Source organism: Semicossyphus pulcher, unplaced genomic scaffold, assembly GCF_022749685.1.
Source record: "Semicossyphus pulcher isolate SPU_LCO1_2020_fin unplaced genomic scaffold, fSemPul1.0.p SCAF_15, whole genome shotgun sequence".
Lineage (NCBI taxonomy): Eukaryota > Metazoa > Chordata > Actinopteri > Labriformes > Labridae > Semicossyphus > Semicossyphus pulcher.
The window spans coordinates 29232501-29470000 of record NW_027211659.1 but is presented as its reverse complement, the minus strand read 5'-3'; the positions used below and the strand labels follow the sequence as shown (position 1 = coordinate 29470000).

Here is a 237500-nt window from a genome sequence, read left to right as displayed (position 1 = left end):
ACATTTGAAATGGAAGCAGCTCATCGAGCGTTACGTTATGAAATGGTGGAGAGATGAAGTCATTTCCTTCTTTTCAGTTTCAAACGATGATGAAACAATAATTTGTGAACTCATGATTCCTTCATTAGGCAGCGAGAGTGTCCCTCACTCTGTCACCTAAACTACTGGGAGACTCGCAGGAGGTGTAGAGACGTGAATGATCATATTTACATCTAAAGCCCTGATGTGTGATTAAGTGAACCTCACACGTTTTTATTTGAATTACTCAATGATTCAAATGTGTTATGATGATTTACAGGTTTGGACTGTTTTGTTGTGAAGGCGTCACTTTGGGTCTTTGTGACGAAACACTATTTTCACTGTTTTTACAAACAATCGATAGTTTGAAATAATCAGCAGATTCATCAGGAATAAAATGATCATTCGTTTTTAAATCATTTTAAATGAAGCTCCAGCAGCAAACTGTGCGGTGAACGAATGTGTGAATGTGACTTCTACAGTGTGGTGCGAACACTGCTGCAGTAAAGGATGGATCAGATGTGTGTGTCTGCTGTTCCCTGAATGTCTCGTCTAATGTTGTAATGCAGAGTTTGATATGTTGCCTCCTTCAGTCTTTAACCTGCTGTTCATACATGTTGTTTGACACTGTAAACATCAACAGGACAACAATCAGACGTTTCATAGATCTGAACGTGTCAGAGGAGGATGGAGGACAGGCCTGCAGTCAGTGTGTGGTTATAATCCACAGTGCTGCTCCGCCCCCTGCTGGACAAACAGTTCCACTGCACCTGAACTCCAATTACTTCAATCAAAACATTTATTCTGATCAGAGATGTAAACATGTTACACTGCTGCTCTCATGACCTGTTACATGTTTACTTCATCATCAATAAACAACAAACAAACAGACAAGTACAACCGTGTGAGATTCTTTAGCCAAGGGGCTCCATTTAAAAAGGGGTACGTATTAAATATAAAAAAATATATACATCTAAGTCAAAATAATATATACACCTGAGGCAATAAATATATACACCTAAGGCGCACACACATACATACATTCAAGAGTCAATATCAGGATTTGTACATTCAGGTGAAAGAAAGACAAATGGTGAACCACTGAGGCAGGTAAAACCGTCCCGTCACCTGACCAAAAACAGTCCTTAAGAATCGTCAGTGACATGTTTCATATATCTCCTGGCAGGCTCCACACACTCGGTGTTTACAGTCCTGTAATGTTCTCCATAGAGTTCAGAGGTGACAAGGTCAGCAGGTGACCTCCAGGTGAGGACAACAGTTCATTTCAGACCTGGGGAGGATGTATAACTAAGATTAAAATAGTAAGAGTGTGTCGATTAATAAGAGTGACAGTCAGCATTCTGAGAAACTTCAGCTGAAATGTTCAGAAAGCATCAGAGTTACTAAAACACAGTTTAACTGGTGATGACATGAACATCCTGATGCCTCTGTATGAGCTGCAGACAGGCCATCAGAAGAAGACGGATCGATTCTATATATTTATGTGTTCAACACTCAATATATCATTGTTATTATTCTATAATGTTTTTCTTCTCGTTTCCTCTCTCCTCCTTTTCCTCTCCAACAGTTCACTTTGTTCTCTCGTTATTTCATTTATAAAAGCAGCTGACCCACCTTCAGCTGTGATGTCATCATCCTGTCCTCTAATGAGGCTCTGCAACAATAGCAGCAGCCGACCTTGTGTTGTTGTCCTGTAACAAAGTGCATAAACAGCAGCTGAAGATCTGATGCAACGTAACATCAACGTTACATCAACGTAACATCAACGTAACATCAACGTTACATCATCCTGCTGTTAATGAGCTGTGGACGATGTCCCTGTGCAGCCGCTGGTCCAAACGTCATTACTGAGAACATTCATTAACAAACAGGAAACACTTTGGCTGCAGGCGGGAAACTAAGACGACTTCTGAAATCACTTCTCATTCTCACTGTCTGCAACGATAGGTAGGTAGGTAGGTAGGTAGGTAGGTAGGTGGATAGGTAGGTGTGTGGGTAGGTAGGTAGATAGGTATGCAGGTAGGTAGGTAGGTAGGTAGGTGTGTGGGTAGGTAGGTAGGTGGATAGGTAGGTAGGTAGGTAGGTAGGTAGGTGGGTAGGTGGCTGGGCGGGGTATGTAAGTAGGTAGATGGATACGTGGGTGGGTGGGTGGGTTGGTAGGTAGGTCGGTAGATGGGTAGGTAGGTAAGTGGGTGGGTGGGTAGGTAGGTAGGTGGATACGTAGGTAGGTAGGTAGGTAGGTAGGTGGATAGGTAGGTAGGTAGGTAGGTAGGTAGGTAGATGGGTGGGTGGTTGGTTAGGTAGGTAGGTGTGTAGGTGTGTAGGTAGGTAGGTAGGTAGGTAGGTAGGTAGGTAGGTAGGTGGATACGTAGGTAGGTAGGTGGGTGGGTGGGTATATACCCTCAACTCACATATATCTAAATATAAACATATCTGAAAAGTGAACCAACTCAAGTAAATCTAAATATTAAACTAACATATAACTTAAATATAAAGACACATTTCAGGGAGGTGGAGGTGTTAATGTACCATACAGTCTTCAAAGTTGTAAATGTGCAATTACAGTGTGCAGAGATGCTAATGTGCAACGACACAGCACTTGTGATCTCCCACAGAGACAAGACAGCCTACACAGAGGAGGTGACCATACTGGAAGTGGTGCCAGGACACCTCTCCCTGAACGTCTCCAAGACCAAGGAGGTCATTGTGGACTACAGGAGGAGGGGAGACACTCACCCCCCAGTCACCATCAATGGCACAGCAGTGGAGATAGTGGACAGTTTCAAATACCTGTGGGTGAACATCCACAAAGACCTAACATGGGCTAACCACACGACTGTGGTTGTCAGGAAAGCCCAACAAAGACTGTAGAAGACTGCCTCAGGAAGTCCCTGAGGATCATCAAGGACACAACTCACCCTCACAACAGCCTGTTCTCCCTGCTGCCCTCAGGTGGGAGGTACAGGTCCCTGAAGGCACCACACCAGCAGACTGAGGGACAGCTTCTTCCATCAGGCCATCAGACTTTTAAATAAATGAAACAATACAAGTGAAATTAACCCCCTGTGCAATACCCTCACGAGAATGTGCTTCTCTGTTGAATGTATATAGTCCTCTGCCTTACATGTACATCATTTTTCATTATAGTGTATATACTAGAAAAATTTTATATATAATAATAATATTTCTCAAATATCTTTATTAATATTATTATTACTTTTATTTAATGTAACTGTTTCGTTACTGCTTCCTTATTTTATTATTATTATTCTTTTACTCTATTTTGTCTCTATATTTAATATTTACCCTTTCTAATCAGAGCGTCCCAGCATAAGTATTTCACATGACTGTACTTGCACAACCGGAGTGACATCTTGAATCTTGGTCACAGGTAGAACATAGGAGGAGCACCCACAAAATCTGGACCAGGTGTTGAAGAGGATGGCAGAAGCTGGGCTACGTCTCAAACGCACACGACCTGGGTCACAAGATCTCAGCGCAGGGAGTTTCTCCAGTGGAGGAAAAGGTCAGGGCAATAGAGGAGGCTCGAGGTTCAAAGAACGTGGCCGAGCTCAGGTCATTCTCATGCTTTGTGAACTACTATGGGAAGTTCTCTCCACGATTCTGTCCTCACTGCATCAGCTCCTGCACAAACACAGCAAGTGGCACTGGCAGCAAGCTGAGGAGAAAGCATTAAAGCAGGTACAAGGGCTGCTACAGTCAGCACCACTGCTGGTACATTTTGATCCAGACAAGGACGTCATTCTTTCCTGTGATGCATAGCCCTGTGGTGTTGGGGCGGTACTTTCTCATCGCATGGAGGATGGAGCTGAGAAGCCTGTCGGGTACTCTGTAGCGAGGAAAGAGGTGGACCTCACTAGTGTGGCAATACTGATAGCCATTTATCGGTGAGTGTTAACTCTAAATGCATTCCTTTCCAACTAATGGACCTTTGGATTAACACCGGGGAAGATGTTTACCAGACATCCTGGAACCTTCTCAGTGGTTTTACACTCAAAGTCATAAAGGTGACAAAAGGAACATTTCCCAGTGGACTATCAAGTCCTCGGACACTTCAAGAAACCTCCCTTTAGTAGATAAAGGGGTGAATCAACAACGACCCTCAGACCTCTTTGGTCGAGCCTGGGTAGAATTGTCTTTGTTCACAATCAAATGGATTAACACATAAACATTCTAATGAGAAGACTGTACCCTCTGACACGACCAAAAGGCGAACCAACAAGAATTGGTTGATAAGGACACTGAATAACAACGGTTGCCTTTCCTATGTTTTATCTGTCTCTCCTCTCTCTCTCATCTCAACATAAACACACCCAACACCTCCTCCTCTCTCCTCCTCTCACTGTGAAAACAGACGCCAGTCATAAATTTAAGAGCATTCTTGTGTGTGTTCTGAAGTACTTTTTGATCCGTTCTGAATTCAGGTAAACTTGTGGTCCAATCATTCAGGAAACAAGTTCATGTTACTCAATTTGTGTTTCCCTGCAAAATGGTTCAATTCCCGCTTCTGTACGTTATATTTTTACTGAGATATGAAATTACAATTATACGGTAACTTCTACCGTGTGGTCACACTGCCATCCAGTGGACATGTTGAAATACGTCTGTGAATTATTAATAATCCGGCGATCTTTATTAAAACGAGTCATTTAACCCTTATTTCTTTTAGTGTAGTAACGCTAAAGTTAGATCTGCCAACCAATTGATTAGGAATTGCATGCACCGTTTAATAATCTATAATGCTTATAAAGTATGTTTGCCGTAGTTATCTTGTGTTCATGATTATGTTCCTATTTTCATGTAATGTGTGTTTTAGAAACAACTGCTTAACATCTATTGACAAGTGATAAAGAATATGTTACTTTGTGCGAAAATTAAGTAAACGAGTAACTACGAGATTATATAGGAAATTTCCTTTATTTTAAACGAAGAAAGTTTGCGGCGGTAAGATGAGAGCCCGAGACCGCCCACAAAGTGACGAGTCACAACATTGATAAAACCACAAACTTTCTTTTGTCCGCGCTTCTTTTTCTTTTTCCCTTTGGGATTCACGGTCCACCAAAGAGCCATATATACTCCTCTTAACCTTAATTATTTTCTCCGGACTTTCTTTTGTTTCATACTTTCCTTAACTTCTCGACCGTCAAAGTAACGCGTAATTGTATCAAGCTCAGCAAGCTTGATTTTCTTTCTTTTTCTACATCAGTAAAGCCCGCTTTTATAGTTTGAAGGTATTCTCGTCCGGCCGGCGAGATTACTTTGAAGTTATTTAAACGAGTTAATTAAGAAGTTTTGTCCGCCTTCGGCTTCTGACTACCAGCACTGAACGCGGGACCAGTGTGTTTTGCCCAGGCAGTTAACCAGAGACTTCTACCGATCCACCGTGGTGGATGCTCGGGCCAGCTAAAGTAACATCGATCCTTGCATTCGTCGACCAGCAGTGACGGCCTTTCACCGGGTGGAGACCCGTTGCGAAGCCCTTGACGCCGCCAACTGGAGCGAACTACAGCTGGACCCCACCGGAGAAGCCCTCTGACAGCGCTGCAACAAGTAGGCATAAAACACCCGACACTGCTGTGATCAAAAGTTGATGTAGCGTATAATATTTTGAAATTTCACCATTCCAAATTTAGAGATCCGACCCGTCCGTTTATCCGCCATAAACTAAATCAAATCATATTCTTTATCACTATCGCCAAGTTAGTACTTTAGTTCATAACCAGGTAACTTAACCAGGTAATTTTCTTTAAGTGTTTATATTCATTGTATGCTCACTTATTCACTTATTAATCATCATTTTATTATAAATAAAAGGTCTTCATTTACTGATCAAAGTCGTCTGTCTATATTTGTCATTACAGAACTATGGTCAATGTGTTCAGAGCTTACTAAAAAGATAACGAGACTGATAAATTGTCCTATAATCCTATCTGTTTAATTTCCTCCTAATCGGAGGTGGTGCCCCTTTCAATGAGAGTAAATTTCTTATCCAAAAAGGCAGTTACCGCTACAACTCTCACAAGGAAGAGTGAAAGAGAAAGGGGAACTCGCAGCTAGAGAAGGAGGGCCTAGCTGTAGTTTTTGCTGTAAAGCGTTTCCTCCAGTACCTGTATGGTCGCCCTTTTACTTTTTTCACAGACCATAAACCCCTGATGGGCTCAAAAGGCATTCCACCCATGGCTTCAGCTAGAGTGCAGCGCTGGGCGCTAACTTTGTCAGCAGGCAGGGAAAATGCAAATGCGGATGCTTTCAGCCGTCTTCCCCTCCCTGAGACACCAACAGGCTGCCTGACTCTCCCATAACTGCAAAACAAATAAAAGACCCAGTCTTATCACAGGTGAAGGGATGGCTGATGCAGCAGCGGTTAAACAGGAGGAGCTTCAGCCCTATGCAAAGCGTATGCTGCATGCTATGGGGGTCCAGGGTGGTCGTTCCGCCTCAAGGGCGAGCACAGATCATGGAGGATCTAAGGACCTTTTTTACTGGCACGTGCTTTTGATTTATTCATTATCCACATTTATAATTATTCAACTGATAATCTGATTACGAGATCAATGTTTAGTAAATACATTTATGGAGTCATACAAACTATGGAAGTTATTAATTAGTCTAAAAGTTTCAGGACAAACAGAAGTCATGTTACGCTGATCAAAGCCGACGTTCATCATCAGCCTCACATGTGACTGAAAGGAGGAGCTTCAGGAAGCGTTACCTGCTGACAGGAAGCGTTACCTGCTGACAGGAAGCGTTACCTGCTGACAGAGACTCTCCTGCTCTCTCACTTTCATCCATTCATCACTGGAGACCTTCTTTAAATTACATTGTATAGAAATGAATTTGTTTTTGATGCTCAGTTAACTTATTTTCAGTTAGATGGTGACTCTGAACACATCAGTCAGCAGTGATTCTCTGCTGTGTGCTGTTGGTCATCATGAGTTCATACACACAGACGTCAGAGGAAGCAGCACTCACAGCTCATGGCGCAGCTTGAAACACCAACCTCTGGGTTAACAGCCGAGCACACGACAACCAAAGAACCTGCAGATATGAGATCAAATCAGATCACACCTGTCAGAATCACAATCAGTTCTATGTGGAAACATACTTCCTCCATTCCTCCCCATGTACAGACAAACTGAAAAAAGCTACTATATACAGGACTATGGATACTATATATATATATAATATACATTATTAAAAAAACACAATAACACTCAGGCAGGAGACACTAGACAATAGTGCCATGAACAGTGCAAAGGTGCTGAGATACATATTGTTACATGGTAGCTATATGTGCACAGGTGGTCGATGGCTGTAGTGCTTACACAGAGCATGGATTGGCCTTGGACGCAATGATGACATGTAGATGAAAATGTTTTAACAATAACAATAAATCATAAATAACATAAATAACAGTGGATTTTTTGTCCTTTATGTACAGCTGATTTGGTTATTGTACATGAACTGTTCCTGACACTGAGTGAAGAGTTCATCAGAGTGACAGCCTGGGAAAGAGACTGTTCCTGTGTCTGGATGTTTTGGCGTACAGAGCTCTGTATCGCCTGCCAGAGGGGAGGAGTCTGAACAGTTTGTGTCCGGGGTGTGAGGGGTCTGCAGCGTAGACTGTAAAAACGACGGCCGACATGACAGCTCCCTAAAAGTGAAGCCAAACCCTCTCTGTCGCCCCCTGCTGACTGGCTGCAGTATAGCTCATAAAGCCCGCCTCCTCCATGTTAACAGATGGGACATGAGTCAAACTATAAAATCAAAATACACGTCAAATACATTTTTCTCAAACGTGGTTTCTGTCATTATAGTTAGTTCTTATCATGCTGATTTACGTCCAAGTCTTCATTTATCTGACAAGTTTACTTTTAATTAGTTATTTCATGTTGTCAAAAGGGGGTGTGGCCTCATGATTGACAGCTCTGTGGACAAATGGGGCTCCTGCAGCGTTCTGTTCCCGAGTAGCAGAGTAGAGGAGGAACGGCGAGAGGAGACGTAACTAACACTAACACTACAGTCACTGAACTTTCTGCTTCAGACCGACACAAGAAGCTGTTCTGCTGTTAATCACAGCGTGATAGTGGATTAATATGATCTCGTCTTCAGGTGCAGTAACAAGAACTTAACCAATACGTCTTTGAATACAAACTATAATTCTTCATGGACACATACGAAATGCATAAACTACATTTTTTACAATGTGTCATGTATTAGTTTAAATGCATGTAACGGAGATTTGTGTCAGCCCTGCAAATGTAAATATAGCAGCCTTTTGTAATTAGAACATTAAGGCTGTGCCGACAGAGCGCACCACAGGATGGCCAAACAGCTGAGAACTGGGCTGTACTGTTGACACAAGGGGGGCTGAGAGAGCTCTCAGTGGACACACCCTTAGTGGGTCACCCACCAAGAACTCTCATTGGGCCCCCAAAAGTACCAAAGTGGGCTTACCACCAGGGGGCTCTTGTCTCCTCTCTCTGAATCTGTATACATTCATGTTATCATACATTCATGTTATCATACCTTCATGTTATCATACCTTCATGTTATCATACCTTCATGCATCATACATTCATGTCATCATACCTTCATGTTATCATACCTTCATGTTATCATACCTTCATGCATCATACATTCATGTCATCATACCTTCATGTTATCATACCTTCATGTTATCATACCTTCATGCATCATACATTCATGTCATCATACCTTCATGTTATCATACCTTCATGTTATCATAAATTCATGTTATCATACCTTCATGTTATCATACCTTCATGTTATCATACCTTCATGCATCATACATTCATGTCATCATACCTTCATGTTATCATACCTTCATGTTATCATAAATTCATGTTATCATACCTTCATGTTATCATACATTCATGTTATCATACCTTCATGTTATCATACATTCATGCATCATACATTCATGTCATCATACCTTCATGTTATCATACCTTCATGTTATCATACCTTCATGTTATCATACATTCATGTCATCATAAATTCATGTTATCATACCTTCATGTTATCATACCTTCATGCATCATACATTCATGTCATCATACCTTCATGTTATCATACCTTCATGTTATCATAAATTCATGTTATCATACCTTCATGCATCATACATTCATGTCATCATACCTTCATGTTATCATATCTTCATGTTATCATAAATTCATGTTATCATACCTTCATGTTATCATACATTCATGTTATCATACCTTCATGTTATCATACATTCATGCATCATACCTTCATGTTATCATACCTTCATGTTATCATACCTTCATGCATCATACATTCATGTCATCATACCTTCATGTCATCATACCTTCATGTTACCATAGCTTAATGTTATCATACCTTCATGTTATCATACATTCATGTTATCATAAATTCATGTTATCATACCTTCATGCATCATACATTCATGTCATCATACCTTCATGTTATCATACCTTCATGTTATCATACATTCATGTCATCATACCTTCATGTTATCATACCTTCATGTTATCATACCTTCATGTCATCATACCTTCATGTCATCATACCTTCATGTTATCATAAATTCATGTTATCATACCTTCATGCATCATACATTCATGTCATCATACCTTCATGTTATCATACCTTCATGTTATCATAAATTCATGTTATCATACCTTCATGTTATCATACATTCATGTTATCATACATTCATGCATCATACCTTCATGTTATCATACATTCATGCATCATACCTTCATGTTATCATACCTTCATGTTATCATACCTTCATGCATCATACATTCATGTCATCATACCTTCATGTCATCATACCTTCATGTTATCATACCTTCATGTTACCATAGCTTAATGTTATCATACCTTCATGTTATCATACATTCATGTTATCATAAATTCATGTTATCATACCTTCATGTTATCATACCTTCATGTTATCATACATTCATGCATCATACCTTCATGTTATCATACCTTCATGCATCATACATTCATGTCATCATACCTTCATGTCATCATACCTTCATGTTATCATACCTTCATGTTACCATAGCTTAATGTTATCATACATTCATGTCATCATAGCTTCATGTCATCATACATTCATGTTATCATAACCTCATGTTATCATACCCTCATGTTATCATACATTCATGTCATCATACATTCATGTCATCATACCTTCATGTCATCATACCTTCATGTTATCATACCTTCATGTTACCATAGCTTAATGTTATCATACATTCATGTCATCATAGCTTCATGTCATCATACCTTCATGTTATCATAACCTCATGTTATCATACCCTCATGTTATCATACATTCATGTCATCATACATTCATGTCATCATAGCTTCATGTCATCATAACCTAATTTTATGATACCTTCATGTTATCATACCTTCATATTATCATACATTCATGTTATCATACCTTCATGTTATCATACATTCATGTTATCATACATTCATGTCATCATACATTCATGTCATCATACATTCATGTCATCATAGCTTCATGTCATCATAACCTAATTTTATGATACCTTCATGCATCATACCTTCATGTTATCATAAACTCATGTTATCATACCTTCATGTTATCATACATTCATGTTACTGACTTTATATCTTCCTGGGAGGTTTTCAGCTCTCTTGTCTCGTCGTCTCAGTGGATTGTTTCTGCAGACCGCCTGCTGCTTGTAGTACCAGTAACCGGTGGTAGAGGGCGCTGATGGTGTGATCTCCCAGTTTAAAGGCCCGTGTGTCTCTGGTTTCTGTGAGCCTCTGTGGACTCTCAGCAGGATTTAGTGTCCTGCAGCTGTCCTCTCTGTTGACACCTGAGCCGACCAGCTGAGATGGTTGCAAAACCCCCGAAACACAGAGACAGAAATGGATCAGCAGAGAAAACCGAGCAGCCCCCGCTCACACTGCTCTTCACACAGGCCCCCCTCTGCATCTTTCTGTTGTATTAGTTCATTTACAGGCCGAGGTGCACATGAATCAACACTGATATGTTACTACATCAGTGTTAGTGTGTCGGCACTTTGTCCCAACAATCAGACAAATACAAAACACTGTAAACAAGTTCATCAATCAGTCCTCTGTTGGTTCATGAGAACACTTTCCGGTTCATACTCAAACTCATGTCCTGTGTGATCACACTGAAAACAGCTGAAGCACTCATTGGCTATGATTTCTTAACTCTCAGGCTCCGTCCAACAATTCTCAATCAAAGTGAAAAGGAAATACAGCAAGTAATAAATTCTGTCTATAATCACTATAATATTGCTAATTACTTTGCATATTGACCTAAAGATTTGCAACAGCGTTGGTGGAATAGGAAATTAAAGAGAAAACAGAGTGTGTTCCAGAAAACACAGAGCTGAAACAGAAGGACGGATCATTTCATGAACTCCACACAGACTGATCAAAGATCTACAGCAGCTCCACTCAGATTACCACTTCAACATTTATGTTTTGATCATTTTATTAAACTGGTGGATCAAAGTCTATGTAATCAGGCCCCCCTTCGTGACCTTTGGAGCATCAAACAGGAATGGGAATGTGTTCTTCCTGTCCAAGGGATCAACGTGTATTTGTACCTGCAGAACCTTAAACTGGAATCATTTTAAACTCAATCTTAAACTCGTGCTTCTTGTTTGATGGTGTTTAATTTTGTTACAGTTTAAGCCTTGTATTGTTCTGTATGTTTCTTGTTGAGTGTGTTTTGCTCTGCCCCTTGTGGCATCGGGCTGGCATTGCACATTAGCTTTGGCTGTAAACAGTGTGGTGTGTGGCATCACTTTACATGCGACATACGTGTCCCAGTGCAAATACACATGAAGTCACTAAACTCACCCACTCTCTCCTCTTTATTCTTTTATGTGTCAGTTTTCATAACCTTTCACTGCAACTGTAGCAAATAATTCACTCTCATTATCCTCACTGAAAATTTATGACATAAATTAATGAAACAAAAATTTGCTACAAAATAACATGTGAACCTTCAGCAGTTAGAGCAGAAGCCTGTGGCCACCACACACTGTCCGTCCAGGTGCATTACGATCACATTTCCTCTTTCAAATTGTTATTCTGTACCAGTCGGAAAGTAGTAGCCTGATGACATCACTGTGACATCATTGGGGCTGAGGAGGACCAATGGGAGCGTACACTGAACTACAGAGTGTTTAAAGATAAGATAAGATAAGCTTTCCTGATCTAACTGAGGGGAAATTAGCTCGTTACAGCAGCTCACAACACAGGCAAATTAAATAAAGCACTCAAGTAAAAAAAAGAAACACAAAGTAGGTGGCAATAAAAAGATAAAAAGTAAAAAAATATCACAATATAAATGGTAACAGTAACAAAGTAATTAACAAACTATTCACACTATGTTCACATTTTTCCTTGTCGAAAGAAGCAGGGGTTATTTTTCCGCACATTTCCAGAATCAAAACACACGTGGAGTGTAGCATCATTAAAGACCAGAATGAAATAGAAAAATATTGCTGTAATATTGCACAGTGTAGCAGAAATGATTGCACTGAATTATTGCACAGCCTGATGAACTATGTATGTATGTATAATTGTAGTATGCATGTTGATGATAGTTGCAGCACAGTTATTACATAATGAGGTGTTACAGAGTCTGACTGCAGATGGGAGGAAGGACCTGTGGTAGCGCTCCGTGCAGGGTGGGCGTCTCAGTCTGCTGCTGAAGGAGCTGCTTAAGGTCCCCACAGTCTCATGCAGGGGGTGAGAGGGAGTGTCCATGATCGATGTCAGCTTGGCTAACATCCTCCTCTCACCCACCTCCTCTATGGGCCCTCCTGACCGGTCTGTCCAGTCTCTTCCTGTCCCTCTCTGTGCTCCCTCCTCCCCAGCAGACCGCTGCATAGAAGACTGCAGACGCCACCACAGTGTCGTCAAGTGTCCGTAACAGAGTCCTGCACACTCCAGAGGACCTCAGTCTCCTCAGCAGGTGCAGACGACTTTGGCCCTTCTTGTACAGGACGTCTGTGTGTGATCAGTCCAGTTTGTTATTGAGGTGAACACCCAGGTATTTGTAGGTCTCCACCCTCTCGATGTCCAATCCCTGGATGCTCACCGGTGCAGTCTGGGGTGTCGATCACCATCTCCTTCGTCTTGCTTGCGTTGAGCTGAAGATGGTTAATCTCGCACCAGTCAACAAAGTCGGTGATGACCTCCCCGTACTCCTGTTTGTTCCCTTCAGATACACACCCAACGATGGCTGTATCATCGGAGAACTTCTGGAGGTGACAGCTCCCAGAATTTTAACTGTAATCCGATGTGTACAGGGTGAAGAGAAAGGGGAAAGTACTGTCTCCTGTGGGACCCCTGTGCTGCAGACCACCATGTCAGACACACAGTCCTGAAGCCTCACATACTGTGGTCTGTTGGTGAGGCAGCCAGGTGACAGTCTCCTCCCACTCCTTCTAGCTTCCCCCTGAGCAGTGACGGCTGGATCGTGTTGAAGGCACTGGAGAAGTCAAAGAACAGCGATCTATGAAGCAGGTAGATGACTGCATCATCCACTCCAATGACGGCCTGATAAGCGAACTGCAGGGGGTCCAGATTTGAGCTCACCAGGGAGTGGATGTTGTTGAGAATGATCCTCTCCATGGTCTTCATCAGGTGAGAAGTGAGGGCCACAGGTCTGAAGTGGTTGGGCTCCCTGGGATGTGTAGTCTTCGGGACTGGAACCACACAGGAGTCTTCCACAGAGCTGGGACCCTCTCCAGACTCAGGCTCAGGTTGAAGATGTGCAGGAGCACCTGACAGAGCTGGTCTGCACAGTCCTTTAAGAGTCTGGAGCTGATGCCATCAGACCTTTCTCGCCTTGATCTTCCTCAGCTCACTTCTCACCTGGTCAGCTGTTATGGAGAGACCGGGGGTGGAGGAGGAGGAGGAGGAGGAGGAGAAGAGGGGGGTTAAGGGGGGTGGCAGTGGGCAGAGATGGAGTGACTGGGAGTCTGGCTGGTCTGTGCTCTGATGGGTGGGGGGAGGAGTGGGAGCAGAGTCAAATCTGTTGAAAAACAGATTGAGCTGGTTTGCACACTCCTGGTCTCCTGCTTCAGGACCCCACTCATGGCCTCTGCTGTGACCTGAGATGTTTTTTAGTCCTCTCCAGATCCCCCTTGCATTGATCTACTGGAGCTGCTCCTCCATCTTAGCCTTGTAGCTAGCCTTGCCTTCCCTGATTTTCCATTTTACCTCCTTCTGCACCGTCCTCAGCTCCTCTCTGTCCCCAGATCTAAAAACCCTTTCTTCTCAATCAGCAGGGCCTTTAGTTCAGGGGTCACCCAGGGTTTGTTATTGGAGAAACACAGTACTTTCCTGGTGGGCACAATGTTCTCTACACAGAAGTTAATATAGACCGTAATGCAGTGGGTCAAAGTGTCCATATCCTCTCCATGTGGGCTGCACAGCACCTCCCAGTCAGTGGTGTCGAAGCAGTCCTGCAGCGCCTCACTGGCCTCCTCAGGCCTCTTCTTCACAAACCCTTTGGTGGGGGGTTGTTTCTTCACCATAGATATGTAAAGGAGCTGCAGTCTCACCAGGTTGTGATCTGAGCGGCCCAGTGGGGGCGGGGTGAAGAGCTCTATGCATCATTGGTGTTTGCATTCAGTAAGTCCAAAGTTTTATTATCTCTAGTGTGATAGTCAACATACTGGGTGAATGTGGGGAGAGTGGCAGACAGCCAGGCATGATTAAAGTCCCCTGATATGAGGACGAGGGCCTCAGGGTGCGATGTTTGTAGCTGGGACACTACACCATGGATGAGCTCACAGGTAGCTATAGTAGTAATGATAGTTCAATGGTTGTTATAGTAGTTACAGTGGTTATGGTAGTTATAGTAGTTATGGTAGTTACGGTAGTAATGGTTGTTATCATAGTAATGATAGTTATGGTAGTTATAGTAGTAATGATTGTTCAATGGTAGCTATAGTAGTTACAGTGGTTATGGTAGTTATAGTAGTTATGGTAGTTACGGTAGTAATGGTTGTTATCATAGTAATGATAGTTATGGTAGTTATAGTAGTAATGGTAGTTACATTAGTTATGGTAGTTAAAGTAGTAATGATTGTTCAATGGTAGCTATAGTAGTTACAGTGGTTATGGTAGTTAATGTACTAATGGTTGTTATCATAGTAATGGTAGTTACAGTAGTTATGGTAGTTATATTAGTTATGGTAGTTATAGTAATAATGGTAGTTACAGTAGTAATGGTAGTTATAATAGTAATGGTAGTTATGGTAGTTACAGTAGTTATGGTTATAGTAGTAATGATAGTTCAATAGTAGTTATAGTACTTACAGTGGTTATGGTAGTTACGTAGTAATGGTAGTTATAGTTGTTATAATAGTAATGGTTGTTATCATAGTTATGGTAGTTATAGTAGTTATGGTAGTTACAGTAGTAATGGTAGTTTTAGTAGTTACTGTAGTTATGGTAGTTATAGTAGTTATAATAGTAGTGGTTGTTATCATAGTTATGGTAGTTATAGCAGTTATGGTAGTTATAGTAGTTACAGTAGTAATGGTAGTCATAGTAGTTATAATAGAAATTGTAGTTATAGTAGTTACAGTAGTTATGGTAGCTATAGTAGTTATAATAGAAATGGTAGTTATAGTACTTACAGCAGTAATGGTAGTTATAGTAGTTATGGTAGTTAAAGTAGTAATGATAGTTCAATGGTAGTTATAGTAGTTACAGGGGTTATGGTAGTTATAGTAGTAATGGTAGTTAAAGTAGTTACAGTAGTAATGGTAGTTATAGTAGTTATAATAGAAATGGTAGTTATAGTAGTTACAGTAGTTATGGTAGCTATAGTAGTTATAATAGAAATGGTAGTTATAGTACTTACAGCAGTAATGGTAGTTATAGTAGTTATGGTAGTTAAAGTAGTAATGATAGTTCAATGGTAGTTATAGTAGTTACAGGGGTTATGGTAGTTATAGTAGTAATGGTAGTTAAAGTAGTTACAGTAGTAATGGTAGTTATAGTAGTTATAATAGAAATGGTAGTTATAGTAGTTACAGTAGTTATGGTAGCTATAGTAGTTATAATAGAAATGGTAGTTATAGTAGTTACAGCAGTAATGGTAGCTATAGTAGTTATAATAGAAATGGTAGTTATAGTAGTTACAGCAGTAATGGTAGTTATAGTAGTTATAATAGAAATGGTAGTTATAGTAGTTACAGCAGTAATGGTAGTTATTATAGTTATGGTAGTTATAGTAGTAATGATAGTTCAATGGTAGTTATAGTACTTACAGTGGTTATGGTAATTACGTAGTGATGGTAGTTATAGTAGTTATAATAGTAATGGTTGTTATCATAGTTATGGTAGTTGCATTATAATGTCTTTTTAATGTGCTTTTATTATTACACTGTAGACTTTGGAGTCATAGAAAGTGTTTTACATTCTTTATAGTTACATATTCTTTTAAATGACCATTTTATTATCTATGTTTTTATTCCTTGTTACACAAAAGTGCTTTGCACACTTTGCACACACATCAGGAGAGCAGAACATTTACTCCTGATATGGTCTCATGAAACGGCTCCATAGCGCCCCCTAGAATTTTTAAAGATACAACCTCTGCAACAGGTTTCAGCTAAAAACATCAATACACATATGTATCATGTCAACACATACCAACAGTCTGTTATTGTCATGACGTTAACCCAACAGGAAGTCTGCAATCTTTAATCATTACCATTACTGCAGCTCCATGTGGGGACAGCAGAGACAGGCCTGTGTGGGGGATGAGGCAGCAAATGGTCCATTATCTAACCTCAGATGTGATTACAGGTTGTTGGTTTTTAATCCTGCAGTTTGTTTACATTTAAATGATCTGTGATTCGTGAATTTATGAGTTTAATTAGACTTCAACTTTCCTGTTTCTGAGTCCCTGCAGATCACTGGATGATGGATGATTGACAGCTGAGTGGTGGTTACCAAACGATGTTACCAAAGCATGACAGAGCTGCAGACAGTTCTCACTCTCTCTATCTCACACACACACACACACACACACACACACACACACGCACTCTCTCTTTCTCTATCTCTCAGGCTGCATGGTTCATTCTAAAAGAGCGCATCAATAAATGAAGTAGAAGAAGAAGAGTGTAAACAGTTTGGTCCTGTGTTGTAACAGCAGGCTGCTGAGGTGTGAGGGGGTGGGGGTGAGTGGGTTGGATGGGGGGGTTGAGTGACAGGGACAGCCTCTGCCTCCTTTTGGTCAGCGGTTTTTAATGACTCACTGACTGTTTGTCTTAAACTCCCAATCTTCTTTCTTTTCCTCGTTTTTCTCGTCTGTCTCTCTCTCAGAGATCTGAACGCTCGGCCGCCACTCGATCACATCGATCTAATCAAAGCTGGATCCACTCTGACGGGGGCTCACAGGGTGGAGGTGGCATACATGGCTGCCATGTCCCATCATGCCCCCCTGAGTGTCCCAGCAGCCAATGGGGCGGGTCTGTGGGGTGATGATGCAGGTTGTCCCCCCTGGTATAAAGACCTACAGCACCGTGTGGGCCCTCCTGAGCAGTTGGAGCATTCCCAGCCTCGCCTCGGGTGGAGGGATTGCGAGGAGGAAAAGCAAAACTACACGGAATCTCACTGTGTAGTTTTGTTTTCAAGGGGGGGATATTTCGAGGCTCGACCGTTCTCATCTTGGATTTTTCTGGAAACATCTTTCTGGATAAGGAGACTAGTTTGAGTCACTTGGGCTCCGTCCCATCAGTCCGAGGCACTCTTGTGGAAACAAGTGAGTAACTGAGTAACTGTGACTTGTGTGTGTGCTGACTGCTAACCTGAGCGGCGTGTGGGGTCAGACCCAGGGGATTCTGGTGTGTTTAAGCGTATCTGTGTGAGTTTGACATGTTTCTGGCTGAAGCGGCCGCGTGCAGCAGACTGAGCAGGGATCTGCCGAGGCCAAGAATAGCTGCTGAGAGCATGCAGGAGGCCTGTCAGCTGGGCGGCTGATGGCTTTTTAAGGGAATCAGCAGCAGGGCTATCACTTCACCTCCAGCTATGTGCCACATGCTGCCTGTCAATCAAACGGCCGGGGCAGGGTGGGGGCTGGGGTATTTTTGGCCACTGCCATATCTGTCGCTCAGATTCTGATCTGTAAATATCAGCTGGGTTTGATCCAGTGTGAGGAGTTTTGCTGTAAAGGTGTGTATTGATTGTGTATGATTGTTGATTAGTGGACCAGCGTTCCATCAGGCGTCGTCTGCAGAGAGAACTTGAGAAACTCGACACCTCGAATCAGCTGACAGTGCTGAAAAAAAAACAGCTGCCCTGACGAGGCGTTCAAGGACCACAGGCAGTGAAAGAAAATCTCTTATCTATCCAGTATGAAGTTTTAAAATGTTGTTGTTTTTTAAAATGTCTGGAAGTCGCTCAGATTCATCGTGAAGGTGTTTGTGGAGCTCCTGGCCATAAGGCGTCACATGACTCTGTCACAGTAAATATCACTGCAGCTCTGCTCCCTGCTGGTCGCTGCTTTCATCTGTTCTTTTAGTTATTTTATCATCTGTTCTTTTAGTTATTTTATCATCTTTTCTTTTAGTAGTTTAATCACATGATCTCTTAGTTGTTTTGTAAGATGTTTTAGTCGTTTGGTGGAAATCCAAACTTTTCGTTTCTGTCCTCACATTTCCTTCGTCTCCTTGAACGTATGTTTGTGACAATATTTTGGGGTTTAAAGTTTTGTATGAAGCTCTGATTCTCTAAAGCAGCGGTCTGAAGACGGAGACTGTCAGAGATGTATTTAACAGCAATGCTGCTGTTTCTTTAATGATTTATTTTATGTACAATTACTTTGGACGTTGAAACATTGTGAATCATTGAAGACAGACGGATGTGCGGTTTAATCACAGACGAATAATGAAAGAACATGAAGCTGAGCGTTCACTGGGTTCTTTCATACTTTGATTTAACATCTACAGGCTCAGTTTAATGAAGCAATGCAGCATAATGTGACAGAACAGCTTATCACAGCCTCACAGCTGTTCGTCCAATCACAGGTCAGCCACGCTGATGACATCACCAGTGAAGTCACTTTATTTATAGAGTACTAAAAGTAAAAACAGAGAGATTTAAACTCTTCATATTAAACTAAGCGAACACACGGTATAGTTTCATACTTTATAAACGTTTGATCTGTAGGTCTTTGTCACATGGAAACCTTGTGCCTTCTTCATTATCCTGCTGAAACTGAAACCTTCTATCTCCAGCTCCAAAAGACGAGAGGACTGAACTGAGATTCTTTGTAAAACCATCTTTAACATGAAACATGAATGTTGTTTAAATTCACTGCTTCATCGAGAGGAAACAAGGCGTTTTTTCACAATAAAAGCCTTTTGATGTGATGGCAGACATGTTTGACTTCCTGTTGAACGGAAGACGTGAATCAGTGAGCTGACTCTGATGAACACAGACAGGTACTGCAGCACACAGACAGGTACACAGACAGGTACACAGACAGGTTGTACACAAACAGGTAGTACACAGACAGGTACACAGAAAGATAGTACACAGACAAGTACAAAGACAGGTAGTACACAGACAGGTACTGCAGTACACAGACAGGTTCACAGACAGGTGGTACACAGACAGGTACTGCAGTACACAGACAGGTGGTACACAGACAGGTACTGCAGTACACAGACAGATGGTACACAGACAGGTACTGTAGTACACAGACAGGTGGTACACAGACAGGTACTGCAGTACACAGAGAGGGACTGCAATACAGGACAGGTTCACAGATAGGTGGTACACAGACAGGTACACAGACATGTACTGCAGTACACAGACAGGTCTTGCAGTACACAGACAGGTACACAGACAGGTACTGCAGTACACAGACAAGTACTGCAGTACACAGACAGGTACTGCAGTACACAGACAGGTTCACAGAAAGGTACACAGACAGGTACTGCAGTACACAGACAGGTTCACAGACAGGTTCACAGACAGGTGGTACACAGACAGGTTCACAGACAGGTGGTTCAAAGACAGGTGGTACACAGACAGGTGGTTCACAGACAGGTTCACAGACAGGTGGTACACAGCTGTTAAAAGTTTAAATATATAAAGTCAAAGTTTAAATATATAAAGTCCATGTTTAAATATATAAAGTCAAAGTTCAAACATATAAAGTTAAAGTTTAAATATATAAAGTCAATGTTTAAACATATAAAGTTAAAGTTTAAATATATAAAGTCAAAGTTTAAATATATAAAGTCAAAGTTTAAATATATAAAGTCAATGTTTAAACATATAAAGTTAAAGTTTAAATATATAAAGTCCATGTTTAAATATACAAAGTCAAAGTTTAAACATATAAAGTTAAAGTTTAAATATATAAAGTCAAAGTTTAAACATATAAAGTCAATGTTTAAACATATAAAGTTAAAGTTTAAATATATAAAGTCCATGTTTAAATATATAAAGTCAAAGTTTAAACATATAAAGTCAAAGTTTAAATATATAAAGTCAATGTTTAAACATATAAAGTTAAAGTTTAAATATATAAAGTCCATGTTTAAACATATAAAGTCAATGTTTAAACATATAAAGTTAAAGTTTAAATATATAAAGTCAATGTTTAAACATATAAAGTTAAAGTTTAAATATATAAAGTCAAAGTTTAAATATATAAAGTCAATGTTTAAACATATAAAGTTAAAGTTTAAATATATAAAGTCCATGTTTAAATATATAAAGTCAAAGTTCAAACATATAAAGTTAAAGTTTAAATATATAAAGTCAAAGTTTAAATATATAAAGTCAATGTTTAAACATATAAAGTTAAAGTTTAAATATATAAAGTCCATGTTTAAATATATAAAGTCAAAGTTTAAACATATAAAGTCAAAGTTTAAATATATAAAGTCAATGTTTAAACATATAAAGTTAAAGTTTAAATATATAAAGTCCATGTTTAAACATATAAAGTCAATGTTTAAACATATAAAGTTAAAGTTTAAATATATAAAGTCAATGTTTAAACATATAAAGTTAAAGTTTAAATATATAAAGTCCATGTTTAAATATATAAAGTCAAAGTTTAAACATATAAAGTCCATGTTTAAACATATAAAGTCAATGTTTAAACATATAAAGTTAAAGTTTAAATATATAAAGTCCATGTTTAAAAATATAAAGTCAAAGTTTAAATATATAAAGTCAAAGTTTAAACATATAAAGTCCATGTTTAAACATATAAAGTCAATGTTTAAACATATAAAGTCAAAGTTTAAACATATAAAGTCCATGTTTAAACATATAAAGTCAATGTTTAAACATATAAAGTCAAAGTTTAAATATATAAAGTCCATGTTTAAATATATAAAGTTAAAGTTTAAATATATAAAGTCCATGTTTAAATATATAAAGTCAAAGTTTAAACATATAAAGTCCATGTTTAAACATATAAAGTCAATGTTTAAACATATAAAGTCAAAGTTTAAATATATAAAGTCCATGTTTAAATATATAAAGTTAAAGTTTAAATATATAAAGTCCATGTTTAAATATATATAGTCAATGTTTAAGTATATAAGGTCAATGCTTATAAATGTTTAAATATATAAAGTCAATTTTTAAATATATGGAGTCAAAGTTTAAATATATAATGTCAAAGTTTAAATATATAACGTCCATGTTAAAATATATAAAGTCAAAGTTTAAATATATAACGTCCATGTTTAAATATATAAAGTCAAAGTTTAAATATATAAAGTCCATGTTTAATGTTATTATTATAAATGTATTTTATTTAAAAGGGACCATGTACAGTATAAAACATAAATGTCACCATTTGATGTATGGTACCAGATTACAGCTTTCAGCTAATTTGCGTCTGTAGTCCCTTGGCAGGTCAACACAAAACCAAAAAACAGGACAACAACAAACAGTACAGAGTAAAACATACAACAAAGTTACACAAAAAAGAACACACCAAAAATACAAAGCTACACACAGAGTAGCACTTCATAAATGTATGCTAAGATAAGATATACAGTCAGAGTTTAAACATATAAAGTCCATGTTTAAATATATAAAGTCAAAGTTTAAATATATAAAGTCAATGTTTAAACATAAAGATAAAGTTTAAATATATAAAGTCCATGTTTAAATATATAAAGTCCATGTTTAAACATATAAAGTTAAAGTTTAAATATATAAAGTTAAAGTTTAAATATACAAAGTCCATGTTTAAATATATAAAGTTAAAGTTTAAATATATAAAGTCCATGTTTAAATATATAAAGTCCATGTTTAAACATATAAAGTTAAAGTTTAAATATATAAATTCAAAGTTTAAACATATAAAGTCAATGTTTAAATATATAAAGTTAAAGTTTAAATGTATAAATTCAAAGTTTAAACATATAAAATCAATGTTTAAATATATAAAGTCAAAGTTTAAACATATAAAGTCCATGTTTAAATATATAAAGTCAAAGCTTAAACATATAAAGTCCATGTTTAAATATATAAAGTCAAAGTTTAAACATATAAAGTCCATGTTTAAATATATAAAGTCAAAGCTTAAACATATAAAGTCCATGTTTAAATATATAAAGTCAAAGTTTAAACATATAAAGTCTATGTTTAAATATATAAAGTTAAAGTTTAAATATATAAAGTTAAAGCTTAAATATATAAAGTCAAAGTTTAAATATATAAAGTTAAAGTTTAAATATATAAAGTCCATGTTTAAATATATAAAGTCAAAGTTTAAATATATAAAGTCCATGTTTAAATATATAAAGTTCAAGTTTAAATATATAAAGTCCATGTTTAAATATATAAAGTCAATGTTTAAGTATATAAAGTCAAAGTTTAAATATATAAAGTCCATGTTTAAATATATAAAGTTAAAGTTTAAATATATAAAGTCAATGTTTAAATATATAAAGTCAATGTTTAAGTATATAAGGTCAATGCTTATAAATGTTTAAATATATATAGTAAATGTTTAAATATATCAGGTCAATGTTCAAATATATAAAGTCAAAGTTTAAATATATAACGTCCATGTTTAAATACATGAAGTATATGTTTAAATATAAAGTCCATTTTTAAATAAATGGAGTCAAAGTTTAAATATATAAAGTCAAAGTTTAAATATATAACGTCCATGTTTAAATATATAAAGTCAAAGTTTAAATATATAAAGTCCATGTTTAATGTTATTATTATAAATGTATTTTATTTAAAAGGGACCATGTACAGTATAAAACATAAATGTCACCATTTGATGTATGGTACCAGATTACAGCTTTCAGCTAATTTGCGTCTGTAGTCCCTTGGCAGGTCAACACAAAACCAAAAAACAGGACAACAACAAACAGTACAGAGTAAAACATACAACAAAGTTACACAAAAAAGAACACACCAAAAATACAAAGCTACACACAGAGTAGCACTTCATAAATGTATGCTAAGATAAGATATACAGTCAGAGTTTAAATATATGAAGTCCATGTTTAAATATATAAAGTCAAAGTTTAAATATATAAAGTCAATGTTTAAACATAAAGTTAAAGTTTAAATATATAAAGTCCATGTTTAAATATACAAAGTCCATGTTTAAATATATAAAGTTAAAGTTTAAATATATAAAGTTAAAGTTTAAACATATAAAGTCAAAGTTTAAATATATAAAGTCAATGTTTAAACATAAAGTTAAAGTTTAAATATATAAAGTCCATGTTTAAATATACAAAGTCCATGTTTAAATATATAAAGTTAAAGTTTAAATATATAAAGTTAAAGTTTAAATATATAAAGTCCATGTTTAAACATATAAAGTCAAAGTTTAAACATATGAAGTCCATGTTTAAATATATAAAGTCAAAGTTTAAACATATAAAGTCAAAGTTTAAACATATAAAGTCAATGTTTAAACATATGAAGTCCATGTTTAAATATATAAAGTCAAAGTTTAAATATATAAAGTCAATGTTTAAACATATAAAGTCAAAGTTTAAACATATAAAGTCAATGTTTAAACATATGAAGTCCATGTTTAAATATATAAAGTCAAAGTTTAAATATATAAAGTCAATGTTTAAACATATAAAGTTAAAGTTTAAATAAAGTCCATGTTTAAATATATAAAGTTAAAGTTTAAATATATAAAGTCAATGTTTAAACATATAAAGTTAAAGTTTAAACATATAAAGTCAATGTTTAAACATATGAAGTCCATGTTTAAACACACACACAAACGCACACACACACACACACCTTAATCTGAAAGATGTCTTTTATAGTTTAGATTGAATTTGTGAGAATGATGCAAATATTTTATATAAAAAATAAAAGAAATAGAGAAAATTTCCTTTGCAGACTTTCAATAATTTTTCCTCATGAGGCTGAAAACAACATTTGTTCACTCGCTGTAAACAGCTGTTAGAGCTGCTGTCTGAGCTGCTGTCAGAGCTGACACCTCGTTAGGTTGTAAATAGTCTGTGAACTGATCCTGAACAGTTTATTCAGCTTTCACCTCAAATTAAAATGTCACTGAAAAGATAAATAAAACATGTGATTCGAACAGTGAGAATAAAGATGATTTTTTATGGAACTTGTTAAACAAAGACACAAAAAAACAGCAGAAAAGATTTTCATATAAAATGATGAATGTACAAAAAAATGACTATAAACACAAAATATATCAAAAATGTTTCAGATCAAAAGAAGGAAGAACAGAAGCTCCTGTAACATGTGACGTGTGGAAAACAGATCATCTTTATTTCACATGAATAATAATGAAACAAAGAGTTTGCGTTCGACGTGAAGGAGCTCGTCTTCACGCTCACGTTACTCTTTATCACTTGAAAATATTGAGCTCAGCTGTGACGGACACACTGCAGACTCCTTCACATTCAGACGGCTTTATCCATGAGGAAAATAAAAACAGGTCATGTTTACGTCAAACAGAAGAATAACTTTCATCGTAAATCACAACACATAGCCGTTTCCATGGAAACAAACAAAGATAAAAAGGTTTATTATCCGACACTCAGAGCAGCTGTGAGCTGTAAAACTGAGCCAGGCTAAACTTAGATCCTGATCCGACACTTAAAACCCGGCGGGGGGTCACGCGGGGGGGGGGTCACAATTATACTGAGGTCACAGCAAGGTCACAGCCATCAGTTATTAGTTAATGAGTTACTTCAGAAATCCGCTGATAAGAGGTTTCCTTCTTCACTGCTGCAGGTTTCATCTGATCTCATCTTCAGTTTGTTTGTCGTGACGGCCTCAGCTGTTTGCACACGTTTAACCCGTCACTTCTTCTTCTTCTCTGTTCTGATGATGACTCGAACACGCGGCTGACCTCCAGCTGCTGCTGTCCGTCAGCATCCTCTGCCCTCCAACAGGCCTCGCCCCCTGACATTTATAGTTCTGTTCTGGTTTGTGAAACTCAAACCTGCTGACAGAAGCTGCAGGAGACACTTCATCCAGCTGACTTTATATTTGAACACCAATAAAAGCTGAATGTTAGCGATTAGCCTCTTAGCTGAGCTGCTACAGGAAGTTCAAACAGCTGCTGCTTCTTCTTCTTCAGTTCTGAAATGTTCTTAGAAACACTGACAGGAAGTGTCCTCTGTGGCATGCACTGGAGCTGGTGTCTCACCTCTCTCACACAGACAGGTTGTGTTTAATTGACCTCTTGGATGCTGTGAATGTGAACTTTATCTACATGTGAACCTGAAGGCAGCATGGGAGCAGAAGTGATGCCTCAAATCTTTCAGAGACTCTGAGCTCAGATCAGCTGCTGGAACAAACTGTGATTATCTGGAGCACACCTCGTCATTCAACCTGCCGTGTTTCAGTTACAGAGCGAGTGTGGTCACTGTGATGTCGGGTGATCTCCCGTTTCACTCATACAGACTGTAAACAGGAAGTGGATGAAGCCACAGTGACGTCGCTCGTTGGTTTGTGCTTTTCTGTTGCCAATTTGGCCGCTGCCTTCTTGTGTTTTTGGTGCAGGAAGTGACCATATCTGGAGGAAAGGGTGGAGCTGGAGAAGAGAGGGGGTTAGCAATAATAACATTATTAATTAATGCTAGCAATTATCTGTGATATTAATCTGGATGCTAATGATGTACTCACTAAAAAATTAACAGCTGAGTCCTCCAAGTGTCTTTAAGTACAAACACATTCTGGACATGACTCTTTCATGTAGCAGTAGAAGTGACCTGTCAGTCACAGGTAGCCCCGCCCTAACCCCTCCCCTCTTCCTGGTCTGTGTGACTCTCAATGGGAGCATCAGTGACTAAATGAACATCATGCTGTGTTGAAGAAGACTTGAAACTAGAGACTGAGACCATAAACTCTTTAGGAACATGTTTACTGAGGGAATACATCAGGAGAGGAGGAGGAGCATTTTCTCATAGACTTCTATAGGATAACTAACTAACAAAAAGCAGCAGTTTGAATCCCGTCAGAGACGTCGGCTGATTGTCAATAATCCCAGCTGTGTGCGGCTGAGCTCTGCCGAGTGTCACTGTGACGGACGGAGACATTTGGTCGTCTATTTCAGGAGAGACGAGTTATTTCTCTCCTCTCCCACAGCAGCTCCTGTGTCTCCTCCTGCTCCCTCTCATGTCAGAGTGTTTGAGCTGCTCACTGATGTTTCAGAGGACGATGGACTAACAGCTCAACTCTGTCTTTCTGTATGTCTGCAGGGTGCCGCCATCATGACGACACAAGCACCGACGTTCACACAGCCGCTGCAGAGCGTCGTGGCACTTGAGGGTAGTGCCGCGACGTTTGAGGCTCAAGTTAGTGGTAAGTTCTGTGTTCACTTACTTTGAATGTTTACTGAGATATAAAACAGGTTCAGCAGCCTGTCTTCACCCGTGATCAGGGTTGGAGGCAGAGTTACTCCGGTACTGAACCCAAGTAGACCTTCACTGCTCTGCTTCGTTCTGCTCCACCACATGTGTGTGTGTGTTTACTGTGCTCCATGTATGCGACGGCTTCAGCTGACGTCCTGCTTCAGATCAAAATAAGATCCACTGATAGACGCTGACGTGTCCTGACACTCAGTGCTTACGGTCACCAGGGATCTCCTCCTGTACCAGCTCAAACATCAGAGGTCGTTCAATAATACTGTGTAGTATAATAAGTATAATGATAAGTGACACTTTGGTACTTTATCTTCATGCTGGTACTTTTATTGTCAGAGAGGTGCACACTGTGCTGACCCTCACAGAGTTCAGTCAATGTATTCTGAGCCCGAGTCCACATTGTGACTGTAAACAGGTGACGACCATTCAGCCAATGAGATTCATCCACTGGCCTTTGAAGATGAGAACAAAGGGAATCAAACATCAACAAAAGTTCACTCAGTTTAGAAAAGAAACTCTGACGTTAAAGTCACGAAACATTCAACTTTGATGTGAGTCGTGTGAAAGTCTGAGAGCTGAGCACAAAGGAGGTTCAGTGCTCGTTCTCTGACAGCGGGCCGCTCCGGTTCTCCTCTCCTCCGCAGGTTCTCCAGTTCCTGAGGTGAGCTGGTTTCGTGATGGCCAGGTTCTTTCCGCCGCCGCTCTGCCCGGCGTTCAGATCTCGTTCAGCGACGGCCGCGCTGTTCTGAGGATCCCCGCTGTGACCGCCGCACACAGCGGAAGATTTTCTGTCAGAGCAACCAACGGAGCTGGACAAGCCACGAGCACCGCTGAACTCCTGGTTACAGGTGAGAGCAAGGGGGGCTTTAATCCAACACTTACAGGTGAGAGCAGGACAGGACCGGGTCAGCATCACTTTGGTAAATTAGTAAACACCTGGTTAATGAAGTTTGGTTTTAGTCATTGAAACTATTTGGCTGTTTGTTCATGGTTTTGGTTGAAATAAGAATGTTTTGACCTTATTTAACTAAAGTTAGCTGCAGTCCTACCAAACCTGACGAAACCAACGTGCTTTACTTAAAGTTCAAAGAAGACAGTGCTGAATGTTGGTGAAACCCACTTCTGTCCACATGGTGTGTTTGATCCTCCAACCAGCCCTCACTCCGCCTGTTGTATGGCACCTGATTTTACAGGCACATCAGAATGTCAGGTAGTCCGGAGGAGACAGTCCGGATACGACACCTGACAGCAGGGTCATAGTTTGAAGCGTACGGGAGACAGCAGCATGTCATCAGCATAAATGAGGAGGGTTGTTTCAAACACAGAGCCCAGTACAAGCGTATGTAATATGAGGACAGAGAACAGTAAGATGGAACCAGTGGGTGTACCATGGCAGCAAAAAGGGCCATCATAAAAGATGGAAAGCAGAACCGCGTTACTTCAGAACTGACGCCTCATCTGAGGCCTGAAGGGAAGTGCTGCTTTTAATTTAAATGTGTCCATACCCCCTCTGCAGCGGAGACGGCGCCCCCCAGCTTCCTCCAGAGACTGCAGAGCTCCACAGTGAGACAGGGCAGCCAGGTGAGGCTGGACGTCCGTGTGACAGGAATCCCAACACCTGTGGTGAAGTTCTTCAGAGAGGGAGCCGAAATCCAGAGCTCAGCCGACTTCAGGATCCTTCAGGAAGGAGACCTGTACAGTCTGCTGATCGCTGAGGCCTTCCCAGAGGATTCTGGGACATATTCTGTGACCGCCACCAACAGCAGCGGACGGGCCACCTCCACCGCTGAGCTGCAGGTTCAGGGTGAGGACTTCAAACCTTTGACCGTTTTGAACCGTGTCCTAAGAAGCAAATACACTTCATGACTGAGAAGTATCCTAGCTTAGCACAAAGACTGCAAGCAGGGGGAACTGTTAGCCTAGCTTCATCAAAGCCCAAAATATACTGTGTGTTTTCATTAAACCTGCTGGTGTCGGACATCACTCATGAAACATCTCAGCTTAAAGAGAAACAGGAGACACTTTAAATGTACTGTTCAGACTAGCATAGCATGCAGGAGTGGGTGGAAAGTGTTAGCCTAGCTTAGTTGTATTGGTCTGATAAAGGATTCATGATACACGAGGAACATGAGTTTGCACCGTGTTCTTTGGAGACGTCAGTGACTGTAAGGACACGTGACATTGAGCTGCCACTAAAGACGCGTCTGTGTGTTCAGGTGAAGAAGCCGTTCCAGCTAAGAAAACAAAGACAGTGATTTCAACCGCTCAGATTTCACAGACCCGTCAGACCAGAGTGGAAAAGGTGAGAATGAATTGAGTCTTTTTCAGTTATTTTCTCATTAATTGTCCCTCAGTCTCCGCTCATCCTCTCCTCTCTCCCTGTGCTCCGTCCTCAGAGGATGGAGGCCAGTTTCCAGGCCACCAGCATGATGGAGATGCAGGTGGAGGGCGCCGAGCTCACTCAGCAGCTGGCTCACAAGACTCCACCCAGAGTTCCCCCCAAACCCACATCCAAGTCCCCGCCTCAGGCCTTACTGGTCGCCAAGGTGACCGGAGCACGACAACAGTCGCCATCACCTGTCCGACACGTGAAGGCACCAACACCCACACCTGTCAGGTAAGTAGGATGATATGCTTTAATGTGAGAGTTTACTGAAGGTGTTTTAGTGGAACTCCTGCTGAAGGCTGCAGAGAGCAGCCGGACAGCGTGACTTTAGATCAGTGAGCGGGGTGACGCTGTTACCGGAGGTTGGCCCTCAACAGGCCTGTAATGTGACCTCCCTCCCCCGTCTCCAGGCCTGCCTCTCCCACTTCAAGACTCTCAGTCTCCCCCATCAGGCCAGTCAAGTCCCCGATCACCACACGCAAGCAGGTGGCTGTCGGCGCCGACGTCCTGCCGCCCTGGAAGCAGGGAGACTACATGGCAGAGGCCAGCTACACCAGCATGACCAGCATGACCAGCATGACCAGTATCACCCAGATGGGCCAGGAGCAGCGCTGGGAGCAACAGGTCACCGGGGTCAAAGAGGTGAGACGGGGCCCGCTTGGGGTGGGGGGTTCACGTCGCCATCTGGTGGTCGACTTGTTCAGGAAGCACTTTGGGAAACATGGAGGATGGAGGGTGATGGATCTGATTTAGAGACACAGATTATCCCAGTGTTGTTATTTTACATTGTTTAGACTCAGTCAGCACGGTCCTGATACCTCTGCATCATCACCTGTGGACCTCTGTACAAACACCTACAGGTCAAAGGCTTAAACTGCAGTTCCTCTGATCACCACTAGAGGCTGAATCCTGTGAAGGTGCTTTATAGATCATCAGTGGTTCATTTGTTCTGTCCCACTGAGTTCATGACGATGATGCAGAGATCCTTCAGGTCCGCCTCCGCTCACCTCGAGCTTCATGAAGCACACCTGAACTTTTATTCTGTTTGTGACTGAGACAACAAAACGGCACCTGTAGAAGGGGTTTATTCTCATCACCTCTCTGAGGGGCCTGTCTCTCTGTCTGCCTGCCTGTCTGCCTGTCTCTCTGTCTGCCTGCCTGTCTGCCTGTCTCTCTGTCAGCCTGCCTGTCTGTCTGTCTCTCTGTCTGCCTGCCTGTCTGTCTGTCTCTCTGTCTGTCTGCCTGCCTGTCTGTCTGTCTGCCTGTCTCTCTCTCTGTCTGCCTGTCTGCCTGTCTGCATGTCTATCTGTCTGTCTGCCTGTCTCTCTGTCTGTCTGCCTGTCTGCATGTCTATCTGTCTGTCTGCCTGTCTCTCTGTCTGTCTGCCTGTCTGCCTGCCTGTCTGTCTGTCTGTCTCTCTGTCTGCCTGTCTGCATGTCTGTCTGTCTGTCTGCCTGTCTCTCTGCCTGTCTGTCTGTCTGTCTCCCCTCGAGGTACTGTCTCACTGACTAACATTCTGATGCAGACGATGCAGGTGATCGAGCTCCGTCAGCTTCACCTGCAGGTCGTCTGGATTCACTCCTGGAGGCCGCTGAGCGTCTTCAGATCTCGTCCTCGTCGTTTACTTGCAGCTCTTCTGGATATTTATGTGTTTAATCTTCAGATTCATGTAAAAATCTGGATTATTTTCTTTAATCAAACGTTGAAACTGGGAACGATCCCAACTTCAAGTCACCTAGAAAAAACGACTTGCTACAGTCCACAGGCGTCTCCTCCTCGTGTGTCCACCTCTGGGACCGTCTCGGTTCGTGCCACAGTTTTACTTCACACACGTTTGATAAAGACTCACAGTAAACCTTTTATTTGGTTACGAGCCTAAAACTTTCTTCCAGTACACCAGATGAGATTTACCCAGAAGGCCGAGGGCTGGGACGAAGCTATAACAGGAGGAGATGACCTGTGACCATCAGGAGTCTGTGGGGTTTGTATCTGTGAGGCGTGACGGAGACGTTCATTCAGACACACTGACGAGATGAGTCCGTAAAGATCTCTGCTCGGTCTTTAACCACAAACATTTATCACCTGTTCAAACCAAGAGCATGCAGCTGTTGAGAACGAAGACTGGTGTTACCATGATCTTAACCAAGATGGCCGCCCGGCCTTTGAGCAGCCAGAGGAGCAGGTAGCTCTTCATCTGTCACCAGTCGACACATCACAACTTCTTTTTTCCACCTGCTCTTTTTTCAGCTGATGCTGCGTAGCTGTGGTTACTTTCACTCTCACCTCTTTGCTCTGAGTCTACCTGACTAACAGACGAGTGTCGTCCTCATCACATAAACCTTAATGTCGATGTGAGTACATGTACATGCACACCAGTATCTGTTCGTGAGGACTACACACCTGAAGTCGTCTTTGATCTTAACGCAGCTCAGAGTTCACGTCCTGTAAAACAGTGATCCTGGTGTGCGTGTCCTCATGAAGTGATCTGGTGTGTCTACAGAGGCAGGTCGGTGTGGACGGGTCAAATCTGTGTACAACGTTTCACCAAATGAGTGATTCACGCTGTCATGTTTAAATCACAGCGCTGTGGGTTCAGTTATGTCAGCACACGTATGTATGTATGTATGTGGGAGAACCGAAGTTAAGAAAAAGACGAGGAGGAAAAAGCGGGTTGGGCTCCGTCCTGAGCAGCAGGAGAGGAGGAGGGTAAACTAACCGAGCCGGGTGTAATTACAGGTGATGTACGGATGAATATTCACAGGTTGACAATACAGTCATATGATCCTGAGTGAGAAACCAGGGTGAAAATGTGCTTCACTTTTGGCCTTAGTGCATTAAACTGAACCAGCTAAGACCCGCTGCTGAAACGAGTCAAAGACGCAGATCTGTCCCTGTACACCTGCCTGTTTCTGTACACCTGTCCTGCCATGGATGTCCTGAGATCTATGTGCTGCTGGTTGTGTCTCCAGGCTGAGGGAGGGAAAAGAGCCGGGGCGGTGGCCAAAGTGGTGGCCGCCGTTGACCTCGCTCGAGTGCGTAAGCCTGTGCATGTGGAGGGCGGTCGAGCTGAAGAGGAGGCTGGGGCTGTAGAGGCTGAGTTACGGCAGCAGGCCGCTGCTGCCGCCGTGGCTGCTGGTCAACAATATGAAGCCGGCTGGACAACATCGAGAGTGCAGGCTGGCCAAATGCTTACAACTGCTCAAGAGTTTACACCTGAACCTACCCGGCCTCCGCCTCAGGTTAGCTGGGCCTCAGGAGCAGGGAACACCACATTCATATTTTGTTCTGCACTGGCAAACAATTTTTCAGGTATCTATAAAATTTCAAGATAAAAAATGTGTCTGTCCCAAAAGCCCCTCAGTTATCATCATCGATAATCCCTGTCAGTCCAGGTCTGTGTTGGTGCTCGGACTGCGCCCGCCGATTATTCGGTGGGAAACGTTTTAAGTTGGAATAAACTGAAAAATACTTTGTTATATTCACATACACGATGACGGACCGTAACGACGCTAACACACGGTCAGAAAATTTAGCAAAATTATTTGCCAGTGTTTATTTTAGACCTAATCTCTTGACAACAATAAAATCTGCTGAATAACAACATAATGATTTTGTTGAGCTTTTAAAATCTTTCCGAGGTTGTAACGCTCTTGTGAACTCTGTTGGTTACTTCAGATTCAGAGAGCGACAGAAGTGGACTCTGGTCCTGCCCCGTCTCCAGTTCCACAGTTCACAGTCTCTAAAGTTTCTGTCCCAAAACTCGAGTCTAGCTCCGAGGTAAGAGCGGCAACGACAGGGAAGCAGTCCAAAATAACCTGCTTGGAAAGAATGGAACTTAACAACTCAACATGTGGACTGAGAAATAAACACATTAACATTAAATGTTGGAGTAATAGAAACAATATCGGAGTCAAAAATCGACTCTATTATTGACCTTTACTAAGCCCTGCATCGCTTAGTCACTGCTGCTAACTGTAGCATCTGTAACAGGCAGATTTCATCACCTGTAGCTGGATGGCCAGTTAGCTGATGCTAACTCCTGAGTTGGTTAAAAGCTCCATCTGAGCTGTTTATCAAGAAACCTGTAAAAAGGGTCTTAATTACACTTAATGGCTAATGCTAATGGGTCCCAGATATAAAGCTAGCCTCCTCACCAGTTAATGAACCACCTAGATAGCAGCACTGCTCTTGTACTGCAGGATAAAGTACTTTGGCCGAGCATTAAAGTGGCTGCAGTGGAAACGTACGTACGGCTAACATTAGGTAAAGTCTGTCTGCATCAAGGAGCTTCCACACAGATACCACAGACATAAATGTAGCTAGCTAAAAGGGAAGCTAAGTCTGGACCTCAGAGGTTACTACTGCAGGCAGCGAGCTCGCTAGAGGGACAAACTAATGTTAGCATCTTATGTTTGATCAGAGTAGCTCTTACTTGAGCTCCATGTCAACTTAAAAAGATGCAAACACTGACACACCTGCTGTGACTGTTGCTACGCTACAATTGGACAGATGCTATTTGATGAAGGTGTTAAAGTGACACAATTAAGTCCATAAAAGAACTAAACAAATCCACCTTTAACCCTGTTCTTCTTCACTCTCTTAATAAAGACTCTGCAGAGCCCGCTTTAACACAGCTTCATCTTAAGTTCCCTTTAATCCTTTTGTAGGTGTAATCTAACTAACGTTCCATAGATCCCTCAGTTTGCTGTGCTGTATTCTTTAAAACAAATCCAACATTTTGTGTTGATGATGGTGTGGCTGTTCCTCCTCTTTGGGTTGGTCAGGTATCCATCGCCGGCTCGGCTATCGCCACTCTGCAGAAAGAGTTATCCTCATCCTCTGCCTCTGCTAGAAAGATCATCAAGCCTGTCAAGTCTCCCAGTCCATCTCGTAGAGTGGGGGAGGCCAGAGAGACCCCGGAGCCCATCCCTCCACCATTTAAAGACCTGACTGAGAAATATCAGAGTCACTTTGGTGCTGAGTTACAGACAGGGGTGGTGTACTCTGGGGGTATGGAGAGAATATATGAGGACTGGGGAGCCCAGGTTTGTAATCGAGCTTAGTGGACTGGATCGAAACAGGACAAGAAAACCTGATGAGTTAACGAAGGTCAAACCAGTTCTATAGTCTATGTGTGTTCGGCTGTCAAGGACGTTGGGTCAGTGCAAGAAAGCCAAGGTTCTACCTGCCACAGTGTCTCGACTAAAACGCCGGTGTTCATTTTCTGAGTTAATTCATGGAACATGTTTCCAATCATTCCCTCGGCTTGGACCAGTTTGATTTTGTTGAACCTTTGGTTCATAGCAAGACCCAACATTTAAAATGTTACCCCACAGCTCATTAGGCTAAAGGACTGCTAAATATAGACTCATATATTGTGTTGGTACGCTGAAGGATGTGATGAACACTGTAACCTTTAGCGGCCTCTCCTTCCATGAGGTCTAGTTTTATGTCCGGTTTTCTTCATTTCTGTTACAATCCAGAGTTCATCATCCTCTAATAAGAGTTTAACATGCTTGTCGGTGCTATTGACAACCTCATTCTCATCTCTTCAGCCCATCCAGCCTCTCCTCCATCTTTCCGTGTCGTTTTCATCTTTCCTGTATATGTTGAATTGGAACAGCATGCCATCCTATGTTCTGTGTGTTACATCGTTGTGTCCATGCCATTGATTTTAGAAATAGGAGCACGTTCTGTTAAAGCGCAGCGTGCTAACAAATGTGACTTTATAACAGGTGGTGGAGGCAGCAGCTGTACCTTCTGCAGGTGGGGGCGTGGTCCCACCCACACTGATGTCTGTAAGTAACTTCCTCAAAAGCACAAAATATAATTATGTTCCTTTTGGAAAGTGAAGTTCTCTACAAGTGTTGTGATTTCTCTCAGGGCTTGAAGAACACAAATGTGACGGAGGGCGAGTCGGTGACCCTGGAGTGTCAGATCAGCGGTCACCCAGCTCCCGTCATCATGTGGTTCAGAGAGGACTACAAGATCGAGAGCTCCATCGACTTCCAGATTACTTATGAGAAAGGATTCGCCCAGTTGGTGATCCGTGAGGCGTTTGCTGAAGACAGTGGACGCTTCACCTGCACAGCCACAAACGAGGCTGGAACTGTCAGCACTTCCTGCTACCTGCTCGTCCAGGGTCAGTACAGTCACAGGATGTTTTTATCCTGTTAACAGAATAAATAAAAGTTTATTGTACCTTATTGTATTGTATCGTAACCATATCGTTGTCCTTCAGTGTCTGAGGACATTGAGAGCAGAGAGGAGGTTGCTGTCGTCACTGAACATGTTGGAATTGCAGAGAGACTGTGAGTTGATCAACTTTCTAAAAGTGTACAGAATAAACTGATAGGGCAGGTTGATGAACACTGTTTAACTGGTCTGAAATGATCAAAGTGTAACTCAGCAAATGATTCCTCAGGACCTCTAAGGGAAGAGCTGTAGTGATAGCTTGGCTGGTTATTCTAAAAAGGCAAATATGTTTTCAGAGTAACTGAAGAATCCAGAGAGGAGACCATGTCTCAGGTGAGCGTGGCTGAGTCAGACACTGCTGCTGCTGCTCCCTTCTTCATCAAGAAACCAACCATCCAAAAGCTGGTGGAAGGAGGAAGTGTCATGTTTGACTGCCAGGTTGGAGGAAGCCCCAAACCACACATCATCTGGAAGAAGAGCGGTGTACCCCTCACTACTGGATACAGGTATGAGAGCTATAAAAACCTCTGGTCAGGTTTTCATGGTCAAATACTGCAGCCTTTATGGGGCACTGGTCATCATTGAATCAACTCCTCCCCAAACTGTCTATCAGATACAAAGTCGCCTACAAGAAGGACACAGGTGAATGCAGGTTGGAGATCTCCATGACCTTTGCTGATGATGCCGGAGAATACTCTGTTTTTGCCAAGAACCAGCTGGGAGAGGTCTCAGCCTCTGTCAGTCTGCTGGACGAAGGTACGTAATCATCAGCATCAATGAAAGTACAAACAGGAAGAGAGTTAGAAGAGGAGTTACAGCCAAAAGACTGTGGGACACACATTTCTAAGGGCTTGCTTTTGTCTGATGTCAGGTGTGTTCCCTCAAAGGAACAGGTTTGCTGATGTTCAATCGTTTGTTTTAACAGAGGAATATGAAGCCTATATGAAGAAACAGGAAGCTACCTTTAAGACTGAAGTAACAGCAGTGGTGCAGGAGCCCAAAGTGGGAGATGTTCCCCCAGTTGTTGTTACAACAATGGAGCAGATGACCACCACCATTATCTCTGGACAGGTAGGAGCATCATTAACCATTGTTGGAGGTTGTTAAGGGTGATGTAAGTATATCAGGGGTACCTACAACTTTACACATCTAGATAGGTCAGGTTGACCCACTAGGGGGATTTCACTGCCCCTACCATCGCCTCAAACAAACATATTTACCTGATTTCTACTAGAGTGGGCACAAAAATGAGAATATCATAGATTTAAAAAAAACTAAAGGTATTTAATTTCCTCCTGGCCCAGATGGGGACATGGCAAAGACAGAGCAGTTCTGGGGACACTGAGAGCATGTGATGTGACCACAGTAAAGATGTTGAAATATCAATGATTGTATCCATTATTTGCAATGCTTCTTTCATTTCTTCTCCTAAAATTGTTTTGGCTTGCCTGGCACATTAGGCTTTACCAATATTTTCATTACCAGCCAACAGTGATTGGATGGATGGACAGATTGACAGTGCTTGAGCACTCACTATGTGCAATGTCTCATCTTGGTTGCAGGAATTCCATCTCTCTGCCATTGAGCAGAGAATCATCCAGGAGATCGAACTCCGCATTATGCAGATTACCTACACTGACATAGTGGCAGAGGACGGAGAGATGGTACTGACCGCTTCCACTACCGAGGCCGTGCAGCCTTCCTTCAACACTCCCGTCAAAAACTACAGGATCATGGAAGGAATGGGCGTCACTTTTCACTGCAAGATGGCTGGAGTGCCACTGCCCAAGGTTCAAAACTTTTAGGAAATAGGTTTCACTAATTGTGGTTTCTTTTGTTCTATTGAATTAAAGTGAAAAGGCCACATGAAAACTGAATACATTTGCCTCCAAGTCATCCTACAGTGACATTTTGTCTTCTTCTAGATTGCTTGGTTCAAAGACGGCCAGCGTATCAGGCCCGGCGACCGTTACCAGATGGAAGCTCTTCAGGATGGACGAGCCAGCCTGCGTTTACCAGTGGTTCTGCCGGAGGATGAGGGCGTGTACACTGCCTTTGCCACCAACATGACAGGAAATACTGTCAGCTCTGGGAAGCTCTACATTGAGCCATCTGGAGCTGGAGCACCTCCGAGATACACACCACAGCCAGCGATGCAGAGGATTAGGTAATGTTTCCCTTACAGAACTAAGAAGTCACGCTAAGATGTAGAACTGTGGTCACCTCAGTAATGACCGCTCCTTCATTCTCAGGTCCACCTCTCCTCGCTCTCTGAGCCGCTCTCCTGGACGTTCTTCCAGCCGTTCACCTGGACGTTCTCCTGCCCGAAGGCTTGACGAGACAGACGAGGCTCAGCTGGAAAGACTCTACAAGCCTGTGTTTGTCCTGAAGCCTTCCTCATGTAAATGCTCTGAGGGGCAAACTGCCAGGTTCGACCTGAAGGTCGTTGGCAGGCCCATGCCAGAAACGTACTGGTTCCACAACGGTGAGCAAAAACAGATAAATCTCATTAAAGTGTAAATAAGCTTTGTAGGCCCCACAATAATCCAATCTTAATGTTGACTTCTCAGGACAACAAGTTGTTAGCGACTACACCCACAAGATAGTGGTTAAAGAGGACGGTACCCAGTCCCTGATCATCGTCCCAGCAATGCCTCACGACTCTGGAGAGTGGACCGTCGTCGCTCAGAACAGAGCTGGACGGTCATCCATCTCTGTCACTCTCACTGTTGATGGTAGGACTGAAGCTCACCTCAGACACTGAACTAACTGTTTCAGCCTTTTGAAGATGATTCCCATGAACATTTGATGAATTTAAGGTTTCTTGATGATTTATCTTATTCCTTTTTCAGCTAAAGAAACTTTGGTACGTCCCCAGTTCACTGAGAAGCTGAGGAACATCAGTGTGAAGCAGGGCACTCTGGTTGAACTGGCTGTCAAAGCCATTGGAAACCCCCTGCCTGACATCGTGTGGCTGAAAAACAGTGACATTATCACACCACACAAGCACCCAAACATCAGGTATGATTTAAGTCTATTTTCAGTATTTACAAATAGCTCTGTTGATTTTTGTATTCATATTTAGGCACAATAAAATACTCAGATCTTTATAACAATGGCCAAATCAGTGAACAAGCCGCCACTACAGAATCACACAAACATGCTGTTGGGAGTGGCATCAGTGTATAAAGAGATGATCCAGACCTCTGTCAAGGCTCAATTATCACTTCTAACTGAATATTGATAATTCCTCAGATACTGAACTCGGTAAAGTACCTAAAAACAAATTCAAACAGATAACGTGTTATTAGTTTGTTATTATTATTAGTTTTCTATATTTGTGTATGTTAGATGATGTTAGTTGATAGAAAAAAGAAATTACAAGAACAGCAGGACAAACCTCTGTATGGCCCACCAACCTAAGAATTCAAGTCTCTGCCATTGCTTTATCTCGTGAACATTTGTGCAGGTAGAATCCAGTCAGCTTGTGTAACCTTGTAAGCTGGAATGCAGATGACAAAGTTTTCAAATGAAATGTCATTGTTTGAATTTATCAGGCCGGTTCAAAGCATCTGTTCAAGGCAACATTTATTTTTCATTGTAATAAAAACCAGTGTGTTAAAGATTTTCTGATATCACAAATTCACGTTACAGGGTTGAAGGAACAAGAGGAGAGGCCAAATTCCAGATTCCCTCAGCAGCTGGCTCAGACAGTGCCTGGTACACTGCTACAGCCATCAACAAGGCTGGCAGAGACACCACTCGCTGCAGAGTCAATGTTGAGGTGGACTATGTTGAACCTGAACCAGAGCGGAAGCTCATTATTCCCAAAGGAACCTACAAAGCCAAGGAAATTGCACCTCCAGAGCTGGAGCCCCTCCATATGCGCTATGGTCAAGAGCAGTGGGAGGAGGGCGACCTGTATGACAAAGAGAAGCAGCAGAAACCAATGTTCAAGAAGAAGCTGACCTCTGTCCGCATGAAGCGCTTTGGTCCAGCTCACTTTGAGTGCAGACTGACTCCTATTGGTGACCCCACCATGGTGGTGGAATGGCTGCATGATGGCAAACCCCTGGCAGCCGCGAACAGACTGCGCATGGTCAATGAATTTGGTTACTGCAGTCTTGACTATGAAGTTGCTTATGCTAGAGACAGCGGTGTCATCACCTGCAGAGCCTCAAACAAGTTTGGAGCAGACCAGACCTCTGCCACCCTTGTAGTCAAGGATGAGAAGGGCCTTGTAGAGGAGTCCCAGCTTCCTGAAGGCAGGAGGGGGGCTCACCGGATTGATGAGATGGAACGCCTAGCTCACGAGGGTGGACCCTATGGAGTCACTGCTGAAGAAGAAACTGAGAAAATGAAACCTGACATTGTCCTTCTTCCTGAGCCAGTCAGTGTTATGGAGGGTGACACAGCTCGTTTCCGCTGCAGAGTGACAGGTTATCCATCACCCAAGGTTAACTGGTACCTTAACGGACAACTTATTCGCAAAAGCAAGAGATATAGACTTCGTTATGATGGTATTTATTATCTGGAGATCACTGAAATCAAATCCTATGATTCAGGAGAGGTGAAAGTAGTGGCCGACAACAACGTAGGCTCAGCAGAGCACACTGTGAAGCTTGAGATCGGGCAGAAGGAGGACTTCAGAACTCATCTGCGCCGTGCACCGGACGGTAAGGTAGCTGAAGCCACGCCTGAACCTGGAAAAACGTCATTTGAGGTGGTGAAGGCTGAGATACCCACAGAGGATTCTCAGTTGAAAGAAGTGGTCAAGCTGAAGAAAGCCCAGAGAATCATCCACGAGAAAGCCACAGAGGAGTCTGAGGAGCTGAGGAGCAAGTTCAAGCGCAGGACAGAAGAAGGCTATTATGAGTCCATCACCGCTGTGGAGCTCAAGGCACGTAAAAGGGATGAGTCCTACGAGGATCTTCTGAAGAAAACAAAGGAGGAGCTGCTTCACCGTGCCAAGGAGAAGGAGGAGGCTGAAAAGAAAAAGAAAGAGGAGGATCGCAAGGTTACAGCTAAACCTCTTAAACCAGAGAGGGTCAAGCTTTCAGCCAGCATGGAAGCTCCAAAAATCCTGGAGCGTATTACCAGCCAGACTGTAGCTCAGGGTGATGAAGTCAAGTTCAGAGTCAGGGTCATTGGGAGACCAGAACCTGAGTGCCAGTGGTTCAAGAACGGTGTTCAGCTGGAGAAGTCTGACCGTGTTAACTGGTACTGGCCTGAGGATCATGTGTGTGAACTGATGATCAGAAATGTGAGAGCTGAGGATTCTGCTAGTGTCATGGTTAAAGCTACGAGCACTGCAGGAGAGACTTCAAGCCATGCTTTCTTGCTGGTGCAAGGTAACACACTGGACTTTTTACGTGCATTTTACGTGTAATTCTGCGTTTGAAAAGTTTGAGTAGCTAACAAAGGTTTTGTTGTAATTTTTACAGGAAAGCAAGTCATCACCTTCACACAGAAGCTGGAGGACATCAATGCAAAAGAGAAGGACACCATGGCTACCTTTGAGTGTGAAACTAATGAGCCTTTTGTCAAGGTTAAATGGCTGAAGAACGACGTGGAAATCTTCTCTGGGGACAAATACAGGATGCACTCTGACAGAAAGGTTCACTTCCTGTCTGTGCTGGTGATTGACATGAGAGATGATGCAGAATTCACCTGCATGGTTATTGACGATGACGTCAGGACAACTGCCAAGCTCAATGTTGAAGGTGGGTTAACCAAACTAATCAAACTGACTAGGGCATTACTTACTTCATTAAGTAACTAAAACTGTTTGCACTGACGTACCATCTGCATTATGTCATAACCAGGAGCCCCACTGGAGGTCGTGAAGCAGTTGGAGAGCACAGAAGTGCCTGAGACATACTCTGGAGAGTTTGAATGTGTTGTGTCTCGTGAGGATGCTGAAGGCAGCTGGTACTTCGGGGAGAAGCTGCTCTCTTCTAGCAGTAAATATGTCATGTCCTCCCGCCGTGGAAGACACACCTTGTCTGTCAAAGATGTCAAGAAGGAGGACCAGGGAAAATATACATTCAAAGTTGGCGAGTTCAAGACAAGTGCCTCACTGAAGATGAAATGTGAGTTAAGGAAGTAACTGCAGTGGAAGTAACGGAGGCCAAAACGGATACTTAATGAGAACATTTGCCACATTTTGTCTGTTTCATATATTGAGGTGTAAAGAATACTGCAACCTCTAGGGAGCCCTAGTTATTCTATTTGTATCCAGTGCCTCACATGTCTTTATATTTCAGTGCGCCCGGTTACCCTGACGCAGCCTCTGGCTGACCTGACAGTCTGCGAGGGTGACATCGCTCAGCTGGAGGTCAAGTTCTCCCAGGAGAACGTTGAAGGAACTTGGATGAAGAGCGGGCAGCCAGTGTCTGCTTCGAACCGTGTGCACCTTGTCATTGACCGACAGGTCCACAAACTTCTGATTGAGGACACCAACAAGGATGACTATGGAATGTATTCCTTTGTGGTTCCCGATCAAGCGATCTCAACCACTGCAAAGCTTATCGTTCAGAGTAAGACAGCATGCACATCTTGTTTCTTCTAAGGAGTTATTACGTCAAAACAGAAAGTTACCAACAAAAGATTTTGTCTTGTGTTTTAGCAATTGGCATCTTGATCCCGCTGAAGGACACGAGTGCTGTTGAGGGCACCAAAGCTGTCCTGGAGACCAAGATTTCTGCTCAGGATGTCAGCTCAGTTAAATGGTACCACAACGACAAACTGCTGACGCCCAGCGAACGAGTCCAGATGGTGGCAAAGGGCGCCAAGCAGCGTCTCGTCTTTAACAGGACCTACGCCTCCGATGAAGGACAATACAAACTGGTGGTTGGTCGTGCTGATACCAGCTGCAGATTTTCTGTTCAGAGTAAGTTGTATGAGGATTAAATGTACTTACTACTTACACAGTAATTATACTTATGTTTTGACTAAGATGAGTAATTAAAAGTATCATGTTTCAGTTAAGTTTAATGACAATGTAATCTGTAATTGTAAAGGGAAATTATACCACTACAATACAAAGCAAAGGCACAAGAACTCATCCTTGTCCGTACTTAAAGTTTCAAGAAAGATTTCAAAACACCTCAAAGCAAAATATATCCTAACACCTTTTGAACTCAACAGCTGTCCAGATTGTCAAACCGATGAAGGACAAGGAGTGCGCTGAGTCTGAGAATGTAACCTTTGAAGTCGAAGTCTCTCACCCGGGCATCGATGCTTTCTGGACCTTCAAGAGGCAGCCACTCAAAGCCAGCGCCAAGTACAAGATGGAGTCCAAGAACAAGCGCCATACACTGACTGTCATGAACGCCATGAAGGATGAGGAGGGCGAGTACATGTTTGCTGCTGGTGAGAAGATGAGCAGCGCTACACTCACTGTATCAGGTAAGATGGGCTTTTAAAAATGTAATTTAAACAAGAGCTTTGAGCAAGCTCTTCCATCATAAGTAAAAACATTGCAGTATTGACCAGGTTAGATATTAACTGACTGTCTCCTGTCACCAGGTGGCGCTATCAAAAAGCCCCTGCGTGATTTGGTGGTGGCCGACTCCCAGACTTCAGTGCTGGAGTGTGAGGTTGCCAACCCTTCTGCTGAGGGCAAGTGGTTGAAAGACGGAAAACCTGTCGACTTCAATGAGAACACGATAAGCGAGGTGGATGGTGCTATTAGACGCCTCGTCATCGTCATAACCAAAGCCACTGACATCGGAGAGTACACCTATCAGGTTGCCACCTCCAAGACCTCAGCCACCCTGAAAGTGGAGGGTAGGTCCAGGTTAAAGTAGGAAACACAAACATAACATAGCATGTTCGCATTCTCTCTACAGGAGCCATTGAGGATTAATTTGAGGTATTGGATTCATGTTTCATGAGGACTAGTTGTTTCTTCCATTTGGTTCTTCTCTTTACAAGCTACAGAAACTAAACACATTAGCTGTGACGAGATGGTAGAGTGGTTAACCATGCTATTTACCAAAACAATTAGTAAATCAGAAATTGAGATTGACCTGATTTAAATTTGGTTTCCTTGCAAGTATCTGTCAGTAGCAATGGCCTCTTGAACTCCCAGGTTGAGAGCAAAGTCTGAATTAAAGACAATATTTTTTCCCGACAGCTGTGAAGATCAAGAAGACTCTAAAAAACCTGAACGTGGTTCAGACTCAGGAAGCAGTGTTCAGCCTGGAGCTGACCCATGAGGATGTGAGGGGGGCACAATGGATCAAGAATGGTGTAGAGATCCAGCCCAGCAATAAATATGATATCACTATTGAAGGCACAGTCCACACCCTGAAGATCAAGAACTGCACCACACAGGATGAGTCCGTCTACTCTTTCAAACTGGGAAAATTGTCTGCAAACGCCAGGCTGAACGTTGAAAGTAAGCAACCACTGACTGTTCAGAAAAGTAGCAACATAAGATGTCAGCTCTTTCAAATCCTAAAAATAAGAACCCCAACGTGGAGAAATACTCATGCAAAACATTTTCCCCACAGCCATCAAGATCCTGAAGAAGCCAAAGGATGTGACTTCTCTGCTGGGTGCAACTGCCGTGTTTGAGGTGGGCCTCTCTGAGGACGACATCCCTGTGAAGTGGATGTTTAACAACATGGAGTTGAAGCCCAATGAGCATTACAGGATGCTCTCTGAGAAGAAGACCCACAAACTGATCGTCCAGGATGTGGACAACAGCAAAGAGGGGGAGTACACTGCTGTGGTGGGCCACCTTCAGTGCAGCGCTCGCCTCACCGTTGAGTGTAAGTTTCTTTAAATGGAAAGTGTGTGAAAATGATGAACAAGGATTAGATGAAACTATAGGAAGGTTTTTATTGTTGAGCTGAGATTTTACAAGTATCACCTGTTAAACTTTACATGTAGTGTTCAGATACGGGCGATACTTACAATAGTCCTGTGTTACTATGTACTACATGTGACGTGCACCGTTTCCTTCATTTACATTGCTTTCCTCAGCAAACTGGTTAGATAATATTTTAGGGTATTATCTGTAAAACAAACACTTTCCCAATAACTGCACCTGAGCTTACCATGACTGTTAGCTCAGGGGGAGTAGGCGTGAGCCAGCATATTAATGCTAGTCAATGACTAGAAACTGTAATCAAGTCATTTACAGTATCAACTGTTTTCAAGTTGAGCCGACTGTTTGTTCTCATACGCCCCTACTCTTGATGCTAACACAGGTTACAGTCGTCTCTATGAAGGACGCTTCCCTTTACAGGATATCTTTCTTTAATTGACGTTATAGTACTGCACGTATCCTTCTCATGTGGAAGAGGCCATCCTAAAAGAGCCTAATTCATTTTCTGCTGACGTTCTCTCCTCAGCCCTGCGCGTCACAAAGCCCCTGAAGAGCGTGGAGGTCCCAGAGACTCAGGTGGCCACGTTCGAGTGTGAAGTTTCCCACTTCAACGTCCCGTCCACCTGGCTGAAAGACGGCGTGGAGATCGAGATGAGCGAGAAGTTCAGGATCGTGGTTCAGGGCAAACTGCACCAGCTGAAGATCATGAACACCAGCAGGAACGACTCTGCAGAGTACACCTTCGTCTGCGGGAACGACAGAGTCTCTGCCACGCTAACCGTTAGCCGTAAGTTCTCCCCGTTAGCTAGCTTCACTATGTCTGATTTAAATGCTAATTTTAAAGCTGCAGACAAGGAGAAGCTGTGAAAATCCTAAAAATCATTTTACCCTGAACCCTGACCCTAACCCGTTGTTAAACATTTAAATCTAAGATTATTTATAATTTGCATTTTAATGGTTTGTTTGCAAGATATTTATTTCTTTACATTTATGAGCAAATTAAAGGATCTCTGACAAACGATTTGGATTAAAGTGTTTCATGTGTTTTCAGGGGTCATTTAGGGCTTAATTTGGGTATTTCATTCTTCAGTGTGTTGGTCCCATTCCCACACTTTTCTTGTGAACTAACCATCAGATTTTTGTTTCTTCAGCCATCCTCATCACAACGATGCTGGAGAACCTGAACGCTCAGGAGAAAGACACGGTCACGTTTGAGGTTAATGTCAACTACGAGGGCATCACATACAAATGGTTAAAGAACGGCGCTGAGATCCGGTCCACGGACAGATGTCAGGCCCGCTGCCGACAGCTCACTCACACTCTGAGCATCAGGAACGTTCACTTTGGAGACAGTGCAGAGTACACCTTCATGGCCGGCTCTGCAGTCACTACAGCTAAACTCTACGTTGAAGGTAAGATTTGTTTTCCTTTTTGCTCTTGTCCCAATAAATATCTGCCTCTTTAGCAGCTGGATGTCCCTCTTTCCTCCCTGCTGTTGTTTGCTGTTTGGTGATAGGCATGTAGTATACAGTGGCTTTATCAGGGCAAATATAAAAGACTAAAACAAAAAACCCCTAATGATCACTAATATCTCCTCTGAAAGACTAAAACCTCCCCTCAGTGACCAGTAGGACCACATTAAGGACCTCTAGAAACTCCTGATGACCATTGCACCCTCTTTAAGGATCACTACGATCATATTTAGGATCACTAGAACCTCCCCAGTGACCACAACACCCACATAAAAGAGCTGTTACTTCCTTGGTCACCTCCGGAGCCACATTCACAACCCAAGAACTAAAATGACCCTTAGATGTCCCTGAGTGTAGCCACTAGAAGACCACTAGAACCTCCCAGATTGCATCTAAAACCTCCACAATGATGCCTAAAACCTCCTCCTTGACCATTAGAACCTCCTCAAGGTTTACTAGAACCTCATCAGAGAACAGCAGAACCACCCAAGACACCACCTGAACATTCCCATTGACCACGACAACCTTCTCAAGGACTGCTAGAATCTACCCAATGACCATTGGAACTTCTTCAATGCCCATTGGAACTTCTTCAATGCCCATTAGAACCTAATCACAGACCACTAGAACCTCCCAAATGACCAAAAGTACCTCATAAAGAACCACGACAATCAAAGGTAAGACAAAGCCGAAACACGTTTAACTTTATTCCCTTTGTTTTTTAGCTCGTGTGGTCGAGTTCACCAAACAGCTGAAGGACCTAAAGGTCACAGAGAAGAAGAGAGCAACTTTTGAATGTGAAGTTTCTGAACCCAACATCCAGGTCATGTGGATGAAGGACGGCCAGGAGCTGGAGATGTCAGACAGGTACAGTAGCTCACAGATCAAACATCATAAAAACTAAGAAAATCTCTGGATCGACGTTCCATTTCCCCGTCTCGTTTCCTGCAGATATAAAATGACCTCAGATAAATTTATACACCGCCTCATTCTGCCGTCTGTCCGCCTGTCTGATGTCGGAGAATACACCGCCGTGGCCGGGTCAAGCATGTCCATGGGCCGCCTGGGAGTCGAGGGACGAGACGTCAAAATCTCAGAGCCCGCCAGCAGGGACATCACTGTGAGTTATATCAACATGCATACACAACTTCTGTGAGAGGGCTAATGATTTTCACAGAAAGACACTGCCGATTGTTGGTCCTTCTGAGAATGTCTGACAGCTTCCTGAGCCCGGACACGCTTCAGTCTAATGTCCACTTATTCAATCCAAATCGTGTGTTTGTAGGTTGTTGAGAAACAAAGAGCAACCTTCGAGTTCGAGGTCAACGAGGACGAAGTGGAGGGTCGCTGGATGAGGAACGGGGTGGAGATCCAGTTCTCGATGGAGGAGAGGTTTAACTACGCCATCATCAGGAAGCTGCACCGTCTCACCATCTCCGAGACCTACAGGAGCGACGCCGGGGAGTACACCTTCATCGCCGGCAAGAACAGGAGCACCATGAACCTCCACGTCAGATGTAAGAGACCTGAAATCAACAGATCGCTTTTGTCCAACATGAACAGTGCTGTTTCTTGTCTTTTCAACCTTCTATTCATAAATATTACTGCAGTCAAAAACAGATCGATATGCAAAGACTGCGTGATATACTAATCATTCCTGAACATTTACTGTCTACATTACTTTGACCCTACTCTGAATAACTCTGATGCTCATAAAAATAAAGCAGCAGAGTTCAAGTTACTGACAGGACATACAAAATCAGCTGATGATGGAATCACAGAGACATGTACAGAGGGCAGGTAAACCAGGACGGCTACACGTCAGCAAACCGGCTGAAGCTAACGACTGCTCCTCTTCATATGTTCTGAGATCTGGAAAAACAAAGTTCTCTTCTGTTTTCAGTGCCGGAGCCTCCTCAGATCGTCCGCCACATGCAGCCCCAGACAGCCACTTCAGGTAGATCGGTGCGCTTCTCGGTGCAGGTGAGCGGCATCCCGCAGCCTCAGGTGTCCTGGTACAAGGACTCCCAGGCTCTGTCCACCAGCTACAAGTGCAAGTTCCTGCACGATGGAGACGAGCACACACTGATGCTGCTCGAAGTCTTCCCCGAGGATGCTGCCGTCTACAGCTGCGAAGCCAAGAATGACTTCGGAGAGGCGACAAGCTCCGCCCCTCTCACTGTGGAAGGTACATGTAGAAATGTGTTACAGCAAGGTCATGACACAGTGCAAGCCATTTTATTAAGAGTGCTACGCTCTCATTTCATGTGATGCGGTGCAAACTCATGCTTTTGTAATTCTTGTCCGTCAGTTCCTGAGGTGGTCGAAACCGTGGCTCGGGTCTCTGCTCCGGTCCTTTTGGCTCCCATTCGGGACATCCTGGTTGCAGAGGGACGCCCTGCTCAGTTCCAGTGCACCGTGTCTGGAGAAGGTAACGACCACTGCTCATCTTTTCCTACAACAGAATTAATCCTGTCACAACTGAACTGTAAGCTGTGAGACGAGAACACGTGATCCAGGTGACTGTAACTGAGCTCTGTGTCTCCAGACCTGCAGGTGTCTTGGTTCTGTAATGACAGAGAGATCAGGCAGTCAGACGTCTTTAGGATGTCTCATTATGGTGACACCTGCCAGCTGGACATTTCCAGAGTTCTGCCCAGCCACGAAGCAGAGTACTCATGTGTGGCAACAAATGCAGCAGGAATGGCCACATGTGCTGCCACTCTGAATATCGATGGTGAGTATGTCGGGTCGTCAGAATGTGAGGAGGCTCACACGCACTGCATGTGCTTCAATAACCAAACTCTGGTCCTCTCATCGAGCATGTTTGTAATCGAGGAGGATTTTTTTACAATCTGAATCGAACATGTTGGTTTCCACGGTGACATGGTTACACCTGAAAACAAGTCTTAAAGTCGATTTTCATTGAGAAATAAAATCTTCTCCTTTAACTGCATGAGTGGAGGCTCCAGTTATCGAGCAGGTATCCAGGTGTAGTACCCACGCACACGTTATCATTTGCACATACAGGATCCAGATTTTGTAATGAGGCAAGTTAAGCTAACATAAGCTAGCAAGCTAAGAGTTCCAGAGGACTGTCAGGGCTTTAGTGTCAGATGAACACGGAGAATACCTCCTGCCTGCCAGCTCGGCCTTCAGAAAATGTTCATACGTTCATTTTGATGTTGTGAACAGTTAAAGTGTGCTTCCTGTTTCTGTGATCCTGCAAAACAAATATTTCATAAATTGAGCCCGCCCTGCGTTGTTGCAGTCTTCTGACATCCTTACTGTCAGCACAGGTGATGCATGTCTGTCTTCTCTTCTCGCTCTCAGCTGTAGGGACGTCTTTATTCTGAGACATGAGTCTTTATTTCAGAGGAATGCAGCATGCTCGAAACAGAGCTGAGCTCTGGACATCTAGCTTTCTGGGTTCCTCACTCTCAAGCACGGACATAAACCATAGCTGTTTTTTACTTTGAACCTGCTCCAATCAAGCTTGCATGATTGACAGCGGAAACCAGCCACTGTCCACTCCCTCACTGATCATGACTGATCCTCGGCGCTCCACCCCGGCTGCACTCTTGGCAAACAAGCTGTGACACAAGTAACCTGAAGAAGTCGCCAGAATGATGTGTTGACCTAATTCTTCTACTTTTTTTTATTGCCCAGATGACAAAGCCTTAGCTAGTGTGTCGAGCACTGTGGCTGAGACTCAGAGTGAACGTTTCAGCTGTCTGTCTGTGGGACAAACAGCCCGCAGTATTGAGTTTACTGAGTCGGTCTCTGAGAGTTCTTCCGTGTCTTGGAGGACTGTTGAGATTCAGATGGAGAGCGTAAGCTCGGTGGAGACGAGCTCAGAGAGCAGCTTCGATATCAAAGTCTCGGCCAGCCCCAAACTGCTGTTGGAAATGAGTGACATCTGGGTGAGGAGCGGTGAGATGGCCGAATTCAGCTGCTCCTTTAACGGGCAGCCCTTCACCGGGGTGGTGTGGGACCATAATGGCCACAGTCTGGCGGACACCGAGCGGGTGAGGAGCTCTCAAATGGGGGGGCTGTTGTCCCTGATCATCCAGGGTGTTGGTGTGGCAGACCAGGGCGTGTACCGCTGCACTGCCACCAACCAACACGGCCAGAACAGCTCCTCTGCCCAGCTCACTGTTGAAGGTGGTTAATCTTTCTTTTTATGAGTCTGTCTCTCCATCTGGCCCATCTTCCTCTCCACATGCTTCTCCTGCTCCACCCCCTCCTCTCAATATTTAATATTTCCTTGAGTCTGTAACCTGTGACAGTGTAATACAATAACAAGCCTTGTAGTATTTTGTTCCTGCTGTCCCAAGCTTTGCCTCGCTAACCTCATCCATCCATCCCACTAACCCTGTAGTGTTTAGAGTCATAGCCTTATAAACTCTGACCCCTAATTACTCTCCCTAACTTTATTCTTACCCAGCTAAAGAAGGAAATCTCAAAGCAGAAACCCCCATTCCCATCGATTCTGTACGTAAAGTGTCTCAAGCAGACAGGGAGACCCCTAGAGACCCCCCCGACCAAGACAAGCAGGAGGCGGTGGAGAAGCCGGGACCATCTCCTCCATCTTCCCAGAGACCTTACAGCCTCATCAGCCACCTGTATTTCCCTGATGTCGAGCCTTATGACGAGCGAGGCCGCCGCCTCTCCAGCTGCCCCGAGTTCCTGATCAAACTGCCCCCTGAGCTGCTGAGCACAAAGAAAGACATCGGCTCCTTGTATTGCGTTATGAAGGGGGTTCCCTCTCCGTTTCTCATTTGGCTTTTCAACCGGTTGAATGTTGAGGATTCTGTGTCGTACTCTCTCAAACATGACGGCCCCTTGTGCTGCGTAAATGTTAACAATGTGGGACCTGGAGCAGGGGGCTCTTACTCTTGCAAAAATGTGAACTCAGCCGGGGATGCTGAGTGCAGCACAGTGATGAAAGGTTGGCATCTGCATGCTTTTGGTCCTTCTGCTCGCTCGGGCTTTGTTTGGCCCACCACTCATCTACACTGCTTTCCACCTACACAGCCAGCAGAGGCACACGTCTGCACACGGTGACAGCACTTCTTCAACAAGGTTTTAACCACTGTGTTTAGGAGACAGAGACAGGGACACTCACTTCACAGAAAGCTTTTCAAAAAGGCACAAGTATCGCATTAAAGACCAAAATGAAGCATGCCCAGATGTAAAACAAGAACCACACAAACCAAAGGGAGAATATGGATGCACGACCTGTCACTCATTCTAACAGTCTTGCACCATATGAGACATTATGTGCAGTAATGGGAGTGTTTCTAATTTGAACATGTTTGTGTCTTTACAGTAACTGAAGTGCAGAAGGAACCTATGACTCAGGTGCAGGAGGAAGTGAAAGGTAAATATCGTTCCCTGTCAGCAGGGTCGTCTTTCTGAAAGCTGCAGCTCATTGTTCTGTCGGGATAAAGTGTTTCATCTTTTCTTCAGGTTGTGCTGGTGACAAATGTTTCTCAATAAGTTGTGTTTGATGCTTCAGTATGTTTTACTGAACGTGCTCTGACTTCCTGTACGCTGCAGACCTGTTTCAGTTCAGCCAAAAGATGCCGTTAAAAGAACTCTGACTGCATCTCTCAGTGTCTCCATCAGTCTTATAGCTGGATGGAGTTGGCTCACTTGTGATCACATGACCAAATAAACAGAACTTTTAACATGTTGTAGTAAAATATAGGAACAGTGTAAAACAAGTGAACAATTGTGGTTTTTAATATGTTCAGTCGTTTATTTTCAGCGCAGCTTGACGTACAGAGGTTGGCGTTTGTGTCTCACTTTAATCTGTCTATTATTCCACTCAGCCTTCGCTAGCTCAACCATCACGGTGGAGGAGGAAACCCAGGAGTCATACTACACCGGTCTAAAGTTAGCAGATAAAACCAGAACACTTGAACTGAAGCCGGAGTCCAAACGCTTTTCCAGCACTTTGGAAAAGAAAAAAGAGAAACCAGCTTTCCTCAGTGAACTTTCTCCAGCAGCTGCGACTGTTGGAGAAAGTGTCACATTCACCGTCAGAGTGTCAGGTTTCCCAAAGCCCACTGTTCAGTGGTTTCACAACAGGCACATTATAACCAGTTCGTCCGAGTATACATTTGTCCACGAGCGAGACGAGTACAGCTTGGTCATTACCAAAGTTAGCAGGGAATTTGAAGGAGAGTACTCGTGTACCATCAGCAATAGATTTGGCAAGTCGACGTGCGTGTCATATCTGCATGTTCAGGTGAAGGAGCCAGAAAGGGAGGAGACAGTCGACAGGAAAACCTCTGTGCCAACCGGCAAAGCCCCAGAGTTCACTCAGAATATCGAGTCTGTTCAGCAGTCTGAAGGAGGCCATGCCTTCTTCAGGTACATTGTGACAGGGGATCCTCTACCTGAGGTTCAGTGGCTCAAAGGCAGCTTCCACATTCAGCCTTGTGGGTTCTGTATCATTGTGAACAACCCTGATGGATCGGGCTTCATCAATATAACAAGTGTAAAACAGGAGCACAGTGGTGTCTACACCTGTAAGGCGTCCAACCAATATGGAGAAGCCTCATGCTCTGCCGAGCTGCTGGTGTGCAGAGATCACATTCAGGACGAGCACACATTAGTTAAGAAAACAAAAGGTTTGAAAATATCGATGACTGAACAGACCACCGAATCCAGATTATTAACAGAGAAAACTTTGTCTGATCGGATGATTTATACCATTAGCACTGAAGACCGGCAGATTATTCCCAGTGAGGAAGTGGAAACCCTCAGGGAGCTTGATATCTCTTCTGCCACCCTCCATCGGGAGCAGCTCACCCACCAGGCCGCAGTGCTGCAGGCGCATGAAATCCAGGAAAGGGTTTGTTTGGCTCCGAGTCATCCCCCTCAGGTCTCAGCAGTCCCTGTGAAACAACTTCACACAGCCACGTTCTTATCTTCAGTCCAAGAGAGACAAAAGATAATGGAGCAGCACTCTGAGCGGATCCTCAGCCCTGAGATTGTAGAACTTGAGTTAGCCAAAGAGCACCCGTCAAAACTCCTGACAGCCACATCTGAAGAGACCCTCCCCCTCACCACAGTGAGAGCAGAGGCCTTGACGGAGCAGACTACAGAGCGCCTGAAGACTTTGACCGAACCCAGGCAGCTTGTTAGAAGTCACGAGGTAGAGTCCACTCTTCTCATCCTTGATGAAACTTCAGGTGCCACCCACAGGCCAGAGGAAGAGAGGAGTTTCAGAGTCACAGAGGGGGTTAAGATTTTATACTCGGCTCAGTGCACAGGGCACCTGCCAATCATAGAAAGACACTCTGAGCCTCTGCAAGATTTAGATTCAGCCACTAAACCGCTGATTGACAGAGAGCAATCACAACCAGTGGTCGCACCAGTGAATGAAACTAGAGTGGCTTTTTCCAAGGAGCAGCTGTTTGAAACACACAAACCAGAGCAGGAGAGTGTTGTCCCAAACAAAGTCATGGTATATAAGTCAGCTGTAACTACTGAGGAGAGATATGAACTCCAAGGTGAAAAGGAAGGACAGGTTCCAGGCATAGCATCTTCTATGTGTCTGCAGCCTCAGCAAGAGGGAGTAAGACTCCTGAATCTGCAGGTGATCAGTGAACAGGATGTTTTACAGTCTGAGGGAAGATTCAGCAGCGAAAAGCCATCTGCAGGTCAGGCAGCAGCAAGGAAGAGTCCCATTTTGTTGCATTCGGTGACACAAGAAGAGCAAAGAACTGCTGTGTGTGAGGCGACATCAGAGCTCTTAGCAAAGACTGATGCCACATCCATTCAGCCGCGGAAAGAGTTACCACAAACCAAATACCTTCAGTCAATTCATTCTTTAACATTCTTACCAAAAGAAGGCATACTCGCCATCGCTACACCTGAGCAGCAGGTGGCCATGCAGAGACAGGAAAAAGCTAGAAGACATGCAGCTACTTCAGAGGAGAGAATGGAGATCACGGCGGATTATTACAAAGATCTTGACGTGTCTGTGACCGGAGTTCGGCCAAAGCTTCAAACTGAGCCCAGGCCCTCAAGCATCCTCACAGTCTCCTCCCAGCCCATGCAGCTGCCCAAGGAGATGCCTTTCATGAGTGATGTCAAGCAGCAGCGAGCACTAGTTCAGAAAGAGGATAACTGGAGAATGATGCATTCTTTAAACATCACAGACACTCAAACTTTGGAGGAGGGTCACACCGTTAGCATAAAAACTGATGACAAGTTCCAACCTGTGATCAAAATTGAGCCTAACATACCAAAAAAACCCGTTTTTATAGAGGAGAAGGCAGTTGCCACTGAAAGCTGTTCTATCTTAGAAGCCGCTGAGCAGGACTTTGCAGTTCAGATCCAGGAGGGCCAGTCGGTCCAACGGTCGGTGTTGCTGGAAGAAAAGCAGGTCATCACGGGAGAGCACACGAGGGAGATATATAAATCTGAGGGTTCAGCTCTCAGCATCAGGACACAGCCTCATGATCTTCTGTTTGCTCATGAGTCTCAGGACAATCACACTCTTCCTAAAGAACTCAGCTTTGTCATTCAGATTCCCAAACCTTTCAGTCTGAATATCCGTCGTCAGCTTAGAGACGCTCTGAAGTCTGCTGTGGCGCGTGACCAGCCAGTGTTACTCGCGGACGTTGTGGGCAGGTTAGAGGCAGTGGAGGTACAGGAGGTGAAGGTTAAGAGAGAGCCCAAACGGGCCACAAAGACATACCTGATCACAACACCAGGTGCCCCTATGGAGGTCACCCTGACATTTGAAGGTGAATACCCTAGGTCAGCTGACCTCAGGTCTGAACTCCAGGTAGCTCTGCATGCTATGGTTTTCCAGGAGCAGCAAAGTCTTACATCAGAACAACCAGGTACCATGCAGATTGACAAGCCTCAGAAAGCGCTGGTTAGCTCAGCGTCCTCCAAAGAGGTTTTGTCATCTGTGGTGGACACCCTGATGGTGGCAGAGAGTGCAATGGGGTTTCCTCCTGCTGTATCTCAGTCTGCAGCTCTCCAAACCGAAGCCAGCGCTTCCTTCCAGAGCGCCACAGTTCAGAGGCAGGCTGAGATCCATGAGTCGAGGCAGGTGAGCAGCATGACCGTCAGGTCAGAGAGGGACACCTCCACTGCTGAAGTGACAACCTCAGTGGGTCAGATTCCTGTTGAACATGTGGACATTTTGATCCACAAAGAAACCAGAGAGGAGTATCTGTCAGAGGCCATCATGATTAGTGAGTCCTCTGATAGTCTTATCGATTATCCTGTTGTCATTGATTCTTTGAAAGACGTTTGTGCTGAGGAAAACAGCAAGGCCACTTTTACTGCCACCATAAAGTACACCACAAGAGTAAGCTGGTTTTTCAATGGCCAATTGGTAAAACCTGGCAAAGAGTTCAAGTGTTCTAAAGACCACGACAGATACACGTTAGTTATAAACAGAGCTGTCAAGGACAAGCACCAGGGAGTGTATGTCTGCGAGGCCGAGAACGAAGCCGGCAAGTCGACAACATCTTCGAGACTCACTGTGGTCTCCAGAGGTTTGATGATGGACAGTTCTTTGAAATCATCATCGACTAACTTCACACACGTGAACTTCCAATTCTGCTGTCTGCAAAGCCCAAACACAACTCAAAGTTTATCCACACCTGAGTTTGTCTTTTTGACATTGAGGCCCTGAAAAGGTTGTTTTATAAATGTGGAAGTTTGAGGTTTTCAGCAGACAGCAGAGACATCCTCACTCGTCTTTGAGCCTCATCCATCACTCCACTCTCATATGACCCTGTTTCCATCCCTATGTACCTCCAAGGAATAAGACTCCATATTTCTCACATGAATCAGTCCTCATTCTGGGCCCATCTCTGTTTGCATGCTTTCTCTTCTTTTCATTCGACAGAGTTCTTCATCTTAAACTCTAATTTAATACCATTTTCCTCTCCAGTCACTTCCATCCAAACGTAACACCTTTCCTCTTATCCACAGTCACAGCAGGATAACTATGTGTGTGTGTGTGTGTGTGTGTGTGTGTCACTTTCCATCCCAGGATCACCACATCACCACTTCCAGATGAAACATTAATTTTTGCTTCTGTTTCTACAACCTGTTTATTTACTTTATCTTTCCTTCTCTCCATACTGCAGTGAAGCCTGTGTTCAGGCACAGAATTGTCCCTGTGGAGATCAACATTGGCAGCACTGCCAAGTTTGAATGTGAAACTGAGGACGCTCCTAACGTGAGCTTCAAGTGGTTCAAAGATGGACACCCCATCAAAGAGGGTGACAAGTACAGGATTATCAGTCGCTTCAGCACTTCCTGTCTGGAGCTTCTGAGCCCAAGCAAGGACGATAGCGGTGAATACACCTGCAAGGCGTCCAATCAGCATGGCAGTGACGAATGCTCCGCCTCTCTCAGCGTTACAGGTAAGAACACCTGTCTCCTTCTATTGTGCTGGTTGAGTTTGAGCTGATATTTGTGTTGATCCAAGCTCTTTTCATCCTGTGGTTGGTCGCTGGCTTTGAGAAACACTGGTTCTCAAGACTTTGTGTTTGAAATGTTCTTCATTTGTTTTCTTGTTCTGCTGGTTTGTTTCTGATTCTTTGGTTTAGGTTCATGAACAGAGCTCAGCATGTTACAATTAATATGTTTCTGTTTCTTTAATTCTTATAGAGCAATGTCCTCCTGCCTTTATAACTAAACCTGACCATCAGACTATGTATGTTGGGAAGAGGGCAATGATACAGTGTGTAATAACAGGATCTGTGCCACTCAATGTTGTCTGGCTCAAAGACAACCAGGCCTTGCCCCAGTTGCCGACACACTACCAAACCTATTGTGAAAAGAATAAGCACACTCTTGAGATAACCAAACTTGAGCCGGCTGACAGGGGGCTCTACGTGTGCACGGTGTCTAATGATGTTGGGACAGCTGAGTGCAGCATGGAGCTGCGGGTTATTAATCAGCCCAACTTTGTAAAGCCCCTGGGTCCAGTCGCTGCTGTGGTCGGAGCTCCTCTGCACCTGGAGTGTCAGGTGGATGAGGACACCGGAGTGAATGTCACCTGGACCAGAGATGGTAGAAAAGTCCACCAGTCTCCGGACTGTAAACTGTCTTTTGAGGATAAGACAGTGAGTCTTGATATCCTAAAGACCACACTAAAAGATTGTGGAAATTATGTGTGCACGGTGACAAATGAAGCTGGGAGTGCAACTTGCTCCACTTCGGTAAAGGTACAAGGTAAGAGCTTTCTAGTTATTTTTCATGGCTACTGCAGCATTTGAAGCTTCTGCAAATCTGCAGTACTGGAAATTAACACATTTTATTCTGTGGTGTGCAGTTCAGAGGGCAGCTCCAGCTGCTCTTGACTTACGCCTTAAATCTCCTCTTTCAATGCTGGGTTGTTGTTTTTTTTAATGTCTTCTTTGACTTCCTAATGGCTCTATTTAACTATACACCTCTCCAGAGCCGCCAGTCTTTGTAAAGAGACTGGAAGCCAACACGGTTTGGAAGGCAGGCGGCGCTGCACGGCTGCAGTGCATCATCAAAGGGTCTCCTGTGCTTCACACCACCTGGTTCTTTAATTCCAGCCAGCTGTCTGCTGGTGGCAGATGTAATATCAGTCTGAAGGACGGTGTTACCACTCTTGAGATGCAGGACGTCACGCTGAGTGACAGTGGAAACTATACATGTGAGGTTCTCAATGAGTCTGGCTGTGAAAGCTGCAGCACTAAAGTGACAGTGAAAGGTAAAGGACACTGAGGGATCTTTATTACAGGAAAACATTCATTCAGAATAAGAAGGTGTTGAACTGAACTATGTTCTCCCCTTAGAACCACCGTCTTTCAGAAGGGAGTTACTCTCTGTAGAGGCGGTCAGAGGATCGGTAGCTGTATTGGAGTGTGACGTTGTAGGCTCTGCACCGTTTGAGGTGGCCTGGAAAAAGAATAAGAAACGTCTGTCAACAGATAAGAAATACAGCATCGTGTCACAGGGATCTCTGAGCTCTCTGGAGATCCGCTCCTTCGAGAGCGCTGACGCTGGTGAATATGAATGTGTGGTATCAAATGAGGTGGGCTCGGTAACCTCAAAGTCAGTAGCTAAACAAAGAGGTTAGTGATGTAACAGAAATGCAGACTAACTTGAAAAGTTAAAATACCTGTTGGTTGTTGTTTATATGATACCCACCCATACTGTTATTTCAGAGCCACCCATGTTCTCAAAGAGGATTGAGAGTGCCACAGTAGTGTTGGGACACACAGTCAAGCTGCAGGGAGCCCTTAAAGGCTCAGCACCCATCACTATCAAATGGATGAAAGACTCTGAGCTGCTGAGAGACGATGATCCAAACGTGAACATGACGTTTGAAAACAACACGGCTAGCATTTCCTTCTCTTCTGTTGAGATGAAGCACGGGGGCAAATATACTTGCCTTGCTGAAAATGAGGCGGGGCAGCAGAAATGTGAAGCTGTCTTAACAATTCAAGGTTAGAACACGATCCTGTCCATTAGAAATATTGATTAAGGTCAGCAACAGATGTTTCTACAGTCTAAAACGTGTGTTGTGTTGTAGAACCTGCTAGGATCATAGAGAAAGCAGCATCCATCAGTGTGACTGCAGGGGATTCAGCCACGTTGGAGTGCACCATTTCTGGAAGTCCTGAGCTCAAAGTGAAATGGTTTAAAGACGGCAAGGAGATAACCAGTGGGCGTAAATATAGAGCGATTGTCAAGGAGAACGCTGCCGTCTTAAAGATTCTCTCGGCAGATAAGGGAGACACTTCGGAGTTCAGGATGGAGGTGTCCAATAAAGTGGGAAAAGACCAGTGCACCTGCTCAGTCACTGTTATAGGTTAGTCCAAGCCCAGAATACATCATTAACCACAGCTGTGACATTCGGCCCTCATTGACAGTGATGTGCTGGATGTATTTCCTTACACAGATCGAGCAGCTCCACCATCCTTCACCAAAACTCTAAAGAAAGTGGATGGAAGTGTTGGTGGTAATGTTACCTTGGAATGTAGAGTCGCTGGATCTCAGCCGATGGTTGTTTCCTGGTACAAAGACGATAAAGAAATCCACAGTGACGGCAAATATCAGCTTGATTTCAGTGAGAGTACGTGCTCTGTGACTATAGCCGCCCTGGAGCAAAGGGATGGCGGAGTTTATACATGCCGGGCCTCTAATGAAGCTGGAGAAAAAGAGACCAGTGGCACATTGTCCGTCAAAGGTCAGAGGAGTTCACTTACTTGAGGTTAAACAGGAATTTGGCAAACATTATAATCATCAGAGCTTATTCACAGGCTGTGAACATGTATGCTCTTTTTCTTCCCAAATGACTCCAGAGCCTCCGGTCTTCACGGTGAAACCTGAATCCCAGGATGCTTCTCAGGGATCAAATGTTGTCATGAAGTCATCCTTTAAGGGATCAGCTCCTCTGGTTGTTAAATGGTTCAGAGAGGAGAAAGAGATTTTCACTGGGGGCAAGTGTTTCATAAAGAAAGACGCCTCTTCCAGCTCTTTGGAGCTTCACTCTGTGAAACCCAGTGACTCGGCTAAGTACACATGCCAAGTGTCCAACGAAGCTGGGAAGGTGGACTGCACTGTAAACCTCTTTGTGAAAGGTGCTGTCTCAGTCTGTCATACACTGCATTGTTGTGTCCTTTACTTCTCGTTTTAACTGTTAATGTTACTGTTAATTTACAGAAGCCCCAACATTTACCATCAAACCCGAGCCTCACCAGTTACTGAAAACTGGACAGTGTCTGAAGCTGTCCTGCAAAGTACAGGGCAGTCCTGTGATTAGCATCTCATGGTTTAAAAATGGCTCAGAAATTGCTTCAGACAACAGACACACGACGTCCTTTGACAGCTCAGTAGCAACTCTGGAGGTAGAAAACTGCTCTGTAGAGGATAGTGGAGATTATGTCTGTATGGCGTCCAGCGAGGCCGGCAGAGACCAGTGCAGCAGCTCAGTCACAGTAAAAGGTTTGTCCAGTCTTCACCCTGTTTTTCTTAGTTTAATTCAGAGAATGTTGGCATTAAGTCTGGTCCACATTGTTCTTTAACGTGTTCTCCATCTCCATCAACATCTTTAAGAACTTTGGATTCGGCCATGTTGTGACGATAACCAATGAGAGGGTTGAATTTGTAATGTGGTAAACGGTTAAATGAATTCTGTAGACCAGACTGCCCTCGTTAGACTTGAACCCACTCAACCGCCTCTTGCCTTCTAATACAACATGTCCCATCTGTTTTTATAGAGCCGCCAGTGTTTGTGAGCTCTTTTGAATCAGCTGAGCTCGTGAAAGGATCGGACATTATCTTGGAGGGGACCGTCTCAGGTTCTCCTCCGTTTGAAATAAGCTGTCTCCTCAACGAGAAGCTGATCAGAGACGACAAAAGGCATAAGATCAGTTTTGACAATGACACTGTCACTCTTCAGATATTTGTCTGTGAGACTGCAGACGCTGGGACATACCAGTGCACTGTTGCAAATGAATTTGGGGAGACATCTTGTTCTTGCCAGATTTCTCTGAAAGGTCAGTCAAACGACGAGTCATTACTCTCCATTGACCAATGTGCAGATTCTTTAGTGAAACATGTCATCAGGCACCATGACGTTTTCTCCAAATAACATTCTGCTATTTGCTGCTATTGTTTTTGGTGTGAGGCAGCCAGTAAACATCAGATCAGGGCAGATTAAAGATGTGCAATGTGGATCATGTGTATGTAACCCCTCCCACAGCATGCAGACTGATGTGATTTCTCTCTCACTAGAACCGCCATCATTTGTTCAGAGACTGGACGATATGTCCTGCATAGTGGGCTCTGAGATCTGTATGAAGTGTATGTTGTCTGGATCACTTCCCATGACTTTCACCTGGATCAAGGACGATCATGAGCTCACAGAAGACGAGCATGTTAAGATGTCCTCTGAAACCAAAAGTGCCGTGTTGAATTTGAAAAATGCTCAGTTATCACACGGCGGGAAATATGTGTGTCAGGCACAGAACAAAGCCGGGACGCGCAGCTGTGCCGCTGTGCTCGTAGTGACAGGTTTGTAGGATGTGACTCTCACTTGTCCTAAATGCTGTTGCTTTTTTCGTCAAGCTTGTTGTTTCATCTGTCGCATTAACACCTGTAAACTGCACTGGCTAATCACTTTGGACTATTGTGTCATCCTAGAGCCAGCAAGCATTTCAGAACATGCAAAGTCAATCAGTGTAACGCAAGGCGACCCAGCCAGACTTGAATGCAGATTCTCAGGCACAAAGCCGCTGAGGTGCAGATGGATGAGAGAGGGAAAGGAGCTGAGCTCAGGCCAGAGATACAAGATACAGAGCACAGACAGCAGCTCTGTGCTGAACATCATTAAAGCAGAGAAACGGGACAGTGGTGATTACATCTTTGAGGTTTCAAATAATGCTGGCTGCAGCTCCTGTGAAGCAGCTGTGACTGTCGTAGGTCAGTGTGTCCACGTGTCTTTAGAAGATGTTCCTCTCTATTTCATGCGCACAACCGACTCAACGTTGTTTTCTCACCTTGTGTATCATAGCTCAGATTATTAAACCATCTTTCACAAGAGAATTGAAGGAGGCAGAAGGAATCAGAGGATCATTTGTTCATCTGGAGTGCCTTGTATCCGGCTCTCAGCCAATGACGATACAGTGGTTCAAAGATGAAGAAGAGATCCACAATGATGAGAAACACAAATGCACATTCTTTGAAAATGTAGCTTTCCTTGAAATCAGTTGTGTTGACCGTAAAGACAGCGGCTGTTACGCCTGTACAGCTAAAAACAAGGCGGGATCTGTCCGATGCTCTGGAACATTGTCTGTTAAAGGTCAGAGTTCATTCGTTTCATTCATTCACACTACTTTCTTGCAGTTTAAGTGTACATGTTGTGAGGATGTTAAAATAGGTGTAACGGGTTTTGTCCACCAACAGAACCACCATGCATTCTTGAAAAGCCTGAATCCATGAATGTTCTGCCGGGCTCAAAGGTCCAGTTTAATGTACTGGTCTCTGGCACACCACCACTGAAGATCAAGTGGTTTAAAAACAAGAAAGAGATTTTATCCAGCGCTGACTGCTCTGTGATTAAAGACAACACCTCAAGCTCACTGGAGCTCTTCTTTGCTAACGCTGCTGATTCTGGAGACTACGTGTGCGAGATACAGAACGATGTGGGCTCAGCTTCCTGCCAGGCAACACTCTTTGTCAAAGGTTAATATAGCTCTCTCACCTTTGTCAGTTTCTATTACTTTAAAATGATAAAATACGTAAGTAACTTGTGTTTTTTTCAGAACCTCCCTATTTCCTTGAAAAACCCGAAGGTGTCTCGTTAGTGACAGTAGGAGACACTCAGCTGTTTGAATGCAAGGTGGCTGGAACTCCAGAGATCTCTGTGCATTGGTTTAGAGACGGAGCTGAGATTCATCAAAGTGTGAAACACAAAATGTCATATTCCGACTCTGTTGCAACGTTGCATATTTGTGAAGTTAGTGAAAACGACAGCGGGAAGTACTTCTGCAAAGCCTGCAACGAGGCAGGCACAGAGAGTTGCACTGTGGAGCTCCAAGTAAAAGGTAGTTTCCCTGTTCATGTTAAAGATATAATCTCAAAGGTCTCAGTTTAGTTCTATTTGGCGCCACCTTATGGTGATAAAAAGCAATTGCAGGAGCATACGTCCCAGATATCCAGACAGCTGCATGTGTGACGTCCACGGTTGGCTCCGGTTGTAACTCTTGATTTTCCTGGCTGACGGTCGCTTTCCTTTTCAGACTGTTTGCTTCATCTGAGCGTCGAGTTTGTTTCTTCTTCTTTGGATTTTCACTTCTTGTTGAAGTTGTATCTGTAGTCATCCATCTTTTCTTTGTTTGTTCAGCCATAGTAGATTACTGTTTACTCGCAACACTTGCAGAGAGCGGAAAAGCAGCCGCTTAGCTCCGCCTACCCTCTCTGGCAGACCAACCACTGCTGGCTGATGGAAAACGCGTCACTAACTGGGCGCCGTCACAGACACCCAGCCCATAATAATACTATATACTGCAGATGCAAAGGCTTTCATCAGTGGGCCATAGGCTCAGTCACCATGTGTTACCTCATTCAGAGAGAGAGAGAGACTTACAGACATTTATTTACATGAACGTCTTCAAGATTATATCTTTAATTTTAAGTCAAGTGTTATCGTACATCAGTAACAAATCAGGTTTTCAGTTTGATTTCTTTTTTATTTCAGAAACTCCGTCTTTTTCGAGAGAGCTGATGTCTCTTGAAGTTGTTAAAGGTTCCACTGCAGTGTTTGATTGCAAAGTGGCAGGAAGTGCTCCATTTAAGGTCACATGGTTCAAAGATAGAAAGCCAATCAAATCCAGCCAGAAGTATGTTATCATTGATTGTGACAACGTTAGCTTGAAAGTCCAGGACTGTAAAGCGGAGGATGTCGGTACTTATAAGTGTGTGGTAGCCAATGAAGTTGGAAGTTGCACTGGCTTCGCAGCTTTGTCCCTAAAAGGTTGGTTTTACTATTTTTACATGTCACTGACATACATCAGGCATACGTCACTGTACACACTGGTATTTATATGACCTCTTTTGTTTGCATTAGTCCCTCCAACATTTGTAACGAAGATAGAAAATGTCTCCAGTCTTCTGGGAGATGTGGCGGTGTTTCGCTGCACCCTGGAAGGTTCTCTGCCTCTCTCTGTACAATGGCAAAAAGACGAGAGCTGGATCCCAGAGGATTCAAAGATTGAGAGAACATTTGACAACAAAGAGGCCACTCTCAAAATACCTGCCTGTGAGGCACATCACATGGGGAAATACACCTGCCATGTTGTTAACGAGGCCGGGCAGGACAAATGCTTTGCCAACCTCGTGGTGCAAGGTACCTCTGCTTCAGGCTTGATGCTTATGCCTAACATTATAGCTAGCTCTAACAGCTACAAGTGCACTTACCTCTTTTTCGGTGTTCTAGAACCACCTACGATCAGAGAGAAGCCAGAGGTAGTCAAAGTGACATGTGGAGATCCAGTTAGTCTTGAGTGCAGGGTTGCTGGAACTCCTCAGATAAGTGTGAGATGGACCAAAGATGGCAAAGAGCTTCAGTCAAGCAGGAAACACAGTCTCTACTACGAGGACAACCTTAGTCGACTGAACATACCGTCCTCTCAGCTGGGAGACAGCGGAGTGTACCTGTTTGAAGCCAAAAACCCTGTTGGGACGTGCAGCTGTAAAGTCACGCTGGTGGTTTTAGGTTTGTAACTGTTTTGCTGTTGGTAGAACAAACCGTTTAAAATGTACAATTGGGTTTTTTTGGCTTTGCACTAATTATCTCTTAATATCATTTTAAACAGAGGAGGTAATTCCTCCAATGTTCATCAGGGCACTAACAAACATTCAAGCAATTATGGGTTCAGCTGTTAGCATGGACTGCAAAGTGGCTGGTTCTCTTCCAATGTCAGTCGAATGGAGCAAAGGGAAACAAGAGATCACCAAGAGCTCCAAATATAAACTTCTGAATGTTGATAACACTCTCTCCCTGGAGTTCCAGCTGACTGAGAGTGCTGATACAGGAGAGTACTGCTGTAAAGTAACCAACAGAGCAGGCAGCAGTGTGTGCAGCGGTGTTCTTACAGCTAAAGGTTAGCATTTAAAGGTCAACTTGATCAAATTTCCAACCTGAAAGCTGTTGGTCGTGTATCTGAATAATCTTTCTGTATGGGTTTTAGTGCCACCAACATTTGTAGCTGAGCTTGAGTCTCAATCTGTGATTCCAAAGTCTGCTGTACTCTTCGGAAGTGTCTTTGAAGGAACACCTCCTTTTATGGTTAAATGGTTCAAGGACGACATGGAACTCATTACCGGACCGTCCTGTACCGTTACACTGCAGCCGTATTCGTCCTCTGTAGAGCTCCACTCAGTCGACACCTTGCAATGTGGGATTTATTCTTGCCATGTTAGCAATGAAGCAGGCGCAGTGAAGAGTGCAGCCGCCTTGTTGGTGAAAGGTTGGACTATTCTTTTTTTGTCCATCACCACCACCATTGCCACACAATTAACTCCATCTTTTTTCTTTATTTTTCCCAGCTCCTCTTTCTTAGTTTTCATTTTCTCGACCTGACCACCTGACCATTTCTTTTCTATCTATGTTGCCTTCAGACTCCTCTGCCATCTGTTACATCATCTTTCTTCATCGCCCATACCTCACATGAATGCTCAAGTGTTGCTTTTTGCAGATGACAGTAACATCACTTTTTTTGACTTTGCAGAACCTCCACAGTTTGTCCTGAAACTTCCTCCCACTACCTTTGTGAAGCAGTGTGAGGGACACCGTTTCGAATGCAAGGCCATCGAATCAAAGTCTCTGATTATGTGCTGGTACAAAAATGACCAAAAGATAGCCGACGGAGGCAACTATAAAACAATGATTGTAGACTCCAGCGCATATCTCCAGCTGCACAGCACAAAGTTTGAGGATAATGGTGTCTACACCTGTGAGGCTCATAACGATGCTGGCAGTGCGAGCTGCAGCACTGTTCTCAAAGTTCAAGGTCAGCTATCCAGCAGATTTCTTGGATATACATTCTTGTGGTTTCTGTCCCCTCTGAACTTTTGCAGCATGAAAAAGAACGAATGAAACTCCCCAATGATGCAGATTGTGATATTTGATTTGATCTTGCTTTTGGAACCCTTTCTCAAAACTTCAGCATGGAACAACACCACCCTCTGTTTCCATTAAACATCTAACTGTGTCCTCTCTTGTGTTGGATAGCATGAGTCTGAGTATTACCTCTTTAGAGGCATGTATTTGTTCATCTTTGGATGGAAAGAACTACAGTATAATCTTTTCCATAGTGGTTCCTCTGATGTCAGTGCGATAAGACTCCAGTCAGAGCATGAACATAAGCAAATGTTTGCATTCCCTCACTATTAATCTTTGTTTTCTGTCAACGTCTGGATGGATTCCTCTAGCATGGACTGAACTGAAGCATGACCCTTCACAAGAAATACTGATCAATGGAAGTGCTGATCAGGTTTTATCAGTGAAGACGGGACGTTCTCCAATGTTACTTCTGCTAATGTATCTCAATATATCTTCCAGAGTCCCCCTCCTTTATTAAAAGTCCAAGCCCAGTAGAGGGCATTAAAGGGAAAGATGCCAGCCTACACTGTGAGGTGTATGGCACTCCACCATACCAGGTTAACTGGTACAAAGACAAAAGGCCACTCAAGGAGAGCAGGAAGTATAAGATGGTCTGTGAAGCCAGCTCTGCCACACTTCACGTCATGAAACTGGAGCAGGATGACGCTGGGCTCTATGAGTGCAGAGTGTCAAACAATGTGGGATCTGGATTTTGTCGCACAACCATTAGCCTTAAAGGTTCGTACACAATCAGTGACCATTTTCTGAGAGAGTAGCGTTCGTGTGATTACTTCTCCTCACGTTTGAACTTTCCATCAATATTCAGAGCAACCAGCATTTGTCAAGAAGCTGGTGGACCAGTCAGTGAGAGTCGGTCAGCAGCTGACACTGACAGCTTCAGTGAAAGGCTCGGAGCCTTTGACCGTGTCCTGGGTTCAGGACAAAGATCACATTCTCAGAGATGGTGACAACAGAAAGATCACATTTGAGAATAACGTGGTCACCCTTGTAGTGCCCAAGGCTGACTCAACCACAGCTGGTAAATACACCTGCCAGCTGAGGGGCGACTCTGGAGTTGTGGAGTCTGTGTCTCAAGTGACCGTTCTAGGTTTGTTGAACTCCAAACTTTATTACATTACCACCAGTGACAGTGTAAGGATTCGTCTAGCTTAACATCTTCTTTCCTAATTTCTAGAACCCGCTGCTATTGTGGATAGCCCGGAGTCCTTGAACGTTAAGTCAGGAGAAAATACATCTCTTGAAGTCACAGTATCTGGCTCACCAGAACTGAAAACTAAGTGGTTCAAGGATAACAAGGAAGTCTCTGCTGGTGCCAAGTATCAGATGTCCTTCACAAAAAAGGTTGCTGCGCTGAAGATTCGTTCTGCTGACAAAGCAGACGCAGGAGAATACAAGCTGGAGGTTTCAAACCATGTTGGTACAGCCTCTTGCAAAACTAAGCTTTCAGTATCAGGTTCGTGGCCATTGTGTACCTGCTCGTTAAGAAATTTAGATCCTAGTAATTCAAAATAGCTCAGAATGCTTTATAACATCTTGTTTGTTTTAAATAGATAAGTTGATTCCACCAAGTTTCATAAGGAAGCTGAGAGATACCCACCTTGTTGCGGGTAAACCTGGTGAGATGGAGTGTAAGGTCACTGGCTCTGCTCCTTTAACAACATCCTGGTTCCACAACGGCCAAGAGATCAAGTGTGGCCCAAACTATGACATTAGTTGCACTGATAATAACTGCAAACTGAGAGTTCCAACTATCAAGATGTCAGATTCTGGCAAATACACCTGTAAAGCTGTAAACTCTGCTGGAGCCAGTGAGACCAGTGCTTCAATGAACGTAACAGGTGAGTAGGTGTGAAGAAAGTCGAGAACATTTGCAGGATGTTCTTCTCTGCACAGGATCAGGCTCAACAAGAATTAATGACGATCTTTTTTATTTGAATCCAGAACCTCCATATTTTGTGGAAACACCTGAAGCGAGGGAAACATTACCCGGCAAAAATGTATCTTTCTCGGCTAAAGTGAAAGGCAGCGCCCCTCTGAAAGTGAAATGGTTCAGGGGAGCCAAAGAGATGCTGCATGGAAAGGGCTGCGAGATCGCCCTGAAGAACGAAGTTGCTACTCTGGTGCTTCACAAGGTTGAAAAATCCCACGCAGGAGAGTACACCTGCCAGATCATTAACAATGCAGGGAAGGAAAGCTGCCCGGTTAATCTGTTTGTCAAAGGTTTGTTAGCATGATAGATATCTTTCACCATCTTTGCTCTTCTAAAGTAAGCTTTATGTAACTGATCGTGGAATTACCTCTCTCAGAACCAGTCCACTTTGTGAAGAAGCTGAAGGACATTTCCTCTGAAAAGGACAAGCCTCTGAGGCTTGAGGTCACATTTGCTGGAACCCCGAGGATACATGTGACATGGAAGAAGGACGGAAAACCAGTCTGGGCTTCATATCAGTACAACGTGATCACCACAGACACCTCCTGCATTCTGGAGGTTCTGAACTCTGACAGGGTGGAGGCTGCCGGTAGATACTTCTGTGAAGTAGACAACGGAGTTGGAAGTGACAGATGTGAAGCACAAGTGTCAATACTAGGTATAATCTACATGTTCATCTTCTTCGTTTAGTAGTTGTAGTTTAATAATTCATTCATTAATTAAGTCATGAATTGATTCATTCATTTGTTCATTCACAACTCAAAACCAGTAGTTTCACTAAATCATCATCATCATCATCTTTCACCTTAGAACGGCCTCACTTTGTTGAAACGATGGAGCCAGCAGAGGTCACTGTGGGCGATGCGGTCACCCTGAAATGCCGTATTGTAGGAACTCCTGACATCTCCGTAGCTTGGTTCAAAGGTGACGGAAAGCTGCGCAAGTCCAACGTTTGCTCGATGGATTTCACAAACGGTGTTGCCACTTTGAAACTGGTCAAAACAACCAAGTTCGATCACGGCGAGTACACCTGCCAGGCCGAGAACCGGGTCGGTTCAGCCTCTGCCAGGTGTAAGGTGGTTGTAAAAGGTGATGATCGTTTCCATACTTGTTTTATCCGTTCATAGATCTGCTGTTGTTGTGTGAAAAAACAGACATAATTGATAGACTGAAAAGATCACTCAGTTACATTTGCCAATGGATCCTTTCTTCTTGTTTTATTATATAAAACTAAATATTACAATTACAATTCACCACTAGTTTTCTACTGATCGTTCTCTCAGTGATAATGGAACAAGTCACATTTCATCTATCCTCGCAACATTAACTCTGACATAGAGACATAGAATTGCATGGCAACATAACAGTGGGCACATTTCTAACATTAACATTGCTTCTCATAGAACCTGTGCGCTTTGTCAAGAAGCTGGACGACACTACTTTCATAGTCGGTCAGCCTCTGAAACTAACCTGTGCATACACTGGGAGCCAGAGGGTCAACGTCACATGGAAAAAGGATGGCAAGCTGATTTGGGCCTCTTATCAGTACAATGTTAAAACCACCGATTCACTCTGCGCTCTGGAAGTCCTCAACAGCGACAGGCCTGAGGCAGCTGGAACGTACACTTGCGAAATCTCCAATGGAGTGGGAACTGACGTCTGCCATGCTCGTGTGAGCCTAGGTAAAATCACAAACTCTTAACACACCGCCTGCTTTCACTTAATCAACTGAGTGTATCAACAACAGATGCCTTCTTCTGTTTAATGGGCACAGTAGGTTGCTATCTTGACATCTAGAAATGATCAAGTGAATTAGGACTAATGCCTGCCTGCTTGCATAGCATTTTCTTTACAACTAACCGCACCATTACTCCTCTCAGAACCCGCTCGCTTCGTCCAAAAGCTGGAAGACACTTATTTCAGACTCCGTGAACCTTTGACCCTCAAGTGCATGTACACTGGAAGCCAGAGAATCAACGTGACCTGGAAGAAGGATGGCAAACTGATCTGGGCATCATACAAGTACAACATGAAGACCACCAAAGACACCTGCATCCTGGAAGTGCTTAACAGCGACAGAGAAGAGGCTGTCGGAAGATACACATGTGAAGTTTCTAACGCTGAAGGAGGGGATATCTGCCATGCTAATGTCAAACTAGGTAAACAAGGGTTTAAAACATCACTTTGATAACACATGATTTAACCGGCTTGTTTAAAAACATAAATGCCACTGCTTCAATCTTCTAACACCAGCATTACTAATTGATTTTTAGAACCAGTTCGCTTTGTGAGAAAACTAAGGAACTCCTTCTATAAACTTGGCCTCCCTCTGACACTGGAGTGCACGTTCACCGGCAGCCAGAGGATTTACGTGAGCTGGATGAAGGATGGCAAACCCATCTGGGCATCGTACAAATATAATGTTAAAACTACCAACCTTTCCAGCACCCTCCAAGTTCTCAACAGTGACAGTCGGGAAGCCATCGGGAAATACTCGTGCGAGATTTCCAATTCAGAGGGCACCGATATCTGCCATGCTATTGTTAAGATAGGTAATCCCACTAACAAATGCACCTCATGACTTCAGTTCATTTCAGTTTCCAAATGTGAAAAATCATAAATTCTGTCACATCCCTGCCAACCAAACCTTTCACTTAGACATGCATCTGCTTGCTCTAACAGAAGAACACAAACTAACGTCCCCATTGCTCCTTTAGAACCTGTGCGCTTTACAAAAGAGCTGGAAGACACCACTTTCAGACTCGGCCGGCCCCTGACGCTGTACTGCGGCTACAGTGCCAGTCCAAGGGTCTTTGTGAGCTGGAGAAAGGACGGCAAACCAATCTGGGCGTCCTACAAGTACAACGTCAAGACCACAGATAATTGCTGTGTCTTAGAGGTCCTCAACAGTGACCGTCTCGAAGCAGCAGGAAGATACTCCTGTGAAATCTCTAACTCTGAGAACACAGCTATCTGCTACGCTCAGGTCAAACTAGGTAAAACATCAAACACAGTGAGGGCTCATCTGTTCTGTTGTACTTCGTGGTTTTGGAAATGCATCTATTGACAGCAAACTTTGTCTGTTGATGCCATAGATATCAAAGAATTGGGTGAATACTGCATAAAAACATCTGTACTGAAAACATCAGTATACAGAAATACCTGTGCACAACTGTTCTCTATCCAAACTACCTGAAGGAACTAACTCCATTATAATTACACACGTCCACGGTGACTTCTCGCCAAGTCTCCCTCGATCTCGAACAAACATCACAGTTAAATGTGGTGACATCAACATATCCGCTGAAACTTTTAAAAACTGAAAAACAATGAGCCTTGTTTTTTCATGCTTCTCTTGCCACCTGTTTCAGATAACATTTCTTATCATTATCAACAGTTAACTAACAACTAACCTCCCTGCCTTTCTTAGAACCTGTGCGCTTTGTGAAACAGCTGGAGGATATGACCTTTAGGGTGGGCCAGCCTCTGAAGCTTCAGGTCATGTACACGGGCAGCCAGCACGTGCACGTGACCTGGACTAAAGACGGCAAGCCGATCTGGGCTTCCTACCAGTACAATGTGAAGACGACAAACGACTCCTGTGTGTTGGAGGTTCTCAACAGTGACAGAGAAGAGGCTGCTGGGAGATATTCCTGCCAAATATCAAATGCTAGTAGCTCAGCTATCTGTCACTCTCATGTCAGACTTGGTAACTACATCCAAACATACTCACTGCTTTGCTAACATTTCAGGCTAGTTTTTTTGACTAACACTGATGTTGCTCCTCTCAGAACCTGTGCGCTTTTTGAAAAAGCTCGAAGACACATCGTACCGTCCGGGCGATCCATTGAGTCTGTCTTGCACGTACACTGGCAGTCAGCGAGTTCACGTCAGCTGGACAAAGGACGGCGAGCCAATCTCGGCTTCTTACAAATACAACGTGAAGACTACAGATTCCTCGTGCGTTTTGGAAGTCCTCAATAGTGACAGAGAAGAAACAGCTGGAGTCTATTCATGTCAAGTTTCTAATGCGGAAGATTCTGCCGTCTGTGACGCGTATGTCGTTCGTAAGACCTCTAAGAAAGGTATTACCTCAACAACTCACTACAGCACTTGCATTTCTCATGCCTAGCACTGATCATCAAACATCTTCTCATGCATAACCATAGAACACAGACTCTGTATCCGACTCCAAACTAGCTTCTGTTCTACTGGTTTCAACCATGTTTTGAGGGTTTTGAGCAGGATGAACCTGTGTAGTAGTAAAATTGTGCAGCTGATGCTGTTGGAACAGAAGCTGTCCCTGGAGTAGGATAGGACTCTGCTCCTATTGAAGCTTTGCTTAACATTTAAAGGTTTTAAATGAGACTAATGCACTTTCTTCACTGAATGATGGTTACGGAATAATCTCTGGCTTTGCTTGCTCTCTATTACTTTTACCTCTAACAATCATCACTGCTCCTCACAGAACCTGCACGCTTCATCAGGAAGCTGGAAAACAGCACATTCAGAGTCGGCAAACCGCTGGCGCTTAGAGTCGCGTTCACCGGTAGCCAGCGATTGAGTGTGAGCTGGAGGAAAGACGGGATGCCGATCTGGGCCTCTTATCAGTACAATGTGAAGACCACAGACTGCAGCTGCGTGTTGGATGTCCTCAACAGTGACCGAGAAGAGGCTCAGGGAAGATACTCTTGCGAAATTTCCAACCCTGAAGGCTCTGATATCTGCCATGCTTTTGTCAAACTAGGTAATAGGAACCAACAACAGAGTGCTTGTAGTGTGCAACAAACATTCATGCATGAAGTGAATGAGTCCTAATGGTAACTACCCTATGCCAATCACATAGCTTTTCCAATGCCTTTGGTACCTTCATGTCCAGGTAAAGTTCCCTCCATTCACATAGCCTCTCTTGCTGCGCATAAGAATATCCAAAGAGTCCTTTGGATATAGCGCGCTCGCACAGTACTCCGTCCTCCACATGTCGGTGTTCGTGGTTTTTATAACTGATTTCAACATTGCTTCTCTCAGAACCTGTACGATTTGTCAAGACACTGGAGGATGTGTGCCATGAGCTCGGTAAACCCTTGAGGCTGGAGTGCACTTACAGCGGTAGTCAGAGGGTCTATGTGACGTGGAAGAAGGACGACAAGCTCATCTGGGCTTCTTACCAGTACAACGTCAGAACCACCGACTCCTCCTGCGTTCTGGAGGTCCTCCACAGCGACAGAGCTACAGCAGCGGGAAAATACACTTGTGAAATTTCAAATGCTGAAGGAACTGCCACCTGTCATGCTCATGTTAAAATAGGTAACACATTAAAAGAAACATCTCAACTCATTACATACATGTGGTTCGACTTACTAATGCTAACCTCCAGTAGTTTCTGTGGTCATGTACTCGTTAGTTGGTAACATCTAAAAGTCCTGGGTCTCTTCTGTTGTTCAGGGTTGGCTGGTTCTGTGTTTCTGGGGCTCAGAAGAGTTCTTGAGAGATATTTTAAGTCATTATGGCTGGGTCAGAAATAATATTCACTTAGTAGACAGCAAAATATTTGTCAATAGGGTGGATGTTCTGTATTTGTCTGCTTTTATGTTGCAGGTTGTTCTATGTTGTCTCACATGCCGTGGCTCTCTGTTTTTCCAGTGGTAGAGGCTCGGTGGCCTGCTGAATGATAGACATTTCAATGCACTTCCCCAAGTCACAACCTGGCCTGACTTTCTTCCCTTTCTCCCCCAATAACAGAGCGCAAGGTCCCTCCAAACTTCACCAGGAAGCCCTCTGAGTCCATGGTGGATTCTGCAGGTAAAACGGTGAAGATGGAGGGTCGGGTGTCAGGCTCTCAGCCCCTGACCATCACCTGGTACAAGGATAACAGCCAGATCTACGGCTCTGACAAATATGACGTAAGCTTCAAGAACAACATGGCTGTGCTGTGTGTCAGAGACTCTTCCACCTCTGACGGCGGTGCGTACACCTGCACCGCCTCCAACGAAGCTGGAGAAGCTTCATGTCGGGTCTCTCTCACCATCTCAGGTATGAGAGGGTCGCTTCATCTCCTTTATTTGACGTTTTTATGATCATTTCTAAAACTTGTCTTTCTGAAGTGTGTTCCTTTCAAAGTGACGCGATCTTCAGGTAAAACCTTTCTGCTATAAACGAGAGATCCAGATCCGTCTCAGATTGTTGTCAGCTAGTGCTGAGACACGATGCAACATTGAGACATCTTAATATGTGAATGTGTCGTTGGTGTAATCCACGAGAACCAATAGGCTGTCATTCCACCAGATTAAGCACTTTATTATTCTCTGTAAATAGATTTTTACGTCATAGTGCTGAAGTTATTAGCTTTCAGATGTTTAGATTTCTCCAAAATGTGTTTATTCTGGGCTCAGCGTTGTTGGCAACAGACGGACAGGTGCTCCACAGCTGAAACAGAAAGCCTGACGTTGGCAGACACGTAGCAACAGTTCTGCATTTTCAAACCAAAACGTATCAGTGTGGACGGAGACAAGTACTCGTCTAAAGATTGTGCAAAAGCCTGAAGAAAGACACTCCAATGTACAGCCCATTCTGACAATGTTTGAAAGCAGCTTCCTGTAGTTGTCCTGCCTCTCTCCCATCAATCCTTTAGAAAGCGGACAGGCTCCAAAGTTCGACATCCCACTGGAGCCGGTGACGGTGAACGAGGGGGATAAACTGAGCATTAAATGTCACGTCCTTGGCTCTCCTCCACTGAACATCCAGTGGATGAAGGACAGGAGGGAGCTGAAGTCCAGTGGAAACACCAAAGTCACATTTGTGCACGGTTCAGCCTGTCTGGAGGTCAGCTCAGCCTCAAAGAGTGACGCAGGAGATTATCTCTGCAAGGCCAGCAACGCAAACGGCAGCAACTTCTGCAAGTCCAGGGTCACTGTGGCAGGTAATCACTTTGTTAATGATTGATGACCTACGTCCTGTCCTCCTGTATTCACTACTTTATTTTTCAAGTAATCAATATAATAGTTAACATCAAATCCTTCAATGCTTTGCACTTTTACCAGACGGGACACTTATGGGATCAAGAAGACAAATTGTGGAGTGATTGTGGCAGTTTGGTTTTATTTCACTGAATCTGAATCACCTCCAATGGGTTTAAATTCACAGAGAAATTAGTTTAATTAGGCCCAACAGCCAATCACTGCTTGACTGACTGCTTCTATACTGACTGACTGCTTCTATACTGACTGTTTCTATACTGACTGACTGCTTTCATCATGACTGACTGCTTCATGACTGACTGACTGTTTCTATACTGACTGACTGCTTCATGACTGACTGACTGACTGTTTCTATACTGACTGACTGCTTTCATCATGACTGACTGCTTCATGACTGACTGACTGTTTCTATACTGACTGCTTCTATACTGACTGACTGCTTTCATCATGACTGACTGCTTCATGACTGACTGACTGACTGCTTCATGACTGACTGACTGTTTCTATACTGACTGACTGCTTCTATACTGACTGTTTCTATACTGACTGACTGCTTTCATCATGACTGACTGCTTCATGACTGACTGACTGTTTCTATACTGACTGACTGCTTCATGACTGACTGACTGACTGACTGTTTCTATACTGACTGACTGCTTTCATCATGACTGACTGCTTCATGACTGACTGACTGTTTCTATACTGACTGCTTCTATACTGACTGACCGCTTTCATCATGACTGACTGCTTCATGACTGACTGACTGACTGCTTCATGACTGACTGACTGTTTCTATACTGACTGACTGCTTCTATACTGACTGTTTCTATACTGACTGACTGCTTTCATCATGACTGACTGCTTCATGACTGACTGACTGTTTCTATACTGACTGACTGCTTCATGACTGACTGACTGACTGTTTCTATACTGACTGACTGCTTTCATCATGACTGACTGCTTCATGACTGACTGACTGTTTCTATACTGACTGCTTCTATACTGACTGACTGCTTTCATCATGACTGACTGCTTCATGACTGACTGACTGACTGCTTCATGACTGACTGACTGTTTCTATACTGACTGACTGCTTCTATACTGACTGTTTCTATACTGACTGACTGCTTCATGACTGACTGACTGCTTTCATCATGACTGACTGCTTTCATCATGACTGACTGTTTCTATACTGACTCACTGCTTTCATCATGACTGACTGTTTCTATACTGACTGACTGTTTCTATACTGACTGACTGCTTTCATCATGACTGACTGTTTCTATACTGACTGACTGTTTCTATACTGACTGACTGCTTTCATCATGACTGAATGTTTTTATACTGACTGACTGTTTCTATACTGACTGACTGCTTTCATCATGACTGACTGCTTCTATACTGACTGACTGCTTTCATCATGACTGCCTGTTTCTATACTGACAGACTGTTTCTGTACTGTCTGACTGTTTCTGTACTGACTGACTGTTTCTGTTCTGACAGACTGTTTCTGTACCGAGTGACTGCTTCTGTTCTGACTGACTGTTTCTGTTCTGACTGACTGTTTCTGTACTGACTGACTGCTTTCATCATGACTGCCTGTTTCTATACTGACAGACTGTTTCTGTACTGTCTGACTGTTTCTGTACTGACTGACTGTTTCTGTTCTGACAGACTGTTTCTGTACTGACTGACTGTTTCTGTACCGAGTGACTGCTTCTGTTCTGACTCACTGTTTCTGTACTGAGTGACTGCTTCTGTACTGACTGACTGTTTCTGTTCTGACAGACTGTTTCTGTACTGACTGACTGTTTCTGTACCGAGTGACTGCTTCTGTTCTGACTGACTGTTTCTGTACTGAGTGACTGCTTCTGTACTGACTGACTGTTTCTGTTCTGACTGACTGTTTCTGTTCTGACTGACTGTTTCTGTACTGACTGACTGCTTTCATCATGACTGCCTGTTTCTATACTGACAGACTGTTTCTGTACTGTCTGACTGTTTCTGTACTGACTGACTGTTTCTGTTCTGACAGACTGTTTCTGTACTGACTGACTGTTTCTGTACTGAGTGACTGCTTCTGTTCTGACTGACTGTTTCTGTACTGAGTGACTGTTTCTGTACCGAGTGACTGCTTCTGTTCTGACTGACTGTTTCTGTTCTGACTGACTGCTTCTGTACTGACTGACTGCTTTCATCATGACTGCCTGTTTCTATACTGACTGACTGTTTCTGTTCTGACTGACTGTTTCTGTACTGACTGACTGTTTCTGTACTGAGTGACTGCTTCTGTTCTGACTGACTGTTTCTGTACTGAGTGACTGTTTCTGTACCGAGTGACTGCTTCTGTTCTGACTGACTTTCTGTTCTGACTGACTGTTTCTGTACTGAGTGACTGCTTCTGTTCTGACTGACTGTTTCTGTACTAACTGACTGTTTCTGTTCTGACTGACTGTTTCTGTTCTGAGTGACTGCTTCTGTACTGACTGACTGTTTCTGTTCTGACTGACTGTTTCTGTACTGACTGACTGTTTCTGTACTAAGTGACTGTTTCTGTACAGAGTGACTGCTTCTGTTCTGACTGACTGTTTCTGTTCTGACATACTGCTTCTGTTCTGACTGACTGTTTCTGTACTGAGTGACTGCTTCTGTTCTGATTGACTGTTTCTGTACCGAGTGACTGTTTCTGTACTGACTGACTGTTTCTGTACCGACTGACTGTTTCTGTTCTGACTGACTGTTTCTGTACTGACTGACTGTTTCTGTACTGAGTGACTGCTTATGTACTGACTGACTGTTTCTGTTCTGACTGACTGTTTCTGTACTGAGTGACTGCTTCTGTTCTGACTGACTGTTTCTGTTCTGACATACTGCTTCTGTTCTGACTGACTGTTTCTGTACAGAGTGACTGCTTCTGTTCTGACTGACTGTTTCTGTTCTGACATACTGCTTCTGTTCTGACTGACTGTTTCTGTACTGAGTGACTGCTTCTGTTCTGACTGACTGTTTCTGTACCGAGTGACTGTTTCTGTTCTGACTGACTGTTTCTGTACTGACTGACTGTTTCTGTACCGACTGACTGTTTCTGTTCTGACTGACTGTTTCTGTACCGAGTGACTGCTTCTGTTCTGACTGACTGTTTCTGTTCTGACATACTGTTTCTGTACTGACTGACTGTTTCTGTTCTGACTGACTGCTTCTGTTCTGACTGACTGTTTCTGTACTGAGTGACTGCTTATGTACTGACTGACTGTTTCTGTTCTGACTGACTGTTTCTGTACTGAGTGACTGCTTCTGTTCTGACTGACTGTTTCTGTTCTGACATACTGCTTCTGTTCTGACTGACTGTTTCTGTTCTGACTGACTGTTTCTGTACTGACTGACTGCTTTCATCATGACTGCCTGTTTCTGTACTGTCTGACTGTTTCTGTACTGACTGACTGTTTCTGTTCTGACTGACTGTTTCTGTACTGAGTGACTGCTTCTGTACTGACTGACTGTTTCTGTTCTGACTGACTGTTTCTGTACTGAGTGACTGCTTCTGTTCTGACTGACTGCTTCTGTTCTGACTGACTGTTTCTGTACTGAGTGACTGCTTCTGTTCTGACTGACTGCTTCTGTTCTGACTGACTGTTTCTGTACTGACTGACTGTTTCTGTTCTGACTGACTGTTTCTGTACTGACTGACTGCTTCTGTTCTGACTGACTGCTTCTGTACCGAGTGACTGTTTCTGTACTGACTGACTGTTTCTGTTCTGACTGACTGTTTCTGTACTGAGTGACTGCTTCTGTACTGACTGACTGTTTCTGTTCTGACTGACTGTTTCTGTACTGAGTGACTGCTTCTGTACTGACTGACTGTTTCTGTACTGAGTGACTGCTTCTGTACTGACTGACTGTTTCTGTACTGACTGACTGTTTCTGTACTGAGTGACTGCTTCTGTACTGACTGACTGTTTCTGTACTGACTGACTGCTTCTGTTCTGACTGACTGTTTCTGTACTGGCTGACTGTTTCTGTACTGAGTGACTGCTTCTGTTCTGACTGACTGTTTCTGTACTGACTGACTGCTTCTGTTCTGACTGACTGTTTCTGTACTGAGTGACTGTTTCTGTTCTGACATACTGCTTCTGTTCTGACTGACTGTTTCTGTACTGAGTGACTGCTTCTGTTCTGACTGCCTGTTTCTGTACTGACTGACTGTTTCTGTACTGAGTGACTGCTTCTGTTCTGACTGACTGCTTCTGTTCTGACTGACTGTTTCTGTACTGACTGACTGTTTCTGTACCGACTGACTGCTTTAGGCTCGGGCTGCTCTTGGTGCCAGTCAAGGCTGATCTTCATTCTTTCTTCTCAGACAAAGGAGTGAAGGCCGCCCCCACCGAGGCCGCCGCCCCTGCCGCCCCTGCTGCCCCCGCCCCAGTCAAGAGGCTCGACAACCTTTTCTTCATCGAGGAACCCAAAAACGTTTCGGTCACAGAGAGTAAGTGAAAGTGACACGAGAGCCCGCGGCCGCATGTCTCGTGTTTGTGGGTCGATGGAGCTTTTAAAGTTGTGGAAATTAATTCTGATCTGCAAAAATAACAACTTTTCACTGCAGTTCTGATCACTAAACAACAAGGGAAAACATGTGGGCCGAGTGTCGGTAGGAACGGCTTCAAAGTATGATGTAGGATGTAGATGTAATTCAAAGGTTAATTGAACAGATCGACACAAAACTACATGAAGTGAAAACTTGTATGTTGAGCTTGATGTCTGTTTTTTTCTCCGCAGAGGGCACCGCAACTTTCATCGCAAAGATCGGAGGAGACCCGATCCCCAGCGTGAAGTGGATGAAGGGCAAATGGAGGCAGATTACAGCTGGTGGCCGTATTTCCATCGAGCACAAGGGCCAAGATGCCAAGATGGAGATCAGAGAGGTGACCAAGTCCGACTCTGGTCTCTACAGATGTGTCGCCACCAACAAGCACGGAGAGATCGAGTGCAGCGCTGAGATGGAGGTCGCCAAGAAGGAGGAAATGGAAGGACTGGGAGACATAAGAACGAGGCTGAAGAAGTAAGGTTTGATGAATGTGCTGGAAGATGAACGGCTTCGCTTGTGGAACTTTCTCTGATTGTGTTTGATATTTGTCAGGACTCCCTCGAAGCAGAAGAGTCCAAAGAAAGAGGGAGACATCAATATTGTGGAGTTACTCAGAGGTCACGACCCCAAAGACTATGAGAGGATCCTGACGGAGCATGGCATCCACGACTACCGCGCCATCCTGCAGGCCATCGAGTTCCTGAAGAGAGAGAAGGAGATGGAGACTGGAAAAGTGGTGAGACATGACTAATGTCATCAACAGCTAATGAAATATTAATAATAAGATGAGTACAGAATGTACTGATCACGTTATATCAGGACAAAGACTGAGAAGTAAGAACACAGAACTAAAGAGGACGTGTTGTCTTCCCTTTGGACAGAGCCACGCTCGCTGTTCTCCACTCAAGTCCCGATGCTGAGTGTACATTAGCTTTATATTTAGCATGCTTTAGTCCTCTGCTTATTCTGGAGTGGGTTCTTTAATTTCATGACATGGTCATATTGACTTTAACTTAAGATTTTGTAATGCTTAAAGATGCACTTAGCTGTGGAGCACACCGGCCTCCTGTCAGTGCAAGACGAGGCGTTTTCAACACGTCCTGCTCTGTAAAGACACGAGTGGTATCAGTCTGAAAAACGGACTGCCTGTGAACGTTCTGTTAGAGCAACTAAGAGGTCTAAAACATTTCATGACAGCAGTCCAGAAAGAGAACCTACATCACCTGTTGTCTGTCCTACAGGAGGTGGAGCATGGCGGGCGGGTTGAAGAGGAGGACATGGCTCGACTCATTCAGCAGCTGGAGGGACGCGTCGGCACAGAGGTAACACCACTGAGTGCATTCATAACACATCATACGTCTTGAGTCAGGTTGTGTTACATTTATATTAATGCAGAAACGTCATATTGCTCATCTCCCCTCACCTCTGAAACAAAACCTGCATCCTTGTAGACATGAACTGAAGGTTTTATCTGTGGAAACTTCTGGATGTCCACGAGAACTTGAAGGCAAACATGTAAAGATTAAAACAGGTTTTGAATCCTCAGCCCGTCTCTGTGCTGGAGGATATCACCGACCAGACGACCGCTGAGAACCAAAGCGCCACCTTCGAGTGCCGCATCCGGATCAACTACCCAGAGATCACGCTCACCTGGTACAAAGGCACGCAGAAACTGGACAAAAGTGACAAATACGAGATCAGCAGCGTGGGCGACCGCCACTACCTGAAGATCAAGAACTGCATGGTTAAAGATCAGGGCAACTACCGTGTGGTGTGTGGCCCTCACATCTCAAACGCCAAGCTCAGCGTCACAGGTAAGAGCGTTTGAACTTCCTGTCTGGTCTGATGGATGCGTCTGTATGTCTGTAACATGTCCTTTATTTATTATCAGGAGCTGCTGACAGAACAGGTACGCCTTACCTGTGCCAACTAACCAAACCTGCACTGACCTCTTTGAACCTTTGTGTCACTTTGTGTTTGTGGATTTCTGTTTCCTGTTTTTGTTGTTCCTTAAATATTCAAACCAACAAGGACTCAAAGAAGGAGTCGCATTAAATAACATGACGCAGCTCAGTGTTCGATGATTTAAACTAACTCAATCACATGTTGTCAGATTAGACGGTAACTCTGACTGTCTGCTTTTAGCCGAACAAATTCAGTTCACTAAATGCATCCGAAGTATTGAGGTCAATGAACGCCCCGCGGCCACCTTTGAGTGTGAGCTGGCCTTCGACAACGCCACCGTCACTTGGTACAAAGACTCATGGGAGCTTAAAGAGAGCCCCAAATACAACTTCAGGACGGAGGGCCGACGGCACTTTATGACCATCCGCAATGTAACGCCAAAGGATGAAGGTTTGTTAACTTCATACGTCAACAACCCAGAAACAAGAGTCACTGTTCACACAGAAGGAAAAACTCGGGCACACCAGCATGTGGAAAATCAATCATCCATTTTTAGTTTAGTTGCAGAGATTAAAAAAAAAACTCAAAAGTCAAAGAAGTAAACAACAGACACAGTCAACAACTAAACAACAGACACAGACAACAAGTAAAGAACAACAGACACACTGATGGTGTTTTTGAAGTATGACTGTGTGTCTGTGGTGAAACCAACATGTGGAGTTGGTGTCTGAGTGTGAGCAGCTCGCACCGACAGGACGAGGAAAACAGACTTCAGTTTATCTCCAGTCAGACGCTCAGCACAGGAAGTGCTTCAGTGTCAGCAGGTTGAAATGAGAAGCAGGCTGCCATCAGCGTATGAGGACTGAAGGACTGATGTCCGTCCTCGTGGCAGACAGTACAAAGACAGGCAGATGAATATTGTTGTTCCACTTCCTGGTGTGCCCGCTGCTTCATTCTGATTTTAAGTCTTAACAGCAGGTGGTCTTAATGAGCGTTAAAATGTCTCCACTCTGTCAGGCGTTTACTCAGTGATCGCTCGTCTGGAGCCGATGGGAGAAGCTCGCAGCACCGCTGAGCTGTACCTGTCAGGCAAAGGTGTGTACTGCACCACACAGCAGTCACTCAGGTCACACTCCGTCAGCAGGTCCAATAACAGTTTGTACCTTGTCCTTTCACAGAAATTGGGTTAGGAAGGGTTCCTCAGGGTGAGTATTTTAATCCTCTGGAGACAGTGAAAGTGAACATCAGGTTCTGTGTGAAGCTTGAAACAGAATCTTTGGTTCGTTCTAAATGGTTCTTCTGTGTTTACGCTGAACCTTTAGATGTCCCCGACACGTCCGTGCACGTGGCAGAGACAGCCTCCATGGTTGTCCGAGGTGAGTCTGGGACAGCTTCTATCAAACACGCAGTTTCACTCTGTCATACGGAATTCACTCATTCATACGTTCATTTCTTTGACTAAAGACTCTGCAGAGTTTTATCACTATGAAGAAAGAACACAAGTGAAAGGTACAAATAATCATTTAAAGTCTTTGTTTGAGTTTCTGCCCTTCATCATCATCACACATGAACGGCCCCCACCTTCATCAGTTAACTCTCATCCGAAATAACCGCGTGATCCTTGTGAACCCCTCTAATAGTGATCTCTAATAACAGCTCGATGGTTACATCAGTCACCTTCTTTAAATAGACTTCAGATGTCACTCCATGTCAGCCGCGTGCAGAGGACGATCACAGCCATGAGAGGAGTCACAGAGACTGAGATCAGAGCACACACACTGCGTCTCCTTCTTCTTTAGATGATTCCCATGTTTACTAAATCACTAAAACTCAGAGCTCTAAAATCTGAGTCGTTGAGATGAATCAGCAGCGGCTGCTTCGTGGCTCGTCCTCTGCACAGAGCTGAACTCTGCAGTGATCAAACGTTGGGTCTAACAGCTGATTATCCTTCAATGATCCGCTGTAGCTTTTGAGAGTCTGACGGTGGAAGAGGAGACGGTGTCTGTCCGGCTCTCCTACGTCACAGGTATCAACATGACTCTGTTTGATACATAACTCCATCGTGACTCCGTCTGTCTGCGTCTGTGATCATCTTTCACCTCTTCCTGTCGTTTATCGTCCTCTCCGTGTGTCTTCATTTGTTTGTGTATTTGCAGTGCGTCACTTTCCTCCTTCATAACTGCAGATTATTAGAGACCTGCAACATCGTCACATGTCAGCCAGGCTGTGTTTAAAGTTCACTTTTCTCCTTCACCAGAAGAGAAAAAACCTGTTGAAGAAATTATTGAGAGGACTCAGTTCGAGAGAAGAGAAGGAACGCCTCAAGGTACACTGCTTTTAAAAAGGCAAAGTGGCTGTGCCATGAAGCTTGTGGCTGTAGCGTAGTGAAGCGGCTGATCAGATCGGCCCCTCTGCTCGCCGCCATGTTTGTCCGTTCACTTGATTTACTCGCTTCAGCAGCTGCTGCTTGTAGACGCTTCTCTTTGTCCGCAGCTTTTAGGACTGTTTTTGACCTGACGTAGATCATCTTTTAGTCTCGTGTGTCTCTTACCTCTTCTGCTCATGTTTGTGTTTTTAATCTTGTCCAATTCTCTTGTGCTCTTCTTAACCTTCGCTAGAGCGCTCTGCACTGTAGACAGTAGTTCATCTGTCACTGTTTTAATGTGAACTTTCTTCATCTTTGAAGTTCCTGAGGCTTACAGGAGACCAGAGGATCGAGTCTCTGAGCCTGCAGCTGCACCTTCAGCTCCCGGCACAGGTACCTGAAATGCCTCTTCTCTTTTCTACCATTTCCTGTGTGTGTGTCCCTGTCTCTGTACTTCGTGTGTGTGTCCCTGTCTCTGTACTTCCTGTGTGTGTGTCCCTGTCTCTGTACTTCGTGTGTGTGTCCCTGTCTCTGTACTTCCTGTGTGTGTGTCCCTGTCTCTGTACTTCCTCTGTGTGTGTCCCTGTCTCTGTACTTCCTCTGTGTGTCCCCCTGTCTCTGTACTTCCTGTGTGTGTGTGTCCCTGTCTCTGTACTTCCTGTGTGTGTGTGTGTGTCCCTGTCTCTGTACTTCCTGTGTGTGTGTCCCTGTCTCTGTACTTCCTCTGTGTGTCCCCCTGTCTCTGTACTTCCTGTGTGTGTGTGTGTCCCTGTCTCTGTACTTCCTCTGTGTGTCCCCCTGTCTCTGTACTTCCTGTGTGTGTGTGTCCCTGTCTCTGTACTTCCTGTGTGTGTGTGTGTGTCCCTGTCTCTGTACTTCCTCTGTGTGTCCCCCTGTCTCTGTACTTCCTGTGTGTGTGTCCCTGTCTCTGTACTCCCTGTGTGTGTGTGTGTCCCTGTCTCTCTACCTCATGTGTGTGTCCCCCTGTCTCTGTACTTCCTGTGTGTGTGTCCCTGTCTCTGTACTCCCTGTGTGTGTGTCCCTGTCTCTGTACTCCCTGTGTGTGTGTGTGTCCCTGTCTCTGTACTTCCTGTGTGTGTGTCCCTGTCTCTGTACTCCCTGTGTGTGTGTGTGTCCCTGTCTCTGTACTTCCTGTGTGTGTGTCCCTGTCTCTGTACTTCCTGTGTGTGTCCCTCTGTCTCTGTACTTCCTGTGTGTGTGTCCCTGTCTCTGTACTCCCTGTGTGTGTGTGTCCCTGTCTCTGTACTTCCTGTGTGTGTGTCCCTGTCTCTGTACTTCCTGTGTGTGTGTGTCCCTGTCTCTGTACTTCCTGTGTGTGTGTCCCTGTCTCTCAACCTCATGTGTGTGTCCCCCTGTCTCTGTACTTCCTGTGTGTGTCCCTCTGTCTCTGTACTTCCTGTGTGTGTCCCTCTGTCTCTGTACTTCCTGTGTGTGTGTGTGTGTGTCCCTGTCTCTGTACTTCCTGTGTGTGTCTGTGAGACCTTCTTGTTTGGTCACATGGTTTTCCTCTTTATAAAACTGTCTGTGTATAATGAAGCATTCTTGGTGTCAGCATTAATCGTGTTCAGAAACTGAAATGATGATGGTATGTTAAAGTGCCTGAAGCAAAGAAGCGGCAGCCTGAAGTGAGCGTCTCTGCTCCGTCTTGGGGAGAGGAAGCTTCGACGTCACCAGGTAAACTTTAGGAGTGATTGTTCGAGTCTTTATTGGCTCAAGTTCTTTATTGTTATTCAAAACTAAAAGAGTGTTCTTTTAAAACACTTTGCAAAACAATATTTAAACTAATAATGTTAAAAATATAATTTATTTATAATATTTTTATAGAATCATGACACATTATTATTGTTATGTATATTATATTGATATTCTACAGCAGTATAACAGCAGTATTCAGTATATTCATGCCCATAAAAGCAGATAATACTCCTTTCATTAAAAGCAGCAGTATAAAAGGAAAATAATTACATTTTCATGATTAAATTGTTCATGGGATAAAACAATTTACCCTGACTTTATTGTGAAAGTTATGCTCACTTCCCCTCTTGTCTTCATGACTTCCTGTTGTATGAAGTGACTCAGCTGTTCTTACAATGCGTACAGAGCATTGTATTCTTGGCTGTCTTACCGTCTGTCTCTATGTTTCATGTTCTCTTAGCCCTCTTTTATTCCCTGAACTCTTACAGCCGTGTGTGCTCTGTCCTGACTCACAGTCATATTTCTCTTTTAAACCTGAAGAACCTTCAGTTTACACCAAACCAGAACCTGAACCGCCTATAGTGACTGTCCCCCGAAAGGTCACTCCTGAACATTATCAACCTGAGCCGACACTGGAGCCAAAAGTGGTTCCTCCTGAGCGTAAAGTAGCGCCTCAGAAAGCAGCAGTACCCGAGCCAGAAGTGCCCAAAACGAAGCCTGAAGCACAGAAAGTTGAACCTGCCAGGAAAACAGCAGAAGCCCCGAAACCCAGAGGTAAAGTAGTAACGCTTTGCATCACTCCTGATCTCCTGGAAAGACACTGTGTTTCACAGTTTGTCTTTCTTGTTGCTCTGTGTTCTACATGTTTGACTAACTCGTTTGTTTTATATTCTCAGTGTTCTAAGATGTTCTTCACTGCTAACCTCTTGAGCAGATTTTTTTCAAATTAACATTGCCTAGTTTGGGTTGTTTTCATTCAGCTTTCTTTATAATCCCTCTTCAAACTAACTCTAGACATTAATGTCATAGCTGCTGTTATAAATGCAGAGTAAAAGTGGAAAACGTTTTAATGTTCTCCAGCTGTAGAACAGACCAAACCAGAGAAGGCCATAGTTGAGCCAATCACTGCCAAGGTTCCTCCATCAAAGACTGAAGAAAGGTTCAGAACAGGTACTGCAGAGAGTTACTGTTGTAACCACTCTATGTTGTTTGTTTCTGTAGTTATCTTTGTGTGATACACTCGTTAGAGTGGACTCAATGTTACAGTCTGAGTGGCTACCAAGAGGTTATGATCATTTACTCTATATCATGTTCTTTAAAGCACCAGAACTACCAAGGTCTGAAGAACCTATAGTTCAACCAACTGCAGCCAAGGTTCCTCCCTCCACACCGGAGCGTGTTCCAGCTAAAGGTACTGATCGCTAATCTTTGAAATCTTCACTTATCCTTTCTTCTGTCAGAATTCACTCGTTCAGAGTGTAATCTTTGATTCACTGTTAGTGTTGGTCACTACCTTTAGGTTAAATGAAACATAATGTTCTTTTAAGTGCAAGATGTTGCCAGACCAGAGGAACCAATTGTTCAACCATCTGCACCCAAGATGACTCCACCAAAGGCTGAAGCTGGTCCAGCTAAAGGTATTGAAAAGCTGCTCTGACGAGGTTGCTTTGTTGTACTCTTCTGTTTGAGGCTTATGTTGTTTCTTAAAGTGTAAGTTTAAGTTTCACATGGGAAGTAATCTTTCCGACACACCTTCTTTGAACATCTTTGTTAGTCCTAAGCACTCGTTAGAGTGTGACTGCACTTTGTTTTGTTTTTCAAAATATGGTAACTAGATAATCATCTTATAAATAATGTTCTTCAAAGTTGTCTCAGAACCAACGACACCTGAACCTTGGAGAAAACCACATCCTCTGACTGGTAAACCTGAGCCAGAAGCACAGAGGTATATTTCTGAAACAAAACCAGAAGAACCAAAGAAGGTTCAAGAAAAACCGAAGAAGGTCCTGGATGGAACAACAAGGGTTGCTGAGGTGCCAAAGAAGGTTCCAGAAGAACACAAGAGAGTAGTAGAAGAAACTGAAAGGGTTTCTGAAGCGGCAAAGAAGGTTCCAGACACATCGAAGAAGGTTCCAGAAGTACCAAAGATGGTAACACAAGAACCAAAAAAGGTTGTGGAAGAAACAAAGAGGGTTTCTGAAGCCCCAAAGAAAGTTCCAGACACACCGAAGAAGGTTCCAAAAGAACCACAGATGGTATCAGAAGAACCAAAAGTGCCTGTAGAAGAAACACAGAGGGTTCCAGTAGCACCAAAGATAGTTGCACAAGAACCAAAGAAGGCTTCAGTGGCACAGAAAATGGTTACAGATCTACCACTAGAGCTGGATGTGGAAAGATCCAAACAAATTCTTCAGGCTAAAAAGCCTCAGCAACAAGGTAGATATGTCTGCAAACAAGTTCAAACATCTTTGAAACTAATTCTTACTCCTCTTGATCTTCTAACTCAATCTTTGATATACTTTATTTTGGGTGACATAAACTAATTTGTCGATGGTTTTGTCCTGATGTCTGTGCTGTCGTGTGTTGACTGTTTGCTACATAGTATCTGTTATCAAAACAGTTGTACAGAGGGAGGTACCACAGGAAACAGCTGTTCTAACTAAACCCCAGCTGGAAGCTGGTACACCTACCAAAGGTATGCATAAACTTACAAATCTTCAGAGGTAATTTTAGGTTGGTAGCACAATAACCAAATAGTTTCTTGTAAGTTGACTAGTTGTATGTGTTTCTCCCTGAATCCAGTTGAGGTTATTCTTTTTGGAATAGTATCATATGATACATAAAATGTACAGTTCAGTTGGAAAAGGAGGATCACAGTAGAATACACGCCACGCTGGTATCTGTCTTTTTGTATCTTGATGGTTTTGTCTTGTGTTGTTTTCCTCTTGGCCACCGCTTCATGGTGCAAATCTTCATTCTTGGGTCCCATCTTAAAAACAACCCCAGTTCCCCCTGAGACTGATCTTCAGCACACAGCAGTGGTGTTTGAAGAGAGAAGGGAGACTACTCTAAGGAAGGATCTGGAAGAACGGATTCTGCTGGCAGAGGAAGTTGGACACAGGCAAGAGGAAGTCAGGATTTATGAGAGGGGAGTGGAGCTCAGGGAGTCAAGTATGAAAGAAGAGCGCACTTTGAAATCGGACAGAAGAAAACAAACAGCTCTGGCAAAGGAAGAGAAAGAGGTGTCGACATGGTTCAGTGACGATCAGCAGGTTAAAGAGGCTGAGCCACAGGAGGACACTGAGCCAGCATACATAGAATATGAGGCTGGAAAAGTGGAGGGCACTGAAGAGCCTGATGAAGATAACTCTTATCCAGAGGACAATGCAGTGGACCAGAGAGGAGAAATGTCTTTTGGGTATGTCTCTCCACCTCTGAAGGAAGCTGTCTTTTTTCCATCAAAAACAGAGGCCACGCCTCTACCTGAAATGACTCAGCCTACAGAGAAGGACGTTTCTGGATTCGCATCTAAAGAAGTACTTTCTCACAAGAAAACTCATCAAGGAAGAAAACCCAAGCAACCTGACATTCCTCTAACTTACAGCAAGCAGAAAGAGGTTCCTGAATCCTTCGTGTCAGTGCATCAAGGAGAAACTGAGGAAGAAACCGCCTCTCCGATTGAGGATCTTGTTGAACCCCACATCTCCACAACACCTAAAACACTCGCTGTACCAATTAAGTTAGAGCCAAAAGGAGTCAGTGCTTTAAAACAAGCTGACTCTGATCAAGTTAAAGAACGTCCATCTGAAAGATCACTGCCTCATAAAGAAACTGTTTCACCTCCAGCTGAAGATGGCTTCGTTCCTAAAATGACTCTTTCTCATCCACTGACAATCGTTCCTGCAAAAACAGAGGAAGTTACCCCTAAAAAGAGGGAGTCTCCTGGGGAAGACATTGCAAGAACTCCCAGAGCTGAAGGAAAACCAGATCTTGGAGATACTGCCACTCAGAAGGACTTATCTCATGGGTCAAAAGAAGAACTGGACCAAGCAAGTAGGGAAGTGTCATCTCAGAAAATTGTCTGTGGTGAGAAAGAAACTTCACCACTCAAAGATTCTGTTCTGCCCACTGAGAAGGCCTCTCCTGCACGTCCAAAAGCAGCCAGAGGAGTTGAACAAGACCTCCTCTCTAAAAAAGTGACAGTACCGAAAACACCTGTCACTAAAGACAAGGTTGCTCTAACTGAAAGATCTCAAGTTTCACCACAGAAGAAACCTCTTTCCCCTGAAGAAGAATCCAACAGACCTGCATGCCAGGTGCAACAAATAATTACCCCTGAGCTGCATTCCTCTGAAGAAGCCAGAACCATCACAACTAAACCAAAAGAAGATGTAACGAAGGGAGTGCAGACAGTTGAACAAAAACCTCTTCAGAAAGGTATTCTTTCTTGTTTGAGCCGCACAGGCTCACGATCGCCATAAGATCAACCCCTCTTTAAAGAGATTCCACGTCTCGCATGTACCATACTAACTCATCTTCCAACATGGTCTCGAATAACAAGAATCAATATTACATTTACCCTCGTCTTTACATCCTAACAATAGGCTGTGTTCATCCATCGTCTTTGTGACACATTTCAGAGTCACTACAGAACAAGGTGTGCCATGTACTAAGAAACACTCCTGATCTATTAACATCTGTCGTCGTCTATTTTGTTTGTTTTTCCTTCATCATCTGACTTTGTTTCACATCTTCATTGCTGTCACCTCTTCTGCTTGTTGTTGCTGTTTGGAGGGATTCACATCTTAATCCTCTTTGGTCTGTCTTAATTGACCATGTTGTTGTCTTGGTCTTAGTTTGGTGTTGTAAACTACATGTCTGTATGTTAACTGACTTGTTGGGATCTCCCCAGTCTTATCTTGCATTGTTTCAGTGCAGTTGTCTGTCTTGATTGACCATGTTGTTGTCTTGGTCGTGATCTTGGCATCTTGTATTCCCAAAGTGTCTCCTCCAGAGGAGAAGAGACCAGCTGCACCAGCACCAAAGCCTTCAGCTCCTCCTCCTGCAGGTAGTCTGATCACTCTGTTCTTTCCTCTCTTTGCTGGCTCATCAGGAGTCAGCCATGTTTGTTTGTCTTCTTGTTATTCTCTCATGTTTCGTACTCTATGTGACAGTTGTGTTTTGACCGAGCTTATTCTTATCCTGGTCATGACCTTGGCATCTTGTATTTCCAAAGTATCTCCCCCAGAGGAGAAGAAACCATCTGCCCCAGCACCAAAACCTTCAGCTCCTCGTGCTGCAGAGAAGGCTGCTCCTTCTGCAGGTAGTTTGTTCACTTGCTTTAGTTTGGTGTTGTAAACTACATGTCTGTATGTTAACTGACTTGTTGGGATCTCCCCAGTCTTATCTTGCATTGTTTCAGTGCAGTTGTCTGTCTTGATTGACCATGTTGTTGTCTTGGTCGTGATCTTGGCATCTTGTATTCCCAAAGTGTCTCCTCCAGAGGAGAAGAAACCGTCTGCACCAGCACCAAAGCCTTCAGCTCCTGCTGCTCTTGCAGCCAAAGTTGCTCCCCCTGCAGGTAGATCTTTCACCTTCACACTGTCCTCTGTTTGTGTTCATAGATTTTTAAATGTCTGGTTCTATTTTTGTCACAGATTACTTTGAATCTGTTCTGTGAACGTGCACCTCTCTTCACGTTCAACAGCTTCGCCCTGTCTTCTCTGGTTTCATGTCCTGTAACTTTCATGTCTTCTGCTCTCTTGGTCATGACCTTTGGTATCTTGTACTCCTAAGTGTCTCCTCCAGAGGAAAGGAAACCATCTCCACCAACAACAAAGCTCCCAGTAGAAAAGGTTGTTTCTCCAGCAGGTAGTTTCTCTTGTTTGTTATCAGTGTTGTCCTGCCTCAAAGGAATCTGTTTGAATTCTTACATTTTGTGTTTCAGTATCTGTTAGCTGTTGCATGTTCTGTGCACCAGATCTTTGCCAGTGATTTAATTAAGTTGGCATTCTTGTAGCTCAAGTTGCACCGTTGGAGAAGAGAGCGTCTCCACCAGCCGTAAAGGCTGAGCCCTCTCCTGTGTCAGAGGAAATCGCTCCTCCTGAAGGTAACATCTCTTTAATATGTTCGTGTCTCTGTTTGTCTGGGGCGTCGGAGGATTTCTTATGTCTTCTAACAAAGATGAGCATTTAATTAAGAAATGCATGTTGTCTAATTCAGTCATCACGTGTTGGCCTGATGTTTGAACACAAAGGCATTAATATCCTGTTCTTCAATCCAGTCCAAGTCTTTCATGTTCACAGTATCTTTAAACTGAGACATCTCTTGATGCATGTGCAGTTAACTTTTCTGTAACTTGGTACGTTAGCAGTCACAGAACACCATGAACACCATTTCACCATTTCACAGCTCACGTACAGAGCTAACTGTTCTGGGCACAAAGACATGCCGCACTTTCTTTGTCTCCAAAGATGAAACATCATTCTTTGTGTTTGATGAATCCTTTCATGTCTAACACTGTTTGTATTGTGTATACTCATGTTGATCTTATCTAAATTCTTGCAGACAAAGAACCAGTGTCGGCGCCTGGACCAACTAAAGGTACACAAATGTTAGCTTTATTTTAAAAAGGCAGTTTGGTGCTATTTCAGTCATATCCCTCATAAACTACACAGATATGTATTGTTTCATGTTTTCTTGGTGTGTGAGTCCTTAGTTGTAAACACGTTCAGTTTCCTGTGTGTCTGTATGTGAATGTTACATAAGGTGTGTTTACTGCCTCAACCACAGCGCCGGCTCTTAAGCAAAAGGGTAAAATTCCTGTTCAGGAGGTAAAAACACCCGAATCACCAAAGCTGAAGGGTAAAGTTACCAGAAAACCCAAAGAGAAGGAACCAGAACCAGAGATCGTGAAGCTGAAGAAGGTTCCAGTTAAACCTCCAGAGCCTGAGAAACAAGTGGTCACTCACACGGCAGAGGTGACGAGACGGCAAGATGCAGAATTTATGGTTCATGGACTTCATGACAGAGAAGATCGAGAGGTCATAACCCTCGGAAGAACTGAGCGAGTCTTCACTGCAGAGGAAGAGACGGTACAGTTAGGCTATTTTGAGGAAGCTGAAAGGGTTGCAGTTGTTCCTAAAGCAGAGAAAGAAGGATGGACAAGAACCCCAAAGCCACCGAAAGAGGAAGAACCAGAGACGCCAAATGTAGAGAAGAAGAAAATAAGTAAGCTGCCAAAGACAGATGAGCAGAAAGAATCAGTCAAACTGAAGCCTTTTGAAAAATCAGGGAAAGTAGAAGATGAACCGCAAAAGATCAAACTGAAAAAGGTGCCAACTAAGCCCAAGGAGCCAGAGAAGGAAGTCATAACTCATAAGGTCGAGGTTGTGAGGCATTATGATACAGAACTGACCGTACAGAAGCTTTGGGACAGAGAAGATCGAGAGCTCATAACACTTGGGAGAACTGAACGAGTCTTCACTGCAGCTGAAGAGACATCTGAAATGCGACGCATGGAGGAGCCTGAGAAGCTGGAGGCAGAAGATGAGAAATCGAGATGGATACGAACGCCAAAAGTCCCAAAAGACGAAGAAGCTGAGCCAGATTTTACTAAAAAGAAAATAAAGAAATTGCCCAAAAAAGACGAGGAGCAAGAAGCAGTGACACTGAAACCATTCAAAAAGCCTCAAAAAGCAGAGGCAGCTGAACCTCCAAAAGCTGAGAGAGAAGGTGCTGCGACGACAGATTCTGAACGCACTCCATTTAAGAGAGGTGAGACACCACAGCGGGATCAACCCGCTGCTGCTGTTAAACACAAGAAAGATGAAGACACTCCCGTTAGGAGTCCAGAGGTCACTCCTGAAGTCAGGGAAGACCAGAAAGAGACCCCGCAGATGAAAAAGGTTGATAAGGTACCCAAAGATGAGGAAACTAAACCTGTAGACAAGCTCTGTAGAAAACCTCAAACTATTCCCACACCAGCTGAAGAGAAAGAGCAGGCCGTGTTGAAGCCTGTCACCAGAGTCATCAAACCTGAAGAAAAGCCAGACCAAGCTTCAAGGGAAGGGGGACAGGAGCCTGCAGACACAAAGGTGTCCAGTCGAATTCCACGAGGTGACACTCCTAAAGACCTGAAGGAACAGCAGCTCAGGAAGGTTGAGAAGACTACAGCTCCAACAAAAGAGGATGAGAAACCTCAGGAGAAAGAGAAACCAGCTGTTCAACAAAGAAAAGCCAGTCCACCAGGAAAGAAAGAAGCGGAGAAAGAGATCCCACCGAAACAAACAGAGATCTTAAAGAAAGGAGTTGAACTCAAGAAGACTCCATCTCCTAAAGTAGATAAAGGCAGGGTAGAAGAGGTAAAGCCCCTCAAACCTATTGAGCAACTGAAGAAGGTTGAGCTGAAAAAGACGCCATCGCCAAAACCTAAAGAACCAGAGCTCGTCCCCATTGAAAGGAAGCCAAGCGCTGAAAAGGTCAAACGGATTCCCAAAACAGTTTCCCCCAAAGACTCAACTGAAAGTGTAACACTGAAAAAGGTCCCAAAGAAGGCAACCCCCGAGGAGGCTGCAGAACCAGAGAGGCCCGGTAAAGGGCGAGTCCCCCTGGTAAAGGAGGTTTCTCCTGGAGCTGTGCAGATGAAGAAGGTTCCCACGCAGCCAGAGGAAGAGGTGTTTGAAGAGGAGGCAGAAGAAATGGAAGGCGAGGAAGAAGAGGAAGCCTGGGGCTGGGAGCTGGTTCCTTCAGAGGACTGGGAAGGTGGAGAGGTGGACGGGGCACGAGAGACTCCAGTCGTCCCTGGTGGCAAACGAGGTGAGACGAAGGCCAAAAACCATCCTCATCAAGTGACTCTGGAGCGCCTCATCCATCTCAGATGACTCATCTAATCTTCATCACATTAACCTCGTGATCCATCTGATCATCTATCAACCGTGCATTCAATCATCCATCTGTCCATCCATCGTCCTGATGTTGTCATGTCATCAATCATATAATTATCTGTCCATAAATGTGTCATCGATCACATCGATCATTAAGTGTTCAGTGTTCGTCTTCACTCGTGGTCATGTGATTCACTGTAACGATATATCATCATCCATCCATGAACGTCCCTTTGATCACCTTGTTATTGATCTATCTGACAAGAGTCCCTCCATCTTTATCCTCTTCATCCTCTGTGTGATGTGACTTCAATGTTGTTCTATTGATTAGCATGTTTTCTGTTAGCATTGCTCAAATCTTGGTCTTGGTTTCTGCTGGAACATTTACATCCACAGTGAGCTCTAACAGAGACAATCGTCTTATTATGTCTTGTCCAGATGGAAAACCGTCAGAGGAGGCACCCAAAGGCCGAGGCCGAGGATTTGGGGGTATGACTTAGAGAAAGTAGAAGTCGTGTACTAACAGTCTGCTGTCTGTGCCAACCCGTCTCACAGGCTGTTTGTGTTCAGTCTTAAAACAAGAGGACTGGTGTGTGTGTGCGTGTGTGTGTGCGTGCGTGCGTGCGTGCGTGTGTGTGTGTGACGGCATCCCGTCGAAGCAGTGCTTCTCTTCTGAGTAATAACAGAAGGTCAAATGTTTAGTCAGGTTGTTCCCTGTGTCACAGTGAGCAGGAACAGGTAGGTTGTTTTTGTTCTGCTAATTAGCTTAACAGTTGGTCTCTCTCATTGAGTGTTGTTTGTTTGTTTGTTTGTTTGTTTGTTTGTTGTCTATGTTGTCTTCAGAGAATCCTTTTCAAAGCTCATACAGAGCGACAGTGCATGATGAAGTAAACACAATCTTAAATGCACTGCTAACGCTTAAAACAATGTGAGATTACGTCGACTGAATGATGGATAATTCACGGCAGGCACAAAGACATCCTATTGTCCATCCTACTGTCTGAAACTAACATTATGAGTTTTGTATGTGATGTTGCAGCGAGACAAACCCCGTCTCCTGGTGATGGTGGGCGGGGTCGAGGCCTGAGGCCTGGAGGAAAAGGCCCGTCACCACCAGAGGAACCCTTCGGAGGATTCAAGCTCAAAGCTGTCCCTCTGAAGTTTGTGAAGAAGATCCAGGACATCGTGCTGCAGGAGGCCGAGTCCATCGGCTCTTCTGCTGATTTTGAGTGTGAGGTCTCACCCTCCACAGCCATCGCTTCATGGATGAAAGATGGCAGCAACCTGCGCGAGGGCCCCAAGCACAAGTTCACCGCTGATGGAAAAGATCGCAAGTTGCACATTATTGATGTCCAGCTGTCAGACACTGGTGAATACACCTGTGTGGCCAGGAACGCTGGCAAGGAAATAACATGCACGGCCAAGCTCATTGTTGAAGGTAAACACACCAGGTTTATTAATCCACACAAACATTTTCACATGATCAAAGTATCTGAGAAGTTTGACTTCTCTGTTGACTGAAACAAGGCACCGACAGTTCTCAAACTCAGGTATGGTTTGGGGAACACGATAGAAGAAAGCTGTCACTGTTCTGCAAACACTGTTTTTTAAACGTCCTCGTGTCTTTGTGCAGAGCTGCCGGTGAAGTGGCTGAAAGAACTGGAACCAGAGACGACGTGTATGAAGGGTCAGCCCATGTACCTGACCTGTGAGCTGAACAAAGAGAGAGATGTGGTCTGGAAGCGAAACGGCGCCGTCCTGAAGAAAAAGGCGGGAAAAGTGGCCATTAATATCATTGGTATGCAGCACGCTGTGACCATCCAGAACTCCACTGATGATGACGGCGGCGCCTACACATGTGAGGTAGAAGGACAGGAGGACGTCAATACGACGACCAACGTTAAAGTGATCGGTGAGCAGTCAGCGGGATATCGTAGAGATTAACTCGACAACATCATACATTTATAATAAACCACTAACAGCAGACAACCAGAGAGTGTGTACAGGAAGTGGATGTAACCCATCCTATTGTGGTGCCTACTTTAATTTGCTCCAGGTAAAGCTCAGAGCTGGTTTATGTCTGCAGTGATTTAAAACTTTCTTGTATGCCAATGAGCTCCGTTGTTTCTGATTGGTCAGTCTTCACCTCAGAGCTGTTTGATCAGAATCACTGTTAAACTTGATCATGAACCTCTCCACCCTCAGAAATCATCAAAGACTGGCTGGTGAAGCCTCTGAGAGACCAGCACGTGAAACCAAAGGCCAAGGCTGAATTCAAATGTGAGCTGTTTAAGGACACTCCCAACTGGAAGTGGTTCAAAGGAGAAAACGAGCTCACTCCTTCTGACAAGGTGGAGATCAACAAAGACGGGAAGGACATGACCCTAACCATCAAGAACTGCCAGCCAGACGACGTCTCGGACTACACCATCGAGGTGGAGGACCGCAGATACTCGGCCAAACTCACACTCGGAGGTTTGTGTGAAAAATCCACATCAGACAGCCGCGATGAGCGTGTCCAGAAAGTGTTTCATGTTCACTCTTTGTGTAATTTCAGAGCGTGAAGCTGAGGTCCTGAAGCCTCTGTCCAGCGTCGAGGTGGTGGAGAAGGAGGAGGCCAAGTTTGACACAGAAATATCTGAGGATGATGTAGCTGGAGAGTGGAAACTGAGGGGCCAGGTGCTGCTGAGATCTCCGGTAAGGATTTTAAACATCACTCCTGTGTTCTGTAAAATCAGTGTTTTTCTGAATGGAGTCTGGTGTGTGTGCAGAGAGCGATGTAACGTCTGTGTGTGGTTAAAACAATCATCTTCCTCTGTAACAAAAAGGTCTATCTCTGTAGGGATCCTTTCTGTCATGTTGTCACACACTTAGAATAACAATCTGAGCCTGTCAGTGGAAACAACAAGAACTTTTAGTGGACGACCTTTGAGCCATCAAGGATTCTGTTGCAGCCATTACAAGACCAGGTTTTAAAGCTACCAGAATAAAACCTGGATCGACTCATTCAGTATTCTTCTGACCTGAAACTCACGTGTGTGTGTGTGTGTGTGTGTGTCTGTGTTTCAGACCTGTGACATTAAATCTGAAGGGAAGAAGCGCTTCCTGACGCTGAAACAGGTGCAGCTGGACCAGGCGGGTGAAGTGTCGTATCAGGCTCTGAACGCCGTCACCAGCGCCATGCTCACCGTCAAAGGTACTGCTCTGTCAGAGATGACGCACACGCTGCTTTGTGTTGTTTCTTTGTGTGGGTCAGAAAGCGAAGGACTGTCAGAAGGTAAGACAGGGTGAGCTGTGTTTTTGCTTTTGTGAGTAACAGTTCAACTATTCGCACCTCCTCGCAGAGATCGAGATGGGCTTTGTTGACCCTCTGAAGGACGTTTCTGTGCCTGAAAAGAAACAGGCCAAGTTTGAATGCACCATCACCAAGGAGGTGTCAAAGGTCATGTGGTTCAGGGGGGCGGAGATCGTCACCCCGAGCCCTAAATATGAAATAATTGATGATGGAAAGAAACACATGCTGATCATAAACAGCTGTGAGTTTGACGATGAGTCTCAGTACACCGTCGAGGTGTTGGGTCAGAAATCGAGCGCTCAGCTGGCCGTGGAAGGTAAGTGTGAGTGTGAGACGCAGCCTTCATGTTTCCTCTACGCTGTCTTTACATGTTTGTTGCTTTAAAGTTGGAGACAAACCCCCCCCTGTCTGTGTGCACTGACCTGATGTATTGCAGGCATGAGGCTGAAATATGTGCAGCAGCTTATGGACCAAACAGTGAAAGAAGGTAAAACGGCTCGCTTTGAGCTCGAGCTGACGCACGACAGCGTGCCGGTGGTTTGGTACCGAAACGAAGTGAAACTCCACGTGAGCCGCACGGTGCTCATACACGTGGAAGGAAAGAGACACACTCTAGAAATGAGGAGTCTGTCTCTCGATGATACCTGCCAGGTTAAGGCAGAGGCCAAAGGAAATTACTCCATGGCAAAACTGACAGTCATAGGTAACGACACACCTTCCTTCTCTCTTCCATCTTTCACCATGTGTCAGACAGGAAATAACCATGACTGAGTCCATCAGTGCTTTGAACACTTTTCTTTGTAAGATGTTGAAGTTAGCGTTTAGCATGAAGGATTTGATTGACAGGTGTATTGATCTCTGTTGTTCACTTGATCCGTGAGATAGTTAAAGATTAATCTGATTGATTACAGCTCGCCTCGCTCCGTGTTTTATAACTAACTGATCATATGTTCCGATCCTTTCATTGTAACCGAGCTGTGATATTAAGGGCTCTTATCTCTGTCCTTTAAGTCTCTGTAACGCACACGCGGCAAACTGCGTGCCTGGATTTACCTGAAACTCACCTTGTGCCGCTCTCACTGTGTTCCAGAGGGAGACGCCGTGTTCGTGGTGAAGCTGCAGGATTACACGGCCACAGAGAAAGACGAGGTGTCTTTGGACTGCGAGCTCAGCAAAGACGTCCCCGTCGTCTGGTATCGCGACGAGAAGGAGATCGTCTCCTCGAAGACGGTGGTGATGCAGTCAGAGGGCACACGCAGGTCTCTGGTCCTGAAGAAGGTGGAGCAGAGCGATAAAGGCAAATATGTATGTGACTGTGGGACGGACAAGACGATGGCCAACATCAACATCGAAGGTAAAAGTCATCAGGCTGTTCATTTGCTGACTAATCCAGCTCCTGAGAGGACTGACGTTCTGTTTAATGTGATCATAAAAGCATTATTATTCTGAACCCACCAGCTCGAGACATCAAGGTGGTTCGTCCGATTTACGGCGTGGAGCTGTTCGATGGAGAGACGGCTCGCTTCGAAGTGGAGATCTCTGAGGACGACGTGCACGGCCAGTGGAAACTGAACGGAGAAGTCCTGAGCCCGTCCTCTGTGAGCGCTGCAGCTGAGACACCTGACACAAACAAACACGTTCTCAAAGCTCTGCTCGGTTAATAATGACGTATCTGTCTGACAGGATGTGGACATCATCGAGGAGGGAGGAAAACACACTCTGATCCTGTACAACTGCAAAGTGCCCATGACTGGTGAGGTGGCGTACGCAGCCGCCAACGCCAAGTGTGCAGCCAACCTGAAGGTCAAAGGTAAACCAGCACTAACCTTCACCTTCTGCCAGCACAGCACTCAGTCCTCAGTTCATGATCTGAAATACTTTAATGGCTCCTTCCTGTTCACTAAAACAGTTTATAAAGGTATGGTGGTCTGCACAGTCTGCAGCCACGTTGACACACACTTTAGTATCCCATGTCTACTTTCCCCTGAGCTCGTCTTCTCAGGCATGTTTTCATGTTTAAATCCCAGACAAGCTTCAAACTGCTCAAACCTGAAATCTGAAGTTCAGCAGCTCTGATACCAAATATTTCACTTTATGGAGCTTTATGACAAACTGTTTCCTTACAGGCTTCACATAGGGAGGAAAAACTGTTGCATCTAAATAATAATAATAGTACTCTGAAAGTTCTACTTTAGTCCTGAAGCGTCAAAGTAAAAAGCTTTCTTCCTGCAGAGCTTCCTCTGAACTTCCTCACGCCGCTCAGTGACGTTCAGGTGTACGAGAAGGACGAGGCGAGGTTCGAGGTCGAGCTGTCGAGAGCGCCGAAGACTTTCCGCTGGCTGAAAGGTTCTCAGGAGCTGCAGAGCGACGACAAGTACGAGATGATCCAGGAGGGAAACATGTATGTTGTGTTGATCCGATCGGCCGCGTACGACGACGAGGCAAAGTACATGTTTGAGGCTGAGGACAAGAGGACGACGGGCAAACTCGTCATACAAGGTCAGCGACAAATTACACATTGTTTTAACTTCACATTGATTCAGGCAGGTCTTACGTTCACTGGTTTGGACCCTGGTTTTGTCCTTTTAAAATGTCTTCTCTTTATCAGATGTGACACTGTTGTTTTCTTCTGTGGCAGGAATTCGTCTGGAGTTTGTCAAACCGATTAAAGACGTGACGGTGAAAGAGCGGGAAACGGCTGAGTTCAGCGTGGAACTCTCCCACGACAAGATCACGGTGGTCTGGTACAAAAACGACGTCCGGCTGCATCCCAGCAAGGTGGTGCACATGTCGGACCATGGAAAGATCCACACACTGGCCTTCAAGGAGGTCACCATCGATGACACCTCCATGATCAAAGTGGAGGCCATGGACAAGACCATGACTGCCATGCTCACTGTCGTCGGTCAGTGTCGCTTCATAAGTTCAGACTGTGTCCGTTTGATGGAAACATTATTTTGTAAAAATTAGTTGAGTTTGTATTTTCCTGCTCAGGTAACCTGAAACTTTCTGACTCGCTAAGTTCTGTCTCTTGTGTTACTCAGGGCACTTTAAATAAAGGTTTGAAAGTTTGGTTTGAGTGTTTGCTAATGCAGAAAACAGCCTTCAAGAAGTTATCAGTCGGGGATAAAACCAGATTTATTTCTCTAAACATCTTTTGTCTGTGCAGAGGGCGACCTGTACTTCACCACCAAGCTGCAGAACTACACAGCCGTGGAGAAGGACGAGGTGAAGCTGGTCTGTGAAATGAGCAAAGCTGTTGCTGATGTCAAATGGTTCAAGGACGGTAAGGAGATCACTCCCTCCAAGAACATCGCCATCAGCACTGATGGCAAGAAGCGCATCCTGACAGTCAGGAAGGCAGAGAAGGCCAACATCGGAGAGTACACCTGCGACTGTGGCTCCGATAAAACCACAGCCGCCCTCAACATTGAAGGTAGGTCCTTCAGAGATACGTGAGGGGAAGTCGGTGATGAAGTAACAGTCAATGTTTCCGGGGATCTATCACTGGGTCTAAAGTTTACTTTACTGATAAAGGACGGTTGCACAGTAACAATCACCTTTACCCAACCCTCTCTGATCATATCTATCGAAATCAAAAGACAGCACAGAGTCAGAAGTAAAAACTGGGCCTTCAAACTTTAAGGGGTCACAGATTCGGGGTCAGTGAGAGTTACAATTACCAATGTTACACGTGAAATCCAGATTTCACCGCCTCAAATTTCAATATCTTGGAGTGATAAAGTAAAGCAGAGTATCATCAGTGTAGCAGTGGATTTTAATTATGTCACCTGGATATATTTAATTCTGAATATATGTAATAATCACTTCATATGTACTTAATCACTTTGGCGTTTGAATTAATACAATGACATGCAAATGAAGTAAGAAGAAAAGAGGACCAAGAACAGAGCCCTGAGGACCGCCATGTGCATGAAAGACACTGTGTTATTCAGTGTATTCAGACTTTAACCACAGCAACAACACAAGAACCAAACTGACTCAAACATGCATCAAACAAAAAGTTTGTTAAGGCTTCAGAAACAAGCATGGAAATAAAAACAGTGGAAGGATAAGAGTGCCTGGATTGTCTAAATAGCTCCTCGTTTAGACTCTAATAATGAATCAAACATGAGGCTGTGTGTTAATGAACATGCACACTTCAGCCTCCAGGGGGCAGCAGCACTTTGTTCACTCTCACTAATTTCTTGTCCCCCCCGGTCCTCGTCCTCTGCAGAGCGTGACATCAAGGTTGTACGTCCGCTGTACAGCGTGGAGGTGACAGAGACGGAGACAGCCAAGTTTGAGACGGAGATTTCAGAAGAGGACGTCCACGGAAACTGGAAACTGAAGGGAGAAGCTCTGCATCAGTCTCCTGTGAGTCAACCACATGACGAATGAGTCGTTCAGAGGCCACTGACGGGTTCAACAACACCAACATGAGTTTAGCTGAATGTTCAGACACTCCCAAACAGCCGTTACTCTTTCAATGAGCATGTGATGAACATGTGATCATAGAAAATGTTTGAAACAGAACATCTACAGAGATCAAAGGCTGCCTCTGTAGATGTTCTGTTCGTTAAAGCACTTTGACTCAAGCAACTTTACAGAAAGAGCACTTCTGCTTTAGTACATCTCGGTGTTGTTAAACTAATACGAGTATTTTATACCTGTCCATGTCTCGGTTGATGGCTGGCCACCAGGGGACCCGCCTGTGTACTTTGAATCCAGGACTTGATGTAGCAGTTTGTAAAATGTGGAGTTAAATGTCATTCTCTCTCAGGATGTTGAGATCAAGGAGGAAGGAACCAAACACATGCTGATCCTCTATAATGTCCGCATGGACATGGCCGGAGGCGTCGACTTCTCAGCAGCCAACGCCAAATCCAACGCTCAGCTGCGAGTTAAAGGTGAGAGCAGCTCTTGTGTATTTACCTGTCACAGCCGTCTGTCTGATCGAGCTGCTGGGTTTCTAACAACAACCGCTAAACATCGAAACAAGCCTCAGTTTAAACTGCTGCTTTTCTTTTCCTGCAGCGTAGAGCAGATTCACACGTGATAACCACGTAGAGACACACAGACACTGATACTCTGAGGTGCCTGTACAGCTCAGGACAATGCACCACAATGAAGGATATCAGTTCTTTACTGAAGACAGACGACTTTCATTTTCTTCATGTGATCAAATATTCATGTTTTCAACAGTGTCAGTTATTATTGATTTTCAATGAATCAAGGGGCCCATACTTATTTCTTTTACATTGTATTTGTATAAGTTGTGAATGAGCGACTTAAAAACGCTGCAGATCCATGAACTGAAGAGCGTTCTGATTGGTGCAGATATCTCACAGAGGATTAAAGCTGCGACTCCACGGTCAGAAAGCTTCTTCAATAAAAAACCTTTTATTCCTTAAAGAACATTAAAAGATGATTTGAGTTGATTTCTCACCTCCGGGTCACTGAGTGAGTTTTCACTGTTTTAAATCGTAGCAGGTTTATGATTCTGTGCAGCTGCACACGAGGAGGCTGGATATCACTCCTCTTCTCTGTCACACTAGTCTCAGACGGTGTCGAGTGTCTATCAGTCTTCATCCAATCAGCTGCTGAGTTTATTTTAGATGTTTTATCTGAAGTGTCCGGCCGCTCTCTGATTGGACCAACACACACACCACTCTGCTGCTCCACAAACTTTCTGAAACAAACCTGAGCTCAGTCAGACAGATGCATGCTGGTCCGTTTAAACATGTCCTCTTGTTCTCCTGCAGCTCGCTCCATCGGGCTGGTGTCTCCTCTGAAGGACGTGACGGTGACGGCCGGGGAGACGGCCACCTTCGAGTGCGAGCTGTCGTACGAGGGCATCGCGGTGGACTGGTTCCTGGGAGGACAGAAGATGGAGGCCAGTGACCGGGTGAGTCACGTCACACCACCTCCAACATCCTGCCTCTGCGCAGCCCGACAGGACAAACACTGATTTCTACTGAGGCCAGGAATCCTTTAGAACATCTACGTCTGCAGACACAGCTGGTTACCACAGACACAGCCGGTTACCACAGACACAGCCGGTTACCACAGACACAGCCGGTTACCACAGACACAGCCGGTTACCACAGACACAGAGATCAGCTTCAGAGAGGAAACTAAACCAAAGACTGACCGACCTCTTACGTCTCCTTCAACAAACACTGTAAAACATTTCGTCTCTTCTCAGTCCTAAAGTCTGATAATATTCTTAAAATAATTTTAAATCATTAACTTATCTATTCATAATGTGTTTCTGTGACGTTCATTCAATCACTCAACCTTTATTTAAATGTCAGTGAATCATGTTTCACTCATGTGAAAGCAGAGAGGTGAAAACAGTCGTTATGTTTGACGATCAAATGACTTTAAAACAAATCTGACTGAAGTTATTTTTTACAGTGTTCACAGCTTCAGACTGCAGCAGTTAAAAATAATCACAGATAGCAGAGCTGTTATCTTTAACACACACCACCTTATATGTAGACAGAGCCACAGTTAGCATTAGCATGTTAGCATTAGCCTGCTAACATTTAAAGACTGTAATCTTAAAATACGAGAACAAAACAACTAAATTCATCTTTTAAGCTTCAGTCAAACTTTGATGCTTTAAAGTTTCATGAAACTGAATTTAAAGTCGATTTAAACTTTTTACACCCACAAAGTTTATTTAGAGATTTATTATGATTTATGATTTAAGTCCTTTTTAAGAAGAATCAACTACAAAACACTGCAAAAGAATCTCCTTTCACCGAGTCGTGTCCTGAAAGAACATTTGTTAACGTTTGTTCAATCAGAGGTTGAAATCATTTCATTTATCATTGTGATGAAAACACGTCGTTACTTCAAACAAAAATCTAATCAAATTAAATGAGATTAATTTAATTTTAGTTATATAAACTGATCAAACCAGGATTTTTTACAGTGTAGAATCAGCTGATTCTCACGTTAAGTAAATGAATTAATTTAAATTAACTGATCAAACTGATTTTTTACAGTGCACTGTGTTTCCTCCCTGCAGGTGAAGACTCGCGTGGCAGGTCGTGTTCACGCTCTGACCATCAGAGACGTGAAGCTGTCGGAGGCTGGCGAAGTCAAACTCTCCTCCACAGACTTCCAGACTCAGGCTCAGCTCATCATCAGAGGTGAGACACTTGAAGACACCGTGGACAGTGAATGCATCACAACAGAACCATACACCCTGAACAGAAAGTTTTTGTAGAACCTGATCAAAGTGTGTAACGTCTCGATTGTTTGTGCGCGTTCAGAGCCGCCGGTGGAGTTCACGAAGCCTCTGGAGGACCAGACGGTGGAGGAGGAGGCCACCGCCACTCTGGAGTGTGAAGTTTCCAGAGAGAACGCAGAGGTACGATGGTTCAGAGAGGGACAGGAGCTCAGAAAGACAAAGAAGTACGACATGATCGCTGACGGACGCAAGAGAGCGCTGATCATCCACGACTGCACTCCAGACGACGCAAAGATGTACACCTGTGACGCCAAAGAGTTCAAGACTTCCTGTTTCCTGGAGGTCACACGTAAGGACCAAACTCTGGACTTTATTCTGTTCATAAGTCGTTATGACTTCCTCTCACTGGCTGTCAAAATAAAATGATTTAATCAGTTACAAAAATCCAGCGAATCCTTAAAAGCATCAAACTCAGTGTTGTTACAGATGAAAGTGGTTAGCTTAGAGACAGGACGGACGCGCTGCTGTCACCGTGAAGAGCAACTATAAAAATAAAAAGTTTACTGATTTTACCGTCAAACAACTTTAACACAACATACTTTAATTTCATATGAAGTGTAATGTATGGAGACCCATTCATGCCAAGAACAAAGACAGCACTTTGAGATGCATCTTATCTGAAAGGTGTCAAACAAACGATGATTATTACTTTCAGTTTAAATGTCTCAATCATCGTCAAACACGTCCTGAAGAACTCTGTGATCAGCGTGTTGTAATGTATCATGTGTTGGTCCACAGCTCCTCACGTGGAGTTCACCAAGCCTCTGCAGGACGTTGAGGTCAAAGAGAAAGAATCTGCCAAGTTTGAATGTGAAGTGTCCCGCGAGTCCGCCAAGGTGAGACCTGCTCGCCGTCCACATCCATCACAGCTCCGCTCGTACTTTGAGGTTTAGTTTGAGAGGTAAAACATGATGTCTTTAACTCTCGTGTTGTTGTTGTGTCAGGTTCGTTGGTTCAAGGACGGCAGCGAGATCCGGAAAGGAAAGAAGTATGAAATCATCGCAAAGGGAGTCCAGAGGATCCTCATCGTCCACAAGTCTGTGTTCGACGATGAAGCTGAGTACGAATGTGACGCCAGGACTTCCAAGAGCTCCGGCATGCTCACTGTCATCGGTGAGAAATGACTCTGTTAAATGTAGCACTCATTATAGATTGTTGGGAAAACTTCATAAGAGATGAAACGACAACTAGGAGTAAGGGGTGTGAGTAAGACCAAAGCAGGGAATGACAGTCAAAACCGTGGGCACATTTTAGCCCTCTCATTAACGCCTGCTGTTGTGCTTCTGCTCACAGAGGAGGCAGCCAGGTTCACTAAGAACCTGTCTAACGTGGAGGGAACAGAGACGGACAGCGTAAAGATGATCTGTGAGGTGTCCAAGGCCAGTGCCGAGGTCACGTGGTACCGAGGAGACGAGGAGCTGCCAGAGGGCGGCCGCTACGAGCAGATCATGGACGGACGCAAGAGGATCCTGATAATCCAGGACCTGAGGATGCAGGACGCCGGAGAGTACAACTGCAGGCTGAGTCCCACCACCAAGACGTCTGCCATGCTCAAACTCAACGGTGAGAACACACGAACACAAAACACATGAGCAAAGTAAATGATTGTGACAGCAGACCGTTAGCTTAGCATAAAGACAGTGAAGACCAGCTCAATCCAGATGTAACAAGGTCCAGCTCCTTCAGCTCGTTGATTAATCTGTAACTTGGCAAAGCCTCGTCTGCTGCTAATCTAAGATAGCCTGTCCCTCTGTTTCCAGTCTTTATGCTGAGCTAAGCTAGCTCTTTTGGACTCTTTCCAGACTTTATGCTAAATTAAGAAAGCTGTGTCCCCTTGTTTCCGTTCTTTATGCTATGGTAAAGCTGAAAAAAAAAAGAACCCTTTTGTTGTTCTTCCTTCAGAGCTGGCGGCTGAGTTCATCGCCCGTCCTCAGAACCAGGAGGTAGTGGAGGGCGAGAAGGTCGAGTTCGCCTGCTCTGTCTCTAAGGACACCTACGAGGTGAAATGGTTCAGAGGTGACAAGGAGGTCGAAGCAGGTGACAAATATACCATCATCAGCGAGGGGAAGAGACGAGCTCTCATTGTGAAAAACTGTGAGCTGAAGGATGAAGGAGGCTACGTCGCCCACATTGGCAGCGTTAAAGCCTCGGCCGATCTGTTTGTAATCGGTAAGACTCTTCTCCACTTCCTGATTACTTCCAAGAAAATATTTGGTTTTATTAAGTTTGTATTTTATTTCAGAAAAACTGAGGATCATCACGCCAATCAGAGACACGGAGGTGAAGGAGGGAAGTGAGATTGTGTTCAACTGTGAGACGAACACGGAGGGAGCGAAGGCCAAGTGGCTGAAGAACGAAGAGACCATATTCGAGAGCAGCAAGTACATGATGGCACAGAGGGACAACGTGTTCTCTCTGAGGATCAGAGACGCCCAGAAGGCCGACGAGGCCAGCTACACCATCAGCCTGACCAATCAGAGAGGAGAGGCAGCCAAGAGCACTGCCAGCGCTAGAGTCGCAGGTAAATAACACGATTTCATTTACCTATTAAAGCATCCCATTTTCACAGGGCTCATTTTAGAGCTCCATTCACTAAACCTGTAAAGTGTTATTCTGGTATTTTAAACGTGGGTGCTATTTTTTCATTTTGTCCAACTTATTTCAGGGTTCACTAACAGGCTGAGATGTTAAACTATGTGTTTGATAACAATCAGAATAACAATCCGAGTCAGTAAGAAGAAAAAACAAGAAGTTTTAATGAATCCACATTGTTTGGAAGGGATACAGCAGACGGGAGCCTTCACTGCTGTAAAGGGTCGGGAGGGGGTCACGTTATATCTCTGCACCCAGGAGCCTTTATCTCATGATGTGTTTGTACAGTTTTTTTATAAATAAAAAGTAAGAACTAAAGTGAAATGTGAATCCTGCACTCTGTGACCCCACAGAGGAGAAGCTGAAGTTCCTGGATCCCATCGAGGATGTTGAGACTCAGGAGAAGAAGACCATCAGCTTTGTCTGTAAGGTGAACCGGCCCGAGGTGACTGTGAGGTGGATGAAGGCCGGACAGGAGCTGACCCTCAGCAAACGCATCGTCTACAGAGCAGACGGCCTCAAACACACCTTGACCATCAAGGACTGCGTGATGGATGACGAGGGCGAGTACACAGCCGTGGTCGGAGACGACAAGTGCTCTGCCGAGCTGATCATCAGCGAGGCTCCCACAGACTTCACGGCACAGCTCAAAGACCAGACCATCACCGAGTTCGAGGACGCAGAGTTCACCTGCAAGCTGAGCAAAGAGAAGGCTGCAGTGAAGTGGTACAGGAACGGACGAGAGATCAGGGAGGGACCCAGGTACCAAACGTCCACTAAAGAACTGTGATTTCTAAATTGTATTGTTCAGACCATAAGTAAATGTACAACTTTTCATGCTGACAGATATCATATGGAAAAAGAAGGCAAGACGTGCAAACTGATCATCAAGGTGTGCAGACCTGATGATGAATGTGAATACGCCTGCGGTGTGGACGAGAGGAGGACCAGAGCCAGGCTCTTTGTTGAAGGTATGAACTCTTAAATGATTTTTTTTAACCAAGCAGAGAATGTTTCTCTTCTTGATCCTCACACATCGTTTCATGTGTGCAGAGACCCCAGTGGAGATTGTCAGACCTCCTCAGGACGTATTCGAACCTCCGGGCTCAGACATCGTGTTCGAGGTGGAGCTGAACAAGGACCGAGTGGAGGTCAAGTGGATGAGGAACAACATGATCATTGTCCAGGGAGACAAATACCAGATGATCAGCGAGGGGAAAGTCCACAGACTGCAGGTCTGTGAGATCAGACCTCGAGACCAGGGAGAGTACAGGATCGTGGCCAAAGACAAGGACGCCAGAGCTAAACTGGAGCTGGCAGGTCAGTCCATACTGAGACACTAACACAGATATACCATGACATTGATTCATGAAGGAAGCTGTGTGAGGAGGGGGCTGGAGTGTGCTAACAAAGGGCACGAACAGGAAGAACACATTGACTTTTCTGTTTAAAAATTGTAACACAGAAAGAAAAAAATCATGACCCTTCTCTGAACTTCCTTGACTTGAAATAAAGAACATTTTCAATCTGTTTTGCAGCTGTTCCCAAGATTAAGACCACAGACCAGAATCTGGTTACGGACGCTGGTAAGCCTTTCGTCATGAGCGTGCCCTACGACGCCTACCCCCGCGCTGACGCCGAGTGGTTCTTTGAGGGTGCCAGTCTGCCCATCCAGAACATTGACACTTCCACCGACAGGACAGAGTTCAGACTGAAGAGCCCCAGCAAGGAGGACCAGGGCCGATATAGGGTGGTGATCAAGAACAAGCACGGACAGGGAGAGGCCTTCATCAACCTCGACGTGATCGGTGAGGCTGGGATTTCATCAAAATTGGATAAATGCTAAATTTTGTGTCTGCAGTGTCTGCAAGTGTCTTGTTGTTTGTTTTCAGATGTTCCTGGGCCTGTGAAAAACCTGAGAGTGGTGGACACCGCTGATGGCGAGGTGAGTTTAGCCTGGGAGGAGCCTGAGAGCGATGGGGGAAGCAAGATTGTCGCCTATGTGGTGGAGAGACGTGATGTAAAGCGTAAGACTTGGACGCTGGCGACAGACCGTGCCGATACTCCAGAATATTGTGTCAGTGGCCTCCAGAAGGACTCCATGTACCTCTTCAGAGTATGTGCCAGAAACAGAGTCGGCAGCGGACCAACTGTCGCCACAGAGGACGCTGTGCAGGCAAAGAACAAGTTTGGTAAGAAACACCCAAATGTACCCTCTTACAGTCAAGCATCGTCTCCACACCTGAATCTAATAACATCCTGCTTGTGTTTGTTCGCTTGGGTCAGATGTTCCCGACGCACCTGAAAATGTCGCAGTCGGTGTGGTGAACAGGTTTGGTGCCACCGTCAACTGGGAACCTCCCAAGTTTGACGGTGGATCTGAGATCACGGCCTACGTGATCGAGCTCCGCGACAGGACCTCTGTGAAGTGGGAGGCCGCCATGGTCTGCGGAGCCAATGACCGTTCGGCCTTGCTGAATGATGTGGTGGAGAACAAGGAGTACATCTTCAGAGTCAGAGCCGAGAACAAGGCCGGCATCGGCAGGCCCAGTGCTGCCACCAAACCTGTCAAGATCATGGATCCCATCGGTGAGTGAAAACCAAGGGTTTGAATGTTTGTTTGTTCTGTAAAAAACAGCCTAACTTCATCGGACATGCGTTGTTCCTGCAGAGAGGCCGAGCCCGCCTCTGAACCTGAACTTCAGCGACCAAATCAAAACGGCTGTAACGCTGACCTGGGAGACACCAACCAGCAATGGCGGCAGCATGATCACTGGCTACATCATTGAGAAGTGTGACGACGGTACCGACAAGTGGCTCCGCTGCAACGCCAGACTGTGTCCTGACCTCTCTTACCGGGTACGGCGCTCCCCACAGAGTTCAGCCTCTTTCTGATTACATCTGTATTCACTTTTTTTGGGGGGGGGGGCAACAATTTTTAGATATTTAACCAATGTCCATTATAATTAATTTCCTCTTTTTCCTGAAGATTTATCTCTCAGCTGTGAGTGTTTGCTGGTTATTTGCTGATTTGTTACGTTGGTCTTTTTAGGTGTCTGGTCTGAAAGCCGGTCAGAAGTACCTCTACAGAGTCTGTGCTGAGAACGCTGCTGGTGTCTCGGATCCAGCGGAGACACTTGGACCGCTGCTGGCTGACGACCCTCATGGTACGAGAGAAGCTATAGAGTCAACAGAAGTAGAAGAAGTAGAACAGAACAACACGTCCTAAATTCAACTCTGTTGTTGTTAGAAAAAGAAGAAATATATTTTACATTGCTGGACTTAAGGTCAGGTTATCAGAAGTTACAAACCTATACTGTCAGGAGTAGCTGTTTCCTCTTTGACTCCAGACTAAAGCACTGAGGCTGTCCACTAGATGGCAGTATCACTCAGCCAAGCTATATATGTGAAAACTTGTCTCTAAAACACATTTTTGTCCTGGCAGTGGGTCCAACGTTCGACCTGAGCGCCTTCAGGAATGGCCTGGAGGTGATCGTTCCACAGCCTCTCACCATCAGAGTCCCCATCACCGGATATCCAACCCCTGTCGCCAAGTGGACCTTTGGGGAGAAGGAGCTGACCACAGCTGACGAACGTGTCTCCATGGTGACGAAGCCAACATACACAGAGCTTACGGTCTCTCCAAGCGTCCGTCCAGACAAAGGCACCTACGCCCTGACGCTGGAGAACGATGTCACATCTGTCTCTGGAGAGATCGAAGTCAATGTCATTGGTAACAATTCATTAATTCTACATTGATAATGATAATTAATAAAGCGTTTATCATTAGTGTTATCATTTATAGTGCATTTGTTCCAGTCCAAACCCAGTTGGAAACTCTTAATTGTTCTTGTACAGTGAAACTTCTTTGAGATGTATCTCACCCCTAAAAAAGCCCAAAGCCGCAGATCAACATACTTCTTATCTTGTGAGACAGATTTTTAATTTATTGTTTTGTACCTTTCTTTTCCCAGCATGCCCCAGTGCTCCTAAGGACTTCAAGGTGGCTGAGGTGACCCGACATCACGTCCACCTGATGTGGGAGGTTCCTGAGCACGATGGAGGAAGTGCAGTCACCCACTACCAGATCGAGAAGAGAGAAGTGTCTCGCAAAACCTGGGCCAAGGTATATCTGAGAGTTTAGCTTTGAACAAATGAACCAGTATGGCTCAAACAGCAGGGCGGTGAACACTTAATGCATCACAGAACAAAGAGTGAATCTTAGCATTCAGCAATAGAATTACTTTATACAAGGTCAAAAGAAAGTTGAGGAAGATTTCACTTCACTCTAAGAAGAGCTCATTGTGTCTGCACAAATGAACATGTGTGTTGGGTCTCCTTCAAGGAAAGTAATGAAACATTTGCATGTTATTTTATTTGGTACGTGATGTGTGGATGGAGTAACTACAAAGGCAAAATCAATCAACTACATCTCTCCTGGTCATACTTAAAGATTGAGATGATCAATCAGATGATTAGATGGAATTAGGATTTTGATTCGACACGTCCGTCGGCTCTTGGGAACATATGTTGGCGTGAACCCAATCCACCTGTAGGATAATATTTGAGACAAAAAGTGTTTCGGTTGTGCTGTCTGTAACTTTCAAGATAAATAAGTGTTCTTTAGCTCCTGTATTAATTCCATACCATTGCACTGGTGTTTCTCCCAGGTGGCAACTGGTGTCCTGGACCTGGAGCACACAGTCACAGATGTGATTGAAGGAAAGGAGTATCTGTTCAGTGTCACCGCCTGCAACAAGTGTGGACCTGGAGAGCCGGCTTACATCGACGAGCCTGTCAACGTTTCCTCTCCTGCCAGTAAGTCTTTATTCTGTCACAGTGAAATGAACTCAGTATGACTCCATCAGGTCAGAGGCAAACAACAAGACATTTGATTTGTCTTGTCTCAAGCTGTACCTGATCCTCCTGAGAACCTGAAGTGGCGCGATAAGAGCGGCAAGTCCATCTTCCTGTCCTGGGAACCTCCCAGGTACGATGGTGGAGCCCCACTCAAAGGTTACGTAGTGGACAAGTGTCAGCGTGGTACCGACAAGTGGGAACCCTGCGGTGACCCCATCCCTGAACTGAAGTAAGATCTCACAGTGAAATGCTGTTTATAGAAGTGATTCTAAAAAGCTGAGCTGATCTTTTGATTTCGAAATTGATTTTGTGCTTACAGGTTCCAAGTAACTGGCCTCATCGAGGGCCAGTGGTATGCCTACAGAGTCAGAGCTTTCAACAAGCTGGGAGCCGGCCGACCATGCAGGGCCACTGATGAGATCCAGGCTGTTGACGCCAGAGGTAGACCTGCTTCTTCTAACTTGTTTCTCTGGGCTACAGACTTGTCACAGTGGGAGCAAGACAGTATTGGAGAAATAGAAGTCTCCAGTGGGAGAGTATCCAATCACGTCATCATTATATTTAAAGTTCCAAATGTGAAATGTAATCAGGATGACAAGTAATTGGATTGACACCATGTGCAGCATTTGTAGCTTCTGCACAGGGTGTGGACACTGTAAAAATGTCTGGTGTTTTGTTCTCTTTGACACTTTTCTTTTAAAATTCCAACAGAACCTCCAGAGATTCAACTGGATGTGAAGCTTCTGGCTGGTCTGACTGCAAGAGCTGGAACCAAGATCGAACTTCCAGCTGATGTCAAAGGACAGCCTGATCCCAGGGTGAAGTGGACCAAGGCCGACCAGGTGCTGCGTGCCGACGACCGCATCGCCATTGACACCCAACCAGGACACTCCAAGCTGTCCATCGCCAACACCACCAGAGGAGACACCGCCACCTACATCATTGAGGCAGTCAACGCCTGCGGACGCGCTACTGCCACCATCGACGTCAACATTCTTGGTACAGATAACAGTTCATTATTGAAGCTATAAAAACTAACTAGTGGGCCAACTGTACGTAGCAATTAGCTTTAGCATGAACACACATGCAATTAGTCGTTGCAACTTGTGAATTAGGAACTTGAGGAGCACTTTTTGCATCAGATTTTACTTGAAGATGTACAAAAAAGGACTTTTAGACAGAAAAAAAACATTCTGGATAAGCGAAAAAAAATTGTCTTTCTAAACCTTAATATCAAAATTAGTTTATCAAGCTTTAATGAAGTTGTGCCACTTACGAAATCCTAAAACCCAAATGTTTAATCTCCTCTTCAGACAAACCTGGGCCTCCTGCCGCCTTCGACATCTCCGAGATCACCAACGAGTCATGCGCCCTGGCGTGGAACCCGCCCAGGGATGATGGCGGCTCACCAATCACAAACTACATTGTGGAGAGTCGGCAGATAGACAAAGAGGAGTGGGTGAAGCTGTCAGCCACGGTGAAACACACCACCTTCAAGGCCTGCAAGCTCACAGCCATGAAAGAGTACATCTTCAGGATCAGCGCTGAGAACCAGTATGGCATTGGCGAGCCTGCAGAGCATGCACCAATCATCGCAAAGTATTCCTTCGGTAAGTTTCATTTTCACTATCGATGAAATATAATCCCCTTTTAAGAATTGATCAACAATGGTAAAATATAAATATGATAAATCACACAATATTTCCGCCCCTTTTCCAGATCCTCCGGGTCCTCCAACTAGAGTGATTCCCTCTGACATCGCCAAGGATGCCGTGACTTTGACCTGGTTTGAGCCAGATGAGGACGGCGGCAGTCCCATCACAGGATACTGGGTTGAGAAGTTTGATCCAGAGAGTGACAAGTGGATCAGATGTAACAAATTGCCAATCAAGGACACAACCTTCAGGTAATCACAGCCGTTACACTACAGGAGTAATGATGAAAATCCGTCTGAAAAATGGTTTGTATGTAATAATTAACTGTTTTCCTAACACTGCTGTCGTGTGGCTGCAGGGTGAAGGGACTCCCCACCAAGAAGAAGTACCGCTTTAGGGTTCTGGCTGAGAATCTTGCTGGACCTGGAAAACCCAGCGTAGAGACAGATCCTGTCCTCATCAAAGACCCCATTGGTTAGTCACATATCAATCAGTGCTGTTACTCTACAGGTTCAATCGGAAACAACCATAATCAATTTATTGATGATGTTTTTAAAGGAATAGAATTCAATGATTTGTATACCACAAGAGTAATAATAACACAACAATGTTCAATAGATCCTCCATGGGCTCCTGGTAAACCCTCCATCAGGGATGTTGGTAAGACCACAGCCCTGCTGGCATGGACCAGGCCAGAGCACGATGGTGGAGCGAAGATCGAAGGCTACATCATTGAGTTCCAGAAGACTGGAAGCGAGGAATGGATCCGCATCGCAGAGGACGTACCTCTGACAGAGCACCAGCTGCAGGGCCTGATGGAGAAGCAGGAGTACTCATTCCGGGTAAAGGCCGTCAACAAGGCCGGCGAGAGCGAACCCAGCGAGCCCAGTGACCCTGTGGTCTGCAAGGAGAGACTTTGTAAGTCCAAATTGGGCCTTTGGTGATGTGCAGAACAGTATTTTGTAGGAGCATTACAGACTTTGAAAACTCCAGAATATCAGCATTTAGGTTCTTACTGTTATCAAGTGGTACCTTGAGGTTGTCATGGAAATGTGAACTTCAAGGTACCAAGTGATAAACGTGACGCTGCGTCCTGAAAGCCTGTTAGCTTGTTACAACTGTTAGCATCCTTTCAACATGTTGTCATTAAAGTGAAATCTGTTTATTTTGGGTTCATAGCGCTGAAGTAAAAAAAGATTTCAGCAGACGTGTGACTTGCTTAATACAGTGATACTGCCACTCAAGGGAGACAGATGTTTGCATGAGTAACTTAAGTTATAATTGTCTGAGCAGCTTTACATTTGGCAACACTAGTTGGGATCCAATTGTTCCTCAACTTATGACACGTTGAAGGAGTAAATTATAATTAGTAAATTACAGAAATAAGTGCCCCTCCCTGTTCATTCACCCTTTTCCTGTATTCCATCCACAGACCCTCCATCTGCTCCTCAGTGGTTGGAGGTAACCAACATCACCAAAATCAACGCCGACCTGAAGTGGCAGGCTCCCAGCAGCGATGGAGGCTCGCCCATAACTAACTACGTGGTGGAGAAGAGGGACGTTAGAAGGAAGGCTTGGCAGGGTGTCGACACCACAGTGAAAGAGCTAAAGTACACAGTGACTCCTCTGAACGAAGGGTCTCTGTACGTGTTCCGCGTCGCTGCTGAGAACGCCGTGGGGATGGGTGAATTCTGCGAGCTTGAGGATGCCGTGCTCGCCAAAGACACTTTCAGTATGTCTTCAAAAGAGTTTTTCACTTTAATATACTTGCAAGTTAAAACTGAAACGAGTTTAGCTCAACAGACCCATACAGTTACTCGTAAACTTCTGTGAACTTCTGTAAACTCCATGGTAAATTCTCATTTATAATATAAATGTAAAAAATGAACAATTGTCCTTTCAACTGAAGGACTTTCACTGGTGTGTTGTTCCAAAGTAACAAAGCTACAGACAAACAGTTGGGTGGATTTTAAGTTTTGTCTTTTTCTCTGCAGCAACTCCTGGACCTCCTTATGCCCTGACGGTGGTGGAGGTCACTAAGAGACATGTGGACCTGAAATGGGAAGCTCCCAAGAGTGACGGTGGAAGACCCATAACAAAGTAAGACCACAAACTGCTCATCATCTAAATGACATGATATGGAAGGAAGTGTCAAGAAGCTTATTAATGATTGTTTTTGGGTAAAAATATCCTGTCTTTGTTCCATAAAGAGGGGGTAAGGGAAACTTTTTATTTATTTACCAAGACAAACACATTTTACTTCTCAGGTACGTGATTGAGAAGAAAGAGAAGCTGGGAACTCGCTGGCTAAAGTGCTGCAAAACTCCAGACAAACAAACTCAGTTCAAGGTGACGGACGTCGATGAAGGATCTGAGGTTCAGTTCCAGGTTCGAGCTGAGAATGAGGCCGGAATTGGAGATCCAAGCGAACCAACCATGATCCTCACCATTGAGGATGCAACAAGTAAGAGACCAGGAAATATTCAGATCAAACACAGAGTTATGGATTCTGCAAATGAATGTAGATCATTATTTGAAAGTGTAAACTAAGACATGCCCCTCTCTCACCAGGCGCCCCATCTCCTCCGCTGGAAGTGACCATCCCTGACGCCAGCAGAGAACACATCAATGTCACCTGGAAACCCCCTGCTAAAGATGGCGGCTGCCCAATCACCGGCTACCACGTTGAGGTGGCTGAGGCCCGTCCAGAGCTGAAGTGGCTCAGGGTAAACAACAGACCCATTAAGGAGCTCAAGTTCAGGATTGATGATGGAATCAAACCAGAGAAGAAGTACGTCATCAGGGTCCGTGCCATCAACTCTGTGGGTGTTAGCGATCCCTCAGAGATCTCCGACAAGGTCTTCACCAAGGACCCCGACTGTAAGCATTGACAAAACTCAAATCTAACATTCTGAAAGACGTGATAAGTCATATTTAACCCTGAGTAATAATCCTGTCCTATGGTCCCCAGGTGCTCCAACCATGGATTTGGAGGCACAGGACGTGGTGGTGGTGGAGGGTGAGAAGCTGCACCTTAACATCCCCTACAGGGCAATCCCAACTCCTAAGATGGTTTGGCAGAAGGACACGGTGGAGTGTAAGGCAGACGATCGGCTCTCCATGACGGTGGAGATGAACAACGCTCACCTGGAGCAGCTAAAATGCACACGTGCAGATGCTGGGGCCTACGCCATTACCCTGGAGAACAGTCTGGGCACCGCCACTGGGACCGTCAATGTCAAAGTCATTGGTAAGACGTCCTTCTTACACCTGTTTCATGCACTAATGTTGCTGTAAACCAGTCCAACACTGAATGAGCTAACAAGCAGGTACCATGAATGCAGACACCAATGCCTGCTAATAACTGCTAAAATAAATCAAACATTACAAGAATTTCACTGTGAAAAAACTGGAGCACAGATTTCTTGGACAGTCTGTTAGTACAATAAACCGCACAGCAAGACAGAATTTAAACAGCTGAGTTACATGGAAAATCTCCCCTTTGCATTTTGCCAGGAATATAGAAATGAGCTATAGAGACCCAAACTGTTTTTTGTACCAGGCTGTAAACATGTTTATTTCTGCTGTAAAGTTTAACATGGGGCTCTATGGGGACTGACTCACCGCTGGAGACAGCCTCAAGTGGACACCAGAGGAACTGCAGTTTATGGCACTTCTGTGTTGGCCTCTTTTCTCAGCCGAGGAGGTTGCAGCTTAATTTCTGGCCAAAAAGTTTTAACCTTTGGATTTAGATAAACTGTTCCTCTTGGGACCTGTTTAACCATGCCTGCAGCATGATCACTGTTTGTGGTTGTATTTCACCATAAACAAACAAGCAGCAGTCACTCCCTGACACATTTTTGCTCTCTTTCTGATCCCTGCAGGACTCCCCGGTCAGTGTAAGGACATCACCTCCAGCGATGTCACCAAGAACTCTTGCAAGATCAGCTGGGAAGCCCCAGAGGACGATGGAGGCACCCCAATTGTCAGCTACACCCTGGAGCGCCGTGAGGCCTCCAAGAAGACCTACATACCTGTCATGTCGGGAGAAAACGTCCTGGCCCACACTGTCAAAGACCTCTATATCAACTGCGAGTACTACTTTAGAGTGAAGGCCGTGAACAAGGTCGGAGCCGGAGAGTACCTGGAGCTACGAAATCCGGTCATCACAGAGGAAATCAAACGTGAGTCCTGGTTCAACTTTTTTGACTTTCTTATTTGTACATTACAATTTATCTTACTTACTTTTAACTCATATATTTCATAACCACAACAACTTGTACGTTTTAGAACTTTTAAAGGTCTTATTAACTTCTTAAAATGTAGTTATATTTCATGTTGGCAAAATGTTATTTCCCTTTTCACTTGTAAATGATTAAGAAAAAACATTTCTTCACATGTTTAACCAACATATTACTACAAGTAACTACAAATTCCACACTATAAACATACAACTTCATAACAACAAGTGCTGTGTTTAAAGACTTAAAACACTTTGTACACTGTGTTAACTCTTAACTGTTTATCACTGAGAAGATTCTCCAGCAGTCGTTGCCATGGAAACGGCTCAAACATTAACTGTCTGTTGTTTATATCAACGCCACAGAGAAACCTGACCCCCCCATCCAGGTAGAGGCTCGCGACCCCACATCCAAGTCCATCACGGTCACCTGGAAGGCTCCGGACTACGATGGCGGCTGTCCCATCCAGGGCTACATCTTGGAGAAGATCGAGAAGGATGGCGACCGTTATGAGAGGGTCACCCCGAGCCTGGTCCCCGGTTTCTCCTACGTGGTGACCGGCCTGAAGGAGGACATGGAGTACCAGTTCAGGGTCCGAGCTGAGAACGCTGCTGGAGTCAGTGAGCCGTCGCGCAGCAGCCAGCCCATGAAGGCTGCAGACCCTGTTGGTAAGAAATACTACAAATGAGTTAAATTCATGTATTGATCTGATGAATGTATTAATACCTTTAAAGCGTAACTTTAAACTAACTCTTTAATTTATAGATAAACCAAAGGTCACACTCCATGCCCGGGTACAGTCCGGTGTGTGCATTAAGAAGGGCGAGGAAATCCGGATCGACGCCTACATCTCCGGCTCCCCGTATCCTAAAGTCACCTGGCTGAAGAACAGTGAGGACGTCACCAAAGAGCCAACCAAGACTGTCATCCCAGTTGTGAAGAAGAAGAAGAGCAAGGCCAAGGTGTGTGTCCTCAGAGAGACTCCAGTGTCCTCAACACTTTCATACATTCCTACATTTTTGTAAAGGAATTTAAACATTTCTTCTTCAGGTTTCTGAACCGGAGCCAGAGTTTGTGACTCCCCTGCGTGAGCGTCTGGGCCTGGATCAGACCAAGAGGGGTCAGACCGCTCTGATGATCCGTGACGCCGTCAGAGCCGACCACGGTGACTTCACCATCCAGGTGGAGAACACACACGGCGTTGCCACGGCTACCTGCATCGTCAATGTCCTCGGTAAGACATAAGAAGAAGAAGAAATTGTTTAGAGCTACACATCAGGTCAAGTGTCTTACAGGTGCTTCTCAGTGCGTTTGAATGTGTTGAAACAGCTGAAAGTGGGAAACAATGACCCAAACGATTTATTTAAAACCAGAAATATCAATCCAATCAACTGAGGTTAATTATTCACCTACACCTGTGGAATCATTTTGATTTTATTAAAGGGATTTTCACATTGGAAAAGAATTCTAAAGGTTTTGCTGTATTGAAATGAAATCTCTCTGCTTTTTACTGAGATTAAACTTTGACCTATGTCCCGCCTCAGACAAACCTGGCGCTCCGATCAACTTCACCTTCGACGAGATCAGAAACACGTCTGCTGTCTGTAACTGGGAGCCTCCAGAGGACGACGGTGGCAGCGAGATCCTGAACTACATCCTGGAGAAGAAGGACAACAAAAACGAGGAGATTGGCTGGATCACCATCACCTCCACCCTGAAGGGCACCAGCTGCCCCATCACCAAACTCATCGAGGGGAAGGAGTACATCTTCAGGGTGACTGCCGAGAACAAGTTCGGCTGTGGCCTGCCGTGCATCTCTGAGCCACTCGTTGCCAAGAACCAGTTCGGTAAGTTCAGAATGAAAAACAGACGCCGCATGAAGACTGAGCTCATGTTCAGAACAAAGTGTTTCCAAAAGTCACCAAAACTTTAAACTCGACGGAAAAGGTCCAAATATAAAAACAAACCTCTAAAGATTTCATCATCATTTATTAATGTTACATTTTTATGTACATTTTATTTTTATGTAGCATTTTTATGCTACAATTTTTGTATTCAATGATACATACACTGTTATTTTTATATTTCAATAAAAATCTTGTAAAGGTACATTTGTAAAGATTTTATAAAGATATATGAAATTCTTTGTCACCGCTAAAATTTATTTACAATAAATCTAGTTACTTCAAATGTTAATATTTAATACCAAAAACAATTTGCACATTTTGGAAGTTTTAAAATTAAAGTTATAATCTCAAAGAAGTTTTGTTCTCTTTGGCGGCACCTTGTGGTGATAAACAGTAATTGCAGGAGCACACTCCCCAGATATCCACACAGTGCTGCATGTGTGACGTCCACGGTCGGCTCCGGTTGTAACTCTTGATTTTCCTGGCTGACGGTCGCTTTCCTTTTCAGACTGTTTGCTTCATCTGAGCGTCGAGTTTGTTTCTTCTTCTTTGGATTTTCACTTCTTGTTGAAGTTGTATCTGTAGTCATCCATCTTTTCTTTGTTTGTTCAGCCATAGTAGATTACTGTTTACTCGCAACACTTGCAGAGAGCGGAAAAGCAGCCGCTTAGCTCCGCCTACCCTCTCTGGCAGACCAACCACTGCTGGGTGATGGAAAACGCGTCACTAACTGGGCGCCGTCACAGACACCCAGCCCATAATAACACTATATACTGCAGATGCAAAGGCTTTCATCAGTGGGCCACAGGCTCAGTCACCATGTGTTACCTCATTCAGAGAGAGAGAGAGAGACTTACAGACATTTATTTACATGAACGTCTTTCGCGACCGTCAGCCAGTAAAATCAAGTTACAACCGTAACAAAGGGAGCCCACTGTGGACGTCTGGATAAATTGGGACATGTCCTCGGACAAATTATGTTTGTATGGTTTATTAATAACATAAGCAACATGAACATGTGTATACCTTTGTAACACCTGGTGCTCAGGGTTAAGGTCATTTAAAAAATGACACACTGAACCTCTCATCACTCACCTTCCCTCCTCAGATCCTCCCGATGCTCCCAACACCCCCAGAGTACACGAGGTGACAGCGAGCTCCGCTCACATCTCCTGGCACGAGCCGAAGGATAACGGCAGCCCGATCCTGGGCTACTGGATCGAGAGGAAAGAGGTGAACAGCAAACACTGGACCCGGGTCAATCGTGCCCTCCTCAACTCTCTGGAGGTTAAGGTTAGCGGCCTGATGGAGGGACTCATCTACATCTTCAGAGTGTGTGCCGAGAACCTGGCTGGGCCCGGGCCTTTCAGCGAGCCCACCGACCGCATCGTCGCCATGGACGCCATCCGTAAGTCCTTCAGTCTGTCAGAGTTCAGAGAGGAGGAGACACACATTAAAGGCCGTAGTGTTTCCGGAGGGCGAGCTAGTGGCCGACCACTGTGATAAGTTAATATCAGACTCTGCAGCTGTCACTGATCTGGGTTTTTTAAAATTGGCAATGTGTATGTGCACATGGATTAACACAGATTACACAACCATACCAGTGTTTGAGCTATGTTAAATGGTAACTCAGTATATTTGAACCCAGGCGCTGTTTTTACATATTCATGATCTAAATGACTCAGGCACAAAAGCTCTGGAACCTCTCCAGTGGATTGTTTCAGCCAGCAGCTACGAAACAGTCTGTTAGGCTGCTGTGTAACACCGCCTCAACTCGCTCTCTTCAAAGCCAACCGACTCCACAACAACAAAAGAGCAGCCATTACAGCCTGTTTCACTGCTGCAGGATGAACACATCTACTGGAGACACTTTTAAAACCTCTTGGTCATTTAGGTCCTAAAATAGGGCCCAAGTGTAATTCCTGGAATTACACATTAGTGCAAACTACTAATTCTCTCATGAGTTTTGTTTGATTTCCTTTTCGGGTAACCCTTGGTTTCAGTTTCACTGGATTATTACTTAAAAAGAAAGTAAAAAGGCCTGTAATTTTAGTGTGGCCTTATAACTGATCAGCACGATTAAATTAATTAGTTTAAAATGTTCGTCCTTCCGTTGGAAGGTCGGAGGTTCGATCCCCAGCTCCCTCAGGCTACATGTCAAACTGTGGCAACACACTGAACCCCAGATTGCTCCCGGTGGCATAGCCAACGGTGTGTGAATGTGATAACTGATTGGCAGTCGGGCACTTAGGTAGCAGCGTCTGACATCAGTGTATGAATGTGTGTGTGAATGGGTGAATGTGACATGTAGTGTAAAAGCAGCTTCGGAAGACTAGAAAACATATAAGGTTTGATTTTGTTCCTTACAGACCGTCTGGTGTCTTTGATGTACTGAAGGTTTTATCATGTGAAGATTAAGATACAAAGTGTAAGAGATTTCTGAGTTTACCTATTCTCTGTCCCCCTCCCCCAGTGCCTCCTGGTCCCCCCACTCCATGGATCGTGGACACTGGGAAGGACTCTGTCATCGTGGCCTGGAAGCCTCCGCTCTACAATGGAGGAGGAGACATCCTGGGATACCACGTAGAGAAGGTACAGTTACCTCATGTGATGGATGTTTTTTTGTAAAGAGACAATAAGCAGAGATCTGAGTCTTTGAGCTGTGAAGTTCACCTCTTGTTCTCACTCTCAGGTTCTGGCCGGAGAGAAGGAATGGAGTCGCAGCACAGAGTTCAGGTGTAAGGAGCTGACCTACACGGTGACCGGTCTGACCGAGGGAGCGGATTATTACATCCGCGTGGTCGCCGTCAACGATGCCGGGCCTGGAGCCCCTGGAGTTACAGAGCCTGTCACCGTCAAAGAGCCGCAAGGTATGGACCCCTGTGGGGGACCAGGGTTGGGGACCAACAATATAATCAATACTTCCTGCAGCTGCTTCTGAGGAAAGGCTTTGCAGCCAGAACAATCATTTATTGATTAACCCTTGTCTGGCTGCCTCTGTCCTTTAGAAACTCCCGCTGTGGACTTTGACGTCTCGGTGAAAAACGGCGTCATGATCAAGGCCGGTGAGTCTCTGAGGCTGCCCGCTGTGGTGACTGGCCGCCCGCAGCCTGAAGTGAAGTGGGCTAAAGACGAAGCCGACATCGACGTGGAGCGGATGATTGTGGAGACGGAGGGCAAGAATAGCTCTTTGTTCATTAAGAAGGCTGTGAGGGCAGATCATGGAAAGTACAAGATCTCTGGCACAAACAGCAGTGGGACCAAGACTGCCGAGACCAGAGTGGACGTAATGGGTCAGTAACCAATAAATCATGAAGGTTTTACTGTGAATCATACGACCTGTTCACCTGTTTGTTTTGAAATACAAGAACCGTCTGAAGGTAAACAGGAAGAGAGTCTTCTGAAGCCTTTTCATGGCACTATAGTTACGTTCATCCTTCCAGGGAACTGATGAAAATAGATTTGTTTACAATAACATGGTCAATGTTTTTAAAGACACTTACCACATGCAAGTTTTTGTGTGGAAAATGTTGTGAAAAAAATGTTAAAATTTTCCATTGGCCTTTTAAAGCTCTTTATAGCTCCATACATATTCAAACTGCTCTGGTTTCACCTTAAAGAATTTAGTTTAAAACAAACGTTATTATAAAAAGAGCTCCGAGGTCCAGTTGAACGAGAGCCTAACATCTTTCTGGTGTCTCTGCAGACGTCCCCGGGCCAGTGGTCGACCTGAAGACGGTGACAGTCACGAAGAAGAACATCATCCTCACCTGGTCCGACCCCTTGGACAATGGTGGCAGCGACATCATTGGCTACGAGGTGCTGAGGAAGGACGCCAAGATGAAGCTCTTCCGCCAACCTATCGAGACTGCATCCTGCAAGTGCGACATCCAGGGCCTGCTGGCTGGGGAGGAGTACGACTTCAGGGTCGTCGCCCGGAACAAGTACGGAGACGGAGCTCCAGCTGACCTCGGACCAATTGTGGCAGAGGATCCCAAAGGTAACTCAACCACAATGTAATCGATATATGACACTAGGTGACAATTTTATGACTAAATGTATCAGAGAAATGCCGTTGAGGATGGTCTAGTGGCCACTTGAGACAAATGTCTGCCTTTGACCACACTCAAGGTACTCCATCCGCCCCTGAGAAGCTGCACTACACCGACAGGAGTAAGGGCACTATCACGCTGGCCTGGCAGCCACCTCGCACAGATGGCGGCAGCCCCATTAGAGGATACTACGTGGAAAAGATGAGGTCAGATGGCAATGAGTTTGAAGTGGCAAATCGCAAGATCTTCACTGAGTGCTGCGGGACCATCGAGAACCTGTCGGAGAACCAGGAGTACCAGTTCCGCGTCAAAGCCGTAAATGAGGTCGGAGATGGAGATCCCTCCAAGCCCATCACCGCCAAGATCCAGGATGACGAAAGTACGAAATGAAAATCTGAGTGTTACTTAGAGGAACTTGTTTAGATGAAATGTTTGATAAGTGAAACATCAAAACACAAAAACAAATTGACACTTTTTGGTCCACAGTTGCTCCTGTTATCACCATCCTGAAGTTCTTTAAGAGCAATGCCATCAATGTGAAGAAAGGCTCAGCCATCGACATCCCAGCCGAGGTGAAGGGTCTTCCTCTGCCGACGCTCAAGTGGATGAAAGATGACGTGGCAATCGAGGAGCCCGATGGAGAGAAGATGACGATGGAGACCGAGGAGGTGAGAACTGATTCACAAACTACCAATGCTAGTCCTGATATTTACGTGATATGTAGCAGAGAACTGAACATGTGTACATAGCACTGTCAGTGGATTCAGTGAACTCTGCCAGGTTGGTTTGAATGATGTTGGACTTGAGTGAACTTTGACACATTCATTTCCACAGTTAAGACAACAGCAAACACTTTCATACTTCCTGGTGTGACTCAATGACTTCATGACATTAAAAGTTCTGGAACCTTCACACTCATTGTTTCATGGATCTGAAACAGCATCAGAAACAACTCAAGGGCCCGATCAGACAGAGCGCGTTTTGCAGGCTGTAAAACACGAGGCGCACCGCACTGCATTTTTTTGTTGAAGTCTACGGTTAAAAAAAAGGGCAGGAAGAACACAATGAAACTGCCTGTTGTATGAATTGCGACATATAAATAATGAAATATGACTCCTCATATGTAGGTCACCCGGACGACCATGAGGTCTAAGATCGCCATCCCAGAAACCATCAGGCAGGATAAGGGCAACTACAAGCTGGTGGCTGAGAACTGCCACGGCAAAGCTCATCACACCATACGAGTGGAGATCCTCGGTAAGACATAAAGAGTTTCAACTCTTTGAAGTCTGAGATAGCTGTGATGAATAAATCCAGTTGGAAATGTTAAAGTTCTTATCATCTAACCCAAGCCTGTGTTTTCAGACCGTCCTCTTCCTCCAAGGAACATTGTGGTCTCTGACATCAAAGCTGAGTCGTGCTACTTGACCTGGGATGCCCCTGAGGACAATGGTGGCAGTGAGATCACCAACTACATCGTGGAGCGCCGCGATGCAAGCAAGAAGAAGTCCGACTTCGAGGTTCTGACCATCAACCAGATCGACAGGAGATATGGAGTGAGTCCCGGAAACCTGACTCAAACCACTGGTTCAGCTTACATTAAAACTTGATAGAGCGACCCATTTAGATAATGGTGATACAGTGAGGTAACATTAATCAACACAGAGGGGAAATCAATCATTTCAAATTTTAGGGTGAAAAGATATTTCTTGTTCTATTCAGTAATGAAATTAAAAATGGTCAATAATGTAGATTCCTGTTGTTTTCTTATCTTCAAAATGCTTTAAACTAACTGATGTAAAAATCATGTGCTCACAAAGTCCTCGTTCCTTTTTATAAAAGGTCTTACACAGACCATTATCCATTATCTTACAAATAACAAACAATGCATAATGGAAATAATCAAAATAAAATGTATGTTTATTATTGTATTATTACTATTAATGTCTTCAGAGATAAATAATACTGCCCGTCCCTGTCTGGTTTTTCCAGGTCTACAAACTGAACCTGAACGGAGCCTACCAGTTCAGGATCAAAGCTGAGAACAAGTGCGGTGTCAGCGACGGCTGTGACTCTGAGAAAGTCCAGCTCCGGGATCCCTTTGGCCTCCCGGGACCTCCTCGTAATCCCAAAATCATTGCAGCCACAGAGACCACCATGACCCTTACCTGGGATCCTCCTCTAGACAACGGCGGCTCTACCATCCAGGGCTACTGGCTGGAGAAGAGGGAGCGGGGCGCTGTGTACTGGGGGCGTGTCAACCGTGCTCCGGTCACCAAACCAGCCGTGAAGGGTCTGCAGTACACCGTCCTGCGGCTCATCGAAGGAACGGAGTACCAGTTCAGGATCGCTGCCTGCAATGCAGCAGGGGTGGGCCCACCCTCCGAGGCCTCCGAGTGCCGCTTCGCTGTCGATCCATGCAGTGAGTACTGCTTCCTATTGATGCCATTTCTGTTTGTTCTGCACTGTGAGACTCCATGTATGTGTGAACCTACCACCTGAAGCCAGCAGGATCATTCAAACATACTCACCACAGTTTTGCCCTTAGCAGCAGCCCTTAGACCCCCAGTATCCATGGCCAAGATACTGAAGCCAAACTGCAAAGGGTGAATGCTGACATTTGGTGTAAAGCAGGTTGAGTGGACTTAGAAAGGCACTATACTAGTGCAGTACATTTCCCATTGGTGTTTTCAGATGGATCTGACCGACCTTCATTAAAACAGCTAATAATGAACAATAATCAAAATGTTACATCCTTTTTTCTGCAGATACAACCAATCATTGAGGATCAGATCGAAGCTTTTGGTTCCATTCATATAAAAATCATGAATTAGTTCAAACGGCCACTGTCTGAATTTGTCTTATTCATTTACAATCGCCCGGAGGTTTGCCTGATAACAGATGACAAAGAGTTATTAACATGATGAAGACTGACCTCCGACCCCCTCTGCTCCTCTCTCAGACCCACCGACCCCACCTGGATCCCCCGAGGTTAAAGACAAGACCAAGAGCAGCATCACGCTCGGCTGGAGCCCGCCTGACAGAGACGGCGGCAGCCCTGTCAAGGGTTACATTATTGAGGTCCACGAGGAGGGCTCTCCTGACTGGAGGAGGGTGAACCCTGCCGACAAGCTTCATCCGTCCACCGAAATCACCGTCCCTGACCTGAAAGAGGGCAAGAAGTGCAAGTTCAGGATCTACGCTGTGAATGCTGCCGGAAACTCTGAGCCTGCCAAGACGGGTGACATCCTGGTCCAGGACATCCTGAGTAAGACTGACACAGCAGTCCGCCTTCATAGTTGCTTCTGTTGAATATGATTTTTTTATGATGTTTGAAGCACATCTTTGTGGTAGTACAGACTGTTGACAGCTTTAAATCAGTGGTTAATAAAGGTATCCCACAAGATTCAGGATTAGGACCCCTGCTTATTACTATAAACATAAATAATGCTATCTATATGATACTGCTACGTATGTCTTTTGATGATCTCCATCACTCCTCTTTTATGATTGAATTAAACACAAAATTTGTCTCCCTTGTAAAACAGATCAACATCTGATTGAAGCTTATAAAGGTTGGTCACCTGCACAGAATAAATATATCACACGTTTTTTGTTCTCTAGTCGAGCCGACAGTGACTCTGGACGTGAGCGCCCACGACCTGCTGAACTGCAGAGCGGGAACGACCATCAGGATTCCCGCCACCATCACAGGACGACCTGTTCCCAAAGTCACCTGGACCTTTGACGGAACCGCTGAGACTGAGAAGAAGAATGAATTGCACACACTGCCCATCGACTCCGAGGTCAGACTGCTAACACTTCACCTGACTGTAGAGAGTGCTTATGATGTTTTCATTTTAACATATAAAAGAGAGATTTCTGACATGACGCTGGTGTTACCTCTCAGATCCACTCCACTGACACAACATCTGTGATCGTGATCCCGGAAAGCAAACTGAACCACAGTGGCCGATACATCATCAATGCTGAGAGCCCTGCCGGACACAAGGTGGTCAAAGTCCGAGTCAACGTGCTGGGTACGGAAACATGGTTTGGTCATGGTCAGAGGTTTTATTTGTCACATTTGATACCAACAGGGTGTTGCAGCAGACTTATGAGGAACAATAACAATAAGACTGAAAGGGGTTAAAGATTTCGGTCATCTGCCGCTGTGCATTTTCTGGTCTTTGATGTCTTGTGTTGTTGATTGGCAGACCTGCCCGGACCTCCCAGAGACCTGAAGGTCAGTGATGTGACGAGGGGAACCTGCCGGCTGACCTGGAAATCTCCAGAGTGTGATGGAGGAGAGAGAGTGAAGAGCTACTTCATTGAGAAGAAGACGGTTGAGGGCAAAGCCTGGACCAAGGTACATCCCCACCTCTCTCAACTGCCGCTGTCACATAATCTCACAGTATCAGAACCAAACCCTGACTCTGATCTGGTTCTTCCAGGTCAACCCTGCCTGTGCTGCTCAGTCCCTGGTGGTTCCCGACTTAATCAATGGTCAGGAGTACCTGTTCCGCATCAAAGCTGAGAACCGCTTTGGGTTCGGCCCGTTCGCTGAGACCCCCGAGGGAACCAGAGCCAGAGATCCAATCCGTACGTTGGCTTTCTGTTATTATCTGTTCTCCTGTCCTTTCTGCAGGTTTACAGTCATTCGTCGTTTCACACACAAAACACGTTGATGTTAAGAATTGTGTATTGCTAAACCAGAGCAGTGGTGGAATGTAGTATGTTAAGTCAAATACATTACAAAGAGTATTTCCATTATGCTTCCTAACTATTACACTAAAGTTATGGTTATAAAATACTTGTATTACTATAATTGCTTTTATACATATTAAACACTTTACAGACTTCACTAAGGGCTGGGTGTAATTTAGACCATAACTTCAGCCTACTGTCAGTCATCAACTATTTCAGCTGGTGCGACCCTGAAGATGTTAGAGCTCATAAACTCAGACTGAGATCAAAACATTTAAACTTGAGCAAAGCTGGTGCAGCCCAGAGAGAAGGCCTTCTCTTCAACAGTATTTTACCATATTCTCCTCGCTCCTCTTAAGGGGCTCTGAGTACGTCTTCCACTGCTGTACAATGAGTCACATTCGTTGACCAACACAAAAAGGGTCCAAGGTTTGGACGACTTCTGTTTTTATGAATTATCTTCCAATTTACGCCGATTTTACCATCAGACATCAAAACTGTATCATAACATTTCAACCTCACTCAATGTACACTACAAAACTTGGTTAAGAAATCTATTCACGTATATTGATGGACCCGGAACTCACTTTTAAACAACACATTGATTATGCTATAGACCAAATTATGGAAACAAATTGTTCCCAGACTAGCCGCAAATCTTCATATCTCACGTAAGACTTTGTGTGATCTCACATTCATCTTTTATGTCTGCAGATCCTCCTGATCCTCCAACCAGGTTGAAGATCCAGAGCGTGAGGAAGGGCATCGTGACTCTGACCTGGAAGGCTCCAAAGAACGATGGTGGCTCACCTGTCACCCACTACAGCGTTGACCTGCTCTGCTGGGACGCAAGCGGCACCCAGAAGGAGTCCTGGAGGAGGTAAACCTTCACTTGTGAAATCTATCTGCCCACTGCTCCCTGAGAGCCCACCTGGGAACTGACTCGGGCTATGATCTAAATTAGATTCTGAAAAACCCATTCAGGTACATTTCTGCTGATGTCTGGGTTTGGGTTGGCGCCCTTTCCCTTTTTAGGTCAGTTTGGGTCTGCAGCATTTTGGATGGGTTCTTTTTTAAAGATCACTTCTCACTTCATGTCTATGAACAGATATGTGATTCTTTGTTTCACAAGCGTATCTGGTTTCTCTTTTTAAGTATCATTCTCCAAACACAATTCACAGGCTTTATGCAGGAAAATGATCCCTGTGTAACGTAAACGAGGCCAACCTCAGCAGCTCTAAAGCATCTATAAACAGAGATTTACCTGTGAAGTGCAGACAACAATCCAGCTGTGACACAGTGTAAGATTGTCCTGTGGCCTTCACCAGTCAGATGGTTTGAGTCCCTCCTGTCTCCATCGTTGCTTGTGTTGTATCAACTCTCAGATGTACGGCGCTTTGGACAGAAGCGTCTGCTACATGAAACTAACATTGTAAGCTCCTTCCTCATTGTTTCTTTCTCAATGATGTGCCCTTCAGGTGTAACAGGAGAGACGTTGACACCACCAGGTTTAAGGTGGAGGACCTGACGGAGGGAGACGAGTACGAGTTCAGAGTGGTGGCGTACAATGCCGCCGGAGCAAGCCGACCTTCAACCACAGCAGGACCCATTGTGATTCAGGACCAGACCTGTAAGACCAGAACTCTCAGCTTATCTAAAAGACACTGTGATTCTGAATTATGGGACATGTATGATGCAGTGTTTAAGATTAAAGTCCAACTGCTGTTTGGAAGTGAACCTTAAATATCAGCACCCCAACAATTATATAGTCTTTCATTTTTGTCACAGTTGTTAAGATTGTGCAGATTATTAGACATAACATTTCAATAACTCATCACATTGTAAGGTTTGTGCGGACTTATTGCCCATACTGACATCTGAGCTCAAAGTTCTGAAAGCTTCCAGTCAATGTTCTTGATGTATATATAGTCAGTATGTATAGTCAGTGAATGTCAGCCTGTATTAGGACCCATAGGACTTCAAAAGAGAGACAGCTAATTTAATGGCTCATAAACCCTTTTTTCTGCTGTAGGTGCTCCTTCCATCGAGCTGAAAGAGTTCATGGAAGTCGAGCAGGGCTCCGACATCAGCATCGTGGCCAAGATCCGCGGCTGTCCTTTCCCCACACTCACCTGGTACAAAGCTCCACCCCACAAGTCCGACGACAAGGTGGAGGTTCAGTACGATGAGCACATCAACAAGATGGTGTCGGACGACAGCTGCACACTGCTCATCCAGCAGGGCAAACGTCCTGACACCGGCCTGTACACGCTGGTGGCCTCCAACAGCCTCGGCAAGGCCTCCAAGGAGATGAGGCTCAACGTGCTGGGTGAGAACAAAAACATCCGAGCTGCAAATGCTTTCACGTTTTAGTGGCTGAGAGAAGGAGGTCATTTATAACATCATCTCATGTCATGATCACTTTATCCACTATGTCTTTACACTCATTAAACAACATCTGGAAAACAGTCTTTATTCACCAAGTCAAAAGAGGAAGAAAATTAAGACACAATTCTTTATTGATCCCAGAGGGGAAATTTGAGTGCAAATTGCTCTTTACCTTTTATTTCTGTGATCTAGTCTTTATTTTTTATATGTACCCCTGATGATTCATCCCTCTTTTAAATAACTACCAGTTGTCATTGCTTGCATTTTATTTTAAATATATATTTGTATCTGCTTTCCTAGCTTTACTGAGGATTAAAAAACCCTTAACACTGTGCGTGCCGAAGTTAGCAGCAAAAACACTGAACAGATAAAGCAGAATACAAATGATATGTAAAAACCAGATATCACAGTGATTTATGGGTGTGGATAAACTATATGAATCCTGTCTTCTTGAGCAGTTTTTCTTTCTCCTGGTTCTTTCAGGCCGGCCCGGTCCTCCCTCTGCTCCCATTAAGTTTGAGGAGATCGGAGCTGAAAGGATCACATTATCCTGGCTGCCACCAAAGGACGATGGAGGCTCCAAAGTTACAAACTATGTCATCTGGAGACGCGTCGCCAACAGGAAGACCTGGGTGCCCGTTACCAACGAGCCCAAAGACCGCATCTGGACAGTGGAGAACCTGATGGCAGGACACGAGTATGTGTTCCGCATCATGGCCCAGAACAAGTACGGAGTCGGAGAGCCGCTGGACAGTGAGCCCGAGGTCGCCCGAAACCAGTACAGTGAGTCAAAGCTTAAAAATGGAACACCAAATATAATGTAAATATAAGTGTTCTTATATATACGCAGCGTTTTTGTCATCAGCGCAATCTCATTATCTTAGACTACAAACCTGGTTGGAAATCTTTAATAAGAATGTTTATTTAGGTGAAACATCACACAGGTTTCTTCATGCACAGTACAATAAAACAGGAGAATTACATGATGCATCATTTCAAGATAAAATAAGATTTATACATTTTAAAAGTACCATTAATTAAATATTAAATTAAATATGGTAATAGAGCAGTTTTCTGTAGTGATTTAGTTTGTAACATATGACACTACTCTAAAACTACTAATAAAAGTCATCATGAACAAGGTGAATGGCAGGTGTATCAGACAAAAGAGCAATTAAAGAAGCACGTCTAGGTTTTGAAATGCACTTTTTTTGTTCATAGTTCATAAGAATGTTTGATGAAGGCTCACTGGTCAAAGTGTGTTTGAGTATGTATACAGGTATATTTACAGGTAAAATATTAACCCTTAAGTGTGTGATTTTTGGTGCAACAGTAAACTGAAGTTGCACTATTACAAGGTCAATATTTTAATCATCCAATCTTTAACGTTTCTGCAGCTGTCCCCGGTCAGTGTGAAAAGCCGACCGTCACCAACGTCACCATGGACTCTATGACAGTTAACTGGGAGGAGCCTGAGGATGATGGCGGCACCCCGATCAACGGCTACTGGCTGGAACGCAAAGAGACAACAGGCAAACGCTGGACCCGGGTCAGCCGCGACCCCATCCGTCCCATGGGTATGGGGGAGTCGTTTGTGGTGAGTGGACTCATTGAGGGCTCCCAGTACCTGTTCAGAGTCTCTGCCATCAATGCTGCTGGAATTGGACTTGCCAGCCCCCCCACTGACCCCAACTTCGCCAGAGACCCCATCTGTAAGTTCACACAATTAAATCACACAAATTTTAAATCCACAGAGCAGGATTCTAACCACTGATTTGTCACTTCCTCTAGCCCCACCCTCTCCTCCGACTCCGAAGGTTTCTGATTGGACGAAATCCACAGTGGACCTGGAGTGGATCCCTCCTTTAAAGGATGGAGGCTCCAAGATCATTGGCTACTGGGTGGAGTACAAGGAGGAGGGTACTGAAGCCTGGGTCAAGGTGAGAAAAATCCAGCCCTAATATTTTACAGTATCACTGACAAAGGGGTATGACTCTGTGAAAAAGCGCAATTGAAACTTCATATTGTGTGTTGTTGTGTGTTTCAGGCCAAGGAGACCGAAACCCGTGGCACCCGGTTGGTGATCACAGGTCTGAAGACTGGCGGTCAGTACAAGTTCAGGGTGATTGCCTTCAATGCTGCAGGTAACGGTGAGCCAGGAGAAGTTCCAGAGGTGCTCGAGGTCAACGACAGAACCAGTAAGTCTGTCTGAAAGTCTAAGAGGGTTACAGGTCACATAAACATCACAGCCTCTCAACAATGTGACCATTTACCTCTTGTTGTTGGAACCAGCAGACTGTAAGGTTGACTTTCTTTTCCCCAGTTGCTCCTGAGGTAGACCTGGATGCCTCAGTGAAAGAGAGGATGGTGGTCCATGCTGGTGGTGTGATCCGTATCATTGCCTATGTGTCCGGCCAGCCGTCCCCGGAGGTGACCTGGGGCAGAGACGGAGCTGCGCTGCCTCCTGAAGCCAAAGTGGAGACGACAGCCATCAGCTCCTCTCTGGTCATCAAATCCTGCATCAGGAGGCACCTTGGTGTCTATACACTGACGGCCAAGAATGCTGGAGGAGAGAAGTCCAAGAAGATCACAGTGGAAGTTCTGGGTAAAATACTGTTTAAATGTTACAATAACACAGCATCATCAGTCTTTGTGTTTGGATTTTTGAAAATACATTTCTGTTGTACCTCAGACGTCCCCGGGCCCGTCGGCATTCCCTTAATCGCAGAGAACCTGAGCATCGACTCCTGCAAACTGAATTGGTTCTTCCCTGAGAATGACGGTGGTTCTCCCATCAGTAACTACATCATTGAGAAGCGTGAGGCTGAGCGTAAAGCCTGGACCTCATTGTCCTTCACCGCCAGCAGACAGAATGCCATAGCTCAAGGTCTCACCACTGGAAAGTCCTACTTCTTCAGAGTAGCTGCTGAGAACGCTATTGGCATTGGACCCTTCGTGGAGACTGCAGCCGAGATGATTGTAAAGGAACCAATCAGTGAGTTTAGTAAAAGAATCTCTGATGGTCTGAAACATTACTGCTGTAGAGATGTAAAGACCAAGAGGCCTCTAGAAAAAAGACATCTGTATAAGAATAAAGTGAAAATGCAAGTATTAAAGTCTGATTTAAAAGTCAGGGAATGAAGTCAATACTTTAATATGTGTTGTTTGAATGTGTTTCATGAAAAATCTCATTTCTAATAAAGCAGCAGTTTCAATTAAAGTCATGTTTTTGAGGACAGAAGATTTTACACAATCATCCCAGATTTCCCATCTGCAGATATAAAGAACATGCTTTGTGTTAATGCTCCCCTCAGGTGTACCTGACCGCCCCGAGGAGCTCGAGGTCACCAAGGTTACCAAAGATTTGATCAGCGTCACGTGGAAGGCGCCCAAGTTTGATGGGGGTTCAGAAATCACCATGTACATCCTCGAAGCTCGTATGATTGGCAAAGACAAGTACACAAGACTGACAAAGGAGAAGCTGATGGAGAGGAAATACACCTACGATGGCCTGAGGGCGGGAGACACCTATGAGTTCAGGGTCATAGCTGTCAACGAGGTTGGACCCAGCAAGCCATCATTCTGCACCAAACCAATCACCTGCAAGGACGAACTCGGTGAGGTCTTATTAACTTGACCAGCTGTTTTGTAGGTTTTAAATTAATTTTAGATTTGTTGGCAGCAACTTCCTTTAGTAAATTGCTAAAAAAAAAAAAAGAAACAACCTGAAATATTTCAGCTAAAATTTGAAACAGTGTTTAATCTTTGCGTCAAAAATGGGACAATTAATTTCTTTTTTTTTTAGAGAAAAACACTGAATCATCAGTAAAGAGCAAGACAGATAAAACTGCAACATACCAATCATTGTCTTGGCGAGGGGACTGAAAATAGATTTATTTATTTATGTACCTGAATAAATACATGAAAACAATTATCAAACAAGGAAGAACACAGCAAACTAAAATATATATAAAAAGTTTTTCATGAGACTCCACAAGACCGCTTGTCAAATTAAAAAAAATAGAAACATCAAGAGGTTCCACTATGAGTCACTTCATCTGACTCTGTCTTAATCTTCCTTTATTACAGAGCCCCCGACTATTGAGCTGGATTTCCGTGATAAGATAATCATCCGTGTGGGTGAGAGCTGCCTGCTGCAGGGCCGTTACACCGGTAAACCCTCCCCGTCCATCGCGTGGTACCGAGACGACGAGGAGCTGAAGGCTGACAAACATATCATGTTCAAGAACACGCTGACCACCATGTCGCTTGGCCTGATGAAGGCACAACGCGAGCACAGCGGTAGATATGTGGTCGTGGTGGAAAACAGTACTGGTTCCAGAAAGGGAGTCTGCAACATCACTGTTGTTGGTAAGTTGGCAGAACTCATGAAGAAAATATGGGCTTTAACAGTCTAATTCAACGTATTCATTGAACTATACTGGGAAGAAAAGGGGTTAGACATTAGACCACTTTGGGGCACCACACATTTGCCATGTCATGTTTACCCATCAGTACTTAGAAAATATGTACATTTGAAATATATGGATAGCTCCACTCATTTAAAATCCCCATGCAGCTAAAAAAAAGTATTTATTACGATAATTGAGGAATATAAAAATGTCTTTCACCGAAAAAAACAGGGTTCTGAGACGGAATTACCGCAGTGTCATCAGCAAACAGTAGATGTAACAAATTAAACATTTAGATAAAGAGTTGAAGGAGCCATTGACCTCGGTGCGATACCACAGGGCATTGTGTTATCCATTTACCTTGAAAGTCAACCTTGTGGTTTCATTAAAATTTGAGTCTGTTGGGTGTGGATTGGGAAACATTTGAAATGTTTAGATACCAGTGTTGATATGTTACAGAGCGATGGACAACGTAAAAAAAAAAAGCCAGTATCATCAGCAAAGAGCAATACGGATGAATATGAAGCAACTTAATTATTGATTTTGATGAAGGAATATAAGAATGGACCCCTTTAGGAAACCATAGGTCATTTTGCAACTCATTTCATTCACAAATTGTTCCTGGCTGAAGCAGACTGAAAATTTGAAGAGAAAAGTTGCATACGAGTTCTTCTGGATAAAGCAGGTATTGGTTAGTCACAGCATCAAAGATTCCTAATTTGAGTCTTTTCTTCCTTGCAGACCGTCCTACCCCTCCTGTTGGCCCGGTGGTGTTTGACGAAGTGCACAGGGAGTACATGGTCATCTCCTGGAAACCTCCTCTAGACAGTGGCGGCGTCGACGTCTCCAACTACATCATCGAGAAGAGAGACACCAACAGAGACAGCTGGACCACAGTGACATCGGCCAACACCAAGACCACTTGCAAGGTGAGTCCAGTTGGTTTGCCAACAAAAATTCAGTCAGCTGTTATTGTAAGGATTCTCAGTATTCCAAAGATTGACCCGCATGTGCAAATTGTTCTCTTTGGAGTGGGTGGGTGAAGTTGAGAGATATTTTCATGTTATTTTTTGGTCTCAGATCCCCAAGCTTACAGAAGGCAGGGAGTACATCATGAGGATCTCTGCTGAGAACATGTACGGTATCAGCGACCCTCTGGAGTCCGAGGAGATGAGAGCCAAAGATCTGTTCAGTACGTTCTCGCTCACACCCACATAACACACACATTTCTTCAGTCTTTTTTAAGGTTTTAATTTAGCTTAAGGTTTCCATTAAGAATGTACGATTACCGATTACTACCATATATAGTGACTCTTGTTTTTTCTCTTCTTTGCCATTTTTCTTATGCTATTATACATTTCTGACATGAGGTTTCACAGGTAGAAAACAAGTAATTGCTGAGATACTCTGTGTGCCGGCAGTAGGCCAGTGAAGTTACAAAGTTATGTCACACTTGACATCAAGATATTAATTTAATTTAGAGATCAGACTTTAAACTTTTATTAACAGATGAAACATCAAAAAAGTTTTTGTTCAGAATCAGTGCAGTACAGTGCATTGAAAACAGACCCACGAGGAGCACTGATAACCCAGGTTTTCTTCTCTCCCTCTGCAGGAGTCCCTGAGGCCCCTGACATGCCAACAGTTAGGGAGGTGTATGCCACCAACGCCCTGGTACTGTGGAATCGTCCTCGCGATGGTGGAAAGCCCATCACCAACTACATTCTAGAGAAGAAGGAGCCCACAGCCAAGAGGTGGTCCAGAGCCACCAGAGACCCGCTTTACCCCAACACACAGTACCGAGTCCAGGACCTGGTGGAGGGCTGCGAGTATGAGTTCAGAGTGATGGCTGAAAATGAGCTGGGAACTGGAGACCCTAGTGTCCCCTCCAAACCCATCCTCGCCAAGGATCCTATTGGTCAGTATGACATAAAAATCATGGGAAATTATCATCCATACTTTATACAATATTTATTGTACTCTTTTGCTATTCCTATTTTGATCATTGTTTGTGTTCCATGGCAAAATGTTCATGTGCCTTTCTGTTCTGCCAGGGTTGCCCCATTTGATTTCTTTTTTCTTTTTTACATATAATTCTCTGATATTCTCTCCTTACAGTGCACCCAAGCCCACCAGTGACCCCCGAGGCCTATGATAAGACCAAGGACTCTGTCAGCCTGAAGTGGAAGATGCCACGCCATGACGGAAAGGGCAGAATCTTCGGCTACCTTGTTGAGTACCAGAAGCCAGGCGCTGTTGAGTGGACTCAGGCCAATGAGACACCAGAGCAGTGCCCTGACCTACACTACGTTGTGACAGGCCTGACAGATGGACAGGAGTATGCCTTCAGGATCTTTACTGTGAATGCTGCAGGCAAATCTGAACCTGCTTATGTGAAGGAGACCATCAAAGTCCACGACAGACTGGGTAAGGTGTTTCTATAAGTATCTATTATCTATGGCATCTATGATGGATGGATGGATGGATGGATGGATGGATGGTGTTGTGGCAAAAAGTTCCACAAACTCCCTCATCTGCAACTTAATTTCAATCTCTAATATATAATAAAACATGGTTGAAAAACTCTTAAAACTAGGTTATAAAAGTTGGTTAAAAAACTCTTGAAAATATAATCAAAGTCTTCAAAAAATCAGACAAGCAAACACTAGAGACTGGCAGAATCTGATGCAAAAAGAGTTTATTCCCGTATAAATAAAAAGAAACAAAACCAAGTTCATCCGGATGAGACTGCCCACGGGTCAGCTGCTCGGGTCTTATATACTCTAAGCCCCTCCCTCGCTGGGCTTCAGCGTGCATCAACACCTGTTGGAGCCCCCCACCCTCGCTCTTGCTCTCTTCCCTCAGTTGGTTTCCTCTCAGTTTTGCCTGACCCATTTCCAACTTTTCCGCAGGACTCTTCTTCACTCCAGCCAATTATGCGCGTTCATGCACTGTACAACAGAAAAGGAGGGGCTGGGGGGGACACGTGTTTTTCTTGGCCAGCTGCCAACCCTGCACCTGGCTTTCATACTGAGCCCAGCGAGTTTCTCAGCTTAGGATTCTATATTTAGAGTTTTAACAATTTAGATTATGAAAACTTATTATAAAACATTAGAATATAAAACCTTAACTATAAAACATTTGACTGTTAAACCTCAACTATAAAAAACTTGACTGTAAAACTTTAACTTTAAGACATTTGACTGTACAACTTTAACTTTAAGGCTTTAGACTATAGAAAAGTTAACTTTAAGACATTTTAACTATAAAAACTTTAACTTTAAGGCATTAAAACATTTAATTTATAAATCTTATGGATATATAACTTCAACTCTAAAACATTTGATTATAAAGCTTCAAAAATTTTTCCAACATTCCCTCCTGTGGGACTGGAAAGTCACATACTAACAATTTTAAGTGATCATCAAGACGATCAATATCACTCATTACAAATGCATCCTTCAGGCAAAAGTCTTTTCAACAATGGATAGATAGATAGACTGGCATGCACAAATAGTCTTGTTAGCTGCAATTTTGTAGCTATTGTACTTTGGATCAAGGCTAAGAATAAAAATAAATAAAAAATATTTACGTACAGGTGATCATGTCTCTTATTATTTTTATTGACTATTTAGTCAGCAATCCTGTTCCTAACAAACTTTTATGTTCAGTGTTTTTTCAGGGTTGTTTTCCTTTTTTACATGTTTACATTTTTTTGATCATTAATACTCCAAACTTCTCTTTTACATAGTAAATTTACTCAACATATTTATGTTTCTTCCACAGAGGAGCCAGAGTTGTTGTTGGATGCAAACATGGCACGTGACCATCTGGCCATGCTTGGAGCTGATATCACCCTGAGCGCCACAGTTAAAGGTGTGCCAACACCAACTGTCAGCTGGAAGAAGAATGACGGCGACGTTCCTGCTCACATCACTGTAGCTGTCACTGCCACAGGCAGCAAAGTGTTTATCCCCAAGTGTGTGCGCCCAGACTCTGGCAACTACACCATAACTGTAGAGAATGCTGCTGGAAAGAAATCAGCAACAGTGGCTGTGCTTGTGCTGAGTAAGTCAAAGGTCCACAAACTAAGCTCCACTAATATAGGACTTGGTCTTGATCATGACGATTTATACATTTATGGAAACGTACAAGTTATAGCCATGCTATGATGAAAACTACATTTTATTTGAGAATGTATTATTCAGTCTTACACACCTCTGTTTCCACCAGACAAGCCTTCTCCTCCAAGAGACCTGTTGATCTCCGAGGTAACCAGCGAGTCTGCCTACCTGACATGGAAGGCTCCCGAGGACAATGGCGGCGCCGTCATCTCTCACTATGTTGTGGAGAAGAAGGATGTTGCCGCAGAACAGTGGGTGCCCGTCTCTGCAGCTAATAAGAAGCTGAGTCTGATGGCCATGTACCTGATGGAAGGAATCCAGTACTTGTTCAGGGTGGCTGCTGAGAACCAGTTTGGCAGGAGCAACTATGTGGTGACCAAGACACCCATCAAAGCTATTGATCCTCTCTGTAAGTAAAAAAAAAGTGATCTAAAAGTTACTCTTTGGGTCTATAGTTCTTAGCACTCACATCTGATAATTATGTCAATCAATCAATAATCAGCATTTGACTGTTATTTCATGGATTCCTTCAGATCCTCCTGGTCCACCCAAGAATCTGCACCACACTGATGCAGACAAGACAGAGGTTTGGTTGGCCTGGGAGTGGCCTGACCGCACCGGCGGAAGTGAAATCACTGGCTTCATTGTTGAGCACCAGGAAGAGGGCCAGACTGACTGGATAACATTCAAGACAGTCAGCAATAACCATGCTCATGTCACTGGTCTACAGGAGGGCAAGACTTACCGCTTTAGGGTAAAGGCTCAGAATGCCATTGGAATAAGCCGTCCTGACACCAGTGTGCCTGTGACCTGCCAAGAGAAGACATGTAAGAAACATGTTTCTTTTGGAGTTGTTTCTTAATGGAAGTATTGTTCCTGTTCTCATTTAAAGGCATGAAATCATCCTAATTTTGCTGCTGTTTTGTTCTTTTTCAGTACCACCAACTATTGAAGTTGATGTGAAACTTATTGAGGGTCTTATTGTCAAAGCTGGCAATTCTATTACCCTTCCAGCCAAGATGACAGGCATCCCCATTCCCACTGCCAAATGGATGGCCGATGGCAAGGAAATAACATCTGAGGGGCGCTATAACATTGAGTCTGCTGGATCCTCCACCATCCTTAGTATCCCAGAGTCCCAGAGAGGAGACACCGGGGAGTACATACTTACTGTGGCCAATCCTGCAGGCAGCAAGACTGTCGCACTGCATGTGACCGTGCTGGATCTTCCAGGTCCACCCATTGGACCTGTCAACATCTTAGAAGTCACCCCTGATTACATGATGATCCAATGGAGGGCACCCAAGGATGATGGTGGCACACCCATAACCAACTACGTTGTGGAAAAGAAGGATGTGAAGAAGCCGTGGGAGCCCTGGTCTGTCGTTAGCTCAAGCGGCATCAGTACCAAGGCCAAGGTATCCAGACTGGAAAAAGGTCGTGAATACATTGTCCGTGTCCGTGCAGAGAACAAGATTGGCATTGGTGCAGGACTTGAGAGTCCTCCCACCATTGCCAAGCACATGTTCAACCCTCCTGGTCCACCAGGCCTGCCTGAGTGCTCTGATATCACAGAGAATGCTGTGACAGTAGAATGGACCCTGCCTGACTATGATGGAGGCAGCCCCATTAGTGGCTATGTGATTGAACGCAGAGAAATGACAGGAAAGTGGATCCGTGTCAACAAAACACCAGTGCTGGACCTCAGATACAGAGTCTCAGGCCTGTTTGAAGGCAACAGCTATGAGTTCAGAGTGTTTGCTGAGAACGTTGCTGGTATCAGCGATCCTTCTCCCACCTCTGACCCTATTAAGGCGGCACGTGCAATCACCAAACCAGGACCCCCTGGCAATCCCAAGCTGAAAGACTGGAGCAAGTCCTATGCTGACATCTGCTGGACCAAGCCTACAAGAGATGGAGGCAGTCCCATCCTAGGCTATGTGGTCGAAGCTCAGAAGTCAGGAACAGCCAAGTGGGACAGAATCAACAAGGACCTCATCAAGATCTGTGCCTACAGAGTGCCAGGCCTCATTGAAGGAATGGAGTACAGATTCCGCATCAAAGCCACCAACAAGGTTGGAGACAGTGAACCCAGGGAGCTGGCTGAAAAAGTCTTAGCGAAGGACATCCTGGTTCCCCCTGAGGTTACTGTTGATGTGGCCTGTCGGGACTCTCTGACAGTCAGAGCAGGTCAGATCATAAGTTTGATGACCAGGGTGAAGGGCAGACCAGATCCAGAGATTACATGGACCAAGGATGCCAGAGCATTGTCCCGGGACAAGCGCACTGAGATGAACAACAACTATCCTCTGTGTGAACTAGTCATCAATGATGCAGTTAGGTCAGACTATGGTAAATATGCAATTGTCGCCAAAAACAGTAGTGGACAGGCACAGGCCACCATTATTGTCAATGTCTTGGACACACCAGGAGCTTGCCAGAACATTAAAGTAGCTTACGTGACCAAGAACTCTTGCATGGTGTCCTGGGAGAATCCTGAGGACAACGGAGGCACTGAGATAACTCAATACATCATTGAGTGTCGCCAGCCAAGCCAGAGGGGATGGACAATGGTCTCCAATGATTGCACCAAGCGCCTTATAAAGGCCCCTCTTACTGAAGGCTGTGAGTACTTCTTTCGTGTCAGTGCGGAGAATAAGATTGGTGCTGGTCCACCCACTGAGAGTAAGACACCTGTGCTGGCAGTTGATCCCATTGAGAAGCCTGGTGAACCCACTGACTTCCAAATCTCTGAGATTGGCAAGACCTTCTGCTTCCTTAAATGGAAGAAACCAGACTATGATGGTGGTAGCCGTAACTTAGCTTACCATGTTGAGAAGAAGCCTAAGGAGGCTGAGGAATGGGAGAGGCTTCACAAGGGTGCAATCAAGGAGACATACTTCATGGCTGACCGTTGCATTGAAAACCAGATCTACCAGTTCAGGGTTCAGACAAAGAATGAGGGAGGCGAGAGCAACTGGGTGACCACAGCTGAAGTCCTGGTGAAGGAACAGATTGTGGAGCCTGAAATCAAGATCAAACTGGATGGAACACTTGTGGTTAAGGCAGGAGATTCCATTCCTATCGAGGCAACAGTGAAGGGCAAACCACAGCCTGACATCAAATGGACCAAAGATGAGAGCACAGAGGAAATAAAGAAGAGCCACAGGCTTCAGATCGAAAGTGGTGCTGACTTCTCAAAGCTGCTACTCACTGCTGCCAGGCGCACTGACAGTGGCAAATATGTTGTTACTGCCTCAAACAGTGCAGGAACCTGCTCTGCTCATGCTAAGGTCAATGTCCTGGATAGACCCGGCCCAATCAGGGATCTCAAAGTTTCTGATGTAACCATAGACAGGTGTAATCTGGCCTGGGAGGTCCCAGAGGATGATGGTGGATGTGATATTTACAACTATATTATTGAGAAATGTGAGACCAAGAGGGGGGTCTGGTCAGTCCATACCAATGCCATCATCACTAATAAAGCTAAAGTCACTCGTCTTATTGAGGGTAATGAGTATATCTTCAGAGTACGTGCTGAGAATAAGATGGGTCCTGGCCCTGCAGTGCAGAGTGAGGCCATTGTTGCCGGTACCCAGTTCAGTGTACCTGATGCTCCCGAGGCACCAGAGGTCACTAAGATTGCCAAGGAGGAGATGACAGTGCAGTGGTCAGAGCCAGAGAAAGATGGTGGAAAGCCGATCACTGGTTATCTTTTGGAGAAGAGGGAAGAACATGCGGTAAGGTGGTCTCCTATCAACAAGGATCCAGTCCCTGCAACTCGTTTTACAGTTACCGGACTTCTGCCCCTCCATGACTACCAGTACAGAGTAAAGGCTGTCAATGAAATTGGCATCGGCAGCCCAAGCAAACCTTCACGTGCCATCACTGCCAAGGATGCAGTTGGTATGTACTCAAAAATAATGCTTTCATTGTTTTTATTCAATAAGATATTAAGCTTATGCTGGAATCACTATGGACAAAAATTTACTGCTTAATCTTCAACTATCACACCCCTTTTTCTTTTTACAGAGCCTCCTGCACCCCCAACCAACTTGAAGGTCCTGGACAGTACCAAGTCCACTGTAACACTGGGCTGGACCAAGCCCATTTCAGATGGTGGAGTCCCCCTTATTGGTTACGTTGTGGAAATGAGAGCGCAGGGAAGTGCAAAGAAAGGAGACGATGGCTGGAAGAGGTGCAACGTGGCTGCACAGCTGGTTGTGTGCGAGTTCACAGTCACAAGCCTGGACGAGAACCTTGTGTACGAATTCAGAGTGTCGGCTCAGAACCAGGTGGGCATGAGCCTGCCTTGCGACCTTGAAGGTGCTGTGATCCCGAAAGAGATTCTAGGTGAGGACTTAATTATAGACTTTATTAGAGTGACTAAACCACAGTTCATTTTTAGATGCGAACTGTACTTGCAATATCCAGCTGACACATTAACTATTTTTTCCGACAGAGGCACCAGAGATTGACTTAGACGCCAACCTGAAGCAGGGGCTGACCGTGAGAGCTGGCTGTCCTATTAGACTTTGTGCCACTATCAGAGGCAGACCAGCTCCCAAAGTAACCTGGAGGAGGATGGGCATTGACAACGTGGTTAGGAAGGGAAAAGTTGATATCATTGACACTATGACCTTCCTGGTTATCCCAGACAGCACCCGCTATGACTCTGGCAAATACTGCCTGACTCTACGGAGTCCTGCTGGAGAGAAAGCTGTGTTTGTCAACGTTAAGGTTCTGGGTACGTCCTGGTTTTCTTCAAATAACGCACACAAGTTTTACATACCTACAGCCAACAGTCCGTTTCAGTTAATTAATAAAAAACTAAATCCAAATGTCATTTATTTTACCTGACAGACACCCCAGGACCTGTGATGAATCTGGAAGCTACAGACATCAAACAGACATCAGCCATGCTGTCCTGGAATCCTCCAGAGACTGATGGTGGCAGTGAGGTTACTCATTACATTGTTGAAAAGCGGGAGATTGACCGCAAGACTTGGGCAACTGTCAAGGCCGAAGTTGAAAAGGATAAGATTCCCTTTAAAGTCAGTGGACTGATGCCAGGCACTGAGTACTACTTCAGAGTCAAAGCTGTCAATGAGTACGGTTCTGGAGTTCCCAGAGTGTCACCCACTTCCTACGTGGCCTCTGATCCTGTCAGTACGTATTATCTCTTAGTAACACAATGTGATACCAGAGCTAAGAGCTCACACACAGCTAACAGCTGCCATAGTGCACAGTTCTTCCTTTCTGTTTCATCAGTCATGAAAACATTTGAACACACCTGTCTGTATTCCCTTTATAGGCAAGCCTGATCCTTGTGAGAAGATTGAGGTTCTGGAGATAACTAAGAACAGTGCCGCAGTTGGTTGGGTAAAGCCACAAAGGGATGGCGGTGCCAAGATTGATGGTTACGTAATTGAATACATTGAGGTCAAACCTCCTCCAGAGATTCCAGCACCTGTGGAGGTTTGGAAAATATATATGCAGATTTTGTAAAACTGAAACTGTTATTATTAAGTACATTTAAAAAGTATGAATCATTTATCTAAAATGCTTTATATGCCACAGGTTCCTGAGGGAGAGGAAGCTCCTCCACCTCCTCCTCCGCCTCCAGTGGTAGAGGAAGAAGAGGAGACAGAACCTGAAAAGGAAGTGTGGAACGCCTACACTACAGTGAAAGGTTTGACAATCAGCATCAGCGGCCTAAAGGAGGGAAAGAGGTACAAATTCAGAGTGGCTGCCAAGAACATCATGGGGCTGAGCTCATTCACAGAGACCAGGCAGCCGGTTGAGATCAAGGAACAGATGTGTAAGTTCTTATGGCAGATAAATAAGAGATCAGCAAAAACTATTGCTAATAATTATTCCATTGTGTGCAAACAGTTAAACAGTTGATATGACCACTTATCTCAGAAAATCTTACTGGAATATCCAAGGATATCGCTAAATATGACTACCACTTCTTATTTTAAAGCTGCTTTAAGCTTTCTTAAGTAATCTCTTCAATCTAATCATATTCTCACTTTCTTATCGACAGTGGAGCCAAAAATTGTTATGCCAGACACAGTGAGTGCCAGAGCTGGAGCAAAGCTGAGAGTGGAGGCATTGGTTTCTGGAAAACCTGCCCCAACCTGCAAGTGGATGCGTGGTGAGGATGCAGTGGTCCCGTCCAGCCGTCTGGCTGTACACCAGTCCGGCAACCTGTGTGTCTTGATCATCAAAGACGTGTCAAGGACAGACAGCGGAGAGTACAGCCTGGTGGCTGAGAACAGCTCTGCAAAGGTGACCCAGGCTATGAAGATTGTCATCAGAGGTCAGTGTTTCTCACGATATCACAATGGGATGAAAATAAAAGAGGTTTTTCATATTTAAAGCTAAATATTTGTTTCAGACATCCCCGGTCCTCCCGAGGGCCCTGTGGAAATCAGCGACATCGATTCTGATGCCTGCTCCCTGTCCTGGAATAAACCACTGGAAGACGGGGGCAGCAATATCACCAACTACGTGGTGGAAAAATGCGATGTGACGAGAGGTGACTGGGTGACAGCTGTCTCTTCCGGCCTCAAGACCAGTTGCAGGCTTGGAAAGCTCATCCCCGGAAAGGAGTATGTGTTCCGTATCCGTGCTGAGAACCGCTACGGTGTGTCAGACCCCATTCAGTCTGACAGGATGGTCGCCAAGTTCCCCTTCGGTATGTGTCTGCAGTGCTGTCCTTAATTAAGGTTAAATAAAAAAACACTTCATCGTCTGTTTAGACAGAAAATCATGTTACATTATAGGGTCCAATATATTTATCAGAATAACAGAAAATGATAAAAAATATCTGCAAACAGAGCACAGGCTAGTGTGGGAACCTGTCTGTATGTAGGTTTCTGTCTAAAGTTAACAGGTTTTATCATTAAAAAGACTTTTACTTTTTTGTTAGATGTTCCTAGTGAGCCCCTCAACTGCCGCATCAACAAGACCAACAAGGACTGTATGTTTGTGGCCTGGGATAAGCCAGAAACCGACGGCGGTAGTCCCATCACAGGTTACTACATAGAACGTAAGGAGAGAAACAGCTTGCTGTGGGTAAAGGCCAATGACACCGTTGTCCGCACCACTGAGTACCCATGTGCTGGCCTCATCGAGGGTCTGGAATACACTTTTAGAGTATCTGCCATCAATCGTGCTGGCCAGGGCAAACCAAGCAAGAAGACTGACTTTGTCACTGCCAGAACACCTGTTGGTAGGTTTGCCACCTAGGCAACAAAACCAATTCACAAAAAAACAATGCAACAAGCATGCAATAATTTTGTTATTTAATTTTGTTTCCTTTCCTTTGCTCATTTTTTCCTGTGTCACAGACACTCCAGGTAAACCTGAGGTCCTAGACATAACCAAGAACTCTGTCACTTTGGTTTGGACTCGTCCAAAGAACGATGGTGGCAGTAAAATCATTGGCTACTATGTTGAGGCCATGCGGGTGCCGGGAGACATCTGGATACGATGCAACACCAGCAGCCAGAATGTCCCAAGGGAGGAGTATACAGTGACTGGCCTGGAGAGGGACCTTCAGTACCAGTTCAGAGTTATTGCCAAAACTGCTGTCAACATGAGCAAACCATCTGAGCCAACAGATCCAATCCTGGTCTGTGCCGAGAATGGTGAGAGATTTTGATTATTATGGCCAGGCTTATAAACCAATCACATTAATAACAAACGTTTTTTTCAGTTTGACTAGCTTAGCTTGTGCCTTTGAAAAGAAAAGTGGAGTCTCTGACCTGATGATCTGAGTCATGACACTGCTTTATCTCATCTTGACAAACATAGTTCCTCCGAGGGTGGAGCTCAACGCCAGGATGCAGAAGGGTCTTAAAGTAAAGGCTGGAACTACAATTCTGCTGGAGGCTGAGGTGTTTGGTAAGCCAATGCCCAGGGTGACCTGGAAGAGAGGTGATGATAGCCTGAAGTCAGGTGAAGGCCAGGTCATAACCCAGCAGAGGCATCACTTCCAACTTGAGATGACAGCAGTCACCAAAGAGCACACAGGAACCTACACCATCCAGGCAGATAATGCAAGCGGCTCCAAGACTGCCGAAATCGAGGTCAACGTCCTGGGTGAGTAGTTGTCTTCTTTTTCCTTTTTCTCAAGATGCCTGTTCAAACTCCTTTTAACTACATTGATACAAGTTTAAAGTTTATTAGTCTTTTTTTAAACCATCTCTAATGTCACATTAAGTTCTGCATTGATTTGCACGCAGCTTCTCCAATCAACATGCTGTTTGATTATCTGATAATTATTTTTCTATGTACTCAGATGTTCCTGGCCCCCCTGCCAGTGCCAAATATGTTGAGGTGTTCTCCACCAGTATGAAGTTGTCGTGGGAGCCTCCTCTGAAGGATGGAGGCGCTGCCATTAGCAGCTACATCGTTGACAAGCGTGAGACCAGCAGAGCCAACTGGGCCCAGGTCGCTGCAAAGATCAAGGGCGAAGTCCTTGAGCTAAATGTGGAGAGGCTGATTGAGGGTCATGAGTACCAGTTCCGAATCCGTGCTGAGAACATGTGGGGAGTTGGAAACCCGCTCATCACCAACCCTGCCATTGCAAAGAACCCATTCAGTGAGTAATCCACATCAATTTCTTTACATCAAACTAGCTCACTTCCACATGGTATAGTCTGTCAACCATGCCATACCTAAACTTAAACCTAAATTCTGGTGCCACTTCCAGATGTCCCTGGCCCTTGCGAGGCCCCAGTGATCACCAATGTGACCAAAGATCGTATGACAGTGAGCTGGAAAGAACCTGCTGATGATGGAAAGTCCACCATCCTTGGCTACATGCTTGAAAAGAAAGAGAGCAAGGAGCTGAACTGGACCAAGTTGAACAGGAAGCCCATGACAGAAAGAAGCCTGGACGTTACAGGCCTAACAGAGGGTGCTGAGTATGAGTTCAGAGTCACTGCTGTCAATGTTGCAGGGCTTGGGAAACCAAGCGAGCCCTCTGCTGGAACTACTGCACAGAATCCCATCAGTGAGTGCCATAACCCTTAAAAACAGGTCTCGCATAGTAAAATAAAACACACCATAACTCTCTGTATTTAATATAACCCGAGTCACTGTTCACTTCCCCAGCTCCTCCTGGCCCTGTTGTGAACCCCAGTGTGACGGACACAACCCACAGCACCATTAGCCTCACCTGGACCACCCCAGCTAATAACGGTGGAAGCCCTGTCATTGGATACTTGGTTGAGTGCAAGAGGACAGACACCACAGATTGGATCCGCTGCAATGTCCCCAGGAACCTGCAAGAAACCAACTATGTCATCCAGAACCTCATTGACAAGGCTGAGTACCAGTGTCGAATCACAGCTGTCAACAAGGTTGGCTTCAGCGAGCCAGTTGAAGTACCTGGCAAGCACATTGCCAAGAACATCATTGGTACGTATAATTTTCATTACCTGAACTGCATTTATTTTAATTCTATAGGACAGTGAGTGTAACATGAACTAGTGTAATCAGTATAACAAGGTAACCAACATACAGTCTTTTTCAGTTATTTAGAACTGGCCTTAATGAGGTTAAGTGCACCATATCACCATATATAGTTAGATGATGACCAAGACTGGATTAAAGAGATCAGCGTCATGTGGCTGGCTAACATCTTATTAGCCTGGCTCATTCAGTTTGTGTTCAAATAAAAGGGCTTAATGCATTCTTTCCCTTGTCAACCTAGACTGGCTGAAAGCTTGGTTACTATATTCTTCAGCAAAATAAATATTATTTTATTATCAGACAAAAACAAACAAAATTAACAGTATGTTGCCCTATTTGAATAAACATAATTTGGCATTTTGCAGCTATACTAATACAAAAACACTATTTCCTCACACTTATTAAATCTTTCTCCTGTGTGTAAAGTTCCCCCTGAGGCAGAGCTGAGCGCAGAAATGAAGGAGGGTCTGGAGCTGATTGCCGGTGCCACCATGAGGCTGCAGGCCATCATCAAGGGCCGTCCCATTCCCAAGATCACCTGGGCAAAGATGAACACCAACATCAAGGACCGCCAGGGCATTGTCATTAAATCCACCAACACGGACACCATGGTGATGGTAGAGAATGCAAACAGATATGATGCTGGCAAATACATTCTGAGCCTTGATAGCTTGGCTGGCATGAAGATGTACACCATCATTGTCAAGGTCATTGGTGAGTACAGGGCTGGTTTTATTTATTAAGAAAAGCATTAATCTCATTTTATTTTTATTGACTGTAGTATAAGTAAAGGGGGACTACTGACTTCTAACCCATGCCTGGAGCAATAGGAAATTGTATTATGTTCAAAAGCTAAATAAAATATATTCCCGTTTCATATTTTTAAGTTACACTGTTAGAAAGTTTTGTTTTCTTCTCTCCAGATACTCCTGGACCACCAGTCAACCTAATGGTAAAGGAGGCATCTAAGGACAGCGCCTCCATCTACTGGGATGCTCCACTGATAGATGGTGGCCAGGAAGTCACTCACTACATAGTGGAAAAGCGCGACACAGAGAGGAAGGCCTGGTCCATTGTCTCCAACAACTGCGACAAGACATCATTCGAGGTGCCAGACCTGGATGCTGGTCGGTCCTACTGCTTTAGAGTGTCAGCAGTTAACAAGCTTGGTGCTGGAGAGTGTTGCGAGACCGCTGATGCAGTGCGAGCATCTGGTGGGTTTAATGATGACAGGGTTTGTCCTTGAGATTCTTTAGTTTTTCTTACTTGCAAAAATCATACTCATTGCACACATATTTACCTTTCCAGAGGAGCCTGGACCTGTCATGGACTTCAAGACCCTGTTGGTTACCAAGGACTCTTGTACTTTAAGCTGGAAGAAACCCCTCACCGATGGCGGCAGCCGCATTATCTGCTATGTGCTGGAGGTTCTTAATGGTGACGACAAATACAAGGAGCTAATGAGGTCCAAAAACATGCAGTACAGTGCCAAAGACCTGGTTGAGGGAAGAGAGTATAACTACAGAGTCAAGGCTGTGAATGACTCAGGAGAGAGCTCTGCCAAGGAGCTGACGGTGGTCGCCAAGGACCAGATCAGTAAGTGACCGTAATTGAAATGAGTATTGAAAAATAACTGTATAAGAAAGGTCTGTAATGTGATCAAAGAAGAGTTCTAAAGTACTTTAAACTTCCCTCTGCAGTTCAACCCAGCTGTGACTTGAGGGAGTTGCCCAACATGTGCTACATTGCCAAGGAGGGCAGCACCGTCCGACTGAAGATCCCAATCATTGGCAAACCTACTCCCAAGGTCTCATGGAAAAAGGGAGATGATGAAGACCTGACAGATACAGGCAGAGTGTGTGCAGAGTCCTCTTCAGTTAACACCACCCTCCTGATTAGGGACTGCCAGAGGAGTGATGCTTCAAAGTACACCATCACCCTGAGGAACAGTGCTGGAAGCAAGGAGTCCACCATTTTCATTAGGTAGGAATTACACTGTTTCATGGCATGTCATTTCAGGCAATGAACAACAAGGAATACTTCCTCAACATCGATTGCATGTCACTAGTTATGCATCCATTAAATACTGGATATATTTAAACAAGTAACAAAGGTAAAAAGAAATGTATATAACTGTTTCCTTTCAGGGTGGTGGGTAAACCTGGCATCCCTGTTGGACCAGTTAAGTTTAAAGATGTTACTGCTGATGGTGCTACTCTGAAGTGGGGTGCTCCTAAGGACGACGGTGGCTCAGAGATCACAAACTACATCCTGGAAAAGAGGGACTCCATCACCAACATGTGGGTTACTGTATCCTCTACTGTGGAGACCAACACCATGAGGGTGACCGGCCTCCATGAGGGCACAGAGTACATCTTCAGAGTCTGTGCTGAGAACAAGTACGGCGTTGGAGAAGGACTAAAGTCTGAGCCAGTCGTAGCTAAACATCCATTCAGTAAGTGGTTTTAAGTCTATTTAAAGTTTGTACATTTAGGTGTTGAACCTAAAAATGTATTTTCTTATGAAAGTACTGTATAAATATCCTTAATAATTAATATACACTTTATTCTACAGACGTTCCCGATGCTCCTCTCCCACCTCAAATAGTGAGCATGCGCCATAACTCAGCTTACCTTGCCTGGTCTGACCCCAGGAAGACTGGAGGATCTCCCATAACAGGTACCGTCAGCTTGAACACCTGACCTTAACCACTATCAAACATATGAGATATGTTCACATGTACATTTTTTGACCAACTGTACTTTTTATTTTTGTTCAGGCTACCATGTTGAGTTCAAGGAGAGAAACAGTATGTTGTGGAAAAGGGCAAGCCCTACAGCCTTGAGGATGAAGGAACATAAGGTAACTGGTCTGACGGAAGGTCTTGAATACGAGTTCAGAGTCATGGCAAACAACCTGGCTGGTATCGGCAGACCAAGTGCTCCCACCGATCCACAGGTGGCCCTGGATCCCATTGGTATGTGTAAAAAAGTATGAGTGTCAATAAGTATAGAAACTCTTCTAGTTCTTTAAAATATTCAATAATTGACTTAAATGTTTTCATATCCGGATCATTAGATGCCCCTGGTAAACCTGATGTGATCAGCATCACCAGAAGCACCGTAACCTTGCAGTGGACAGAGCCACAGTTTGATGGTGGCCACAGACTGACCGGCTACATTGTTGAGAGGCGTGACCTGCCATCTAAGATCTGGGTGAAGGCCAACAACGTGAATGTTGTGGAGCCTGCATTCACTGTAATTGATCTACAGGAGGGCTGCAAATATGAGTTCAGAATCAGAGCCAAAAATGCCGCTGGTGCTCTCAGCCCCCCCTCGGAGCAGACAGATACCATTATCTGCAGAGATGAATATGGTGAGATATAAAATACCTCACAGATGATGTCTTTCTTGTGTTTCAGTTTTCTTTTAATAATTATCGAAGCAAAATGCATACATGAATAAAGTTTTTACTTTTCATTCAACAGCTGCACCAACGATAGTAATCGAAGCTCAGGTGAAGGAGGGTCTGACTGTCCGAGCTGGAGATACTATTGTCATCACTGCTACCAGTATCTTAGGCAAACCTGCACCAACCTCATGCTGGTCAAAGGGAGGGAAGTATTTTAAACCCTCTGATCTTGTTCATATTGAGACCACTGCATCTTCCTCCACACTGTCCATCAAGTATGCTAGCAGGAAGGACTCTGGAGAGTACATTATCACTGCCAGCAACCCCTTTGGTGTAAAGGAGGAAACAGTCAAGGTCACAGTTTTGGATGTTCCTGGATCTCCTGGACCCATTGAAAGTAGTGGTGTCTCCTCTGAAAAAGTCACTCTTACCTGGACAGCGCCTACCGAGGATGGAGGCTCTCCTATCAAGTACTACACTTTGGAAAAGAGAGAGACAAGTCGCCTGCTTTGGACTATCCTGGAGGAGAAGGTCATTGACTGTCACTACGTGGCCAACAAGCTCATCCAGGGCAATGAGTACTTCTTCAGAGTCTCTGCTGTTAACCAGTATGGTGGCAGTGAGCCATCTCACTCTGAGGCAGTCAAGATGGTTGATAGATTTGGTATGTGCAGTTACTTTATGTTCTTCAATGGAACTTACAGCCTACATTTTTTCCATTACAATTTACAACAATTTAGTCCATGAATGTTTTTTTCTGTCACTTTGTCTAGGTCCTCCTGGTCCACCATCTAAACCAGAGGTTGAGAAAGTTGACGGACATTCAGCCACTGTCACTTGGAGAAGACCAGCCGAGGATGGAGGAAGTGACATCATAGGTTACTGTGTTGAGAAGAAGGAGAAAAAGGCAATGAGATGGCTCAGGGCATCAAAGAAATCCATTGCTGAGCTCAGCTATGAAGTAACCGGTCTCACTGAGGGCATAGAGTATGAGTTCCGTGTTCTTGCAGAGAACAGAGCTGGTTTTGGAGAGCCAAGTGAACCATCTATGCCTGTCAGGACAATAGTTGTTGCCTGTAAGTAAAAATAATTGTTTCAGCTGTGGAAAGCAAAGGGGGGTAAAAATCCATTACTATGTAAATTCTTATGTTGAGATACATTGATTGAAATCACAAGTCTAATCAGAATGTTATGTTTACTTTTGAAGAACTAACCACTTTATATGTCTAACAGATGTACCTGGGCCTCCAGTCAATCCAAGAGTAACAGACACAACCAAGACCACTGCCACTCTGAACTGGGGAAAACCTCTAGATAATGGTGGACTTGAAGTCACTGGATATCTTATAGAGCATAAGAAAGAAGGAACTGAAGATTGGGTTAAGGACACTCCATCACCTCTAAGAATCACAGAGTTTGTTGTTCCCAACCTGGAAACTGGTGCAAAATACCACTTCAGAATTAGTGCTGTGAATGCTAAGGGGGCAGGTGAACCCGCTGTAACTCAGGATGTTGTTGAGATTGTAGAGCGTGCAGCTGAACCTGATTTAGAGCTAGATGTCGAGCTTAGAAGAACCCTTGTCGTCAGGGCTGGCTGCTCCATTCGTCTCTTTGTGCCTATCAAGGGACGTCCTACACCTACAGTCACCTGGACCAAAGAAGGTGGCCCTGTCCCACGTGCAGTCATTGACAGCACTGAGTCATTTACCATGCTGATCATCCCTGAGAGTTCAAGGATTGATGCAGGCAAATATGAGCTGACCCTTGAAAACGCCACTGGAAAGAAGAGTGCTGATATACATGTGAGAGTTCTAGATTCACCTGGACCTCCACTTAATCTAAAACCAGTCAAGATTGACAAGGAAAGCATCACACTTCAGTGGGAGATGCCTCTCATCGATGGTGGAGCCAAGATAACAAACTACATAATTGAGAAGAGAGAATCAACACGCAAGGCGTTTGCCACTGCCATTACAAATTGCCGAACCACTTCAGTCAAGATTAATGAGCTTGGGGAAGGCTGTGAATACTACTTCAGAGTTTCTGCGGAGAATGAGTATGGCATTGGTGAGGCGGTTGAAACTGCTGACCCTATTCGTGCATCCCAGGCACCAACTCCTCCAGAGAGTATAATTCCTACTGATATCACCAAGAATTCTGTGAGTTTGGCTTGGACTAAACCAAAACACGATGGTGGAAGCAGGATTACAGGATATGTCCTTGAAGCCCAGAAGAAAGGGACTGATCAGTGGGCACATGTAACAACGGTTAAGACCATGGATTTCACAGTGAAGAATCTAAATGAGAATGAAGAGTACATTTTCCGCATAATGGCGGTAAACCACTCAGGTAGAAGTGCTCCACGTGACAGTAAACCTATTGTTGTGAAGGATTCTACTTCCCTCCCTGAGTTTGATCTCCGTGGTGTATGTCAAAAGACTGTTATTGCCAAGGCTGGCGATAACATCAAGGTTGAAATTCCAGTTATGGGACGCCCTAGACCAACTGTCTCTTGGCAGAAGGACGGTGCAGCCCTGAAGCTCACGCAGAGAACCAATGTGGAAACTACTGCTGCAACTGTTACCCTCAGTATCAATGAATGCACCAGAGCCGACAGTGGTGTATACACTATGACAGGAAAGAACATTGTTGGTTCTGTGACTGACAACATTATAGTAAAAGTACATGATGTACCAGGGCCACCCAAGGGACCAGTTAAGATTGTGGAGATATCTCGTACATATTGCATCTTTGCCTGGGACACTCCAGAGAATGACGGAGGTGTTCCAATCAATAATTATGTGGTTGAGATTAGAGACACCACTTCCCAAACATGGACAGAACTGTCTTCCACAGTCATCCGTACCATGTTCAAAGCTATTCGTTTAACCACAGGATCAGAATACCAGTTCAGAGTAAAGGCTAAGAACAGATATGGTGTTGGACCATCCATAACCTCAGAGGCCACAGTGGCTGCCTATCCATTCAAAGTCCCTGGTCCTCCTGGTACACCTGGTGTTGTTGCATTTACTAAAGATTCAATAACAATTGGCTGGAATGAGCCTGTATCTGATGGTGGAAATGAAGTTATTGGTTATCATGTTGAGAGGAAAGAAAGAAGCAGCATCATGTGGTATAAGATCAGCAAGGGTCTTGTTCAAGGAAACATATTTAAATCCACTGGTCTTGAAGATGGAGTTGCCTATGAGTTCCGTGTCATGGCTGAAAACATGGCCGGGATTGGCAAGCCCAGCAAGGCTTCAGAAGCAATATTGGCCTTGGACCCTGTGGACCCACCAGGTCAACCCATGCCAATATTTGTCAACAAGAATGTAATTACAATTCAGTGGACAAAGCCTGAGTACGATGGTGGCTTCAAAATCACTGGCTACGTAGTGGAGAAGAGAGAACCGCCTACTGGACGCTGGATCAGGGCCAACTTCACAAACATTATTGAGACTACATTCACTGTAAGTGGACTAACTCAAGATGCAGCCTATGAGTTCCGTGTCATAGCCAGGAACTCAGCAGGTGCAGTGAGTGTGCCCTCTGATCCCTCCGACCCAATTACCTGCAAAGATGACATTATTGAACCACGCATTATGGTTGACGCCATCTTTAAGGATGTTGTACTACTGAAGGCAGGAGAGTCCTTTAAACTTGATGCTGACATTGCTGGTCAACCAACGCCGTCTATGGTTTGGACCAAGAATGGAAAAGAAGTTGAGAACACAATGAAACTGGAGGTTAGGTTCACAGAACTGACAACAATTCTCACCAACAAGGACTCTGTTAGATCAGATGGAGGAGAATTTGTTTTGACTGCCACTAATGTTGGTGGTTTTGCTAAGCACGTCTTTAATGTTAAAGTGCTTGACAGACCTGGACCACCAGTTGGCCCTCTTCAGGTGTCTGATGTCACAGCTGACAACTGCATACTTACCTGGGCTCCACCTGCAGATGATGGCGGCGCCAAGATTGAAGGATATGTGATTGAGAAGCGGGAATCAAGCAGACTGGTTTGGACAAATGTGGTCTCAAACCTGCAGGTTACACAGTGCAAGGTGACCAAGCTGCTAAAAGGAAATGAATACATTTTCAGAGTTATGGCAGTAAACAAATATGGACTTGGTGAGTCTCTTGATTCAGAACCCACTATTGCAGACAACCCATATGTGGTGACAGACCCTCCTGAGAATCCTGAGGTAACAGCTATTACGAAAGATTCAATGGTTGTAATGTGGCAAGCACCTAAGAGTGATGGTGGGACTCCCATCAAAAACTACAACATTGAAAGGAAAGACAGAATAGGCCTCCGCTGGGTCAAATGCAACAAAAGGAAAGTCAAAGATCTACAATTCAAGGCAACAGGCCTTATTGTAGGACATGAATATAAATTCAGAATAATTGCAGAGAATGCTGCTGGAGTGAGTGCACCAAGTGTCTCAAGTCCATTCTATAAGGCCACTGATGCATTGTACGCGCCTGGGTCTCCATGCAACCCCCGAATCTTGGACACAACCAAATCCTCAATTACTGTTGCCTGGAACAAACCTGTATATGATGGTGGCTCTGATGTCACTGGCTACATTGTAGAGACCTGTATTCCATCTGAAAAGGAGGAAGAGGAGGAATGGACTATTGTGACACCCAAAGAAGGACTCCTTGCAACTTCATTCACTATTATTAATCTGAAGGAGAATCAAGAGTACAAGATTAACATCTCTGCTGTCAACAGTGAAGGAGTTGGAGAGGCAGCATCTGTACCTGGTAATCCAAAGGCAGAGGACAGGCTCCTCCCTCCTGAGATGGATTTGGATGCTGAGCTCCGCAAAGTTGTCAGTCTTAGAGCTTGCTGTTCACTAAGGCTATTTGTGCCTATTAGAGGCAGACCAGTTCCTCAGGCAAAATGGACCAAGGGAGAGGGTGAGCCTGTTGAGAGGGCAACCATTGACAGTACAACTTCATACACATCACTTGTAATTGAAAATGTCAACAGATTTGACAGCGGAAAATATAATCTTACTGTGGAAAACAGCTCTGGCTCAAAGACAGTTACAGTTCAAGTCAGGGTGCTTGATACACCAAGTGCCCCACAAAATCTGAAGATAACTGCTGTAACTAATGAAGCCGTCACTCTGACTTGGGATCCACCAGTGAACGATGGAGGAGTAAAGATTAAAAACTATATAGTTGAAAAACGTGAGTCCACAAGGAAGGCATACGCCACAGTTAGTGCTAACTGCCATCACACCAACTTTACAGTTGACCAGCTCCTGGAAGGATGCAACTATTACTTCAGAGTTCTGGCTGAGAATGAATATGGCATTGGCCTGCCCATTGAAACTGGTGAATCAGTAAAAGTGTCAGAGAAACCACAGCCACCTGGCAAAATAACTCTTAAGGATGTAACTAAGAACAGTGTCACCCTCTCCTGGGAGAAGCCAGAGCATGATGGTGGCAGCAGAGTGGGCTGTTATGTTGTTGAGATCCTGCCTAAGGGTGTTGATAAGTGGACCCAGGCTGTGATTGTAAAAGAGACAGAAGCTACTATTAGTGGACTCAATGCAGGGGAAGAATACATGTTCCGTGTAGCAGCGAGAAATGAAAAAGGAACAAGTGATCCACGTCAAATTGGTGTACCTGTGATTGTTAAAGATCTAGTGATTGCACCTGTTGCAAAAATGTTGTTCAACACATTTAGTGTGTTAGCAGGAGAAGATCTGACAGTGGAAGTTCCATATGTGGCACGCCCCAAAGCAGCTGTTTCCTGGGTAAAAGATGGTCAGCCTCTGAAGAGAACAACCAGGGTAAACTTTGGCGCAACAGACACAATGCTGAACCTTAACATAAAAGAGGCCACTAAAGATGATGTTGGAAAGTACCATATTACTCTTAGCAATACAGCAGGAGAGACGACAGCAAACATTGGCATTGTTGTTCTTGATAAACCCGGACAGCCAGGTGGTCCAGTTAAAGTCGAGGAAGTCACCTCTGACAGTGTCACCATCTCCTGGAACCCACCAGAGTATGATGGTGGTTGTACCATCAAAAACTACATTGTGGAAAAGAGAGACACATCCACAACTAACTGGATGGTTGCATCTCCCAACCTTGCTAGGACCAAAATCAAGGCAGGCAGGTTGAAGACTGGCTCTGAGTATCAGTTTAGAATCACAGCAGAAAACAGATACGGAAAAGGTCCAGCTCTTCTATCAGAATGTATTGTGGCTCAATACCCCTACAAGTTGCCAGGACCCCCAGGAACACCATCCATTGCAGCCTGCAACAAGGACAGTATGTTGATTGCTTGGAATGAACCTGTGAATGATGGTGGAAGCACAGTCTTCGGCTACCATCTGGAACGCAAAGAGAGAAACAGTATCCTGTGGGTAAAACTTAATAAATCTCTTATTACTGACCAAACCTTCAAGACCACTGGTCTTGAGCCAGGAATGGAATATGAATACAGAGTGTATGCTGAAAACATTGTTGGAATAGGGAAAGCTAGCAAAGTGTCTGAGGGAAAAGTTGCTAGAGATCCTTGTGACCCTCCCGGTACTCCAGAGGCGACAAAGATCACTAAGGATTCTGTGACGATTGTTTGGACCAAGCCTGAGTATGATGGTGGTGCAAAAGTTACAGGCTATGTTGTGGAAAAGAAGGAGCTTCCTGAGGGTCGTTGGCTAAAGGCTAACTTTACTAATGTTATTGAGACCGAATATGTTGCAACAGGACTTGTGCAGGACAATCAGTATGAGTTCCGTGTCATTGCCAGAAATGCTGCAGGAGTTTTCAGTATTCCCTCTTACAGCACCGGCCCTATTACTGCCAGGGATGAAATTGAACCACCACGTGTCAGCATTGACCCAGAGTACACACAGACCATTATAGTTAATGCTGGAGACAACTTCAAGATTGATGCAGATGTCCATGGCAAACCATTGCCCTCTATCCACTGGATGAAGGGAGAGCAGGAACTGGGCAACACTATTCATAGAGAGATTAAGAATACACCTACCAAAGCTTATATATCTGTCAAGGAAGCTAAACTTACTGATGGAGGCCAATACACACTGCTGTTGAAAAATCCAGGAGGAGAAAAGGCTGTACAAGTCAATGTGGTTGTTCTAGATAAACCTGGAGAACCACAGGGACCTCTTGTTGTTACAGGAATAGCAACTGACCGTTGCTGCCTTGCATGGAAACCACCACTACAAGATGGTGGCAGCAAGATCTCACACTACATTGTGGAAAGGAGAGAGACAAGCAGACTTGTTTGGACAGTTATTGACCCAACAGTGAAAACTATTTATCTAAAGGTCACAAAGCTCCTGGAAGGAAATGAGTACATTTTCAGAGTGCATGCTGTCAACCACTTTGGAGTTGGTGCAGCACTGGAGTCTGCTGCTGTCACTATCAAAGATCCATTTGTGACACCTGGCTCACCAAAGAGCTTGGAAGTTTCTGATATTAAAAAGGATTCAATGATGCTTACCTGGGAGGCTCCCTCTGAAGATGGAGGCAGTCCTATCACTGGATACATAATTGAAAAACATGACAAAGAAGGTGTTAGATGGACCAGATGCAACAGGAAAACAGTCACTGACTTAAATTTCAGAGTCACTGGACTCCTGGAAAACCATAGTTATGAATTCAGAGTTGCAGCTGAAAATGCTGTCGGTGTTGGTGACCCAAGTTCCCCAACTGTATTCTACAAAGCTCTTGATCCCATCTTCAGGCCTGGCCCACCACACAATCCTCGAGTTACTGACACAACGAAAACATCCGTTTTCCTGTCATGGGGCAAGCCCGTTTGTGATGGAGGCTGTGAGATCCAGGGATACATTGTTGAGTGCTGCATTACCACAGAGCCAGCAGTGCCAGCTGAGATCCCTGCTGAAGCCCCAGCTGCAGAGGCAGCTGCCACAGATGCACCTGCTGAGGAATGGATAATGTGCACACCGCCAACAGGTGTCAAGAAGACCAAGTTTGAGGTTGCAAAACTGAAGGAAAACCAGGCATACAAGTTTAGAGTATGTGCTATTAACAAAGTTGGAGTTGGAGAGCATGCTGATGTCTCTGGAGCTGTTGTTGCTCAGGATAGGGCAGAAGAGCCCGACCTTGACATTGACCCAGAACTGAGAAAGATTGTGACGATTAAAGCAGGGGCTTCTCTTAGACTTTTCATCCCCATCAAGGGAAGGCCCACTCCTACTATCAAATGGGACAAAGATGAAGCTGCACTTAAAGAGACTGCTCAGGTCGAGGTGACCAGCAGTTACACATCCCTTGTAATTGACAAATTGAGCAGAAATGACAGTGGAAAATACACTGTCACTGCAGAGAACTCCAGTGGAACCAAATCTGCATTTGTTGTCGTTCGTGTCCTTGACACACCCAGTGCCCCTGTTAACATGAAAGTGAAAGAAATTACAAACCAGTCAGTGACACTGGCATGGGAACCACCTCTGTTGGATGGTGGCTCCAAGATCAAGAACTATGTTGTTGAAAAGAGAGAGAGCACACGCAAAACATATGCGGCAGTTGTAACAAATTGTCATGCTCTTTCGTGGAAGATTGAGTCACTTCAGGAGGGTTGCAGTTACTACTTCCGAGTCCTTGCTGAGAATGCACATGGTGTTGGCCTGCCTGCTGCAACTCTCGACCCTCTTAAGGTCTCAGAGGTGCCCCAGTCTCCAAAGAACTTGATTGTGACTGACCAAACCAAAACAAGCATCTCTTTGGCTTGGGAGAAGCCCGAGTATGATGGTGGTAGCAGAGTAATGCAGTACCTGCTTGAGGTGCAGCTTAAGGGCCATGAGAAGTGGTCTGGTGTTAACACATTTAAGACAATGGAGACCACCGTTTCCAATCTGAACCCAGGAGAGGAGTATCTGTTTAGAGTTACTGCTATCAATGATAAGGGAAAGAGTGACCCCAAAGTCCTTGCTGGTCCAGTGATGACCAAGGACTTAGTGTTTGAGCCAGATGTTCGACCAGCATTCAGCAGCTACAGTGTCCATGTTGGTAAAGACCTCAACATTGAAATTCCTATTTTTGGACGTCCTAAGCCGACAGTCGCATGGACTAAAGATGGAGCTCCATTGAAGTTCACTACCAGAGTCAACATTATCAACAAACCAACACATACAACACTGAGCATTAAAGAGGCAGCAGGGGATGATGGTGGAATGTACAGTATAAATGCTACAAACCCAGCTGGAAAGAAGGACACAACTGTGGAGATCATTGTACTTGACAAGCCTGGCCCTCCATCAGGGCCTGTGAGATTCGACGAAATCACAACACAGAGTGTCACTATTTCATGGGACCCACCAAAGCACAATGGTGGCTGCCAGATTTCAAATTACATTGTACAAAAGAGAGATACAACTACAACAACATGGGAAAATGTCAGCATCAACTATGCCCGGACCACCATCAAAGTGCCCAGACTGAAGACTGGAGCTGAGTACCAGTTCAGGATAATTGCTCAGAACCGTTATGGAAAGAGTCATGGTCTGGATTCATCTGCTGTTGTCGCTCAGTACCCATACAGAGAGCCAGGCCCACCAGGCACTCCTTTCATCGCTTCTCTCTCCAGGGACCACCAGATTGTTGAATGGCATGAACCTGTCACAGATGGAGGCAGCACTGTTCTTGGCTACCATTTAGAAAGGAAAGAGAGGAATAGTATTCTCTGGGTCAAGATCAACAAGACGCTCATTCATGGGACTAATTTCAAAAGTCACCCCTTGGAAGAGGGTATTGAGTATGAATACAGGGTTTATGCTGAAAATATTGTTGGCATTGGCAGGTGCAGTAAGGTCTCAGAGGGCTGCTTTGCCCGTGACCCATGTGACCCTCCTGGCACACCAGAAGCTAGCTATGTGACTAAAGACACCATTGTCATTCAGTGGACTAAACCAGAGTATGATGGTGGCAGTAATATAACTGGCTATACTGTGGAGAAGCGTGATCTGCCCGAGGGCAGGTGGGTAAGGGCAAACTTCACAAACGTAATTGAAACACAGTTTACTGTCACTGGTCTAACTGAAAATGCACAGTATGACTTCAGAGTGATTGCTAAAAATGCTGTTGGAACCATCAGTAAGCCATCCTATAACAGCGGACCAATAACTGCAAGTGATAAGGTGGAAGCACCCAAATTCTCCATTGACCCTGCATTCACTAAGACTATTATCATCAATGCCGGAGAGACGTTCAAGTTAGATGCTGATGTCCGAGGCAAGCCACTGCCTACAATCCAGTGGTTCAAGGATGAAAAACCAATTGAGAATACACTCAGACTAGAGATCAAAAACACAGAAAACCATGCAATGATTGTTTTTAAAGACTGTGTGAGAATTGATGGTGGAACTTATACTCTTCAGCTGACAAATGAGGCTGGAAGTGAAACTGTTCCATTCACGGTCTTGGTCCTGGACAGGCCTAGCCCGTGTGAAGGACCCCTCCACATTGCTGGAGTAGCTGAAGATAGATGCACACTGGTATGGCATGCACCTCTGCATGATGGAGGTAGTCCTATAAAGCACTATATCATTGAGAGAAGAGAGACCAGCCGTCTAGCTTGGACTGTTGTCTCTAACAGGTGTGACACCACATGCTACAAAGTCACCAAATTACTGGAAGGCAACGAATATATGTTCCGTGTCATGGCAGTGAACAGTTATGGTGTCAGTGAGCCTCTGGAGTCTGGTGGAGTGATTATGAGGACTCCATTTGTTCCCCCTGGTCAACCTCACATTGATGATGTATCCAATATTGCCCACGATGGCATGACCATCACTTGGTCGGCCCCTGAGAATGATGGTGGCAGTGAGATTACTAATTACATAATTGAGAAGAAGGACAGAAGTGGAATTAAATGGACCAGATGCAACAGACAAAAAGTAACTGACCTCTCGTTCAGAGCAACAGGTCTAACCACCGATCATGAATATGAGTTCAGAGTGGCTGCTGAGAATGTAGTTGGGGTGGGAGAGCCAAGCCTTCCAAGTTCATACTACAAGGCCTGTGATCCCAAGTACAAACCTGGTGCCCCAGCATATGTGAATGTGATTGACTCCACCAAGAGTTCTATTACAGTGTCATGGGGTAAGCCTCTGTCTGATGGTGGCAGTGCCATTCAAGGCTACATTGTTGAAGTCTGCAAGGCTGAGGAGGAGGAATGGACCATGGTTACTCCCCCAACTGGCCTGCGTCTTAACAAATATGAAATAACAAAACTTACTGAGGGTCAAGAATACAAGATTCAGGTTTGTGCTCTGAACAAACTGGGAGTTGGTGAACCAGCAGCTCCCTCTGGAACAGCTAAGCCAGAAGAACGGGTGGACCCGCCACAGATCCACCTCGACTCTGAGCTGCGGAAGGGCATCATTGTGAAAGCTGGTGGATCCGTTAGAATCCATATTCCATTCAAAGGCAGGCCAACACCTGAGATTAAATGGACCAAGGATGAGGGAAGCATGACTGAAAAAGTGGTGGTTGAAAAAGCTCTCAATTTCACAGAGCTGTCGATTGACTCATGTGACAGGAGTGATTCAGGGAAATACACCCTGAGCCTGACAAACAGCAGTGGCACTGTATCTGAGTTTGTCGCTGTTAAAGTCCTGGATACACCCGGGGCCCCACAGAACCTTGTGGTTAAAGAAATCAAAAAGGACTGTGTCACTCTTGTATGGGATGCCCCCCTAATTGATGGAGGTTCTAAAATAAAGAACTATGTCATTGACAAACGTGAATCAACCAGAAAGGCATATGCAAATGTGTCCACAAAATGTACTAAAACCACATTCAAAGTTGAGAACTTGGTCGAAGGTGCTATGTACTATTTCAGAGTCATGGCTGAGAATGACTATGGAATTGGTCAGGCTGTTGAAACAAAGACTGCTTCCAAGGCCTCCGAGGTACCAATGCCTGTTGGAAAAGTCTTCCTCACTGATGTCACCAAGGCTACTGCCTCGTTGGCTTGGGAGAAACCTGAGCATGATGGAGGCAGTAGAATTGGTGGCTACCTAATTGAGATGCAGCCTAAGGGTACTGATAAGTGGGGGGTTGCAGCAAATACAAAAACATGTGAAGGCAACGTCACAGGCCTCACATCTGGAACGGAATACCTATTCCGTATCATTGCTTACAACGAGAAGGGTAAGAGTGAGCCAAAGGCCCTTGCTGCACCAGTTGTTGCCATTGATATGACCATGGAGCCAAGCATTAAGATGCAATTCAAAACATACAGTGTATTAGCTGGAAAAGATCTGAAGTTGGAGTTCCCCGTGCTTGGCAGACCAAAACCTAAAGTCACCTGGGCTATGGATGGTCAGCCTCTGAAGGTGACATCCAGAGTCAATGTGGTTAACACTCCATCAACAACTGGAATTCAAATTTCAGAGGCATGCAAGGATGACTTCGGCAAATATTCTATTTCAGCAACCAATACTGCTGGCACAATCACTGATGATGTAACTGTCATTATTCTTGACAAGCCTGGTCCACCAACAGGTCCAGTCAAGGTTCTCGAAGTGAGCAACACCTTTGTTCATCTTTCCTGGGAGCCACCTGAGTACACAGGTGGATGCCAGATTAAGAACTATATAGTGGAGAAGAGAGACACCACCACGACAACATGGCAGTCAGTCACCACGCAGCTTGCTAGAACCGCTATTAAGGTCACCAAGCTGAAGACTGGTGCAGAGTACCAGTTCAGAATCATAGCTGAAAACAGATATGGAAAGGGAGTGTCTCTGGACTCCAAAGCCATTGTTGTGCAATATCCATACAAAACCCCAGGACCTCCAGGAACACCACACGTCAAATATGCAACAAAGGAAATGATGATAGTTGAATGGAATGAGCCAGTCATTGATGGTGGGAGTGCAGTTATTGGCTACCACCTGGAAAGCAAGGAGAGAAGCAGCATCCTGTGGAACAAACTGAACAAAACTCTCATCACTGATACTCAGTTCAAGATTTGCAATCTTGAGGAGGGTATTGGATATGAATTTAGAGTCTTTGCAGAAAATATTGTTGGCATTGGCAGATGCAGTAAAGTTTCTGAGTCATTTGTTGCTCGTGACCCATGTGATCCTCCTGGGGCTCCAGAAGCTGTATCCATTTCTAAGAATCTAATCAAGATTCAGTGGACCAAGCCTCAGTATGATGGTGGCAGCAAGGTGAATGGATATATTGTGGAAAGGAAGGATCTTTCCTCCCCTGATGGGCGCTGGGTAAGAGCTAACTTCACTAATATAATTGAGACTGAGTATACTGTCACTGGTCTGACAGAGAATGAGCAATATGAATTCAGAGTAATTGCAAGAAATGCAGCCGGAGTGTTCAGCGCCCCATCCGACAGCTCTGGTTCTATTACTGCTACTGACGAAATTGAACCACCAAGGGCTTCAATGGACCCAAAATACAAGGATGTCATAGTTGTCAATGCTGGAGAACACTTGCTTCTCGATGCAGACATCTATGGAAAACCAATACCTGAAGTTCTGTGGCTTAAAGAAGGCAAGGAAATGGACAGAGCCCTGCGAATTGAAGTGAAAACTACACAGAAACGTGCAGCCATAAATATTAAGGATGTTACCAAGCTTGACAGTGGCCACTATGAGCTTGTCCTTAAAAATCTTGGTGGTACAAAAACCTTCCCTATCACTGTCAAAGTTCTTGATAAACCAGGTCCACCCGCTGGATCCATTACTGTGACAGGAGTCATGGCTGACAGGTGCACCCTTGCCTGGTCTGAGCCAACTCTGGACGGTGGGGCTAGCATCTCTCATTATATCTTGGAGAAGAGAGAGACAAGCAGGTTGTCCTGGACAGTGGCTGCACCAAATATCAAGGCTCTATATTATAAAATCAAAAATTTGCTTCCTGGAAATGAATACATTTTCAGAGTCAGGGCAATCAACAAATATGGTGTTGGCGATTATCTTGAGAGTGAACCCATCATTGCACGCAATCCTTACAAACCACCTAGTGCGCCTGGAACTCCTGAGGCTAGTCAGATTACAAAGGACTCTATGATTCTTTCATGGACCACTCCAGAACTGATTGGTGGGGCTGAAATTGAAGGCTACCACCTTGAAAAACGCGACAAAGATAGTGTGAGGTGGACAAAATGCAACAGACAAAAGCTGACTGACTCCCACTTCAAGGTCACAGGTCTGATGACAGACCATTTCTATGAGTTCCGTGTTGCAGCTGAGAATGAGGCTGGAATGGGAGACCTTAGTGAACTTTCTCTATTCTACAGAGCATGTGATGCCACAACACCACCTGGGCCTCCACACCATCCCAAGGTTACAGACTGCACAAAGTCTTCTGTGTCTCTGTCCTGGGGAAAACCTGACTTTGATGGTGGTGCCTACATTAAAGGCTACATTGTTGAAATGAGAGAGTATACACCAGTGCCCGAATCAACAGAAGAGGCAGAAGTAGCACCAACAGTAGAGGCACCAGCAGAAAAAGAATGGACCACATGCACTCCACCCACTGGCATTCAAGCCACTAAACTCACTATTCCAGACCTGAAAGAGGGTGGAGAGTACCAGTTCCGTGTCTGTGCTATTAACTCTGAGGGAGTGGGGGAGGCTGCCAATGTCCATGGCACTGTGGTTACTTCTGACAGGTCAGAAGCACCAGAGATTGAGCTTGATGCTGATCTTAGAAAGGTGGTATCTGTCCGTGCTGGTGGAACACTGCGTCTGTTTGTTACCATCAGAGGAAGGCCTGAACCTGCTGTGAAATGGGAGAAGGTTGAGGGTACTCTCACGGACCGTGCTGCTATTGACACCACCAGTTCGTATACTATGCTTGTCATTGACAATGTCAACCGCTTTGATAGTGGTAAATACTCACTTACTCTGGAGAACAACAGTGGTGCAAAATCTGCCATTGTTGCAGTACGAATTTTGGATACACCAAGTGCACCACAGAACTTTGCTGTGAAGGAGCTCAAGAAGGATTCAGTGACTCTTGCCTGGGATACTCCACTCACTGATGGTGGTTCAAAAATCACAAACTACATTGTAGACAAGAGAGAGTCTGTCAGGAAGGCATATACTACTGTCACTAGCAACTGCACAGCCAACACATTCAAGATTGAAGAGTTGCCCGAGGGTGGCATTTTCTACTTCAGAGTATGTGCTGTTAATGAATATGGCCAGGGACAGATGGTTGAAACCAAAGAAGTCAAAGTGTCTGAGGTACCTCTGCCACCAAGCAAGGTTACCCTTGTGGATTTGACAAAGACCAGCGTGTCACTGGCATGGGACAAACCTGCTCATGATGGTGGAAGCAAAGTAATGTGTTACAATGTAGAATTTAAGCCAAAAAGTGGAGATAAATGGGGCACAGCATGCACAGTCAAGGTGCCCGAAGCAACTATTCCAAATCTTACTCCTAATGAAGCCTATTTATTCAGAGTTGTTGCAATAAATGAGAAGGGAAAGAGTGAGCCAAAGGACCTTGGCTTGCCTGTGGTCGCAAAGGATGTTGCAATTGAACCATCTATCAATTTGCTGTTTACCACATACAGTGTGAAATCTGGAGACGACCTTACCCTTGAGGTTCCAGTGAGAGGCAGGCCAAAGCCTGTTGTATCTTGGAAAAAGGATGGACTTCCTTTAAAGCAAACATCATCAGTAACCACCCTAAACACAGCAACCTCTTCAAAAATTATAATCAAAGAGGCTAGCAGAGAACATGTTGGCAAATATGAGATAACTTTGGCCAACACAGCAGGAACTGTTACAGCAGATATTGGAGTTGTGGTTCTTGATAAACCAGGTCCACCCAAAGGTATTAAGGTGGATGCTGTGACTTCAGACAGCATCACACTGTCCTGGTCCCCTCCAGATTATGATGGTGGCTGCTCCATCAGTAACTATATTGTTGAGAAGAGAGACACAAACACACAAGAATGGCAGATGGTAGCAAGTAATGTTGCTAGAACATCTTTCAAGGCTGGCCGTCTGACACATGGCGCAGAGTATCAATTCCGTATCTATGCAGTAAATCGTTATGGAAAGAGTGCATATCTGGATTCACCTGGTATCACTGCAATGTATAACTTCAAACAACCTGGACCTCCTTCCACCCCTATAGTGAAGTTGGCTACCAAGTCTTACATGTTCATAACTTGGAATGAGCCAGTCAATGATGGTGGTAGCCCTGTTATGGGTTACCATCTAGAAAGGAAGGAGCGTACTAGCATTCTTTGGACAAAGATGAACAGAGGAATGATCAAAGATACAGAATACAAAGTCAATGGAATTGAAGAAGGCATGGTGTATGAATACCGTGTCTATGCTGAAAATATTGCTGGTATTGGTAAATGCAGCAAAGCCTGTGAAGGTGTAGCTGCCAGAGATCCATGTGATCCTCCAGGCACACCTGTGGTCACTGCCATTAGCAGAACAACTGTCTCATTGTCTTGGGACAAACCAGAGTATGACGGTGGAGCCAAGGTTTCTGGCTACATTATTGAACGCAGAGACCTTCCAGAAGGACGCTGGACAAGGTGCAACTTCACCAATGTGCCCGAGACCCACTATGATGTGACCGGTCTTACAGAAAACAGCCAGTATGACTTCCGTGTCATTGCAAAGAATGCAGCTGGATTGTTCAGTGGGTCATCTTTCAACACTGGCCCCATCACTGTCAAGGATGATGTAGAACCACCCCGCATCATGATGGATGTCAAGTTCAGAGAGACATTGCTTGTAAAAGCAGGAGAAACTCTGAAGATCAATGCTGATCTTGCTGGACGTCCTGCCCCTGTCATTTCCTGGACCAAGGATGGCAAAGAGATTGAGCTAAGAGCCAGAATCCAGATAGTTTCAACAGATACAAGCACTTATGTAATTGTGAAGGATTGCATTAGAAGAGATTCTGGACAGTATGCGTTAACTCTACAGAATATTGGTGGAACAGTTACCATGCCAATAAACTGTGTGATTTTAGATAGGCCAGGACCCCCAGCAGGTCCACTACAGATCACAGGTCTCACGGCTGAGGAATGCACTCTGTCATGGGGTCCTCCTCAGGAGATTGGGGGTGCTGTCATCACACATTATGTTGTTGAGAAGCGTGAGACCAGCCGCTTAGCATGGACAATGGTAAAGGGAGATGTAACAAAAACATATTTCAAAGTCACTGGACTGCTCAAGGGCAACGAATATATCTTCAGAGTTTTGGCTGTTAACAAGCATGGTCTCGGTGAGACTCTGGAGAGTGATGCTGTAAAAGTTACAGATCCGTACACTTTTGCCACTGCACCAACTAGTGTTGATGTCACATCCATAACTGGAGATTCAATGACCCTCACTTGGTGTAGGCCAGTTAGTGATGGAGGCAGCCCAATCATCGGATATGTAATTGAACGCCGTGAGAAGACAGGCATGCGCTGGATCCGTGTGAACAGAGATCTAGTTGTTGAATGTACAACTGTAGCAACAAAACTGCGCAAGAGTTGTGAATATGACTTCAGAGTCTATGCTGAAAATGCTGCTGGTCTGAGTCCTCCAAGTGAACAGTCTGCATCATTCAGAGCATTAGATCCTCTAGTTGTTCCTTCTCGCCCAACCAAGCCAAAGATTGTTAGTTCAACAAAGGACAGTGTGTCCATTGTCTGGAAACTACCATCAAATGATGGTGGTGCTCCCATCCTTGGATACAGTGTAGAATACAGAGACTACATTCGCAAACCAGAGCCGAAGGTTGAGGAAGAAGAGGAAGAATATGAGGAGGAGGAGGAAGAGGAGATACCTGAATCGCCTGAAGAACTTGCAAGATGGGTTGAAGCTATCCCTCTTACTAAGAGCTTGGAGTTCACAGTTATTGGACTAAAGACAGATGCAGAATATGAATTCTGTGTCAAGGCAATAAACAAGGTTGGCAGCAGTGTGCGTAGCCTATGTTCAGATGGAGCTGCAGCAATGGACAGAACTGCAGAGCCATCATTTGATGTTGACATTGAGATGCGTAAAGTGCTTATCGTAAAGCATGGCACAGCATTTACTCTCAATATACCATTTAAGGGTAAACCTGTACCATCAGTGGCATGGGACAAGGAGGGTGTTGATCTTAAGGTCAGAGGAACTATTGAATCAACAGAATCTAGCACTTCACTGACCGTTGAGAAGTCATCGAGAAATGACTCTGGAGAGTACAGTGTTACTATTGAATCCCCATTAGGAAAAGCAACATTGCCAGTGGTTGTCAAGGTGCTCGACTCTCCTGGACCTCCTGTCAATGTTAAAGTATCAGCAGTTACCAGGGATTCAGTAACCGTCACATGGGAAGCTCCAGAGAATGATGGTGGCGATGCAGTTAAGGCCTATCATGTTGAAAAACGTGAGGCCAGTAAGAAGGCTTGGGTTTCTGTGACCAGTAATTGCCATGCAATGACTTACAAAGTGGAAGACTTGCAGGAGGGAGCCATGTATTACTTCAGAGTAATTGCAGAAAATGAATATGGACAGGGTGTCCCTCAGGAGGCCAAGGCTGGAACAAAGATTACAGGTAATATATGAAATGCTTTATTTCTTTAAATGTTGTAACTGTCAAGTTTATTTTACTCAACCTCAATCCTTTACATGAAATGTCACTGAGAAGACTGTACCTTGTCTTTAACAGAAGTACCAAGTCCACCTATGAAACTTGGAGTTGTTAATGTTACAAAGGACAGCGTTACAATCGCCTGGACAAGACCCGAATATGATGGCGGGAGCAGAGTCACTGCTTATCTTATTGATGCCCTGGAAAAAGGACAGACCAAGTGGGTGAAGTGTGCCACTGTGAAGACCATGACCCACATCATTAAGAACCTGAGGGAGTGTGCTGAGTACTTTTTCAGAGTCCGTGCTGAGAACCATGCTGGACTCAGTGAACCAAAAGAGATGATTGTGCCTGTTATTGTCAAGGAAATACACGGTATTATCTCTTTCTTTACTACTAGATTTGTATGTTACAGATTGTCATTTGTATTTTCACTAAGTTTTTAGGAAAAAAATATAATTTAATATATGTTTGCCTTTTTAAAATCAGGTTAGGACACAATATTAAATATTGACTTTTCAATAAAATTAAATTTAATATTTATTTATCGATAGTTTTTTTAAAAGCTCTGGATTTTTTGGAAAATAATTGATTTATGTACTGGTTTTAAGTTGACATACCTTATTTCACACCTTTCTTATTTCTTATACAGAGGCTCCAGAGTTTGACTTGAAAAACTACCCAAAGAATACAGTTTATGTGAAAGCAGGATTGGATTTGACCTTTGAGATTCCTCTCACTGGGAGGCCAATGCCTAAGGTGACTATGTCCAAGAACAATGTTGTCATCAAGGGATCCAAGAGGCTGCTTACAGAAGTAACTCCAGACAGCTTGATCATCACCCTAAATGAAAGCATTTCAAGTGACGCTGGCAAATATGAAGTCACTGCCTCAAATGCAGGAGGCACTACCAAGATCTTCCTTATCTTCGTTGTGCTGGACAGACCTGGACCTCCTGTTGGTCCAGTTGAGATCGGAGAGGTTGGGGAGACCACAGTATGTCTGAAATGGGCTTCTCCAGAGTATGACGGTGGCAGCCCTGTTACCAACTATATTGTTCTGAAACGTGAAACTAGCACTCCTACATGGGCAGAGGTGTCAACTAGCATTGCCAGAAGTGCTATCAAGGTGACTAAGCTGACTAAAGGAGAGGAGTACCAGTTCAGAATCAAAGCTGGGAATCGCTATGGTGTCAGTGACTATATTGACAGCAAACCAGTCATGATAAAACTTCCATACAGTAAGTCAATACACTTAAATACAAGATAGCAAGAATAAATGTAATTTGATGATTGTATCTAAGTTTTTATTGATTACAAACTGTTATAGTATGTGGAGGAAAAATAACCTTCCTATGATTTTATTGTGTTATGGATTATGAATCCTTCTGAACACTAACAAGAATGCTGCCCATTACAGCCATACCTGGACCCCCATCCACACCATGGCTCGGCTTTGTATCTAGGGAGAGCCTGACAGTCTGTTGGAATGAGCCAGTCAATGATGGTGGAAACTCTGTGATTGGATATCATCTCCAAATGAAAGAGAGAAGCAGCATCCTCTGGCAGAAGGTCAATAAGACATCTATCCCAGGAAACCAGTGGCGAGTCACCAACATTTGCCCCGGCCTTATCTATGAATTTAAGGTTGCAGCTGAAAATGCTGCTGGCATTGGAAAGATGAGCAAGACCTCTGAAGAAGTGCTTGCTATTGATGCCTGCGGTAAGTGTTTTAATAACGTATAAAATAATATAAGTGCTTACACTCTTCACCATTATTTAATTAAAATTACCTCTTTCAATTAAATGTTACAGAGCCCCCCGCAAATGTCCGAATCACAGAGGTCACCAAGAACTCCGTCAGCCTGGCCTGGCAGAGGCCTCCATACGATGGTGGCAGCAAGATCACTGGCTACAGTGTGGAGAGGAGGGATGCTCCCAATGGCAGATGGGTGAAGGCCAACTTCACAAACATCATTGAGATGGGCTTCACAGTATCTGGCCTTAACCAGGATGAATCATATGAGTTCAGAGTGTATGCCAAGAATGCTGTTGGGTCTGTCAGCAACCCATCTCTCATTGCTGGCCCGGTCACTTGTGTTGACGCATGTGGTGCCCCAGCTATTGATCTTCCTCCAGAGTATCTGGATGTGGTTCAGTACAAGGCTGGAGCTTCAGTTAAGCTAAGAGTTGGAATAATTGCCAAGCCTTTGCCAACAATTGAGTGGCTCAAGGATGGAAAAGAGCTGGTAGCAACCTCTACCATATCTGTGGAAAACACAACTGACTCTTCTGCTGTTCTGATCAAGGATGCAGCTCGCCTTCACACAGGTTCATATGAGGTCAAGATAAAAAATGTTCTAGGTTCAGCATCTGCAACCATCAGGATTGAAATCCTAGGTATGAAGAGATTTTTCCTCACTCCTTGGTATTTCCATAATTGTGAAAATCTAATACATTTGAATAAATCCCTTTTCTAATTTCTACCTCCCCTTAGACAAACCCGGACCCCCAGCCGGCATCATTAACTTCAACTCCATCACAGCAGACAAACTAATCTTCAGCTGGGAGCCTGTGCCTGTGTCAGACCAGGGCGGTTCCAAGGTCACCCACTACATTATTGAGAGGCGCGAAACCAGCCGAGTGGTGTGGTCAACAGTTTCAGACAGGCATGAGCAGACACACGTCACTGTTGGCCAGCTTTTGCGTGGAAATGAGTATGTGTTCCGAGTAATGGGTGTTAATAAGTACGGAGTTGGAGAGCCACTTGAGTCAGAGCCTGTCATCGCCAAGAACTCCTTTGGTATGTTTTTGCTTTTGAGGGCTGCAAATTTGATTGTTAATATGAATAAGTTATAATTTAATGATTGAGCTTCCAGAGTCTCATTGCTTGAGTTTTCCTTTATTGCTTTTGTTTTTTACTTTAATGAGAAAAAAAATTATCAGGTTTGTAATTTGCATTTTCTCATATATTTGTCATAAATGTCTATAGTAACTCCTGGGCAGCCACATACTCCTGAGGTGACTACAATCACTAAATCCACAATGATGGTAGAATGGGACAAACCAGGTGTAGACGGAGGTAGCACTGTGACGGGCTACTACCTTGAGAGACGCGACAAGAAGAGCTTGCGCTGGATCCGAGTTTACAAAGACCCTGTCACTGACATCAAACAGACTGTCTACCATCTAACAGAAGGAAATGAGTACCAGTACCGCATCTGTGCCATTAACAAGGCTGGAGAGGGACCGTTCTCTGATGCATCAGACTACTACAAGGCTGCAGACCCTGTTGGTGAGTAGTCTATCATTTACACATATATATATCATATGTCATTACAAAAATGTACTACATGTACAGCTCTTCATATCACATACATTTTACCCACAGATCTGCCAGATGAGCCTTGCAAGCTGAAGGTGGTCGACTCCACCAAGACATCCATCACCTTGGGCTGGTCCAAGCCAGAATGGGATGGAGGCAGCGAGGTCACCAGCTACATGGTGGAGAAGCTTGTTGAGGGAGAGCAAGAATGGGCAATGATTACCTCCAAGGGAGAGGTCAAGACAACAGAGTACACAGTTCATGACTTAAAACCAGATGTCAACTATTTCTTCAAAGTCTCTGCTATTAACTGTGCTGGCCGTGGGGAACCATTGGAGATGACTGAGCCTGTGCAAGCTAAGGATATCCTCGGTAAATAATCTTTTTTATTGAAAATATAAAGTCAGTTTTCAACCTTTGACTTGTTTTGTTCTTGCTTAGATAAAGCAATCCCTGTCTGACCTTAAATATTTTCTATGATTTCACAGAGGAGGCCCAAATTGACTCAGATGTGGCCATGAGAACTCATTACATTGTGAAAGCTGGCAAGGATGTGGAGTTGTCTGTTCCTCTGAAGGGCAGACCTGCTCCAACAGCTTCGTGGAGCAAGGGAGATGAATGTATTGATCGCGACCCCAAATATGAGTTCCACCACTCAGACACTAGCACAGTCCTTGTTATGCGTGAGGTGACCAGACTTGATACTGGGAAGTACACAGTAAAGATTGAAAATGGTGTAGGAGAGCCCAAGACACTGACCCTGTCTGTGAAGATCCAGGATACTCCAGCTCAGTGCAAGAATCTGGTTCTGAAGGATGTGACCCGAGGAAAGGTCACTCTCTGCTGGGAGCCTCCACTTCTTGACGGTGGTGCTGAGATCACTAACTACATTGTTGAGAAGAGGGACTCCTCCAAGAGATCATACTCTGCAGTGACAAGCAAATGCACAGACACAACATACACCATCGAAGATCTCTCAGAAAAGACATCCTTCTTCTTCCGTGTGTTAGCAGAGAATGAGAATGGCGTTGGTGATCCATGTGAAACTCTTGAGCCTGTGAAGGCTACAGAGACTCCAGGACCAGTCAAGGATGTTTCTATGAAGGATTCATCTAAGACTTCTGTCACCCTGCAGTGGCTGAAGCCTGATTATGACGGTGGCAGCATTATCTCTGACTATATCGTTGAGAAGAAGCTCAAGGACGAAGAATGGTCGTTGGGAGGAGCCAGCAGACAGTGTGAGTTTGAGGTCAAGAAACTCAAGGAGCATTCAGATGTATTCTTCAGAGTTGCCGCAAGGAATGAGAAAGGACAGGGCGACTTTGTTGAGATTGGGCCTATCAAGGTCATTGATTACATTATTACACCTGAGGCAAGCCTTGTAGAGTATCCAGGTGGCCGCATAAGTGTCCGCCTGGGTCACAATGTGCACATGGAGCTGCCATACAAAGGTAAACCCAAACCTTCTGTTCTGTGGCTGAAAGACAACCTGCCTCTGAAGGAGAGTGACCAAGTCCGCTTCAAGAAGACAGAAAACAAAGCCACTCTGATGATTAAGAATGTGCAGAAGGATAATGAAGGTAAATACACTTTGACACTTGACAATAAGGTCAACAGGAGATCGTTCCATATCCATGTCATCACACTTGGACCACCATCAAAGCCTGTTGGACCCATCAGCCTGGATGAAGTGAGAGCTGAAAGCATCATGATCTCCTGGGAAGAACCTAACGATGATGGTGGTGGAGATATTACCTGCTACGCTGTGGAAAAGCGTGACACCTCCCAGCCTAACTGGAAGATGGCCTGCTCCAGTGTACAGGGTACTCAGTTCAAGGTCCCCAACCTGATCAAGGGCATCCAATACCAGTTCAGGGTGTGTGCTGAAAATAGATATGGTGTCAGTGAGGCTCTGGTCTCACAGATGGTCATTGCCAAACACCAGTTCAGGCCTCCAGGCCCACCAGGCAAGCCTGTCGTATATAATGTCACCAATGATGGCATGACCATACAATGGGAGCAGCCTATCTATGATGGTGGTACCCCCATCCAGGGCTATCATGTGGAGAAGAAAGAAAAGAACAGCATCATGTGGCAAAAAGTGAACACTGTGCTGATCAAAGAAACAGACTACAGGATCTTGGGACTCATTGAAGGCCTTGAGTACTCCTTCAGAGTCTATGCCCAGAATGATGCTGGCTTCAGTCGAATGAGTGATGAGAGCAAGCCAGTCATGGCTGTCAGTCCTGTGGGTGAGTGCTGATTTAAACAATTATATTATCCCATTTTTCTGTTTAGCTGTTGTAGTTACAATGAAACTACATATTAAGTGGTTTGGTCAAATTAATTAAAGTAAACATATATATATCTTTTCAGATCCACCTGGCCAGCCTGATTACACTGATGTGACTAGTGACTCAGTGACACTGAAATGGGATGCACCCAAACGTGACGGCGGTAGCAAGATTGCTGGCTACAATATTGATAAACGTCAAGGGCATGGGCGCTGGTTCAAGGCCAACTTGACGGACGTACATGACTGCCAGTACACTGTCACCGGGTTGGCTACAAATGAACGCTATGAGTTTAGAGTGATTGCTAGAAATGCCATAGGCGTTGTCAGTCCTCCCTCCAACTCCTCTGGCTTGATTGTAGTCCGAAGTGAAAACGGTGAGTAATGACCAAAGGGTTGTAATATTAAACTTAAGGACTGATGATAAAAAATTATGTTGATGAGCACTGCACTGTTGCCCTGTAGTTACTGATTACTGGCTAAAAGAAACAGACAGCACAAGCCATACCCATAGGGTCATCTATTATGGAAATAACGTCTTTAAAGCTAAGGTAAGATACACACTGTACACTAATGCCTTCCATCTTTCTCAAAACCAGCTTGTCCAAATATTGAGTTTGGCCCAGAGTACTTCGAGGGTTTGACAGTCAAGGCAGGAGACAACATGAGGCTGAAGGTGACAATCACAGGACGCCCTGTTCCCAAGATTGTCTGGTATAGAGATGGTCTTGAAATTACCAAAAAGATGATGGACATTGTCAATGTCGCTGGATCTAGCACCTTGTTTGTCAGGGACGCTGATCGTTCACACCGTGGCCTCTACACTGTTGAGGCTACCAATGGATCTGGAAGCAAGAAGGAGAACATCCTTGTCCAAGTCCAAGGTATGCAGTTTTGGAATTGTTTTCTTTGTACTATAGTGCTGTTGTTTACAGAACTGTATTTATTCATTTATGTTCTAACTTATATTTCAAAACCCTATGTATTAAAGATACTCCTGGGGAGCCAGTGGGACCAATCACGTTCAGTCACATCTCAGAGGGCAAGTGCACACTGTCTTGGAACCAACCAGAGAATGATGGGTGCTCCGAGATTTCACATTACATTGTTGAGAAACGTGAGACCGCCAAGATCTCCTGGGCCTTGGTTTCTGATGAATGTAAGGAGTGCACTTTCAATGCAACAAAGCTCATCAAGACCAATGAATACCAGTTCAGGGTCTCTGCTGTAAACAAGTTTGGAGTTGGTAGACCTTTGGAATCCAGCCCCATCATTGCACAGCTGCAATACAGTAAGTGGAAAATTGGGAAGGCTATTTAAAATGTAATGTTGCAGACAAAAAATGTTTGTTCATGCAAAATTCTTTCTCTATTTAAAGAATGTGCACATTGCACTAACCTATTAAAATTGTTTCCTTCAGCTACTCCCGATGCTCCAGGGACTCCTGACGCTACTGAGGTTACAGGAGAGAGCATCACTCTGTCATGGACTCCTCCAACATCTGATGGAGGAAACCCCATTCAGTATTACATGCTGGAGAAACGAGAAAAGAAAACTGTTCGGTTCTACAAGGTTATTACCAAGAAACCCATTGTTGAATGCGCTCACAAGGTGCTCCATCTAACAGAAGATATGGAATATGAGTTCCGTGTAATGGCCATAAATGATGCTGGTGTTGGAGCGCCTAGCAACATATCTATGCCTATCAAAGCTGCAGAGCCAAAGGATATTCCTTGTGCTCCATCTGTGATCTGCGTGTCTGACTCCACCAACACCTCCATCAGCCTGGAATGGACCAAGCCTGTGGATGATGGAGGCATGGAGATCATGGGTTACATTGTTGAGATGGTGAAGGGAGAAGAGGAAGAATGGAAAAGAGTAAATGAGGAGTTGGTGGCAGAAACAAATTACACTGTGACTGGTCTACAGACAGGAGCTGAATACAAGCTCCGTGTTGCAGCTGTCAATCATATGGGTAGAGGCGAAAACAAAGAAATTCCAGAACCTGCTCAGGCTATAGACAGACTAACACCACCACAGGTGGACATTGACGCCACCTTCAAGCAGACACACATTGTCAAGGCTGGAGGTTCTGTGTGCCTGGGTATTAACTTCAGAGGAAAGCCTATCCCAACTGCCACCTGGGTGAAGGAAGAAGGTGAACTGGGTGTCATGTCAGAGATCATAACTACAGAAGGCTACAGTTCTCTAAGTATTGAAAACTGCTCAAGAAATGACACAGGCAAATACACTGTAAACCTGGAGAACGCTAGTGGCAGCAAGGCCATCACCTTCACTGTAAAGGTAATGGACACTCCTGGAGCTCCACAGGCTGTTGCCTTCAAGGAGGTGTCCAGAGGCTCGGTCACACTTATCTGGGAACCTCCTCTAAATGATGGTGGAGCCCGAATCCATCACTATATTGTTGAGAGGCGCGAGGCAAGCCGTCGCACTTGGCAGCAGTCTGGTGGAAAATGCACACAGCATATCCTTAAGATCCAGGACCTGCTAGAGGGAGTGCCATACTTTTTCAGAGTCTCAGCTGAAAACCAGCATGGTGTGGGTGAGGCATTTGAGCTTACTGAGCCTGTCATTGCTACTGCAGAGCCTGCAACTCCAAAGAGAATGGACATCTTGGACACCACAGACAACTCAGTGTCACTGGGCTGGCTCAAACCAGAGCATGATGGAGGTAGCCGCATCCAATGCTATGTTATTGAGGCTAAGCCAAAGGGTACTGACAAATGGGTAGTGGTTGGAAACACCAAGAATCTCACCTATATGGTTGAAAAACTTAACAAGGGCGATGAGTATGACTTCCGTGTGAAGGCAAAGAATGAGTCTGGTTTCAGCCAGCCCAGGGAAACTCTTGCTCCTGCACTGGTCAAAGAGCCACATATTGAACCTGCCGCTGACCTCAGTGAGATCACCAACCAACTAATCACATGCCGGTCTGGCAGTACTTTCACCATCGATGTTCCAATCAGTGGTAGACCTGCTCCTAAGGTCAGCTGGAAGCTGGAGGAGATGAGGCTGAAGAGCTCAGACAGAGTCTCCGTTAAAGTAACCAAGGACAGAACCAGCATTTCAGTAAAGGAGGCAATGAGAGGAGATGGTGGTAAATACTACCTTACTCTGGAGAACGTAGCAGGAACCAGGACCTTCACTATTGAAGTTAATGTAACAGGCAAACCAAGTCCACCAACTGGACCCATTGAAATTTCATCAATCACCTCTGAGTCCTGCATCGTAAACTGGCTACCACCAGAGGATGATGGTGGCACTGAAATAACCAACTACATTGTAGAGAAGCGCGAGTCTGGCTCCACTGCCTGGCAGCTGATCAACTCCAGTGTAAAGCGCACATCTCTCCACGTCAGTCACCTGACCAAGTACATGCAGTACACATTCAGGGTTTCTGCCGAGAATAGATTTGGTGTCAGCAAGACAACGGAGTCTGAGACTATAGTCGCAGAGCATCCTTACAGTAAGTATTATTTCCTTAACTTCGTGTTTAAAGTATTATCCTTACACTGTATGGAAAATAAACAGATACACACAAAAAACATATCATAATCATTAATAAAATCTATGTGTTGTATTAAATCAGGCTTACTTTGATGAACAACAAAATATTATCTTTCTTAATCACAGCACCTCCTGGCCCACCAACAAGACCCTCAATCTGTAATGTTTCTGCTAACACAATGACCATGAAATGGGAGGAGCCATACCATGATGGCGGAAGCAAGGTTACAGGCTACTGGATCGAGAAGAAGGAAAGGAACAATATCCTATGGGTGAGGGAGAACAAGATCCCTTGCTTTGAGTGTTACTACAAGGTGGAAGGACTGGTTGAAGGCCTTGAGTACCAGTTCAGGGTTTATGCCATGAACAGTGCTGGGCTGAGCAAAGCCAGTGAGGCCTCCAAGGGAGCAGTTGCTCAAAACCCAGTTGGTGAGTTTTTACTCTGTTTAAGATCGGTAAATCCAGTAGCTTTTTGCTCAATACCCTTTTACTAAAACATGTCCGACAAAATTCTTTGATGTTTTTTCAGATCCTCCAAGTAAGCCAGAAGTCACAAATGTTACTAGAACCACCGTCTCCCTCAAATGGTCGGCTCCCCTGTATGATGGTGGCAGTCCCATTGTGGGCTACATTGTCGAGCGTAAGCCTTACACTTTGACTGGTGAGGGCCGATGGCTTAAGTGTAACTACACCAATGTGACAGACACTTTCTACACTGTAACTGCCCTGGGAGAGGGAGAGCCCTATGAGTTCAGAGTCATCGCCAAGAATGCCAACCAGGTCTTCAGCAGGCCCTCAGAGTCCACTGGGTCTGTGCAGTGCAAGACAGACTTCGGTAAGATGCTTATCCAACTGGTACAATATGACCAGTTCAGCACACTTTCATACCTATGACCTCAACAGTTCTTAAATAAAATACGACATTTTCTCATGTTTCCACTCTCAGCTTGAGCAACACTTTAAAGCTTAAGCGGGTGGATTTAATTCAGTGTGCATGTATTGCAGCCCCAGCAAATGAGTGCTATCTTCTATTTAAATAGTTTCATAACCATGTTGCTTTGTCCCATCCACAGAGCCTCCAAAAGCTCAGCTGGATAGCAAACTCCTATCTGAAACTGTGATGGTCAGAGCTGGTTCAGACCTGGTTCTGGACGCTGCAGTGGGAGGCAGACCTGACCCTAAGGCTTCCTGGTCCAAGGGCAACAGGGAGCTGGAGTTGTGTGAAAAGTATCACCTGCAGTACACCCCCACCAAGGCCATGGCCATCATCAAGTTCTGTGACAGAGATGACACTGGAAAGTACATCCTCACAGTCAGGAATGTAAGTGGAACCAAGACTGCTGAGGTCAACGTCAAAGTTCTTGGTAAGTAAGATTGCTTTGTTTTTCAAGTATTTAGCATTAAGGATTAAAATGTAATTATTAATCTGTCATGAATATCAAAAGTGAATTACAATGAACGTGATATTTTCCAGACACCCCTGGAGTTTGCGAAGGCAGCATTGAGATCAGCAAAATCACAGAGGAGTCGTGCACACTAAGCTGGAAACCTCCTCTTGAGGACGGCGGTGACGAGATCTCCTACTTCATAGTGGAGAGGCGTGACACCAACAGACTAAACTGGGTCATCATGCACGCTGAGTGCAAACAGCTGACCTGCAACATCACTGGGCTCTTCAAGAACACAGAGTACCTGTTCAGAGTCCGGGGAGTCAACAAGTACGGAGCTGGAGTCCACCTCCAGTCAGAGCCCATGGTTGCAAGAAACACTTTCAGTAAGTGCTAAAGTCATATCTGAAAAATCTGAAAAAAAACTCAGATCCTACTCTATTATTTTTCAACAAGAATGCCAGTATAAAAACAAAAAATAAAATCCTTTAAACCTCCTAAAGCATTTTTCCATTTCCTTTCTCCAGCTGTGCCAACTCCACCTGGTGCTCCAGAGATACTTGTGTCAGGAAAGGACTTTGCCACAATTGAGTGGCTGAAGCCAGAGAGTGATGGTGGCAGCCCATTGATCCATTACTTGGTGGAGAGGCGCGAGAGGAAGAGTGCCCGCTGGGTAAAGGTGAACAGGGATGGAGCTCACCTGGACACTACACTAAAGGTGTCCGGATTGACAGAAGCCAACATCTACCAGTTCAGAGTGACGGCCATCAACAAGGCTGGAGAAAGCGAACCAAGCGAGGTTTCCCTGTATGTTGTCTGCAGAGTGCCAACATGTAAGTTCAGATTGATCAAGTCTAAATGCCCAACATTTAATGCAACTGAAGATCTGGCTGATAATCTTAATTGTATAAATGAGATCTTTCTAAATCTGTCTTTTATGAAATGAATAAGGGGCAACTGTGTTCATGAACACATCAGTAAATTCGTAATGATATTAGAGGTTAATTGATCTACTTGATACTGATCCCTGTATCCTCTTCTCTCAGGCACCCCTGCTCCTCCCTCTATCCCTCGTATTACCGACACCCATGCTGACAGCATCAGCCTGGCCTGGTCCCGCCCTGTGGAGGACGGTGGAGCTGAGGTGATGGGCTACATCCTGGAGAAGCAGGAAGCTGGAGCAGAGGAATGGAGTAAAGCCCATGAAAAGACCTTGCGTGCTACAGAGTACATAGTGACCGGACTGTCTGCAGGCAAGAAGTACTGCTTTAGAGTAGCTGGCATCAACATCAATGGTACAGGAGACTTCAGTGAACCCTGTGCTGAGACCGAGCCAGTGGAGAGAATTGGTAAGCCATCGGTAAAAATGTGAAAAAAAGTGCCAATATGGCAAGTAAGTTTGACAATATTTTTATTAGAGAAAAAGATGAGATAGTAGATTCATTTGTATTGCTTTTATAGCAAAGAAGCTTCATACAATAAAAAAAAATAACATGAAAGACATCTCATCGCAAACCAGAAAAAAATTGGCTTTCCTCCAGTAGTAAATCTTTTCAAGTATTTCATGATGTTGTAACAATTAAATTCCTTAGTTTAGAAGACATGATGTATATTAATTACTCCCTTCTCGCACACAGAAACTCCTGACTTTGAGCTCCACGATGACCTGAAGAAGACCATCTGCCTGCGTGCTGGAGGCTCCCTTCGCATGTTTGTTAAAGTCACAGGTCGTCCTTATCCTGCCATCACTTGGAGCAAGCCTGGTGTTGACCTTCATAACAGAGGATTCATTGAGGTCACTACTACGTCCACCACACTCATCATTGATAAGGTCCACCGCTATGATGCTGGCAAGTACACACTGGTGGCTGAGAACTCAGCTGGGAAACAGGAGGTCAACATTCTGGTCAAGGTCTATGGTAAGTAGATGAAAATGTGATTTTAAATGAAATATGAAACATTACAGAGGACAATACATTTTAAGGAAATTGTGACTTGTACCAGAGCATTCATTTTTGTGGATACCCTGGCATTTTAGAAGTGTTATATTTTAATAAAATGTACTTCTATTGTTAGATACTCCTGGACCAACAGGACCAATCAAGATCAAAGAGTTGACTAAGGAATCTGCTACCATCTCTTGGGAAGCCCCAGCTGTGGATGGGGGTGCTCCTGTCAACAACTACATTATTGAGAGGCGTGAAGCATCCATGAGAGCCTACAAGACCGTCACCTCCAAGTGCAGTAAAACATCCTACAAGATTGACGGCTTGATGGAGGGTATGCTGTACTACTTCAGGGTCCTCCCTGAGAACATCTATGGTATTGGTGAGCCCTGTGAGACTCCAGATGTCATCCTGGTTTGTGAAGTGCCTCTGCAACCACACAAGCTTGAGGTGATTGATGTCACCAAAACTACCGTCACCCTGGGCTGGGAGAAGCCAGAGCATGATGGTGGCAGCAGACTGACAGGCTACGTCATCGAAGCCTGCAAGTTTGGCACTGACAAATGGATGAAGGTTGCCACACTAAAGACCACAGACCTTGAGCACACAATCGAGAAGCTAAATGAGAACGAGCAGTATTTAATCAGAATTAGAGCAATCAACAGCAGAGGAGCCAGCGAGCCCAAAGAGCTTGTCACAGCTGTCACAGTACAGGAACAGAGAGGTAACAGCCACACACGTTTGCTTCCTGCAGTATCACATAGCATGTTTTTAAAAGAGTTCATGTAAATTAAGAAAACTACTCTGCATTCCTTTGGCTAAGTTAAGAATTCATGGTTACCATTGAAAACATAATGTTGCTGTCCTTGTCTCCTGAAATTCTTACACATTTTTCTGTCCAGCAGTAATATTAATAATGACATCACAGCTCAGTTAACAATCTGTTTCCCAACTATTGATGAAATTGTGTATGTTGCCTTCCTTTCTAGTAATGCCCATGGTGGACTTCTCCAGTATTCCTCAGAAGGTTGTAAATGTCCTGGCTGGCAAGACTCTTGAGCTGGACCTGCCCATCATTGGCAGGCCTCCTCCCGTCTGTTCCTGGTACTTCAGTGACAACAAGATAAAAGTCACAGACCGTGTTAAGGTCAAGAGCACTGGCAAGTTCTCTAAACTGACCATGTCTGACACCACGATTGATGACACTGGAGACTACACTCTGGAGGTGAAGAATGCAGTTGGTGTTATCAGCGAGGTCATCAAGGTCATCATCCTCTGTAAGAGACCCTTCCTTATTTTTTTATATTGCTGGTGCTGTTCAACAGCAGGTTACAATAAAGTCTAGATGATCCATTTCTAAATTAACAACTGACAGACCGAAACATTCAATGCCAAGTACTTAATTTCATTCACATTTACCTTATGTTGGCGGGAGCCAATAATTATTTGAATCCTCTTTTACCAGCCAAACCTGATGAACCAAAGGGACCCATCAGGTTTGATGAGATTGATGCAAACACCGTCACCTGCAGCTGGGACCCTCCAGTCAGAGATGGCGGAGCTCCCATCAGTGGCTACATGGTGGAGCAGCGTGATGCTCACAGACCTGGGTGGGTGCCAGTGTGCGACTCAGTGAGCCGACCAACATTCAAATTTGAGAACCTGATTGAGGGAGATGAGTACGTCTTCCGTGCAGCTGCAATTAATCGTTATGGCACTGGAGAGTTCCTGCAGTCTGAGATTGTAACCTGCAGGAGCCTGAAGAGTAAGTATTTTAGCTCTTTAAAAGTCACACATTCAATTACAATTGCTGTATGGACAGAGTTATGTAAACAGAAATAAGGTAACATATCCCCCCTCCTCTACAGATGTGTCTGGACCTCCTGGCCGTCCAACCATCTTTGATGTTTCCCGTGATGGCATGACCGTGGCCTGGAACCCACCCGATGAAGACGGTGGTCTTGAGGTTTCTGGATATATTATTGAGCGCAAAGAAGTCAGGTCTGACAGATGGGTGCGTGCCAACAAGAACCCCGTCACCATGACCAGATATAGGTCGACAGAGTTGATCGAGGGCCTGGAGTACGAACACAGAATCACCGCCATCAATGCCAGAGGACTGAGCAAGCCAAGTCTGCCATCTAAACCAGCAGTGGCAACAGATCCCATTGGTAGGACAACCGTCAGAAAAAAGGATTAGTTACACAGGATTTTTAGAGAAAACTTAAAAAAGAGCAAGTATAGAATCATTACATCTTGTAAAGCAGCAGCTATAATTATCACATGATTCTCTTTTCTGCTCAGATCCACCTGGCTGTCCTCAGAACCCAAGGATCACAGATACCACCAAGTCCTCTGTGTCGCTTGCTTGGAGTCCTCCTGATGAGGAAGGAGATGCAAGAGTTGATGGTTACCTGATTGAGATGCAGAAGGTAGGCACTATGGCCTGGATCAAGTGCAATACCACACCATCTCTAATCTGCGAGTACACGCTGACAAACATGCCACAAGGAGAGGAGTTCAAATTCCGTGTAATGGCTTGCAATGCTGGTGGCTCTGGAGAGCCTGCTGAGGTGCCCGGAACTGTCACTGTGACAGAGATGCTTGGTAAGAACTCATAGGTTAAACTAACTACAGCTGCATGAAGATCAATTGTACATATCCAAAACTAATATGGAAAAACCTTTGCAACTTTTTTCTCTTCCAGAATCCCCAGACTATGACCTTGAGCTCAAATACAAAGATTTGTATGTGGTCCGCCAGGGAGGGGTGGTTAGACTTTCAGTGCCTATCAAGGGTAAACCTCACCCAACCTGCAAATGGTCCAAGGATGGCGGTGCAGTCTCCACCATGGCCATGATTGCTTCCACTGAGGACGTTAGTGAGCTGGTAATCAAAGGAGCAGAGAGAAGCGACACTGGTGTGTACGACCTCTTGCTGGAGAATAGGGTTGGTAAGAAGAAGGCCCAAATCAAGGTAAAAGTCATTGGTCGCCCAAGTGCTCCAGAAGGACCAATGCTCTTTGAGGAAATCCAGGCCAACTCTGTCAAGGTGTCCTGGAAGGCACCCACAGATGATGGTGGTTCAGAGATCCTGGGTTATATTGTAGAAAGACGTGAGACAGCCAGAAATGCCTGGTACACTGTGGACTCAAGAGTAACCGACACTCAGCTGGTTGTCAAGGGCCTGAAGGAGGGAACAGAGTACCACTTCAAGGTAACAGCTGAAAACTCCTTCGGTGTCAGCTCCTCTCTGAAGTCGGAGCAGCCACTGGTGCCTAAGACTCCTCTTTGTAAGTATCCATCTTGTCCGTCGTGAGTGTCTTTGAACAAAATAAGTTCATTTATTAATGTCTCAAAAAATAAACTGTTGTCAAACCAGGTCCTCCTGAGCCTTCAGGCACCCCACCAGAAATCATGGATGTCACAAAGAGCTCTGTTGCATTGGCCTGGTCCAGACCAAAGGATGATGGTGGCTCTGCCATCACTGGCTACTTTGTAGAGTACAAGCTGGTGTCTGCTGAGACATGGTCCCGGCACCAGACCAAGATTACCTCAACCATGTTTACTCTACCTGGACTCACCCCTGATGCAGACTACCAGTTCCGCATTGTTGCTGTCAACAACATCGGCGAGAGCCAGGCTGGTCCTTTGTCTGACCCTGTCACATGCAAAGATCCATTCGGTGAGTTTCTTCCTGTGTAAAAAATGTTTAACTCACAATTATTATCACGGTTAATTATTATATTATAATTATATTTGGGGGACTTTTAACTGACATGGTGCATCAAATGTTATAATATTTCACTTAAAATTAGGGCTGTTGAAATAACGCATATAAAAAAATAACGTAGATCAATCGCACTCTGTTATATCCCCTGTCACTGATCATACAACTGTATAAGGCAGCTTTGTAAAAATGAACCCGTAGCCTACCTATCGCGAACAGGTTCAACACACGCTCTGCAGAGAAACACACACACACAGACAGACATGTCCTTTGGTCTGTCCCTACTGTAACTTCATTGACTGAGCAGCAGTCTTTTCTTTATAAAACAAACCTAAATCTGTCGCTGTTTTAAAGCTTGTAAAGGTGCCTAAGTCATTTGGTAACGATCGATCGTTTTGAGATGCTACATAATAATATTCCTCGTGCATACGCGGCACACGTGCTGTGAAAACTGAGTGAAAATATTTAATTTTTGCGACATAATAACACATACCGCTGATGAAGACAGTCAACATAGGAGACAGAGAGAAACGGACAGAAAGAGGGGGGGCGGGGCCATCAGCTATTTGCAGAGGTGCAGGTGTGTTGGGGGGACTGAAGGGGAGCAAAGCAATGAGATTATAGTAGATTGTGAATTGAGACCTAATAAGGTGTAGAATAGAGTACAATTTAGTATGGAAGTAGGATATAACCATCTAGAAACTCGGTAATGCATACTGACTAAGTATACAAGTGAAGTGGTGTTTCACACAGACAACGCAATTAATTAATTGCAAAGCCTTTAATTAATTAGATACATTTTTCACCTGACAGCAGTACTCAAAACCTAGGGGAATTACCATGACTCAATTCTTCATGTGACAACTTCCCATAGTTAAAAAAGATGTAGGGATTATCGTGTGGGTCAGAATAACTGTTAATCAAGCTTACTTTTATTTTTTTCCTTTCAAGACAAACCAAGCCAACCAGGCGAGATCGACATAGTGAAAGTATCGAACAACTCCATCACCATCCGCTGGCAAGCTCCAGAATGTGATGGTGGAAAGGAGGTCCTGGGCTACTGGGTGGAGTACAGGAAGTCCATTGAGAGCACATGGAAAAAGTGCAACAAGCAGAGGCTGAAAGAAAAGGAGTTCACCATGCCTGGACTGGCTGAGGCCACAGAGTACGAGTTCAGAGTGTTTGCTGAGAATGAGACAGGAATGAGTAGACCTCGTAGGACTGCCACATGCATCAAGACCAAACTGAGTGGTGAGTACATTGAAATATGTTGTGTGTTGTGTGAACATTATTTGTAGGAGTCTCCCTAACATGAACCTAGTAACTTTACTTTTCATTGTAACAATAATAATAATAATAATGATAATAATAATAATAATAACAACAACTTTATTTATAATGCATCTTTCAAAACCGAAGTTACAAGGGGCCTTATAGACAAACATTAAAATACAAGGAGTAAAAACAGGTGGACAAAAGAAAAAAAGTTATATTAAGATGTTAAAATAACCATAATAAAAATAAATAAGTGGAAAAAGTACACCAATTAAGATAACGCACTTAGATAAAAGAAAGTCTTCAATAACTATTTAAAAGAGTACAATGACTCAGCGAATTTGAGATCCTCTGGCGAGGATTCCAAAGCTTAGGGGCTCGAACAGAGAAAGCCTGATCACCTTTAGTCACAAGGCGAGATTCTGGAACAGACAGAAAGTTCCTGCCAGAGGATCTCAAACAGCGATCTGGCACGTAAAAAGTTAAAACAACACAGATATAAGATGGTGCCTTACCATGTAAGGCTTTAAAAACAGGCACTAAAATCTTAAAATCAATTCTAAAATTGACTGGTAGCCAGTGAAGGTCAGCAAGAAGTGGAGTGATTTGCTCACATCTGTTTGAGCGTTACAGGCTGAGCAGCAGCATTTTATTAAGCCCTAGCCTGCAAGCCTAGAGGTAATATAAGCATGAATGACTGTTTCTACGTCCGAGAAAGCGAGAAAAGGTCAAATCTTAGAGATCAGTCTGAGCTGATGGAAACATGACTACACTACTTTCGACACCTGAGTGTTAAAGGAGAGACTAGTGTCAAAAACCACTCCAAGGTTTCTGGCCTCTTCTTTCACATAGGTAGATAACTGACCTAAACCTGATATAATGTGGATCAATATCATTACGAGATTTCGAGGGATTGATTATAATGATCTCTGTCTTGGAGTTGTTCGAAAGTTTTTGGACATCCAGAATTTGATATCAGTCAAGCAAGACAATATGGCTCCAAGTCATGTCATTACTGTTGGATTTTAGTAGGACATACAGCTGGGTATTACCCACATAGCAGTGGTATTGAATGTTAATTCATTATTCAATATCTGACCTTAATTGAATGCACGTTTTTCCTAAATGTACTTTCTGTTTTTGCACACAGTTGAAAATAAGCCAGGTCTAAGAAAGGAAATGGATGAAGTAACTACCAAGCTTGGCCAGCCTGCTGTTATGAAGTGCCAGATTATTGGCAGACCTGTCCCTGACATCAAGTGGTATCATGCTGGCAAGGAGATTGTTGAGTCACGCAAGTACGAGATGAGCTCTGACGGCCGCAACCACTCTCTATCCATCATGACAGACCAACAGGAGGATGAGGGAGCGTATACCTGCAAAGCCATCAACGACGCCGGAGAGGCTGAGACCACTGGCATCCTGGTGTTGGAAGCTGCTTCATCCTTCCATCCTGACTACCCTCTGAAGGAAACCTACTACGCTGGCCTGGGAACCACTCTGCGCATACACGCAGTCTACATTGGCCGTCCCGAGCCCAAAATCATGTGGCTTCATGGGTCAAAGACCCTGGAGAACACAGAGGACATTAGTATTGAGACCACAGAGCACTATACACACCTGATTATCAAGAACGTGCAGCGCAGAGTCCACGGAGGCAAATACCGGATCAGACTGCACAACCACTTTGGCAGGGCTGACACGGCATTCAATGTTGAAATTTATGGTATGATTATATTCATATATATATATACTTAGGATTATATTCAATTTTTTCAGCAACAAAACATGTTTGTTTGTTTTTTAAATGTTATTGGATTTATAATGAATATATGGTACATTTATTTCCAGACAAACCTGACATGCCTCAGGGTCCCATTGTTCTGGATGCCCTCCTGAAGAACTCTGTTATCATCAGCTGGAAGCCTCCCAGGGACGACGGAGGCAGCATGATTACCAATTACATCGTGGAGAAGCGTGAGGACAAGGAGGGCACTGAGTGGGAACTTGTCTCATCGTCCATCAATAGTACATCTTGCCGTGTACCAAATCTCATTGACAGTGCCGGATACTTCTTCCGTGTGTATGCCCAGAATCGCTATGGCAACAGCGAACCACTGGAACTCTCTTCACCTATCCTTATCAAGAGCCAACTGGGTACGTTTAATCGCATATTCATTTATTTTCAAGTGCATCATCGATTTATGGCCATTAATGTAACCATAAAACTATAATACACCATATCATTGTACATGATATCCAGGCACACAAAGTGCAAAGTTACTGACAATGATTAATATATTTTCTGTTCACAGAGAAACCATCACCACCTCTTTTGCCAGTTGTTTCTGGAATCACCAAGGATTCTTGCGTGGTTTCCTGGAAGCCTCCACTCAGTGATGGGGGATCCAAGATCAAGAGCTATTGCCTTGAGAAGAAGCACAAGAAGGACAAGAAGGAATGGAGTGAATGGACACCGGTGACCATGGATGAGATTAAACAGACTGTGTTCTCTGTCAAGCGTCTGACCGAAGGTGTTGAGTGCATCTTCCGTGTGAAGTGCGAGAACCTTGGAGGACAAAGCGACTACAGCGAAGAGACTGCTCCCATTGTTCCAGCCACAGCTGTAGAGATCCGTGCTCCTGCCTTCAAGGAAGAGCTGAGGAACATGAGCGTCAAGTACAAGAGCAATGCAACCCTCGTCTGCAAAATCACAGGGCAGCCTAAGCCTGTTATTAAATGGTTCAGACGAGGAAAGGAAATCCACTCTGACGGAAAGAAAATTAAGATCCAGGAATTTAAGGGAGGTTACCACCAGCTGGTCATTACCGAGGCTGATGAGGAAGATTCCACCGTGTACCAGATAAGGGCAACAAACCAGGGTGGCTCCATCTGTGCTACAGTCTCTCTGGATGTTGAAAGTAAGCTCACAGACACCAAATTTGTCCAACTACACCACAGTTTTCTAGCACTGACTTATACAAGAGTAATGTAAACATATTTAATTTTTTTTTAATTCAGCAAAACATGACATCTCAATCCTTTTCTTTTTAGTTCCTGCCAAGATCAACCTGCCGAAGAACCTAAAGGACAAGGAAGCCATCCCAGCCCTGCGTGGAGAAGTGGTCAATATCAAGATTCCATTCGGTGGCAAACCAGATCCTGTCATCACATGGCAGAAGGGACAAGATCTCATTGACAGCAACGGTCACTACCAGGTCATCGTCACCAGGTCATTCACTTCTTTGGTGTTCCCCAATGGTGTGGAAAAGAAGGATGCTGGTTTCTACATTGTGTGTGCTAAGAATAGATTTGGCATTGATCAACAGACAGTTGAGCTGGATGTGGCTGATGTGCCTGATCCTCCACGTGGTATCAAAGCCAGTGACGTCTCTAGAGACTCGGTCACACTGAGCTGGGTAGCCCCAGCAAATGATGGTGGTAGCAAGGTCATCAGCTACATCATTGAGAAGTGCCCAACAACTGCTGAGAGATGGCAGCGAGTTGCCCAGTCCCGTGACACCCACTACACTGTTATCAATCTGTTTGGTGGAACCAGCTATCAGTTTAGAGTCATTGCTGAGAATAAGTTTGGACAGAGTGCACCATCGGAGACCACTGGACCAGTCATGACCAAGGAGGACAAATCCAGAGTTCTTCTATATGACAGGGAGGTTGACGATACTGGACGTGTGCCCAAGGGCAAGGCTCCACACTCTGAAGCCAAGAATCTTCACAACAAATATGCCATTGCAGAGGAACTGAGCAGAGGACAGTTTGGTATTGTACACCGCTGTGTAAACACTAGCTCTGAGAAGACCTACATGGCTAAATTTGTCAAAGTAAGAGGCGCTGATCAAGCAATAATCAAGAAGGAAATAGCAACACTGAATCTGGCCAAACACACTAACTTCCTCCTCCTCCACGAGTCTTTTGACAGCCCAGAGGAGCTGGTGATGATCTATGACTTCATATCTGGTGTTGACATCTTTGAGCGTCTTAACACAGCAGAGTTTGAGCTAAATGAACGCGAGATTGTCAACTACATCAAACAGATCTGCTCAGCTCTTGAATTCCTGCATGGTGAGAGCTATGGTCACTTTGATATTAGACCTGAGAACATTGTATACACTACTAGAACCAGCTCTAATGTTAAGATAATCGAGTTGGGCCAGTCCAGACACCTGACCCCAGGAGACCAAATCAAGGTTCAGTATACCACTGCAGAGTACGCTGCCCCTGAGATCCACCAGTGTGACATGGTTAGCAGTGTCACTGACATGTGGTCAGTTGGTGTCCTTGCCTATGTGCTCCTCAGTGGACTTAATCCATTCACAGCTGAAACCAACCAACAGATGATCGACAACATCTCCAATGCGGCCTACAGTTATGATGACGAATCCTTCAAGCAGGTCAGTGTTGATGCATTAGACTTCACAGACCGCTTAATGACAAAGGAACGTAAGCATCGTATGACCGCTGCTGAAGCTCTAGCACATCCTTGGTTGGTTAAACCTGCAGAGGAGATCAGCACCAGAGCAATCACAACTAGCAGACATAAGAGATACTACCAGACAATGGTGAAGAAAGAATGGAACACTGTTGTCTCTGCAGCTCGAGTGGCCAGCGGCGGCTCCATCAGGGCCCAGCGTGGTGTCTTTGTCGCCAAAGTCAAGATTGCGCCATTTGAAAATGGTCCTGTTGCAGGCCAGATTGGCCATGCAGTGGCAAATGAGGGTGACAGTGTGAAATTCATCTGCAACATTGAAAACTATGATAGCACCACTGAAGTGACATGGTATTGTGGCGTCAGGCAACTTGAAGCAGGTGACAAATATGAAATTGAATATGAGGATGGACTGGCTGTAATCACGATCAACAAGGTCACAAGATCGGATGATGGTACTTATAGATGCAAGATTGTGAATGAGTATGGTGAGGACAGTGGTTACGCAGAGCTTTTCATCAACAGTGTAAGATCTTACCGCGACTTCTTTACTACTCGTGTGGTCAAGAGAACAAAGCGCAGAGTGGACACTGCCAGAATGCTTCAGAAGCCACCAGAGTTCACCCTTCCTCTGGTCAACCATACAGCCTACATTGGTGAGGATGTGCGCTTTGGTGTCACAATCACTGTTCACCCTGAGCCTCGTGTCATCTGGCACAAATCTGGACAGAAGCTCATCCCTGGACATGATGACAAGAAATACACCTTTGTCAGCGACAAGGGTCTGTACCAGCTGATTATCCACAACCTTGATGTTGAAGATGACGCTGAATACAGTGTTGTTGCCCGTAACAGGTACGGTGATGACAGCTGCAAGGCGCGCCTTACTGTTGTTCCTCGACCTAAACCTGCAGATCTTACCTTGAGGCCTATGTTCAAACGCCTTCTTGCAAATGTTGAGTGCAGAGAGGGCCAGAATGTGCGCTTTGAGATTAGAGTTTCTGGTCATCCCACCCTGAAGTGGGAGAAGGATGGCACGCCTTTAGCCTTTGGACCATCAATTGAGGTTGTACATGAGGGTTTGGATTATTTCATCCTTCATGTGAGAGACACTCTTCCTGAAGACTCTGGCGTGTACAGACTTACTGCAACCAACTCTGCTGGATCAGCCAGTTGCCAGGCCACTCTCAAAGTAGAACGCGTCACTCATGTAAAGAAGGAATATGAGATGACTAAAAAGGAAAAACAAGCAGCAGCTGGAAAGGAGGAATTGGAAAAAAAGGTCAGGCTGTCTCAGATTTTGGCTGGCACTGTTATTACACCTCTACCACCTGCAGCAGTACAAGCTGTAAGGGAGGCAGCTACCATGTTCAAACCTGCTGTGACAACAAAGAAGGGTGAAAAGACGGAGGCTGAGATACAGAAAGAAAAAGAGGAGAGGAAGAAGAGGGCAGATGAGAAGAGGCTGCGTATGCCCTATGTCGTCCCAACTCCTCGTGTTGTTAATCCCGCTGTTCTTGAGGAGGACGTGGAAATAAAACACTTCCAACCATTATCTGACATGAAGTGGTATAAGAAGCTACGGGATCAGTATGAGTTCCCTGAGCCTATGGAGAAAATCAAGCAGAAAAGAATGAAGCGTATTCGCCTTTCAAGGTGGGAGCAATTCTATGAGGTGCCTATCAGGATCAAGGACCAGTACAAGCCTAAGTGGCGCATCTCTTCCATGACTCAGGATGATTTGGAGACCGTCAGGCCTGCAAGGCACCGCACTCCTTCCCCTGAGATGGACGCCTACCACAGGATCAGGAGGAGGTCCCTGGGTGACCTGTCAGACGAGGAGCTGCTACTGCCTGTGGATGAGTACCTGTCAATGAAGAGAACGGAGGAGGAAAGGCTGCGTCTCGAGGAAGAGCTGGAGCTTGGCTACTCTGCTTCTCCACCTAGCCTCAGCCCAGTTCGCTTTGAGCTGTCTGCCTTACGTCCCTCGTCACCTAGAAGAGTCTACAGTGATGATGAAGAGGGAGAAGAAATCCACAGATATGATTCCTACCGAATTCCATCTAAATATGAGGCTGGCCCTAGTTTTGTTGACCTCCGCCATCGTCATGACAAAGCTACATACAAACCTCCAAGACAGAAGCAGAGAGTATATGAAGAGAGGGAAGATCAGGAGCTTCTGCGCCCACACACAACTGCTCAGAGAATCTCCTCCTACAAGAGTGAACTTAAACGCATGGAGTTTGAGGAAAAGACTCGAACCACCAAGAAGGAAACAACGGTCACTGTTGCATACTCTGAGGGAATTGAATCTGAGCACCTGACAGCTTTTTCCTCAGAATATATTCCGAAACCAATCAAGAAAATCCCAATGGCTGAGCCTGAGAGGAGATCTCCCATCCCTGGAAAGGTTGTAAAGACAGAAGTGACTCTTCCAAGAGTTGACTTTGCGTCTCGGTATGAGGAGAGAAAGCAGGCTCTGAGATCAGAGAGAAGATCAGTGGAGAAGAAGGTTGAGGTGGTGACACAGGCTCCTTTCAGCCTTGACCACGCCCCACGGATTACCATCAGGATGCGTTCCCATCGCGTGCCCTATGGCTCCAACACAAAGTTTACCCTTAATATGCAGGCCAAACCAGAACCAGAAGTCAGGTGGTTCCACAATGGAAAAGAGATTAATCGAAGTAGCAAATACCACATTACCAACCTCAGTGGGGTTCTGACTCTCCAGATCATCAACTGTGTGACTGAAGATGCCGGCACTTACCGTGTTGTCTGCAGGAATGCCAAAGGAGAAACTTCTGACTATGCCACATTGGATGTAGCAGGAGCAGAATATGCTGCCTTCTCATCCCTTCGCAAAGATGAGGAGCCTCCATCCTCCCATCTCCCAGAGATGACCAGAACAGAGATGTATCATGTCTCCTCCTCTAAAACAACAGTGAAGGAAACTAAAACCATGACCATAGATTCAACCACTGTTGTTGAGAAGCCAAGGGAGAAGCCGAGAGTTTCTCCCAAGTTCCTTACCAAGCCTAAGTCCCTGACTGTAGAGGAGGGGAATTCTGTAAGGTTTGACTGTGATGTGGATGGTGAACCAGCGCCATCTATCACCTGGCTGCACAATGGAGCAGTTGTTGGTTCCACTGCCCATCACCACATCATCTCTACTCAGTACAACTCAAACTTTGAGATCTCTGCTGTTGAGATGTCAGATGAAGGCAGCTACAGTGTGCGTCTGGAAAATTCTGGAGGCACACAAGAGGCTCATTTCACTCTGACCATCCACAAGTCAGAGTCCAGGGAGAAAGCAGTTGCCCCTCCTAGAGTTACCTCTCCCGAGGCTAAGTCCCCTCTTGCCAAGTCCCCTGAACCAGTCAAATCTCCTCAGCGAGTCAAGTCCCCCGAGCCAATCAAGTCACCTCATAGAGTTAAGTCTCCAGTCTCACCAAAATCCCCAACACCAAAGTCCCCTACTCCCAAATCCCCAACTCCATCTGAGAAGGAATGAGTGACTTCTCCTATCAAGTTATCGAAGACTGTGGCGGAGACTTCACCGAAGACTCCGTCTCGGCAACTGTCAACTTTTGACATTTGGTCCATGTAAAAAAAAAAAAGCTAATTTATATCCCTTTTCCCTTCATCCAGAACCTTTTATTTAGTGAATTAGCAGCAATAATACTTGATAAAGATCTGGATTTCTGTTCTTGTAAATATAAACTATTTTTGTACCAAAATTGACATTAATTTATGCCAAACTAGACTAAAGTCTAAAGTTGTTATAAAATGTGCCATATTGGACAATTATGACTTAGGATTTTTGAACCACTTTTCTGTGACATGTACATAATGTATATAGCCGAATTTAACGGTTATGGGAAATGTATGCATTGTTATTTATGACAATAATATTAACTGAAACTAAAGAACAAATGTTTTAACAGGAGAAAGTTTCACCTAGAACGAATACCCTGTCAAACCAAGAAACTAAACTATGTGCCTCAACAATAAGTTGAAGTCTTTAAGATTGCCTCAACAGGTAGAGAGGCTCCCTGTTGATGTTATGAACCACAAACAGAAAGACAGAAAGTTATTGTTTTAGTCACGCATCTGTGCGTGCGATATTACAGTTTCCTATGAGTTGTACCATGAGCGTAAGACCCTGAGTGCTGTTTGCGTTACCCTCATGTAAGCAGCATGAACTGGCCTTGTGCTCAGACTGACCGTGTCATACCACCATGATTTGATGACCAGCTCAGAGTGCGAGCGGCCTGCACTCTCAGCGTTTTGATCATTATATTTAAGAGCGCTGCTTCTGGCACAGGATGGTCGGACTGGCTTTTTAAAACATAACATCTCCTGGCCATAAATTAAGACAAAGTCAAAGCCGGCTCTGCTGTGCAGAAGCAGCGCCATCTCTTGGAGGATAGTTAGCTAATGTGTTTCTGTGTTTGAGTGTGAGTGTTTGTAGCTTTTAGTCATTTCACCTTGTCAGTAGTCAGGGTCATTGTCTGCTTCCTGAACACAGCCACTCCATCTCCTGTGAGGAAAGAATAGCAGAAATGGGTTACCCTGCACTTTGATTTAATTGATCTTTTGATGTAGAACTATAATTCATCCTCCTTGAGTTTTATGCATTACTGATTTAATAAAGCATGATTTCAGCACTACACATGGTCTCTCCTTTTATTGTGTCTGGTGTGTTTCCTGCTCATATGTCGGAAGTTATTAGAGGACTGAAGTAGTGAGGTACTTAACATCCTTTTTACACAAGTCTGCGCTTCTACTTTACTACATTTCAGGGGGAGTATTCTACTGTACTACATTTATCTGATGGCTGTACTTACTTATTACTTTACAAATCAAGATTTTGCATAAAACAATATTTGAAGAGCTTATAGATTACAATACATTAAAAGTCCTCAAAAGTAGGCCCACATGCTGTATATATTTATGGGGTGTAACCAGTGACTGTATATATGGATGGACGACGCGTCTCCATCTGCTCCCATTGTACAAAAGTGATGCCAAAACAGCCCCTGTGATAGGCGCTGGCATCTTGCGATGGTGACGTCATACAGAGCCAGAGTCTGCGCAGTAGAGATCGGCGAGTGAAGCGGCCGTAGCCACTTTCACTAACCCAAACACACACTTAACTTACCGAAAAAACAGCAAGGATCCCGCACGCCGGCTTGTTTAACAGCAGAACAGCTTCTTGTGTCGGTCTGAGGTTAAAGTTCACAGGTATGGAAACTTCAATGATTTTAGTGATTGTTTTAGTTACGTTTCTACTCGCGGATCGTCCTCCACTCTGCTCACCCAGAACTGATCGGCTGCAGGAGCCGAATTTGTCAACAGAGCTGTCAATCATCATCCTGACAGCATCAAATAACTAATTAAAAATAAACTTGTCAGAAAAATGAACACTTGGACATAAATCAGCAGGATAAGAACTAACTATAATGACAGAAACCATGTTTGAGAAAAATGTATCGGGTGTGTATTTTCATTTTATAGTTTGACTCATGTCCCATCTGTTAACATGGAGGAGGCGGGCTTTATGAGCTATACTGCAGCCAGTCAGCAGGGGGCGATAGAGAGGGTTTGGCTTCACTTTTAGGGAGCTGTCATGTCGGCCATCTTTTTATACAGTCTGTGGGTGTAACCAACATGTGAGAGTTACGTGTGTTTAAAAGTAGATCTTCATATAAGATATTTGCTCATGTATTTTGGTGCATAAAGGGCAATATTATTCAGAGTAAGATATACCAAGAATACTGTATATGTCAGGAGTAATGCATTAAAAATAGAAATGAACTAAATATGTAAAATAACAAATATCTTTGAAATCAAGAATATGAGCGCGACAGTTTACAGTTCAGCTTGGCTAATCTAAACTGAAGTACCTGGACAGGTGTAAGGACATCTATAAAATACACATAATACAGCAACAGCAGTACTGTACCAATAGCTGAGCAAAATGTACAACACCACGTGCAATTATTCAAAAAACAAGGAGAATACAAAACAGAAAAATCACACTAAGGCTCTACAGATCTGGTCACACCCTTGATGGTCTTTTAACCTTGATTATAAATTTATCTCAATGAACACCTCTCTGTCAAGTGCTGGCAAACTCTTTAATGTGCAAGCTTCTCCAAAAACCTGACCTTCCAACGCCATCATGCCACAGACCCAGTGTGTACTTCTGTTGTATTTTGCTTCATTAAAGCAGTAAGGGTAACTACTGTAACACTGGGACCAGCTGACAACTGCAATGTAGTCTGTAATCATACATGTAATACATTTTTTTACACAGATTGCACAATTAAAGTGTTGCCGTGTTTAGTGCTAATGCTAACAGGTTAGCACGGTACACATTACAACTGCTAAAGTGAGTGAAAACAGATACATCTTTCATCTAAAGTATTTATTAGGAAACGTGCTGTAACTAAATCACAGAAGCAGTGACCGCTCACTGAGGGAACATAAAGAGGAGCACTCACTGTGTCCAGCGTACATTAATGAGCTAACAAGGAAAAATCAGATTACATCAGCTGATGTCACTTTAAAGGGGGAGAAAATCACGATTCTCTTGATATTAAAAATAAAAATACTGTTTAGTCAAAGAGATAGACATAATGAACAAACCTGTAAACATGAAGATACTTCAGGAGAACAGGAGTTATATTTATGATGCGTTCGCTGACACTCGATCACATCCTCCATCTCCAGCTGAAGACACAGGCGAGACAGCCCGCCTGTGGGACTGCAGAGAGACCATAACTGTTTCTCAAAGGTCAGCTTGTTCTTTTACAACAGAAACAGTGAACATCTGTGATCGCACACGTCAAGTGTGTCCTTTCAAAGAGGACAATGAGGTCATCACTCCCACCTGCAGCTTCTCTCCTAAAGAAGCCATTTAGATTTCAGATTCCAGCCGGACATTGTCCATGACGTTCATGAATATCAAACATTCGACGTTTTCTTCTTCTGCAATTTCTCATAAATGTTTTTCATAAATAGATTTATGAATCTCACATCATGAGGACATGTAAAGGTGAACCAGTGATTGGAGCTACAACGATTAATCAATGTATTGACAAATAGATTCACAGCTCTTTTGATATTTGATCAATCGTGTTCAGTCATTTTTTACAAAGACGGAGTGAAGCTTCTCTGCTCTCCACCCAAACTAAGCTTAAAGGAACACTCCACCCAAACTAACCTGAAAGGAACACTCCACCCAAACTAAGCTTAAAGGAACACTCCACCCAAACTAACCTGAAAGGAACACTCCACCCAAACTAAGCTTAAAGGAACACTCCACCTCCACCCAAACTAAGCTTAAAGGAACACTCCACCCAAACTAACCTGAAAGGAACACTCCACCCAAACTAACCTGAAAGGAACACTCCACCTCCACCCAAACTAAGCTTAAAGGAACACTCCACCCAAACTAACCTGAAAGGAACACTCCACCCAAACTAACCTGAAAGGAACACTCCACCTCCACCCAAACTAAGCTTAAAGGAACACTCCACCCAAACCCGAACTAAGCTTAAAGGAACACTCCACCCAAACCAACCTGAAAGGAACACTCCACCCAAACTAACCTGAAAGCAACACTCCACCCAAACTAACCTGAAAGCAACACTCCACCCAAACTAAGCTTAAAGGAACACTCCACCCAAACTAACCTGAAAGGAACACTCCACCCAAACCCGAACTAAGCTTAAAGGAACACTCCACCCAAACCAACCTGAAAGGAACACTCCACCCAAACTAACCTGAAAGCAACACTCCACCCAAACTAAGCTTAAAGGAACACTCCACCCAAACTAACCTGAAAGCAACACTCCACCCAAACTAACCTGAAAGGAACACTCCACCCAAACTAACCTGAAAGCAACACTCCACCCAAACTAACCTGAAAGGAACACTCCACCCAAACAAGCTTAAAGGAACACTCCACCCAAACTAACCTGAAAGGAACACTCCATCCAAACTAACCTGAAAGGAACACTCCACCCAAACTAACCTGAAAGGAACACTCCATCCAAACTAACCTGAAAGGAACACTCCATCCAAACTAACCTGAAAGGAACACTCCACCCAAACAAGCTTAAAGGAACACTCCACCCAAACTAACCTGAAAGGAACACTCCACCCAAACTAAGCTTAAAGGAACACTCCACCCAAACTAACCTGAAAGGAACACTCCACCCAAACTAACCTGAAAGGAACACTCCACCTCCACCCAAACTAAGCTTAAAGGAACACTCCACCCAAACCAACCTGAAAGGAACACTCCACCCAAACTAACCTGAAAGCAACACTCCACCCAAACTAACCTGAAAGCAACACTCCACCCAAACTAAGCTTAAAGGAACACTAAACCCGAACTAAGCTTAAAGGAACACTCCACCCAAACCAACCTGAAAGGAACACTCCACCCAAACTAACCTGAAAGCAACACTCCACCCAAACTAACCTGAAAGCAACACTCCACCCAAACTAAGCTTAAAGGAACACTCCACCCAAACTAACCTGAAAGGAACACTCCACCCAAACCCGAACTAAGCTTAAAGGAACACTCCACCCAAACCAACCTGAAAGGAACACTCCACCCAAACTAACCTGAAAGCAACACTCCACCCAAACTAAGCTTAAAGGAACACTCCACCCAAACTAAGCTTAAAGGAACACTCCACCCAAACTAACCTGAAAGCAACACTCCACCCAAACTAACCTGAAAGGAACACTCCACCCAAACTAACCTCCACCCAAACTAACCTGAAAGGAACACTCCACCCAAACAAGCTTAAAGGAACACTCCACCCAAACTAACCTGAAAGGAACACTCCATCCAAACTAACCTGAAAGGAACACTCCACCCAAACTAACCTGAAAGGAACACTCCATCCAAACTAACCTGAAAGGAACACTCCACCCAAACTAACCTGAAAGGAACACTCCACCCAAACAAGCTTAAAGGAACACTCCACCCAAACTAACCTGAAAGGAACACTCCACCCAAACTAAGCTTAAAGGAACACTCCACCCAAACTAACCTGAAAGGAACACTCCACCCAAACTAACCTGAAAGGAACACTCCACCTCCACCCAAACTAAGCTTAAAGGAACACTCCACCCAAACTAACCTGAAAGGAACACTCCACCTCCACCCAAACTAAGCTTAAAGGAACACTCCACCCAAACTAACCTGAAAGGAACACTCCACCCAAACTAACCTGAAAGCAACACTCCACCTCCACCCAAACTAAGCTTAAAGGAACACTCCACCCAAACCCGAACTAAGCTTAAAGGAACACTCCACCCAAACCAACCTGAAAGGAACACTCCACCCAAACTAACCTGAAAGCAACACTCCACCCAAACTAACCTGAAAGGAACACTCCACCCAAACTAACCTGAAAGGAACACTCCACCTCCACCCAAACTAAGCTTAAAGGAACACTCCACCCAAACTAACCTGAAAGGAACACTCCACCCAAACTAACCTGAAAGGAACACTCCACCCAAACCAACCTGAAAGGAACACTCCACCCAAACTAACCTGAAAGGAACACTCCACCCAAACTAACCTGAAAGCAACACTCCACCCAAACTAACCTGAAAGGAACACTCCACCCAAACTAACCTGAAAGGAACACTCCACCTCCACCCAAACTAAGCTTAAAGGAACACTCCACCCAAACTAACCTGAAAGGAACACTCCACCCAAACTAACCTCCACCCAAACTAACCTCCACCCAAACAAACCTGAAAGGAACACTCCATCCAAACTAACCTCCACCCAAATTAACCTTAAAGGAACACTCCACCCAAACTAACCTGAAAGGAACACTCCACCCAAACTAAGCTTAAAGGAAGACTCCACCCAAACTAACCTGAAAGGAACATTCCACCCAAACTAACCTGAAAGGAACACTCCACCCAAACCAACCTGAAAGGAACACTCCACCCAAACAAGCTTAAAGGAACACTCCACCCAAACTAACCTGAAAGGAACACTCCACCCAAACTAACCTCCACCCAAACTAAGCTGAAAGGAACACTCCACCCAAACTTAGCTTAAAGGAACACTCCACCCAAACTAACCTGAAAGGAACATTCCACCCAAACTAACCTCCACCCAAACCAACCTGAAAGGAACACTCCACCCAAACTAACCTGAAAGGAACACTCCACCCAAACAAGCTTAAAGGAACACTCCACCCAAACTAACCTGAAAGGAACACTCCACCCAAACTAACCTGAAAGGAACACTCCACCCAAACTTAGCTTAAAGGAACACTCCATCCAAACTAACCTGAAAGGAACACTCCACCCAAACTAACCTGAAAGGAACACTCCACCCAAACTAACCTGAAAGGAACACTCCATCCAAACTAACCTGAAAGGAACACTCCACCCAAACAAGCTTAAAGGAACACTCCACCCAAACTAACCTGAAAGGAACACTCCACCCAAACAAGCTTAAAGGAACACTCCACCCAAACTTAGCTTAAAGGAACACTCCATCCAAACTAACCTGAAAGGAACACTCCACCCAAACAAGCTTAAAGGAACACTCCACCCAAACTAACCTGAAAGGAACATTCCACCCAAACTAACCTCCACCCAAACCAACCTGAAAGGAACACTCCACCCAAACTAACCTGAAAGGAACACTCCACCCAAACTAACCTGAAAGGAACACTCCATCCAAACTAACCTGAAAGGAACACTCCACCCAAACTAACCTGAAAGGAACACTCCACCCAAACCAACCTGAAAGGAACACTCCACCCAAACTAACCTGAAAGGAACACTCCACCCAAACTAACCTGAAAGGAACACTCCATCCAAACTAAGCTTAAAGGAACACTCCACCCAAACTAACCTGAAAGGAACACTCCACCCAAACCCGAACTAAGCTTAAAGGAACACTCCACCCAAACCAACCTGAAAGGAACACTCCACCCAAACTAACCTGAAAGCAACACTCCACCCAAACTAACCTGAAAGCAACACTCCACCCAAACTAAGCTTAAAGGAACACTCCACCCAAACTAACCTGAAAGGAACACTCCACCCAAACCCGAACTAAGCTTAAAGGAACACTCCACCCAAACCAACCTGAAAGGAACACTCCACCCAAACTAACCTGAAAGCAACACTCCACCCAAACTAAGCTTAAAGGAACACTCCACCCAAACTAAGCTTAAAGGAACACTCCACCCAAACTAACCTGAAAGCAACACTCCACCCAAACTAACCTGAAAGGAACACTCCACCCAAACTAACCTCCACCCAAACTAACCTGAAAGGAACACTCCACCCAAACAAGCTTAAAGGAACACTCCACCCAAACTAACCTGAAAGGAACACTCCATCCAAACTAACCTGAAAGGAACACTCCACCCAAACTAACCTGAAAGGAACACTCCATCCAAACTAACCTGAAAGGAACACTCCACCCAAACTAACCTGAAAGGAACACTCCACCCAAACAAGCTTAAAGGAACACTCCACCCAAACTAACCTGAAAGGAACACTCCACCCAAACTAAGCTTAAAGGAACACTCCACCCAAACTAACCTGAAAGGAACACTCCACCCAAACTAACCTGAAAGGAACACTCCACCTCCACCCAAACTAAGCTTAAAGGAACACTCCACCCAAACTAACCTGAAAGGAACACTCCACCTCCACCCAAACTAAGCTTAAAGGAACACTCCACCCAAACTAACCTGAAAGGAACACTCCACCCAAACTAACCTGAAAGCAACACTCCACCTCCACCCAAACTAAGCTTAAAGGAACACTCCACCCAAACCCGAACTAAGCTTAAAGGAACACTCCACCCAAACCAACCTGAAAGGAACACTCCACCCAAACTAACCTGAAAGCAACACTCCACCCAAACTAACCTGAAAGGAACACTCCACCCAAACTAACCTGAAAGGAACACTCCACCTCCACCCAAACTAAGCTTAAAGGAACACTCCACCCAAACTAACCTGAAAGGAACACTCCACCCAAACTAACCTGAAAGGAACACTCCACCCAAACCAACCTGAAAGGAACACTCCACCCAAACTAACCTGAAAGGAACACTCCACCCAAACTAACCTGAAAGCAACACTCCACCCAAACTAACCTGAAAGGAACACTCCACCCAAACTAACCTGAAAGGAACACTCCACCTCCACCCAAACTAAGCTTAAAGGAACACTCCACCCAAACTAACCTGAAAGGAACACTCCACCCAAACTAACCTCCACCCAAACTAACCTCCACCCAAACAAACCTGAAAGGAACACTCCATCCAAACTAACCTCCACCCAAATTAACCTTAAAGGAACACTCCACCCAAACTAACCTGAAAGGAACACTCCACCCAAACTAAGCTTAAAGGAAGACTCCACCCAAACTAACCTGAAAGGAACATTCCACCCAAACTAACCTGAAAGGAACACTCCACCCAAACCAACCTGAAAGGAACACTCCACCCAAACAAGCTTAAAGGAACACTCCACCCAAACTAACCTGAAAGGAACACTCCACCCAAACTAACCTCCACCCAAACTAAGCTGAAAGGAACACTCCACCCAAACTTAGCTTAAAGGAACACTCCACCCAAACTAACCTGAAAGGAACATTCCACCCAAACTAACCTCCACCCAAACCAACCTGAAAGGAACACTCCACCCAAACTAACCTGAAAGGAACACTCCACCCAAACAAGCTTAAAGGAACACTCCACCCAAACTAACCTGAAAGGAACACTCCACCCAAACTAACCTGAAAGGAACACTCCACCCAAACTTAGCTTAAAGGAACACTCCATCCAAACTAACCTGAAAGGAACACTCCACCCAAACTAACCTGAAAGGAACACTCCACCCAAACTAACCTGAAAGGAACACTCCATCCAAACTAACCTGAAAGGAACACTCCACCCAAACAAGCTTAAAGGAACACTCCACCCAAACTAACCTGAAAGGAACACTCCACCCAAACAAGCTTAAAGGAACACTCCACCCAAACTTAGCTTAAAGGAACACTCCATCCAAACTAACCTGAAAGGAACACTCCACCCAAACAAGCTTAAAGGAACACTCCACCCAAACTAACCTGAAAGGAACATTCCACCCAAACTAACCTCCACCCAAACCAACCTGAAAGGAACACTCCACCCAAACTAACCTGAAAGGAACACTCCACCCAAACTAACCTGAAAGGAACACTCCATCCAAACTAACCTGAAAGGAACACTCCACCCAAACTAACCTGAAAGGAACACTCCACCCAAACCAACCTGAAAGGAACACTCCACCCAAACTAACCTGAAAGGAACACTCCACCCAAACTAACCTGAAAGGAACACTCCATCCAAACTAACCTGAAAGGAACACTCCATCCAAACTAACCTCCACCCAAACTAACCTGAAAGGAACACTCCACCCAGCAGTGATCATGTGAGCATCAGAAACTCACCTCACTGCGTCTCCTTTAATATGCAAACATCTAATCATGTGATCACCTCCAGACTTTAGCTAATGATGAGATTCAGAATGAATCAAATAGTAACCAACCAGGCTGAAATGCATTATGGGATACTGACAACCTGATAGCTGCTGTTGGTTCAGCCGGACGGAATGACACGTCTCTGCCCTCTGATTGGCCTGTCAGGATCACCTGACAAGAGAAAAACAGTATAAATCTAAAAATAATCTACAATCAGATAAATATGAATTTAATGTAATAAACTCTCACCGTGACTGATGACGGTGGGCGGGGCAAGACGACTAGAGAAACTGTCTGTTTCAGGTGAGATGAGAGAGGAGGTGGAGCCGAGCAGCAGCTCTGATCCAGGATCTCTGGACTGGAAAGAAAATTTGTTTGATTACCTGTTTGATTATTGATGAGCTGATAACACACAAGCTGAGCACACAAAACACCAAACTGTGTCATTAAAACGGGCTGATTCTTGTTTCATCGGGTGTTTTCAATAACGGCTTTGAAAATAGAATGACACACTTTGCATGTTAAGCCTAGCTTAGCACAAGCACTGGATGCAGAGTTAGAGGTCTTCACGGGTCTACTGGAACCCGAGGACCCGGGACCCAACCCGGGCCCCGGACGGGTTCGGGTCCATGTATTACGTGGTCAAACGGGTCCGGGTCAGGCTTTGTTCTACAATCCTCAGTTCCGGGTCTGTTCAACATTATGTGTAATACCTGAATGGATCCGGGAAGACCCGCAGGTGATTAGAAAGTGTTCATGATTGAGGTGCTGTGTGTGTCTGTGTGTGTATTTTAACTTGCAACGATGTGTCATTCACATGAGAATGTGCGGAATTAAAGTGGAAAAAAACAAAGAGCAACAACAAGTTGAGCGACGTGTCACGTGACTGCAGGTTCAGAGAAAAGTTGAAGCCTAAGCCGGTAATGATGGATACCTTCCTCACTGATGTGGACAAAAAAGCTCAAAGAAACTGAACATAAAAAGGTCAAACCTCGTTTATGTAAATTGTGGACGAAGACGAGAAGAAAGTCAGCGCAGTTACGTGTAACACGTGTGTGGCTTCTAAACGAGTCGCGCGTTTGTCATCCGTCTGCATGACAGCAGGTGGACTTTTAATCTGAGATAACTAGCGGATTAGCATCTCTGTTTTTATCAACACGACATGGATACCAGGAAACCTGGATGTGTTTAATGAACTTTCTTGGCGGAGGAAGGATTATGCGCATGGACAGGCTCAGGGGAGAAGGCTGCGTCACACAGGGAGGACAAAAAGATTTGTTTTGACAGCTGACTAACTAATTGGCACAGATGCTGCCCACAGAGAGAGGTCTGTGGTTTTTGACCGTGGTGTTATTTTCAGTTATCGGCTACTTTGTAAGTTTTTTGGCCTCATGAAGCTGAAATATGTTCTGTTGAAATGTCGATGTGTTGAACAAATGATTATTTACATACAGCGCTTAAACAAATATCTGCCCTTATATACCTTTCAATTTATTCTTACATGACACCAGAGACAGAACATGTACAGGTCCCTCTGTTCACAGGCACTACATTATATTTCTGTAAACACATAATGATGCGAGCAAAATAATAAAGAACTTATTCACATGAAAAAGAAATAAAAAGTTTTAAATTTTTGAATTTAAGTCATTCATTTAAAGTGTATATTAGAAATTATTTGTGACAATATTAAATATATTTATGCGTCCAGTTTGATTTCTTGTTCAGTAAACTTTGCACTTAATAAACCACTTATCTTAGAAAAATAGGCTCACACAGAACTTTGAAATGTTAAACTACAGTTCAGTCTATTACACCGCTATGTTAGCATTAAGCTAACATTAGCTCGTTTTTACCGTGGTCCGCCGTTTAAAACTGTTCTGCTTAGCTTAGCAATACCTGTTGTTAGTACCTCCTGGCTGTGCCGCAGACTGGGAACAGGTCCAAGGACTGAAATATTGAAATATTTATATTACCACAGAAAATGAAAACGAGTCTACTCAACCATGATCTCTAGTCAGTGTATTATTGACCAATCACGTATCAGCAGGCTGCAGCGTATGCAAGAAAAACTGTCAGTGAGGAGAGCAAAAGCAGACAGAAAGAAATCCTCCATAATGACATCCCGGCTCCACTCAGCGTGATCTGATGACGATTTAGCTTCTTATTAATCTCTATAAACAGACATCTGCATGCTAACAGCCAACAATCTGTTGTAGATCAAAAATTTAATTTGACATAAATTCCCTTGGCAATGTGTCACGAAAGCCGTTCAGCGGTCAGATTTCCCGACTTCCTCGAATGCATCAGATCGATCAGACCTCCGTTCATCAAACGAGCATTTTGAAAGTTTTCTTCTCCTCTTGAGGACAGACCTGACAAAGCTTTGATTTTTACTTCTTACAAATCTGCATCATGATGTTGAAATTTCGGCAAAGGTAAGACCCGTTAATAACGAGTAAATCACAAGAAAACGGTTTATCTTTCTGTAACAATGCAGCACGGGGATGAAGGAAGTCTTGACGAGAAGTCGTTTATCACTTACCGCCCGGCACGTTCACCGGTGTCCCAAGAGGCTATATCGTCTCAGATTGACTCCACCGCGTCTTCAGTCTGTCACCTCCCTCTATGTCCGCTCACAACACACACGCATCGCGTTTATTCGTATAGGAGGTAACTGTGGACTATTTTGATCCTTTGAGGACACCGTCGTTTGAGATTGTTGCAATTCAAAGTTAGTTCCACTGAGTGGTGCTGTTGTTGCGTTTGTTAATACGAACACAGGACCGTTGTGCCTCATACCAAGCTCAATTTACAAATGTGGCAGTTGTCTTATTTTATCCGCACTGTTCGCGTTCTGCAGAGGATAATGTAAAATCCAAAATTATAAAATATTCACCCTTCAATTCGGCATATTTTAATATCAAACATTCGAACGCAATAATGTGCTAATAATATATCTATGTATATCTGTCACACTGCACTTTCCAGACGGAAACTCCGGACCACGTTGTAGCAGATTATATCGTTTTTATTCTGAGATCAGGCTTTTTACAGCATGCATCAAACAATCTAATGAAGAGCTCCTCACGGAGACATCCCCCTGACTGACCTCTCCAGCCCTAGGCACTGGAGAGGAAGTCCCTACTGACTGAAATTCACCTCCCTTAACTCTTTCCCACAGGTGCCACTAATTACCCCCACACACCGGTAAACAGTTCCCCTCTGATCGGCAGATCCACATTCTCACCTTATCTACACAAAATCAATCCCCCTTTACATACTGTAACTTCATGAGTGCTCTGATAGAACATTTAATGGTAAATAAACGTTATTAACAGGAAAAGAGTGAAATAATTAATACATTGATTGGCCAATCCCAAAATAAATTACAGTATTAACTACAAATTCCCAAACCTCCCACCTACAAACCACTTTGCTCAGTCGGTGTACGCGTGTATGTGTATGTGTGTGTGGGTGTGCGTGCGTGCGTATGTACGTGTATGTGGGTGTGTATGTGTGTGTGTAAGTGTTAGACCGACAGGGCTCCCTTCACAATATCTTAGTTAAAACCTTTTACGTATTTCACTGCTTATTCCCGAATCTACGAAGATTAAAGATAAAAATGTCAAATCGACATGTCTTGTATTTCAATTCATGTTTACAACGGCACACCAAACTCCATTTAAAAGATAAGAACATGCAGAATGTACAAATAATATTAACACATCTTTAAAAAATGGAATGATCATTCTATAAATTGGTTTAAGTTAATTACGTTTTATTTATCCATACCACATGAAGCTTTACTGTCTCCTTGACCAGTGCCTTAGAAGTGATGACGAACAATTTCACACCAAAGTCCGTTTAGAAAATAGGACACTATAAAACACCCGTCTGTTTATCAACTTGTCGTGTAAAGGTTTAAAAACGATAAAAACTCAGACTTGAATTGTTAATTATTCACATTTATTTTAAAATATTTTAATCTAAACTCTTCGATCAATGCTAAACTGTCAAAATATCTAATGTAGTTATAAATGCAGTTAAACTCTTTGCGCCCCTCACAGATAATACAACCAAAGTAAGTTATCTTTCATTATTGTTGTTCTATTCAGTGGGTGGTATGGTATACCATTTCCAAAATGCTACTTGAAGCAACACAATAACTTCTATTAGTAATTAACATTAAATCAATAAATGAGCATGACCTCTGACAATTCAACAGAAAACTTGATGCTCTCTTTGTCATGAATAAAACACTGACACACTGGATCCTCCGAACTTTATTCAATAATGAACTGAAGCTTTGATATTTCTATGATGTTTCGTCTACATGGATTTACAACATGTTGGGATGAAACTCTTTGTTTGAACCACAAACGCAGAGTTATAGTCTGTAGGATTGTACATCATGCTTCGTGTGAGAACTGTATAGAGTTATTATGGGTTATACGGAAGAAGGATTGTGACTTTGAGCTCGCAGAATACAACACTAACAGTTTACAGCAGTGGTAATTGGTCCCATATGAAATTATACAATGTGTAATAATGAGTATTTACACTACCCAAAAGTCAACTATCATACATAAAAACAAATTGTTAACCAGTGAAATACACAGTTTATTCACCAACAGACGGGAATTCAAATGTCCCAGAATCAGCAGAACCAGAGGGCAAACAGCCGTTTAACATATATTCATGTTTTTTATCTACAACATACAATGTTAGCCGTGGCAGACTCATCGTCCTGCATCTGTACTGCATCTATACTGTGTGAAATAATATACACTAGTTTGATATGAACAAGCAGAGTTTTAAATCAGCTTCTGGCAGCTAAAGAGACATAAATAATATAAATAACATTAGAGGTGAGATATTTCATGCAGGAGGCTAAATGTAGTCAATGACATGTTCAGCAGTATGACAACTATTAATGAGTGACAGTAAATATCTTTAAAGGGATAATCCACCAGTATCTGGCACTTATTCAGTTCAGCTTTAGCATCATCACCAAGAACTGCTGTCGGCCCTTTCCACCTCGAACCAGTTAGCAGCTAAATGTTTCTTACTCAAAGCAAAGAAAAGACACAAATGGATGAACACATCTGAGAGTAGTGCATGAGTTAAAGATCCTCTGAAGTTCAAAGGTCATTCTTCTACCAGAACACACCTGTGTTGTGCTCATTGGTGTTGAAATAAGCAGAAACTGTAAAAACATGAATGATATGAGGTGACACCTTGTTGCCTACTGAGTATGAACACACTGGAGGTTTTCATATCCTTTTCAGATACTTTGAAGCCTAAATGGTGACACAAAGCTTCCAGAGCAGGGCTAGCTAAACCAGACCTAAGTTAACCAGGGTTAGCTCAATCAAAGCTTGCTAATCCACGGCTAGTTTGAAAATTGCTAGCTTCACCCGGGTTAGCTAAACCCAAAGATTCATTGAGTGACTTTAATAATAGTTTCCTGGACTAAACCAGAGCTAGCTAAATTAGGGTTACTGAAACCAAACAAGCTAACCACCTGGGCCAAATTCTGAGCTCTAAACACAATTCTTTGTCCAAAAGCTATTGACTACATTTTAATAGGCTCTCGGTTGTCACAGTTAATGTAGTTCCAGCCTTATGGTTGTAGAGTTAGCTTCCTAAACTAGTGTCCGACATCAGCACTTAGCCCCACTGCTACAGTTAGCTAAGGGCTAGGTCACACAAATCTGCTTTCACAAATGTTATGTGAAACAAATAATTCGCAGGACACGTCTGTACACATTAGCATATCTAAAAACAGTAGAAACAGTAGAAAACACACAAATAAAAAAACAAAATACATTTTAGAAGGCATCTAACGATACGTGAACAACAGTATGATAATATTTATGTTACCGATAGTGTGGGGGGGGGGGGAAGGGGGGAAAGACAACAGTTTGTTAATTAGGTCCTTGCTCATTATCTCACCTATTTCTACAGTTTGTTTTGTTTTTAAAAAAGTGCCACACCAAACTCCATTTCAAAAACGGGCATTTAAAAAATGTTCTACTACAACTACGACAGCCATATGCATATACCTTGTAAATAACATAAAAATAGAAAATTTAAGGATAGTTTTCAGGCGTCACTGCTTTGTATTTAATTCAAACTGAGAGTACAAACTGACTCGTCAGGTGGATGACAAAGTAGGTTGGGCCAGTTTGTAATGCAGTTTGTTGAAAATAAAGTGCTGTGGATCATTTAAATGCTGAAATTATTACACCAACTGTGTGGCAACCCCAAGTGGAGACCAGTGGTAAATGCTGCTTTCTAGGACTACATTATCATGACAAGGCGTCCAAGTTTTTTTCACACTTTCAATGACTCTCAAACACGCTGTGTGACCAAACTGAGACCTGTTACCTCATAATCTGGTAACTCTATGTCGGATTAAGTTCTGAATATCTGAAACAACCACCCAACCTGCTCTGGATGGGCTGGTGACTAACAGCACAATATGTAAATAAGACAGCTGTGGAGTTCTTCAAAGGCCTATTGTCGTCAACTTTCTTTCTTCTGACAGTTCTGCTCATCTTTAGTTAACAAGCAAGCTGTCCAGCCTGAACGTTATACAGGTACCTGAGGAAGTGATACGTGGCCGAGGTTACGCAGGTCACAAGGCTGATGGTTTGATTAACTCTGATTTCAAACATGTTTTATCTCTATTTTAATATTTTAAACTTCCTCTGTCCCTCCAGCCCTAACATGGTCACAGGCAGTTGCGACTACTTCATAAAAGAAAGTGCAAATTACAAGAATAAAGATCCTCCAATCATGTCAATCTTTTGATAAATCTAAGCCAGTTACATGGAGGAGGCGTCATGAGCTGACTGCATAGCAAGAGTAAAGGCTTAACACAAAACACTGTACAAAGACGTACACCAACAGAAGAGACATGTCCTAGATAAGTAATACTGTTACTATTTTAATTGCACAGGCTCCTTCCTATGGTTTGTTAAATCCCTATATAACATTAACTATGTGTAAAGTGCTTCAAGAAATATGACTACTGACATGATTCAGTCCCCACCGGTCACTGACACGGTACTGAACATGTGCCACTGTTATAGCAGGAACCCAAATATTCCCTAACCACACAACCAACTGGAATCAAATGTCAGCGTGTCTCGTGTTTCAAACTAGAGGAGCAGGAATCTGCTGACTTTAGCAGTGATGGGGAAAGATCTGGGATTATGACGGCGGCCTTGGGCAATTTAGGTCCTTTGATATGGAGCACCACAACCACTAGTCACTGGGCACATCTACTACCCACAGGTAAGCCTGTAGGACCACAGGAGTCTACCCGATGTGAACCTCCTTCACTAAAACAACAATGGAGATGTGTAAGATCCTAGGCAAGCTTCAGGTCAGTTTAGGGCCACACCTACTAGTAATTTAGCCAATCGACTGACATCAAGGGAGTCCTTAGATAGTTAAACACCACACCTACAAACCACTGGACACCCTCACCCGGTGCCACACTAGTTGCAACAAAAGCAGTCAAGAAGTACAGAAGTCCCCTTACTTCACAAGTGACAGGAAGAGAACTGAGAGTCCTTGGGAAATATAAGTCCTCTGATAGGCTCAGCAACACTACCACTAGTCAATGTCAGCATCTGTTAGCCAAAAGTGCACCATGGGACATGAAAAGTCTACAACATATGAACAACTTTCACTAAACCACGTACAGAGACCTTTGAGCCCTGGGGTAATTCTGTTTTTCAGGTTCCATCAAGGCAACACCTAACATAAAACTGAACCAATCATCAGGAGGTTCTCAGATAAGGTAAACTCCACCCCTGCAAACCACTAGCCACACCCTCCTGTCACATATTGAGTGGCTGTGGGGGTTTTTCCTCACTGTTGGATCAAGTACATACTTAAAAGAACTGGCCAATCCACAAGACTAGACGCAACAGGAGCCATCTACAAGTAGAGTCTCCTCACTTTGACTTCAACAGATATATATTTTAGAGATCATAGGCATTTGCGCTACTCAGGAAGGGTCAAACTTAAAAGTTCAAGGTCAAATGGTCAAAAGCCTTTTGACCTCCTAAAGGTGTCCAGCTGAACCAAGAAAAAGTTAATACTCCAAACTCCAACTCTTTGTTTTCAAATTTCATAAAACAGTCCAGACAGTTTAAAGGATCTTATGTTCCACGACTTTTGTCACAAAAGTAAAATGCTGCAACTTCGGAGCACTGTTTTCACTTCCTGTGCCTCTGATCTAGCGTTAGGTCCAGTTTTTGCTGGGGAGGCTAAATGGTGTGGCAGACAGTCTCTATTTTCCACAACGAAGGACGAAGGAAGACAAAGAAGTAGAAGAAAAAATGAATCTGCTCTTTTTAATGAAAGAACCCACTTTGAATCAAAAAGAATTAGAAGCAGGTCATTCCATCAGGCTCAGAGGTTGTGGTTGCTGTGGCTCCACCTCCAACCAAAAAGACGGCCATGCTGGATTTTGACTGATTAATTTTGGGGATGCCAAAGCCTCCTGCTCTGAGAGGACCAGAAGAGAAGTGGGTCGTGATGCTGCTACTGCCACTGGTGTTGAAATCAAAGTCAGGGTCAAGGGCTGTATCTGTGGGAACAACCCAAGAGGCAGGACGCCATTTTTTCAGGGTGTATGGAGTCTTGACACGTCGTTTAATTTTTTCTCCTGAAGCGCTCAGACTGCCATCATCTGCCAAAGAAACATCATCTAAGGAGGAGAGGTAAAAACATCGTCAGAAAAAAGCTGGGAGTATTTAAACATGTAGAAAATTAAATTCAAGAAAACACATATTTTAGTATTTAAACCATATTGCTTTCAGGGCTTCTACCGTTTCTGCAGATCTACATATCACTGAATAAGAGTCATACTTGTGTCTACTTTGCGCTGGTGCCAAAGTGCCAAGTCAGACAGTAAAATTGATTTTGGAGTCCTTGCAAAAAAAGAAAGTGGTGCCAGGCGCTTGGAAATGTACTCTTGGGGCGAGTAAGTGCCCTACTTTGACTGGAAATGATTAGCCAGTCACAACAGCCCTACAAATTGAGGATGACCTCTAACTGTTTATGCAAGGGCCATACAGAAACAGTGTACAATTCACTTTTACAACTGACTGTAGACCTTGCTTCATCTCTTGTGTGGAGCAGTTCAGTTTGGCCTCAGTGATTCAGGATGATGTAAAGGAACTGCTAACAAAAGTAATGTAGCGTCAAATGAAACCCAGTTCTTTAACAGTGAATCTTGACTCACCTGGGGAGATGCAGGATGAAGACAGGTCCAGGGAACTAGGGCGCTCAGGCCTTTTGGCTTTTGCTGTTCCTATCTGGGGCCGCAGCAGAACTGAAGTCTGTTGACCTAGGCTGGGCTTTTGTCGAGCTTCAGCTTCTGCAAGAGCTGCAGTTTCTGGATCTTGAGGTTCCAGTGCCTGAGTTTCTAGGGTTGGGTTTTTTGAGGCTTCAACCTCTAACGGTGAAATGCTTGGATTTAAGGCTGGAGTTTCCAAGGCTGGAGCTTCTGGATCTGAGGGCGGGCCTTTCAAGGCTTGAAAAAGAGCTTTTGAAGATGAGGTTGAGCTTGTGTTGGACTGGTCAGGTGCTTGTGAAGCAATGGCTCCTGGGACCTCTGGAACTAGCGCCTCTGAAGATTTTTCTAAACTTGGTGCTGAGCCAGAGTGCAGATCTCTGCAGCCTGTTCGAAGTGTACTGGCAGAAGAGTGGGCCAGAGGAGACTCTGGGTTTTTGGTAGGCCCAGGGGTCAAAAGCCTATCCTGGCCAGTTGGAGGGGCCTGTGCTGTTAGGGCTTTGCCATTTGTAGCTAGCCCAGCTGGACCACAAAGCAGAAATTTGTTTTCTAGGTTTAAAACTGGAGCATTAGTGCTCTGCTGGTGCTGCTCAGGTTTAGGACTGTTGATTCCCCGACCCTGATTGACCTCTGGACAAATCATCCTTTCAGGTTCACCCTTCACTCCCTGGCTCTTCAGCTCTGATCCCAAGGCTATCCTATTGTTGTTGTTGTTGGAGTTTGAGCCTCGCCCTGACAGGATGTTTCCAGCTCGTGATGGATGATGATGCAGATGAGGCAGGGGATCACTCTCAGCAGGTGGCTGTTCTCTTCTCAGCAGAGGTTCGTGTTCATCAGGACTGGAGTTGAGCAGGTTCATACGGTTGTCCTCTCCTACAATCACTCCACCCTCGGTCTTGTCCTCCTCCTCCACCTGTGGCCCTGCAGGATTGGTTCGACCTCCGCCTATCATGCCGTTCGTCATCAAGGTGGGAACACCTGCATTGAAGCCATTGGTGGCCACCACTATTCGGGTCCCAGTTGCAACATTGGCTCTTGTGCTGGTGTTGTTAGTCACTGTGGTTACCACTTGGGGCTCCACAACTGTCGCAACTGTTACTGTGTTCATTTTAGCAACACCTGTTTCCACCTAAAACACGAAACATTCTGGATTAGTGAAGTGATTAAAGATCAATTTTACAATAGTTATCAGACACTGACTCGTGGACTTGAACTTTGTTAATTGGACGGTAGACAGAATCAGCTGATAAGCCCTAACCCATAGCCAGCCTAAATAAAAGGTCAGATAAAAGTAACTTAATAGGTAGCTCAGTCTGTAGGGACTTGGCTTGGGGTGGCCGGTTCAAGTCCCGGTACGGACCAAGCGTGGAAATTGGGGCTGATAGCTGGAGAGGTCCTGTGTCATTTCCTGAGCACTGTCGAGGTGTCCTTGAGCCAGGCACCGAATCCCTCACTGCTCGGGGTGCATGTCCATGTGCAGCCCCCCTCTCTGGCATCTCTCAGTTAATGCGTGTCTATAGAACCCTGTTTGTGCATGTGTGTATTTCGGGCCTATGTGTGTGTAGCATGTTTGTAATAATAACAGAGTGAAAACATTGAATTTCCCCTCGGTGATCAATAAAGTATATCTTCTTCATCATTGATTGCCAGAGAACTATGGACACAGCCAGATGACTGACAGACATTTAGGGAGGAATTCACAGGAGGACTCCGCGGCTTTTGCGCCCGCTAAACCTGCAAATGACACAAAAAGACTCCGCCTCCTTCTCCAAGCACACTCAGAGGATTGAATGCACCCCAAAGTGTGCTGCAGAGCAAACAGTGTCTCTGTGCTCCGGTGCCTTCTGCGCGTATTTAAAATGAGACACACACACTGCACTGACACAGCTTCATTTTTCAAGGACGATTATTTTCACCCCATGAATTCCGATCCTGCTGTACCTGTCTGTGGTTGGACTTGAGCTTTCCAAGCTTCAGTCGAGAAGAAGCTGAGCTGGTGCCCTTGGTTTTGGGTAGAAGGTGGAGGCTGGTGGGCCTCTGGGGCAGGTTCTGCTGTTTGGGGAGGGGGTGAATGCAGGAGGATGGTTGGGAATCAACCCCAGCAATGACCCCCAGTTCACCCCGAGGTGTCAATACCGAGTTGTTCACCTAACGGACACACAGGAACAGTTAATCAATATATTCAGCAGCAACCATACAAGCAGTGAGGTATTAGTACTGAAGCTTTAATGTGAGTGTATCGTAGTAATTCTACTTATTATAGCAGTACCTCAGCAGTTTGTAGTATCTGATGGTACAGCAGGTTGGTAGTTTGTTGCTCTATTGAACCAAACTGTTTCTGCGAATGTTCCATCAAGTTTTCATCCGAACTTTCTCTCAAGTTTTTATCAACCTGTACAGAGAGGAGTGTTTACATGTGAACAGAGTGGTGACGGATGGGGTGTAAATTTAAACTGCAAATACAAAACAATTTAAAGTAGAAACCTCTTTGGGGTCGAGCTTGGTGGCTTCCAGGTCTTCTTCTGTCAGCTGCAGGCAGACTGGGACACTCGGCACAGCACCACCTGGAGGCCAGCAGGGGAAGCAATTACTGAAGATGCAACAACAGGTCAGATTCAAAATGCAATAACTATTCATATCTGGCTCCAGTGGCTTTTTTAAGAAGTTAACTAAAAGTTTTGCCATCCACGGTTGAATGGTCAATCTACTTCTAAACTAGACCTGTGAAAGAGAGGCAGCTAATGCTAGCTAGCCTCTATTCGCTACATGATGCTGATGAAAGAGTTTGTTATAAAGAGGGAAGACAAGAAAACATCTTGAATCAACATTCTACACACAGCAATAATGTTTACAACTGTTAGCTGGAGTACCACTAACGTTTTTACTTCAAAACCAAAGGTGTGAGGGGATCTTAAATATTAGTTCAACTTTAAATTCTAGCATTTGTCGTTGACTTACAGCTGTGTTCAGCCTCAGAGATGCTGCAGAGGAGGCTGGCAGGTGTCAGGGTCGTGGTGGTCGGCACACTGCTGTCTGAATTGGACGATCGAGCCTGACTCTGATGGAGAGAGCGATATGAATAAATGTCATTCATTTTTGTTTGTTTTTTACATTTTTACTCATTGACCTCATACCTGTGCCTGTTGGCGTTCATAGTTGATGGAGTTTCTGTTTTTTTCAACACCCTCAGCTCCGCCTGTGGTCGTCTTGATGACCAATGCTGCGTGGCCATCTCCCTGGAGATTCTTGACCACGCCCACCTGGAGATCCTCTATGTAGGAGGATGAGGAGCCAACCTGTGGAGGCCAGTGGCCATGAGACAGATTCCTGAGAAGAAGAGAGAGCAATCAGGACACCAGTTACCACTACAGTGTGTGTGTGCCTGCAATTACAGTATATACTGCAGTGTGTGTATACATTTGGATGTCTACTGCAGTGTGTGTACCTGTGCTTGTTTAATTCACTTTGTGTATACTGCGTTTGCCGTTTCTGTAACTGTGGTTGTATAATGCATACCTGTGACTGTGCATTGAGGTGTGTGTATACTTTTGCACTGCAGTGTGTGGGTGTATATCTGTAGTTGTGTATTGAGATGTTTAAGTACCTGTGGTTGTGTACTGCAGTGTGTGTGTACCCTCGGTTGTGTACTGCAGTGTGTGTATACCTGTGGTTTTGTACTGCAGTGTGTATACCCGTGGTTGTGTACTGCAGTGTGTGTATACCTGTGGTTTTGTACTGCAGTGTGTATACCCGTGGTTGTGTACTGCAGTGTGTGTATACTCATGGTTGTGTACTGCAGTGTGTATACCTGTGGTTGTGTACTGCAGTGTGTGTGTACTCATGGTTGTGTACTGCAGTGTGTGTATACTCATGGTTGTGTACTGCAGTGTGTGTGTACCTGTGGTTATGTACTGCAGTGTGTGTATACTCATGGTTGTGTACTGCAGTGTGTATACCTGTGGTTGTGTACTGCAGTGTGTGTGTACCCATGGTTGTGTACTGCAGTGTGTGTACCCATGGTTGTGTACTGCAGTGTGTGTACCCATGGTTGTTTACTGCAGTGTGTGTACCCATGGTTGTGTACTGCAGTGTGTGTACCCATGGTTGTTTACTGCAGTGTGTATACCTGTGGTTGTGTACTGCAGTGCGTGTGTACCCGTGGTTGTGTACTGCAGTGTGTGTATACCCGTGGTTGTGTACTGCAGTGCGTGTGTACCCGTGGTTGTGTACTGCAGTGTGTGTATACCTGTGGTTGTGTACTGCAGTGCGTGTGTACCCGTGGTTGTGTACTGCAGTGTGTGTATACCCGTGGTTGTGTACTGCAGTGCGTGTGTACCCGTGGTTGTGTACTGCAGTGTGTGTATACCTGTGGTTGTGTACTGCAGTGTGTGTGTACCCGTGGTTGTGTACTGCAGTGTGTGTGTACCCGTGGTTGTGTACTGCAGTGTGTATACCTGTGGTTGTGTACTGCAGTGTGTGTACTCAGCAGTGTGAGTTCAGCCAGTCTCTCCTCTGCACACTGAGTGGTGAGTCGAGCTTCAGCATCCTGATCCCAGCAGTCCTCCATCGTCTCCTTCAGGGAACGCAATGCCTAAAATACACAAAACTCAAAGTCAGAGTGCTGTCATGTTCTACTTACTGTAGCCAAAAATAATTCTCTTTGCACACCTTGTCTGAAAAAACTACAATTCAATAAATAAATTGTGATAAAAAATATACAGAATGTGAGGCTCAAACCATCAACAAGGTGATGTTGCAACATTTTGCATTGCACTAACCAGACTGTTCTCCTTCCAGGCTTCAGGGAATCTGGGTCTGTATTTTTCTCTGGCCACGAGAATCTGCATCTCCTCAAAGCTTGGATGATTCCCCAGCTCTGCCTGGAATGCCAGCTGGTACTCTGGTACTGCTTCACCTGAACACACACACACACACACACACACACACACACACACACACACACACACACACACACACAGGGGGCTACGTTATGCTATCCTCTGTGATGCTATTAATTATAACCTAGGCCCTGTTAGCTTAGTCTCAGTTTGTTAGCATGTCTTCACCTGGGGCCTGTTTGATTTAGCCTCAGTCTGTTAGCATATCATCACCTGGGGCCTGTAAGCTTTAGCCTCAATCTGGTAGCATATCATCACCCGGGTCCTGTTAGCTTTAGGGTCAGTCTGGTAGCATATTATCACCCGTGGCCTGTTAGCTTTAGCCTCAGTCTGGTAGCATATCATCACCCTGGGGCCTGTTAGCTTTAGACTCAGTCTGGTAGCATATCATCACCTGGGGCCTGTTAGCTTTAGCCTCATTCTGGTAGCATATCATCACCTGGGGCCTGTTAGCTTTAGCCTCAGTCTGGTAGCATATCATCACCCTGGGGCCTGTTAGCTTTAGCCTCAGTCTGGTAGCATATCATCACCCTGGGGCCTGTTAGCTTTAGACTCAGTCTGGTAGCATATCATCACCTGGGGCCTGTTAGCTTTAGCCTCAGTCTGGTAGCATATCATCACCCTGGGGCCTGTTAGCTTTAGACTCAGCCTGGTAGCATATCATCACCTGGGGCCTGTTAGTTTTAGCCTCATTCTGTTAGCATATCATCACCTGGGGCCTGTTAGCTTTAGCCTCAGTCTGGTAGCATATTATCACCTGGGCCTGTTAGCTTTAGCCTCAGCCTGGTAGCATATTATCACCCGTGGCCTGTTAGCTTTAGCTGTTTACATCTGAGTAAAATCATGGTGAATATGACGTCAAATGAGAAATCAGATTTTATCTGATTCTAAAATCAAGGATCTGTTTTAGCCTCAGTCAGTGTTGATGGTACGTCTGAAACATTACCTCTGTGATGCTATTAATTATAACCTAGGCCCTGTTAGCTTAGTCTCAGTTTGTTAGCATGTCTTCAACCGGGGCCTGTTTGATTTAGCCTCAGTCTGTTAGCATATCATCACCTGGGGCCTGTAAGCTTTAGCCTCAATCTGGTAGCATATTATCACCCGTGGCCTGTTAGCTTTAGACTCAGTCTGGTAGCATATCATCACCTGGGGCCTGTTAGCTTTAGCCTCAGTCTGGTAGCATATCATCACCTGGGGCCTGTTAGCTTTAGACTCAGTCTGGTAGCATATCATCACCCGTGGCCTGTTAGCTTTAGACTCAGTCTGGTAGCATATCATCACCTGGGGCCTGTTAGCTTTAGCCTCAGCCTGGTAGCATATTATCACCTGGGCCTGTTAGCTTTAGCCTCATTCTGGTAGCATATCATCACCTGGGGCCTGTTAGCTTCAGCCTCAGTCTGGTAGCATATTATCACCTGGGCCTGTTAGCTTTAGCCTCAGCCTGGTAGCATATTATCACCCGTGGCCTGTTAGCTTTAGCTGTTTACATCTGAGTAAAATCATGGTGAATATGACGTCAAATGAGAAATCAGATTTTATCTGATTCTAAAATCAAGGATCTGTTTTAGCCTCAGTCAGTGTTGATGGTACGTCTGAAACATTATCCATAAACTGTTTAAATGTTTTACTTTTCTGCAGCCTGTTAACATTTTGTTTATAATCGAGCAACGGATTTCACTTGTTTGACATCTGATAACTGATTCTATAGTTTTACCTAACAGTGATGTAATGCATTTTATATGCCTAAATATAAAATGTACAGTTAATTGAATTGAACAGTATCATGCTACATGTTTGCAGTGTGTGTTGCTGTGTTGGGTCACCTGGGAACAGGTGTGAGCACCTCCTGAAGCTCTCCCAGTAGAGCAGACCCAGAGCATAAACATCCACCTGCTTCAGCGCCGCCTCACAGTCCCGCAGGTTCAGAGCGCCACCCAGAACCTCTGGAGCCATGTACCGCACCGTCCCCACCTGAAGACACACACATTTACACTCGCCTGTCTCATCTTAAACCTGTGACATCATCATCTCTCCACCTGCCACCATCGCATGACCTGACCTCAGATATTGCCATGGTGTCGTCATCTCCGGGGCGACAGGGCCGGCTTCCGGTCAGCCTCATGGAAAGGCCAAAGTCGGCCAGGACGCAGGACAAATCGGCTCGGACCAAAACATTCCTGCTGGTCACGTCTCTGTGTGCTACTGGTGGTTTGTACTGGTCTGAGTGGGAACAAAGGAGACACCAGGGAGGATCTGTTCATACAGTCTTTATCACTGAGTCGTCAGCAGCAGGGTATCGTAATAAAATGGTACCTCCTCTGTAGAGTTCAGTGTGCAGGAAAGCCAGTCCTCTGGTGACACCGTGAGTCATCCTGCAGCAGTTCGACCAGTCCACCGTGTGGTGAGACAGGTAGTGAGAGAGACAGCCCTGAGACACAGACAGAAAAAGGGCTGTTTTCACTTTTTGCCTTGTACTTCTTAAGCAGATATCAGAAAACTTTACCTGAACTCGACACGAAACATTAAATAGGGAAACATGTAAAAGTGAGTTGAGACAAACATCTGTGCATCTTTTTAATAATCCATGCAGTTCAGTTATGTTCTGTTTATTCTTTTCTTCACTTTAATGTGCTGAAGTGTTAGCACTGAGAGTGTTAGCGCTGAGAGTGTTAGCGCTGAGAGTGTTAGCGCTGAGAGTGTTAGCGCTGAAGTGTTAGCGCTGAGAGTGTAAGCGCTGAGAGTGTTAGCGCTGAAGTGTTAGCACTGAGAGTGTTAGCGCTGAGAGTGTTAGCGCTGAAGTGTTAGCACTGAGAGTGTTAGCGCTGAGAGTGTTAGCGCTGAAGTGTTAGCGCTGAGAGTGTTAGCGCTGAAGTGTTAGCGCTGAAGTGTTAGCGCTGAGAGCGTTAGCGCTGAAGTGTTAGCACTGAAGTGTTAGCGCTGAGAGCATTAGCGCTGAAAGTGTTAGCGCTGAGAGTGTTAGCGCTGAAGTGTTAGCGCTGAGAGTGTAAGCGCTGAGAGTGTTAGCGCTGAAGTGTTAGCACTGAGAGTGTTAGCGCTGAGAGTGTTAGCGCTGAAGTGTTAGCACTGAGAGGAGTAAAGATGAAGTGTAAAGCAGAGAGCTTGCTTAGCAGGAGACATTTAGGGTCTATGCTCCTTTAATATCCCTTTAAGTTGCTTGTTAGCTAGCATAACAACAGAACAGAATAACAGAATTCTAAATAAGCATTCGCTTGCTAGCTTATATTAGCATTCGCTTGCTAGCTAATATAAGTATTTCTTACTATACTGTAACTTTGGGGCTTCTCAGTCCTACCAGGAGTGGCTAATGCTATCATAACATGCCATCTTTTATTGATAATGATTTTGTTATTGTGGCTAAAAATGTTAATCTGTTGCTAAACTAAGCTAAATGCCTCATGAAAGTTTGGAGGCGACAGAGAACAGGAGAGTGTCATTGTTGAGCTCCTTCTGACTTTAAACACTGCAGACCTGTTGTTGGACAGAAACACACATTGATGCACAAGCAGTGTGTGTGTGTGTGTGTGTGTGTGTGTGTGTGTGTGTGAACAGACAGTTAGGCCGGTAATTACTGTCTGATCTCTACAGAGGAATGTGTGGTGTGTGTGTGTGGGTGTGTGTGTGTGTGTGTGTGTGTGTGTGTGTGGGTGGGTGGGTGGGTGGGTGTGTGTGTGTGTGTGTGTGGTCAGTGGCTCCAGACAGGAAGTAGGATTGAAGGCGCCGTCTTCCAGCACAATAACACGACTAATGGAGATTCAGAGAGACCATGAGGAGTTAGAGACTTTCTGTCTGATGCTAGCGCCGCCTACAGGCCGCAGAGTTCATTACATCTGAATATGAACAAAGACCATCCTGATGATTTTTCTGCTTTTAAAGTCTGAACACTGAAATAACACACTATTCCTAAATGTCCTACTCGTATGCTGAACATTGACTAAATGAGTAAATGACATCAGTTAGCATAAAACACATTAACCAAGATATATATGTTAGCCTGTTAAACTGATATGAAGAAGATATGCTAGCTTGTGATGCAGAAGTGAAGTTCTGTGTAAATAGTAACTGACTCATGTTCAAATGTTCACTTGGTTAAAGATCTGAATACTATACAGCACAAATGGTTCCTAATCAACATGTCCACGCTACATGTGCTAGCACTAACTGATGGAAGAATAGGCTAGCATGAGCCAACTAACGTGTGTAGCTCTGGTTGGTGGGTCCACTTTCTTACATGTGGGTAGTATTCCATCAGGATCAGGAACTCTGGTCGTCCGTCAGCCGTCGTCCTCTCATCGGCACTCAGAAATCGGGCGATGTTGTCATGTTGCTGCAGCAGCGGCAGACAGTAGATGGAGCGCTCGTTGCCATAGTTTTGTCGGTTGGCCGAGCTGAAGAGTTTAACGGCCACACAGCGCTCGTTAAGACAGCCGCGGAACACCGTGCCGTAACGACCCCGACCAATCAGCTGTCAGGAGGAAGGAGAGGGTCGTTAGAGACAGAAACAGAGATTGACTTGAGTGGAGTTCCTCAGGGAACAATTTTAGATCATCTCAGAATCAGAATCAGCTTTGTACACAAGGAATACAAGGAATTTGATTCTGGTTTAACTTTGCTCTCTGTGTACACTTAAACACAAATATGTACAAGCCTACAATAAACATTAAACTAGTATCTATAAGTCTGCGAAAGACAACAGTGCAAGTATGAGGAGTGCAATGATGATGAATATAGAATATGATTCAGAAAAAATATGTCATTATGTAACAGATGGGTTAATTTACATGAGGTTGATAGTTTCCAGTATTTACAGTAAAAAAACATTGTGCATAGATTCGTGCCAGATGACGGATGATATTTACGTGATTTAAATGTGTGTCCATACAATGAAATGAACAATTGACAGTCTTATTGACAGGTGACGGATTTTTTCACACTGATTGTTCTGACACTCTGTGACTGTTGAGTGTTCATCAGAGTGACAGCCTGGAAAAGAAACTGTTCCTGTGTCTGGACGTTTTGGCGTACAGTGCTCTGTAACGTTTACCGGAGGGGAGGGGCAGTGTGTGTCCAAGGTGTGTGCTAATTGAAGAACAAAAAGTTGCAACTTGAGGGTGTGGCAGGAGAAAGAGTGAAGTTCTGAACAGAGTCAGCCCTCTTTGCATCCTATCATCTGAGATAGTATGAGTCATCTATAGAGAATAGAAATGAAGTGAAACAGTCGGCTGACGACAATGAAAACTACCTGAAAACAGATGGATTCAGAAAATGATGATGTGTGTGTGTGTGTGTGTGTGTGTGTGTGTGTGTGTGTGTACCTCCAGTAGTTTCAGATTATCCAGGTCAACAGCAGAGTCTGAGTTAGCTGCCTCCATCACATCCAGAGCAGACAGACTGTGTTTCTGCTTCCCTGAACACACAAACAAACACACTGCTAACCAAACCATGTGTCCTCACAGTGTGTGTGTGTGTGTGTGTGTGTGTCACAGTGTGTGTGTGTGTGTGTGTGTGTGTGTGTGTGTGTGTGTGTGTGTGTGAGCACCTCTCATCATGCGGTATCCCAGGAACAACGCCACAATGACTACAGCTGCTATGGCGACGGTCACCAGGGCAATAAGTGCTGTCTCCTCCCGCCTCAGAGGCCTGTGATCTATAGGGAGGATGACATCACTGTGACATCACAAACTCAAGACAAAGCAAACAGAGGAAATTTCATTTGAAGAAGAGCAAGAGGTTAACCAGCATCCTCTCTCACACACACACACACACACACACACACAGTCATTAAACATCAATAACGTGTTAGTTTCCTCTCTGTCCTCCTCTCTGGGTAACAGTAACGTTTTAGATTCACAGCTGAACTCATTCATTCAACTCTGGGATGAAATGATTTCATCAATAAATTCTTTGGGGTCTCGAAGACTTGTCTGTAGTTTTCTGCCTGGCGATAACCAGGAGGAAGCACATGATTGATCAATACAGGCTGACCCGCCTACCTGACTGTCCATCGTCCCTCCCATCTGTCTTTATCAGCCTCAGAGCGGGTGTGTCTGCTGTGGGCAGGGCCTCTGTGAAGTTGCTGTTGCAGAGATCTCGGCTGCAGCAGCAGAATCTATAGCTGCCATTTTGGATCTGAGAGGGCGTCGCTGTTACCAGGCAACGGTCACCATGACACTCCTGCTGGTTACCAATGTGAGTCCAGCATCCTGGAAGACAACATGAGGACAGTTTGAACCTGACCACAACATGAGGACAGTTTAAACCTGACCACAACATGAGGACAGTTTGAATCTGACCACAACATGAGGACAGTTTGAATCTGACCACAACATGAGGACAGTTTGAATCTGACCACAACATGAGGACAGTTTGAATCTGACCACAACATGAGGACAGTTTGAACCTGACCACAACATGAGGACAGTTTGAATCTGACCACAACATGAGGACAGTTTGAACCTGACCACAACATGAGGACAGTTTGAACCTGACCACAACATGAGGACAGTTTGAACCTGAACACAACATGAGGACAGTTTGAACCTGAACACAACACGAGGACAGTTTGAACCTGAACACAACACGAGGACAGTTTGAACCTGACAACAACACGAGGACAGTCTGAACCTGAACACAACACGAGGACAGTTTGAACCTGAACACAACACGAGGACAGTTTGAACCTGACAACAACACGAGGACAGTCTGAACCTGAACACAACACGAGGACAGTTTGAACCTGACCACAACATGAGGACAGTTTGAACCTGACCACAACATGAGGACAGTTTGAATCTGAGCACAACATGAGGACAGTTTGAATCTGACCACAACATGAGGACAGTTTGAACCTGACCACAACATGAGGACAGTTTAAACCTGACCACAACATGAGGACAGTTTAAACCTGACCACAACATGAGGACAGTTTGAATCTGACCACAACATGAGGACAGTTTGAACCTGACCACAACATGAGGACAGTTTGAATCTGAACACAACACAAGGACAGTTTGAATCTGAACACAACATGAGGACAGTTTGAACCTGAACACAACATGAGGACAGTTTGAATCTGAGCACAACATGAGGACAGTTTGAATCTGAGCACAACATGAGGACAGTTTGAATCTGAGCACAACATGAGGACAGTTTGAACCTGACCACAACATGAGGACAGTTTGAACCTGACCACAACATGAGGACAGTTTGAATCTGAGCACAACATGAGGACAGTTTGAACCTGACCACAACATGAGGACAGTTTAAACCTGACCACAACATGAGGACAGTTTGAACCTGAACACAACATGAGGACAGTTTGAATCTGTGCACAACATGAGGACAGTTTAAACCTGACCACAACATGAGGACAGTTTAAACCTGACCACAACATGAGGACAGTTTGAATCTGACCACAACATGAGGACAGTTTGAATCTGAACACAACACAAGGACAGTTTGAATCTGAACACAACATGAGGACAGTTTGAACCTGAACACAACATGAGGACAGTTTGAATCTGAGCACAACATGAGGACAGTTTGAATCTGAGCACAACATGAGGACAGTTTGAATCTGACCACAACATGAGGACAGTTTGAACCTGAACACAACACGAGGACAGTTTGAATCTGAACACAACATGAGGACAGTTTGAACCTGACCACAACATGAGGACAGTTTGAATCTGAACACAACATGAGGACAGTTTGAACCTGACCACAACATGAGGACAGTTTGAACCTGAACACAACATGAGGACAGTTTGAACCTGAACACAACATGAGGACAGTTTGAACCTGACAACAACACGAGGACAGTCTGAACCTGAACACAACACTAGGACAGTTTGAACCTGAACACAACACGAGGACAGTCTGAACCTGAACACAACACGAGGACAGTTTGAACCTGAACACAACATGAGGACAGTTTGAATCTGTGCACAACATGAGGACAGTTTAAACCTGACCACAACATGAGGACAGTTTAAACCTGACCACAACATGAGGACAGTTTAACCTGACCACAACATGAGGACAGTTTGAACCTGACCACAACATGAGGACAGTTTGAATCTGAACACAACACAAGGACAGTTTGAATCTGAACACAACACGAGGACAGTTTGAACCTGAACACAACATGAGGACAGTTTGAATCTGAGCACAACATGAGGACAGTTTGAATCTGAGCACAACATGAGGACAGTTTGAATCTGACCACAACATGAGGACAGTTTGAACCTGAACACAACACGAGGACAGTTTGAATCTGAACACAACATGAGGACAGTTTGAACCTGACCACAACATGAGGACAGTTTGAATCTGAACACAACATGAGGACAGTTTGAACCTGACCACAACATGAGGACAGTTTGAACCTGAACACAACATGAGGACAGTTTGAACCTGAACACAACATGAGGACAGTTTGAACCTGACAACAACACGAGGACAGTCTGAACCTGAACACAACACTAGGACAGTTTGAACCTGAACACAACACGAGGACAGTCTGAACCTGAACACAACACGAGGACAGTTTGAACCTGAACACAACACTAGGACAGTTTGTACCTGAACTCAACATGAGGACAGTTTGAATCTGAACACAACATGAGGACAGTTTGAACCTGACCACAACATGAGGACAGTTTGAACCTGAACACAACACAAGGACAGTTTGAACCTGAACACAACATGAGGACAGTTTGAACCTGACCACAACACAAGGACCTGAACACAGCACGAGGACAGTTTGAACCTGAACACAACACGAGGACAGTTTGAACCTGAACACAACACGTGGACAGTCTGAACCTGAACACAACACAAGGACAGTTTGAACCTGAACACAACACGAGGACAGTTTAACCTGAACACAACACAAGGACCTGAACACAGCACAAGGACAGTTTGAACCTGAACACAACACGAGGACAGTATGAACCTGAACACAGCACGAAGACAGTATGAACCTGAACACAACACGAGGACAGTTTGAACCTGAACACAACACGAGGACAGTTTGAATCTGAGCACAACATGAGGACAGTTTGAATCTGACCACAACATGAGGACAGTTTGAATCTGAACACAACATGAGGACAGTTTGAACCTGAACACAACATGAGGACAGTTTGAACCTGAACACAACACAAGGACAGTTTGAACCTGAACACAACATGAGGACAGTTTGAACCTGAACACAAAATGAGGACAGTTTGAACCTGAACACAACACGAGGACAGTTTGAATCTGAACACAAAATGAGGACAGTTTGAACCTGAACACAACACGAGGACAGTTTGAACCTGAACACAACACGAGGACAGTCTGAACCTGAACACAACACGAGGACAGTTTGAACCTGAACACAACACTAGGACAGTTTGAACCTGAACTCAACATGAGGACAGTTTGAATCTGAACACAACACCAGGACAGTTTGAACCTGACAACAACATGAGGAAAGTTTGAACCTGAACACAACACAAGGACAGTTTGAACCTGAACACAACATGAGGACAGTTTGAACCTGAACACAACATGAGGACAGTTTGAACCTGAACACAACATGAGGACAGTTTGAATCTGAACACAACACAAGGACAGTTTGAACCTGAACACAAAATGAGGACAGTTTGAACCTGAACACAACATGAGGACAGTTTGAACCTGAACACAACACGAGGACAGTTTGAATCTGAACACAAAATGAGGACAGTTTGAACCTGAACACAACACAAGGACAGTTTGAACCTGACCACAACATGAGGACAGTTTGAACCTGAACACAACATGAGGACAGTTTGAACCTGAACACAACATGAGGACAGTTTGAATCTGAACACAACACGAGGACAGTTTGAACCTGAACACAACACGAGGACAGTTTGAACCTGAACACAACACGAGGACAGTTTGAACCTGAACACAACATGAGGACAGTTTGAACCTGAACACAACATGAGGACAGTTTGAATCTGAACACAACATGAGGACAGTTTGAATCTGAACACAACACGAGGACAGTTTGAACCTGAACACAACACGAGGACAATTTGAACCTGAACACAACACGAGGACAGTTTGAACCTGAACACAACACAAGGACAATTTGAACCTGAACACAACACAAGGACAGTTTGGACCTGAACACAACACGAGGACAGTTTGAACCTGAACACAGCATTAGGACAGTTTGAACCTGAACACAGCATTAGGACAGTTTGAAGCTGAACGCAGCATTAGGACAGTTTGAACCTGAACACAACATGAGGACAATTTGAACCTGAACACAACACGAGGACAATTTGCACCTGAACACAACACGAGGACAATTTGAACCTGAACACAACATGAGGACAGTTTGAACCTGAACACAACACTAGGACAGTTTGAACCTGAACTCAACATGAGGACAGTTTGAATCTGAACACAACACCAGGACAGTTTGAACCTGACAACAACATGAGGACAGTTTGAACCTGAACACAACACAAGGACAGTTTGAACCTGAACACAACATGAGGACAGTTTGAACCTGAACACAACATGAGGACAGTTTGAACCTGAACACAACATGAGGACAGTTTGAATCTGAACACAACACAAGGACAGTTTGAACCTGAACTCAACATGAGGACAGTTTGAATCTGAACACAACACCAGGACAGTTTGAACCTGACAACAACATGAGGACAGTTTGAACCTGAACACAACACAAGGACAGTTTGAACCTGAACACAACATGAGGACAGTTTGAACCTGACCACAACATGAGGACAGTTTGAACCTGAACACAACATGAGGACAGTTTGAACCTGAACACAACATGAGGACAGTTTGAACCTGAACACAACACGAGGACAGTTTGAACCTGAACACAACACGAGGACAGTTTGAACCTGAACACAACATGAGGACAGTTTGAACCTGACAACAACATGAGGACAGTTTGAATCTGAACACAACACGAGGACAGTTTGAACCTGAACACAACACGAGGACAGTTTGAACCTGAACACAACACGAGGACAGTTTGAACCTGAACACAACACAAGGACAATTTGAACCTGAACACAACACGAGGACAGTCTGAACCTGAACACAGCATTAGGACAGTTTGAACCTGAACACAGCATTAGGACAGTTTGAAGCTGAACGCAGCATTAGGACAGTTTGAACCTGAACGCAACATGAGGACAATTTGAACCTGAACACAACACGAGGACAATTTGCACCTGAACACAACACGAGGACAATTTGAACCTGAACACAACATGAGGACAGTTTGAACCTGAACACAACACTAGGACAGTTTGAATCTGAACACAACACAAGGACAGTTTGAACCTGAACACAACACCAGGACAGTTTGAACCTGACAACAACATGAGGACAGTTTGAACCTGAACACAACACAAGGACAGTTTGAACCTGAACACAACATGAGGACAGTTTGAACCTGAACACAACATGAGGACAGTTTGAACCTGAACACAACATGAGGACAGTTTGAATCTGAACTCAACATGAGGACAGTTTGAATCTGAACACAACACCAGGACAGTTTGAACCTGACAACAACATGAGGACAGTTTGAACCTGAACACAACACAAGGACAGTTTGAACCTGAACACAACATGAGGACAGTTTGAACCTGAACACAACATGAGGACAGTTTGAACCTGAACACAACATGAGGACAGTTTGAATCTGAACACAACACAAGGACAGTTTGAACCTGAACACAAAATGAGGACAGTTTGAACCTGAACACAACATGAGGACAGTTTGAATCTGAACACAACACGAGGACAGTTTGAACCTGAACACAACACGAGGACAGTTTGAATCTGAACACAACATGAGGACAGTTTGAACCTGAACACAACACGAGGACAGTTTGAACCTGACCACAACATGAGGACAGTTTGAACCTGAACACAGCACGAGGACAGTTTGAACCTGAACACAACATGAGGACAGTTTGAACCTGAACACAACACGAGGACAGTCTGAACCTGAACACAACACGAGGACAGTTTGAACCTGAACACAACACGAGGACAGTTTAACCTGAACACAACACAAGGACCTGAACACAGCACAAGGACAGTTTGAACCTGAACACAACACGAGGACAGTATGAACCTGAACACAGCACGAGGACAGTTTGAACCTGTGCTCACTCACCTTGCTTCACTATGTGTATATCCCCATCTGCTCTCTTTTCCCATAATCCATAGCATCTGGAGCCGCGGATGCAGCGAACAGTGCCGTTTTCTCGCACCACTCCTCGCAGCTCATTGGTTGGTCCGCTTTGAAGCTCCGCCCCCTGCAATTGGTCGGTGAAGGCACATTCTATGTCCTCAGACCGAAAACCTATAAAAAACACAAAAATACAAACGGGTTTCATTCAGAGGAAACAAATGAGTTTCTTTTGTTGAAGCTTTTGTCTCATCAAAGCCTCATGAGACCACCTTGTATAATATCTGCTTGAAAAAGAGATGAGATATCTGCAGAGACTGCAGATGTATCGATGTCTTAATGTTCTTCTTCCTGAGCAGAAAGTAAAAGTCAGCGCACGCAGCAGCCTCCCTGTGAGTGAAAACTGTGACTGGAACCAATGATGCATTTTGTCATGTTGTGGAGTCAGAGAACAACAGAGCGTGCTGCCTCGGGCTGCTGATGTACCGTATACCGGCTCCATTAATCCAATGTACCAACATCACATCTCTACAGCGTCTCCCAGGACACAAAACTACACCGAGTTTAATTTCAAACAAGTCTAAGAGTCCGAGACAGCAATGAACTGAAAAGTTTGTGCAGCGTGAGATGAAGTAACATGGGTATGCTGCTTCAACATGAAACTGTTTTTAGCTTCTCAATGAAAAGAGTCAAGTTCTGAACGCAACATCACAACATGCACAAAGTCTGTCGTCTGAAGCTAAATGTCCCGTGTTAGTGTGTGAACCATCAGGTCTCTGAGGAGGCGTGTGTGCTCTCACAGGAGGAGCTGTGTGAGCTAACACACAGCTAACAGGCTAACATAGTAGCTTCCTCCATTTTGGACTCTGCTGACATCAAAGACGCTGACAGCAGGAAGCTGAGCAGGAACAGTTCAACTTCACAACCAGCAGAGTCCCTTTAAATGTTCCTCAGACGTCTGATGTTTCATGTTACCATAGCAACAGCAGCAGATGATGAGCCCACATATTATTTGATGAATGACAACAAGGCCGTGTCGCGCGCACACACACACACACACACACACACACACACACACCAGGTGTCACTTTCACACCTTCTGTGGTATCTACAACAAACCCTCACATCCAGGCCAGTGAACACATGTTTTGATGGGGGAGGGGGGCAGTCTAATTAAAGGGTAATTACACCAAATCAGAGGCTGGCTTTCCACTGCAGGACTCTTGGCCTGGACAAGGGGCTTTAAATGGTACAGTGCAGGGACCAGGAGCTTTATACAGACCCTCAAAAGGTCCCTGCTGTGGTGGTAGTACTTTAGCGACAATGGGCTCGTCCCCTTGGTCTTGGTTGTGTGGGTTCGCCTATTAGGTATTGGGTTTTGTGCTTTGCTTGTTGTGTGATTTGCTGGTCCTGAGTGAGTTGCTGGTTTTGTGTGAGTTGCTGGTTTTGTGCTTTGCTTGTTGTGTGATTGGCTGGTTTTGTGATCTGCTGGTTTTATGATCTGCTCGTTCTCTGCTTTACTTTGTTTGCTTGGCTGTCAAAGCACTTTGTAAACTCTTGTTTTTAAAGGTGCTATATAAATAAAGTTATTATTATAGAGGAACCTGTCAGTCCTGGCATTGAAAGTCCTTTACTTTACTTTTGCTGAAAACACTGCTTATGTCTGCGAGAAACAAACTCAGTGTAGCTCTGACATAGAAGCACAACTAGCAGTCAGAGCTAACAGCTAAGAGAACCGTTTGGTAACTACCTCTTAGTAAGCTAAGTTAATACTAAATAATTACAGTCACTAACTGCCAATATAACTGTTCTTAAGCTAGATGAAAGAACTGGCAAAGCTAACGTTAGCATGCTAAGTATATACTTCTATGGTAAAAAAAGAGAGAAATATCAAATGTTGTTAAGACATTTCACCTTAAACTTGATAAATGCTGTTTAATGACACAAATATGTAAGACTTTAAACTACATTACAACAAACACACAGCAAACCTCAAATGATCAAATGTGAGCTGAAAACATCAGTTAGCTTAGCGAAGCAGATATTTCCCTCTCATTTCCCCTCGAGATAACAGTAACACACAGGTTCCTCCATGTATGCAGACTGAAAACAAACATTTATCTGTTAGCATCTGGAACTGTCATGTTCCGATGTGATGCTAGTTTGTGTTGCTATTGTTACTTCCTGTTTACATAGCTGATTGCTCCTGATTGGACAGCGCCACAGATGGTTCCTAGCATTAGATTTGTGTTAGAAGTCTTTACTGCAGTAATGTTTGTGTCATGTGCTGCGATCACTGGTTTAAACATGTAGTGAGTAACTGCGTTATGGAGGGCGTCATGTTCACTCTGAGAGAAGCTGCTGAGACTCAAAGGATCACAAAGTTTCCTGTGGGGGGGCCAGTACACAATGTGATCTTATCGACCTCATCACAATGAAAACACACAAAGACTGACAGACTGACTGACGACATGTGTGTGTGTGTGTGTGTGTGTGTGTGTGTGTGCCTGTGTGTGTGTGTTATATAAGTCAGTCAGGATGTGAGGTTATGTTTTGTTTATTAAATGACCAAACAGGAATGTGAGCTGTAACACGCCCTACACTACTTCTAATGTTTCTGTAGACTGACACTAGTGCATGATGGGAAGTGAAGTTCTGTTTCCTCACATCCTCCCAGCGTCCAGTGTGTAAACATATCATGAGAGTCGATGATCAGATACTCGGTGAGGACACCTTGAAAGCTTGAGTTACGCTAACAGTTTCCCTCTGCCTCCAGTCTTTGTGCTAAGCTAGGCTAAACAAGTGTACTGTAATAACTGGTACAGTGATGTGGCCTGGTGTAATCTTGTGAGAGTTTTTTGTTTGTACTGACCGCTCACAGCCGGCAGCAGCAGGACACACAGACACACTGTTAATGCTGCTCCACACACAGCCGCCATGTTGGATCCACCTGACAGGTTTAAGTCGACGTAGACGTCACACAAGCAGTGGGAGACGGGCCGACATCACTGATCCTGGGTCCGATTATCCTTAAGGAGACAGACGCACAGCATCTCCTGGAAAACAGAACAATACTTTTCATTAGATAAGCAGAGAAACGTCTCATTCTTTAGTGTTTCAGACTTTAGACAACATCTTCAGGACTCGTAACACTCTCACATAACACGCTCTGACGGGGCTCCTGGCAGTTTGGAGGTCTGGGGAAGCTGCCAACTTTGTCCAGTTGGTTTTTCAGCCCAAAATAAACTAAAAGAGACGACGAGTCTGAATCAAACAGTTTCTCAGTGAGAGGCTGTGAGAGGCTGTGAGAGGCTGTGAGGGCGTTTAAGTCACCATTTAGTCAGAAGGCTCCACACAGGAAGTAAAGGAAGTGTCTTATTTAACATGATAAATGTTATATTTCTCGATGATGTTATATTAACACAGCTTTATGTGTAAATGGTGATCAGGGTTATAATATAATAAAGATATAAGGCTGAAGATAAGAGAAGCCTTAACTACTGAAACAGCCTCCTTTCTTCTGGGCTCTCAACAACGACCGTCCAGCATCAGCCATGAAGCAGGCTGTCTCTGTGTCGCTAACATGGTTGTTATACGTTAGCTAGCTGTAGGTGTGACACAATCTGAATACATGTGATGATAATCTGACACTTCCAGCGTGTACGAGGCCGGGAGAGAAACACCGTTCACTTATTTTTCTCTTTAGATCAGATGATTCTTTCAGACAGGAGGAACCTTCAGCAGCGTCCTGTTAGAACCTTTGTGCTCCTGAACCCTGAAACATCTGACGTGAAAGGAGCTGACAGGCGGCGTCACGTCACATGACCTGAATCTAAACATTCACTGAGCCTCAGCTTCAGTCCTGTTTAAACTGTGAGAGCTCCTGTTCGCCTCACACAGAGAAAGTGTGTCAGCCATCATCAGACTCCAAACGCAGCACGAGAGCGCTCAGAGACACTCAGTTATATTAGTGACCTGGTTTCAAATGTTCCTCATATTCATAGTGTTTACAAAATGCTGATCACACTTATGACTTATCACCTGCATCCGTTCACATCCTGCTGTAAGGTGTACGCTTCATGACGGCACAGTCTCGTGTCTCAGTAAGACCCACACTGATGTGAACATCAGAGCATGTTCCTGCAATTATTCTACAATCTTCATTTTGTACTGATCATGTTCACATTACAGCTGTCATATTCATGTGACCTTCATGATCCACGCGGGCGCGCGCGCGCGTGTGTGTGTAACACACCTGACACACACCTGCAATAACACCTGCACGTCATCATATATAACATACAGTACGGTATGTCTGTGTGCATCAGCGGTCCGAGCTCGTGTCGCGACATCTTCCCCCCGCTCACCTGTCTGTCTGTCTGCAGGTATCTAACGGCGAGCTGAGGACGGAAGGGAGTGGCACTCACACGCACATACGCACGCACACGCACGCACACACACACACACACACACACACACACACACACACACACGCACACACACAGCTACACGGTCTCACGGTAACGGTGTGTGTGTGTGTGTGTGTGTGTGTGTGTGACAGAGAGAGAGAGAGATAAAAACGGCTCTTACCGGGAGGATGACTCCGGCCGGCTCTGCAGCAGGAGATGAAGCAGCCTGTCTCTCTCTCTCTGTCTGTCTCTCTGT

The 237500-nt window shown here is 44.4% G+C and overlaps 3 protein-coding genes across 3 annotated transcripts in view; 2 read left to right on the top strand and 1 right to left on the bottom strand.

Annotated features, from left to right (window-relative positions):
- Positions 1 to 26852: 26852 nt before the first annotated feature.
- Positions 26853 to 197505, top strand: LOC138591995 (titin-like). The gene is given in 243 exon segments (XM_069662571.1): positions 26853 to 26943; positions 27650 to 27853; positions 28522 to 28809; positions 29222 to 29307; positions 29402 to 29622; positions 29802 to 30033; positions 32361 to 32630; positions 33067 to 33168; positions 34176 to 34436; positions 35127 to 35189; positions 35275 to 35533; positions 35633 to 35702; positions 35883 to 36092; positions 36200 to 36342; positions 36512 to 36657; positions 37149 to 37376; positions 37512 to 37753; positions 37839 to 38071; positions 38157 to 38321; positions 38439 to 38607; positions 39241 to 40937; positions 41031 to 41309; positions 41412 to 41678; positions 41853 to 42125; positions 42215 to 42478; positions 42736 to 42996; positions 43117 to 43377; positions 43727 to 43990; positions 44106 to 44366; positions 44952 to 45212; positions 45577 to 45837; positions 46623 to 46764; positions 46849 to 47017; positions 47183 to 47414; positions 47801 to 48085; positions 48209 to 48328; positions 48446 to 48634; positions 49567 to 50061; positions 50345 to 50848; positions 51230 to 51280; positions 56031 to 56309; positions 56557 to 57123; positions 57350 to 57631; positions 57717 to 57995; positions 58089 to 58370; positions 58457 to 58735; positions 58826 to 59113; positions 59229 to 59507; positions 59590 to 59871; positions 60147 to 60425; positions 60664 to 60942; positions 61072 to 61350; positions 61442 to 61729; positions 61834 to 62112; positions 62193 to 62474; positions 63128 to 63403; positions 63497 to 63775; positions 63866 to 64144; positions 64245 to 64532; positions 64620 to 64898; positions 65160 to 65441; positions 65993 to 66271; positions 66360 to 66641; positions 66729 to 67007; positions 67105 to 67392; positions 67496 to 67774; positions 67861 to 68142; positions 68295 to 68573; positions 68888 to 69166; positions 69365 to 69643; positions 69758 to 70036; positions 70202 to 70480; positions 70915 to 71193; positions 71276 to 71569; positions 71953 to 72231; positions 72513 to 72791; positions 73227 to 73517; positions 74116 to 74403; positions 78819 to 78944; positions 79235 to 79517; positions 79596 to 79779; positions 80285 to 80365; positions 80590 to 80857; positions 81189 to 81398; positions 81966 to 82043; positions 82127 to 82153; positions 82271 to 82344; positions 82346 to 82457; positions 83206 to 83274; positions 83635 to 83706; positions 84931 to 85008; positions 85570 to 85803; positions 86351 to 86440; positions 86577 to 86666; positions 86896 to 87465; positions 90032 to 90100; positions 90266 to 90352; positions 90521 to 90610; positions 90826 to 90900; positions 91049 to 91138; positions 91597 to 91632; positions 91822 to 93846; positions 94353 to 94403; positions 94954 to 95352; positions 95548 to 95826; positions 96120 to 96389; positions 96472 to 96611; positions 96984 to 97110; positions 97259 to 97525; positions 97646 to 97912; positions 98300 to 98563; positions 98668 to 98807; positions 98893 to 99019; positions 99442 to 99708; positions 99848 to 100114; positions 100379 to 100645; positions 101447 to 101586; positions 101993 to 102119; positions 102975 to 103117; positions 104249 to 104372; positions 104496 to 104762; positions 105212 to 105309; positions 105418 to 105586; positions 105767 to 106036; positions 106376 to 106642; positions 106716 to 106994; positions 107419 to 107827; positions 107912 to 108036; positions 108119 to 108385; positions 108604 to 108873; positions 108958 to 109257; positions 109352 to 109654; positions 109737 to 109924; positions 110118 to 110232; positions 110511 to 110798; positions 111040 to 111191; positions 111736 to 111883; positions 111977 to 112154; positions 112245 to 112366; positions 112637 to 112924; positions 113239 to 113535; positions 113645 to 113831; positions 113939 to 114054; positions 114199 to 114498; positions 115013 to 115312; positions 115575 to 115680; positions 115848 to 116044; positions 116152 to 116460; positions 116552 to 116830; positions 117465 to 117764; positions 118187 to 118489; positions 118587 to 118783; positions 118872 to 119055; positions 119366 to 119668; positions 120837 to 121136; positions 122202 to 122320; positions 122421 to 122598; positions 122737 to 123021; positions 123435 to 123728; positions 123860 to 124159; positions 124267 to 124448; positions 124908 to 125037; positions 125146 to 125336; positions 125773 to 126202; positions 126743 to 127048; positions 127405 to 127586; positions 127691 to 127820; positions 127998 to 128149; positions 128235 to 128382; positions 129202 to 129367; positions 129966 to 130117; positions 130520 to 130816; positions 131359 to 131658; positions 132273 to 132587; positions 132667 to 132815; positions 132923 to 133073; positions 133199 to 133480; positions 133568 to 133870; positions 134190 to 134492; positions 134965 to 135246; positions 136029 to 136216; positions 136368 to 136479; positions 136903 to 137205; positions 137406 to 137714; positions 139074 to 139355; positions 139521 to 139820; positions 139945 to 140238; positions 140348 to 143317; positions 143444 to 143764; positions 143874 to 144158; positions 144275 to 144580; positions 144726 to 144889; positions 144992 to 145232; positions 145461 to 145736; positions 145815 to 146114; positions 146349 to 146651; positions 146770 to 147069; positions 147236 to 147523; positions 147723 to 148025; positions 148137 to 148439; positions 148541 to 148846; positions 149327 to 149614; positions 149824 to 150114; positions 150209 to 150496; positions 150601 to 150883; positions 151048 to 151355; positions 151475 to 151579; positions 151680 to 151877; positions 151979 to 152275; positions 152388 to 152975; positions 153085 to 153387; positions 153545 to 170869; positions 170984 to 171280; positions 171558 to 172145; positions 172325 to 172627; positions 172720 to 173304; positions 173402 to 173707; positions 173897 to 174199; positions 174296 to 174601; positions 174718 to 176481; positions 176606 to 176899; positions 177122 to 177406; positions 177514 to 177813; positions 177943 to 180009; positions 180177 to 180479; positions 180580 to 180885; positions 181124 to 181414; positions 181525 to 181824; positions 181966 to 182271; positions 182485 to 182787; positions 183076 to 183357; positions 183515 to 184108; positions 184374 to 184661; positions 184850 to 185149; positions 185253 to 185555; positions 185689 to 185991; positions 186092 to 186676; positions 186766 to 187068; positions 188065 to 188364; positions 189539 to 190114; positions 190240 to 190545; positions 190704 to 191309; positions 191443 to 197505. Coding segments are annotated over 243 exon segments (91476 nt in total). The 3' UTR covers positions 196347 to 197505.
- Positions 51386 to 55851, top strand: LOC138592557 (titin-like). The gene is made up of 4 exons (XM_069663389.1): positions 51386 to 51404; positions 51735 to 52490; positions 52524 to 55430; positions 55832 to 55851. The coding sequence occupies exons 1-4, from the start codon at positions 51386 to 51388 to the stop codon at positions 55849 to 55851; spliced, it is 3702 nt and encodes a 1233-aa protein (XP_069519490.1).
- A 13137-nt stretch (positions 197506 to 210642) lies between the features above and the next one.
- Positions 210643 to 237500, bottom strand: part of LOC138591998 (bone morphogenetic protein receptor type-2-like) — a 26994-nt gene continuing 136 nt past the window's right edge. Inside the window, exons 1-19 of the mRNA XM_069662580.1 lie at positions 237426 to 237500; positions 235708 to 235891; positions 232821 to 233009; positions 226606 to 226815; positions 226152 to 226259; positions 225928 to 226019; positions 224844 to 225077; positions 222908 to 223022; positions 222654 to 222814; positions 222418 to 222565; positions 220472 to 220608; positions 220148 to 220284; positions 218828 to 219020; positions 218652 to 218751; positions 218178 to 218257; positions 217963 to 218085; positions 217635 to 217841; positions 215643 to 216822; positions 210643 to 215105 (exon numbers count right to left, since the gene is read on the bottom strand). The exon at positions 237426 to 237500 is cut by the window's right edge and continues 136 nt beyond it. Of these exons, the coding sequence (XP_069518681.1) occupies positions 214783 to 215105; positions 215643 to 216822; positions 217635 to 217841; positions 217963 to 218085; positions 218178 to 218257; positions 218652 to 218751; positions 218828 to 219020; positions 220148 to 220284; positions 220472 to 220608; positions 222418 to 222565; positions 222654 to 222814; positions 222908 to 223022; positions 224844 to 225077; positions 225928 to 226019; positions 226152 to 226259; positions 226606 to 226815; positions 232821 to 233009; positions 235708 to 235774 (3804 nt within the window). The 5' untranslated portion in view covers positions 235775 to 235891; positions 237426 to 237500 and the 3' untranslated portion in view covers positions 210643 to 214782. The remainder of the gene's footprint in view (positions 215106 to 215642; positions 216823 to 217634; positions 217842 to 217962; positions 218086 to 218177; positions 218258 to 218651; positions 218752 to 218827; positions 219021 to 220147; positions 220285 to 220471; positions 220609 to 222417; positions 222566 to 222653; positions 222815 to 222907; positions 223023 to 224843; positions 225078 to 225927; positions 226020 to 226151; positions 226260 to 226605; positions 226816 to 232820; positions 233010 to 235707; positions 235892 to 237425) is intronic.

Excerpts from the sequence above, each read along its gene's own strand:
- LOC138592557 (XM_069663389.1), top strand. Across the intron at positions 52,491-52,523 it reads CTCTGCCGAGCTGCTGGTGT|TTAAGAAAACAAAAGGTTTG; the intron begins GCAGAGATCACA and ends AGCACACATTAG. Across the intron at positions 55,431-55,831 it reads ACTCACTGTGGTCTCCAGAG|TCACTTCCATCCAAACGTAA; the intron begins GTTTGATGATGG and ends TTTCCTCTCCAG.